Source organism: Cyrtonyx montezumae, unplaced genomic scaffold (genome assembly GCF_038088225.1).
Source record: "Cyrtonyx montezumae isolate F1298 unplaced genomic scaffold, pur_monq_1.0 scaffold_3, whole genome shotgun sequence".
NCBI classification, from domain to species: domain Eukaryota; kingdom Metazoa; phylum Chordata; class Aves; order Galliformes; family Odontophoridae; genus Cyrtonyx; species Cyrtonyx montezumae.
In genome coordinates this window covers 128,745,264-129,004,032 of record NW_027072034.1, presented here as the reverse complement: position 1 = coordinate 129,004,032, position 258,769 = coordinate 128,745,264, and the positions used below count along the sequence as shown (strand labels likewise).

Below are 258,769 nucleotides of genomic sequence, written 5' to 3'. Positions count from 1 at the left end.
ACCTTGGATTGGGTTTTAGTTATTGTGTTCAGGGGTCCAGGATGCCAAATTAAGTGTGACAATTCGAAACGTTTTAATTTGCTGCTTTCCCTTTGATCTAGTTGGAAGAATGTAACGTTAATTTGTATACAATACTGCCTTTGAGAGGAACCCTTGATTGCGGGGGCACATTTCACATATCTACTACCTGGAGAACTGCTTTGTGTCCCACTGTTCAAACAGATCATTAAAAATAAAAACAAAAGCAAAAAGTATGATGTTCTTCACTTGAACTAATCAAATACAATAGGTTATAAATTGTGTATTGTAAATAAAAGTTCACTCTGTGAGTGCACATTTTGGTAAATTATTTATTTATGTTAGCATTAAAAAAGTTTAAAAAATTGCATTTGACCAGGATATAAATGAGGTATGTTGGACATGGCTTTGCTTTATACCTTGGTATTAAACTGGTGTTTCATCCTGGTATTTTAAAGCTGCTTTGAGGTTATTATTTTTTTTTTGTTTTTTTTTTAATGTAAACTAACCTCCTGCATGACAGAGGTTAAAATTTTGTCTGCACTTGAGTTCACTTGGGTTTACATTTGAAATGCGCATGTTTATTTATACAGATTTCAATAAAGCTATTCAAGGCCTTATTTAGTCTTTCAGTTTCTTACACATTCCTCTACCACAGCCTTCGTGTAGTGAGTAGTCTTCATCTAATCAGAAGGTTTATGTTATCGTTGCTTTTAAAAGTGGCCGTATAATTACCAAGCGTGCACTAAGATTAGTACCGTTTCCAGAACATAATATATATGTGTGAGACAGATTCTCTTCTGTGCTTGTCTGGCTCTAGAACAACAAGCACAATTTTATGTCATTTAAAAAAAATTAAAAGAAATAACAAGTAATGGTCAAGTGATAAGATGTTAACTCCAAGATAGTAAGTGGCCTTTAAGGTCCCTTACAACCCAAACCATTCTAACTCCGACTCAGTGCTGTGGGTAGGGATGCATCCCACCAGCTCAGGCTGCTCAGGGCCTCATCCAGCCTGGCCTTGAACATCTCCACAGATGCAGCACCAGCAGCTTCTGTGGGCAGCCTGTGCCAGTGCCTCAGCACCACACTCACTGTGAAAGGTTTCTTATATTCAATCAAAACATACTGTCTTCTTGTTTGAGAAGCCTAACTCCCTCAACCTTCAGGGTGCTGCAGCCCCTTGATCATCCTCATAGCCCTCCTCTGGGCCCCCTCCAACAGCTCCATACCCAAGCTGGGGCCCCCAGCCTGGGTGCTGTACTCCCAGTGGAGCCTCCTGAGTGGAGTACAGGAGGACAGTCACCTCCCTCGAGCAAAACCAATAGAACTCCCGACCAAGAATTTCTTGTGGATTGGTTGGAGTTGTTGACTTGGTGTGTGTGTGTGACTCCCTTCTTCTTGTTCCCTGCTTCAAAGCCTACTTTCCAAGCCAGTTCTCAGCAGGCTGCGCTCTCCAGAGTGCAACTTCCATGATCTGGGAGAGGAAGCAGAAATTCCGTGGGGTCTCTTTGCTTTAGGTCTCTTTACAGCAAGCTGAGGCTAACTTTTAAAAGTCCTCATAAAGCGTCAGTTAAGAAAAGAAAAAATAACATCTAATTTAATTTTTACGGTATAGGGCTTTTTATTATTTTTAATTTGGTTTCCAGCATATTGAGTTTGTAAGCTTCTTAAGCAGATATAAAAATCAATGACTTTTCTGTACGAACATCTCCAAGGTTTCTGGGAATCCAGCCAAATCCAGCCAAAGTTTGGTAAAATTATTATGTACTCCCATAGAAATGATAACTCATTCGGTGTGGACATGCTTAAACTCTGTTTAACTTCTTAACTGTTAAGAAGTGCAGTGTGTTTTCCAAGAGTTTGAAATCTTCAGAGGGAAGCCAGTGTGACAGGAGAAGATGCAACTGGCAAAGCCACATCTTTCCTCAGAAGTAGCACATACCCGAATCCTCATGCAGTCGTGTGGGCAAGCAACTCAGTGTGAACTCCCAGTGGGAAACAGTGGCATGAGAACTCCTCCTGGATGCATAAGCAAATATAGGAGGTGGATTTAATCTTCCTAGGTCTGCCCGTGCCACGGATCCTGAGAACGTACACCGTACCAGTTACAACCTTTTTAAAGTTAAGATGTAACCAGGGAGACATAGAAAAGAAGATACCCGTCTTGATTATCTCCTTTTTGCTCTTCCACTGTACTGCTGGAGGAGCTCTGCTGCTCCTGGGTGGGATTTCTGCTAACGAACATCGACAGGCACAGAGCGCCCGTGTTGAAAAATGCACCGCTCCTCGAAATGAAAATGAAAAACCACAAATCACACAGTCAAAATGAAGTCTGCTGCTGGGTCTGAGGTGGGAACTCACTCTCCAGAATGCAATGAAAAGCATGGGGAAAGAATTCAGGAGCACGTTGCTTGTTCTCAGCATCTGTCGATGCTATAAAACACACTGCTCTGTGGGCGGGTGTCAGTGTGAGCATTTCTCAGCTGAGGAGGAAATCCTCAGGCAGAAGGGACAGTAATTAGTAACTGCCTCATCTGTAATTATTAAGAACTGCTGCAAAGAATGTTATCTTCTGCCAACTCAGATATACATTTATCCGTGGGATTCGAGGACTGCCAGTCAGGAGAGCTCACGCAGCACTTGTTTGATCAGACGAGAGAGGGTTCAGGTCCTGCTTCAGTTCTGCTCCCCCATTCCCGGTGAAGCTTCCTCACAAGATTCACTGATGTTGGCTGATTGTGTATGAACTCAGAGCTGCTCAGTGAATTAAACGCAGAGCCTGAATGACCTATTTATTTGGTTAAGAGTGATGTTCTGTGTCGTTTTGCTCAGAGTGACACAGATCCTAAGTACTAACGTAGGCAGTAAGCTGAGATGGTGCCTTGTTCAGTCTTCAGACACCCAGATGAGCGATGTCAGCATGTGCTCACGGTGCCAGCACGTGGTGGCACTCCCTTGGGAGGGCTGTGCCTTGCCGTGCCCCTGCTCTGGCTCCTCCACAAGTGCTTCTCCGTTGTGCCCGCATGCTGCAGCACTGTTTCCCCTCATGTTCCCGTGCCAGGCACCACCCTGCACACTGCAACCAAAGGAGCTATTCAGGGCAGGGGTTTCTAATGCACCTCCGAATACAGCAGGGGCAGAATAGGACTTTGAGCAACTGCAACAGCAACTGCATATTTTAGTTTTAGGAGAGAAGGAGACTCCACCACCTCTCTGTGCAGCTGTGCCACTGCTCCGTCACTGCGCTGGGAAGAAGATGTAACCTTACACACTTCTGCAGTAGTTCTGAAATAAGTTGATAAGGGGATAAAGAAATTTTTAGAACTACACGCTGTGGGAAGCATCCTCTACTCTGCAATCTTCTGCTTTCTCTTTGGTTGACATCATGCTCACCTGAGAGTATCATTTAGAGACCTCGTTTTTATGATGCAAATTACTCCCTTAATATCAAGTGTGATAGACTATAAAATCTCAGTTTTCCCAGTGGCACTTGGCCAATTATTAGAATACGACTAATACAATATTCCTTCCTTGAAACAAGAAATCCACATAGGCATACCAACTTAACCTAACCCATAAAATCTTCCCAAAGTGTTATATGAACAATTGTACAGTTCAAAAAGAAACAAAGCAGACTTAAAATTTAAATTTATGTAATCCATTCATGAACAAACATATTGAGAAATCCAATGGAAGCAAAAGAATGATCACATAGAATTGTAGGGGTCGGAAGGGAACTGTGGAGACCATCAGGTCCAATCCCCTGCTAAGGGGAAGCAATGGTGCAGAATTGTGACTGTACATAAAAACAATGAATCGCAGCTGAAACGTGGTCAGGAATGGAAAGGCCTATACAGCACAAATAGAATCCTGCATGCCAAAGTGTGGCCAAGCTGATCAGGAGTACAGACACTTTGTGAGGAATTTGTCAATATTCAGTATATGATAAATGTCAATTTTGTAACTTCTTGGATTGTGGTGTGGTTTTGTTAGTTAAGACAGGAGCAGAGGACCCCTAAAAATGAACGGCCACAGATATTTGTTGATGCCCAGTGCTGCCAACTCAGCTGAATGAGTTTCATGGAGCTCCTCACACAGCCACCCAGTGGCTGGGGAAGCAGCCGCAGGGCTCGGCCCTCAGCTGGGGCCAGCAGCACCCAGGCCTGGCACTGCCAGTGCTCCAGCCCATGGCCAGCAGAAACACACATACACACCTGTGTGAAGAGATGGACAATTCCTCCAGTGAGCTAGTGCCAAAAGTGGGCTACCATTTAGGAAATACTTCACACAACTTGTAGAAATGATGCCAGCAGTTGTGATGAACTTGCCATAGGTACACATACTTGGATACAGACATTTCTGTTCGCACATGACCTAGGACAGAAACCTCATATAGCTAGCCCTGCTTTGTTTGGAGTACTTATTCACACGTGGAATCGGTCTGCATACACATTTTACTACAAAAGAAAGCTATTCATGACTGGATTCCTTTGGATGTCTTCCAATACCCTGAGAAGTATGTTCACTGTTCATCTGCTTTGACTCAACCTGAGAAATAAAATTTCTTTCAGATGCTGCTTATAAACGCAACCACACGTGCAGCCACACAAATATTTACATAAAGGGCAAAGTCCTTCCAATGAAACGTGTAGAAAGGACTGTTTTAATAGGCCTGCACTCTTCGTAAAGCAACAAAGATGTGCATGGCTCAAAAGGTAAATCAATGCCACAGTACCAAACAGCTCTTCATTGAGAACCTATAACCCTGCAGGTTTACAGAAAGAACTGCCTTAAACTACCCAAGTGGTCACACTGTAATCAGCTTTGAGGAGCAGTGCTGGAGGCACTCAGCAGCACAGGGCCACGCTGGGTCAAGCGTGCCATGCCAGCAGCAGAATGCCCGTGTAGGGTGCCAGCCTCCCTACCACCTGGGGACTGTATCTATTTGCACAGATATGTTCTGTATTTGTAGGCTGCTGCAACATTGGCTACACACAGAGGCCACTCTTAACACAAAAAACATAACACTCCATTCAGTAGATGGAAAAACCCTCCCTCAGGAATAGCATCACCTTGCAGCCCCAGGACTACAAGCTGGATTGATTTTCTTAAAGGGTTCAAGAAGGCCTGGGGAGACAGTGGCTTTTCATCCCCGCTAGAGCAGCCCCCAAAATTATTTTTACACAGGGGAACATTATTCTGCTCTGAGGTGTTGCTCTGTGATTTGTAGATTGCCTGTAGGCTACAAGGCATCTGAAAATGTTCCTATGCTTCCCATACATACAAACTGAAAAGGAGATAAAAAGGCAATAATTAAAAAGATGTAGGGAGACTTCTGGAAAATTGATGTGAGAGCAGCAAGGTAAACAGACTGCAGCATGACGTGTATTTCTCACATGTTTATGTTATGTGCTCTGCAGTCAGAATGAGATACCCAGGAGCCGTGCCAGAGAGCACAGCTGAACCCCCATCCCGTGCAAGAGGCCTGGATCAAATAACACTGCCAGAACCACCATTATTTTTGCTTCAGCACATCTACGCCTTCATATCTGCACTGATATACCTGACAACAGAACTGCAGATTATGGTGAATTCTGATTAGAAATGCAACATCACTGAACTTTCCTAAAAAACACGAGAATACACCACACTGCATTGTCTGCTAAGGAAAACTCACAGGTGCTACCTGAATAAATGTAAATACAGAAGGGACAGGCTCAGTAGAGTGGGTTTATTTCCCATGCCAGCCACATACCTCCTGTGTGAGCTGGAAAAGTTATTTAATCTATTCTGACTCATCCTCAGTCATCAGTGTGAAGGGCCTGGGAGCTGCTCAAAAGATTTTGTTACTATCAGATATCTGTTTGTCTGTTGTCACACTGTGAGCTCTAAGACAGCAATAAATTAATGCAAGCAGTGGACGGCAGTTCTTTCTCAGAAAGGATTTTAACAGGTTCAGCTGGATTCAGTTACCAGTGCTCAAAAGGGCAATGCCAAAAAAACCCAACAACAACAACAAAAACCACCAACAAAAAACAACAACTCAAGCTTTGAGAACCACTTTGGACAGCATTCAAGCAAGAAAAGTTAAAAAAAAGCTTTGCTGGCTGGTGACACAGGAGTCGTGAAAAAAGCTATGCCTCCAGCAGCACTGCAACTTAGTAGGGAATCTAATCATCTAATTATCTAATGCATGTCACAGGTCTAAAATTCTGGGCATGCCTGCTTAACATTTTTGTTAACGTTCTTGAAGGTAATGTAAAATGATCACTGGTAGTTTGCAAATGATGAAGAGGACAAGTCACTGGCACACAACTGGGATTGCTCTTTCAGTTGACTAAGCAAAATAAAATGTGTTAACATTCAGACACTCAAAACTTACACTACTCTGTAAATATATGCTCATATCTGTGCAAAAAGGAACACAGCCTAAATGCACAAGAAGGGGAGTTCAGTCACTTTATTTTAATTTCTAACCTAAATTTGCCTTTTGATATCAGTATCTGTGTTTAATCTGCAATGAGGCAAAATTTCCTTCATCGTAACTCTTAACTCTACTGTGACAAAAGCACCAGGCATGTACATAAAGACCTCTTCCACAATGCACAATTTATGACATTTAATATCCTGAGGACTGCCTATTACTATGTATAGATTTGTAGTAGGTATGGAAGTATACAGGGATGTGGGTAAAATAAACCCAGAGGAAAAACTACACTTCTGTCCGTCAGTGTGAGGCCACTTTTCCTGCAACAATGACATCCAAGCTTTCCCTCTGTACGATGTGGCAACTGTCCTGGGTAGCATCACATTAATAGCATGTTAACTTTGTTCTTGTATTCAAAATCTGAACCTGTATAAGTCTACCAAGATGGACTGTGATTAGGAGTAGACACCTGGAATTAATACAGCTGAGCACTATTCCATTTTTAATCAAATGAAAAGGCCTGATGCACGTCACGTGGAATGAATAGTGGTTCTGAGAGGTAATTGAATGAATCACAAGAGGTCTCATGAGCATTTCTGTTGGTAATTAGGGCAATAGAGCTACAGGGAATGATTTCAGTCATCCACTGCCCATCGCAATGTATGATTCAATAACAAAACAAGCAACAAGATAATAATTACAGCACAACACCAAGTTTGCCTAAAAGCTAACAAGCATTTTCAATGTGCTAGCCAAAAATGTGCCCTTAGAGTCGTCCACACATCTGCTCCACTTTCTGATTCAAAAGTGACTGGAAATGAAATTGAGGCACTTAAAACATACCAAGATAGGCAAGCGTTTTTACCTGCAGTTGGAAGTACATGCAATAGTATCAGTTGTAAAGATATGCTACTACAGTAAGTCACCTGATGAAGCATCACTCAAGTCTCCTGACTAGTTTAGTTTTGACTCAACAATATTCTGTACTTACAGAAAACATACAGCAAAATAGAGATCATCTTATGCTAAAGAGCCATGTCTTAAGGTTCAGGCTCCCACATCTGGCATTCAGCAGGTCCAAAGGAGGTTACAATTTCTCAGACACTTACATGATTCACCTCCAAACCCAAAGAGCAATCTTTCTGTACTTGACTGGATACACTGAGCAGACAGTGTCAAAGCAGTAGGTGAAATGAAAGAACACATGACAAATGTCAATGATAAAAAGTGAAAGAGTGCAAATAGAACACATTTTAAACGATGTTACTGAGGTTTGAACGTCAAACAACAATGGCCCTCACAGAACATACACAGGAGACTGCACTTAACCTGAAAAATAACTCTTCTATTAATAGACATGTTGCTTATTTAAGTCATTTTATGCTCAATTTCCTGAATTACAGTAGGCCTCCATAAACTCACAAGAGCTCTATTTGATTGAAAAGTGTCACAATGTATAAGCAGAAAATGTGATATCTAAAAGTCATAATAATCTCAATTTAGGAAGCAGACAACATTTCTCAGAATGTGTTATCATAGTATTTTTTAAAGAATAAGTCTACATTCAAGCACTATGAGTTGGGCTATTACAACTGTATGTCCAATTTTTGTTTGATAGAGTTTAAAGGGAGTGCTGTTAATTTGCAGAGGACAGCGTATAACTAAAAGCTAAAAAGCATGTAACAGACAACTAGAGAGCTACAGTAAAAATTGATCTCATGTCATGGATCTCAACAGATCAATAAACTACAAATTCAATGAGAAAATCGCTTTAAAAATCAAGCGTGCTAATACTTTTTTTTTGCTTATGAAAGTTGTATCATATGGTCCTCTCTTTCCTGATCTGCAACACTGAGCAGTGAAAAGGGTGCAACATCAGCCAGAAACAGCTTTTACTTCCTTCAGAAGTAAGGCATTTCTCTGTGAGGAAGAATGGACAATCAACTGCTATGGTTTTGATCAAAGAAAATGTAATCTACCTTTCATGTAAGTTGTTGAACAGGCATTCATAATTTAAAAGTAGTCCCCCACCTAACCTGGATGTTTGCAGTACTTGTTTTGTTAGGCAAAGTAGACATGTGAAAAAGACCAAACAAAAAGGAAGTGAACAATCAAAGCTTACCTCAGAAATACCTACACGCAGTCATCAATTGCCTTAATTGATTTCCTCATTCTGCCAGCAGTCCATCCAGGTTTCTCACTGAAATATTTGGTTTGACCTGTCAGTCACCATTGAAGACTGAAGGCCAAAGGGGAATTATTTCCAAAGCTCCTTAGCAAAAAGCTTACTGGTTAAACATATAAACAGCACTAAAGAAGAAAACCTTTCTTTTTTTCCTTTGTTATTTCAACATAAAAAAACAAGTCCTTGAGAATACATATAAAAAATGCATTTTGAAACACCAAAAAATGTTGTAGAGTCCAGGTTTGACTTCACTGAACACTGAGCAGGTGATATCCTGACCTCCTCACCTGAGGATGCAGCAAGTCTGACCACCTGATTTCACTGTGCTAACATTTCCTTCATTTTCAAAAGGTCACATCCATTTATCCACCACTGCCAAGTTAACAGCCAGTGGTTGGAAAACAGGGTAAAAATAAAGACATTTAAATAAGTTATTTATAAAGCAATCCTTCACTTCTTGCTTCTTAAAGCAAACCTAAGGGCTTGTGTTGACAGATAAGGGCAATGGCTAAAAGTAGCAATGCTATGCCACGGGCAACCTGCATGCCACTTGATGTGCAGTGCATTAGAGGGAGCGAGCAAAAACAAATGGTAAGGATGCTCAGATCCATGACAGTTTTATGTCATTAAAAGACACACACAAAAGACGAAATACAGTCTTCATGGAGTCGTAGAATGGCCTGTGTTGGAAGGGACATGAAGGATCATCCAGCTCCAGCTTCCCTGCTACGGGCAAGGTGGCCAACTGCAAGATCAAGCACCAGATCAGGCTGCCCATGGCCCTATGCAGCTTGGCCTTGAGCACCCCCAGGGGCAGGGCATCCACAGTCCCTCTGCACAGCCTGTGCCAGCACCTCACCACTCTCTCAGCGATAAACTTCCCCCAGTTCTCCTGCCTTTTACGCTACCTCCCCTCGCCCTAGGCTGCCCGCGTCCCGCCCCAAGCTGACGCGCAGCGCCCGGCATTGTGGGAGAGGGGGGGGCGGCGGCGGCGACCCGGGGAGGGCGGGCGGGCGGCGGGGAGGGCCGTGGCCGCGGCTGACGGGTTCCGGTGTTGGGAGCGGACGTGTCGGCCGGGGCCGCGGAGCCGGAGGCGGTTCCCCCGTCGGAACAGCGGCCGGCCCGGAGCCGCCGCCGCCATGTCCGGGACCAGCAGCCCCGAAGCCGTGAAGAAACTGCTGGAAAACATGCAGGGAGACCTGCGGGGCCTGAGCCTGGAGTGCAGGAAAAAATTCCCTCCCGTCAAGGAGGTGAGGAGCGGCCGGGCCGGGCCCCGCGGAGCCGCTCCCGAGGGACCTTCCTCGGGGCGGGGAGCTGGGTGAGGGCGGCGGGGCGAGCGGCCCCGGGGGAGCGGCGTTCCCGTAGCGCGGGGCTGCGGCCGCGGCTCGGCTCCTGCGGGCCGGACGGCGCCGTGCTGAGGCAGCTGAAGTTTGGCTTCGGCTCGCTGCCGTCCGGGGACGGCTGCCGGCGCGGTGCTGTCACCCGCGGGCGCTGCGTGAGCGGGGAGAGGCGGCCCCGCTCCGGTACGGCCGCGCCTCGTGTCGGCGTCTGCTGCTGCGGCTGCACCTGAGCGAGCCTGCGAGAATGAAGGTTTACGTTGATTTCTGCTCCCTCTTCAAAAATTCCCTCCTAAACTGTGGTAGCAGGGCCGTGTCTGTACTTCTCTAAATCTTGCTTTGCGACCCGAGAGTTCAGTAATTACGGAACCGTAGAGCGTCCCGTGCTGGAAGGGGCCCATGGGACTGTCAGCTCCAACTCTTGGCCCAGCACGGTGCTACCCAGAATTCAGCCCCTATGTCTGGCTGTTCCTGGCGTTACTTCGAGTTGGAGACAAAAAATTCTGATCTTTCCTTCAGTTAAAAGGTACATCTTAACTGCGTTACTCTGCTGTATGTAACGTAGTTTAGTTCAACTTTTTCCCTATCACTACGTGTTGTTTTGAATAATGCTTCTACACAACAGTAGAAGGGAAAAGAAACCTAATATATTAACTCAGATGAAGCTGCAGAAGCAGAGGAGTACCTGGGAAATGTGAAGAAGTTTGGAAGAAAGTTATTATGCGTGTACTATGGCATTAGCTCCAATTAAGCGATAGCATATTTAATGTCATATAAAGCATTGTATGCTTGAGCAGGTGAACTAAAGGGAAGTGACCATGCTTATTTTGAAAGGCACAAAGGCACCTGCAGCAGTGTGTTACCCGTGATTGCAGGTTGTGGGGGACTGCTGCTGTGCTTTGAGAGATGGTGTGTGTAAGTCGTGCAAGAGCAAGAAATGGCTGCAGCCAGTAGAAGAGAAGAAAATCTGTGTTTTGGAGATCAGGGTGCTGCTTCCATGCTGTCCTGTGATACTGTGTGTGACTCCAGCTGGGCTGTTTGGTGTCTGAATGAGCTTCCAGCTCTGACTATGTTCTCTCCAAGATCCAGGAATGGGGTGGGCAGTGGAGTTCTTAAGTCAGTGTTTCTAATGATGCTGCGTTACGTTGTTGTGCTGAAGGTCTGAATAACTACTGCACGTGTAGCGCTTGGTTTGTAGTGAACACGTTTGACATACTCCAGTGTGGGTGTGATTTCTGCATCCCCTTTTACGTTTTCACAGAGGTTTGTTACTGAAGCACTTTGGATGAAGTTACAGGTTATCAAGAGTTTGGGTAGGCTGTCCTGGAATGGCTCTGAGGCTGTTTCTGGAGAGGACTCTTGCTGTGGGCTGTGGCCTCAGTTCTGGGCTGAGCAGCAGCAGGAGCTGAGCAGGACGTGTGACACAGCTGCAGGAAGTGATCTTACTTCCTTGCTGCTGGAAGCTTTTTTTTTCTCCCCCTAGTTCTGTAGGAAGCAAGTATCCTTCTTTACTCTTGAGTAGCAGCTTCTGGACGGGTATTTTAATTGCATGCATTTGTTCTGATTGTGACTGGATTTGGCTGGAGCCATCAGGAGTGGCATGTCCTGAGTGTCTGGGACCAGCTTTCTGAGCGATGCTTAAGCATAGGCTTTTTGAGATACATTTTTGCTACTTACAATCGCAGTTATAAGTTTCACTCTTAACAAGGCTGTTCTCATCACCACCACCTCCAGTGTAGCTTATGATTACTTTGCAGCTTCAGTTGAACATCGTAAAGCTTCTGTGCAACTTTGTAAAGTTACCATACTATGAAGGGCCTACTGAGAAGTCCCTTGGCCAGAGTTAAGTTGTGAGCTCTGTCGTAACTGTTAGATTTAATAACTTCTTTATGCAGGTAATCTGCTTCTGGTAATCCCCTCATTTTCTGAGGGAATCTAAAATTTTCCTCACAGCTGTTTGTTATTATCAGCCCTCTCTAAAATCACATATGACTACTGTGTATATTTTTGTTTTGATACTAATGCTGTTAATAGCCTGCGAAATGCATTTAGCTGATAGTTTTGCTGCTGATTGAAGTAGTTATATAGTTCTCAATTATACTTGTTGCTCAAATTATTTACTTGAACAAGTCCTTTTTAATCAGTACTGCACTAAGAAGGTGGTGCAATCAGAAGAATGTTGTCTCTTTAAATGGGGGTTTAGTTCTCACTTTTTAATGGTGCTTCTATTGCTTTTGTTCTTAAGAACTAATTCTGTATTTGTTTGCTAGGTACAAAGAGACCAAAACAGTATTGTTCTTGGAATAGGTGGCACAGCTGAGGAGTTTCATCCAAATTTGGAGATGCCAGCAGGATTTCCAGTGCAGTCTGTGGGGTTTGTGATGATTACGTGGCAAACTTTCTTTTCCCCACTTATCACTTTGTTTATAACTTAGAAATGACGAGGTGTGTTTTTGGTCCCAGAGCAATCCACACCTCATCTTTGTATGACAAATAATGGACATGAGTAGAACTGTCTGTTTTCCTCAGTGATGTCACTTAATGCCTTGTAAAATGGGAGCTCCAGAAGCAATCCCTGCATTGGAAATTGTGATGCTGCCAGTATCTGGGGATATAGTAATGGGCCAATCTTACTTCTTAGGAGTGCAGAAAATACCAATTACTAACTTGATTTCAGACCCACATCTGTTTGTTACTGAGTGTACTCATTTCGTCAGGTTGGATAGGTGTATAGCATCCTTCCTGGTGCTTCCTCACATTGGCCCAAACTGCAGAAGCATACTCCATGTGAAGGTTGTACATGGCTACCACATGCTCTTCTAGTGGCTGCATCTGTCATGTGCCAGTCAATATTTCACTTATACAAGTAATGACACTGCTGAAAAATTGTGTTCTTATTTTCACAACGTATTTCCTTTTCCCAGTTACAGAAGACTTCAGCCTGAGATGTGATAGAAGCTCTCAGGGCACTTGTAAATTAAACAGTATCCTTGGAGTTTGAAATTACAGAGGATGAAGCAGTCTGTAGTACCAGCATCGGTTGTGCCCGTGTTATCTTGAGTAATCTGACATTTCTACTAGGTGCTTGGCTATTATTCACTTGTTTTTAATATGCTGGGCTTTAAACTTTGCTCCCTGCTAGAGCATTATAAGACTTAATTTGTGACTGGGTGAGTTGTGTGGTGCATACAGACCTTTATTTTACTTTAAGTGGTGAGTGGCTGGGACTCTGTGCAGTGCAGGTATGTGGGAAGCCAGCAGCTCTCCCTTTGGCCAAGCTTGTGCCTTTAGCTGTAAGGATTTAGAAGAAATTATTCCTCTCTGATTTTTAAACAGCAGAAGCTTAATTGTATCTTTTCAGCTGGAGTAATAATTTGTTCTTATAGCAAAATTAAAAGTAGTTTTGTGTGCTAAAAAGGTTACCTACTATCCTTATTTCTAGATGATAACAGTGCAGTAAGTGACATCTGAGATGGGTAGATGGCTTCACTGGGCAACATATGATGGAAAATATTTGTGTTTAGCAGAAATAATGCAACTGAAAGGGGGAACATAAGCATACCCACTAGGTTCTACTCAGTCTGAAGCCCAAATTTGTTTCATTGGTATGTAACTCTGTTGTTCATACAGATGCAACCCTGCCATCTCAGCTTTACGAGTTCGTCTGTGTTCTCTAGGCTGACGTGGGTTGGTTGGTTGGTTTCTAATAGCTGTAAAAGTGAACTGAGCTTGAAAAGAACACAGCAAAAAAAGATTTCTGATCCGGCTCTGCTCAGTTGGAGGCGCTTGATGGTAGGCAAAGGGAAGGGCTGGCCCTGAATGCAGGGCAGGGTGGCCATAGAGGGACTCAGGGCTGCTGTGGGCAGGGACTGCCTCCTACTCAGTGCTTCTGTGATGATGCACATGGTGGCAGCTGTATGTTTTAGGGCATTTGCAGCTGGGATGATTTGGAGGAGTAGGTCTGGAGAAGGAATAATGTTCAGCTACATCAGCCTTATGAGTCTGTTCAGAGGAGCAGCATTTTTTTAGTTGTTGTTTTTAAGCTGTGAGTTCTTTGGTGTATTGAAGTGCTCTCTGGGGACTCCTGAAGGGTAGCGTTTGATATCCTGTCTGTGCTGGTTCTCTCCCAGACCTATGTTTGAATCTGAGCAGAATTTCTTTTGTTTAACTATTTATTGAGTTGTGTATGCCTTTGGCATACTGAAATATTTTGAAACAGTATTGTCAATCGAGCTGCTGTATCTAGGAAAAATCATAGAATCTAATTTTGAAAACTTATTTTCCTTCTCTTGTAAGTAACTATTTGCAGACAAGCAGCCTTATTAAATTCTTTGAGGAAAAATTAAATCATCTATGTTTGAGCAGCTTCTGAATAAAACAAACATTTAAATTAAAATTGTTTAATTGCAGTAGAAGTGATGCAGGCTAGCTGGGCAAAGAGATGGGCTTTTCCCTTTCTGAGAAGCTGTCTGTGTTCTGTGAACACGGGTTTTGTTCACATGGCTCACCCTGGGAGCACAGTCCTGTCTGAACAGAGAGCCACACACAGCTCTGCTCTCTGGGTTGAATCAGTCTGGTTCTAGGGGGAAGTGCTGGCACTGAGCAAACAAGTAATGGGGCTGATATAAAAGCACTGGTTTAGGAGCCTGTCTTCAGGGCAGCTGTATGAAACCACATGTGTGGACACGCTGCAGAATGTAAATACATGCTAAAAAGATGCAAAACAGTTAATTAGCTTTTTAACATTAAAAATTGGTTTGTTCCATTACAGTAACTATTTCAGAAAGTGTGTTAAATGCAGTGTAGTACACACCTGAGCTAAAAAAGAGAATGGCATGCTGAAATGCCATGTGATCTGGTCACTGGAGTTGCTGGATGTATTCCTAGCATTGATGATTTTTGAGAGCTCTGCGAGAGCTTCTTGTAGTAGAAGACGAGCCAAAGAGAACTGGCAAAGAACAGACCTTTGTGTATGGACCATATACAAAGAAAGAAGACCTTAGAGTGGAGACCTTAGAGTTTTTTGTGTTTGCCTGAATGGGTATTCACTTACACTATTTCAAATGAACCTTCAGAATACTGTATGAGTGATTTGTAAAATGCCTACTGTCAAAATTGAGTATCTTGCACTCGACCACGTGTCTTGTGTCTGTGTCTGAGAACTATTCTGTAGTATTCCTTGGTTGCCAGTAGCTGAGCTGATCACTTGAAACAGGTGGGTACTGATATTTCTTACAGTTCCATAGTTCCTGAGCTGTACCAGTTGCCACGTCTGCTAGCTTTGTGTTTAGGATCTATTACTTTTGCAGTGTTTTCATTCAATATTCTGTGTACAGTAATATCTTTTTCATAATTACTGTAACAAGCATACTGTTACATTTCTGGAAGACTGTTGTCTATACAAATAGTTCTGTTGTTAAGACTTAATTCTAAACTTCATGTCATCGTTTCAGTCATTGATAAGAAATACTATCAACAATGTTTGAACTGTGGCTGACAGTTATGATTATAGACCTGATTTCTCCATCGTATAACACTTTACTATTGAATGAATGAAAAAAAAATCGGTATTTTCTGTATCTCAGTCTGTCTGTAAACTTCTCACGGTAGAAGAGCAAGATTAATGTGCTGAACTTGGGGTGTGTTCATTGATCTTGCAGGATCAGTTCATTCTGTGTTCATTCTGGAGGCATGGCTGATGGAGCACATAGCCAGGGGGTTGTTTTAGTCCATTACCAATACGCTTACGTTACTTGAAGTACATTAATGTCTTTTAACTTGGCTTCCAGCAGCAGGTCCAGAAGAACATAGGTCTTCTGTCTGCATGTAGTAGTCTCAGATTTGGAGTTTCAGGCTTGGAACCTGCAGAGAACCCCTACTAGTAGGTCGGATTAATGTTCCTTAATTCTTAAAGCCTCTCTTTTAAACTGTGTTCAGTGCGATGGGAGTTCAGATACTTAAATTTGTGCGTCTTGATATTTCATTGAATCCCTGTCTCCCTCCCATTTCTTCCAAAAAATTATACAGGAAAGGAAACCTGTAGCAGAAATTCTTGTCAACTCATGTTCCCAGCTAGTGCCCAAAACGCCTGGCACCTGGTGAAAAGAAACAACATTCAACTATTGCTGTCAGAGACTTACAGTCTGACTAGGTGACTGCAGCTAGGGTTTGTGCCAATGCCTGAGGAGCGTCCTCCTCCAGTCTGTTCAGACCAACAGGCTGAAGGCAGGATTAAAATCTGCAGCTCTGAAACAGGTTTTTACGTACATTGATGATCATTGTGACATAAGTATGCAATGAAATTTCAAGTGATTTATAATCAGTTGTGTTGTACTTGATGGATCACTCGAATGTGTGAATGCTTGTTGCAGGCTATGTGAAGATGTCCATCCACACACTGTATATAGATACATAAGTATAAATTACAGTGATATATTATATAAAAATATATCCTGATTCTATTTTACTGTGCAGGAGAGCAGTATAACTTGAAACTTTGTCGCTAACTGGCTATGTTTCTCCTGTATCAAGTCTTGATGTTTTTGTTTTGCTTGCATCATTGCTTTTCAGTAAGGAGCTGTTGAATGTTACTCATCCTGGTTTGCTCTATTGAGTTGAATGTGATGGTTTTCCAGCTGAAGTGTAGTGTTTTGATTGTCAAATGAAAGCCCTTGATACAAAATGTTTGCATTGCGTTAACCTAACCTCTGCATTCGTGTCAGATGAGGTACCTCCAGAGGCATCAGCTCAGAAGCAATTAACTGGCACCTCTGCTGGCATTACTGATGATTAACCTTCAGGATCCTGAATTGTCAGCTTGCAGTATCTGCAGACGATTTCAGAAGGTTTATGGACCAGAGGAGCAATGGGTTTCAGTCAAGTGAAGTAGCACTTCTAACATCAGGGCAAATACCACAGTTGCAGTATAGCTGGAAATGATCTTTTTTGTTGTTGTTCTTATATATATATGAAAAAATAAGATCTGCAGTATCCTATCTTGAATTAGTCAAGAAAATTTACAGTAGATTCAGCTAGTGCTACTATTTTTCCTCAGTGTGGAGCTCCTGTAATTGGGAATGGCACTGTCCTTGAGTACAGTCAATTCCAGTGGGAATTAGTTTGATATCTTCAACTGTAGTCCCTGTTCTTGAGGTTAGGAATGTGAACTAATTATTTCCTCTATTGAGCAGTAGCAGATAATGAGTAAAAACAGATCAATTTTGTTTGTGTCTCAGGTGAAGTGTGAACAGTAGAACTGTTTTGTATGTGAATAGACGCTGACCATCTGTTTGTAATTTCTTGTCTTTAAATGCTAAATAAAGGTAACGCGAACTTTAAAAGTGGAAAGTATAACATTTCTATTATTATTTTTTAAATGGGGCTTTTTGACTACTCGCATAAATCACAAATTCCAGACGTAAGGCTGAAAAACTGGTGCTGCTGCTGCTTTTGGATGGAAGGTTTTGTAGTAGTGGAAGTGGTTTACTGAAATTAAATATTCAGTTAGTTGGAAAAGTAATATTTTAGTGTGATTGTTAAGATCCTATGGCAGGAAAATTAGATTGAGGAACCTATGTAGAAGTTATTTTTAGAAGTGATTTGAAAGGAGAGTTATTGTTTTCAGTTCTCTCTGCTTTCTTTCTCTTATATGTATATGCCATCCTGGAGATGAGCCGTGATTGCAGCCAGGTTCACATTCTCTAAGCCTACCATTTGATAGGCACTAACAAGCTCTTCTCTTAGCTCAGTTTTCTTCAGGCTAGATGAATGCAGCTCTTACATCATCTCCACACCTGTTCCTCGCTCAACTAATGGTCATGGTAGACCTCTGGCTTCACCCTGTCACATCAATGTCTGCTTTACAGTAGCAAGCTTGAAGAAGCCTGTGAGAATATTGCTGGAGTGCAGCGTGCAGAACACGTAAGGCTCCATTCCCTTGACTTGCTGGCTGCTCTTACTAATACAGCCCAGCCTGCTGTTGACCAACTTTGGCAAGGGCTTGCTGCTGACTTGCATTTCTGTTTGTTGTGTATCAGGCCCATTCATCAGAGCTGCTTTCTGGCCAGCCTGCTCCTAGCTTCTGCTGATGTATGGGGCTACGTTATCACAAGTGCAGGAGTTTGTATTGAGCCACATGAGGTTCCTACCAGCCATAAATAAAATCTCACCTGTGTATTGGACAGTACCCCTGATTTGGTATCTGGTCCACACCTCGCTGATTTATCTGTGAGGGGGCTTATGCTGTACTACAGAGTATGGCATCAACGGCTTTGCTATAGTTAAGGCATATAGTATGTGCTGCTTTCCCATTATGTGTTCATAAGCATACTGTAGAAGGCAGTGGTCACGCTCATGCTAAACCTGTGCTGGTTGCTCCTGGTCACTTTCTTGTCCTGCATGTGCCTAGAAAAGGCTTGCAGGAGGATTTGGCTTATAACCTCCCAGCAACTGATAGGCAAGTCTATGTTCTTCCTTGGTTTCCTTTGAGATGTGTGCGGTGCCTACCTTGATCCTGATCGGCAGTGGTTTGTAGACTTGTGTGTGTCTGGTTAGCTCAGGTACTAAACCCACTTACTCCCAGACTGCTTCTGCAGGTGGTGGCACATTTGCAGTGGCTCTGCTAAGTAACTGCTCCACACCTGTAGAATGTGGGCAAGCACTAATCCAAGTACATTAAATCGTTGAATGTAAGAATTGCCTTTGAGTACACGATGCTGTCAGATCAGAACTAGTATTTCATCAGTTTAAATCACAGATAGGATGAGTATATGTGAAAGAGAAGAGTCTGAGTAGGGGATTGTACTCCTGAGGAGAAGGATAAAAATACAGATGGAAAGTACACTGCTGTTTTGCACAGACGTGATACACTTGAGTGCTTTCATGAGGCTGATTTACTGTGTGGTTTTTTTGTGGGTGTGCCTTTTCCAAATAACAGTTTCGCAGTGTAGTAATGGTCCAGAATGTACTTTTGCATAGCAAGCCAGAATAACATTGAATTGCAACAGTACTTTAGGCAGGAGAATCTCTTACCTAAGCTACTGGACGTAGTTAGTGTTCCAGTGAGAGAGGCAAATAATTACAGACAGAAAGAATTGCTCCTTTTTTTCATGATAATAGATGTGAAAGTGACCGTAAATGATATATGTTACTGTGGTCCAATGTTAGTAAAAGGGTTGCAAACAATATGATGTAAATACCAATACAGAGCAGCGTTCCTGAAAGCACTGAACGCTTTTGTTTTCACAAGAAGGAAGTCAAAAACTTGTGGAGAAAGGGCAGCAAACCTCACAGCAGGTTTGGTATCTCTGGAGATAGCAGTTTGCATGTAATTGAAACACGAAGTCATTCAGAGAGTTAGTGGTGGAAATATCTTTTGTAACAGTGCTATCCAATGATAAGTTCATTTAAAAATATTTCTGAAGTTGAATCAATCTGTAGTAGAAATACCTGCCTGGTTGTTATGTTAATCGTCTTTACACAGGTGTGTGATTTTTGGTTTAGAAGAAAAAAGAGCAGAAAGTGCTGACTTGTAATGGTGAGACGCCAGTGTCTTGGAAGATGAGCAAGTTGAGCCTTTTTAAAACCTTTATAAAGAAACCCTTCTGAAACATTTAAAAAATTGCTGAAACAGTGAAGTGTTCTTTTCACTTTTTTAAAAGAGCTGCTGATAAGAGAGGGGTTCAGGTAGAGCTGCATACTTTAATGGTCCCAATATTGACTATTATTTGTGAGTTACAGATCTTTCTAGTCTGTGTGCATGTATTTTATGTAGGGAAATACCAATCTGGGAATGGAATGTTACCTGGTTGTTGGCCTCCTTGAGGGTGTGTTAGCCCCTGCTTGGTGCTAGCAGAGCACCATGCAGAAGCTGGCTGGCTGTCACCTGGCTGGTGCCTTTGGTTTGAATGGGGAGCTGGAGGGGAAGGGTTTGGGATCTGAGGAACTCCTAAAGCTGGGTTTAAAGTTGCTGCCACTTTCCACTGCCCGGCCTCTCATGGTCAGAACCTCTGTGTGAGTTGGCTTCAAGGTGACATTCTGCCTGAGTAAGTGTGCAAACATATGGTAAGTTGTAGGGAAGAGAAGCGATGGTGGGGTGAGGGATTGAGCCCAGAGGGAACTTCTGGATTTTGCTGTGAGATTATAGACTGTTTGAAGAGAAGAAGATTGGAGTATCCAGATGAAATTGATTTGAATATATGCTATCACTGAGAGCCCATTTCTACTTTTCATCAGTGTTTCTCCTGCCAAAACTGAATGCTACAGTTAACTGCAACAGAAACATGAAATAAAACACAGTAGTGGCAGTGTGTGCTCCAGGCATTTTATTTCAGTTTATTTCACAGATGTTAAAGTAGCAGAATAGGAAATCTAATTGACTGAAGGCTTCAGGTACATTTGAGCTTTGTTATGGTACAGGAATGACGTATGTTTGCTTCTTTGAGACTACAGTTAGCTGTGGTGCTAATGGAAACTTGGATAATGCTACTTTTACAAGGGGTGACTGCTTAAAACTGATGCCTTATATTTATATGAAAGTCAATTACTGTACTTATACCAGTAAATTCACAGAATGATGCTGACCATATGCTTGATCAGTTATAGTTATAATCAGTTACCATATTTATCAAAATGTCCTTTTCTGATGGGGCAGTGACCTCTAGAGTGCTGTAGAAATGTTCACATTGATGTCAATTTGCAAACTTAATACCTATTGTATTATTTGCCAACTTAGACTAAGCCTATCCAAGTTTACTTTTATACTGATGCATATAGGATAGCCGGGTAGCTGTTCTTAGCCTCAGTTTTTCTATTGTCTGTTTTTTCATTTGAAGTCCTTTTTTTGTAAATAAGTGATGATATTTTACATTTTTAGTGTAGTCTAGAGTTTTGTTGTTATTTTAATAGGATGTGTGTAGTATAGTTAATTTTTAATTGAAAACAACTTGATTTGTAATTCTAAATAGAAATTGGAAAACAAAATATAGTGTGGAAAATTACAGATATTCCTGTGTCTTACGAGGAAGAACTGCTGTATTCAGAGTAGCAAAAGCTTAAGTGGGTGTTGGTTTGTTTTATGTCATTTTAAAAAGAATCTGTGCTGTTTTATGTAAAGATAGCAGACAACTAACTGGGAGATGTCGTGTTGTAAATATTGTTTTCCTTCTTTGTGCAAACTGTGGAGTGTGTGTGAATGTCATATGGGTGGACACTATTATTTCTTTGATTCAGGGGGAATTTGTCACTACTGGCTAGTAAGAAATCAATTGCCAGTTGATGTGACAAGGCTTAGTTTGAAGGTAATTGAAGTTGGACTGTGACAAATCCCTCATATTAATGAATAGGAACAATTTGTTGTGACAGTTGTTCTCCTCATTAGCTGACAATTTATTACTGAAGTGGAACAAGGATCAACTTAATATTTTGCACCATCTTAAGTTTTAAGTTAATGTAATTAAAGTAAACTGCATTTGAGACATCTTAATTTAATTACACAGAATATATATTTGCATGTTGCCATGCTCTCATTTGAGCGTGTTGTATGTTAGTTCAGGCACTGCTGATATTATTCTGTAAATATTTTTCACGTGCAAACACTGTTAAGGAAAACTGGTGTAATTCCCCAGAATTTCACAGCTGTATCCAAATGCTGGCAAGGCTGCGTGGAGACTTTCTATGCTTACACTGGGAAATGAACAAAAAGCATGGGAATTTTAGGTTTCATTTTTTGAATTTTAGCTGCTTTGAGAAATAACCTTTATCAAATCTTAAATTCAAAATCAAATACTTAAATTATGCAGTCATCTTTGCCTGTCTTTCTGGGAAATCTTGTTGGAATGGGGTTCAGGTGGAGGGGAAATGGCTCTCTTTGGCAGAGCTATGTGCTGTCACTTTCATGTTTCTGCTGGCACAGCGTGGCTGCTTCACTGCTCGGTGCCATACAGTGACAGCACAGTTCTCTGAGCAGGAATGTTAAATCCAAGGAAAAACTGGAAGGCTCAGTGTGTAAAGTACACAGAAATATGAAACAGAATTACAAAGTGCACGTATACTTTCAAATTTGTCAGAAGTGTTTTCTAGGAAGATGTTTTCTGTTTGGGAAAAACTGTTGAGTTTATTTTGGTGGGCAGTGTTTTATGAAGATTTCTTTCACTGTATTCAGGGGTTTACAATGTACTAATGAATTTAAAAACTGGAAAGAAGCCATTTGTAGTGTATTTTGCATTTTTTACACAGAACTAGCCAGAAATTTTAGTTTTGAAAGGTGAAGCATCCGTATGAAATGTTCAGTTTGACTTGACTCCGTTAGAAAAGGCGACTTTGATTCATGCTGGATGATTAAGAGAGTTGATCCTTCACTGTGATTCATGGTGTCCCTGCTCCATTTCTGGCCCCTGGGCATCCCTTGGGCTGCTGGCACTGGGGGGGGCAGATGGTGAGTTGCACCTCAGTGCTGCTCATGGGGACGAGGGAGCATTGATGTCAGAGGGGTGGCATGTTGGTGAGTGCTATGGGTACTGTTGGGCTATGGGTACTGTTGGGAGCAGAAGGGTGGTAGAGCTTGCATGCAGTTAATTTGTACAGGGAATTCAGGACACAAATTGCATGAGAAATTAGTAGTAAATATTATTAAAAGTGTTAGCTTACAGACTGAAAATGCTACTACCTGACTTGAAGAACAGTGATAAATTTCAAGTGTTGTGTACCATGTCAGTTTTATTAACTGGATATAATTGCTCAAGTGTGTTGTATTAAACACTGATACTACTACTGATATTTGCAGTCCCTTCAGCATGTCAACCTGATGAACGTGGCAAGTTATAATATATCACAGAAATTGTTGCACAGATTGAGGGTGTACGGAGTCTGCTTTCCAGTTTGTCTGTTTTGCTTGCTAGTGGTTTTTCCTCACATTCCTAAGTCTGAAAAATAATACAGTGCAAACTGCCTTCTGAAAATCAGAACCATCTAATATACACCTTTCTGTACTGTTCTGGGAATTAATTTCACTTCCACATTAGCTCTGCTTACTGAAAACGTTGCAAATGTTTTTTTCTCCAAGGCAGTACAATTTTATTTATCTTAGATATATTTATTTCTTTGCAGATATTGATGTATGCAACAGCATCTAAACTACTTATTTTCCTTCTACAGGCTGCTGAATCAGGAATAATAAAAGTGAAAACAATAGCTGCACGGAACACTGATATTTTGGCAGGTAATTATTTGCAGTGGAGTGGGAAAAACAAGCTTGTGTTATAGATCAAAATGTTAAAGATATGCTTTGGTTATGTGCAGTAATCCTAAATGCCTTTTACTGTGTGCAGTATCAGTGATACTGTATCTGTAGGTACCTAGCAAAACATCTAGGAATGCTGAAAAATTCTACTTCTGTATCATGCTCATGCTGTATTAATGCTGCCTGAGCAAGGTCTCCATTTTCAGTGTCTGTTCTAAAAAGTAATCATCCACTTAGAAAAATATGAAATTATTGAGCTTTGCATTCTCTATGTCTTATTCACTGCCACAGCTGTTCTTGAGTTCTCTGTGTGGAGTTCTGCAGATCCTCATCTGTGTGTTTATTGTGATAGTCTAGCCTTTGGAGACTTGCACCTGGCAGGCAAAAATCCATCTTAATCAGAGACAAGGTCATTCAATTTATGATGTACCGTTGCCTTGGGGGACAGGAGATATTTTGCAAGTTGCAGCTTTGTAAGTGCTTAAAGCAGTTATCTCTGACATTCCTCAGCTGTATTAAACAGCATGTAAATTGATAGCTTCTTACCAATCGCTGGTAAAATCTTTGGCCAGATTTGAATATCCACGTATTAATGCTTGGGTGTCTACCCCAGCAGTAGTTGAACTCCTTTACAGTGCTCTATTATTTGAAAGGTCCAAATGAAATAGATGCAAAATTACTTCTTGTTTTGAGGTATGCAAATCAGGAGGCGCTTCCTAGAAGTATTTGAAGTAGCAGTCCCATCCCTCAGTATTTCACTTTAATGCCTCTCTTTTTTTTTTGTTTATTTTCTTTGTTTTTACTGCTGTCATGAATGCTGACATAAGTGGAAAATCTATGCCAGGTAATGTCAGCTATGTATCAAAACACACAAATGAACAAGAAAAGTCTCCAGTTAGTCACTTGGGAAGCTAGCAACATTTGTTGGCATATAACTGTGTAAAGATCTTTACATTTTAGAAAGCTAGATTTTTAATCTTCATTTCAAAGTGAGGAGATGTGAAGATTTATTGGTGTGGGGCACGGATAGTCAGTCCTTTATCTTTCTGAGGGAATGTCTTCTTTTAGTTGGTCACATTTTTGTTAATAGTTTTCCCTTACGAGGCTTATACTAGAATGTAGTTGGAATTCGTTTCATTCATTGAAACAAAACTGCACAGACTTGTTTCTGTGAAGTTTCAAAAAACAGCAGGCACTCAACAAGTTACTCTGATTAGTTAACATTTGATAATAGATAACTTTTTTTCCCATTGAGAAATAGAGAAACAAAGGGTAACTAATGCTGTGCCTGCACGATATCCTACCAATTTAAATACAATACCATTAAACAATCCCAATTCTTTATTCCCTGTTTCCCTGTGGTTTTATTTATTTATTTATTTATTTATTTGTAGAATCAGTTATAACTTGATCTTGTAGATAAGATAGTATCCAGATCTCTTTTGTCTCCCACCCAGTTTTTATATTTTTTTGAAGGAAAAGAGCATGTATACATTAGCTGAAAAACACCACTGTAGTTGTGAAATCTAGTGGAGTAAATATTTTTGACTGCTAGGTGGTTTAAGAACATCTACCAGATGTTCTGTTAATCTAAAAATATACTTTTTTTTTGCAGTAAACTGTTGATTCACTGAAATAGATAACTATATCAGATTTTTTTAAACAAGCTGACTATGTGTGTTCTTGAAGCTGCACACTGTGTACAGTTAGAATTATCAGGAAAACAGATGTAATTTTAAAATGACAAACATACTGTGATAACTCAGAAGTAGTGCTGTGACTGGTGATACATTTAACTTGTCAGAATTCGGAGGTCTCTGATGTAACTTGCTTCTTTCTCTTGGAAAAAGTTGATTAGTTTCAGAATCTTCGTTCTTGGCAGTCTACATGTGCTTTAGATTTTATTTATGAGAACTTGAGTAAATCCAAAGAGAAGTCAGCTTGGGATTTATAGCATGGGAGACAGATGTGAGAAATTGTTTCCACGTGGCTCTGAGATGTTCTGTTTTTAGATAATTCATGGTTTTGCTTTAGAAGTTCTTTTAAAAAGATTATGATCTTGCTGATGGAGTGAAGTAGTCTTATTTTCCCAAAATTTCTTCTTTGATGTGGTTCATTATGATAGATGTCTTTTTAAATAAGTTCTTATGTATTTTTGGTCTGGCAAAATGGAAGCACAGCTGAATATAAGAACGTTTTTGTGTGTGTGTTAAGATTGAAACTCGTGTAGTAGTTGGTAGCAAACCAGATCTAATTAATTAATTTCAGCTTCATAAAGTAAAAGTATTTGTGCAGATCCTGTTCTGAAATTGATTCTACTGGATTTAAGGAAAAATACTGTAGAAAGTTTTGTTCTTCTTTACTCTCAGTATTTACTGTTTGTTAAATCCCATGCATTTTTGCCATTCAGAATTCTGTCATGAATCTTACGTTCAGTGTTTTATGATATCTGTAAAAAAAAAAAAATGTTGCTTTCTTCTATCTACTTGATGGATGGAGTTTGTTGGTGAGTCAGAAATTTGTAGGAGTAAAGAAGCATTTGTGTTCAGGAGTGAGCTCTGTTGACTTTGTCATAGGTAACAAAGCAGCTTAGACATTTTTTCATACTGATACATGCCTAAAATTACATCTTTGTTCACATTTATGCTGACATTTTATTATTTTTAATGAGACATTAGGTGCAAGATCAGCCTCTTCCAGTTGCACACTATGTGGCTGACTTGGGCTGTGTATGTGTCAGTATTATCCCATACAAGCTCCTACCTTATAAAATTGGCACCTATTGTATCCTATTAATTTCAAAGAAACTTGTTTGTCACGTGCTCCAGTTTAAAATATCATTAAAATATGAGAGCCTAATTCAAATTCTTCAATAAAAAATTGCAGAATTGATCAACTTTGCATTTTTGTGTGAGAATGTATTTTTTGTTTCTTTGTGGTAGTATTTATGCTCTAAACATGTTCATTATCACAAACAGCTAGAATACACGAGAGTGGTGTTCGGAGTAAGTTCCTCACAATTTTCAGCCATGAGGAAATTTTTAGTATATGAAATGAGGGTGTACAGCTAAAATCTTAAAAGTTTGCATGAATCAACATTGCTGTACTCAAAGCAGAAAAACACTCACTGGTCCTTTAAAATAAAACAAAAAGTTCCTGAAACTTGTAATTGTCATGAAAATACTTCTCTTTAAGAAGCTACCCTTTCACGTTAAAACACTGGTTGAAAAATTCACAGGCAGATGTATGTATTCAGGACACGAGTCTATGATTCTCCACCTGTTTTTTGATGGCATTTTACTCTTCCCCTTCATTCCGAGTATTTGGCATGTCTTGTGTCACACATTGCTGCTTTTGAATACAGTTCTGAGGTGATGTACGGCAGAAGGTAAAGGCTCCTGGGAAGGGAGTGGTCAGCACTGTGCAGACAGAGAGAGCTTTGGGGTAGGCAGAATCTTACAATGCGTAACAAACCAAATGTGCTCTAAGTAGACATCTTGGATTTGGAAAGTTGATCAAAGAAAGACAAAGGGTTGAAAAAGGAGAGAAGATACTTGGAATTTGAGCATTAATGGTGGTCGTGGAGGCATGCCTTGGCAGCCCATTGTCTTTCTTCACTTAGCTTTTCCCTGTGGTACAGAAGTAACTTCCAGATTTCCAAGATGGGAGTTTAAAATTTTGTTAATAGCTATGATTAACATATTTTGCATTCTATTCTTCAAAGCATTAAAAATTGATTGTTTCCATCTCTCTTTTCAAAAGCATTGAAAGAGAACAGCTCAGAGGTAGTTCAGCCTTTTCTCATGGGTTGTGGAACGAAGGAACCAAAGATCACTCAGCTGTGTCTAGCAGCCATTCAAAGACTCATGTCCCATGAAGTTGTTTCAGAGGTAAGATCAATCTTTACATAAATTCCAAAGTGTTTCAATGTGAGATGAACAGGCCCCAAACTGAAGATGAAGTTTTTTTGTTTTTTTTTTAGGATACTTTTTATGTTACACTGAACATAGTTTACAAAATATATATTTGCTCATATTGAATTAAAAATGTAATTTAAAAGAAAACCTTTTTGATCGTTTAAAAATATGTAGTAGAGAAAAGTAATAACTTATAGAAGGAATTTGTGAGCATTCACAAAAAACACTTTTAGTTTGTGTTCTTGTAGTGCAGGAACAGTCATCGATAAATATTATGGTTAAGAGTGTATCCACAAAACTTACTCCGTGTGATAACACTTTATCATGTGTTTGTTGCATCATTGGTTTAAAAATAAAATACATGGATGCACGTTTATTGCAACTTAAAACATTAGATGACATATTATGGAACTGCCCATAAAGGGTGTTAAAAAGTTGGTAAAAAATAATGTATCTGAATACATCTTTGATTGTGCTTGCATATTATAAAATCATACTGTTATTTCTTAGATATGAATGAATTTGGAGGGCAAAATTTCTTTGTACTGTCACTTTTCCAAATAGAAAATTAAGAACCCACTTTAATTTGGGCCACATATTAAGAGATTTCTGTGATATTCAGTTATATACAGTTATGAGAGTGTTATTCTTACAGGTGTACACATGATATAAACAATATATAAACATCATAATTATTGTCACAAAATGATTTTTTTTTGGTAGGCTGCAGCAGGAAACATTATAAACATGCTTTGGCAACTGATGGAGAATAGTCTTGAAGAACTTAAATTGCTTCAGACAGTTCTTGTTCTTTTAACAACCAATACAGTTGTGCATGATGAAGCACTATCCAAGGTAAGTACATGTGTCAATTACAGTAGTTAAAATATCCAAGAGGAAAATTGGAAAAAAAAATTATGTATAAAGCTTTTGGAATTAATGGAGGAGGAGGGAGATATCTTGATTATTTTGAGTCTTTATTGACTTTATATCAAACTTTGAAAATAGGATTTCTTTCAGCTTCCTTTTCATTCTGTCTTTTAATTCCTGCACAATACAAATTCCTAATCTAATGAAGACATTAAATAAAAACCACTGAGCTAATACTTATTTTTCTGGTTTACTCAATTAGTTTTCTGTGTGTTCAAACTGAAATAAGTACACATAATGCAGTTTAAGCTGTGACTAATGCAGAAAATATTAGAAGCTGCCCCCCTACCTGCCCTAAAACTGATCAGTTAAGTTGTGCAATTATTGCTTTTTCAGTCAGAACTGAACATGTACTGCTTTTTATGTTATGTTTTAGCTGAAACAAAAAACAAGTATTCTGATCTCATTGTAATGGCAGTTTATAAAAAGAGAGGTGATACTGTTTACCCCTCTGCAAATTATGAAAGTTCCTTTTCTAGATTCCATGTATATATTTGTTTAACATAAGGAACTTTTTTTTTTTTTTAAACAGATCATTGCAAATTTCAGCCTTTGTTATGCTTTGCCTTCTGAGTGTTGGATTAATATAAGAAGGTTTTGTGTTTTTTTGAGAGAATAGAATTCAAGAATATTTAATGTGTTCTGTTCTGATGAAGGGATTCAAGTTTTTCTTTCCTTCAGATTTTGGAGAAGTAACTTCCCAGGCAGTTAGATGAGTAAATACTAAAAACATTTTTGATCTATTTAAGCAAGGAAAGGAAAAACATGAAAAGAAATGAAAGCTAGGTTACAAAGGTCTGCTGAAGGCAGAAAGGTAATGGAGAAACGTGTAGATGGAAGAAAAGAAACTTGCTGAGGATTGAAATATTTGCCAGTCAGTTCTTTTTGTCTGAGTTTGAACACTATGGGAAAGACTTTACATCACCAATTTGTTTCTTCTGTTCTAAATGGTGTTCATTTTCCAAATTAGATGCTATGTTCTAGGGCAGCAGAATATTTTTTGAAGAAAATGTGTATCATTTAGAGAGTGAGATTCTCAGTAGCAGATGTTCTAAAGCAATGTGCAGTGATGTTGTTCTATCATGATTGAATTTAGGCTGTAGAGGGAGGCAAATGTTCACATTAAACGATTACTAGAAAATCTAATTGCTGTACTGTTAACAAATTGTTTACAACACATTGAAAACTAATGTGTTTTAGAACTATACAGTCAATTTTGGGCAGACATCGACAGTGGCAAGAAAAAAGAATATTTTTGACACACAATATCCTGTAAAAATTCGAGTTTTTATCTAAGGCTTGGAATGACTAGAGCTTCTCAGCTAGCCAAATATAAGCCTTAATTAATATGAATAAAATAATGGATTGACTTGTTTGCTTTTTCCCCACAAGACTGTTTGGAGAACTATTTGAAAAGGTTTTTTTTTCCCTGTTGAAAAGTTCATGGAGAAAATGAATTTGAGGCAGATGTGTGTTGAATATTCATGTTTCATGAGTGAAACTAAGAAAACTACTGGTAAGCCTTCTTGTAAAGGCCCTTAATGTGCATGCTGTGCTTAGATTAACCTGCAAGGTTGTCATGCTTTATCTTTTGAAAGTCCAGAAATGTGTGATGTATAATCATAGGCAGAGTCCACAGAGAATTTACAAAAAAAAAAATAAAGGAAGTAAAAGAAAACTCTGAATTTTATATGACAGCATGTAGCGCCATAGCTGGGTGTGTCTGAAGTTCATTCAAGTGCAAGAACATGAAATAAGGGTAGAAGAGCAAGAAATACAGGTTTAACTTCACTTACAGATGCTAATCTTCAAATTTCGTTTTAAAACCATTAATTATTAAATCATGTGTTGAAGTTAATAACAAATCCAGTGGCAGACAATATTCACATCACTGACTGCACAGTGGCTCATCAAAATACGCACCTTTGGAGGAATAATAGCCACCCAGGCAACATGGTTATTAAAGTGTTGTGATTTATATAGTATAGGAACAGTGTAAGGTTATTTACGTTTTAGCTTTTGAAGTTGCCTAGCCTTTCTGTAATAACTGTATAATCCTAATGTCTTTATTGACATTAATGTTCATACAAATTGTTTTATGTAGTTGATTACTGTGTATTCTCAGTATGATGGTTACTGCTTTATTAGTCTGTGATAAAGTGTTCTGTTATTAGCACTTCCAGTTTAATTTTAGGGCGGATTACTAAAGAGAATTCCGGCTAGGATAATCCATAAAAGTTATTCTGGTTCTTCAAATTTAAAGTGGTTAAAGGAGGTTTTTTCAGGCAGCCTTTTGACAAATGGTAGTGGAAAATATTCCCCAGTCAGCTGTCTTGACTCTTAGCTAAAAGATGAAGATATTTTGCTGTGAGGTGATCTATTTATTTTTTTTTATTTTCAGGCAATTGTACTTTGTTTTCGATTGCACTTCACAAAAGATAATATCACGAATAACACCGCAGCTGCTACAGTCCGACAGGTAGTTACTGTGGTATTTGAGAGAGTGGTTGCTGAAGATGAACGATACAAAGGTGGGCATACTTTTTCCTTTACTTGCTTGTTTTTTAGCCTGTTTCAACAGACATCAAATGTTTATCTTTTTCAGATAAAGTAGTAGTAAAAATTCCATAAACGTTATAAATGATCATAGCCATTATTCATTTTTATGGTCTTTTGTACATAGACTTGTATTGATGAGTGATGACATTATCAGTGCCAAAGTGAGTTCTATATATGAGAGAGATTGTTATAAAATAATAAATAAAATCTATTTTTTCTTTCCTGAAGTGTGAGAGCCCATCTTCAGGTTAGTATTGTGAAAGAGTTTGGAGTGAGGGAGCCACTTAAATTGAAGATAACTTAAAACACTCAGTACAGAATAGGCCACAGCAGTGGTTCTAAAGAGGGCATTTGTTGTAAAGAAGTGCTTGGTATTCATGATCTTTGGTATTCTATCTAATCTTAATTTCTGTAGAAATGATAAGCCATTGAAGAATTACCTGGCTATTCTTTTAGAACCTCTTTGTGAGAACACTTAATGTATACTTGATTTTGAACAGTTCCTTGGTTTATGAAACTGATTTTTGTTTTCACACAGACATTATTGAACAGCCAGTTGCAGTTCAAGGAAATAGTAACAGAAGATCTGTCAGTACACTGAAGCCATGTGCTAAAGATGCATATATGCTTTTTCAGGTAGTTGGGCAGCATATGCTTACACATTTGCAGTTATGACTGGGTACTCTGTAAGAAATTTCAGAAATCTGTTTTTGGCATATTGGTGAGGTGCTTAACTAGAGCTTCAGGGATTCTTACATATATTAATGATAATTGGCAGTAATGTGCTGAATCCCAGAGGGATGATTGGAAAATGAAGACAAAGTGGCTTAGGAAATTGCTTTATTATAAATCTCTTTTTGTCTTTAGTAATGTATATTAATGTAAAATGTATAACAAAGAGTAAGGATTGTGTTCAACATACCAATAAAAGTTCCTTGGCTTTGCGAGTCACTGATCTTGGGATATTTTTGAGGGCAAGAACAAACAGAATTACTGCAAGGATACCAGCAAATTTATATATATACATATCTATATATGTATGTATGTATGGGGTTTTTTTTGTTTGTTTTTTTTTGTTTGTTTTTTGCATAAGAACTTAAGTGAAAGATGTATTTGAGGAAAAACTGTGTTGAAATTATTACTTACCAAGGATTTAATGAGTGTAGATCTTGTTGTAGACTCAGAAAATTATTACAGCAAAGGACTGCAGAAAATCTAAATGCTATTGTGTTTCTTTTTAAGGATCTTTGTCAGTTAGTTAATGCTGATGCTCCTTACTGGCTTGTTGGTATGACAGAAATGACCAGAACTTTCGGCCTTGAACTTCTTGAGTCAGTCCTCAATGACTTTCCACAAGTGTTTTTACAAGTGAGTAGTTGTCACGGAGAAAATGAGGAGGTCTTTTCTCCATGTGTTTAGTAATATTTACACATCATTATCTTCACAGTTTAGCATGAATACCACTTTCAGAAGAGCCTGTGGCTTTTATATGTTTGATCTGGTGGAGAAGTACTGTGTGCTTTTTTACCAGCTTTTTTTTTTTTTAATCAGCTTCACTTTGTACACTTTAAGGAACATGTGTTGCTGTTTCATGTTTTATTTTGCCAGTTGTATCCCCTTCACAGTTCTTTTTTCCTATCTTGCATTATTTATGATGCTTTTGATGATTTAGCTTTGTAACTTAATGAAAACATTAACTTTGCAACACTTGCAGTTATAACTAATTTGTGTGCACCTACTGCACATGAAAGCACTATAATCTTACAGTAACATTTTTTAGCAGATGATGTCTGAATTAAGAAGTTTAATATGTGTAAAATGATGTATTAGCAGAACATTTTTATTTGTAAAATGCAAGAAAAGGAGTGCAAGTATTTACCTGAGCATGTGATTTCATCTTACTTTTTGGTAACTTTACAATGATATCTGCCATTCTTTTCATTTTACAAACATTTAATTGATACCAGGATTTACATGACTTCAGAGTCCTTGATTGTAAAAGTGCTTGTAAATAAGATGCATAATCAGAGCTCCTGATGGCAATTGAAGAACATTTGTTAATAATTTTTTCTGAACATGAATTTTTCTTTTGTTTCTTTCAGCACCAAGAATTCAGTTTTCTTCTTAAAGAAAGAGTATGCCCTCTTGTTATAAAGCTCTTCTCCCCAAATATAAAATTCAGACAAGGTTCTAGCACATCGTCTTCCCCAGCACCAGTGGAAAAACCATATTTCCCCATCTGTATGCGCTTGCTGAGAGTAGTTTCTGTTTTGATTAAGCAGTTTTACAGTTTACTGGTAAGAAATAAGTTCATATTTTCTTTATGCAGTTCTGTGGTTCCATGTATACACAATTATTGTGGTCAATAAAAGCATTAGTTAGTGGTTGGGAAATGTTGACTTGTACTGAGGGAAGAAATGTCTGAGTATCATCTTTCTCTTATGGGTATTTTTGTTTACCTGTATGATGCATGTATGATTTTGTTAATGGTGGACTTACATAAATTCTTAGAATAGATTAATTGTTGTCTTTTCTGTACTTGACTGGCTTGGTTAAAGTTTTAGGTACCTTTTGATCTTACATTGTTTGCCTGGCTTTAAGTATTGTTGACTACTACACTTTGTTGATAATTGCTAAGACCTCTCTTGCTAAAGCTGTTGACATCTAGTTTTTTATAAAAAACACACATTCAGCTGGTCTTTACCTACTAAATGTTAGGTATTTGCTTAAAGAATTTCTGCCTTTTTTTCATTTCTTTACCATAGTGCATTTACTAATTTTGTTGAAGTGTCTATAAAGAATTTTAGTGCCTTTAATTGCATATGTGGCGTTATCTTGTCAAAACAGCACTATGATTTTTGTATGGTTTTGAGTAAACGCTTATTGAAATGTGGGTTTTGTTAGGATTTGACCTTTAAGATGAAACAAGAATTTTGGAAAAATATTTTGCAGATTTTTGTCTTTTAATTTAGTGACTATAAACTCTATATTTTAGGTGACAGAATGTGAAATATTTCTGTCATTGCTGGTTAAGTTTCTGGATGCAGACAAACCACAGTGGCTAAGAGCTGTTGCAGTGGAGTCTATTCACAGGCTTTGTGTGCAGCCTCAGCTATTAAGGTATAACATACAGCAAGTTTCCCTCTTACTTACATTTTGAGAAATTGTGTTATTTTTCTCTGCTGGAAAATGCTTTCTGAAACATTTTAAATAGGATGAAACTTACATGCAATAAACTCTTGATGATAATTATATTTGAAGTGTTAGGCAATTCTGATTATACAGAAAGGGATGAATTACAGTATTTACATATTCAAAAAAACCCATTTACCCCAAGTGAAGCTTATTATTCACCTAATTTGCAGAGAAAATCTACTCTCCAATTTATCAAATGCTTATTATATTTTATAAAATACTTTTCAGGTCCTTTTGTCAGTCCTATGATATGAAGCAGCATTCTACTAAAGTTTTCCGGGATATTGTGAATGCATTGGGGTCCTTCATCCAGTCACTGTTTCTTGTACCAAGCACAGGGAATACATCAGTGACACCAAACCAAACTGGTAAGGCCTTGTCCTTATTATAGTTTTAATTTTCCATTTTTTTTCTTGTAACAGTAAATTCTGGCTTGATTCAGAAGTTACATCTGACTTGTTTATAGTCCTGTTCTTTATTGTTTATTAGCTGAAAAGCTTGAGACAAACTATGTAAATTGCTCCGAAAGTAATGCCCCCTATTTATTTCCATGGAAACTACAATAGATAAAAAGAATGCAGTAGCACTATTTAATAGAGCATATTCCCACCTACAAAGCACTATTTTTCAACATATGACTGTTAGCTATGCATTTTTGACAGCGGTGAACAAGAGCCTGCATGCCATGCTTGTAAAAATCTGCACCAATGGAGGTAGCCCACTGTTGCTGTCTGTGCTGCTGAAATGTACCACCCACCTCCTCACTGTGCTCAGATCCACAGTCCAATCTCCATAAATGTTCAGCAAACATTGTCAGTGGATGTCAGTATGTCAGTGGTTGCAATTTTTTCCACATGGAGGAACTTCCACATCTTTGCTTCTTCATACATGCTTCCATGTCAGATGCCATTGTGTCAGACTGCCCCTCTGCTGCCATCTGTCACGCAGAAACAAAATGGAACACAGTGTTGGCAGGAAGGTTCAACTTCTATTGCCGTAACACCAACATCTGCCTCTGACACTGTGGGCCAAAATAGTAAAGGGCAATCTTGACGATTTTCAGATCCGCTACACTAGATGATGTTACATACAGTATCACAGAGAAGGCTTAGCCCTCAAACAAAGTAGTTGCAGTCCTGCATTTGTATCCGCTTCTACAACCACCAAACTCTTTGGTTCTCTGTTTTTCAGAAGGAAATCGAGGGATTTTTTTTAATATAATTTCTTTTGTAAATAGAATTCTGCGTGATCTGGGAGGGATGTCACGTAGTGCTATGTACAGCGGAAGTAGTAAGACAGTATGTGTTTGCTTCCTCTTTTGCGAAGCCATGGGCACTGATGGGCGTTGGACTTAATGATCCCCATCGTCCCTTCCAGCCTGGGAAATTCTATGATAGTATATTCATCTGGATTTTTAGGGCCAAAACTGGACGGAGGAAGCCAAATGGTAAAGAGACTGATCTGTGTTTTATAGATAATCTTTGCTTTTTCTGTAAAATGAAAGTAGTTACTTACTGAAAATTAACTTAGTTATCTTTTCTTGCAGCCAGGGTTGTGGCATTTCATTAAGTATATTTTATTTGTAAGAAGGAATGGTCTTCCTGTTAAGTAGTCACGTCTCATTCAGGGCTTTCTATTTCTTCCCAGGGTTCTGGAAGCATGTCTGCTATTAAATAAATAAACATTAAAAACTCATACTTTCCAGATTTCCCTGATGAAGTTTGAATTACAAGTTGATGTTAATGTTATTTACATGAAGTAATTTGATAGTAATTGATTGATAGTTACCTATATGGAAGCTGATAGAGAAATATAATTTCTGGGTTAGGTAAATCCACTTCAGGGAATTGGAAAAGTAGTTTTCATCATATAACACACACACATTCTCCTTCTTCTCAAAACTTGTAAAATAGCACTGCACTAGGCCCATACCTTTAGAGGTATCATTATTTCTCTGGCTTACCATCCCAGTTTGTTCCTCCTTTACCTTTTTACTTCCTCCTGACTGAGTTTTTTTCATGTCTCTTTCTCGTATGTTTTTTTTCTACTTCCTTCTATGGCCACACCTGACAAAGAGCAGATGAATGCAACTTGATTTTTGAACTGAATCTTCTCACTGTAATCTCAGTCCTTTGGCAGCAGGTGGTTGTATCCATGTGGTTGGCTTTTGAGCTTTACATTTGCAACAGTTTCATGCCTTTTGCACAAAGTTGTGCCACATTCCTTGGAGTGTTACCCAGTCAACTCTTGGGGTCCTCTAACAATGGAGATCACAAACCATTCTGGACAACCTCCTCCCCTGCCTGTCTCTTTCCTTATGGATCTGGACCCCTTGTGATGCAACATAAGTCAATTAGTTCCTTCTTGCCCTACTGTGCACCACTATAAAGTGCCTGGAGCTGTGTTCTGGTTGACATCTCCACAGAGTGGACTGCAGCTTTTGTGAGGTTCCTTTAAAGCCATTTCTCCACACTGAATATAGTGAGCTCTTTCTCCTCACAGTACGAATGCTCCACCTCCCTATCATGGACCTCCTCTGAACACACTCCTGTTTGTCCATGTCTTGTAGTGTGGGGCCAAAACTGGATGAGGAATCTAGATGCAGTCTAAGAAATGCTGAGTATAGTGAGGTAATGAATTTCCTTAATCTGTTGGACTGTGCTCATCAGCTCACTAGGACTCCAGGTTATATCAGGGGTTTGTTATCTGTTGAGAAGACAGAAAACCAGAAGGGTTTCTCTCTCATGTCTATAGACAAAAACAGTAGCACTTGGGGCACTCTTCTTACAAAAACCCTGTGGAGAAGGACTCGTGGATTCTGGTGGATAGAATGCTGGACGTGAGCCTGCAGTATGTGCTTGCAGCCCTGAAGACCAACCATATCCTGAGCTTCATCAGAAGAGAGGTGGCCAGCAGTGAGAGGGGGAGGGGATTGTCCCCCTCTACTCTGCCCTTGTGAGATCTCATCTGGAGTACTGCATCAAGGTGTGGGGATCCCAGCACAAGAAGGATGTGGAGCTGTTGGAACGGGTTCAGAGGAGGGTTGTGAAGATGATCAGAGGGCTGGAGCACTTCTCCTGTGAAGAAAGGTTGAGGCAGCTGGCCTTATTTAGTTTGGAGAAGAGAATACTCTCAATGTGGCCTTCCAGTACTTGAGTGGAGCTTATAAGGAGCAGGGGAGGTGACATTCTGCATAGCCTGACAGTGACAGGGAAAGGGGGAATGGCTTTAAACTCCAAGAGATATTTAGATTAGATGTTAGGACGAACTTCTTTACCCAGAAAGTGGTGACACTCTGGAACAGTGCACAGAGAAGCTGTGGATGCCCCATCCCTGGAGGTCTTCAAGGTCAGATTAAATGGGTGCTGGGCAGCCTGAGCTAGTGGGTGGCAGCCCTGCCCACAGCAGGGAGTTGGAACCAGGTGGTCTCTGAGGTCCCTTCCAACCCAAGCTATTCTCTAATTTTATGAGAGTGAAATCTACACGTGCCTAAGTTTTGTGTCACTCTTAATTGGTATAAGCCTTCTTGTTTTGCTTTATTTTTTTGTTTCTTTTTTTGTTTTTTTTTTGTTTTTGCTGCTTTAAGGAATTGTATTGAAAACAAATTTGCTTGGTGGGATTGCAGAGAACCACACCAGTGTAATTACTTTCACGTCAGTGGCAGTGTGTGGTTGATTAGTTTAGCAGAATGATTTTTTTTTCAATCCGTTAAGCTTTACTGTACTGAAGTATATATACATAGGTTTCTGCTTGTATTCATATTGCCTGAATTAGTCATTTAGCTTCTCAACACGCTTCCAGGAGAGCACTCTGAAATGGCACTTAAGCCGTTAGTAGGTGCTGTGAATCGCCTTTGGAACTCTGCCCTTTTTTCTCCATTGTCTGTACAGACAGAGTCTGAACTTGCGGCACCTCCTTCTAGCTCATGTATTCTTTCCACGTACAGGAACCATATATATACAAACTTCCTTGTCCTTTTATCTGAGGATTTTAAAATTATTTTTTTTATTTTTATTTTTTGCTGGGTTGGATCTTCCCTGTTGTTATTTTCTTCTGCTTTTGCATGGAACAGATTCAGACACTGCAGTTCTCTTTCTGTGCCCCACATTTCTGAAATCTTTAAAGTTAGCAGTGATCTTTATTCTTGAAATGATTATCTCCTTTTTTCTACTACTTCTGAAATCTAAATGCAACTCAAAGAGTCCTTAAATTTGAAAGCTGTTTGAATCTTCTCTGAAGTATTTATTATATCATGGAGACCACTGAAGTTCAGTTTGTTCAGTGTTACAAATGCTGCTATGTCTTTCACAGAAACATTTTATTCTGACTTAAAGTAATAAGGGCCATCAGTTACTATGAAACAGCTGTGTCTTTTAAACTGATTACTTTGCATGTAGTACAGTGTTGTAGACAGCAGGGGGAGCTCAAAAATAGTTTTTTGTGTTGGTGGCGATGGACCGGTTAGGACAGCTCAGGATTAATCAGTGTATCTCAAATTAAAAAATTAAGTGTAGAAAAAGGATGTTTGCTGATCACTAAAGTTAGATTGTGGGAATGGTTAATTTTAACCCCTGGTTTTCCTGAACAGGAAGTAATGCATCAGGGAGCACTGGATCAGCACAGACAAACCCAGGAGTGCTTGGAATGGGAGGTGGTGCGACTGTACTGCCTGCCTTTGAATACAGAGGTACCTGGATACCTATCTTGAATGTAACTGTACAAGGCAGTGCTAAAGCTACCTAGTAAGTACTACTATCTTTTTGAAAAAATGCATATAACAAATACTTTTATTTACAACTTGTCCAAAGTGTTGTTTTTTTTTTTTTAATTAGTAATTAATGAGCTGTTCATTTCACTGGCATTGAGGTATATTATGAATTTTTGCTGTTTCAGCAGAGAGAGGTGGTCTAATTTTCAACTATTTTGTACAAATTCTCTGGATTCTGTTCTGAATATCCCTTATAGCTGTAGCATCTGTTGGATTATTTTTTCAACTATAATGTTGCTGAATTAACTCTACTTTTAGGTCTTGGTATATTGCATGGCAATTTTAGAATGTCTTGATGATTTATGTAATGACAAGCATTTGCCCGCCTACTGCAGCTTCCTGCTTTTGTATCTTTTGTTTTTTCTTCTTTCTTTTTTATTCTAATTCAGAAATTTTGCACCCTCCATTATAGTGCCTGTGCTGTTCTGAATTTGCTTGTGTCTTAACTTTGTATCTCTACATCCTGTAATTTTTGCATTGTTTTTCTTCTGTGATAAATAATGGAATTGTTGCTACTCTGTCTTGTCAGCAGTTTGTTTCTCCTGTATCACACTTTTCTGTAGCCTCTGCACTTAAGATATAACTGTAGATTTAGGTTACACCCTTGCTTTGATTTTCCATTACTGCTGACATTAGATTTTCATAAAATTACCACATCTTTTATTTTTATGCAGTGATTTAATTGGGAACCTCTGTGAACAGAGCTAGCAGAGTATTTTGCTGGAGTGGGACTGTCTTTTGAATGCAAGAAGACTTGCATTCAGCATTTTTCATGGCCATTCCCATGGAACTAACAACTGTATTCTTCAGTTTAATTCTTTCCCATCTTTGAAAGTTGGTGTGTATGACCTCCACCTCACAGGTGTGCTGTAACTGTTAAACCCATAGTAATTTTAATTAGAGCCGTATACACATATATATACACACACACACTTGTAAGTAGATAGAGGGTGAAATGTATTGGCAGCGGGAAGAGGAGTAAGCTCTGCATTGTGACTGTATTATATAACTCCTGGAGCAGGATCCAAGGACTTCCTTAGTTGGACTGCAATACCCTCCACTTTTAACATTGCTTGTTTTCCCACGTGAGCATGTTGCTTTTTTCAGACTGTCACCTGCATCACTATTGCTTCTTTTCCACCTGATGCTTTCTCTCCTTTAACTGGAATCCATTTAGTTGTACCTTTTTTCCAGCTAACCTCTTATCCCCAAACCACACTTTTGGCAGTTCAACTTAAAATAGGTGTTAACAGAAATCAGATGTGAGGCTTTAAGAAGTAAAGTAGCAATTTTTAAATTCTGTAACACTTCACTGAATTATTTATTTGATTATAAGCTAATTTAATGGCTTTACTTACCTTTTTTTTTTTTTTGCAGCAGCAGAGGTTATTTGACTTACTTTACCTTAGTCAGTTTTTCTTCTCTGCCACATTCTCCAACATAGGCAAAAAACAACTACAGTACAGAAGTGTTGTGTTGTTGTGGTACTGATCCAAGACTCAGGTGTTTAAATCAGTACCTGTCTTAATGCCAAACAGTTGACAGAGTTATGTTTTAATTGTAAATACACTGTTCTTTTATGGAGTCATCATGCCTCAATATATTCTTGCTCTGTTTTTGGTGTCACAACTACTCTTTTCTTTTGTTGTTACTTTTTTCAGTATGGAATGATTCTTATTTCTTCTGCCCTCTCATGTCTTGAGAGTAGACACAAAAGTTGGACTTTTCATCTACCTACACTTCATATTCCCTCAGATGCCTCAGGCAGCCATCTTCAGGAAAGCTGAATTAATAACTGAAGTGTTACATGTCTGGAGAAAGATGAATCTTTGGGCAGAAAGCTGTGGAGCCACAAGAGTATAAAAACTGTTTTTGGTGTATTGTAGTTGGGATGCCTAATCTGTTTACAGATGTTTTGTGAAACAAATCCTGGAACAATATTAGTAGGTAGTAGATAGCAGGTAGTTTCTGTAACAGGCCAGTTTTCTTTGTGCAGATACTACAGTCTGTTTCTTTTTGAGTTTGTAACTCAGCAGCTCTTTGTAGGCTTTTAAGGTAAAATATGAAGAAAAGTGAAAGTGAGGCTGCATTTCTAGAGTGATGATGTTTTAACTGCATGATATTCAGCAGTGAATTGTGTCAGTGTTTCCTCTTCGTACAGGTGACCCCCATTGTTTACCTATGCATGTAGTTCATTAATATTTACTCATACATATTATCTTGCTGTGGCTGACTTTTCAGGTTGTTTGGACTCAACATGGAACATCTGGCTTATTCTCAGTTTGTTATAACAATATTCCCACTGTCATGACTTTCTGACCTAACTTCTGTTTTTTTTCTTATGTTCTCTGGGACAAGTTCAATGGCAGTAGCTATAAGAATAGTTATAAAAGTAATTTATTGAGTGATACCCACTTTGTGTATTAATTTCATGAAGTATTTAGTTGCAGGTCTAAATACTGTACTCAGTGTTTGTACCCTTTAATTTATTATTATACTTAATGCTTCATTTAACATTTTAATTAGCAACATAATTAGTCAAGTAGTTGATTTTCTTGAGTTGGTGTAAATCTTCAAGGTTATTTGGGGTCTGTTAGCACTTAACGTTCCTTTGGAATCTTTGTTTTTGTTGCTGTTTTTAATCACAGTTGTGCTATTACATACCTACCAGTAATGCTTTCAATTTTTCAGTTTGGAAATGCTGGACAAAGTAGAGCCACCTACGATTCCTGAAGGCTATGCTATGTCGGTGGCGTTTCACTGTTTACTGGATCTTGTCCGTGGTATCACTACCATGATCGAAGGAGAGTTGGGAGAGGCAGAAACAGTCAGTCAAAGCACAACAGAAACAACTTCATTACCAGCACAGTCTTCAGAGCAGCAAGACTCACAGTCTATGTCTGACCAGTCAGACAAAGAGCTAGGTATTTGAAAATGCAAATGCTGTCTAATATACAACAGTTTTATTTAAAGTTGGATTAAGGGAGTTAATGCTTTATTGCTTTAAAATCTTATATAATTTTTGTAATGATGGAAGAAGGTTTTGTTTTGTTCATTTGTTTTGTAACAGCAGTAGTCTTAAAAAAAACTTGGTGTAACACTTCTGTTCTGTGGCACCTTTGCTCTACTTTCATTATGGTGAATTGGCACTGTTTTACTTGACTGTGGGGTATGAGAGAGAGATATTAGGCATTTTGTTCTCCAGAATGATTGTTCTTCTTGTGTCCTTTACTCTATTTAAAAAACTTAACTGAAATAAATGTGCCAGTTAATACTGTTACAAGAAAGCTGTATTTCTACTAACAAGACGAAAATACAGATATTTTAATGGCAAAACTTTAAATGAGATACATGTATACAGGAAGACCATTATTTATTTAAAAACAGAAGTAATATGAGCTTGTATTTGTGCAAAATATGGAGAATTCGTATAGATATGTACGGAAGAAGATATATCTCCTGACACCGTTGACTTGTATACCTGGCAGCTGAGATTCTATAAGCTTGTTGGGTCAGTATCTGCAGTCCCTGCTGAATGCTGAGCTCTCCATTAATGCTGCAGAGCTCTCCATGGTGCTGCAGGCAGCACAAGTTTGGTCCGGGACTTGGGGCTGAGGGAGGAAGAAAACTCTGTGGACTTACAGGAACATTTTAGTTTTGTTAGGCCTGTTTTATTAGGAAAATGAAAATATAGATATATATATAATAATCTGGAGAGTTCTAAAAGCCAAGGGGCTGCAAAATTTCAGTAGTGTTTCTTGTTTACCTGATGTTCCACATTGTTCCACATTTATGCTCTTATGCATACATGCATGCTTATTTTTTACTTAAGCAAAATTTCTATAAATGTGGCTGTTTAAACAGTAATGGTTTGAGTGCATATGTGTGTGTGTGTATACACACAAACTTTAAAATTCCAACACCAGACATTGTGTGTTTGTGATAATATTTTACTTTAACAACATTCAGTTATGTGTTTCTACTTAAATAATTATGTATTTATTTCAAGTTAGCAGAGCTGTCTGGGAAGAAATGGTGAATGCCTGTTGGTGTGGTCTTCTCGCTGCGTTGTCTCTCCTACTTGATGCGAGGTATTTGATCTTCCATTTCTTATGATTTTTCAGAGGTGGTACTTGCAGTTATATTTTGAACTGTGAGTTTGTGTATTGGTTGGTTGTTATTTGAGAGGGCTATTCTTAGTATGCAAGTAGAGATTTGTGGGTTGGTGATTTCTAGGCTGAATGAAGATCTATTGAGCATAAACTAAATGGAACCATTATTGTGCTTCAATATAAGAAAAATAATTTGAATGTAAAAGACTTCTATTTAAATTATTTAAATCTTATTCCTTTTTGCTTTGACTGAATGTTTCAACATGGTAAAGGGATTCTGCTCACGTTGTGACTAGTGTTGATAAGGGTCTCAGTACTTGTTGATAATGTTTAACAACTGTTATTAATATACCATCTTTCACATGGAGGAGCTGTTTACTGAATAATAACTGTAGTAAGTATTGCATGCCTCTCAGAGTCCTTCTATCAAACACTATTTTCTGAAATTAGTGTTAGTATTTCCTCATTGTCTTCTTAGTGAAGTCATTCATAACTAAGGAGAAGTTTTATAGGAAGCAGTTCTGGAGAGTTTTCTTGATTGGTTATGCTTGTTCTTCAGTGTTTATAGTGTTTCAGTTTCAAAGTATGAGTTCTCATTGATTTCAGTTTGGGTTAGCTGCTTCTTTGCCATGGATTAATTCTTAGTAAACAGTGTATACCATTTCAGCACTGATGAAGCTGCTACTGAAAATATTTTAAAAGCGGAATTGACTATGGCTGCACTCTGTGGAAGATTGGGTCTTGTAACATCAAGAGATGCCTTTATCACTGCCATTTGCAAAGGATCCTTACCTCCTCACTATGCTCTTACTGTATTAAATAGCACAACTGCAGCTCTGTCCAGCAAATGTAAGTATATAGAATTTCCTAGATTGTTCAAATGTGTTTAATTTTGCTCAACATGTTGTCGAGAACTATAAAGCCAGATTTTCTCAGAATGTAGTTGTAAAGATGTACAATAAATATTACTGTTTGCCATAAAGTATTAAGCTATAAGAAATTTAGTCAGAATCTAGACTGTCCGCTTCCCAGAACCTGAACAATTTAGTAGGTATAATTCTGACCAGCCTATAACTTCCCAAGATGCTTCGTGTATGTCAGAAATTTACCTTCTAAGAAGATCTGTCTATCATCCTAAAGATCTTACAGGGTATGTAATTAAGGCATTCAAGTCACTGGCAAGAAATTCAAGTAGTTACTGACTAGAGTATCGTGCATTTGTTGTGTACTGTGGTCTTCTCTTCGGTTACGTTGTGATTAGCAGAAGTTACTGTGTAAATACATCTTAAGTTCTGGACTCCATTCAGATTACAAGAGATTCAGTTGATGCTTTCTACATCCTGAGATAGTGTTGTGAATCACTGGATATGCCAATTGTGAATATGTTCTCTTTCTAATTTTGAAAATGAGTTGCTCTGTAGCCAGAACTGCAACTTACCTGGTGAATAGGCAGATGGGTTTAACATTAGACTCTTAAAAGAGAGCAAAAATACTTCAGTAGTAGAACAAAGAGCAGAACCTTTTCTCTAGCCCATGAACTAAGTGTATTGTTAGAACACAAGTATACAGAGCAGTACATATGACTGAGGTACACTAACTTCTGTGAAGATGGAGTTGTGAATTTAATGGTATTTCATTTAAGTTTTTCTTCATTTTACAGGTGAGTTATAAAAAGGATCTCCTGTAGTGTTCTATATTGGAAAGACATCACTATGTAGCACTTGTGAAATCTTCATTTTCTGAGTGCCTTATTACAGTGGTAGCATGCAATTATACTACTAATAGATGATAACTGGAGATAACTCAGTTGAGACATAGCCTGAGGCTTGTATCTTACCAACTTAGCAGAAAATTTCAGTCTTGACATAAAATATATCTATGTAGTGCATAATGGAGGGAGAAATTAGTAGTGGTTCATTTAATCCTGCAACTTAATGGTGCAGTAGTCTTTATGTAACTGAAGATTTAATTGAAGTAAGCTATCTTAAAGCTAATACTGTGAAAAAATTTTCAGGAGTATGTTTGACACTACTCAGGAGTGGTGGTGGTTGTTACTACAGTAGATACTGGACTTTAAATTTGGATTTTTTTTCATTATCATCTAGCATATTCCATTCAGGGACAGAATGTTCAAATGATCAGTCCCTCAAGTGAGTCTCATCAGCAAGTTGTGGCAGTAGGACAGCCCTTAGCTCTTCAGCCACAGGGAACAGTAATGGTAAGTACAGTTTGTAAGCTCTGTCTGTTTGCTTACTAACTTCTTTCTGCTTCTCAGTATGTCTCAAAAGATGGCAATATATAAACAGTATTCTTAGAAACAATAAGATATTTTCTTAAGCTTCCATTTGGATGGCTGCCCGGGACACTAAGTTTCAAAAACTGCTTTTCTCAGCCTGAATCTGTTGTTTGAAAAAAAATTGGGTCTCAGCTGTCATTTGTGCCTGTATATGAAAGTTTGCTTATATGTTTTATCATAAGATTGACTCTGATTTTATAGAGAAGATTCATTTAAAGCTGGAGTAATTGACTTTGTGTCTTTAATAGTAACAGGACACTGGGAAGGAGGAGGGCACTGATCAAATTGTATTTAAGCCCAGCAAGATAAGATTGAAAGGAGAGATAGTGGATGAATCACCTAAAAAAAGATATATTGCATTACTGCAAATATTATATAATCTTTTAAACTATTTTGTAAAAAAAAAAAAAAAAAAAAAAAAAAGGCAGCCTTCCTAGTGTCATGGCTTAACCCTAGAAGGCAGCTAAGCACCACACCGCTGCTTAGTTTCCCACACAACCTTAACCCCACAGCAGGATATGAGAAGAGAATCAGAAGTTCAAAAGGTAGAAAACTTGTGGGATGAGATAAAGACCATCTGTAAGTTTAAAAAGAAAAACAAAGTTATAGTATGATGTGTGCTGCTTTGAAGAAAGCTATCTCTATTCCAGCCAAAATTAGCGCCTCTAGAAATACTATTATTGGAAAATAATATATATGTATTTTTTCCAGCTGACTTCAAAAAATATCCAGTGTATGAGGACATTGCTCAACTTAGCTCACTGCCATGGGGCTGTTCTTGGTACATCATGGCAACTTGTCTTGGCTACTCTTCAGGTATAACAGGAAGTATTTACGGTTTCTGATACCTTGCTTTTTCATTATACATACTTTGGTTTTGAATTTTTATGTGACCAATAGAAAAAGCTTTGATTCTACTCTTGGCATATTTTAACTGCCTTAAGTAAATACAGTGGTGTTTTCCTTGAATTCTGTTTAGTTGGAATGCTACCAGCTAGATCGAACAGAATGTTAGTTTTGCTGCTGCCTGAAGAAGTTATTCTGCTGAAAACCATCTTTGTGTATTTTAGCATCTCGTGTGGATTCTGGGGCTGAAACCTGCTGTTGGGGGTGCCTTAAAACCTGGAAGAGCTGTGGAAGGGCCCAGCACAGTAAGCGCAATTGTACATTTTATAGTTAATGAGTATGTGGTATTTTCTACTGCAATCCGTAAGATATGTTTCTGTCTTATTTCAAGGTTCTGACTACAGCAGTTATGACTGATCTACCAGTTATATCCAACATACTATCAAGACTTTTTGAAAGCTCACAGTAAGAAACCTTATAATTAAAATAATGTGTATATATCGACCTTGACAGTGTTTTGATAGCTGTTATTTTTCAGGTACCTTGATGATGTATCTTTGCATCACTTAATAAATGCCCTTTGTTCCTTGTCTCTGGAAGCCATGGATATGGCCTATGGAAACAATAAGGTATAAAAAAGAGTTCTCTATTTTCTTCTTGCTGTTTTTTTTTTTTTTTTGTGAAACAGGCAGAAGACTTGTATATTTGTCTTAGAAATTAACTGTTTCTAATATCAAGACAGTAACACATGATTTTTTTTACTTCAGAATAAAAAATAGTGTTTCCATTAATCAGATTGTGAATAGATAAAACTTTAAAAAGCCCTTATAACTTCAGAGGTTAGAATTTCTGTCTGGCACAGTATGTTCTATTAGGAGTTCATTTTCAATATTTTTTAATAATATGCTTCAGATAAGGCATGACAACTCAGGTATTAAAAAAAACTAGTAATTCTTACTTGCCTGGGGAAATGATAGTATTCCTGTCAGCCTCAGAAAATAACCCCTAGCCCAGGATCGTTAAAGATCCTGTGATTGAAGAAAATTGAGCATGTCTTCTCCTAGTCATAATCTAATCCCAGATGAGAATTTCTGAAAGTTTCTACTTGATCTATTACCATGGAGATAATGGTGACAGAAAATGTTCTTTATAATATTTGACAATTACGTAACAAGGCAGAGAAAAGAGAATAAATTAAAATAAGTAAATGTTGTGTTTAAAATTAGTTGAAAATGAGAATAAAAGTCAGTGGAAATGGGAATAGTGAAGAGCAGAAAAATTACATTGTAAGTTATTTTTGAGTGTGTTCATTGATCTATCATAAGCTTCAACAAATCAGTGTTTGCATTTTATCTGATGAATGGGAAATGTACCACATTTCTGCAGGGCACTTATGAAGTGGATGAAAGATAAAGCGTAGGGAGAATCTTAAATCTTTTATTTTATTTGTTCATATACAATTTTTAACTTGCAAGTTGTGATGGGTAAGAGACTGTTTTGCTAGCTGAATACGTTATAAAACTGGTTTGAGGAAGAGCTGTGAGAGTAAAAACAAGGTTTTGGAGCAAACCATGAAAAATTAGGAAAAGCATGTTCTTGATGATATGCTGTTGCTACCCCCTTGTGGCTTCTCATGAAGTACTGCAGATGCCTTGGAAACTTCCCAGCTATGTTACCTGGACTGTAAGTGCTGTGATAACAGCTTATGAAATACAGTACTCCAATGGAGACTACTTACATCTTAATTTACAAATCATAATGTAGTAAATGTCTCTGACATCAGTTGCTTCAAAGTCATGTGTTCAAATTCTCTTTTTACTAAGGAACCATCCCTTTTTGCTGTTGCTAAATTACTGGAAACAGGATTAGTTAACATGCACAGGATTGAGATTCTCTGGAGACCTCTGACGGGTCATCTTCTGGAGGTAACTAATTGCTTTTATAAATTGCACTAGAAATTAGTGTGCAATAAGGTACTGCCTTATGGCAGTGCATTTTTAAAGTGCAAATGTTGGTGGTTTTTTCTTTTTTTTTAATCTAAAGTGTGTTTAGATGTATTGTTTTATGCATGTTGTTTTTGCAGTTTGCATTGCAATTTTAATTTAAATTCCAGTATTTTATAGCTCTCACTGATTTTGTCTTTACAGCGCTGTCAGTATTTATGTGCCATATATGCATTGTATTTACTGTAACACAAAGAGCTTTCATTTTGGATTCAAGTGGTACAAATATCAAAAGAGATTTTAAGATGTTACTGAATAGATCGAAGCCATTTGATATACCAACAAAGTTTTCTTGTTTGTTTTTAATAAATATGAAGTAAGATTTTGAGTTGTTTCTTCAAGAGAATACCGTTATAAAAATATCAACATAGATGTCATTTGTAGAGTAAATATTTTAACTCCTAATGAAAAACTTTTTTCATCAAGGAAAAAACTCTGTATTTTGAATTTGAAACTAAAAGCAGATTACAGAGTGTACTTGTGAAGTTTTAATCTTCTATAAGCATAGGTAGAAGAGTGAAATATGAGAGCAGGGGTATATTTAAAGACAGTAGAGGGCTGTAGTGGATTAACTTTGGCTGGCTCCAAAGTGCACACCTAATTGCTCACTCCTTCCATCTCTCAGCAAGATAGGAGGAGATAGTAAGTTGAAAAAAGCTCATGGATCAAGATAAGGACAGGGAGATTGGTTGCTGATTACTGTTGTGGGTTGAACAGATGACTTTGGGGAGATTATTGACAATTAGTAACTGAGTCAAATAATGGAGTAAGAAAATACAATTACAGCCACCTTCTGCCCAGCCCCTCTTTTCCTGGGTTCAGCTTCACTCCTCATTCTTCTGTGTCCTTCCCACCCATGAGCAATGCAGAGAATGGGTAATGGAGGCTGTAGTCAATCCATTGCACTTTCTCTGTTGTTCCTGCCTCCTTACTCTCTTCCCTTGCTTCCGTGTGGTAACCCTCACATAGGATACACTCCTTTATGAATTGCTCCAATGTAGATCTTCCCCATGGGATGCAGTTCCTCGAGACTGCTCCAGAATGGGTGCTCTGTGGGTTGCAGTTTGTGCCAGGCAACCCACAAGCCTGTGTGGGTTTGTAGGCTCCAATCCATGGATCACAGATCTAGCTGGGATCCTGCTCCTCTAGTGGTTCTTAAAAGGGTGCAGCTTCCTTCAGGCTTTATCTTCGTGCACGGGCTTCTTCTGTACATGGAGATCTGCTCTGCTGTGATACTCTGTGGGCTGCAGGAGGACAGCCTGTCCCACTGTGGGTCTCTCACTGTGGGCTGCAGGGGGAATCTCTTCTCCAGTGCATCGGGCACCTCCTCCCCACCTTCTTCATTGATCTTTCTATCTTCAGAGTTGTTCTCTCACGTTTTCTCCCTGCACACACAAATAGCTGCTGTGCAACATTTCAGCATTTTTTTTAACCTTTATTCTTAACTGTATTATCACAGAACTGTGCCTCCAACCTCGCTGACCAGCTAAGCTTTGGTCAGCAGTGGGTCCCCTCTGAAGCTGACTGGAACTGGCGGTGCTCACCACAGAGCAGCTCCTTGTCTCTTCTCAAAGAAGAATATCCCTGCAACACCTACCCCCCTCCATTCTCACCCCACACACTATACCTTGCCACATAAACCAAGTGCAAGTAGAGAGACTTTCTTCTTCATTTTCCAGAAAGTGTCAGATGTTTCCTTTGAACCAGTGCATTATTTCAAACAGGGATTGGCAATCTCTGATCTTGTTTATGGAGATTGTCTCCACTTAAATCTTGTATCTAGGAGGGAAAAAAAGGATGCTTAAAGGTTTAAGCTTAAAGTAGACATTGTTTTCTTGTCTTTTTCCCTTCCAAGATGATAAGGTTCACCATCCACACTTTGGGACTCCATGTTTTCCTATAGTAAGCAGTCTGTTTTGGTCTATTATCCACCATGGATATAGTCTATTTCATTTTACAGTACTGTGTTATTTCCATTTAAACCTATGTCTTTGAGGTACAGTGAGGAAGGAGAAAGCAGCAGCTGCAAATTTAGTTAAACACAACCTGAAGGAAGAATTCCTTCCTTGTTTCTGAAATTGATTATCTGGTCAGATTCAGAACACCATGATGTAGTTCAAGTTCTATCATTATCTGTAAAGTAACAAAAATAAATTAATTTAGAAGACAGGCTATTTCTGTTCTATATTTTTGAACATGAAGCTAGCTTTTCTGCTTTGTTCTCCTTTTCTGTTTGGCTAGTGTCTAATATCAAAACAGTCCACCATCCCACCCCCAATCCAAACCATCTTCCTTCCATATGATCTTGCCTTGGCTTTTGAAATACACTGGATTCTCATACCAACTAAGCTCAGGCAGGAAGCATGGATGGAACCAATTGTTTTGAGCTCAGTGAGACTGTAGATAGTTTTATTTATTTGAGGCCAACAGGCACAGGGTTACAATTACTGTGTATCTGTGCATAGTGTTTTTAATTTCTTCTAAAAAAAAAAACAATTAGGCTTGGGTAACTAGGAGACAAAGAGAAGGAAAGATGTTTGAAACCTAAGAATGAAATAACGATGAATGTCATTTTGTTATGTTTTTGAGGTAGTAATGTGTAAGGTTTATTTTACACTTGTTATGTAGTTACTTTTTGTGTTTGAGACTGTAGAAGAGCAGACACGTACTGTGTTGCTCAATGTCATGCTTCCTTACTTGATGTATGTCAGACTGTGTGTGAAAAATGAAATTTAGAATTTTATAGTAGCTCAAGGTTGAGTTAAACTAAGAGTTTCAGACATTAATTGAAGACTTGTTTGGTACTTTCTAACCTAGGAATATCTGAAATACCAGTTTGTACATTGATTTTTGGAGAATGTTTTGACTTGAATTACTGTGTTTTTCAATTTGTTTCCTTCTGTGTCTTTCCCTGCTTCCTGTTGCTTCCTTATTCAGAAGGTATGTCTGTCCAAATGATAATTATTTTTATTTCTTTTTAGTATTAAACCTGATTTTTAGAGATTTGTTGTGGTGTTGTAAACAAATATTTTACTAGAATATTTTATCTAAATGTCCACTACGATTTAAATATCCAGTTTTTATCTATCACTTACACTTAAATCTTGGTTAAATAGAAGTGCCTTCAAACAGAAACAACACTGCTATGCTTTCAGGTCTGTCAGCATCCCAACTCTAGAATGAGAGAATGGGGAGCAGAAGCTTTAACTTCACTTATTAAAGCAGGGCTGACATTCAGCCACGATCCTCCATTATCACAGAATCAGGTAAAGTAAGTTTATGAAAAGCTGCTTTCCTCCTTTTCTGGGACTTATTATGAACATGAAATCAGAACCTTCCCTAGAGGAAGTTTTCTACAGTTCAGTGAATAGGAGGCATTCATAAAGCAATTTTACCATTGAGTTTATAAAGCCTACAGCTGTAACATTCAGTTGTAACTATTGAAAATCACCTTGTGCATTCTAATGAGCTACCCTCTCCTTTTTCAAATGCATGACAATGAGTACTGAGGCTTGAAAATTATGTGTGTTTTTGTTAGAACAAATTGTGGATCACTCTTGTGAGTGCAAAATAATTCCAGAATGCTTTATATGTTCCAGAATGTATGTATATGATGTAGTGGCATGTACAAAATAAACAGCCTAACCTCCTAAATCACAATTATTCAATCAATTATTAGTAAAATATTACAATTCTTTTACCAGGGTTCAGTGAATAGTATTTTTAGGGCCTGTTGGGTGAGCCTAAAATTGCATGATGGCTTTTATGCAACTGTGACAGCATACTGTAGTCACTTCATTAGGAACCTGGAGAACTGGTCAGGAGAAAAAAGTCAAAGAAAATGCAGATTTCCTGCTGAGATTTTATTATAAAGAGGTTTTTTTTATAGAAGGGCCTGTCTGATGCTGACTTCCAGCAATTTGGATAACTCTAAAAACTTCTTAGGAATCTTAGATTGGTACTATATGGTTTCACGTGTTATATGTAAAAAACAATTATGAATTGGCTAAAGCATATTAAGAATGCTAACATTTACTGTTTACTTTTAGAGACTGCAGCTACTTTTACTGAATCCACTCAAGGAACTGTCAAACATTAGTCATCCTGACATCAGGATCAAGCAGTTGGAGTGTGTGCTACAGATTTTACAGAGTCAGGGTGACAGCTTAGGACCTGGTTGGCCATTAGTCCTTGGAGTCATGGGGGCAATACGAAGTGATCAGGGGTAAGTGATCAAAATAAAGTAGTTAAATGATGTAAGGTGAGAACAGTAGTAAGAGTTCTGCTTTTATTTTTGTACTTCAAAAGCCACTTTGATAGTAGCTTAATTTGTGTTGTTATTTTTATCTTATGAGCAGTTTTACTCAGCAGACACACAGTTCTGGCAAATTTGGTAATTTTTCCTGTAGAATACTTTTATTTTACTGTTATCCTCTTGCCACTTGTACAAAAGGCTTTGAAACCTTTCTTCAAACACACAATAATGTAATGGCTTTTCATTTGAATACAGAAAAATATATTACTTGCCCATTAATGCAGCTCCTCAAAACCAGCTGCATAGCCATGCTTTCGTTCCCTGCCTCCTTTCCTTTTCCTGGAGAGTGCTTAAAGACTACATACTTCTGGAATTTTATAGTGGAGAGGGAACTGCACCAGTTTTGTGTGTGTTTCAGTTTATAGAATTGTGTAACTAATTAACGTGAAGGAAAGTAGTGTATGAACAGTTCTTCAGTGAGTACAGCAAGAATAAATACTTACATGGTAGGATAGGTATCTATTGAAGGATGCATCTTATTATGCAGTGTTAATAGTTATAATGTTATTGTCCACGTAAGTTCCACGTGCATTTCTCCGGATTCCATCTTATGTTGGCTGTTATGATACAGTAGAAGTGGCCCAGTTATGATATTCATTTTAAATTAATTGGAAAAAAAAATGGTGCTGTTAATTGAGATTCTGAAATATCTATATTCTGTGTGTCTATATTCTGGCATATCTGTACTCTGATTATTTTTCCAGGAATATGTATTCTAAAGTACACTCAGTTTTTGTGTTATAAACATTTGGATTTTTCTTTTCTATGTTAAATATTAAACATTTAAAGAGCCCTATAGCTAAATTTAAATGCAGCAACAGTCTTCCCTGTTTTGCATTATCTATACTGCAGTACTCTTTTTTTTTTTTTTTTTTTTGTCTCTCACAAGACAAGATTTTGGTTCTGGATAACCTTCCTGCTTAGAGGACTCCTCACAAATGTTTTCCATACTACATTTTTAATTTATCTGGTTGTATTCATAATTTAATTCTGAAGGCTAAGTATTTATTAAATATGTATTTAACAACAGATATTTTCAAAAGATTTTGTCTAATGCAATATATAGCATTGAAGCGTGTACGACTACCATTATGTGCATCTTTCTTATTAAATAAAAATACATTTTACTCACTCATCCATTCTGCATACTTTAAGTTGTGAGGTTAACGTTGCATTTCAAAAAGCATCTATTTGAAACACTTTAAGTCTTGTAAATCCATTTCAAACATTTCTAAATAGAAATATATATATTTAATAATACTATCTTCTGATGTATTGTATTAAAAAGTTTCTGTGCTCTTGAAGAAACTGGAAATTAGAGTGTGTGTGTGTTTTGTTTTTTTATTTCTTTATCTTAAGAGAGTCTTTAATACGGACTGCATTCCAATGTCTCCAGTTGGTTGTGACCGACTTTCTTCCAACAATGCCCTGTACTTGTCTACAGATAGTAGTTGAAGTTGCAGGAAGCTTTGGTCTTCACAATCAAGAGCTGAATATTAGCTTAACTTCGATTGGTTTGTTGGTGAGTTTCATGTTAACCTGTAGTGATTCTGCTTCTGACTTTCTTTTTTTTAATGAATAGAAATTATTTGTAGTCCATTTTACAAGTAAAAGCAAAAGCCTATTTTTTTAATTCTTATTGGTGTCTCGTGCTGTCATTTGGAATCATATGTAAATAGAATGAGTTTTAATCTCTTTTAAACTCTGTATAAAACAAATAGTATTGGATTGTAAGTATTTTCACCAGTATCCCATTTTTTATTTGTTGCTTCCTTTTCTAGTATGAAATAAATAACTGTGGCCTATGAGCTAAGATTTAAAAAAACAACTTCGTGCACCTTATAGCATTCATGTGCTGATCTTTTGTTACTAAAGGGAACTTTGCAAAATACTTTTAAATGTGTAAATGAGAAATGTTTTATTTCATGATCATGAAGAATGTTGGAATATTTTGTTGTGTAATATAATATTTTATTTATTTTCCAGTGGAATATTTCAGATTATTTTTTCCAAAGAGGTGAAATAATTGAAAAGGAACTTAACAAAGAAGAAGCAGTGTTGATGAAGCAGGCAGAAGAAAAAGGAGTGGTTCTTAATAGACCTTTCCATCCTGCACCGCCGTTTGACTGTCTTTGGTTATGTCTGTATGCCAAACTTGGAGAGCTCTGTGTGGATCCCCGTCCTGCAGTCAGAAAGAGTGCTGGGCAGACGTTGTTTTCCACCATTGGTGCTCATGGAACTTTGTTGCAGCATTCAACATGGCACACAGTGATATGGAAGGTATGACACGTAAGCTTCTACTCAAGGATTTTAAAATGTCATTCACGTGCTATTTTTTTAACATCACTTTGCTAGCTTATTAAGATTCTTTGAAAGATAACATAGTGGCAGAAGTCTGACCTCGTTTTATTATTATTTTTTTAATTTTCTCTTACACTTAAAACCTTTTATGAAATGCAATTTTTGCATCTTGATATTTTCTTTCTTATGCAAGAGTTGCATAAAAGAGCTATTCCTGTCCTGCACAGGCATGACTCCTTCCATTTTGCAAAAATATGGTGACATTTGAGGGTCACATGACTTAACTGATCTGATTAGAGTGAGCTTTGCTTTGCCCTCTGTTTGTCTCTTTTCTAAAAGGATCAGTCAGATGCCCTAATCCTAAAATCACAGTCATGTTGTCTGTGCCTTTAGGAAAAATTGGGCTATGGTTGAGTCTGTTGCACTGCATGAGGTATGTGAGATCTCTACATCTGTACCAGCACTGTTCTTAGTGACTCTGATCATGCTGTTCCTAACCCTTCTTAATTGAGTATCAGTAGGCTAATTCTTACTCTTAGCTGTTGCAGACACTGTTTTGAATAAGGAAATTCTCAAGTTGACAAAATTACATATAGGATCATAGACATTTTACTATTTTTGTTGTTTTGCCATGATTACAACTGTGTTGTCTTAAAAGTTGCTTTTTTTTCTTTTTCTGAACATGCAGGTTTTGTTTCACCTGCTGGATAGGGTTCGAGAATCTTCTACTACAGCTGACAAAGAGAAGATTGAATCAGGAGGAGGCAACATCCTCATCCATCATTCAAGGGATACAGCTGAGAAACAGTGGGCTGAAACATGGGTATTAACACTGGCTGGAGTTGCAAGAATATTTAATACCCGGAGATATTTACTGCAGCCTTTAGGTAAAAGACAGATTTAAAGTAACTGAAAGATACAGTTAAAAACTTCCAGATTTAGTTTGTTTTTTCTTCTTTAGTTAGGGTTGAGGAAAAATCTTGATCTTTGCTTAGAAGTGTGTTACGGTGTGTCTCACCTCAAATGTGATGAAAATTACAGAGTTTTTAATTCTTCACAGCCAAAAATTTGTACCAGTTTAATCTTCCATGCTATGGTTCTTGAAGTTGAATTTCAATAGTCACAATTCTGAGTGCCAAATAATTTTAACTCATAGTAGCTTGATAACGGTAATAATTTTTGTTCTTTTGGTTCTCAGAATATACTTTTCCTCCTGTCTTAAAATTGCACAGTGCCTACAAAGAGCTTTTTCATAGCTTCCATGTGCCAAGTTTATCAGTACTCTTACAGTGTAAAGAGAACTCATAAGATCAGTGAAGCATATAGACTGAATAAGAAGGGGAATGTTTTAATGAAGGGATGGGACTCAAAAGATGTTGAGATTACCTGCTGTTTCAAGTGATTGCTTTTCTCCACTCACTCTAACTTCCTTCCATTCCTCAACTACTACCTAGTACAGAGATGTAATTTTGAGTTACTTTGCTCTCGCCCTAATTGCGCCTAACTGAAGTGGGTTCATCTGCTTATTCTTAATAGTCACTTCTATAACTTCTTGTACCTTTATTTCATCCTCTTCATTTTTCTCTGGCTCTGGTGCCACCCTTCTTACTATAGAAATTAAACATTAGCTCACTTACTAAGCTGTTGTATGTTGCTACATACAGTTGAGCAACATACCTCTCTTGATTCAGTTTAGACTTCTAAATAGAGATACTCTAATAATTTCAAAACAACATTTCTTTTCCTAATTGGGTCCAACAAAGGACTACTGGAATATACTGCTTTTAAAAATAAGAATGTGATAAAAAAATGTATAGTTTGCAAAGATATTTCCCAGTTACATTAACATACCTTCACTATGCCATAGTGTACAATTAATATATACATAAATTGAAATAAGTTCTTAAATTTCATTTGTGATACAAATACCAACATACTAAATAGCCATCAAAAATGTTGGTCATTTGCAGAAATGTAATGCATTTGAAACTGTATTAAGCTTGAATTTGTTGAGTTAAAACAAAATAAAAAATTACAGAGCTACTTGAATTATTGAGACCAGCAGTTTGTGACATAAAAAGCTGAAGGTTAAGGCTAAATTTAACCAAAATCTCAAACTCAAAAATTAAAATTTTTCTCTACAGCACAGTTATCACAGAAATTTTAAGATCAATTCCTTACAATGCATTCCATGACCATACATTTGATTCTTTATTCCTTGTGTGTACTTAAGATCTCTTGAAATCAACAGGTTTCTCTTATGCATAGGAATAAATCTGTTTCACTATCCAAAATAAAGAAAACTTCTTTCTGGTGGGCAGTGCATATTAGAAATTGCTAGCAATTTTTGCATAAACATTCATATTTTATTTTCTGTATTTGTGTGTTTGTCTTTTGCATTCATTTGCTTTGACTACAGTTGAACTGGAATATTTTAAAAGGCATTGAAACCATCAGGTGACCTCGAGGTTAGAGAAACAAGTACACAAACAGCCTTTCAGAGATGGGTAGCTGGGCAGGTAAATAGCAAGCCAGTACCAAGTTGATTTTTTTTTTTAATCTTTTTTTAACAGGAGACTTTTCCCAGGCCTGGGATGTTCTTCTTGATCACATTCAATCAGCAGCACTCAGCAAAAATAATGAAGTTTCCTTGGCTGCTCTGAAAAGCTTCCAGGAAATCTTACAGATAGTTTCTCCGGTCCGAGACTCAGAGAAGCCTGACACACCACCTGCTATCAATGTTTCTGTACCTGTGGTGGTAGGAGCAACAACTGCCACTAGTCTTGGGAGATCGTTCATGAGAACTGACTCTATAGGAGAAAGAATGGGAAGATACAATGGATCTGAACTACCTGTAGTAACAGATGAGATTGAAGATCTGAATCTTTGGTGGGCAGCTTGGAACAGCTGGTATAGGATTGGTTCAGAAAGTACAAAGCCTCCAATTACCTGTGATAAATTGACTTTCATTCCCAGCCAGCCTTTTCTTACAGCTTTAGTTCAGATATTCCCAGCTCTTTACCAGCACATCAAAACTGGTTTCAGCATGGATGATCTCCAAAAGCTGGGTGTCATTTTGCATGGTGCAGTTTCAGTTCCAATCAGTTCTGATGCTTCCCCTTTCATCCTCCCATCTTACACTGAAGCAGTTCTGACAAGTTTACAGGAAGCAGTGCTTACAGCTTTAGATGTTTTACAAAAGGTAATAATGGGACTTCAGATGTGTAGTGAAAAGGAAACAACACTGTCTCAGTTCTTGGAGCTTTAGTGTGGTGACTTAAATTTTGTACTTAAAATTGCAGTGTGCTAAGAACAATCAAAATTCCATTTCTTTTGCAATCCAGATGTTCTGCGTGGAGGGAATGATGTTATCTTTATGAAATGCATTTTTGCAAGATTGCAGAAGCACCTTAAATGTGGTGATATTTTCATAGCCACTTTCTTGTTTATCTAATATTTGAGTATTGTAGTGTTCTGAGAAGTCTGCACGTGGAACTGGAGAAATAGTCATCCAAACAGTATTCCTTCTGTTGCCCTAGTACTGCCATAAACAAAATCTAAAAGAATTATGATCACGAGATCTTTGAGTTCATTCAAAACATACCATCTCCAGCAGACCACCTTCTTACCTCTTATTAACCAGTTGTTTAAGAATAATGCTGCATTTCTGCATAACTAACTCGTACTGTAGAACTCATCCTCAAAAAGAACCCCTGATGCAAACAAATCTGTAAATAGCAAATTAAAGTGGCCTTCTGTGGGGTAGTAAAAAAGCAAAAGAGTATGCTTCTCATGCTGAAGTTCTAAAACATTGTCCAAAAATGACTTAATTCAGAAAACATATTTATTCAAAAGAAGCAGAGTTGATACTGAATGAGATGATGTATTTAGAGTAAGCGCTGCTTTCAGAAAAAAGCACGCTGTTTGGGAAGTGCCAGAATTACAAGTGTCCATGTGAACTGACTTCGGTCCCTTTCGGCTTTCATGTTACGACTGCTTAACAGTGTGGAAATACCTCTTTAAAATTCTCTTCTCAGACAAGATCCCATCTCATTCAGCTCATAGAATGCATGGTGCCTACTTAATAAGCAGTGGTTTGGTACTTCGTTTTTTGCTTACCATAGATTGGCTTATCTCATACTACTTACTTAACCTCCACAAAATTATTATCTTGCATTTAGTTTTTGGATTTAAAAACTATTCCTGGCTGTATTTTAAGATAAGAGATATAAGAATAGAAGTTGGTGTCAAATCTCAGTGCTGTATGGGAGGGTATAAATAACACAAAGACCAGTTTTATCTTCTAGCCTATCACTGTAGTGATTACCAGTCAGGCAGGCTTACCCCTTTTTCACCTGTGCCATTCAGCAGCTCAGACTTGCTGAAGTCCCATGTTCTTTCCCCTCCTTCATTCCTACCTTGTTTTCCCCATTTAATTACTTCATACATTCCTCTGTTTCTCAGATTTTCTTGTTTCTTTGCTGGTCTCCTTATCTGTAAGTTCTTAGCTGCAAAAGGTTTCCAGCACTTTCCAAAGAAAGTCTTTCCAATGTTTTTAACGGGCGTTTTTGTAAAGGCAAAGGGACCAGTGCAAACGAGGAGATGTTACAGAATGAAGGAAAATGAATGCTCGCCTTTCTCTAAGGATTTAGGCTCTCGGGGAAAGAACTCCAGAGGGAGGGATCTCCAACAAGAGACCCTTCCTCAGCAGCAGTCAGCCCTTAAATGAGGTCTAAGAGGGATGCAGCCTGGCTCCACCCCTTCTGGTCACACAGGTCACACCTTCACCTGTGCTCCCAGGGTTGACCGGATCTTTTCTCCAGGTACTCAATCAGTGGTTCAGGCTGTGACTTAGTAGTCCCCATACAGTTTTTAATAGCAAATCTTTTTGGTAGTCTCATTCTTGTCACAGTAATGAACGGTTATACCTGGAGTTTTCTGAGTTCTGTGAAGTCTCATGACCTTCTCCCTCAGCTGTGTAATGTGGTGAATTTAACATGACAAGGCAGTCTGCCAGTGTGGAGGCGCAGCCAAAGCCATCTGTACAGGAGTCTTGCTGGATGCCATAGTGTCTTTTTGCTATGTTGAAATGAATTAATACTCAGGAGTGCTCACAGGCTCTAGTGTGGTAGTTAAAGGAGTCTATGTTAATTTTTGCTACCTTCTTTTAAACAAAATTTCTCTTGAAAATGGAGTCAGAGTTAAGTTTTGTTTTTTGCTGATACAGAAAGATTTAGGTCAGTTACAATTTCGTAAACATCTCTGGAACAACTGCAGTTGGAATAGCAGGAAAAAAAATACTTTTTAAAAGCTGAGTCCTTAACTGATCTAACAGAGATTTTATTATGTGATTGTACTAGCAAAGGACATTGTAATGCAAGAAAATAGGAATGGAGGGCAAGCTTAATTCCTGTTTCAGACTTCCATATGTTGACTCTATTTTAGAACCATTGTTCCTTTTCTTTATATTTACTGTCCTGTTTTTTTTTGTCTTTCGTTGCTGTAGTCTAAGTGCCTCCTTCACCATATTAGCTCAGCTAAAATTTGTACTCAAGCCTAAATTCTCTGATTGTTCTCACTACCTCTATTCACTCTGGGTGAGCTCTGCAGTGAGCCAGCTGGCTCATGAGGCAGTTATGAGTTATTAAGAATGCTGATACATACTTGGTTATTGTCAGATGACCGTGAGTGCTGCCTCAGGAGGTAGTATGAATGTAAACCTCTTGAGCTGTGGGTGTGGTGCCCAAGGCTGTGTTTTTATTTACAACAAAGTTAGTACAGACTTAGCCTCTGAGAGCTGTAAAAATAGTAATTCCATGACAGTAGTTACACTGGGAGGCGTTTGATAAATTTGAGCTATTAAAAAATGTGAAGGTTTGTACTAGGATGTTTTAAAGCATAAACTTCTAAAGCTAAAGTACCGTATCCATTTTTACAGGAAACAACGATCGGCCAAGTGTTTTGTTTTAGGGCCTGTGTGAATTTCATTGTTGTCTCCCCATTACTTTTTTATTTAGATGTCTCTTTACTTAAGGATGTAAACAAGTGCACTCAGTGCAGTAAATATTACTCTCTTTTATAAGCACCTCTTAAAGATACTTTCAGCATCCTTGGTTCTGTGCTTGCTGTGCTGTTTTTGCATTTTTCAACTGCTTAGGTAAAAGATACATGCTGTCAGTCAGAAATATAGACTTACTTGAAAATAAGTTCCAGTTAGGTGACTTTTCAAAACTAAATGACAAATGACCTAGTACTTTTGTTTTTTTCAGCTCTTAAAATTACCTAACATTAAAAAAATCAACAGTAGACTGGATAGTAAATACTTCTATTTGTAAAATAAAATGTTTACAAAAGCTTCATATGAAGAATAAGAACTTACTGGTGCACAAACTTGAAATAAGTGGTAGTTATTGCTTTTGTTCACCAGTACAAGAAAAAAGTGTCATCTTAAGGCACACTGATTGTAAACGAGTAATAAGAACAATAATAAAAATTTAGCAATCTAGGAGGAATAGTGAAGTTAGTTTGAATTTTTGTCATTGTAGATGTTAAGTTAGTCTTCTGGCAGTAGTGGTAACATTGAAGGTGTGTACAGAAATTACTTCTGTGTGACACGTAGGGATTTGTGGATGTTCTTTTTTCCCTTTCTAATCCAAGTAGTGTTATTTCAAAATTACTTCTTACGTATAGAATCTTGCATTAACCTATTAAAATTTAGTGCAAGGACTTGGATGCAGCAGTGCATCAGCTGAAACTGTTATACAGTGAGTTGAGTACATCAGACCAGCAATTAAACTCATAGTGTTGTGCCATATCATCATCGTATCTATCATCAGACCATCTTTTTCTGAAGTCAGTACAGTCTTGGACTCAAAAACCAGAGGATTGTAGCTCTTTAGAAAGAGCAGTGTTCTACTATTTTTGTAATGCTGGTTAAGCTTTTGGGGCATAAGGGCATGTGGTTTCAGTTGCAGGAAGCTGAGGAAAAGGGAAAGGCCATTTATGGAGTGCTCTGCTGCTGGATTGCTTGAAGTGCCCTAGGCTTTAGGGTGATCTAGTGATGGTGATGTCTGCAGCCCCCAATGGCTTACTCCCTCTCTCAGCTGAGGGCTAGAAATATTCACTAGTCCCTTGAATGTCACAGCTCATGACACAGCTCCAGCACAGGGACTGCAGTCACAGTTTCTGAACTGTTGGCAACTTGAATTAATTTGGCCACAACTTGTCATGAATGCTCTTTAGTTAATGGAAAGAGAATTTGATTCCTCCCCACAGAAAAATGGCAGTACAAGATCAAGGCATTTTTTGTGGAGCAATAAGTCAACTGTTTCTTGAAACTTCGGGAGGAGGAACATGGTAGGAAGAGCAAGACTTAAAATGACAGAAGATAATTGGAATAGCTTCATAGAATTTTTGTATCTGGCTTTGAAAATAGATGCTCTGTCTCTTCCTTGGGATTTATATTTCAACAGGAAAATCATTACACTGTGACAACATGATATTTCACTGACATCTTCTAAGGACACCCTTTCTAAGTGTTTCCAATTTAGCACAAGACTATGTGTTTCAGCTGTGCCAAAATGATATCATTCTGATTTTATTTATGTTTCTTTTCTGTAAGACACAATTCTAACTACTTATGGAAACTTAGTGTGAATTACTTCTGAGATTCAAATGCTCCTTAAAGTAGCCTTTTAGAAGATGTGCTGGGATCAGCAGTCAAGAATATATATAACCCATAAATGTCATAACAAAGCAAAGTTTGAAAAGAAAAGATATCTTTTATTAGACAAAATGAGATAGCTTTATTTAGTAACATATATATTGCCAAGTATCCTTATAATTTTAATAAAATAACAAAACCTACTATTCCTAAGCTTTTAGAACTATGCATTGTCTTTTATGCAGCATTGTTCTTGTATAGTCCAGTTCTGGCGTGGTAATCATTCTGCATATTTATTAAATAATATTGATTAATTAGTCATTAATTAATATTTATAGTATTATTACAGCTTTAGCATTATGGTGCTATAGCAAAATTATTAGTGAGCTAAAAAATAGTAATCCTTATAATTATCTAATATAGCAAAAGGACAGACATGGGGATTTTTCTGTAGGAGCTCGTACTGAGGCATAATTTTATGTGCTGAAGCTCAAGATAAATATCAAGCTTTTGTTTTTCCTTTTGATATAGGCTATATGTGTGGGCTCAGAAAATATGCAGATAATGTATCCTGCAATCTTTGACCAGCTGTTGGCCTTCGTAGAATTTTCATGCAAGCCTCCACAGTATGGACAGCTGGAAACAAAGCACATTGCAAATGCAAAGTATAATCAGGTAATTTATAACAAGTCTTACCTGTTTCATTTGGCTGGTAAACACAATTCAGCTTCAAATGTTCTTTAGCAGGATACGTTTATTCTTTTATAAAAACTTTGCTGTGCATGTTGTGTAATAAGTTCACTTATTAGCAGTTTTACATGCTTTTATCTTCTTTGGCTACCTTTGAATTCTCTTCTTAATGCATTTTGTATTTCTCCATGTAGGAAAATTCTTCTCTGGACACCAGACATAATGAATATGTCTGAATTTGTCCAGTGAATTCATCTAAAATATCTGCTCCTATATTTGACACTAAATTAAATAGAAAAACACTATATTTCTGAATGGAAAAATTCCTTCGAACTGCAAATTTCTGAATTGCATGTGCTGTAGAGAAATAGGACATGCTCAGTAATATATATATATACATTTTAAATCTGCGTACTCTGCTGTTCACTAAGCATGAGCATCTGATTCAGTGTAATCTAAGAGGTAACTGTTATGTATGTATTAATTCTTCTTATTCTATTTGTCCTGCAACACAATGGAATCACACTAGATACAACTATTTGCACCGGTGAGTTAAATTTCCTTAAAGATTGTCCTAATGTAGTTGTCTTGCCTAGATTACAACATTTCTCCTATTCAGATGTACTTTACTTCAATGTAGAGTACATTTTCAAAGTCAGACCACATGGTATTTGCAGTTTTGTTGCTTGGACTATATTCTTACCAAAACATGCATGCATTAAACTGAGAGTTCAATGCAAAACATTCAATTTGTGTTCCTTAATTAATACTTTGAGACATACAGTTCAGTAATTTACTGTTTTTTTCCTAGGCGGAGTGGGTAGCACTGAATTACGTACCATTTGCTGAGAGATCATTGGAAGTGGTTGTGGACTTATACCAAAAAACAGCTTGCCATAAAGCTGTTGTAAATGAGAAAGTTCTTCAGAACATTATTAAGGTAAAGGATTGTCCAGCTCATGCTCTGAATTAATGCAGTTTTGTTTTGAGATAGCACTGATAAGCAGTTTCTGGGAAGCTTAAAGCTTCAGTAAAGAATAAAACTGATAGTGTGTGAAGATGAGTAGCAGGTACTTTCTTGTGATACTGCAGTCACTATCGATTAGGGTGTATGCATTGTTCCAGTGAAACATATAAAATCTTGCTTTTTTCAAAGGCTCGCAGTTGTTAATAATGTGCTCTACTACAGTAAATGGAAACACTTCTGAAATGATTTTTCATTTATTACAATTAACTTTCTCTTGAGAGTGAGTTCTCCCTTTGCTTTCCTTAAATCAGAAACTTTACTGAAGGTATCAGGGGCATATACATCATACCCAAATTTAGTTAATATGTATTCAAAATATAAATTAAAGAATTAGATATCCAAGATAACTTGGTATCAGCTTGTAGTTAGTTTACTGTCAGTTGACTGACAATGCTAGAAGGAGTAAATAACGTGCACATAGTACATAAACTTAATTTAAACATACTAATGAGTTTCTTTTATAGCTATTGAAGCTATCTTTCTATCCAGAATTGGCTGTGTTTTAATCTGCTGTACATTTGAGTTGTGTATCAGCCTTTTTCTTCAGAATTTCAGTAGTTCTTTTTGCTTTTAAACTTCCTGTGGTTTAACAGTCAGCAATGACCAGATATCTTGCAGTGGTCACGTGCACAGTTCAACTTCTGCATTTCACAGAATCATAGGGGTTGGAAGGGACCTCTAGAGATAGTTGAGTCCAACCCCCCTGTCAAAGCAGGTTCCCTACAGCAGGAAGTTTAAATTCAGTAAGGCTTTCTTTTTGCTTTTTAAACTTTGGAAGTGCTTGGCAGAACTTTCTAGAAACAGCACTAAACTCCAGAATACACTTAGTGCAAAACAGCCCCTCAAACTGTCAGATGTTAGGATCCACAGAAAGGAGGATGGTAATACTGAAAAGAGCATTAGTGGGTAGATCCATAGTGTAATTGATAATGGATCTTATCTGACTTCTAACCTTGTTCTTGTTTACAGACCTGTGCTTTAGCCAGCAGGTATCAGGTAAATAGTCTTTATATAATAAAAAGGTCATCTGAAATGCCAGCAAAAAACGTAGAGATATGTACTACCATCTATTTAAATGTCTGCTGAGATCTGCAGAAATCTTTACTGTGAGATTTCTTTGAACTGCTGTACCTTTTGTTTGATTTTTCATTTTGCAGACACTGAGAATACCACTTAGTCTGAAATATTCCTGTCCTTCTGAAAGCACGTGGAAGCTAGCTGTTTCCTCTCTTCTCAAAGTGCTTTCCATTGGACTGCCAGTTGCAAGGCAGCACGCGTCTTCTGGGAAATTTGACAGCATGTGGCCAGAGTTAGCCAATACATTTGAAGACTTTTTATTCACTAAAAGGTAAATACAATATCGTTTTTCTTATTTTTTTAACTAAAAATGTTTGTAAGTAATTTATTCACTAATGTAGTCAAACAATGTGTCAGTATAGTTCAATAAAAACAGCCTTATTCTTAGTTATTTGATATGTGAAGATGACTGTAATGAATGAAGAAAAAGAGGTAACCAGTTTATCTACTTTTAAAAAGTATTCCTTCAGTAAACAGTAGACAGAAGTTCACTGAAGAACTGAAATGTCAAAGCAAGAAAAAGCTCAGCTGAGCTCTGAATGCAATGCATAGCCTTCCCTTTTTCTATACAGACTCCTGAGGATCGGGATTTGATAAAGAGTTACTGATACAATACTTAGTTTGATTGGAACTGCATCATTATTATTTTTTCAGTTGAGAACCATTAGCTATATTCATAATGCTTTGTGAAAAGATTAGCAGACAGACTGACAGAGGTCTATGTTTCATCTCTCAAGAGTGACGCTGTAGTTGTGGGCATGTTGACAAAAATCGGAAAAGGAAAACAATCATCAGAGATTAGGCCTATAAGCTTGTTGAACAAGAAGAAAGTGTGATTGGGAAATCTCCAGAATATGATCATATAATTATTTTTGCCCTTTTACAGCATGTAAAAACACATTTCAGTTTAGCAAAGATTATCAGAGGTTAAACATCAACAAAACCTTTTACTGTCGGTAAGGTTAGGTATTGTAGAAGGCTGCATAGAAGGGATAAGGAACTTTTGTGAGCATCTGTGGGTGAAAAGCTTTCAGCAGTAGCTGAGTATATCTGTGTTGCAGAGTACAGGGCAATGTGGTATATGAAAAAACTAATTCCCTGGTTATTTTTTATGCTGATTTCAGTCATAAATTAATCTTCCTTTTTAATAGAAAGCAGCAGGGTTCTTCTGTACCTAATACTAATATTCCTTGTATATTTGTGCATGCAGTATACTTTGCAAACACACAGGAGTCAGCAACCAAACACAGCTGTATTTACTAATGATGAATAAATAGCAGCTTGCCCAAAACAGACAAAACCAAGATACCAATGAAACTTAATTTTAGAGAAAAATCTGTCAGTAAAAATGTTTATAATGAGTGGCTTTGGAATTCCACCAGTACGATTATAATGCAATTGTATGAAAATCCTTTCTTTTGTCTTTGAATTTACATGAAAGAAGTAATAGTGGACAGAAAGACCAGGAAATTAAAAAAAATCAAGAGCACAGAAAAGACATTTGAATAACTCCATGTTTGCTTTTGTTACTTCAGTGTTTCTTGAATTTAAAATAGTCTTTGCAGTATCTTCTTCGGTTTTGTTTTTGGTTACAGTTAGTATTCCAGCTTCCATTCCAGCAGTCCAAGTCAGGTAGTACCCTATAATCAATACCGTTGTGCGATTTGGAAAACTAAAATGAACATTTCTCTGGTTATTGTGGGATAACATACATTCACTTACAAGTTTCTTCAGCAATACATACTACTGTTTCCTGTAAATTAATTGTTCCGAAATATCTGTGGAAAAAGATGACATACCTTCATTTTGCATGTTTTCAGCTGACCCAGATTGGCCATGGTTCACTTTTAGTTATTAACCATTCGTAAGTCCAGAGAAGTAAAACTATCACAGATCTTCAGCGTAGATCAGTATTACCTGTTATCATCTGCATGACCTCTTTTTTGGCCAAATGTGTAATCTTTTTCTTAACAACATGTGATTTATACTTTTCTTGAAAGTTGTTTAAGCCATAGAAATTCCATATTAGGATGTTTCTTTCTAAAAACAATCACTGTTGGTGTTAATTAATGGCTTTTGCCAGCTGTCATGCATGGGAGACTATTCTCTGGAGGTAAAGGAGACATTACTTCTGTGAATATTTATGATGCCCCAAAATTTATCTGTCTTTCCTCAATTCTGGCTTTCTGTCTTAAGAGACCACAGCATATTCTGTGATTTTATATACAAGATACAAATATGAAGGGATATAAGGGACCAACATTTTAATCAAAATTAAAGATTTTCACAGATGTCACATGAAACTTTTTGTCTCTCTCACCTATAAGCTTTAAAGTTCAAAAGAATTTAAAATATTAATAATAGGCTGGTGGTTCATAAAACCATGTGGATAACAGCAGGATAATTTCCTAGTTATCTGGTCTTCGTTGCTAAAGGCCAGTATCATTACTTCTTGTGGATGAGTTATGTTTGTTTGTTTTCCCAGGTTTCACTCAAAACTGTAAATATCTTCCTTCTGAACATGCCCTTCAAACCCTTATTCTTCAGAGCTCACTTACCACTTCTGAGAAGGTTCTTAATATCATATGTCTGCATCTCTGTAGACCTTGAAAATCCCTTACTGTAGCCATAGAATCACAGAATAGCTTGAGTTGGAAGGGACCTTAAACCCCGCTCAGTTCCAGTCCCCCTAGCATGGGCAGGGCTGCCACCCAGCAATTCTGGCTGCCCAAGGCCCCATCCAGTGTGGCTTTGAACACCTTCAACTTCTCTGGGCAGCCTGTGCCAGTGCCTCACTGCCCTCTAAATGAGAACAAAGTTGTTAGTAATACCATGTAACTGATTTGGCTGATTTTTCCTTCTACTTTTGTTTGTTTTTGTATGTACATCATCCAAGTCTCTACTGGGCTGAGGAACCAGAAATTTTCCTAGAGTAGAGAGACAAAGTTAGTTCAATTGCTCTGGTGTTCTGAATTTCTAACGGATATATTAAACACGTTTCTGATTATCTCATATTTTTTTCTAATCACTGTGGTCCTAGAAATTATATCTGTAGATCTCCTAGTATTGCTTTACCAGTAAAACTGAGTTGGTGTCAGCAAGAGTCACAGTGGTAATAACCCTGAACATCTTTCTTTAAAATAGTGAGTGTCCTCTGCATGCTCTTTCAAGCAGGAATAGGTTTTCAAACTAGCTGTGAAGCTGAATGACATGAGGTACACACTGATGCTTGAAATGTACAAAGACAACAGAAATGGCCTTTGGAGCTTTGTACAACAAGAAATATCAAATATAGCCAAAAACAGCCCAGGTAAATGGAAAAGGGAAAAGTTATTGCTATAGAAAACTAACAGCTTCTAAACAAAAAAAGCTTCAGCCTTTCTATTTTTGTTTTAGGTTTTGCTGTTGTTATTCTTGTTTCTTTAAGCAAGCTACAGCTGAGAAGGCTTGATAATCTTGATTTTTATTATAAATCAAAGTGACATTTAAAAATACATTTCACATAACTCAATTTATACAAAATTGTCTTCTAGTAAGAGGCTGGTCTGTTTATTATTTAATATCATACTTCTTTCCCAGAGGCTTTCACGGAAGCATGTCAAGCCATTATATAAAATAAAATTCAACAAACATGCCTATATATAATTTACTGGAGCAGAAGTCTGTGCTTACATGAGGGAATTAAATCAATACTTTCCAAAAAGATGCTTCAGAGCAGAGTGCCGCTGTGCACAGCACGATTCTCTGTGGCTGTTAGCTCTTAGTTGTTAGGTTTTAAAGACCTCCCTAGACACTGGGCAGCAGCTGGGAGCTCTTTACCTGGAAAATCCTGCACAGAGCTACAGTGTGCATTACTGGCTTGTGACCCTTCCCGTACAGTTTGGCTGTATTGCATCAAACAAGCAAAGCTTTTGCCCTTAGATCTTTCGTATGGGCATCTTACAGAAATGTATTTACCTGGGAGTCATTTGTGACTGAACAAGAGTATTGCATCATCTGTGATGTATATGGTAGGTCAGATACAGATTGACTGAGTAGAGAAGTCACAAAACCTCTTTAAAGTAAACCTCAGCTCAGAAAGTCGGTCATTCATAAACAAGGTGTCAGAATGAAAACGTTCCATGTAATTCAACATGACCTGCATATGTATGCATCCCAATTATTCATATTCCTATTTAGAGGGATTGCATAGTTATTTTTTCTATGTAAGAGAAGGTACAGAATGATCAGCTACTTAATATTTTATTCTTTGCTTTCGACATGTAACACCGAATATACTGACAGCCTAACACAAGAACCAATAAAAAATACAGTATAATCCCTGTGAGGGACGTATCTCTATTTTTAAACATGAACATAACTGTCACAGTTGTCAAAACTGAAGATCAGCTGTGGATGTGCAGATTCAGATCCAGGTGTCTCATGTTAAGTACCCAAAAGATAAGAAGAAGAAGAGCCATACCTAATAAAAAATCTGTTAGACTCAGTAAGCATCATCCAGGAACAGCGGGAAGAAAAAAAGCTGCTAGCCAAACAAACCGTATTGAAAGAGACTTAGAAGGTGCCAACCATTCCTGAAAATCCAAGTGGATGGAGGAGAAAGGCCTGGATGAGTACCCCTATGTGGAAAAGGCTGGCACAGGTCCATGGTCATATATTTGGCAGCTGCCTTTCTAGTGAGCACATGCCTGGCTCAGAACTACCCGCTGCATTTGTCTGCTGTTTCTCGGGGAGACGTGAGGGTGGAGAAAAAACCGGGAGTTCTGAGGAGGGAGTTTGGAAATGAGCCAGAGGATTCTGGTCTGCTTGCTCCTGCCATACTTCACCAATTCCTCAGCTTACAGAACAGCTTGGCTCTTTGTTCAGCCCAGAGCACTGTTTTCCTCACATCTGCCTGTGCTGTAGTAAATCATGCAGGGACTGTGGCAGATTGGCCATATCATTTTCCTGGCTTTTCAGCAGTGACTGTCCTGTGTACATCTCTGGAGAAAATAAGGCACCATCTAATTTAAGGCCCATCATAAGAAACAAACATACACAACAGCAGCAAGTTGAAGTACCAGACGCCATCTTAATTCATATGTTCCAAACTATGCCTTTCAAATGTTCACCCTTCCCAGCTGTTCGAGATCTTAAAATGTTATTGAAAAAAAAAAACAAGAAGTAAAATTATGGGAAAAGGAGAGGATTTAACAAGTGTAATTACATTGTCTTTTTACAGATCTTTGCCTCTGATTTTTGTTGTTAATGCTGTGATTTATTCTGATAGCTCTAATAACGTTACCTTCCATGGAGATCAGACATTACAGAAACACTAAAGATACAATCCCATGATTTTTGCAGTGGTTTTTAAATTTCAAAGGGACATAGGCATGAGGATTTTGATTTATTCTCTGTCAGAAAAATAAGAGCAGCATAACTGGGTCAGAACAGACAAGATACCTGGACCTCTGTGTGCTGTTTCTGATGGACTGTTAGATATCTTATGAGAGTGCAAGGTAACCACATAGTTAGATATTTTCACGATATGCTTTCTGTCTTACTGAGGAACTAGCCCCAGTAACTCAGGAAGCAGTAGCATCATCCAGCAAAGGAAAGGTAATTTGAGTCTACTTAGCAGGTATTCCAGTAAATAAAAAGAATGACTCACTAAATGAGACAGAACTTCACCAGAAAAAAAACTTAGTGAATGATAACTAGCAGAAAATTTCCTATCAAATGATACAAGATTTCCAGAGTTGCAAGCAGGTAAGGTGGGATCTTAGAAAGCATGGGGTAGTGTTCATGGTTTGATTACTTCTCAGCATTTTATCTCTAAGTAGATTTTTGTATACAGTGGAAGAATCACAGAGAATTCTGAAATTCTTCAAAATTTGTTTGTAAAATGGATTTCTCTCTTCTTGAATTCATTAAGAATGAGAGCAAGTATCGACTGCCAACAAAAGAGAGTAATGTCCCATAATGAGGTGTGTTTCATTAACACAAAAGACAAATAATTTGTTTTGTGAATAATTGCTAAAAATTAAAAGTTCTCAACAAAATCCTGCACGGTGATAAAAAGGAAAAACAAAATCAGAAAAACCTGTGATGCATAAAAGATACTTTCTCAGATGCATGTCAACAAGTGTTGTGTTGCAAGTCCTTAGCTGCCCTGACTCTTTATTTTAGCATTTTCCTGCAATTTTCCTTTGAACCATTTTTATCATCATTATTCATAAGATTTTCTTATAAAATTTTATTAATTTTTATATAACAGCGCCAACTGGATGCTTGTAATAACTTTAAATAAAATGCATTTTCCCATACTTGGCTTCTTATGCATTTTGTGGATTTAGATGTATAATGTATTTTCCTTATTTTTAGTACTCCTCCGGATAATCTCTCAATCCAAGAATTTCAGAAGAATGAGAGTATTGATGTTGAGGTAAGGAGACTATAGTAAATGTATAATATTGTCAAATGGACAAGATAGTGGCATTCACAGGTTTTGTTTAGTTTTGAAATAAGTTTTGGAAAACTTACCTGTTCATTATTTTGTGGTGATTTTTTTTTTCCATTTGAAAAGGAGACAAATTCAGAGGCTCAGGATTAGAGTGCTTCAGGGTTTTGAGAAGGATAGGAAGATGCATGCCGAAAACTTATTGTCCACTTGAGTTCATTATCAACTGGAAGAAACAGAATGTCTTTCTGCTTCTAATCCATTATCTGATTCTTAGTTATTATGTTATAGCCTAGCAATTACATAAGCAACGCAAAACCAAAGGAAGCTGATGACTGAACCTAAAGGAAATGCTCTCTTTGTTGAGAGGTGTCATTCATTGTTTCAGTCTGGATGTGTTCTCAATGATAAAGGTCTTGTGAATAAATGGTAAAATTATGATTTGTTTGTGCAGTGCAGAGACCATTGTTACTGTAAGGGAAATGATGCTTGATTGAATAACGACAAAGAAAAATGAGAGGAGATGATACTAGGGGTGAAGAGGGACTGATCCCCTGGAGTTATCCTGGACAAAGAGATGTGGCAGACCAGGGATTAGGTGTACACTGTAATGGAAGTTGCAGAGAAACATGGCAATACCTGTGTGATTGGTCTCCTATCATCTCTGCAGCTAGGACGTGAAGATTTCTGTGCAAAAAAACCAAAAAACAAAAAAAAACAAGAGCAGATCTATCTGTGGTGAGCAGAACTATGAGATCCAATGAATTAATTTACAGAGGTCTAAACCCAGCTTGTTCCTGATGGATGCACCAAGACCAAGGACAGAAAACATTTCAGTTTATGTGTTGCCTTCAGCTTTTTAGATAGTTAGCTCCCATGTTCTGTTTTGCTGATGTCACTTTGTAAGCATGTGATATATGTGTTAAAGTGATAATGAGAATATTGAATAGAGTTGAGGGAGAGAGGGATTCCTATTGTCAAATCTTCTCTTTTCAAAACTTGATTGGAAGAATGCGTTTCAAATGTCAGTGGAAATGTGAGTGATAGCTCCTTCAGAAATTCAGAAGTAAGGGGAAAAATAAGTTAATTAGTTCAAGTTTAATCTCTTACACACAATTGCACATTTTTAGATGTATTTGCAAATTTTTAAAGTAACATCGGGAGATTTTGCGAAGTTCCATTAGACATGTGTCTTTGTTTAATGTTTATTTTGTCTTCTACCAGAATTGCAGTGTTAATCTTCAGAAAACCAATATAAATGTATTTATTTTAGGTGGTGCAGCTTATAAGTACAGAGATACTGCCATATGCTAATTTTATTCCTAAGGAATTTGTTGGTCAAATAATGACTATGCTCAATAAAGGCTCAATACATTCTCAGTCATCTTCATTTACAGGTACGGTAGCTGAATGATAACTGATACAGAAAAGTATGCTTAAATCTGCTAGACAGTAACAAAGATGTTGACAGTACTCTTCTGATAAAGACCTGAAATTCCATGACACATATATTCACCTTAAACTGTACTGTCTCATGGAAGTTGCAGTATTTTCTTAATTACTACTGTTTCCTTATTTTTTAGTCAGTGTCATGTATAATACTGTATTTGTGTTTCTACACATTTGTTTCTGAATGTTCTACATAGTTTGTTTTCCTTTATGCCAGTTGCAATAGTTGACAGTAATTTCAGGCAATTGTAAGGCAGACATGATATCCAGTACTTAAAAATCTAATGACCTTAGCATAACTGCATGTTGTAGCTAACCAGACGTTAATAAAAAAAAACCTTCCTATGTATGTTTTTGAAAGAAAAAAATAATAATTGTACAGTAGCAAACATTAGTGCTGATGGTGTAGGACTGGGGTTTCTGCTGTGAATTTTTTTATTGGTTTTTGTTATACAGTTTAATGTACTTAGTTATTATAGCAGTTTGAAGCAGTGACATGTTAGTGAATGTGTTGAATATTCTTCTATTTTTGAACTGTTGTGAATATCACACAGTCACCTTTCCTTAGAATGTGTTCTAAATATTTGTCCATATCACTGTTAATTTTTTTTAATGCTAACTGATAACCTTTTTGCAAAATGTAATTAACTGATCGAAATGCAACATATGTTATACTGACATGCATGGTGCTCAATTAAATACGATGTTTTACTTCGACAGAAGCAGAAATAGATATTCGATTGAGAGAGGAGTTTTCTAAGGTGTGTTTTGAAACACTGCTCCAGTTTTCATTCAGTAATAAAGTCACAACTCCTCAGGAAGGCTACATCTCTAGAATGGCACTTTCTGTGCTCTTGAAAAGGTCACAGGATGTATTACATCGCTACATAGAAGACGAGAGGTTGAGTGGCAAGTGTCCTCTTCCACGGTATGTACAGTGCCCTTAGGAAATAAAGGGAGAAGGCTGCATTCAAAATATGTCTGTTGTGTGTCTGGGTGTGTGAGGGATGTATGAAATTTAACGTTTGAGAAGCATGCGGTTAAATGTTTCAAATTAAAAACGTGACATCAGATTTCTGTTGACCAGAAAAAGCTTTAAGGAATAATGGTCACACTCAGTGCTGTTGCAATGAAAACAGGAGTGTAATTCGGTAATAAATACTATCAGTTGCTGAAAGAATGTTTCTGGTATCTCTAACATAATATTTCCAAAATCTAATTTCCCTTTATTCCTTGCAGAGCTAGTTTCTAAACTGAGAGGTAGAGAGTTTTCTTGAAAGGAAGACAAAATATCTGAATAGCAATATTGTAAATCATTACTCAAGTAATTGTTTTTGAAACAGAAAATTGCCCTGAGAACAAGGAAATTCTTTCAAACAGGGACTTACTTAGATTTCAGTTAACCTCAGCTGAAATGTTTTTGGAGTTTTTGATTGTGACTGATGAAAGTGATTCTTTCCATTTTACAGCTAATCATGTACATGAATATTTTCAGATTGAGACACATGTTCTGTCACTGTCTCTAATATTAAATTGAAAGCCATCCAAGCTGGCAATAGCTCTAATGGTGGAAAAGTTAAAGACAAATAATAACCTTGGTCTCTTTATGTCCTTTTTTTGGTAGGCAGCTGTTTCCATTACATATTTTTTTTTAATGTTATGTCAGTTTCATAGAAAATGTATAATCTTGAGACAAAAATGGGTAGTTGACTTTGCATTTTCCCTTTGTAGGCAACAAGTAACAGAAATCATATTTGTTTTGAAAGCTGTCAGTACTCTCATAGACTCGCTTAAAAAAACTCAGCCTGAAAATGGTAAGTTGTTGTTAAACAAAGTAGTTCTAAATGAGATAAGACTTTATCTGCCATCAAGGTGTATTTATTCCTTCTTGTAGTACTTTTCACACAATTTGGAAAGTATATAATCTGTAAGATTCGGTATCCTGTGTATGTGTAGGTGACATGTAGAAAAAACATTTTCCAGTATACCTAACAAAACAAGGTTCTAAGGTATGTTTGAAAAATAGAAAACTTCATTGTCTGATGTGTTAGATAGATCTTGGTGCTTTCAAAAAACAAACAAAACTTTCAAAAAATGTCAATAGAATTCTTAAATAGAAGCTTATGTACAGCTGTTTTACTGTATCTTCTTTCTTTTCATTATAGCCTTTTTAGGCTGCTGTGGATCTCATTCACATAGGTGCACTTCCCAGTAAAAGGGGTGTTCAAATTAAACTGATGAGCAAGCCGTTTAAAACACTTAAACATGAGGTCTTGCTTCCCCTCCGTTTCTGCTGTAATAGCTCCTGTCCCCATAATGAGAAACAAATGAGAAGCATTTCTTCGCTCAGTGATGCTAAGTGGCAATATGAATGTTTGACGGATGCATTTAAAGGACTGATTGAAACAGGAGGCCTTGACTTCATTTATGTGAACGTGTCCTGTTCCTCCTGTAAGCTGCACCTTCTGTATGCAGTGTTCCCACCAGAAAACTTGGGAGATAATCAACTTCTGATAAGTTGATAACGCTTCTGTCCGTACTCGTGGCTTGTTTCCCTTTTTCTGTAGTTCCTGATATTCAAGCTGTTATCAGATGCTCATTATTAGGCATATTATTGGTATCATCATACTGCTTAATACTTTACTAGTTGCGTTGCACTCTGCAACTCTGACGGAATTGCATATGTCACTTCCCTCTACCTTCCCTGCCTTTGATACTAAGAGGAAGAGGAAAAACCTTGTAAATCTTGAAGCAGACTAGACTAGAACATAGGCAGGTGGGCTTTATGAAAGACGTGATGTCTTGCAGCATCATTGAGCAGGCAGGTGTAATGATGCTCATTCCTGGGTTGACAGCAAGAGGCTGAGGACAGAACTGTGCTAGAGAGCATAAAGCCTTCTAGCATACCCTGAAGGCAGCCAAAGCATTACTTTGGTGGGGTTTTCTTTTAAAGGGTTAGAGTGGCCAGCTCAGCTGCACTGTTCCCATAACCTTCATACTTAAAATGAGAGCTCACCTGATCAGTGTGCGGCAGTGGTTGACAAAACTGCTGCATACTTCCTTATTAAGAGGGCTACCAGACACATCAGAGAATGCTTTGCTCCTACTTTTACTTCTGAATCATTATATTTTTGTAACAAAATAATTAATATTTGAAATCAAGATTTTGTGCTCTCTTGAAATCAAAGTTAAAACAGATAAATGAGGAAGTGATGTAATAAATAAGATTTATGTACAGTGTTTATTTTCACTTGTACTAACAAAGGTTACCATTTTTTGCACCCTGGTCCAGACTTTCTCTCTCTGCTTTTTCTAGTTCTTGTAATCTGGAATGATTTGAAATACATAGCCTGAAGTTTCCAGAAGTGAAATGTGTGTCCAATTCTGCTTTCTGTCAGTAGCTGAGAAAACCTGACGGAAAAATGTACATGTGTTACAGACTTAACAGAAGCAGTGTCTTCAAATTCTCATCCAAGAAAATACAGTAGAAACACAAATACATGACACCATTCTGTGGATATGTCATCTGGCTTCCACATGCTGCTTCAAAAGTGTGGCTCTTCTGCAAATCCTACATCATACCTGAGGGCCATGTAGAGATGTCTTAGGGTCTCAGTAGCACTGCATACCTGTATTTGGGCATGTGAACTTGCCCTTAACTTTTTAATGTAATAAAATGTTGTAAGAATTGTGAACAGTGCTAAGTGATCTAATCTGTTCTTTTCTTCATTGCAGTTGATGCTAACACGTGGGCACAAGTTATTGCCTTGTACCCAACATTAGTAGAATGTATCACCTGCTCCTCCTCGGAAGTGTGCTCTGCTCTGAAAGAGGCACTAGTTCCCTTCAAGGACTTCATGCATCCACCAGCATCCAAGGTACAGAATGGAGAGTCTTGACCCCATAACTTTCTTTTTTTTTTTTTTTAATTTTTGAAGGAAAAAAAGTATCCAAAAATGTTTGTTCCCAGGTGAAGTTTCTCTGAGAAAACCTCTTGTGGCTAGTACTTGGCAACCAATGCTGACTGCCTTTTAACTGTACTAACAAGAGCTCAGTAATTCATGAAAACAGGCTATATCTCAAAGGTTCCAGAGTGAGTAGCAGTGCAAACCTTTAATAATTTTAACTGAGTAGTTGGAATCATTTATAATCTAATGTACTTGCTACAGTATCTTGAAGTGGTGATTGAAAAGTGGGCTTATGTACAGCTTGTTGTGTATGTGTTAATGATGTAATTAAAAATATTTCAATTCAGTCAGATTTATTAGGCTGGTGTTTTGCACCCTTTTTTTGAAGTACGAATTGTACTAAAATTTTATGCAAGATGGTACTGTAACATTCCATATATCTGTAACCAGCCTTTGTAAACAAAGGGAACTGAAATACTTGTGTGTATAATAAATGGTACAGTTCTGTATAAAATAGTTGCATTTATTATTTAAATTCTTTTTAAAATATCGATAATGTTAAATGCTTGAAAAAGTATTTATTATAAACTGTATGCTTGCATTTTTACTTATACTTTTGCCTTCTAAATTGCCGGATATGATTGTTCATATCTGATCATGTTATTAGTTTTTTGCTTTATTGAATGTATCTTCTCTGTGGCCATTGGACATCTAAATGAAGAGGTCATGTGACAAGATTGCAGCAAGCAGGCAGTAGCCTGCTGATCTCAAACGACAAAGTAGTTGACCTGGAATAGGTCTGAATATGCAGAAACTCACTGTAGCACTTCGACACTACCATACCTCACTTCATAATATATTTGTTTCAAAATGTTTGTTATACTCAACTCTATTCATTTTTGTAGTTGCAGCCTTGCTTTAAAAAATACATCCTTGAGGGCTGTCAGTCTTTTTTGACCTTACTTGCAGGTATCGTAGTCTTTGAATCATGACCCAAGAAAGGGGATTTCAGATATCTGAAATACTTGGCTGTAATACTTTGTTCAGTAATTTTAAGTGCTTCATTTTGTAATGTCTTTTAAATCCAAATTGTTCTAACCTTTTAATTATAAACTCTGATATAAAACCATGAGAAGTGTATTTTTGAAGATAGCTACTCTTTTAGAAGTTCAGTAAAATTTTCATTATGTAAATGTGAATTTTCTTTCAATCTCATCCAACATGCAGTTGAAACAAAACACTTTTACTAGTATTGTTTATAAAATCTGTGACAGAATTTAAACTTATTGAAATAATGATTCATTAAATGTTTCACCTGTGTTCATATATTTTAGCCTGTGTTGTGAAAGCACAAAGGTCAAATGTTCTAAAAAAAGAAGAAAAGGAAAAAAAAAAAAGGTGCCTTTTGGTGTATTTCAGAGCTTTCCTGTGGGCCTTGAAGCCTTTGTAGACATTAAAAGTGATCATCATGGTATTAGATCTGTTCGCTTTACGCTTCCTTGACTGAAAGGATGCTAATTGGTACTTGTGAATAGAAGCAGAAATTGTAGGAGCTTCAGGGGAAGTTGCAAGGAACTGATGGGGGTTAGAAGTACCCTCAGTGAATAATGTTTGCAACCACATCTTTGAACAGCTTGCTCCTATAAAATTCCACTTTTATGACCTTTTCAAAAAGGATATTCAGAGAGGGAGGCTTCATGATCTTGCACGTATCTCTTCGACCAAAGTTGTGTGGAACTTAATCTTCAAATGTGAATAGTTTTTAAAGAACACGTTTTACAAAAAGGAAACAAACACCTTCCTTTCTATTAATAGATCTTTTGTCGAAATAGTTTGTTTGGTGAAGCAGACCTGGGTCCCAGGCACAAGCAACAAGATTATCTGTACTCTGAAAGTGAAAACCTTGCAAATGCTTTACTACTTTGTGAAAGATATGACAAGGCCCGTTAAGTCCTCAACAAAAGCAAGAGGTGGAGCAGAGAAAGGGTCTTAATTTGGTTTAAAATCTCCTGTCTTAATAAGAAATTCTGGAAAGAGACTTACGGACCAAACTGTGGATGAGTTTGTTTATAATTTCTAACTGCTTTGTTGGTGATAACACAGATTCATCCTATCTAATTAAGCAAATCTTCAGCTTTATTTTAAAGAGGGTGTGGGAGTGTGTGAATTTTACCCTACTTTATCGTCCACAGATATTAATCTTCTAAAGGCTTTTAATTGAATTACCACTAGGGTTGCTTTCCTTCCTTTCCTCTTTGCTATCAAATCAATAATATCTATGCTATTTGAGCCACATTCTGGACAAGGAAGTTAAGGATGACCATCCTCAAAATACTTTTTGTATAATCAGTTTGAGAACTGAAAACGAAAGTACTTAGTGTAGAGGTTTTTTAACTTTTTTTTTCTTCTGTGAGTAAGAGTTATTCTGTTTTCTTTGCCTTGTCAAGCATTCAGATATTTCCTTGAACATGAAGTATCATTTTATTTTTTCTATTTCTTCTTTTTGCTGAATATTCTTAGTGCTTCTTTCATGTAAACAGCATCCTTGAGTATTTAAATTTCTTATTCTTACATCTGTTCTGAGCAAGACAGTCTTGTTCCTGAAGAAATGTAACATTACCTATCAAGTAAACTCTTGTCCAAGTTGTTCTTTTCAAGTCTATAGGGTTGCTTATGCATGTGAAATAAAATAAATAGATGTTTTCAGAATTGAGGCCTGCATTGTGTCAGTGAAATCAGCTAGAAAAGGGGTTCCTCTGAGTGTATAGAAATATGTCAGCTGGAAGTCAGAAGATAAACATTAACTGCCAAATGTAACCGCATTATTCTCTTTTTTTTTCTTCTTCTCCATAACCTTAAAATGAAATTTGGAATGGGAATCCATAGAGAAAATGTGAGGGTCTTCCACATCATTACAAGGCTTATATCGAGATTGTTGATTACTTGGAAAAACTTGTATGTCGCAATGCCATGAGCACAAGGATTTACCATCACATAGTAACTCTAAAAAGAAGGAACAGATTGGCTGAATCAGGGAATTTCTTACAAAAAGATTATTCTTAGAAGCATCCTTGTTGGACCTTTGTTAGACTCTCTCCAGTTATGTCCATGGCTCTCTTGTACTGAGAGACCAGGACTGAACTCAGTACTCCAAGGGTGGCCTCACCAGTGCTTAAGGAAAGGATCACCTCTCTCAACCTGCTGGCAATGTAATGGCTAGTGCAGCGCATGGTACTGCTGCCTTAGTGGCAGAGGTACCTTCCTGCCTCATGCTCAACTTGATGTCCTTTTCTGCAAAGCTGCTTTCCAGCTGGGTCGCCTCCAGCACATTACTGGTGCCTGGGTTGCTCCTCTCCAGGTGCAGGACTTTGCACTTCTCCTTATTAAACTCCCTGAGGTTGCTGTCAGCCCATTTCTCCTGTCTGTCCAGGTCCTTCTGAATGCTAGCACGATTCTCAGGTGTCATTTTATTCCCATTATGTTAGGACACACAAAGCCACATGGAATATATTGTCACTATTGATTATAACAGCAAATCATATTTCAACAGTTTATCATTGTTATCATTGTTTTCTGCAGGTATTTTTTTTTCCACCCAACAATTAAATTGAGTTGTTTCTTCCAAATGGCAAACATTCTCATAGCTGGCCTTGAACTTTCATGCAAGATATTTTTAGTGAGGTCAGTGCCTTTCCTTTCCTCAGCATCACCCTGTACATGGCAAATACAAGTCCTCGTCAGCAGTCTATCTAATTAGATAAAGAATCATTTGGAAGTTTCAGATACTGCTGCTGATTAAAAGGAAAAGGAAACAAACATACAGTTTCCAAAGTGACAGAAAGTTAAAAGTAATGTAGCTATGGTGCAGGTTTTCAGCACTGACAATCTCAAAAGACATCAGTCTACAGTCTCTTAATTCTATGGATTTCCTTTGATTGTAGCCCCAGACTCCAGTAACTTGGAGTATGTCCATAATTCCTGGAAATTCTGATTACATAACAACAACACTGGGATAATGGATGTTCATTAAAGATTGATCAGGTACACCAGTATTCCTTCTTCCCTGTTGGAGTTTCTGCCCATCTTTTTCTGACAGTACTTTCCTGGTGTGCACTTTTCTTCAGTGGGTGTTTTGAGAGCAAGGACACCTGTTTGCCTACACAGTATTTTGCTTATCAGGGCAAGTGCAATTCCATCAGACATGACTGTAATAGTTCATGTAAAAGATAAATTTCATTTGGGGAGTAAATAATCTTCGAATTTCACAAGTATTTTTCAGTAAAAAACACGTGCTTTGCTATACTAATAGACACATTACAGTGGTGTTACTGCCTTAGTGCATGCTGGAATGTAGATCAGACAAGGCTACTTATTCCTTCTGATTAAATACAATAGAACTCAACATTTATTTATTTCTTACAGCCTTCAGGTTTTATTCAGTGGAAACACAGAGATAATGTTGTAGACGGTGTACAAAAAACTCCAGATTTTGAATTACACACAATTATTCACAATGTTTAACAACAACAACAACAACAACAAAGTGAAATTGCATGAGAAATAGTATTACATTTACTCTAGAAAACAGGATTATACTGAACATTTCAACTGGAGAAATGGTTTCCCAAACAACAAGATGCAATTCACCAAGATGAATGTAAGATTCTGCACTCAAACAGCAGCAGTGAGTTTTCTCAATTTTATTTTGCCACCTTTATTGAATAGGAGACTGATGGTTTCCCATGTTTTGATAGTTTTCCTTAGGAAATACCCAGTGTAAAAATGGCTGTCATTAACACTATCAAAACTAGTTCAGAAAGCATGTTTTACAGCATTGTCTGTTCACTGAAGGAATCTCATTTGTCAGAAAGAAAATCCCTTCCATGTCAGATGCCTGTTTAGCATGTTTGAAGCTTTATTTTTGAAGGCCCTTGTCTTTAAGCTGGAATGATAATTATTGCTCTTTGTGTAGAGAATATCTACCTTGGGCTTGGCGTGAGCTAATTGACTCAGCCATGACAGTAATATTTCCAGAGTTGACATCTTTAAGATTGCTGCAGCTGGTGAGGGTGACAGTGTTGGGAAACCTGGTATTGCCTTTTCTGTTGGTCTTAATGCTATTTCTTGGAACTGTAAAGTTGTCAAGGAATTGCTTAAGTTTCTGGCTTTCTTCCAGAGGACTCTCCCTTCTTTCCCCCATCACATCAGGTTATATCAGGGAAGGGACTGAAAGACCCCACAAAAAATAGCAGTCAAAACATGATTGCACCAATAGAAGACCTTTAAAATGTGCAGACAGAAGTCTGGTTTTGATCAACCTCTTTCATGAGGAAGCACAGAAAGGGACAGGAATATTATGCACACAGTACTACTTGTATGTACATGTAGAAAAAACTAGTTTCTGGAGTACATCAGAACTCTTACTTGCAGATACGCTTACTGAACATCTTGTTCCTGCCTCTGGGTTTGGTATTGTAGCATGATACAGCACTGCCTTACCTCTGAAATGATCCCTCCACTCCGCACACAGTACCGCCCCAGAAAAAAAATGAGAGAAGATATTTATGTTTCTTTTAGAAAAGTCTTATTTAAATATTTTGTTATAAAATATGAAATCAATAACCTGTGTTAAATGCACTATAATCTCTTTAATTTTTAAGCAGTTACATGTGCCAAAGCCTTAAAGAGAATGCAGTGAACTGATGGAGTAGTATGCAGCCCTACCACGTGAGAGTGAGAAGCAAGTTTTTGAAGATTGTAAACTGTGTTCTGGTTGCAGTAGCTTCTTGCAGCTCAGTTGTACTGTATCCACCTGAAGTCAGTCAGTTCAAAGTTGGAGACAGATTAAAAGCTGAAAAAGAAGACAGTTTGCTTTTTCCTCTTCCATGCATAGGACAGATCTGTGAGGGTAAGATGTACTTTGTCTAAAAGCTGAAGGCAATGGTAGCTACAAGCGGTTCTGTCCTGTTTTTAACACTGCGTATTTCCTGAATGTATCCAACACATCTGAAACAGGTCGATGTAAGAAAGAGTTAGTTTGAATGCCCTTTTCCATATAATTCTACTTTGCATCCAGATAGAGCCCTATGCTAACTAGTGGGATGTTAAATAATCAGGAAAAATCTGCTTAACTATTGTCTGAAAAAAACTTGAATTCAAAGAAAATAAGATACTGAATTGCTACTTATGTAAAATGCTTTTCCTAATTGGAAAATATGGCAATCTTAGCACAAATGCTATTGCTTAATTGCAAGCAAACATCTAAATAATTGCTAACAAAGCTGCTATCTTTTTGGAAAGATAAATACAAGTGCAAAATAAGGCAAGAAACATAACTCCCTGCTTATTTTTATCATTATTAAAAATAAGTCAGGCTTCCATGTCTTTTAACCAATCGATGTAATATCACCCTGTTGCCAACACAGGTATGAACTTTAAAGCAGGCAACTACGGGACCGTTATGAAGTATTTCCATCTTTGGACCTTGTGGGCAGTGCTTTGGCTGCTTTCCAGCATGACTTTGTCAACAGGTTTCCTCCAGGCTGTCACCGAAGCCACGGGTTTTATGCTAGGACCAAGCTGCGTGTGGTAGCTTTGTGCTGGCCGACCCGAGGCTGTTCTGTTCTGCTACAAGCGGAGTTATTTCGCGCTCCGCATCGCCACAGGTCCGACTCTTGCCTCTTGAGCAATCCCGCTGCAGCTCCGTGCCGCCGTTGGACGCGGAGCTGTGGCACAGCCGGGGAGGTCCCCGCCGCGCCTAGCTCCCCCAGGCGGCGGTCGCAGCGAGCAGTCCCAGCGGACTGAGCGCCGCTCCCCGCGGCTCTTCCCGCGTCTTTCGCGGAGCCCCGGATCGAGAGCGGGAGCTCCCGTCTCCCAGCACCTCCCGGACGGGCGTGACCCCCCCTTCCCCCCACCCGCGCAGTCCGGCGGGGGCTGAGGGGAGTGGCGTGGCGCTCTTCCGCCCGCCCGCGCCATCTTGAACGCGAGCCGGGGGCAGCGGCCTCCCCTCCCTCCCCAAGATGGCGCCGGCCGGGTGAGTGACATGTCCAGTCACGTGGGCAGCGGATGAGCCCCCTCTCTACCCCCCCTCCCCCCCCGCCTTAAACGATCTCTATGGTTCGGCCGGACGCGCAGGCAGCGGCAGTGGAGGCGGCGAGGGACGGATCCGCGGCGGGAGCGGGGCCGCCCGGCGCCCCTTTGTCTGCGGCCTCGGCAAGGCGAGCGCTTTCTCCTCCCCGATCTTGAGGGCTGCGCCCCTTAGGGCGCCCTCGACGGTTCGGCTTCTTTCTTCCCGCCGGCACTGCGGCCCCGGAGAAGCGGCGACACCGGCGGGGGGTGGGAGGGGGCGGCGGGACGGGGCCGCGGGGCCGGGCGCGCTGGGGGTGGTGGTGTGCCGTGCCCGATGCTTCTCTCCTTTCCTTCCTCCTCCTCTCCCTCCCCTCCCCATCTGCTGTAGGCGTGCGGAGCGATGGCTGTTTGAAATTAAACGTGCCCTATTGCCGCACCAGCTGGGCTCTGTGATGTATGTGATAAATGGGGCTCTGCCCGTCGGCTTCGGGTCATGCAAGGAAAAGGGCAGCGCCGGGGAGGGAGCTGGGCGGGGTTTCCCTCCGCTTTTCAGTCAGACCAGAGGAGTCCGGTTGATGTCTGCAGCAGATAAAGGAGACGAGGATCATCAGAAGACCCCAGAGCCCTTTTATCTTCCTGCTGTTTCCTCCCCGTAACTTCGTTTCTCGGTGACGCGGTGTCTGCCTGCTCGTTCCCCCCAGCAGGGGCCGGGTGCACCAGGCCTGGCTGAGGTAGTAGTTTGTGCTGTTGGTCGGGTTGTGACATTGCCCGCTGTGGAGATAACTGCGCAAGCTACTGCCTTGCTAGTGCTGGTGATGATCAGCTGCAGATGAAGACAATGACAATGGGAATCCCCTTTGTTTTCCCGGGATTGCGTGCTTCTGAGGTGGCAGCACTTCTCCTCTCCTCTCCTCCTGCCCAGCCGTGGCTGCTGGGACGTGCGGGCTCTGACCCTGTCAGTGGGATACTGCTTCTTTTGCAGCCTGGGTGAGGAGCCGTTAGTTTCACGCAGCTTGGAGAGCACTTTAATTTGACCTGAAGAGCAAGTGTCTGCGTTTTTCCCGGTGCTTGCACCTTATTATTCACACAGCACCGCTGGAAGGTGGATTTTCTATTTTGTGAAGACCGAGTGATGACTAACTTGTATTTTCTGTGCTCGAGTATGCAAAACTTGTATGTGTGATCTTAAATGCTCTTATTTCGATAGTAAAAAAAAAATGAACAGAAGTGAAGGATGTGAATTGTTGCTGTCCTTACAGTGAGAAGATTGTTTTGCAGTGTAGTTGACTGTCATTGTACAGCTTGGTACTAGCAGTTTCTTAGGTGAACTTCTGAGATGTTTATTTCTGTATTGTGATTTATTTATTGTGAAAAAGAAACCGTGACTCTTCTGTCGTGAATTAATTAAAGTTGCTGGTATCTTCATGATGAGGGCATCGTTTTGATTGAAATTCAGTCTGCTGACCACTTATTACAATGGCTTAAATGTGAAATACATTAAAGTATTTACAATAAATGTGCATAACTGTCTTTTATGTTTGTAAAAATGAAAGTTAATTTTTCAGCCCTGCCGGCTGCAAGCAGGTTATGGTTAATCCTTTGAGTTCACAGTGAAAGTTAAAGCTGTAGCTAAGCACTTTGAAGTTGATGTCTTAGCACTGGTTCCAGTTCTCATGTATTATTATTGGTAAGAGTTGGGTAAACTTAGAGATATTTGTGTCTTAGCTTCATTTTTTTACATGTTGCCACTCTGCATGCATTTAGAACACACATAAAGGTTGCTATTTCACCCTTGCTGGATGTAAAGTGCCCTGCAGAATATAAGGAATGTTTCTGCTAACAAGTTTAATGTAGTAATACTGCATTTGTATACTGTGCAATGCATTATCTGCTAATTCTATCTCTTCCGTAACATAAAGCTAAAAAAATTTCATGCTGATAGCATGTTAAAGTGTTCTCTTTGTGACAAAATAGCTATTGCAAATTTAAAGCTGGATTGTTTTTTCTGTTTGTTTTTTTCCCCTTCTTAACTGGAACAGGCATAAGGATATGAGAGATGCCTGCTTTTCACTTCCCAAGAAACAGCACTTGGCAAACGTAGCCCCTTGAGGATTGCTCTGGAAGTTATGTTGGTATTTTCACCATCTACCTTTAGCTCTTTTTAGCTGGGTAACCCACTAAGCTTGTCTTTCAGTGGAGGTGGCAGAAAGAGATCCTTGATGTAAATTGTGGTTTCAAGCACCCTAACAAACATAATTTGATCTGAATTGTCCTTTCAGGGAAGTTTGCAGGTTGATTGCAAGGGAGGTGAAGGAGCTTCAGCTAAGCTAAGTGCCTGTAGGTGGGTGGTGTGAAATTGTCCTCTATCTTGCTTTCTTTTCCTGTGCTTGGAACTTCAGTAAAACCAGGATTTGGTTCCCTTTGTGGTGTTGGTTGTTTTTTGATTTATTTTTTTTTCCTGGGGGGAGTGAATCAATGGGGAAAGATGTTCCAGTACACTCCATTAAGTCCTTATTTACCTCCTGTGTAAAACGTTTCTTGAACTTCATTTGCTGCCTAAGTAATCAATTTTTCGTGCTGTGGATTGTAACTTCAGTGTTCAGGAGGGTGTCAAGAGCCTGTACTAAAATAAGGCAGAGCTCCTAAAATAACACAGGTTGGTTGGAAGGTTGCTGGTGAGCTGTCTGTGCGGCGACGTGTCCTTATGTCCACGTAGGACTCAATTATGTATTGCTTGGTAGGTTTTGGGTACGTAACAATGATTTCCTCAGGGAGTTGTGTTCAAGATGCATAGCTCTGTGATAGGAGTAGCCAGACATTTCTTAGTTCTGAGCAACCTTGTGTATAGAAATGAGAGTCCATGCTTAGCTTTGTCATAGTACTTACTGCTTAACTCTCCAACTTGCATAGCTTATTTACATGAATAATGCTGCGACACGATGCTTCAAGGCAAAAAAAGATTAATTCCTCAGTGCAGCAGAGCCTCATCTTAGTGATGTTGCAAAATCGAAGCTGGTATTACTGAAAATACTGTGAAAACCTAAAATGGAAAGAGTAGCTGCTATCTTCCAAATCCAGTGATCCCTTTTTGTGATTTGATGAATTAGTTCGGAAGGAAAAATCGGATCATGCCAATTAAAAAGCTGTACTGCTGGCATGTTACTGTCTATGGCATTGTTTCTTGCTGAATATTTTTCCCTTTTATTCTTCAGAGGTTTCACTCAGTCAAACTTCTTGTGTGAATTCGTTATAGAAATTAAAATAGGCACATGGCTGAGTTGATGGAATTTCTGTGTAAAGTTATTTAGCTTATAGTATCTCCATTGTGTATTGTTTGCTGTGCTGGATGAGAAAGTGCTACGAGAAATGTTCCTCCGTAGCTTTTCTGAGCACTTCTTTTGACTCATGGAATAATAAAAACGTATTGAGATTCACAGCATAGACGATTAAGCTTTAGATGCTCTTATTCCCTGGTTTGATGTCTTTTTGTGCTATTGTCTTACCTATTTTGTGAAGAACAGTCACCAGCTGCTCACCCCTCCAGCTACTGTCTGTCAATGCAGCTTCTAAAGATACTGGCACACATCAACCTAAAATCTTAGATTCCAGATAGTTGCTTCCCTGCAGGGTGCAGTTGCCCTCTCCGTCACCAAGGAGAGTGCTGTGTTCACATGCTAGCAAAACTGATATTGGAACACTTGCCTCCACGGTGGCTGCCTCTGTTCTTCTGCTTTAACAGATCCTGGGCAGCACGCATAATGGACAAGGCCTCCTGCTTACACCAGGGAGCAGCTCAAGGCAGCAAGGGGAAATGCTGCAGAGTTACATCTGTAAGTGCTTGAAGTGTATAAGCACTTGAAATATATCAGTGCATTGTATAAGTTGCATGTACTGCTTTTCACAGGATGGTTTCATTTCTCTGTTAGAACGAGCATTAAATTAACAGAAGTAAATGCTGGCAGTAGCAGTTCTTAATGAAAATGAATTGTTCTTTGCAGTGAGTGCAGACTTTGAGTATGTCTATGCCTTGTCCCACAAAGGAATTAGTATGAAAATGCTGGCATTGAATGAGATGAGGTAGTACTTGTGTGTGCTGTGGGAAGAAGGGTAGTTCTGCTTTTGGTCCCTTCCTGAGTTACCCCTTCAGGAGGGAAGTGATCCACTGTTATCCATGGCATGTGTTCCCAGAAGGTTGTGATCTCAGGCAAGCAAAATCTTGGTATGTCACCTGCAAAGAAGAAACAGCTACGTGTGGAACCAAAGGAAAAAGCATGGGCACAGGTTTCCAGACAGTTTGAAGTCTACTTTTTAATCTGGTTGCTGCTTTATCCGGTAGAAGTCAGTATGCTCTGGGGCTTTCTTTTGTTTTTAGTTTGCTTAAAGCAGCTGCTGATGCCTTGTGTTTACATCCAGAGCTTAGTTTTCGGTTTAAAGCACGTCTTGCTCCCTCCAAAAGTTTCTATGCTGTGCTTGTAAAGGGGAAGCTTGGTAAGTTTGAGCACTGGGATCATGACTTCTTATAAAACATATTTTCAGTTTGTTCACTTTGTCTGTTTTTCAGTGTATTGCAGCATGTGTAAGAACGTGAAGAAGCAATCTGGAAAATGAAAAAGCATTACATTAACATTGCATTTTAGTTATATAGAGCTTTGTTTATGATAGCTAAATACTGTCAGTATTTGGAGTTAGAAGTGGTGTCCTTAGTTCAGTGAAAATTGTATTGCTCTCACCCAATGAAGTGATAGTCTAGATGAGCTGTGTTTCTGTAGAGGACCACAGAATGCACCAGTGACTGATGTACACAGCTATTTCAGGCAGGCAAACACGTTCTCTTGTGTTGTGGTGAGTGTGGCTGTATCCCTAATCAAAAACACCAATGGGCCAAAAATGAACTAAGGAACAGACATCTCTTTGAGAGCCTCTGCCATGGGACTTTTAGAACGTCATGATGTTCTTATTGCTAAGTTGATGGCCTGCTTAGTAGGTATGAATTCAGGTAAGAAAGCTACCACCTGGCTCCATTTTCCATTCATTCAGTGTTAACAGGATGAATCCTGTTTGTTTTCTTGAATGGCATATACTGTAGCTGTGAAGTATCCCTCGAGGAGGATGACACCAAGGGAAGGAGATGTTTGACAATCTGCATTCTTTTTGTTCTTTCTCTTCCTGAATTGAAATGATTTAGGAGCTGAGGGAGATACAGGGCCCAAGTACAGTCCTCTGTGAAATGCTGTGATAGATGCATGGGCTGAACGATGCGGTCTGACTCTTGTTCGTGGAGCTGAGGCCTTGGGCTCCTTCCAGATTATCAGATCACCTCTGTACTGCAAGTCAGCAGCTGTGCTTTACGGTGTGAAAGCTTTTCCTAAATTTCTTGCCAGTGTGGGCTCTTACAGTGAGGGACTGTTCATCTATTGCATGTCTAAGGACTATGCCAGCATGCATAATTTATACAAGGGTCTTATATAAGCCACAGCCCTTCAGCATGTCCCGCAAAGTCAGTCCACTGCTATGTAGCACCTGGTTCTCACTGCCTGCATCTAGCAAGGACAGCTTCAAGGCCATCCACATTATGTGCACTAGAACAAGGTTATCTACAGTGGTTGGAGTTTGGTACTTGCCTACCTGCTTTGTGTCATACGGGGCCGGTGTTGATTTGTGCAATGGGCTGTAGCGAGAATGTGATGCTTGTGCTTCATATGGTCTTTCTTCCCCAGCAGTAACAATGCATTGTCAGTATATGCATATTCATTGCCATTGTCCCTACCTATTTTGTGCTGCTGTGTTGTGTAACCCTATATAATTTACACAGTACTTAGTCAGATGCTGAGATTCTGCAGCCTAGCTACCTAGTGTGGCAGTGAAGCAGTAGCCTTTTGAGCTGGGCCTATTGTCAGTGCCATCAGCATCAGCGTGGCCTTTCACACTGCAGGACTTAAATATGGATGCAAGAAATGCTTCTGTCGAAAATGGTCACAGTGGGTTACTTCTGTATAAACTCAAGCATGTTTGGCAAGAATGCCTAGAGGTGAGGTAAGGCTGAAATGGTATGTATGCTTGTACAGCTGGAGAGCTGGCACTGCTATATACATTAAATGTTACTGGTGTGCTGGTTTGCCAGCTACAATGCTACCATTTTCCAGATCCCTTGTATTTGTTCCCTCTCATGACGTGGTTTCTCCACAACTCCCAGCCTCATGAATTTCTTGGTCCTGGCATCTGAAAGGTAGCTTTCTAGTCATGGTTCTCCTTGATGTTGTACATGCTATGTCATGCATCCTGTACCCCACTGCTGTCTTTCTTACTTCAGTGCATGGCTGCAGGCTAGAGTGAAATTAGAAAATGGGAATGATGCCAGAGGAAGCATGTACTGAAGTTGTACCAATCTTTTCTTTTTAATGATTGAAAAATAAAAATAGTCTGATAAGGCAACAAAGTGCAAAGCTTAAAATAGACAAACAGTAGTGTTAGTGATCAAAACCCAAATAAAATGATCAGTGCAAGCTCTAGAGAGAACAAAGGGTCTTAAATATTGATGCATTTTGTTCTCCCCTTCCTTCCCCAGGCTTGTACTACATGCAGCCCTGCTGCTGTAGCAGTGTGATGGTGTTTAGGATACCGTGTCCTCTGATAACCCCAGCAGCCACCACATGAGCTGCAGCTCACTGAAGCTGAATTTAGAGGCAACACTCAAATAGTTCAGGTATATTAGCATCTTCTGCTTCAGGAAACTCGACAGTGTGTGTGGCTTAGCTGGTGTGATCATGTGTAAGACTGGCCAGATGGCTTTGGTCAGCTCTTGCCAGGGTTAAGCTTGGCATTCACACACAAAATCCTTTATGGCCACACTGAGATCTTTGTGATATTCACCACAGCTTCCTACTGAGTTGTGTACAAGGAGGGCTTGCAGGTCAGGTTATAAGGTCAGGAAGAGCCCCTCCATTCAGGAGGACAAAGAGTAAGCATCACAACTAAGCAGCCTGCAGGACTGCTGCCTGGGGCCTGTCTGCTCTGCCAATTGCATCCCAAGGCCAAAACTTGTAGTTTTCTACATGTGTTCAAATCATCATCAATGATCTGAAGGCAAAATACTACCCGTAACAATAGCTGCACATGACACAGTGATTGATAGGACAGTACATGTGCAGCATTTATTGTTAACAAAGCAATCAAAAATGTTTTATTAGTCACAGTCCAACGTACTTAATGCTGTCAATTGTGAAGTACCATATCTGCTAGCAAAAAAAATGTAGGCTACATGACAGGATGTGTTGTATAAAGACCTAAAAGTAGTTTAAGATAACAGATGGTAACTCTCAGTCTGTTATATAAAATTATTTGTAAACGTCAGGGGGAAAAAAAATAGAATTAATGCAGTCAAAAATTCCTGGTAGTCTAAAGACTTTACTGAGATTCTATCTGATAGATAATGTGAGATTGTGACAGGAAAGCAATACAGTGATCCTGGTTTTAGGAGTTCAGTCTAAAAGGTAGAACGGAAGGGCTTTCCCTCTCTTTATCTCTTTTGAAATTTACTGTGCAGGTAAAATGATGACTTTACCTTGCTTTTACCCATAAGTCAGCACCATTATGGTCACCACACTTGCGGACAAGTTCAGTCATGATGCAATGACCAAGCCAAGGCAGCAAGGAGCACTGAGGTACCTCACTGTCTTTACTGACTTTGCTACAGCACACGGCCCGCCGTCATCTGAAGTTGACTACTTTTCATTGTCCCTTTGTGCCTCATTTTCTTTCTCTTTTCTAGTCCTTCATGCTGATTAAGTCCTGTTAAATTTGTCAGAAAGTTGCTTTCTGCTGCCTTGTGGCCGTGTAAAAAGCTAATCTCTTTGATGTGTCAGTAGTTTGACCAGAGCTTGAAATCACTGAAAGATGACGCTTGTCTTTCTTTAGTACTGGCTTGTTTGGATGAAATTCTGATGCCAAATGCTATTACCTTATTGGTTTAGCACCTCATTTCCTTTTCTTCTCTCTTTTCATGCTTGTACCTCCTTTTCAGATTCATGGCACCCTTTAGACTATTTCTGTTTGTTTTTCCATCTCTAGAAGCATCGTTAACAGTGTCTTGGTTTGTCAGCATTGACAAGCCAGGATATATATATAAAATATATAAATATAAATATTTTTTTTTCTGTATTTTTAATGTCTAAAATAAAGGGGAACAATTAAAGCTTTAGTTTATCCTTCAAACAATGTAACAGATTGTACTTTTTGGTATGGTTGCCTGGGATAGAATATGAATGAGATTGCTGGTCTCGTAACACTGACATTTAATACTGTATGAGATTGTATTGTGTTAACTGCTTTGTACTGATTTGGGCAGTTTTCACAGACCAAGGTAGTCATCGACAACATGCCATTAAGGAATGACTTAGAATACAGCGTGACGTTGCAGTTGCTTTTGCTGGAGTGCTTCAGTATACAGAAAGATGATTGCTGTGTTGAACAAAGTGATCTTCCCATCATATAGCACTTGAGTATTGTATGTTGGTGGACTGATCATATTAAATAAAAAAGAAAATGAAACTATTGGAGAGAATTCAAAGACTGGAGCATTGGGGTGGGGTAGCCTGAAGACAGAAGCCGTATGATTCAGCAGATCAAAGGGAAGGATGGAAGGTAACACAGCACTTAACTATGTCAATGAAAGCTGATTGTGGGTAGATTTTAATGGTACACAGCGACTCAGAAGATCTAGTTGTATCTTACGCTATATAGTTTGATTGATAGGAGTAATTACAAGTTTGAACAATTGGCTGGAAAAAGTGGTAGAAGTGAACCACGCAATAGGTTTTACAGTTCTCTTTAAATCATGTAGGAGGATCCAGATATTTGAGGGGGGACCCACAACAAAGAAAGATTCAGCTATTATACAGAGTAGGTGAAGGCAGGGGTACTGGTAATCCAAAGCTGTACTAGGGGATGGCTGTCCAGCATCAAACTCCATGCCTACTCAAATGGCTAAGCACTTGCAGTAATCTCTAAACCAGATTCTAAGCCTGGTCATCAGCACAAACAGCTTTTTGTTTCATACTGGGGGCACTGAACTTCTCTGTTATAGGAATCTCTAATTCCACCATCCTTCCTGTGCTTCCATTCCTCTTCTGCATTGAGTCTCAAAGGTCCATAACCATAGTAATAGTCCTTCTCTTTCCATAATGCAGAAGTCTGCAGAATGCCTGCAACTATTAATTGAAAATTAAAAGTTGGTGTTTTCCTTTGACTCTTTTCCTCCTGAGGTCAAGAAAAATAAAACCATTAACAATATATTGTTGCAGTATTGTAAACTACAGTTTTGTCTATGGAAACGTTACTGCATACCTGTCTACCTGTCACTGGTCTTTCCTTAGCTTCGTAGCCTGCTGTCTCGGCTGTTAATAAAAATCATCTTAATCTTATGTTCCTGATTCTGGTTCCCAAGGCAGATTTTCACTTGTCGATTAGGAACTCTTTCTTTGCCCTTTGGAATGATTCACTGGTTTCTGGAATCTTAATGAGTCATCAGAGTCAGTGTTTTTGCTGGATATATCTCCTTTGATGGTCATCTTAATGTATCCAACAGAAATGTTGAGAATGGAGTGTGACCTGAGTTGTCCAACCATCAAAGCCTGTTTTAGGTTTTTTCTTCTCTGCAGCTAGGTGGTCTTCTGCCCTCCAACTGGAGACAGCATTTAGATATAGCTTTTTTAACAGAAGCACAGGGCCCCTTCTGTTTGGGGGTGCTTAGTCAAGTACTGCTACTGCAAAGGGTTTGTTTGTTTGTTTTTTAAGTTAAGTTTAAGAAAAGAATGAAAACAAGTTCTCTGTGCAAGGAAAGTCTGTCTTCTAAAACGCTTGGTTTTGTTCTCATCTTAATTCCAGCAAGTTTTGTGTTCCAAATTACTGGGAGCACTGGAATGACTCTCTGTTCCACAATAAATACTCCATGCAAGTCTGCTTTGGCTATAGAAGGCAACTGCACAATTGCAGGATCCACTGCTGGGTATGATCAGTGTCCCTTTGAAGCAATGCAGACCGTGGGCCCCATTTACAGAAGCGTCAGAGCTGCCGTTACAGCAAGAAATTATCACTTAATGTGGGCCATTGAATTGGTTTGCGCCATGGTCTGCTTCTCACATTAAAAAAGAAAAAGAAAAAAGGCCACCATAAAGGCTCATTTCCTTAGATTCTTCACTCTGCACAGATGATGTATTTATTTTCAAGAATCTGTGTTTGTGCCAACAGATTTTTTCTTAAGTTAATGCTGAGAAATTACTCTTCCTCTTCAAGGACGCTCTTCTGTGACCTACTGTAGCATAATCAGCTAAACTTAATCTTTGCCTTGTTCAACACTTGAAAGAATCCATTTACAGAATTGTTCAGGGAACATGGACTGTGATTTTTCATCTTCCCCCAGCGAAGCTTCCCCCAGTGAGAGAACTAGGACTTGAACAAGATGGTACACAGATGAGTCTAGTGGCTTGGAAAAAGTAGCCTGAAGCTATAGCAAAAATGACTAACCCTTTCTATTGAAACTGTTAAGTGTGCTTTTGAGGAGTCTGTAGCCACCTGTCACACTGCCACCTGAACCACAGATTGGTGCAAAGGATGGATTGTTATGCTGTACTTAAAGCATATTGAACTTGACCAAGGGCGTCGTCTCTTGTTTGTAGTTCAGGGGCATTGCTGTGTGGTACAGTTCATTAGCTGCCTTTCTGCTTCTCTGTAAGTGCCTACGAAGCTCTACGCTTTTTTGAAACCTGTAGAAAAAAAAGAGAGGAATGAAGAAATTCTGTCTCAGTATCACACCTGGGGTTAGCAGAGATACCTGTGCATAGTAACTACAAAAAGAAAAGAAAGGACTGCTTGAAAATCAACACTTTTTGCTCCTACTTTTCCCGTGGAAACTACTACCAATAAAGAGAACACAACAATGCTATTTGACAGAGAAAATTCTCAGCTAAGAAACACTATTTTTCAACAGTCATCGCCATTAACTTTGACTTTTCACCAGCAAAACACAAGAGCCAGCATGCTGTGCTTGTAAGCATCTGCACCAGTGGAGGTGACCTGCTGTTCCCACTGCTGAAATGTGCCACCCACCGCCTCACTGTGCTCACATCCTCTGCTTGGTGGATTTGCTTCACACCTTTGCTTCATACGTGCTTTTATATCAGACACCATTGTGTCCGAGTGCCCCTCTGCTGCCATCTGTCACACAGCAACAATGGGATGGATATTGGTGGAAAGGCTCAACCTCTACTGCTGTACCACCAGCATCCTCCTCTGATGTTGTGGACATAGAGGGCATTCATTTCAGAACTGCCCTCATATTTTCCCCCAGTCTCATCGCCTTTGTTTGTTTGTTTTTTTTTCCAGTGTATATTTTTTATCCAATATAACCTGAAATTGACAGACTGCAGGATGGACTGCAGATCACTGCATTTATGTTGATGTTTGCAAATGAAGAAAAGAAATTTGAGTTCTTTTACACTGTCTGAATGCTGCTCCATTTTAGAACATGGTACTTTATATCAAGAAGTATGGAAATTAACAATTCATTAATAAGCGCAAAATATAAGAAGAGAGAATTACCATTTCCCCCAGCAGTAATTCCACTTCTCTTGCTTGTTTGGTTTGTGTTTTTTTGTTTTGTTTTGTTTTTTGTGGGGTTTTTTTTGATAAAAAAGGAATAATTTCTGCTGATTTTCTTCTTGTATTTACAAAGTAACTTACATTCTCCAAGTGATGATGCAGTTTGAAAAGCAGACAGATCTGTGCATATATGTGGAAAATGCTTTTCTTAAAATGAATGACTCTATTCAAGCACTTTTTCACAACTTTGCTGATGGATCTTGTTTCCCATTTTGACCATTCCCATGTGACTATTTCCATTAGCCTTTTCTTTCTTAAAAAAAAAAATAAGCACTGCATTTGAGAGAATCCTAAGTCTATAACTGAAATCAGACCAATTCCAAACATAAACTAATGATCTCATTTGTCTTGCATAAAATATGTGTTTTTTATTTTTGTTGGAGTGGTATTACCTTACTTTGTAATAAATGTAAAATGTATCTCCCGATTCAGTGTTCGTACAACTTAACCCTTTCCCTTCTTTTCTGAATTTGGTTCCTCCAACAGGACTGCTTTGCATCTCTGGTGATGCTTTTTGTTTACTTCAGGTAGCTTCATCAACATGATGCTGAATTTTTCGTCCTTCTCCATTTCCAATAATTCCAGTAAGAATCTGTTTTCCCTGCAGTATTTCACAGCTGTAAACAAATGCACTGGGAAGTGTGTTTTGGGAATGAATTCTAGCAGAACGCATTTCTAAGTCTTCACTTATACTAGTACTTGAGAATTTCTTCTCTCCACTAAGTTTATTTCAAACAAAGCAAGTTTAGTTCATTGCACTTGATTTCTGATGGCCAAGTTGACTGCTACTTAACTATTATCCTACTGGTGCTTGAAATTCTGGCAGTAAGCTTGGCGTTTCAGAGGAAATACAGAGTCTGCATGCACACATTCTGTTTAGGTTTTAAAACACTTCACGTGCTTGCCGTTTCCCTTCTCTCCCCTCTCTTCATCAAACTGTGATTATGCAGAAATAGTGGTGGATAATTCCAGTTAAATACTGCTATTTCTTTCTCTACAAGCACAGATCTCTTAAAAGAACACTTTGAAAAAGGCATGCAACTAGTGGAAGTGATCTTTTGAATCACTGATGCGTAGTTCAAATTGATGAGACTGGCAAGTGAAAGAAAAATAAAGTTGAGGAAGACATTTGCCTTACTGAAGGATGAGTAAAGAGAGGGAAAAAGAAAAAGGAAGAAATGAAAACAGCATCAGCAGAGAAGAGGAAAAAATTGTGATGTTAGTGTCTGATACCCAAGGAACAGTGAACATGATGACTGTACTGCAAAAGGTAACAGGTAACAAAATGATCTGCAGAAAGAAAAGATTTTTGGGGGGAGAGGGGAGGGGGAGGCAAAGGAAGGTACAATCAGAAGGAGGACATGTATGTAACTGGAACTTTCTTCTGAAGAAAAGTAGGGAGGCTGTCATAAGAACAGGTCCAGAAGTGTTTTTACTAAGTTAGAAAATAATAGATTTGGATCTGAAAACTGTAATGATTTCGTGAGCAAAACTGTACAGATTTCCTCAAATCTTCCCCATTTCCAGAAGAATCAAGGGCAAAGATGTGATGATCAATAGTTGACTTGAGATAGTGCTGAGAAAAAGTTTGGTAGGACACCGAGGACACCACAGATGAGTATTCTTCAATGTATGTGCTAATGTTACAGATGTTTTCTGAGATTCAACTAAGGCCCGTGCAGGGCACAATGAAGTTGACATGGAGCTGTGTTTACATATCATCCATGGTTATACCCATAGGAAGGAGGAGAAAGGTGCAGAATGTAAAGGTTTATTGGAGGATATGGCAATAGAGAATGGCAGAACTGCTGGAGCAGTAGTCACATCAGACAGACTTCTGTGATAGAGGGAATGGTGGGGTATTTAATAAAAACGGTTGGCTAGGAGAAGCAATTACTGTCCCTATTGTGCCTAACGTGCTGCAGATTCTGAGGTTTACATTATTTTGTTTCAGAAGTATTGCTGTTTTATCAATGAACTGGTTGGTTTTTTTTTGTTTGTTTGTTTGTTTGTTTGTTTGTTTTGTTTTTTGTGTGTGTTTTTTTACATGTTCTATTGCCTGGCAAATTCTTGATTAGCTGTTCTATAGTTTCATAGTTCAGTTAATCTGATGGGGCAGAAAACACGACAAAAACAGAAAAGAAGAGCCTAAGAAAAACACATGACTAATAATTAGCAGCTTTTTTTTTTTAAGAGGATCAGATCAGGCTGAGTATGTTATTGGAACTGAGCCTTCAAGAAATCTCAAATAATGTTAAATATTCTGCTAAGGTAACCAACCCCAAATCTTAGATACAGTTCCATGAAAGGATGCCCAGCTGAGTGACTATGAGCAGGGTGATCACTTTAGCTGCCTGAGATGGCTCTAGAGCTGGACCTGCCTCTGCTCACTGCCTTGGGAAGTCTCAGAGGTCAGGTGGATACCTCCATGTGTTCCTTGGTGAGCAAAGCAATTGTTTAGCACACCTTCAGCTCTGGTGGGGCTGCAAGGATCGCACATGCAGCTTCTCACAAGACATTCTCTCGTGTGCTCCAAGCACATCCTCCTGCCCGTTATCCTACCCACATCAGTAAACGTGGCATTTAGCTCCCAATTCTCTCTCACACAATGAATTATGAATGTATGAATTTCTGTGGACATTATGCTTTGCTATAAGCTGCACTGCGTTTTGACTAGATTGCAGAGAGTCACTCGCTAAGCTATTCTGTTTACTCTGTTCACTCCTAGGGCAGAACTGTGCTTTTCTTGTTTACAGAACATAATCTGAGTCTGGCAAACCCCCAAGTGTCATTTCTGAAGCTACGGATGTATTTATTGTTTAGACCCTGAAATGCCAATTGAATCATCTTTAGGAATTTTAAAAATGAGAACTCTGAGATGAGCAGCATTCCAGTACGTCATGTGGAATATGTCCCTTAAAAGATAATGCCTTGTGTGTTGCTTTTTTCTGCACTGTCACGTGAAGACTATCTGTACTTTAACCTGTAAAAGACTCGTTTACATCTATGTATGCAGAAGTGTTGTTAGAATGAAATCAGTGGTAAACAAAGGGGTCGAAATAACAAAATCCGTTTGTTGAAAAGCAGTCATTTAGAAGTGTTCATGATGTCTGTGCTGCTGAGTGTGCTTACCTGTAATTTCCCATAATTTGATCAGAACCCATCCAAAATTGACTTCAAGCGAAAAGCAATATCCGTTGTTACCTTGGGAGGAACGAAGACCTGTAGGTAAGCAGGAGAGCTTTAATTTGTTTGTTTGAGAGATTCTTTTCATGGGTAAAAACAGTGTGTAGAGACATTTTAATGTGCTACTCATATTATTCATTCCTGTTTTTTACCTGTAAATCTGAATTTAAATAAAATAACACTGTACGTAAGTAAGCTATCAGATTCTCCTGTCTCTGTAGTCTACTATAGGGAACAACACAAGTGTGTTACGACGACAAGAAGCTGTGTGGTCTGACATGGGCCTTGCTATATTCTGCAGGTCCTCATGTGGGCTTCAGCTTTGTTTCTATTTGCTTGGGGTTTTGGTGTTGTTTTATAGTTTCCATTGGCCTCCCAAACCTTTTGGTGAGATGGGAAGTTGTGTGTCCACTGTCTTGACAATGTGTGTAAGATTGGGGTGTGTGTGCTTTGCATAATTGAGATTCTGTTATCTTAGGCTTGTCTGTTCAGTTTTTAAAATAACTGTTATTATTTCATATTTTGGAGGGCAGAGAGATTGTTTTCCGCTTCTTCCCACCCGTTGTATGGAGAGTAACTGCACTACCTTAGTTTCAGGTCAGATAGCATTTCATCAGAGGAGTGAAATGACTGCAAGCATTTGTCCTCAGCAGATGAAATTCTAACCCGCAGCATTTCTGTCTCCCCCACCCTGAAGTGAGCCAAGTCAGTTTCTGAGGTCTTTGTAGATGGGCTTTAAAGATGAGCACGATCCAGCAGTGAACGAAGTGCTCAGCCCTCCAAATCAGTGACATTTAACCCAACGCCCATCAGTCCAGGGGGAAAAGTAAATTGGTACTCAACTGCTTCCAGTCCATTTTCCTGGATGGTGCTGTAAATATAGGAAATAATTTTCCCTACGTGATTATTGTACATGTGCACATGCATGTGTGACCACACTCTATTCTGGATTCAGATTTTTTGGTGCAGGTAAACTTGTAAACAATCTTTATTCCATTTCCCTCTCCTCTTAAAAACAGTTGTTGTCTGCCGAGAGAGCACTCACCTTTCCCTCTGCCTTCCTCGTCCTATTTGTGCAATGAAATTGCATCACTCAGTTGTGACATTTCAGTAGTGGCTGCTACACTCATTTTAACCAAAAGAATATTCTTCTGAAACAAAACCTAGCTGTGTGTACATGTCAACAGATCCGCTCTATAACTTCTATAAAGAGGGCTGGATGAGAAAAAATAGTAAAATACGTGAAGCATTTAGGTGTATCTGAAATCTACGCTTAAAGAAAGCAGGAGCCAGCAATCCTTTGCACCAACCTCTTATCTCTTCCAAAGCTATTTCTCATTTACCATAATGCTTAACAATTCTGTTCCACAGCGGGCTTCGGATTCCCAACAACAGCAAAAAGAAAATTACTTAAGAAAAAGCAACTTGCAAATCCCAGACCAGGCGCCTGTTTGTGTGCAGTTCTAAGTGAAGCTTTACCATTTCTTAACTAATGAGGATCTTCTCCATGTGGAATAAATTCTTAGTACTTAGCAGCATTAGTGATGCTTCAAGAAAAAAAAAAAAAAAAAAAAAGAAGTATTTAAAATGGTTCAGTTGCCAACTGTCTTTGATTGACTCGGTGAGATGTCGAAGCAGAGCTCCTGCTCTAAATTAATAAGGCCAATCTCAAACACACAAAGCCCGGAATGACCGCTCATTCTTCTGGTGTCCTCTCTATCTCTACTGAGGTCAGATAAATCACTTTCAAGCTGTTAAATCAATGATCATAAATTAGGGCTCTGTTTTTATAGCGCCTTGTGGGAAATTCTCATGGTTAAATTAATCTAACAGCTGCAGTGAAGAGCACCTCCCACCAGATCACGTCCAAAGTTCTCCCCTCACCCCACTTTTTTTTTTTCTTCTTTTTCAAAGGGGGAAAAACGACTGAATTATTTGTTTTTACCTCACGCACAAAATGGAATCCCTCAGTCTGTCCCTGCTAATTCGTGTTTCAATTGTACCCAGCTGTTTAAATTGCGCTGCGCAGAGATTGCCTTGATCCCCAGGTGCTGGTACTCCATCTGTGCTGCTCCGAGAGACTATTTACAGCAGAGGTTAGGCCAGCGATTGCTGAGATGGAAAACTCATTTCTCAGCCTGGCTTTTATTTACACTCTTATTAAAGATCCTTTCACTCACGTTGGAATGGCAGCTCGTGGCTGCACTGAGCGCCTGGCACGGGGCCAAGCAGCAGAAATTACCATGTCGATGAAAGATAGCCTGCTTCCATTTTAACCTTTCCCTGCTCTCCCCTTTCCATCTATATTTGCATGAGGGAGGATGATTATTGAAAGAGATAGGGGGACAAAGGGATGCGAGAATCCTTGTCCGCCGAGCTTTTCAAGGGGTAAACCAATGGTTTGTGACCGATTTGGAAGGATCTTTACTGCCTTATTAATTTCCTACTCCTTTCCCTTAATTGCTATTAGAGTTTATTTTCACATGAAGCAACAGAGCTGCTCGTGCTCCGCTCCCTTCCTTCCCCCCCTTCTTCCCTGTGCCTTATGAGCACAGCCCTGAGATAAGTCTGCAACGCAGAGGTTTCTGCGGCTCAGGTCACACAGAGCCACAGCAACACCTTCCAAATGTTTTTGCTATGCTTCTGCCTCTTGGAAATGCATTGCCTTCCCAGGAGAGCAGCTCATTGCACACGGCATGTTACTGCACGGGGGGAGAGCACGGGGAGCAGGAGCAGTCGGTGGAGGAGCTGCCATGCAGTCAGTTCTACAGACCTGGCAGCACTAAATAAATAATTTAAGTATCTGCTTTTCCAGATACTTTTATTCTCTGTGGAGAGCAACACGGGGTTGGTGCAAAGCAACAAAATCCACCTCAGTTGTTGTGTGAGACAACAAGCTCTGTTCAAGAGAGCCAGATACAGCACGAGGAGAAGAGCCTCGGATCACAGGATCACAGAACCATGGGGGCTGCAAGGGACCTCTGGAGGCCATCTAGCCCACCCCCCTGCTAAATAGATGGGTTTTGAATAGCTCCAGAGAAGGAGAGTCCACAACCTCTCTGGGCAACTTGTTCCAGTGCTCTGTCACCTTCAAAATAAAGACCTTTTTTTTTTCTCATGTTTACAGAACATTAAATATTTAAATATTTATGAGCATTGATAAAATCTCTTCTCAGGCTTCTCCAGGCTGAACAGCCCTAGGTATCTCAGCCTTTCCTCATAAGGGAGATGGTCCACATCCCAAACACCTTTGCAGCCCAGCCCTCCTCTGGATTCTCTCTAGAAGTTCCCTGTCTTTCTTGATCTGGGGAGCCCAGAACTGGGCACAATACTCCAGATGTGGCCTCACCAGGGCACAGTAGAAGGGGAAGACCACCTCCCTTGACCTGCTGGCCAGGATTGTAGTGTACCCCAGGATGTCTCAGCCTCGCTACCAAGCTCTATTTTTGAGACAGCCAGACCACGCCCTGAAGTGCAGCAGTGTTGCAGATCCTTGACTGCTAGAAAAGTAGTACTTTTCTTTCTCTCTACCCTGCAGGACGGGAGGAGAGGAGTCTGTTTTCCATTTTCCTGTGTAGCAGAGCAGTGACTACATGGATAGGTTTATAGGATTTGGTACTCTTGTTCTTGATCCTCGCTTTGGGTAGTGTGCAAATATTAGCGTACATTAAAGAAAAAAGAAAAGAAACAGACAAAAACCCCACAATAAATAGTAGAATCATATCGTGGAATGGTTTGAGTTGGAAGAGACCTTAAAGCCCACCCAGATCCACCATGCACAGGGCTGCCACCCACCAGCTTAGAGTGCCAAGGACTCCATCTAACGTGGCTTTGAATGCCTCCAGGGGTAGGGCTTCTCTTTAACCTTGAAGGTCCCCATGAATCTGTCTCCACTCGTGTCCAGGAGGCCCAGAAGCCTGCTGCAGGCCGGGTGCAGAAAGCTTTATGGGACCCAGCAGTACGATGGCCACAGGCTGGTGCACGCCTCAGGATTGTGGAAGTTCCTCCGACTCGAAAGTCGAGAATGATGAATCCTCCAAATAACAAACTAAACGGAATAATTCCCGGCTCCATTTATAGAACACTTTGATTTCCATTGAGGAATGAAACACCGGGACAACGAGTTGCATTGCTACCACTCCATTAGTGATAAAAGGAGGAGGGTTCGTTCACAGAAGCACAAATGTATCCTTGGTTGTATTCGGAGTAACCAACAGCTAAAAGTGCTGTATTTACACACACTGCTTCCTTTCAGCAGAACAAGCACAAACAGAGCACATTTTTCAACGTCACAGTTGCAGTTCAAAGTTCTGTGGCATTTTTTTTTTTCCCACACATATTCACAGAATACTGAGTTTATAATTTTTGCAAGTATTTGTATGTAAGCACTCCATCTGTGCCATTTTGCTAATGTCAGGGCTTGCTGGATGGATTTTGCCCTGCCACTTCCCAACTGAGCACCCGAGTCCCCATCCAGTGAAGCCAGCACCACCATCAGGGAAACTCTGCAGGAGGGGCAGCAGAGAAGCACGACTCGGAAGATTTACATAACTATAAATCTTTCTTTTCTTTCTTTCTTTTTCTTTTTCTTTTTCTTTTTTTTTTTTTTTTTTTTTTTGAGCAAACCAGACTGTCCCTAAAAGACCGTTCTCAGAAAAATGTAACCACAGAAAGATTTACTGTCTGAGCATTGCGTTTAATATTTTTCCCATTCATAAAATACTTGTATGTCTGGACACGAGACTTAGTTTGAAGGGTGTGTTTGCTTCTTGTCTGGCGCATTTAAACTGCTCATATGCGACCGCTCAGGCAGAGAAGGGGTAAGAATGATGTTTCATCTCTCGTGTTATAAAGTCCCAGATGTAAAGCACAGCGACTTCCAGTGGAAAACCAGTGGTAAAAGGGAGGGTGCAAAGACTTTTTTGTTTTTCTTTTAACTGGAAGCAACCCAAACTCCTTCCTCAGAAAAGGCAGTACGACAGGTTTGGATGAGGAGCTTGTCCTTGGAGTGCCCTGTTCTCTAGCTGAGTTGCAGCTGACATTTGACTGCCAAAGCTGTGGGGAAAACCGGGGGATGATAAGAACAGAGCCATTTGGTGCAGTTAGCTGCAGTACCCACCCAGGAGCAAAAGTAAACAGGCACAATGTGGGGAGGGCGGCATCTTCCAGAGTCAAGGTCTAAATTGCTTGTGCATGTAGCGGTTCCCCACTCCTCGTGTATTCCGTGGTAATTTCCTACTCAATAATTGGTTTGCCTGCTTCCAGATCCCTGAGTTCTGCAACTGGCTTTGGCTGCCTCTTGTCTCCTCGTATCCCACCCCAGGACGTGCCGTGATCCCGTGCTGTGCTGCACAACAGCTGCCGCAGCCCACATCCGCTGAGTCTCTCCAGCTGCAGAGGGGCCGAGGATTAAAAATTAAACTAACACACATTTAAGAGCTGTGGATGGGCAGACTCAGTCTAAATTTTTGAAAGGAGTACAAATGACTGCAGGTGTGCCAGTTGCTTTTACATCCGTCCTTCACTGAGCACAGTGCTGCGCAGGGAAATGGTGGCTGGTTAGGAACAGTTTGTGCTGTGTGATGAGGCACTGTTTTGCCATTTGTCTCCTGTAGTTACTTTCATGGGAAAACGATGTCTTTTCTTGCGACTTTACTTCAGCGTCTCGCAGAATTTCCTTATTCTTGTTTTTCATTCCTAAAGAGGAAGCAAAACTTCAGGTTTTTTTTTTTTTTTTGCACGGTCCCTGAAAAGCTTTGTCAGTTAACTACAGAAATAAGGGACAACTGTAGAACCAAATGCTGCACCTGAGCTTGTGGGGTCACTTTTGGCTCTCCCGGCCAGCTCTGCGGTTACTGAGCCTCGAGAACTGCGCCAAGAACCGGGCCAACAAGCTTCAAAAGTAGAACCCTCTAAAATCAACCTGAAGCCACGGAATTTTCGCATTTCAGATAGGTGAACTCACATATTACGTGCAGGTATGAGTTCATTTTGAAGTAAGGAGACACATTAGGTAAAAAAGTCATAAAAAGATCACCTCCCTTTCTACTAGTTCCCCCTGGCGCTGCCAGCAGTGCCATTCATGTCACTGGAGCTGAGGGGTGGGGAGGGCCGGGTACCAGCGGCCTCCATGGGACTCCTGAGCCAGCAGTGAGCCCCCACAGAGTGTGTTAAACCAAAGCGGAGCAGAGCAATGAGAAAGGAGTGAAAAATACCACCCGCGGGATGATAAATGAACCAGACAGATGCTGTGCTGGGTACAGCCTGTTGGGAAAGGCCTTGATTTGCCCCAGACAACAGAAAAAAAGCCTCACCGAGTGGTAATTCCAGGGAGAACTTAAATTCAGGGATGATACCAAATCACTGCAGCTGGTTGTAGTGCTGTCTTCACAGAAGAGCACCATAAAGGATTGCCTCCTATTGCTTAAGGCAATAAATGTTCAGGAGTAAAGGTCAGGGACATTTTGACTTTTTAGAGCCTGAGAAATTACGCAGTGAAATGCACAAGAAAAATGATGTAATGTGGCCTAAAATTCATGAAGATTCAGAGTTCTCATCTGTCAGTGCATCTAAACAATCTATCTCAAGTTAGCTGCAGTAAGGATCTAATTAACTTTCCTCTTGCAGCTTTCTCCTCTCCCTCAGTGTTACATGGCAGTGCTGCAGACCATTCCTGCAGCCTCAAATTTATGATTAATCATTGTTAAATTATTAAACGGGGCTCTCTGAGTCATCTGCTCTTTATCTACCTGCAGACGCGTTTCGTCTGCCTCCATTGTACAGCTGTTATTAACCTTGTCCTCAAAGCAGAATTCCTCCTCAAATCTTTTTCTTTTTTTTTTTTTTTTTGTCCCTAAAAAGTTATGGCATCCTTTGTTTTGCAAAGTGGAAGGACTTCAAAAAAGAAATCCCTCGTCTTTCCTCGTAACAAGAACAGGATGTGCAGTAACTCTGGTTTACATAAGCCTTCCTGGAAAGCAGAGCGTGACTCTGGAATCAATAAATGCTGCTGTGCAGTACTGTAAAGAAGCAAACTTTTCATGAAGGTGCATTGCTGTACAAGGGAACACTAAGAAGACGAAACAGGAGGTCTCAATTTTACAGTAACAATACAAAACATAAGAAATTACTGGGGTTGTTGCCTTGTATAGCTTTGGTTAACTGAGTGCGTCCAGTGTAAGGGCATGAACGGGCACTCACTTATTGCAACAGGACTTCAGATGTCCACATCTGAAGGGTTTTATCTATTACCTACAGAAAATGGAAACGAGCTCTACTTGACCTACAATGTTAGAGGATGTAGGGGCGTAAGGGATGTGAAGCAATAGTGTGGTGTGCACCGTGCTCCATGAGGGTCACCTGACAGTGCTGACGCTGGCTGACTTAGCTTACACTGAGGAGACAAGATTGTGCTGAAGAGTATTTCTGCTGTAATTTCAAACTTGGCTCGGTGGCCTGACTGCAGCAGTACACCGTAGGACTTCTGGGAGAGAAAGGAAACCAGAGTGAGTGCAGCAGATTGTTCATCTGTGCACGCTGCCGTGTTCAGAGAATGCCAGAGGCGTGCACAGCGTACATGAGCAGTGTAGAACCACTGTTCTCATTGTGTTTCTACTGAATTTGAAGCAAAATAAGAATGGGGACAACTAGCTGTGCTATGACACTGCATTTGCAAACAGTAGTAAGCAGGTGGCTCTCCTCTTGCCAGCCCCATGGCTGGGGACTGCTAGGGTGTCAGGCCCTGTATCTGCATCAGTAACCTCTTTGGTTACTGAACCAGCCACAACAACTTCCTTCATGGGAATCAATGAATTCACCCTTGGTTTTACTGTAATATAAACTGGAAGGGGAATTTGAGACAGGGGTTTCTAAGTAACTGAAGAGGAGGAAAAGTATATTCCAACTACACTGTAACTGTAAAATTTGCATTCAGTTTTTCATACCACAGAGATGATGTCCAATCACTCTGCATAGCAGTTTGTTGAGTCAGACCACGGCAGCTGGCAACCTGAGCACTGAAGCACATTCAGCCGCACACAGCTCGGAGTTCTCCAGGAGCTCAGCTCCTCCTCACCATCCTCTGAGCAAGGACACCTCATGGGGACTCACTGTGCTAAATTAAGTGTGAAACCTCCCCTCGGCATCTCATTACAAGGAGCACATCAAGGCCCTGGAGCACGTCTAGAGAAGGGCAATGGAGCTGTGAAGGGTCTGGAGCACAAGTCTTATGAGGAGAGGCTGAGGGAACTGGGATTGTTCAGTCTGGAGAAGAAGAGGTTTAGGGGACACCTTATTGCTCTCCGTAATTGCCCGAAGGGAGGCTGTGTAGAGGTGGGTGCCAGCCTCTTCTCCTGCATGACTAGTGACAGGACAAAAGGGAATGACTTTAAGCTCTGCCATGGGAGGTTCAGGTTGGATATGAGGAAGAAGTTTTTCTCAGAAAGGGTGGTGATACATTGGAACGGGCGGCCCAGGGAGGTGGTGGAATTACCATCCTCAGAGGTAATCAATAAACGTGGAGATGTGGCACTGAGGGACACGGTTGGTGGGTGTGGTGCTGGTGGGTTGGTGGTTGGACTCAGTGATCTCAGTGATCTCTTCCAACCTTAATGATTCTGTGATTCTATGATCCTTCAGTGGTAAAACAGTGTTCCACCAGTCTGTATTGCACGATTAACACGCAGAGACTCAGGTACTCTACACAACATAGTCAGAATAATAACAGTTAGAGATATAGATGTGTATATATATAATTTAAAACTTTATTTAAAATTTTGCGCCATACACTTCTTCAGCATCCTCCTCTTTTTTTTATTTTTTTTCATTGCACTGAAAAGTTTCAAAAAACACAAAATATATCCCTTTACCAAACATTGTTTTGTTCTTAGGTTACAAAAAGATTAACATTTCACAGTCACAAAACGTAAGTACATTGGTCCAAAACATCTTCCTCCAGCAGGTCCGCTGCTCTTCACAACACACAGAACCTGGACAGTTATACGGGTCACCAAATAAGATGACTTGTCCAATGAAAGATAGAAAAAAAGTGGCAGCTATTAAAAAACAAGCCAAACTAAAAGAAGATACCTACAAAACAACACCAGCAACAGTTAAAAAGAAATAAAATGAAAAAAAAGAAAAAGAAAAAACGATAATGGGGATGGAGGTGGACAAGGGCATCCTCCTTCAAGTACATCACAGGTAGAAATACAGCAGCAGTTACAGCATTGTTAGGTCGCTCTGTCAGTGGCAGCCACATCACTGTATCTTCATCTCGGACATACGGAGGAGAACTATTTACACACCAAGAATGTCACAGGAACAACAACTCCGTATCGTTTGCAACTCGTGTTTGGTACAAGCGTCGAAATCGTTTGCACAAAATGTTTTTTAAAAATAAAAAGGAAGCGGAATGCTGAGGCAGGAAGGAACACGGCGGATTTTGCTTGGAGCATGTAGTGTTCTTTAAGACCTAAAAGCTCAAAGCCAAAACATCACACACAGCTCTTAGCTCTTCAGAGCTACCTGGGAGGCACAGCACCTACCACACCTCACAGACCTCCCTGTTGTACTTTAATGTGGAAGCAACTCCTACATGGAAAATCGTTGCTAATAGCAAACTCGGACTGCTTTTCCTTAGTTGTCAGGCCTGTTGCTCTTCCAGATTCCTCGTATTAAAACCAATTTCTCTTTCCAGCGTGAGGCCATTGAAAATTATCCTCTTAGACAACAGATTTCTGAGTTTATAAAGGAAGCATCGTTGCATTTAATTTAACACGAGACGGTTGTGTCCCTCGCTTCAGATGCGGAGGAAATTTTGAACTACTGTCTTCATCAAGTTAGGCAAAGATGACTTCAGGCTGTAGTGTGAGAGAAAAGCTGAAAAACAGCTACTAGAACGGCAGAAGCCGCTCCTTTTGAGTTTCTAGAGATTGGACTGGATCAGGAGCCAGAAGGCAGTGTTAATGGCACTGCTCGCTGGACTACAAGGCATGCTGCTTCCCTTCCTCAATCTTGTCCAAGAAATGACAACCTGCCCACGTACTGGCATGGCAGGCACTACCTACTAAGACAGAGGTAACCAGGACTGAGGCGCCTTGCTGCCAACGCTGGAACAACGTTGGGTGCTAACAGAACTTCACCAGACAAAAAGCCACACTGCCATCAGGATCAGGCAGTGACTGAGGTGATGTGCCTAGGATCTAAACTTTGGAGTGGGTGCCGAGCGGCCTGCTCCTAACGGAGGAGCTGCGCGGTAATGCTATGACTCCTCAAATAATGCATGTTATGAAGAGAACTGGAAATGCTTCGTTAACCTTGCTTCACACGTGGTATTTCCCCAATACATGGCTCCTTCTTCCTATTTGTATCGTGCCTGGGTGCGTGTACGTACCATGCCACGAAGCAGAGCACAGTGCAGGCGTGTAAGAAGCCCCGAATGAAAGCGGACAGAAGTGAAAGCCCAGGCACCAAAGCAGCGAACCACAGACGTACCAGAGCCACTCACAGCAGGTAAGCCTGTAAACATGTAACAGATTCTTTGTAAACAAGCAGAATGAAAAACATCACAGCACAGTTTCAGTGACATTCATCTGAGCGGGAAGCTTTTTATTACTCTTGAAAATGTTCAGACTTGATGCTAATTGATATTAATTGTCGATGCTGCACCTCTGCCCTTTCCAGAAGGGCTCACAGCTAATACATGACCTGGGTGGGCACAGCAGTTGCAGGGAAGCAGGCTGACTGATGGCAGTACCTCAGGTGAACAACAGATGCTGGAGGCTGATGCACAGAGCCGAACCACTGCCCATCAGCTTTTGCTCTGAGTTTGGTGCCACCAACTCACTCTGCGGCTCCATCTCTCTCGGGGTGTGTTTAAAAACACCACAGAAAGAGGGGACTTCCACTGCCTTGAAATTTCACTTTTTTCTTTTGGCAAGTATTGCCCTGGAAATTAATTCAACCCACTGTACTCAGTGATTTCATAACGACTGCTGTTTGTTGAGCCCACGATACTAAATAATGAAAACTAACAATACGTGGGCACAAAAATATTTGACTCAGGCTTGTAGTTGGTCACAGCAGGCACCAGCTGCATTGCTGTTCATGGGACTTGGGAGGAATTGCCATTAGTTTCTCCATTAAAGAAAGGACCACACAACTGCATTTGCAGAGACAACAGGAGTTACACAGAGCACAGAAAGCATGTTGACAAGTTTATTAGGCAAAATTAAAAAAAAAAGAAAGAAAGAAAGAAAGAAAGAAGCACGAAAAAATCTCTTGGTTGAACTGTTGAAACATACGTGGGACCATCTGAAAAATACTCCAGACTTCAAACCTGCAAATCTCTTTTCACCCAGGTGCACAAAGAAAAAGAGGGAAAGAGAAAAATGCAAAAAGGAACAGATAAAGCTGACAACACATAATCAGATATATGATTGATACTGGAGCTCTAGAACATAAAACACCAGTGTTCTGCACAGCTTTATCACATGCAGGCACTGGGGAATGCACGGAACAGCTCTCAGACTAAAATCACTCAGTTGGACGCATGTCTGAGCCATTACACACTCTGTGTTGGCTCATCTCAATCTGAAACTCCTACTGGGTCTAGAAATTACAGAAAGTGTATTTTAAATCCACTGAGAATGTTGCACACATACTTTGGATGCAATCAAATAAAGCATCTGGGCTGCTACACCAAAGAGCACTGTGCTTTGTTTATATAGCACATTATAAATTACAGAACTGGCGAGCTCTAGGCCACTCTTGCTCAGGAGAAAGTCTGCGCAACTCCAGGAACACCAAGGACAAAGTATCCTCCTCTTGGAGCTGGCAGTTTCTCCTTCAGAAAGGATACAGTGTCTGTGAGATGCCTAGTCAGTGCTCCACAATTAGCTCAGCTCCTGCCTGCTGGCATCCAAGAAGTAGCTTTTATGTACAAGTCAGATTAGCAGCTCCAAAAGAACGAGGTCTGGGACAATAACAGGCTGAATCTGACTCCCCAGCTGACATATCTGTCTATAAATAAGAACCTTGAGATTTATTTAGTTCTTAACTGTGGCCAGTAAAGTGAAGAGCTGTCTGTCTGCAGAACAGGCAGTCAAGTCAAGCTGCGGATTTGCTCAGTTGTTACTCTTTTGATGAAGCTAGACAAGGGCTTGTAACTATCACAGTGATCTTCTGATCCTCACTCGCTGTCCTCAACAACCAAGAGGACATGAAGTTATTAACTGTCACCTTCTAACCACCAACTGAAGGAGGCAAAGGCATGCTGAGCCACGAGTGAGGCAGGAAGAAGTGAAGTCATTCTTAAATGGACCACCATCTGAGTATCTAAACTGATAACCAGAACGATACCATCACTTCAAGTAGAAATCCAACTGAAAATACACTCAGGAGCCCAAATAAATTTAGAGCTTTTCCATCAGTTGGGGTTCAGTGTGCTCAGGGGATCCTTCCAGCAGGATAAGGCAGACAGAACCATTCAAAGAATGAAAATCTCTGATCCCAAAGGAACCAGAACCGCCGGGTAAACCTCACATAATGCCGAGCTCGCTTGCTCTGTACAAGCATGGTTTACACACAACAGGGAGTCTTAACAAATAATTCCTCATACCTGAACAGATCTCGCAATACAAGACTGTGACCTATTTCTCATGGACAATTTTGCAGGTGGCTTTTTAGCTGCAGTAAACAGGCATAGTCACACTAAAAACAATTTCAGTTTTCCTACTAAAATACAGGAGTATTATCTACTGAAGAAGAGACCAGAGGGAAGAAATGGGGATTTCAAAGGATTATATCAGTTTGCAGTTGTCCATAGGCAAGTCACGAAAGCAACTTTTTGGAAGAAGAAAACTCTTGAGTCTCATTTACATGTATAAAAGTATTTTTAAATGAGATGTGATCCAAGTCACTGCTCTGAATATTTGGGGTTAGACTTCAGGAGCCTCCTTGGCTTCTGATACCCACTTCTACTTTCACAACTGAAATGGCTCTTCCAAGCTACATGGCAAAGTGAAAAAATTAATTCTTACTTCAGGTCTTCACCTGGACGGATGACAGAATCCACAATATGCTAGCAGCATTTTGATCTCATTCCCGTTAAGCACCAAAACCTTTTCTACAGGGGAGTTGTAATCTTAAGGGTAATCTGTAATCATATATAGTCTATGTGCAGAGCCCTATTTTTGGGCAGAAAAATACCCCTCCAGCATTAGCTATGGATAGACTACATCAATTGGAGACGTCCTGGTCAGATCATCCAAAACACACCGTCTCTCACAGGCCCCTCCCCAAAAGATCCCCTTTCCATAACCACTCTCGATGCTGCTTTCACGACTGCTTGTTCCCATGTATTAGAGGAATGACGTAGACAGAAATGTCGTCTCCAGATCCCAGCCTGTCGTTGGATATTCGCCAGCCCCGGTCCTTCAGCACTCCCCGGGCTCGCATCACCAGGTCCTGTGCCGCCAGCGTGTACCTGGGGGGAGGCAGAAGACAGCTGGTACTGCATGCTAGTCTTGGGAGGAAAGCCTGCGAGATGGACGTTCGTGAGGTACAAGGACAAGTCACTCAGCGTTTGAGAAGCAGATAAATGTCAACAACCACCTCCCCGCAAAGCAGTCGCTTGTCATTCCCTATCAGCTTTTATCTCAGAATCCTGAGGTGTTTCATAGCAGTCGTTAGTCAAAAGGTGACTGGTCATTTTGGGGGCACGACTTCATGAGTTTTGGGAAAACATTCAAACATTGCCCGTAGCAAATTAGTTTTCTAGGAGGGGTGTGAAGAATCAAGGGCACAAAATACCACCACTCATTTACTGAGACCTATGCACCTGCGGGCTGAAACACCTGGAGGTAAATACAGGCCTACTCATTTTGGAGGGATGCTGTAACAAAGCAAGTGATTTGAAAACAAGCAATAGTAAGAAGTAAAATCCAAACTGTGCTTTAAACCAAGTAGATAAGCTGTCTATTTTCCTTGTCTGTAAAGAATGATTTTTAAATCTCTTTTACAGTGAAACTGGAAAAGGAAATGTACAGCTAATACAACCCGATTAACAGAATACCAAGCTCCCTTCTCATTTGTAAGTTCAGTGTTGTCAGGTGCTTAATTTAGTGAAATACCGACAGTTTCCCGTTGCTTCAAAACTGTGCCAGGCTGAATGGCATTATACTTATTCTCTGCCCTTAGAAAAGATCAGATGCTGCTTGGGGGCACAAAAAGCAGTGCAGAGACAGTGCTCTGCCCTGTGCCATCTGGAATAGAGAACCAGTTGTTTACAGCTGGATTATTTCTACAGTAAGTCCTATTTCAGCAATCCTCCTGATCCCGAAGCAGTATGTTCTCCTATATCCCTTTACCTGCTGTTACTAGATCAACACATCTGTGTGCCAGTTCAGAAGTTCCTGCTGAAAGAAATCTCATTACAGATGAACGACTACTCCAATCAATTCTGGCCCCAACACCTGCCTGAGATGTTTTGAATTTACTTGGGTGGAGTACAGCTTCTCTATTGGTTTGCTAATCAAAAATAATCAAGCAGGTAAGAGACTCACAAGAAAAATAAAACAACAGTTCAATATTGTGCCTGCCCGTGTTTTATTTAAAGCTTAATTATCAGCCTCCAATTGGATGAGGGGCTCTCTATGAAGACCAAAGGCACCTCTGTAATTCACAGAAAGCAGGAAGGACAAGGAAGGTTGGCATTTCAAGACCCCCACATTTCTAGGGAGGATCCTGGGCTAGAAGTGATCTGCCCAGATCTGTCTGAGGCACAGGACAAAACAGTATCTCCACTGATCTGAAGCAGTGGACAGAAAAAAAAAAGAAAAAAAAGTGTTTATTAATTGAGTATCCAAGGGTTGCTCTAATCCCAGAAAATTTCACCAAATAATGAATTATTAAATATAATTGCTACCCAAAGAGACTTTATTTGTTCTCCCAGGTGAAAAATACCCAATTTATTGTGTTCCAATGCTACCATTTTGGATCCTTAAACTTAAAAGTCTCCTTTGAATCAGGAACAGAGAGATTTATTTTCTCTACTAAAAAGTTACATTCACTGCAAATAAACCAACATTTCACTGCATGAAAGGTTTGATGTTAAGTCCAAATAATGTTCTGCAGAGGTAATGCACTCCCTGCTCCCAGTGGTACAGAGTGGCAAACTCTCCAGGCCTTTCTAGCTTTGACACAAGATTTACTTTTAGAGATCAGAGAAGGGCCTGAGGGTCATTCTGCACCACTCAAGGTGCCAACTAGAACATGTATGCTTGTGCACATGTGTGCATGCTCTCTGCAGGTTCCAGGATCATCTGCACCAAAGACCTGGAGGTATAACAGCAGGAGGTGACCAGGACTCGTCATACTGTCCTAATAACAATACAAAACTGTTTCCTAAGGGAAAACAAACAAACATACTCGCATTCTGCAGTTCCCAAATCAGATGCAGGGTTAAAGAATAAAAGGACTCCACATGGTAAGCAGGAGACTGAAACACCAATTCTCAGTGTGAATGCTCAGAGAATTCTGGCTAAGTATATCTTTTTCAAGGGCTTCTCAGCTTCTGTCAGAACTTAAGGGAAGCAAACACTCACCATCCGGCCAGAAAACTTTGCCTTGCTTCTTTTCTAATTAAGAAGGGTTCCCCACTTCTAAAGAGTACAAAGGAATATGTACTGCTCTTTATTGCATAAAAATTTGCTGCTTAATGTTTGGATAGGGCAAGATTTAAAAAAAAAGCCTTTAATAAACCAGCAGTTCTCACACAGACAGACTGAAATGCACAAGAAAAGCGACACACACAAGCAGAGGAGAAGGAACAGGTGAAGGCAGCAGCGAGGTAACACATTCCTCTCCTAGCACAGAGCTGAATTGGAGCGATGCTGTTCAACTTGGCACTAAAGAGATGGGATGAGTTTCGTGTACCTGGAGATGAATAGCAGCAGCAGTCCATTATCGAATGCTTTTATTCTCCAGCGCTGTGAACTTGGGATTCAGCTGTCAAGACAGCATTAGAGAACTGCTGAAGTTGTTTTGAAGTACCCACTTCCTCCTAATGAACAGTCTTGCTGGAATACAACTTCTGTGTTTCAAGAATATATATATATATATATTTTCTCCTGCTCAAGCTTTCAGTATTGATCAGTGAAAGTACTGCAGGAGAAATGTGACAGCAGGGGCAACTTGCTGCTTTTTGAGCAGCTTCTTATCCCCTCGCACTCAGCAGAGGCAAAGCAGCTCCTCAGCACCCTTGTAAATCGCAACAAGAGTGATGGAGAGTGTGAGAGAGGATGGAAAAGGATAGGAGGGAGGAGAAGAAGCAGAAGACTCCCAGGGTCAGCGTGTAAGCCTGTGCAGGTGCAGCTGAAGGAAATGGTCAAGATTCACACTTTTCCTCATCTTCATACTATTGCAGACAGATGTATGAAAAGCAGCAGTGTGTCATTACCACCTGTTCTTCACTCAGGGTCGCCTTCATGCTCCTGTCTGAACTGAGCTGGCAAAGAAATCCATCTCAAGCTCAGCTTCTTCACTGTCACAGAATCACCCAGCCCTCACAGAGAAACCTCTCTCATCAAGTCTGTTCTCATCACTCGTTGCCCAGATCCCCTGAGGTTGTGTCTGCATGGCTGGCTGAAGACAGAACCAGCTTCGTTCCCTCCGCACTCGAAGATGCCCAGGCACATGTTACATTTGACAGGATTCAAAGATGTTTTTCTGTGGGTAACAAACACTCATAGTTCTGACAGTAAATATCAACAGGAGAGAGTCCCAGGAGTTTTCCCAAGGGCTATGAGCTCTTATCCATCAGGCTGTAAAACGGCTCCTAATTCAAATGGGAGGGATTTGGCTCCCTCAAAGAGCTGATTACATAACAGATAAGTGCTCTGCAGCTCTAAAAATCTTCCTAATTTTTTTCTCCCAAGAATGCTGCTGTCAGGGAATAAGTAGGCTACTGGGTCAGATGGATGCAGGGTCTGCTCCAACAGGTAGGTTCTTCAGAATGCTGCAGAATTATGAAGCCCTGGGGGCAACTCTTCCATTCTGACAAGTTTTCTACATCCCTAGAGATTTTATATTTCCAGCTGTTCACCTCACCACAGAATCCAGATGCACCTATCACAGAACTTGACGTTTTGTGGGATAACATTTCCTCTAAATGCAACTGGTAACACTGGCAACTGGCAAACACCATTCTCCTGTCGCTGACTGGTGAGAGGAATGAACACGACTCCATTGTTTGAGGTGCTATGCTATTGTAAATTCATTAGTTATACCTCATTTGGACCACTGAAGTAACTACATAAAACCTCTCACATAGTACTTTAAACCCTTTAAATGTTCTTTATAACCAAATAGCAAGAGCAATTCCACAGAGGTAATTTTCATAAATATCACTGTAAACTATATGAGGGACTGTTCTAATTACCTTTTGCACGCTGGCATGAGAAATGTCTTGGTGCCACTATTTGTAAGCCTCTAAATGACCTGGCACAAAGTTACTTAAAAGAACAAATTAATTTTCAATTCAGACGTCCATTCACAGACCTGTAGGCCAAACACCAATAAATATGTTTGCTCTAACTCATGATACAGCAGGCTCGATTCTGGAGTGAGTTATACTCACACTGGTACAAGCAGGACTAAGCTCCCACAGTTACTGGGACCAAACTAGCACAAATAGATCTACATCCAAGAAAATATTATCTTTGTTTTAGTCTCTGGTTTCTTGATGTTTTACTTGTGATGGATGAAAGATCACTCACTTAGCAAGTAAAAAAGACTGAATATAGAATTCCCATTCCTACTGCGACAAAACATTGATAGTCACCAGCCCTGGGAACACCAGAAGGAACAAGACTGATGCAGTGCACTCACACTGCGTTCACAATGAAGAGGTAGGACCAGCCAGGATGGTAGGAAGAGCCAACTTTTCCCAATCACTAGATCAGAATGGAGACAGAGTGGGGCACAGGCTTTATATTATACCAGCTGTTTTTGCAGGAGGACAATCAGGGGTGCAGAATTCAGAGAAAAATCTCCCTACTGCCCCTGAGTATTACCAGGGAATGACTGGAAGTTGTCCAAACAGCCTTTCTGCAGAGCACAGTGCCACATGCCCTGGAGATGCCCCTCACTAACCATGCCTGATTGCCCTCAGACGGAGGGCAGAAGAACTTTCATGCCTTGCTGAATTAGAGACGGCCCTGGTTGTCATTAGTGCCCCATCTCCTCTTCAGGGCAAGGAGGAAGGAAGGTCAAAGTACTGCAGTTGCAGCTTCATGCTCATCACCCATTCACCTGACAACTGAGTGCTTGCATTCCACACTTCTAAATAAGCGTCCGGATAAGAACGTACTGCTTGTGATCTGCTTTGGAGTGCCTGTCACTGTAAAACCCAAACAGCTGCCAGGGTGTCTGCACCCACTCGTTGTCTTCCTTGTTTGCTGATGGAGAACAGAGCTGACCACCTGAAAATGCCTGCTAGGAAATATTAAAAACACAAAGCATTTTGTGCCTGGTTTATCCTCAAGAGCTGCCACATCTGAACAACTGAAACTGGAACATTCATTCAAGCGAGTGAAACAGCTCTGCATGTTCTCACTTGGCTGCTGAGATATCCCAGTGCTTATCTCCCAAACTCTACAGTCCAGCCTGGGTGATCTGAGGGCTCTTCCCCCACTTTCAGTCCAGTGAGAGGGCAGGAGACAACTATGGCCATCCAAACCTGCATTCTGAAAGGCTCTTCCTTTCAGAACACTCTCTAGAGAAGGATTACTACTACCACTTTCATCATTCTCTGTTTTAGAAGCGAGAGACTTCTGATCTCTTGCGTGATGCTTTAATTCACAGTGACACTGAACTCAGAAGCAGACAGGCAGACCAACCCTCTGCAGTGCTCTAGTCAGTTGTTTGGGAAGATTTTGTTTGCTTGATGGTGTGTTTTAAAGAGAGAAGCTGAGCAAGAAGAGATAAACATGGGAAAATGAAAAGGATCATTCAGAAATAAACAGAATCCATCTACTTGAAACAGAATCAAGCTCTGCACCTATTTTGCCACCACACCCATTTGGCAGCTGGAAAGCACTGAGCATCCACGACCACACATGGTTTCAAAGGCCACAGTGTGACTTGCAATGAGTGGCACCCACAGTGCCCTGTATTTATCCATACATATACTGAGAGAGATGCTGATAAGGTCCTAGTGAGAAACAACTCTTTAGTGTTAGAAGACCATCCAGGGGAGAGTTAGGTGGGATCCTGTGACTGCTGGAGACAGGGACCTGTTGTCATGCTCATGACTTCAACCTCCTATGGTTTCTACAGAGCCTACTACGGCACACAAAATGGATCCTGTGCCAAGACATCAAGATCCCACAACTTTCCTCTGAAGGCAGGCATTTCTCAGTTATTAACAGAAAAAAGCACACTTGCTATAGAGACTCTCTGCTGTATAAAAACATGCAAATTTACTGAACGTTACCAACACCACATGTTGCACACAAACATGTTACCAAAAAACACTCTTAATTCCAGAGAAGATGGAAAGCCAAGGGATGAACACGAACCTGTGGGGATCATCGGGGTCACAGTTTGGCAGGAAGTTGGTGACAGCTTCTGCCACTTCTTCATTTAACAGCACATCCCAGAGTCCATCTGTAGCTAGGATCAGAACATCATCCGGCCCATGCTCATACTGCAGTAGGTCATAGACTCTTACCTGAAACACAAAAAAAGCATTCATGAAGGAAGAAACTGTCAAGTCTGTTTGTGAATTGTTGCTGAGCTGGCTCGGAGGTAGCATGTTGGCCCAGCACTGAAATCCATCTCCTGCAGCCCTGCTGGGTCTGTCCCCAGCTCAACTCTCCAGCCTGCAGCTCCTCCTGGCCCAGCTCAGCCCTGAGCTGACCCAGCCAGGGCAGACATAAGCATTGCTGAGCAGGTCTGCATGGCTCTGTGCTGCCAGCAGTGATCAAAGCCAGCCTGGTTCTGCATGCAAAGCTCTTCTCTGCTGCTGGCAGGGATAGTCAAATGGAAGCTGAATAATTTATTTGATGAATTTTTGATATTTTCTAATAAAGTATTCAAAAATAATTGTTTTCATCATTTGTCCAGATCCATTTAACTCTGCCAAATAAACTACATGTTCGGAAATGTCTACACAGGAGAAGGCATCTTGTTTGCTTCTCTGGACCCAAAGTAGGCACTGCAGTTGGGAATTATGCCTGAGCTCCAAAAAACGGAGAGAAACTCTTTACCTGCTCAATTAGGAGCATCTTTAAGGCGGGTGGAGCCCCATTTTAGACTGGCACAGAAGAGAACTCCCAAGCACATTCTCACAATGCTGCTGTGTTGCAATGCTCGCTGGCTTTACCACCACAGCCAGGCTGACCATCACGGAGCACTTTAACCACCACAGCAACACCACCAAACTGAAAGCAGCATGGCAACGTTGGTGTGGCAGACAGGAAAGTTTGGAAGCAGCACAGAGTCATTGCAGCCTGTCCAGCCTCGGCTTTGCTGACTGCAATAAATACGTTGGGACAAGCACTCGGCACAGCCAGCAGACACCGAGCTGTTTTGTTCTCCCTCCTGGTGCACTCTCTCCTCAGGAGCAGGAAATGCACATAAAGTGCCTGGACCTTTTAATGTAATTATGATTTTATGGGACTGCAAGCAGCTCCGAGGAAACAATCATCTCGACCTCACTGCTAATCCTCACTTGTTCGCCTTTCACTCAAAAGCACAAGAAGGTCATTTGTAAAATGTAACCTCACTTCATTATCTAAGGTAGCAGCTGAAAAAGGACTTTGGAGAAGATTATAGTTAAAGCAAGATACTCTCTTAATTAGAGCACGTCGCCTTGTTCAGATTGAGAGGGAATAGCATTACAGAAGAGATGCTTATAGGCAGCACAGAACTCCTTTCAGGTCTGCCACGCAAAAGGCAGCAGTTGCCACTACTCCCATCTCCCACACTTCAGTTCTACCTGTAAGAGCCCAGAGTTGCACCTGGAAAAACAGTGGGTACAGGGGCAAGCTGGCCACTATGGTGACCAGAAGTGCATTGCACACTCTGGTCAGCTCTCCTAGGTATGGACAAGTAGTTTGGCTAGCACTGCAGCTAAAGCTCAGGCATCCATTCAGCAGTAAGCATCTCATACAAACAAGTTTCTAATGTTGTTGCTCGAAAAAACACACCCACCATGGCTCACCCACCCAGGCAAAGCATACATTAAGCCTCAAGAGCCTTTTCCACGGCACTGGTGTAGCACTACTCTAGGCCAACACCAGAAGCAGATGACATTACCAAGAGTATTCTCCCCAAAAATCTGAAAACAACACAAAACAAAACAAAACCTCCACACACCCCACAACTGCTGATCTTACAGGTAATTTGAGTACAAGCTAGGATTTCCTAATGGTAAAAGCTTAGTGAACTGAGCACCTCCAGAAAGGAGTGCCAGGGAGAAAAAGGCAGAGCAGGGTGAGCAATAATGGATAGCAGGCTGGTACTTGGGAAAATAGAATGTCAAGGTAACAAAACAATGTGGGCCAATGACAGGCATGATTCCTGTCTACTGAAGGTTCAGATGACACTTAAAGGTGTGCAAGTGATCCAGCTTCTAATCTTCACAAAGCTTTGCCACCAACTCCCCTGAGTCTCCCAGGGGAGACTCTCTTTCAAACCAATCCAGCAAACATCCTTCTTTAACATCTGTGGTACAATGGGACACCCCTCGAGGGCTTCCAATGTGGTCACTGCACTTCTGCTACCACCTGACTTGATGTGGGGCAGCTGACCTGTTAACTCATTCATTCAACATCAGCAAACAGAAAATAGGAAACAGTACCACCTTGACAGCACAAACACCCACAACATTAAGAGCTGAGTTACACTAAATGTTTCTTGACTGGTACTTACAGATCTCTGCTGAAATTTAGAACTGGACACACACCACCAAAGCCCACAGTCACCCATGACACCTTTCTGAACACACATCAAGCAGTTTGACACTTAATGCCTTACTTCATTTTGGATATTTCTTTCTAATATTGCTCACCTACATGCAATCAGAAGCACTGAGAAAAATGCTCTAGGCAAGCAGTGAAAGAACAGGTGGGCAAGTTTTATATTTACATCTCAAGCAGACCTACCTACTGGACAAAACCTGCACTTGGCTCAGGTCAAGGATGGCACCAGCTCTGTGAAGGCACTAAGAGCTGCTTGCCAGCTTTGTTTCTAGGAGGGGGCCAATGTGAGTCCCTGTGGTGTGAAAACTATTCCCAATGAAGTGGCACAGAAGCCTGCAGCCATCTGAGGTGCTCCCAAGCAGCCTGACAGGCAGAATTCAAACCAAACAACAGTCCACATTCAGTTGCCTGCACCGATCAACCCAACCTCCTCAATAAATTAAACCCCCTTCTTAATTGTATTGTCCCTTTTTATGTGCAGCACTATCCAATGCAGCTCTACTGGCAAACGACGAGATCTTTCAATACCACCCTCCAAGTAATTTATATGTAAATAATAAAAAGCGGGTCCCAACACTACTCCCTGCAGCACTCACCAATTAATCTCCTTTTAGCTTTTTACTGCCACCCTTTGTTTCCTGCCCTATAGCCAATTTCCAGTAGACTGTGCCAACTTTCCACTTAGTCTACAGCTTCATATCTTTTTATATTAATAACCTGTGATGCAGAACAGTTTTTCAATTTTTTTTTTTTTTTTTCAGAAATCAAAGTGCTTGGGCAAGATCATCTACTGCATTTTTATTTTTTTAATTCTCTAGTAGACATAACCCTGAAGGACTTCAAGCTACTAAAGCGTGATGTTTGCTTCCTTAAACCACCTTGACTCCCTTTGATCAAACAGTACTTCTCCAAGTCCTTGCCTTCCTCATTCCTTTAAATGCTGTAATTCCCCAAGATTTCTCCAGAAGGCAGATGTGAATCTAAAACAGTTCCCTTTGACATATTTGTGAAGTTGTCAGAAAGATTTCACTAACACATTTGAAAAGGGAAAAATTCTCCTCGGTTACCCTCTTATCATTTGCTCTGACGGGTGACGTTGGGTTCATTGCCAGCAAGGACCAAGTGCTTTTGTCAGAGCTGTGCTGCTTCCACTGAATAGCTGAGCTGAGCTGAGCTGCCGCTTGAAAAATTTCAGGATGAAATTCTGCTTCACAGCTGCAACAAGAAGGCTCTTGCTGAGCCTTAAAACGCAGAATTTCCTGCTGAAAGCTTTCAAATGAGCTGTTCCATTATGAAAAATAAATATTTAATTCCATGCCAGAGAGCCTCAGCCATGGCTTGCCTGCTTTGTGCTACTCCAGTTCATTATAAAAGGCTCAATTCTCTAGAGCTCACCAACCTGCAGAAGTCCTCCATATCTGCTCTCATAACAGCTGAGCCACTGAGTCCTGATTGCATTTGTCAGTCTTGGCTACATGACTTCTCCTCCCATAGCCTGGCACTCTATCAAAGTTTAAATTCATACCGGTCCCAAATTCCTTCCCTGTCTATTTTTGGATGCAGTCACAGGGATGCTTACCTTTCCTTCAGACAAATTTTGGTGGACATACCATACCAGATTTTGTCACATGGCAGTAAAAAAAAAAATAATAATCACCTTTCTCCCAGATTTGGAAAGGACACTGTCATTACAGCATGGAAACAAACCAGATTTGGATACTCCCAATGTCACAGCTCACTGTGCACCTTCACTTCCTGTGCTTCCCCTTTTCCAGGTCTGGAAACCAGACATTGTGCTTCCCTACCTCCACACAGAGGTTTCAAAACCCAATGCAGTACTAAAGGCCAAATGTGACTGCTGCCTGAGGCAACTGCGCTTGCTTCCAAGTGCCAGGATTCCCAGATGGCAGCAAAAGATGTTTCATATTGGTGGTTTCTGTGCAAGGTGACCACATATGAACAGAAGAAGATGGAGAAAAACGTGAGGAGATAAAGTACTGGGAACCTCTCTGGGAAGAGAGAAGAGGTGGTTGAGAAAAAGAGGCTCAATGGAAAGCAAGTCAGAGCATAGGTTACTTCCTAATAAAACTCAAGTTGTTTGGATTGTCCTTTTTTCTTTCTTCCTTTCCCATGTCCCTAAATCAAGGTGGCTGGTGCTCTGTCTTTACTCCTGCTGCCCTAGTAGATTGCTGCTGAATTTAGCTGAGAATGGAACATGGAAACACAAAAAATTTTGCTTCCCTTTAATAATGCAAGTAAGAGATCCTGAAATGTGGATAGCATAGGAGCTGAATGAATGCCATATTCCACAATTTGAACACGTGCACACACACACACAGTACACACAAATTAGAAAAGCCCATGAGAGGCTTTGGTTTATATGCACAGAAAAATACAACAGCAGCAATTGGCAGAGATGATACTGCTGAGATACTGCGCTGTAGCTATTACATACCCCAGAAACAGTGCATCTCAGCATGCCAGACAGAAAAATAAATGGGTAAAATTGCATCATTTCGTTGGTGCTACACAAAACCATCAAAGAGATGGGGGCAGAGAACAGCAGCAGGTCCCAAGTGATGGACACCATACACTTGAAGTGCAGAGATGGAAGGGACCAGGTTGATAGCAAGGAAAAGTGAAGAAGGAGCTGTCTCTGGACCTCCTCCTCTTATTCAGGACTAGAAACTCTCAGTATTTCTAATTTTCAAGTCACAAAGATGCTCTAAGCAGGGTCAATTTAGTAATTTTCTTCTTTCCTAACAGTCCTGTGTCATTCGTGCATTTTCATTCTCTTACAGAATCACAGAATCGCAGGAGTTGGAAGGGACCTCAAGAGATCATTGAGTCCAACTCCCCTGCTAAAGCAGGTACCCTACAGTAGGTCACAGTGTGTTTTATTTATTGCCGTAGCAAGCAACAAATTCAAGGTCAGGTACTGGGTATGGTTAAAACAAGAGAAAGTCAGTTGACAAAGGATGGCAATTGGGCTATGGCAGTAAAGCCTTCTCTTTTCATGATGGTATGCCCTTGCTTAATATTTTATAGAAAGATTATATATTTTATAGAAAATATGCCATCTGTTCCCTGATGTAGGAAGATGAATAAAGTCACAGAGTAAAAAGTTTGCATGTTTCTTCATGCACAAAAGACACGCAAACCCCTTTAGAAACCTACATATCTCTCACTGCAAGGTCTACAGTGGTTAAAAACTGGAACTGTTTGCAAGTCAAAGTGATGGAGGCATTTAAAACTGGTTCCCAAACAGGTAATTAGCAAGTTCACTACCCCTATCATAGCAAATATCACATAATCTCTTCTTTATGCCATCATCTGGGAATGTGCGGTGCCACTTCTGCCATTATCTGTGGTTTGCACAAAACCACCATAAAGAATTAATCACAAAACATGAAGGGCAACCAGATGGAAGCATAAAGAACTCTTTCAACATGCTCTTGGCATTTTCCTACTTAGCAGTTGGATTTAGAACCGTCTGCCTGAAGTAGTGTCACCTCACAAACACCTTTGGGAAGTGCAGCACGTTATCTAGATTGGGCCCATCAGAATGAAGTCAGATTTGGGAAGAACAAATAAACACAGTAAGTACATTGCTTCTCTTCCACAAACGAGGTAGTCGAAGCTTGGTTGTTTTACCTCAGGAGATGAGGATAGGAAAGGTTTGATGTAGATATTGGAGTCGTGAACCTTGAGGTCGTGGTCTCCCAGTCCTCGAGTCACGCCAATTGTTGCCATAACCCGAGCCTAGAAATAAAGAAATGGGATCAAAAGCTGTTACATGCACTGTGCCAAGATTGAAAGAGATAAAATCCCTACTTGATGGTTGGACTAGATGATCTTAGAGGTCTTTTCCAATCTGTATGATTTTCTGACACTCCATAACTGTTCCAGTTAGGGATGAATTTCCCTTTTTCTCTCAGGAGCTTAAGATTTAACACAGCTAATCAACTTATAAACTTCACACTCACAGTATCTCCATTCCTCATTTTGTATTTGTCTACATTTCAGTCTGTGTACGTCCATCTTAGACTGTGACCATCTGTAAGGTATGGGACTGTGGATACCCACGTCACCTGGCCATCCCATATCAGTCAATGAGAGTGCTCCTTCAGCAAATTATATTGTTTGTACAAAGTAAACAAGTGCTGTAAGAAGGATGAGGAGCCTAACTACTCACTTAAGAAACCTGAGGCCCCTTCTTTTTGACACAATGCCACATATTCTTTCCACCAAGGAAAAATGTCACGGGCCAGCTGCTGAATACACAGAGAGCAAAAATGGCAAGACCACACAAGGTGATGGTGCCAGCGACCACTGGACTCTCTGTGGCTCTCCACTATAACTTCAGATCTAATGTTTTTTTTCCTTAAACATCTTCCTCTGAGACACTGGCTGTTTGTCAAGAGGTGCTGGGCTCTTCTTGATTAATGCTTCTCCAGAGACAGACCAGGCACTCTGCCTCACGGGAAACCTAGCTCTCTGCTACCTGCACCTCACTCCCACCAAATTCAGGCTTTGCCACAGCAGCTTCTGAGCAGGAATGCTCACAGCATCAATAACACTGCAAGACTGACTCAAAATTACTTTGCCTCACTAACTCCTGGCTCCATAAGGCAATAAGAGAGTAAATTAAAAAGATGTGCATGAAACATTTTGCAAATAATTATAAAACTAATCAAATTCGGAGATAAGCTGCAGGTCTGAACCTTCAAAACTTGGGCTAATTTTGAGTAGCGTGCATTTTCGCACTGGGATAAGAACCTGATGCAGCAGGGGAGCACTACTTAGAAACACACTGAGCATACCAATATCGGCAAACTGACACCACTGAGTCCTTGTATTGATCCAATTGCTGCATCCAGCTAAGCTTGCTGGGATCAGCGCTAATGATCTCACTGCTCTTAATCAAGGAACTGGAAACAAATTTCATCCAAATGGAAGTGTTCACTTTTTCCTTTCAAGAAAAATTAACAGGAATCACAACAGAAAAATTCAACGGTGAGTTCACATACACTAGATGAAGAAGATGTGGTTAAGGGCTGTTATAATTCCTAAATCCTGTCCTGATCCCTCTTCTTCTTAATTAGGTTTTTTACATCTCAAAGCACTGTACATTGTTAATAAATAACCCCCTGCTTTGTTTTTAGCAAACAAGAGTTATTTTGCTGTCTTCATCCAGACTAGTTATATCTTACAATCAAACCAGGATCACTTAAAGTCATTTACTGAACAGGTCTCACTGCAGTCTGTTTATTTACAACGAAACAAAACCTAAATCAAACTGAACAACAAATGACTATGCTTGTTGCAGAACTGCTTTTTAATGCTGAGCTTTTCTCTTTTCACCATCCGAGACACAAGACTGATTTATGGCAGAATCAAGATATTCTTTCAAGCTGTCAAAGCAATAAAATAAAGAGATACTGAGTGGAAAACACTGGACTGCCACGGGCTAAGCTGAGTGGTAAACAGCACAGAAGTCCTTCCTCTTTGCTCTTAGGAAAGTGCATGTGCCCACCTTCTTGCCTTCTCCATAGATAAGGGGAAACTTCAAGTCATCTTCCTCAATGGTTTTGTATGCCCTGTGGGGGGACAAACAACATTTATAAAGCTTGCACTCAATTAGTGACCCAGTGCCCTGAAACAAACAGCTGTGATTTCTTTATTTCTTTTTTCTTTTGGATCATTATTTTTCTAGGGACTCTGTTTTTGATCCAAGATGTACTTTCCTTTTTCTCTGGAAAGACTTTTTGAATGAAGATTTAGTCAACTTCTCCAAAAGGAAAAGTGACCACAAAGAAGTACATAGAGTGCCAAGCTGTTCTTCTTGCCTGCAAGGAGAAAGAGGTGGACTGGAATAGCATCTTCATCAGATAAGATATTGTTGGCTATGGCAACAGCTATACCATAATACAGTGTCATTAAAAAAATAATAGCAAGCAAAAAGCCAAGAAACTAACCAATGACTAGATTCACACAGTTAACATGGAATGATGAGCAACAACAGAGTGCATACGTGGTCACAGTGTGAAACAGCTCTCCAATAGTGTTCTCACCTTTCAAGACCGCTTAAACCAAGCAGCATTCACACGTTGAAGAGTTTTAGAAGGCTATTTAGTGCTCATTTGACCTTGACTGCAACCTTCAAGGTTGCCAGAGATTTTATATTTTGCAGCAGTTTTCCAATGGACACGGGAAGTAAATGTTCAGGCTCTGATCCTGCTTGCCACATACCCGTGTACTCTGCCTTTTACACACCCAGCTGTTGACACTGATGAGGTGAGAAGGTGAGCAATTTTGCCAGCGAGAAACAAAATAAAATAAGATGGCTGTCACTTTCACAGCCACAGAGCTCCTTGTTTTCTTTCCAACACAAATTGGGGCCGAAGGGCTGAGGAGTCTCTCTGATCAGGGTATATCACTCCACAGCTTTCCACAGGGACACGCTTCCTTTCATGCTACAAAACTGTCCCTCCCCAGATCATTCCCTGTATGTTGTCCTTCCTCCATACTATGTCTGCATTAATCCTTGGAGTGATACCAAAACCATCTCTGAAAGCACAAGTCAGCACTCCTCAATGAAGCAGAAGGGACAGGACCGCAGCAGGGCCCTGCCAGCCCCCGCCAGCCCCTGCTGTGTGGCTCTCGAGCTGGGCTGGCTGCCTGAGCCTGAGGGAGTTACATTCAATTTAAGCAATGTGACACAAACCAGCAGGAAATTAAAAATTAAGGGTGAGGTCCTATACTGTAATTGAACTGCCCCCTGCTTCAATAAAATATGGCACAGATCTGGGATCGGTAGTGCTGTATTACATAGCTACACATACCGCAGCAACCAGGCAAGCCTCAGACTTAAAAGTAGTTGTGTAGACATTAAAGATCCACCACTGTTTTACTAGTAATCACAGGTAGGTCCCTGTTGGGGTTTTTGTGATAGGGGAGAAAAAAAAACCAACAAAAACAATAACAAACTAAAACTAAGAGAAGAAATAGCAGTGGAGGTCTCCACTTCCACGCTACAAAATATCACTAAACAGAATCAGGCAGGGAGTGCAAATCACAGCCTGCACTTCAAAGGAGACCCAGTAGTCAAGAGTTATCTTGGATATCTGGGCATCTCCACAAGTGATACTACGGAGAAAACATTTAAATGGCACAAATTAGTACACATAGCCAGCATAATAAAACTTTACTGACATTCAAAACTTGGAATGGCATTTTCTTGGGAAGGATGAGTCAGTCAGGCATGGACTTCGCTCCTGTTCCTTTCTTTACATCCAGCAGGCAATAACTCAGAACTCTGCCTCACTCACCAACTTGGGTATCCTAGTTTGAACAAAGAGGAAAATTTTACCATAGCTCTCTTCACTGCCTGGCTGCTCACAAACACAGCCCAAAGCTTCCAGCTGGACCTACAATGCTGGAAGCCCTGGGAAAACCTCCTTGAGGATCCTTTGCATGGAAGCAGTTGCACTCCAGCACCAAGACGAACGGTGTGTCAGCTGAGTCCACACTGGTCATCAGAGTCAAATGACTAATGCAAACCACAAGCCCAGCAAGACAATTCCTATTGGATTTTTAAGTTGCCAGACATACTTGTTACAAATAGCAAACATGAATAATGAATAATTTGACACGACTTAACTGCTTGTAACATCCCTTTATAAAGGAATAAGCAAATTCATTCTTTACCCACAGGTAATATAACTGCAGCAATTGCAATATAACTAAAAATACTGAGGACTGAAGCTCCCACTCCACATTGTCTTGTAAGCAGACAAAATAGGGACTGACTTTTCATACCACTCCCATACAACTTTCTCCCCTCCCTCCTCAATTTCCTTTTCAGCATCTCACACCAACTGTGTTTTAGGAAGAAGTGAAAAGAGGAAAGAGAGGTGGAGGGGAAAAAAATTGTCATTTATGCCAATGTTATTCAAAAGAATGGTCTCTGTGGCTGAGTCCATCAACTCTTAACCCACCATAGAGACCATCTTCCACTGTGACTCAACAGTGCAAGGATGTTGGCAGAAGTTGTGTTGCAAAGGCTGAAGTTAACTTGTTTCATAAACAGATTAGGAAGGGCATCTGACTGGCCTATGACCTCCTGAAACTACGTGGCTCAATCAGTGGAGACCACTAGGCCAACAGTGATTTGTTTTGTGGTTTCTCACAGCAAATCACCTCCTGGGCTCAGAACTTGGGTGTCAAGATTCATCTCACACACTTCTTTTTTTCTTATTGATTTTGCTATTGCCTGAAAAATTACCAGCCTTTGAGAAACAATGCCTAAGAACTGCGACCGCAGCAGTGGAGCTGGCACGGGTACACTGAAAAGCAATCTGAGACACTCAAGGAAAGTACCTAAGTCCTGCACTACTAGTGAAACAGAATTAATAATATATGAGCTTGTGGTTTCCTGCAAAGGAATGATGAAGGGCAGCTTTTCAGCTAGCAGCTCTGCAACTGCGCTGGGAAGAAGAAAGGAAGGAAGCTATGAAGTTCCTGGTGATTTATGCCATGTGAAACCTCCTGTACTTTGTACATGTGTTTATTTCACACAAGCTACAACCCTCTGGACTATTTCACTTGACTTTGTGCAGTAAAGTTGCATTTATACCTTCCCGTGCTCTTTAGAGAGTTTGCTGTACATAAAGATATAATATGGCAATCGGTATATCAAACACAGACATATGGAGAACCTGAGGGGGTTGTTTGGCTTTTTTTAATACCAGTGTAGCCTTGTTCAGACATCTTCATAATTCAGTCTACCTTGCTGTTTTAACAAACACAACCGCAGGGTTCCAATTCTCCACACTCCTCACCTCCATCCCAGAAGGATTCAACAGCCACTGGGACATGAGAAAACAGGTTATGTAGACAAGGCCACGCTACTGCTGGCTGCTCCGAGTTAGCCTAATCCTGTCAGTGCTTCTGCCACGTAAACCTCTACTTCTCCAAATGGAAAAACAGAGCGGTAGAGAGGGGGGAGCAGAAAAGGCAAGCTTTTGCCCAACTAAATCTAGCTGCATTTCTTTCAGTTAACTTTATTCCTTCTTTTCATTTCAGAAGAATTATGAAATGGCGCTGCTGTCCAAAAATACTGAACTAGGGCTTGACATATGTACCACCCACAAAGTTACATTTGGACTCAGGACCAACATTCTGAAAAACCAGGCCAAATCGCACCAGGAGCCAAAAGAGATGTCAGAACGAAAGAACTAGGACTGACATGATGTTACTCATATGCAGACTGGAATCTGCTCTAAATACATGGAAAAAAAAACCACGAGAAGCTCCTAAATACCAAAGACAATCTATCCTTTTTCTATTTTTTTTTCCGCAGTACCTGCAGTCATTACTATATTTTGAATATTTGTTAAGTAACAGATTATCAAAGCTATATGCACATTGCTGGGACAGAGCTTGAAACACTAGTCACCTTCCAAATACAGATTTCAGAGCCAAAATCCTAGAGAATTTCTTACATGTGTTAAGCCCTCTATTGCCATGTAATTTGTTCTTAAAATTAGTCTTCTGGAAGCACGCACAAATTCACAAGAAGAAATGTATGAGTAGAAGTTGCAAATACATGAATAGAAGCTCCTGGTGACAAAAAAAATAATCTGTAGTCTATTTTCTTTTACAGCATACTGTACAAGGCTGCTGTTATGAAAGGTATTGCACTGGCATCCCCGGGCACAAAAGATGGTGGTGAGAACACAGTCTGTGCTGACCTCAGTTCTGTGAATTACACGAGAATCCAGACTCCATCCCCACTGCGTGCTTTGCTTTTCCACAGCATTTGGCTTTAGAACACTTGCTCATTTTTCACATCTCTGCAAGTGACACCTGATATTTAGGGAGGAACAGCAAAAAGAATCGCTATCAAAAGGCTTTAGGTTGAAGCACAAAGCAAAACCCACTTGTGGAAAGCACAAAGGAAAGGCACTACAGCATGAGAAATGTCTTAGTTTATACTGAATACAAGGATGAAGACTCTCCTTTGAGACATGTTTGTAGAGTGCATTTCTAGCACTGTTTCTCTACTAACCTGTAAAAAAGCAAAGAATCACCAAGCAACAATCACAACAAAACCTCTCCAGCAAACTAAACAACCTTCTGTCCTCCTGGCTTGTGTCACCCAAGGTCAAGCCTTCTTGGCCATACCAATAGAAAAGTAGAGATTCACAAAATTCGATAGAAACAGGTGCTTCCCTCCTGCCCTGCAGCCACAGTGAGGAATAAACGGATTGAAATCACCTTTGGATAACAGAGCTTAAACCACCACCCAAAAATGAACTCTTTGTACTGTCTGCTGAACTACAGTTTTCCAAAGGAAGAAGTGATATGTAGCACAGGTTAGGCACAGAGCAACTGACAATTATGCAATTTATGTCTCAATGAAACCATAATTTTTTAAAACGTCCCTACACACGTACTTTTGCAGTCAGGATCTTTAAATCCAGAGAGAACTGTCTGATAAAGTACCTTCTAGATAAGTTAGCTTTGATGTTTCAGTGCCTCAGTGTCTTTCCCCTATTACTCATCTGATATATAGTTTAATGAGGCAAAACTACAACATACAAATACAATAAAAGCACAGAAACTATAGTAATGTTTGTTAAGAGAAATGATGATGGCAAGCCTGGGTGGATTAAAGAAGACAGATGCACATGCATATTTGCACAGATTGTTTTTAGGGAAACATCTATTTCACACGAAGATACTCTAATAGGGTTTCTTTCAGATTATGAGGGAGATATACAAGTTTTAAAACGCTTTTTCCTCACAAAAGGCAGAAATACCTTCTTCTAAACCTGAAACTGTACAGTGTTTTGATTTTGTAAATTTCAGCTGTGTTTTCACATATGTAAATTACAAAAATAAAATGTTTAAAATTTCTGTGTGGCTTGCACACAGATATTATCTCCAGCTTGGTCAAACCAGACTAGTACTTGAGCTCTGGATCTCCAGGGAGCCTGTGCTGTGGTGTACAATCAGTGCTAAGATAGAGTCTGGACTGTGTTGGGTCAGACACATCCTCCAAGTACCAGGTACTCCTGTGGATGTAATTTCTAAGCAAAGTGAACTCCACCATCTTGTTCAGCCCATTTTAAAGACTCAAGCATTGGGATCTTCTCTCAGGCACTTCCCTCTGAGTGTGGCTGATTTTTTTAACTTCTAACAGAGCATTAGCAGAAAGTAGTGTGGAGAAAAGCTGCAGAGTGGGTGGGCAAGGACCTGGAGAAGTCCTCGTCCAAAAAAAAGCACATCAGAAAAAAACATAACTGAAGATAATTTATAAGCACTCTTTCTGTGCTCAGAGCAGGAGGGACAGAACAAATGTACCACAGCCACATTTACTCACTGTTTGCAACTGATCTTCCACCACTTGTGAGCACCTGAACCTGTGTGCAGGCACCACAGTTGCACATCAAAGGGGTTCTGCAAATATTCTGCAGAAGTTTCACTGGGTCGAGACTTTTTTTGCAGTGATTTTGCTAACTTAAGCACTTCTTAAAATTTAGTTCATCTCTTCTAAAAAGACAAACAGGAAGGTTTGTCAGCAACTTACCCTGAAGATAGAGGGGTAAGGGAAGTGGGCTGTCAACACCCTATAGGCTAAACGCACTGTGATGGACAGAAGAATCGTTTGTAAATTCACATTTTGCTGTGCTTCCTGATAAAAGGATGTGGTGAAGCAGATGGGAGGAAGACTGCCTGTTCACTCGCAGTGTCTGCTTCACAGTGGCCAGCTGGAATCCTCTGGAAAGGAAGGAGATCGCTGATAAGGAGGGATTGTGGAGCAAATTCTTCTGAGAAAGATCCCTGTAGTGTAGGATGGGGCCGGCAAAACGACAAAGCAAGCAGAGACCTTGCAATTCCAGCAACAATACTGGGATCAAGAGGCCTCCTCTCAAATCGGAGCAGAGACTTAAGTCCATCAAGGGCAGCAAAGTAAAGGAACAGGTTTTCCTGAGGGCCCAGTAGAGGTCATAAGGAATATGTGCAGCTCAGGAAGCCAGAGAAAGTGTCTGGACTAGAAAGAAGTGAGGGGGAAATACTTCACTCTACCAAGATAAAGATTTGTTTCGGTTTTGCTTTTCAGATTGAAGATTATTTCAGTTTAGTTTTTGTCCGATAAAATAGATTCCACAGACTGGGAGCCTTTTGGTGCCCCTCCACACATGACCTTACACCAAGGCAGAGCCCAGGTGGAGTTGTGCAGCCATGTAGGGACCAGTCTTGCTGCACTGCTTCCAGAAGATGATCCTGCAGGACGTGACTCAAACCAGCCACTGTCATGCCAGGCTCATGTGGCCCCAGTGAGGCTGTTTCCAAAGAGGTTTACCCCAGACTTACTTTCCTCCTTTGTTGCGGAACGATTATTTTTTGTTTTTGCTTTCTTCAGTCCCAGAGACTGTGGCTCAGCTCCTGTGGCATGTGTGCACTTGAGGAAACTGGAGCCATTCATCACTGCCAGGAGATATGCTGTACGCAGCAGGTCAGCTCCCACCTCCTGCTGCTCCTGCAGCGAGGGCTGCAAATCTTAAAAAGATGCATAACATGCACATTGCAAACAGCCATTCATCATCGAGAAGCCATGCCCCAGACACCCTGGCACAGCCCAGCAAGCTGCTCCGGCTGTGCACACTGAGCTGCACAGCTCGTCCTGTGCCCAGCTGCCTCACAACAAGAGGAGCACGAGGATAAGAAGCCAGGCAAGCAGCCACGGATCGCAGCTTGTGCTGCAAAGGTGACATCCTCGCTCTCCACTCTCTAGAAAGGTTTAATGCTGCTAAGGTGGCCCATAATCATTAAATTATGAAAATGCAAGTTGCTGGGAGGAAATTAATACCAGGCATGACTTGGGAAAAGGCTGCTTTCGTGTGAAGTAATTATGAAATTAAAATTTGATCTCTCCCTGGTGATTGCACAAAGGATATGGTTGAGGTCTCAAGCACAACAATACAGGCAGGGTTTCAGCAGAAGAAACACGGAAGGTTTCACTAGACAAAAAAGCTCAATTAAAAAATGGGGCAGGGAGGATGACTTTTTGTAAATTACATGAATTTGGCTAAAAGGCGTAATCAAGCAGGTTATGGCACAGGGTCCGCAGACTTCCAATTACTTTTTACAAGTTGGATTCAAGCTGTTAGGAAATGCAGCTTATCTGAATAAGACTAATAATGCTAAGCTAATTAGACCCACAGGCATTAGCCGGCAGATAAATTCAGGCAAAAAGAGGGACAGTGTCACTTTAAATACTGCCTTGGGATCGGAGGAAAAGCTAATGAGGAGTGTCAGTTGGGGCTGTTTTATTAGGTGGCTCTCCAGAGGATACAGCTCGAGGTTTCTGTAGCAGGGCTTCTGTGCTTGATTCAATAAATCAATTTATATTAAATGGGGGTGCAGTGCGGGCGTCTGCTTCATAAAGCTCTCTGTGGCATTTCTCAATCTGCTTATGCACTGCTCAGCCGGGCTACCTGAGCGCGCTGTCAAAGGATGTGGAGCGGAGCAGTAAAGAATAAGACAGCAGCCACACTGGCAATATTTGTTCAATCGGGCTTGTGCATTACCAAGCAAAACATGTACATTGGCTCTCACCATGGTACTCTGGATCCCCAATAAGTGATTAATGAGACACTGGTTCTTGTGAGCCAGGGACTGAACCGCAGACTGCAAAGCAGGCTGTGCCATGAAAGCAAAAGGCATCCATCCCAAACAATACAAAATGGCTTGAAAAGTGAAGTTGCTTATTCAATCAGATGCTCAGAGGCTGAAAGACATTCCCTGTTGGAAAAGGACGAGCGCAGAATAGGCTGGCGGCTTGCCAGGAAGTGGCCAATATTGACTCTAGAATAAAATAGGTTTTGTTCAGCGCTAGCCCTAGGGCACCAGCCCCTGCCTTGGAATCAATCTCATGCATAGCACGTCCCCAGGCCAGGCTGAGTGCAGGTCATGTATTGTGACAAAATCTCACCAGAATGGGGCCAGTGGGGCCTTGCAGGTACCGTCAGTGAGCATGCTCAGGTGCAGCACACAGCCCTCATGCTCGCTGCGCTCTGGGGCTCCAGTTCCAATGGCATGGCTGGGGCTGCATTGGATCAAACTGCTCTGAATGGGTCCAGTATGACTGTGCAGTGCTGGAGGGCAAAGGAAGTCAGGAACATGTCGGGTTTGAAACTGGATTTTTTTGTCCAGGCTCTTTTGCTGCTGAAATTTATTGAGTCAAGAAGCTAGAGCTTTGATCTGAAAACAAGCATTTAACAAATCCTACTTTAATGCAAACACCAGAAAGGCCGCTGTTTATGTTCCAAGGAAAAACAAAAAGTTAATTTTGAAACCACAAAGGCTGGTGCCAATGGGTAGTGCCTTCTGGATACCTCTGGTTAAACACAAGGCTGTAGGGCTGCAGGAGGCTGACAGGTACATTGGATGAAACAACTCCATGTGCCTCCGTGCTGTAAGGGGCACTGTAAGCCAGAGCATCACCAGACAGGTTTGGAGATGGTGTCTGAGATGCATTTGGAGCAAAGCAGAATTGTTCTCCCTGATTTACCTACATATAATGAAAAGCCTGCCAACTATGTCTTAAATGCTAAGTAAAAGGAAGAGATGGAAAACACTCACTGTGTGCAGTCCTTAAAAGGAGCACAGTTCTCACCAGGCACGCCTCTTCCCCATTTATTTCTACCTCTTTTAGCGCTGACAGAATTTTGCTCTTGTGGACAGAGTCCTCCCCAACGCTTCTGCTGCCAGAACGTGTCCATGTCACCAGAAGTACCCAACTTTCTGATTCAAACTTAACCTCGGCAAGCCTTGGTCTGAAAACCCCAGACCAGAGATCCAGCTGTGAAAGACTGTTAGTAACACAGATGTCTGCCAGCAAATTACAACTCGAGACAGCTTGGAGGCTTGTTCAGCAGGAGACACAGCTCTTAAGATGCCTTGCCAGCTACAGAACACTTTCTGCGATGGCTGCTCCATCATGATGTGCGGGGGATGAGGGTGCAGGAAGAGCTGCTTGTGGCCAGTGTCAACCTATATGGGGTTCATTTTATACACATTTAATGCAGCATATTTCTCATCACACTGGAGAGAAGGGAGAAAAGGTAAGGGGTGAGAGAGAACTGGAGGCAGAAGAGAAATACCAGCATCAGGGCAGTTACAGGCAGCCTGGACTAGTGATGCAGCACACATTGCTGGATCAGTGGTTGTCCTATTGCTGTAGGGAAACTTGGCAGCTCTACTACCACTGTGGGCAGCTGAGACAAAGCCAGTGTGGAAACTTCACAGGAAAAAGAAAAAAAAAAAAAGAAAATATGAAAAGAAAAAAAAGGCCAAATGCATTATGGCAGACCCAAAGACAATAACTTTCTGTAATCCAAATGAGCTGGGCAAGCCAATCCATTGTTGAGAATCTGAAAGGCTCCAGTGCACAGGAGAAGGGAAAAAAATAATAATAAAAAAATCATACAGCTTCTAATACGAAACACAGAGAATGTCCTGAATTTTAAAATAAAACAGTTCATTTTCCTGAGGAAACTCCAGAGCAGAGTTTTACATCCTCCCACTAAAGGAGGCATAAGTGTAAGGCTGTTTCTTCCTAACATCACATGCACCTCTCTTTGGGTACATGAAAATGTCAACACACAGTGAAATCAGCGACCAAAAAAAGATTCAGACAATTGATCTGCATCTTAAGTGATAAAGGTTTGGCAACACTTCAGCATAGCAGGCTTTGGCTGGCCAAAGCACCATCTGATGTTTTCTAGAAAAGAAATATATATGCTAATTTATTTTCCATGATAGATACTGTCCTTAGAAACAAATGGAGAACAGATATGTCCTTGGCTGCTATGTCCTGATGCATCAATTAACTTGAAGAATTAGAAGGGGAAGAAAAGACGAGCAAGACTCTTGAGGTGGAGAAGAATCACTGAAATGTCAGCCTCCTCACACCATCACCTCTTAGGGGCCATCAAGGTGAAAATCTCACATCTCATCCACAACCTCAGCCACTAAGAGTGACCCAGATTTTGGATAAACAGAAGCAGATTGCATTCCCTCTGCTTAGGAGATGACTGCATGTAATTTGATGGAAAACAAGACTTCCTCGGGCAAGCACCCTGAGAAAAGAAATGGATTCTTATTTAAAAGGACTCTGACTTTGATAAATGCTATGACAATAGAGCAGTTTCCTCACCATTTCATTGTCTTGAAGCAAAGAAAGAAAGAGGCAGTATGTACACTAGCTGTGGGGTACAGAACAGCTGAGAAATTCAGATTATTTTATTCAGAACAAAAATGCAGCCCCCATTTTCCACTTCCAGCTAGAAGTCAAAAGGAACAGCAGGGAGAGCTAGTATCATCACAGTCTCCACATGCTTTTGCTTGGCACAAGCCACCTCTTTCTGGGAAATCACTGAGGTAAATTCAGACTTGAATTTTCAAGTCACAATTTTAGTATTTGTTCCAGAACAACTACTTACAGCTAAGTATATTTGTGCTAACCTGGTAGTAATCTTTGCACTGACCATATTAGAATCTGTAACTGGATCAATGTGTGTCCTGCACTTCAGGAAATTCAGAGAAATCAGCAGGAAAATCAACTCATTTCTCCCCCCCCCACCATATGCTAGAGTTCACACACCAGTACTGAAATACAATACATCAAAACAAATCTGCAATCAGTTTAGACTTATCCAATATCTTCTACTCGCTATTCTACATTTGAAACATGTTCTTTCTTATTTATCTTTCTTCTAAAGCCAAGCTAGCTATACAATAACCATTTTGTATAAGGTGAAGTGCAATGTACAGATTCATAAGCACGGAATAAGCTGATATGCAGACTTAGCCCTTTGTTTAATTTTTAACCATTCCGACACTGTATGCATCCCAACATCCTGCTTCTGATTTTAACTGAAAAACAAACAACACTGTAAGTAGATCTCTCACTATGGTTTTTGACACAGCTCTCGTGTTCATTTGGAACCACTGCTTCCAAAACATAGCTATTTTTCCCATTTCATCCTTTTCTTGGTATTTATCAACACCAAATTTGATCACTGTGATGCCCATTCATGGAAATCATTTAATCCTTCACAGTTCATCACAGCATTTTTTGTTTATTAGTAGAAGAGCTGTGCCACCTGCAAATACTGCAACTTCAGCCATTCTAACTGCATTTCCTTTCCAGACCTATAACCAACTGGGGAAAAGCCAAACAACTCCTGTGAAATTGGAGAATTCTCTTTATCTTTCAACCAGTTAAATAATTCCACTCCTACCCTCCTTTTTGGAGATACTTAGTACCTCTCCACAATATTTGTTGTGTGGTTTTGCTTCCTCCTCCACCAAATTGTATTTCACATCTTGAAAAACCTTTTGGAAGTCTACATGAAGCCACTCCTTCCTGATGCTTCAGAGATCGATGTGCTTAATAAGAGAAATCTCCCTTTGCAGAAACTGGGAGAGTGTCTTTCAAGTATTTTACTGTTCAGCCTCAGCTGAGCCAATGTTCTAATTTTGTTCTTATTCTTTCACTCATGCCCATTAAATGCCCTGCACATTTTCAGAATTCTTATTTTCAGGAAAGGACTGCATATTTCTACTAGCAGCTGTTCAAGTTGATGGACTATTGTGAGTATTCCCAGATTAATATGTTCTGTACAATATAAACACTCCAGATTATATTAATAAATGTAGGTTATTAATCTGCCATTAAAATATCATTATATTTATGGTCTATAACGTATGGGACAATCAGAAGCATGTGGAGTTGTAGTTGTACTTGTACATGCAATTCTCCAAATCTATAAGAGCTCAGGCTTTTTTTACCCTCTCCATCCCTCCATTCCTTCGATGAACATTTTCTAAGGATGCTAAAACACAAACAGCAGAGAAGCAAAAGCTATTTGCATATATAAGACATTTGCCTTTATACGTCACGTACACAGTACTCAACATCAAGGAATGGGACTTCCCTGAGAGTCACTTGAGAAAGAGCTTCTTGAACTGACACAAAACAATGAAGACATTGACAGAAACAAAGAAACAAACATTAGGTTTGTCTAATGACAAAAAATTCATCACTCTTCCTGTTTTCACCTCATCAAGTCAGTACTGTTCATTGAAATCTTTTCTTTTAGGATATAAGACTATAACTTTTATTCATATAGGCCCTCAGGGGTTACCCAGTTTAGGTGTCAGATGCAGTAGAGCATGGGAAGCAGCTCCTTCCTTCTGCAAACACTGCATGCATAGGGATGGTCACCCACTGATCCAGACTATCTAAGAAGTTGCTTGCAAGATAGGAAAGTTGTTTATCTGTCAGGAGTACTCCTGGCGTATCTTCTCTTTTGAGTATTTGCCCTGCTTTGAGTGCTCATGTGCTAAAATGATCTGTGGTCTGGGCTGTGGAGGAAGGACAACACATTTTAAATGTTAATTTCTATAAGAAAAATGCGTCTGAAAGATGAAAATGCCTTTCTTTATAATACAAAGCTGTATACCTCCACCTATGATGCAGTTTACTCACAGATGCATACAAAGTAGGTATGTGCTGGGGAAAAGGATGACCTCTTGCTGAGAAGGGCACGTCCTTACCAGCCAGTCATGTTGAAGTCACGGTAGAGCATCCTCTTTCCAACTTCCTTGCGCTGCACCCTCCGTGGAAACTCTAAATGTGTGAACTCATTTCCCAGCAAGTGGGGCTGCATGTAAGCCTGTGGGTAAAAACCAAGCCACAGAAACCACATGAAGATTGTCAAACATCATCTATTTTTACTGAGGTAGCATTACTACCCCTTTTCACTCCCTTCCCACACACTTATTACTTTTTCTTTCCCTTTTTCCTCCTTTTCTAACAACCAAGACTAGATGCTCTGCTTCAGTGAGGTACACATACACTAGTTCTCATATTACCTAGAGTCTGGTACTTCCTTTGTCTAGAATACGGTTAAAGAAAAGCAGCGATTGACAGTGTCAATATTCAGCCAATGCTGCTGCTGCGTGCTGCTCTCCAGATGCTGGAAGGCCTTTCTGATGACAGAGCCAAGCCCAGGGCTCGAGTGCATCACAGCTGACAGTGCTTGAGAACACCGTGAGGCAGCTTCTGCTTCGTCCACTGCATACTGTGTACACAGATTACCTGACAGGCTATCCTTAGACATACCATATTTCTTAGTTTGGAAATAAACTTCTCTAGGTTTTGTTTGTTTGTTTTTGTTTTTGTTTTTTATAAATGCATAAACCATCCTTTCCTCCCCACCAAAGCCACATAGTGAGTTTTTCTGAAGATATAGACAAATTGGCTAGGGAACAAGAAGAGCTGCATTTCTCAACCTTTCTGCAGGTAACTCTTTTGTTATCCAGACAGTTAAGGCAATAAGGTCTGTCTTATCTTCAGCAACAGCTGCCGGCAGGGCAGATCAAATGAGCTGGCTTTAGTTGCTGGGTTTGTCATAAATCTGGTGCTCATCAAAGGTGAGCAGCAGGAAGCAGTGGAAGCCCTTATTGATCTACCTGGCAGCTATCATGCAGATAGTTCACAATAAAATATTTCCTGCATTTAAGGGCTGAACCTGCTCCCACTCAATTTAATAGGAGTTGGATCAGGCTCAGTACATCGCAGCACTACCTGTCGATCAGCCTGTCCCTGCTCCCTTCACCAGGCATCCTTTCACAAAACACCTCCCAGCTCAGCCGAGACAGGGCTGAAGGAGATGCTCTGTGCAGCTGACAAGATTGGATTCTGCTTTCAAGAGGCAGCTTTCAAGCACACAAGTATGAACTCGACACTGTGATCCCTTCCTGAAACAGGAGCTCCATCAGATTCTCTCTGTGCACAGTTACGGGAATTACACTGCTCCTCCTGCAATCTACAGGCATCCAAGGTTCCCTCCTGCACCTAAACTTCTGTGGCCATCTAATTAGATTGCTGCTACTCGATACAGAAATGTCTGAGGAGCACTACTGACTTTGGACTGGTCAAGCAATGTTAGATGAGACGAAGCTTTCCATACTTCCAGAACTCATATATAAAAATATATGTAATGTTTGTATTTATTTTTGTTCAAGTTGCAAAGAAGTTGCATTATTCTAACGATTTCTGCATTCTACATGTAGCATTTTCTTTGTATTATTTGCTCTTTTCAGTCTATGATTTTATAAACCCAACAGTCTGCTTAGAAGGTGTAATTTAGTTCACTTTTGAAGATAAATAGCCTAACTTGATTAAATCATTACAAAGAACTTCTAGGTAAAGACTAGTGTTACCTATCTACGAAGAAAGAAGACTTACTGAAAGCACAAACCCCCAAGACCTGAAATGAAAATTGAGATATTTAACTCCTAGATTATGAGATTACTTATTAGGCTGGATCATAGGTTCAGAAGAAATAAACTTACAGGCTTTTAGCATTTTTTCCCTTGAAAACAGGAATTTCCTTTATTGAAAGGGGAAAGCAATTGGGAGAGACTGCATTTCATAAAGATTTACTCAGATGGAAAGTCTGAGGTCACAAGTGAAATAAGATTAATAAAGCTGGCAGAGTTACCACAGGACTGCTAATGTTCAAATAAGATTTCTCTTCCGCAGCCAAGCCTCAATGCTTGATTTACAATCTAGGGATCTTAACTTGATTCTAATATTTTTGGCATCAGTGGAACAGAGGGAAAAGAGCAATTTGGAAGCTTCTGGTGCCGTGAGCTGAATTCTTATGTGAAGCATTTATTTATTTATTTATTTTTATTTTCAGCAGTTGTTCTTGATGCTTCATTGTAATTCTATAGAGAAGAGTACAGCTATGACTTTCAGTTGAGTTTACTGAAAACTGTTCTCCATTTACTACAAAGCAGGGTCCTTCTCCACTTCCACCCCTACCAAACCATGCTGAAGCAAAGAATAAATAAAAGTACCTCTTTAAAAATCTACAGCTCTCTCAAGTAGCTACACAGACATTAAGAAATCCCTTGAATGGATTAAAAAAAAAACAACATAAGAAGCAAGCTAAGTACCAGAATTTCAGCTGTGATGAGGCACCACATTTTAATTTTTCATTTGTTTAGTCACGATTTGTAAGAACCTCTGATTAGAAACATCATTCACAGAACTTAAAATGTAATAAAAACAGTGACTATCAAACACTTTATGTATCCTTATGAGGCATGTTCAGACGACATTGTTATTCTGTGTTATGAAACAGGAATATTTTCCATCATTTTTCTTTCAGAAGCTGTTACAGTTTTTTGGCAGAAATCTGGCACAGTTTGTATCAGATGTTTGGTACTCAGCCATTTTATGGTGTATTTTGTGGCTGGATGTATTATATTCAATATTAGCTGTATGAAATGGAGTCTGTTCAGGGAAATATTAGTCACGTTTCTTTCAAAAGGCCATTTACTTCCTGCTGTGTTTCCCAGTGTTCAGCAAAGCAAATATGAAATTAAGATAAACCCAGACTTACGCACTAGTGTGCTCGTTAATTAGGTGGCAGGGAACATCGTGCATACCTTATTGTACCTTGCAAGTCTCTCTTCTCCACTCTATTCCCACATTTGCCAATGTACTTTGCAGCTCATCCAGAGATGCTCTGGCAACTAGCAGCTTTGCTGCATTGCTTGGTATTTTTGAATGCTTTTCCATGTGTCAGCCATATCTTACAGTAGTATTCTTATGGTATCATGTCATTTTTTCCAAAAGGATATTTTACTACCTGAAATACCTCTTACAACAGCAAGTACTGCACAATGCATCTAGGAGTTCTCTAAATTACTCAGTTGTCACATTATGGCCAGGTTCACGTTTAAGCCAAATGAAGATAACTAAAGGATGTGGTGTAGAATAAAGGAAGGAAGCAGGACATGAATCCATTCCTGAATCGGTCCTCCCTTTGTTACAAAAGGCCAGGACCTTTTTTACCACAGCATCGTGCAGTGCAACAGATGGGCAAAGCAGTGATATGTGGCATGAACTGTTAGAGATTTAAGTCACATCTGACTTGTAACTTAGGGACTAAACTGGCATTTGGGAGATCTAGGTTCACCAGCTCCTCCTGTTCCCCAATTACTTAACCCTCATCTGGGCAATGAAATAAGAAGTTCTCTTTGAACTCAAGCCTGTCCAGTCTCTTTGTTCATGTGGTACCAAACACAGAGCACCCACATTTTCTAAGGGAATAAGTAACAAAATCTATACAATTCACTACTGCAGTTTACACTGCTGTGACTAAAATCACTAGTCTCCTCAGAAGACAAAAGAAAAATTGCCTCTCACAATATTTATCCACACAACTGCTGCACATACCAGAGCAGCTCCCAGTCAATACTGGAATGCGTTCTCCCTCAAGATACATTGATACAGAAAGCCAGAGCCTTACTAGAATAGGCACTGCGTCAGATCTCCTGCCAGAATGCTGAATAGAAAAGATAGAAACCAAAACTAAAAGGACATTCATGAAAGTGTGCTAGTGAAGGGGAAACAGTGTGGACCCTGACACTCTTTGGGAAGCCAAAGAGCCAAGTGGATACTCCTGTAAGGCCTTCAAGCCTTCAAGGATCTCTTTAAGAGAGCTCTCGGACTGAAGGATTGCCTTTCTCTGCAACATCTTTGTGAGCCCCCAGGTGCAAAGTCTGTTTCCTCCTCTCCCGCATTCATGAAGCCTGCTGGAAGACTGCAGCATGGACCTGTGTGATGTCCAGAGTGACTGGTTAGTGAATTTGTTCTTTTGAAGCTGCCGTGACTGAGGCCTGGAGGTCACTCTTGGATACACAGCAATAAAAATGCATTCGAATATGAGGTAGGTATAGAAAGCATTTGTTTTTCCCCTAGTTTTTCTATCAATGCTGCTTGGAACACAGTTGTATCTAAGACTGAGCTGGAAGACTTCTTGCAATAAATTTTACACAGCCAAAACAGCTCCTTTTCCTGAAATTTCTTTACATATGGAAGTTAAGGACCTGAAGACAGAGGATGACTAGAGAAGACATCAGTTAACCTAAATTAACTTCCCTTATGGCCAAGGTAATCAGCAAGTTCTAAAGGCAGATGAAGGCGTCTCCACTCTATACTAAAAGAATCTATGCAGGCAGCCAATATTCAGTAACCTGCCTGCTGTAAATTCACACCCTCCATTTGCCTTTGCAGCAGCTTCTCACCGTAGACAGCCCTGAGCTGAAACATCACCTCGGCATTTACCAGGTGAAATATTTATGCTATAAAATGATTAACTGACTCGCTTTCTATCATTCAGGAAGAACAGTTCAATACGTTTGGAATTGAGAAACTTAACTTCAGCTGCAAATAAGAAAATAAATCCAAAGCAAGTAAGTTTCCAATAGGAACAACAAAAGATATGCATAAAGCAGAATGACAGAAGAATCAGGGGACAGCCCAAGGCAATGAGTTATTTGGGATCTAATCAACAGGACAGATGCAAGAGTGGAATGTAATATCACTTCAGAGTGTAACGTTTATATCAACCTTGTGAGGAATTTGGAGGGTTTTTTTTTTTTTTGATGCTAAAGCAGAAATATTACTTATGAAATGTTATACTTGAAATTATCTCTAATTTTGTTTCATGCTTTTGCTGTCTTGCATGTATTTTCTTTGAACATGATACCAATAGCCCTGGTATATTTGTTACATATTGAAACAAACTAAACAAACAAAGGTAAAGAAATTTCCAAAAGAAACAGAAGAAATGCTTTTCAGATCAGCTCCTGTTTTCAAATGTAAGACAGAAAGGACATCAAAAGAGAAAAAATCCCTTGTAGGCAATGTTTTATCTCATATTTCCTACAGAAGCACCAGACCTAGATACTAAAGATACCTTTTTATTTTAAAGGCAAAGAAAATTTATTTTAAATGTAACAGGAGTGTAAATATTTATTAGGCCTCTTTTCCATTTGGTTCTCTGAATATGAATACTCTTAAAGTAGCGTTTCCTCTGAAATTTTCAGCTTCAAGCCAGTGAACCTGACTAAAAATCAAATGCGATGGTTGTGGAAACATTCGCATTTCCTTATGAATCTTCCACCACTGCCCCTTCAACCACTGGCATTTTACCTACTTTCAAACTACAGCTATTGTGTCAGACTAAAGAAAACAGATAAGTGAAGAACAGGGAATGCCTCCAGCCTTGTCCTGTCCACCTTGCTTCATTAACAGCAAATAGTGACACTGCCTTGTCTTACTCTTGAATTTCCAGGAGGAAAAAGCAGGAGATCAGAGGAAGTAGAAAACTCTCAGACACATTAAGAATAGCATTTTGATGAACAACCAATCAACTCCAACCAACTGATCTCAAAATCAGTGAAAAACTTGAAAAACAACAGGATTATCTGCATAAAAAATAACATTATGCACTTATGTTTCTTGGGCAGCTTAATGGCCAATGGGACTTGTATAAAGCATCCTGCACCCTCTTGAGTAGTTACCTTGTCAAAGCTGCATGGCTGTTGCTACAATAAATGTCTTTCTTCACCTACCCTATGCTGGCAGCTACTAACACTCACTCAGATCACCTCTAGGATGGACATCTTTTCCCTAAGCTGGCTCTCCTGGCATACTATTACAGCAAATGGATAAAACCCAACAATATTGTTCACACGTGTGCAAAGAGTACTCTTATGTACTTCATACTGTCACAAAGTAAACATTGGGATGTACTGAAATACCTCTGTGGCTTGTTAGCTGTGTGTCTGAGCTCTTATTATCCAGCACCAATAAGCTGCTGAAAGTCAGCGGCTGAACAAGGTGCATAAGCACAGCCATACAGACAGCCTCTACAAAAGAGATAACACTCCTTTCATCAGTATTTGCATTGTCAGGCTTTTCTGCACATTTGCTGATGGCTAAAACATATATACACATGCATAATCAGTTACTGGTGTTCAGCAGACATGGTCCTCTACTGAGCCACAGGAACTCAACCACATGAGTCTGAAACTCAGACATTCCTGGGCAATGCTCATCAGCAGCAGTGCCTGATTTGGTTCTCCATTCTCTTACCAGATACTGAAGTCTCTGGCGTTCAGTCTCTGGAGTGAATTCTGAAGACATTGGAATGACTTCGCCATTTCGGATTATTATAGCCCTGTAGGAGTAATAAAGCATTGTTAGTAGAGGGGAAAAATGTAAAAACACCCAGAAAACCAGGGGGTACAGTCAGACATTTATTCTCTTTGGAGTCATAGTAAAATAAAGCAATTTCTTTTCTACTGAAGTTATCAACAGACAGGATAACAATTCCTGCTGTGCATCTTTTAGCCTGGATAACAACGTATATTTGTATATGCCAAATTCATTTCAGAGCACAAAAAAACCATTCAAACAAAAGGGGAGTGTTATTTCAGCTGATGTCTACTGGGCATCCTTATTAGTGAAATGTAGACACCCAGAGGAGATGCTGCAGAATCAGCGACTGCAGAACGACTCTTTGCAGGTTTTAATCCCAGCTGGGGCTGACACTTCTATACTACTGGCTTCAAATGACTAAAGCAAGCTCTTTCCAATTATTGATTGGTCATATGTCATGTCAGAACATTTCTTTTCCAACAGCAAATGGAAATGGCAAAGAAAATCCTGTTTAACACAAATTCAACTAGCTACCTGCCAGAAGCAGACAGGTAATGGAATGACTATAGATCAGTAGAGAGATTTCACATGCACTTCTGCAAATGGCAGAGAAGAAATGCTCTCCAGCACCTGTCTGTTGCCTCTTAAACTGCTCTGTTGCCTGCAAAATATGGTTTGATCCTCTCTGATGTAATTTCCCTGCGTGCAACACAGTAAAGAAGGGTAACATTCATACATACTGCATTTACTGGTCATGTATTCACTCACAGAATCAGATTACTTTATTATTTGCACAGCTTCGTAAGCATAGTAATGCCTGGTGCTTTTGAACAGCTGTATGAACATCCCAGAGATCTTAATACTGATTTGGAGCTGTTTCTCAACCATCAGTTGATTAGTTCACTGTTTGGGTAACAGCAGCATACCAAGCCACCTCCCCTCATGAATTTGCACAAAATTTAGCAAGGATAAAGCAAGTAACAGGTACTTGAATTCTGGTTTCTACATGCTTTGTATTATTTCCTTTCTGTGATCTTTTAGTATCATTTACACGGAATCTTACTTCTCTTGATAATTGGGTCAATTTGCTAGAATGGCATTTATGCCAGGTATTCTGATGGCACTACAAGGCATCCAAAGATGATGTAGGCATACAAATGCTGAAAACGTAAGCTCTAAAGTCAAAATGTGGTCCTGACACAAATGAGCTGTGCAAACTCAGTGGTACTCTGTAACTGTCCAAGTATTCAGGATATAATATTGGACTAACAGTCTCTGAATGATCATCTAATATTGCTAGTATGCAAATAGAAGGAGTAATCTGCAGTATTCTGCAGAGGAAAGGAACCACTCATATTTCTCAGATTCATGCAGTAAAGAAGAAACAGGTTCAGGTCGGAGCAGCACTAGCAGAAGTGGAATTGATATAACTGCTTGGTGTGTCAAGCTAATTTTTTAATTATCCTTTGCTTCTTCTTTAATCACCTATTCATGAGAAATACGTATTTTAAAGACCACTGAACTCTGGGTTCATCTTTTTCTTTGTGTACACCGACATACTTACTATATATGTTGATAGCTATCATTCTCACTTCTGTGGGTAGAATTGGGCCCTGAGGGACTAACATCATATAAAAAGCAATTCAGAGGCGAGTGGGTCAACCTTTCATGGCTCAACTTATTTTCGCTAGAAATTGCAGCCACCTGGGATGAGAAGTACAACCCAGCACAAAAAACCTTTGCAGGGATGGGGAAAGAACAAGGCAGTGATGTTAATTGCTGATTAAACAGAGTCTCAGTTTTATGTTTTACATTAATGTTTATGGCAGTTAGACTTGATTCAACTCAACAGTTACATTTGCTTGTAAGAGTCAAATGATGTGATCTGAGGAGTTAACTCTAGATATTAACAGTGGGAGGGATGCAGATGCACACATACAGGTCAGTGGTATGAATTCATCTCTGCTGGGCTCGTTATCCTGTTAGCAGTCTCGTTAGCTTTCCACACCAGCTGCTTAGTAGTTTCATGACAGCAAGGGATATTTCTGACCGTCTATATGACAGAAATGGACATATTTGTTGGCAACCTCACTAGAGAAGCCAGGCATGAAAGCCCGGCCCAAGAGCTGCTGCACTCGGTGGGATTTTTGTGATTTAAGAGGTGCCGTATCAAGCCCTAGTTGGACTCAGAGACTGAACTGCCCTTTCAGTGACCTGGCAACGACAGAGCTAGAGCAGCAAAGCTGTCAAGCACGGTCTGAAGGCTCTTCCCATGGAGCAGTCTCCAGAGCCCTGCACCACTACCTGCTCCCACCAAGAGAGCCTGGTGCAGGGAACAGCCAGCAGCCGCTTTCCAGCAGCCACTCTATGCAGTTCAGCGGGACAATTAATTTTAACTTTACACTTCCTAATGGACTAAGAAGCAACATCACATTACGTGAGCATTGTTGCTTCTGCCACACATGAAAGATATACACATGTAATGAAATAGTGCTCTGAAAGCATTTAACTCCCTGCGTACTGTGGAAGTACGAGCATATTATTTTATGCCAGAATAAAGCTACCCTATTAAACTGTCAGAAGTAGCTACATAGGAAGCCAGAGAACTTGGAGAGATGCAGTGCTCAGGGAGCATCTGACTGCCATGTTTAATGGTGACATTTTAATTTCAGCCACAGTGGTGAAACACATTATAGCATGGCCACAGGGCAAGCCTGCCAAAGGAAGCTGGGTGATTCATGTTTGTAGGGAACAAGTATGTCAACAACCAACAAAATATTTTTTGATGACAAGGTTACTTCAGAGCCACACCAATCATTAGTGTACATCAGCAACGAAGAAGTAATAAAAAAAGCACAAAAGTTGGGTGGGTTTTCTTTTTTTTCTTTTTCTTTTTTTTTCACCTCTTTTTTTCCAGCTTTTATGCAGAATTTTAAGTATTTGCTTAATTTCTATATTAAGCTTTGGTACTTTAAAACAAGATCTGGTGCTGTAGTACACATCCCCTTTCAAAATATGTGGTGAATGAAGCAACTAAAGGGTAAAAATCTGTCAGTGCCTTCAGTGGTGCTCTCACACTTGGGACATAGCAACAACACACTGGCCTAGGGAAAATATCAATACATCAATTACTTTTGCATTTTTAATATGGATAAAACAGCCACCCCTCCCTGAAGCAAGCAGGGCTGCTTTTCTTCTTTTTTTCTTCCTTTCTTTTGTCGAGAATACAATCAGCAAAGAATTGCACAGCATCCTTTCTGAGTTTCTGAAGAGAAACAAATAGAGGGAAACTCAGACATTTTAGAGGAAGCTATTGTTAGTTAGTCTCATTTAATCACATGGAGAAAGAAACACTTTAGGGAACAAGGTCAAAAGTGTAATTTCACCGCTGTCACGGGTCTATTGGGATTCTGGTGTTCAAAACAAAGAGGCATCTCCTACTGTTAGGAGTATTCAGGGGACACCCTGATTCCATTACACACTTTTTCAGCCAAAAATGATTTGAAACGCAACATTAAACTGCACATTCTTACAACAGAGAAGAAAAATCTGGTCAAGGTGACAAAGAGAGACCATTCAGAAAACCCTTTTTGACAGCGTATATCAATTCCAAGCCACAGGGAGGATGTATCCATTTTGTCAAAAGGGGTTAAGCATTGTGGATTTGGTATAGATGAAGCAGCAGTGTCTGGCCTGTCTGAATTGGTATTAGAAATGTGTCAATGGAAAAGAAAGAGGGATTAAACTGACAGAAAGAATAAGGCAGGGTTTTATTACAAAGGAGGAACCAAACAGTAGATTTTAATTAGGTGTGTCACAAAATAACTGGCAGAAAAAAATGTAAATCCTAGAAATATGGAATTGGTCTAGATGAGTACTTGTTTACTGCGATAACTAAATGCATATATTTAAAGAAGCCAAGGAAGCAGATCGCTAATGCCTGGTGATTTTCAATCCACCAAAGTTCTGTTTATTTACATTTCCTTAATTGCTATGAAATGAAATAAGAAGATTCAAAATAATGTTCACCTCCTCAGTAAATAAACCAAGTAAATTAAGTTCAACTGGAACTTAACCATTACAATCAACCACGATGACTACTGATGAGTTTTAATACATTCAGCCCTGGCTTCTTGGTTTCACTTATTGCTAACTGGATTACTCTTCTTAATCCCATGCAGATCATTTCTCAATGTTTCTTTAGAAACCAGATGACCAAACACCTCACTGCACTGGCAATAATAACGGAACTATAGTGAAAAGCCTTTAATTGATTTCCTTAATTTTATGAATTAAGTCAGGCTGGGGATAGTAAAGCAAACCATTACGTAGTGTTTAGCTGGCATTAAAACAGGTCCCAGTGATGACATATCTAGCCATCACCGTAAAAATTGGAGGTGAAAGCAGCAACCCTCAGCAACACCTATGGCAAAACACACATCTGCCTACCACCTGTAATATTCAAGAGAAGACTTGTAAATGTCTAGCTCCTACTTTGCATCTCAACCAAGAAAACAAGCAGCAAACTGGAGAAGGCATAGAGCCAATTAAAGGGCCTCTGTCCTCATTTTCCAACTACTGCCATTCAAGAGTCCTGACACCCTGCTTCCTTGGCACTTCTCAGTGTAAACATCAGGCTCTCCACAAAAATGCATTCAGACTGGACATTTGGAAAGATTTCTCTTCCATAAGGGAGGTTAAACTCTGGAACGGGCTTCTTACAGAGGTGGTCAATGTCCCATGCCTGTCAGTGTACAAAAGCATTTGAATAACGCCTTCACTAATATGCTTTAATTTCCTGTTAGCCCTGAAGTGGTAATACAGTTCGACTTGATGATCTTTGTAGGTCACTTCCAACTGAACTTTTCTGAGTATTGGATCATTTATCATTCAGCTGAACAAAGCCAACATTAAAAAGGAATGCACTCTCCCTGTGACAATTCAGTCAGGTCCTTCAGGAGTAACAGTGAACCCTCCCAAGCTTTTGGGGAGGCCTTCTGCAGGCTGCCTTTGCCCTCCGAGCAGACCAGCTGGCCACCTTGGGAGCACAACTTCTAGATACAGCTATGCTTCATGATAATGCTGATGTCAGGCTTTCACAGGTAGCAACCAAAGAATCCAAGGGCTTCTCTTCATTTCATTGCAGTCATGTTGCATCTCTGCTGTGGGGCTATACATATCTCCTCCTGCCTTTGCAAGGCACATAGAATGGAGTTATAAAATCTAGTTCCTGTAAGAAATCCTGAGAGTGGTCTTTCAGAGGCGGGGTACCAGCATACCGGCTGCTCCTGTAGCACATTCTAGGGTTTTATGACATTTCCAGTTAACCCAGTCATTCATATTTACATTTCTACTGCTTATTTAGCAATGCTCATGGAGAAGGCCTCTAGGCAAAATAAGGGTCTTAATACACTTTAAAGTCACTATTTCAGTGGTCTGGTTTTACTAAATTGTCACATAATTTTTAATAAAGGATCATGAATGGGTAGGGAGAAGCTATTTCTCAAAATAATAATCATAGATTTCCATGGAAGTGCTTATTTCTCATTTATACTAGCTGAATCAGTCAGAATCTTCCTTACTGCCACCAAGAACAACAAAAATCTGGATTTTTAAAACAGATCTCACATTCCATCCCGTGTATTCTACTAACAGATTAGTAAGCAGCAGTCAGAGGGATCTCCTGCACCTGGCAGCCTCATACTGCATCCAATGGCGAGAGGCACTAGGGTAACATCAACGCTGTTACTAAACTGCTTCAGTTGTTTCTGTATCACTACTTGCTCCCTGGTTTTAAATGTAACACTAAGCTTGCAGATTGTTCACAGAGGAGGTGGCTGAAGAAGACATCGTCCAGCGATTTCTGACCTGAGAAATTCAAAGGCTCTTTGCTGCGGCGCAGCTCCATTCCCAGGCGATTCTCCCTTAAATTCCATGCACTAGTTGAGGTTGTCCTCACATGGACTGCTTCTCTGAGTCAGTCTAAGTATGGGGTTGCTATTATTAACAGTTGGCTAATTATTAACAGTCAGCTTTACTAAGAGTGTTTCATTTTAGGGCTAATTACACTTTTTTTTGGTACTCCCTCCCCTCACGAATAGGATACACGATGGCATTAGCTATCTATACGTGATTATTTTTTTTTCTCATGTTTCATCAGGAAAGTAAGTTTTACTACTGAAATATCCATATGTGATGCCTTTGTATATTTACACATCTTTACCATGTAGCATTTCCTACTTTAGTACCTGTAGTATGAAGTCAAAAGCCTATTAACTAAACTAAAACATTGTGTAAGGAATCGTATGTACTTTCCTATTGCTTTACATCTGAGTGCATTGGTCTTCTTAGCCAGCAGCTAGGAAGCCATTACAAGCTGGTTTGCAGTGAGCAGATACTGCAAGAACACAAAAACTGTCTGCCAATGGTTCCAGCCTGCTTACATTGGAGATTTGCTGCCCTCGTGGGATTCATTCTGTTCACAGTGATTTCAGTGTTTCTTCATTTGAAAACCACTAAGTCCAGGGGCTGCAGTGATGATACATCACCATATTTCTGCAACATGGCTGAACAACATGCCGCCCATTATTTGGGTCATGCCAGGAAGATGAACAAAGCAGCACAGTCACATCTTTGTGACCAGCTCTGAGCCTTGGGACCATTATCTCTGGAATCAAAGTCTGTTTCTCTGCTGTCCAGGATATCGCATTCATCTTCAGGACGAGTTACTATGGCAACTAAGCCTGGGCTTAGGGATGAAGGCATCACTTTGCAAGCCAGCGCTTACTGTGTCAGTAATATGGCTGGGGTATGGCTAACCACAGAAGGTCAAAGAAGTGCAGATATTTTTCTCTGCTCTTCACTGATTTACCATTGAGGATGTCAGAACGATTTTAGTCCCTAAAGAATTACATCTACTTTGATTTCAGCTTTTCTGCTTTCTCAGTTCAGCAGCAGAGACCTTCAATACTAAGGACTTCAGAAGACCAGGTAAGCCTGGAGTGCTCCCTATGGTTCCCCTTCCACAGTATGGGAGGCAGCTAGAGATGGGAGGTGCACAGCCTGCCTGGCATGCCTTGGCACTGACCTGTAAGACAGGAAGGAAGAAAGAATCCACCATGCTCTCTGGTTGACTAAAAAGGCACAGATTAAAGAGGTAAAACTGAGTTCAAAACTGAGCTCAGTGCAGTGCACTGGAACATTTGGATTCTGCTATACTTGCTTATATCACAAGCTGCTTGTATTCAAGATCACAGGCTCTTTGTGCATCAGTACCAGTGGTTAAAATCATGCTTTAGCATCCTCTACTCAACTTGCCTCATACATCATGAGCCCTACAGTTAAAACATGCAACATACACATGGGGATGTTATTACAGTGGGAATTTTTCCTTGATCAGCACTCACATTCACCAATAAAAGAAAGGTTACTCACAGAGGTAGCAACCAACTTTTTTGTCTGAGTGGATTAGTTGTCGTGGTGTTTTTCCCCCCTCAAAAAAATGAAAAAAACTAAGATAATTAAAGTCAATGGGATCTATCACTCCTAGAAACCAATAGCAATGAACTGTAGCTTTCCAGTTTGCTAGGAGTATTCAAATAGCAAAAATTCCTGTCCCCCCTCATTATCTGAAATGCAAAGACTTCACTGGTAGAAGGTATCTGTGTGTCTGAGACTTAAATGAACGTACCACATGTTGAAACTGTTTACAATGGCTTTAACACATGCTAGATTGTCATAGACATTATGAAAGCATGTTCTCTCCCAGAAAAAACAAGAGTTTGGAGAAGAGGCAGAACTTGTGTGTCTTCAAAAGTCTATGAACACTGACTGCCAAATTAATCACTTCTGCCAAGTCAGAGCTGGATATGAGGTGCTAGTGCCTCAGAACTCATCATTCACTAGGTTGTTAGAAAGCATGCTTTCTGAGTGCAATAACTTATTTCTGATTCACCACCTTTTCTCCACACCTTTGATAAAGTGTTTCCCAAGACGCCTCCAAAAGCTTCACTCGACATGAAATTCTACAAGGTGATCTGAGGTAGCTGCTACTCCTGTGAATTCTGTGCTCTTACTTCTCACTGGAAAGAGTCCAGGGGTAGAAGGGAAGTAGAAGTGCTTTCAGCAGGCCTTGTATGGGAAGGCTTCCAAGCTGGGCAAGCAATGAAACAGGACTTGGCTGTATCTTCTGAGTCTGACTAAGATGACAGGCTCTTCTGCAGCAATTTCTTCTAGGCAGCAGAATCAGACTTCTCCACCTACCAAACTGCAATTGCTGAAGGAGAACGTGTGTGGGAGACTCATTTGGTCTCTCTTCACTTCACAGTCTCCCGAGCAGAGGAAGCACAGACTTGGAAGGTCTAAGCATTTTTTTTACTTTGAGTTATTCCAGTGAGAAATTAATAACCACCTGAAAAAGAGGATGAGCAGCTTGACCAAAATATGGTCTGTAAGAGTCGTTCTTGCCTCTGAGAAGGCATCATTAGAGCAAGAAGAATTTTCAGAGGACAGGGAAGGATCACCATGGATTGTGTGGCTGAAAGTGCCCTGTGCATGGCTGATGATGTTACTCTTCTCCCATCTTTAGGGGGAGATAGAAGTAACGATTCTCCAAATGCTGCAGTTTGAAGCAGCATAGTAACTGAGTTAGTCTTTCCTCCAGAGACAGCTAAGTACAAAACACAATTATTGTTGTTTATGCAGATACAGATGTAAGGAGACAAAAGAGCTTACCAAGACCACTTAAAAAAAAAACCAAAACAAAACAAAAGGCAAAAAAAAACCCCAACAAAAACCCAACCCGAACAAACAAACAAAAATCCCACACAATTTAGATTAGAATATAGTTTGTTAAGAAAAATTAGAAAATTAAAATTTCTTTAAAAATACTGTAAACCAAAGACCAAAACAAACCAACTCTATAATTGTAATACACTAGAGCACTGCTTGGTTTCTACCCATACAGTGCTTGGGCTTCTGGCAAAAATCACCCTGCTGGACTGCCTTGAGGAAGAGGTCAGATACCACAAACCACAAAAATGGGCCAGAAACTTCAATTCTGATTTCTCAAGAATTCTATTTCAACTACGGTGCCAGTCAGCAAATAGATGGCTGTTTCGATGTCTCTCCCATTTGCTTCATAATAATACACTATTTCCCAAATTTTAGTCCCTACAATGTGAACTACTTATGAGATAAGCAATTAACTAGCACTATGACACAGAGTAAGTATAAATCTAGTGACATTCAACACAGGCTGCCAATCTGGAAAGAATGGAAACAGTAAACAAAGCAGAATTCTTTTTCCAATGATCTATTATATTAGACTACAAAAAATCTGTGTTGAACACACATATGGACGATTGAACTCCAGTGATGATGTTTAACCTGCACCCATATGAAAGCGCCACAAATACAGCAAGCTCCTATCATTTAGCAATCCCGAATGCCATAGCATTATTTCTGCAAAAAGGAGGAGAAAATCTATTCTGGATATGAGGATATATCTTCGAGCAGAGGATGAATATGCCCTGAAAACAGAAGCACAGTGAAGCAAGAAGCAGGGAAGCAAAAAATGATATATATATTAAAAAAAAAAAAAAGTTGATGAAACAAACAAAAAGACCCAGCGACCCTGTAAGTCTGTGAAGCCTACAAAACATTGGGCTCTTTTCTCTGATGCCAACAAATCAAAAAAGTCAAAGAACCCATTTGAAGATGTAGCAATTTCAGGTTCTATGGCAAAATCAAATCAACTTGTGATTTCTGGTGTTGTATATTGATAAAAGCAAGGCTAACCCAAAATGCTCCAAACACAGCACAAAATGGCAGTGTCTGCAGTTGTTGAGCAGCTCCTGAGCTAGACAGCATGAGAGACAGAAGAATGCTTGTGCCAAAGACAGTTAATATGATCATATCACATTAGAGTCATTGGAGTGAAGTGATACTGGGTAAATGTTATGTTGCATGAGGGCTATACAGTAATGGGCAGTAATCAGTAAAAACATTTTAAGTTCTTGTTTTACTACTGCTTCATCTCTAGCTATAAAACAACATACTAATAAAGAACATAAAACTGAAAGAACTGAGATTAACAAGGCGTGTTATGGCAATTTAGAAGTAAAAGCCACTTTAGCAATATAAAACCGAACAATGCTGTTTAAAAGAATGAGCAGACATTCCTTATTAAAAAAAGATGAACCAACCATCCAGCAGCAAAAAGACCAAAGAAACCCCAGATATTCAGAGTGTCTACCACAGAGTAGTGGTCACAGTGTATATATCAATATAAATGCTCATCAAAAAGCCACTGTGTATCAGATAGCCCACTGCAGCACTATCAGCCCTAGCTAAACAACCTTGCACAGACAATGCTAACCACTGAGAGGGGGAAAGAGAGATGGTGGCATTGAAAAGCTTTGGTCAATATGCAGACATAAATTTTGACTCTACATGTAGGCATATTTATGGTAGATTCCAAGAACGATCAAGCCATTAGAAAATGAAAGCGGATCCCTCCAAGTTGTTTTTATCAGGCTCTGAAGACATCACCTAATTTTTAGTAGGATTCTGATATCATGCGCAGTTAACGTATAATTATTACAGAAATGTGATTGCATCGTTAGCATAAGTTTAATTGTATCATTGACATTAGTGATGCCATAACATCAAGCTCAATAATAGTTCATAACAAAACGTACAATTAGCACAATTTTTCTCTTTTTTACACCAACCAAAAGTGTTCAGCTTGGAGAAGCCTAATAGTCCCTACAGAAGTGAGCTAGGGCTGAACCTGAAAGGATTGCTGGCTGGTAATTTAGTAATATGGTAATTAAAGTCTTTTCATGATGTAATTACACATCAACTACAAAAGGACAGCTGCTATACAACAGTGCCAGGGTACGTGGCATAAAATGATTAGATTTGAGAAGCTTTAGCGGTTAAACTGAATACCACAGGCATAAGTCTGAGGTATAGCTGGCACCACATAGCAAATTATTATTCAAGTCTCATGCTTGCAGTTTCCTTAGTCTCATTGTGACAGTAACAGTTTGTTGTATGTACCTTGGTCCTGTGACAGCAGAAGCTGTTCAAAACCCACCTCTATAAGCTTCTGTTGTTTGTAATTCCAGGTAATTTCAAAGACCAAGTCTTCTTTTGGGCAGAGGCTGTACAAATCAGAATTGTGTAAACTCAAAATGTTCAGTTATCAGCACTGCAGCATGAGATCTCTTACAGATAAGTCTGCTGGAAATGTAGCCTGATTTAACTGCAGTTATTTTTTTGAAATTTATTCTAGTATGAGGGTGGATAAGGTAGAAGGAGACTGAGGGCAGAAGAGGCATAAATGAGTTGGTGAATCCAAGGAAACTAGAACTCCACTGAAGTACTGAGGTTTTTGGCATCTACTTTCAAAAGCAACAAACGTGAGGCCTGTGTTTGGAAAAAAAAAGCAACAAAACAAAAACCCACTCTTCTCCTAAAAAACATATAAACATTTTATTTAGTAGTTTCCTTATTATATTTCTCAGTATCCTCATTTGTATCTGTACAAAACAAAAAGTTGACAGTGCAAGGCATGAGACAGTAAAAATGCATGTATTTTTCCACTAACACAAATAAGGAACCTCTTGGCTACGTGACTTGGCTCTTAAAAATACAACAATGCACTGTGCGCCCTGGAAGGAGGCAGACAAGCTCAGAGCTGCTTTTCTAGTCCTAAAACGTCATTTTAGGAATGAGAAGCAACTTGGATATTTCACAGTAACTGCAGACCCCCCTCTTACCCCCTTCCTGAAACATGAGAAGTAGTGGGAGAGAGACTCAGATCAACCAAACTTCTACACTTTAAAGCTTTTCTTAAAAATACTTTATTCAGCTAAGAAAATCTATAAGCAGGCCCATGTGAAAATGAAGGATTTTGGAAACTCAGAGAATTCTCCTCAACATGAGGAAGGCTTCCATGAGGTCCATTTGGAAAGCTGAAAACCAAACTGTTTTGGATCTGAAGTGACTCTGTTACCCATAAGGATCTGAAGAATGAGTAGAAGAACTTAAGCCTTACTTCAAAGAGTGCTCAGCCTTGCCAGTGGCTTCCTTCTTTTCCTCTTCTAAAAAACAGATGTTTTGGATAGGTTTTAATGAACATTCAAGGCCTCTTGATTTCTCAGTGGTTTAACTACCATGGACACTGGGACTACCTCAAGATCACCACCAATAAGAATTTCTTCCCATGAGTTTGCACAGGATACAGCAGAGTTGAGGCTGCTCTCAGGAAGCAGAGGAAGATCTTGAGAGAACTGAAAGCAGCCAGTCATTTACAACTAAAGATTTCAGCCTTAGAAAGCAGGTCCTGCATGGCCAGTTTTGCACTGCACAATTAAGGAACAAAACAATTAGCTAACTCTATGGAAGAGACTTAACTGTACTTCAAAGTTCAGTGGCAAAGGAAACACAATTACTTCTAATCTGATGGAAGAGAGGTAAAACGTAGTACAGTTAGTGATTCTGAGGAGTGGACAGGCAATCTACTCAAATGTGTCTCTGGGTACACTCTGCAAGGACTCATCTGCTACTTGATGGGAAAAGGTGATTCAAATATGTCATTTGTCAAGAGGAACTGGTGAGCAACTTACAACATACGTAGCAAATTCAGCAAACTTCAAATCACTTTACTCTTGAGTGTTGTCTCTGTGAATAGATGGGTGTGCACAGTACAAACATGAACTGTGTGCATACAAAACTCAAAACAAATGCGTAACTGTGGTGGTCTTCATCAAAAGACAACACAGTTCAGTACCTGTACAGAATTCAGTTACTCAGCTACTAACTGAACCCAACTGCAGTCTGTGTCATGCAGAGAGCTACTCTCTGCTGGCCTGTTTATGGAGAGCACTGCCAGAAGAAACATGTGAAGGTATGAAGTCTTGCAAGAACTGCCTCATTCTCTCTGGCAGTGGTATGGGCAGAGAATGAGAGAGATGGAAGGAATGCAAGTGAGATCCCAGCATGCTCCTGGTTTTAGCTAAGTCAGAAGAAAAAGAAGGAGCTTCTCGTTCATGAGATTTAAAGCATCCAACTTTTAACTAAAGCAAAGTAACAGTTCTTGAACTACAGCATTCAGTTCTGAGGAATAGGCAAGTACATAAGTCAGAGCAGGACACAGTAAAAATCCTAACCTCTGGATAGCCCTCCACACCCACCTGCAGGAGTAGCAGAAATTTACTTTCAATAATATTTTCAATTATATCAAAAACTAATAGCCAGGTGGTCTTCCAAGGCTAGACCTACGGACAGCAGCCTCAGGATAAGCAGTTCCAGATGCAGTCCCCCATCAAACAGTGTTCAATGTACAATTCTACTACACCTGTTTCAATGGCTCTTTAGTGCCTTTTCACTTCTCTGCAAACATCAACTCATTCAGAGACAGTGACAAGGAAGTCACCCTGAGTGCATCCACCACTCCACTGGACGCTGGAAGTCTACCACTACCTTTTGCATTAATTTTTGTGACAACTGTTAAGAGAGTCCAGTTGAAAAACAGAACAACTTGGTGATAACACCTGCCACCAGGGAGCTCGGAACACCAAATCTTGGGAGTTTGGGTGTGGGAGTAGAAAAGATATCACACTCACTTACCTGCTATCACCAGCATTTGCCACATAAAGCTTCCCCAATAAATACACCACCACAAGGGCTGTGCAGCCACCGGAAATGTTATACACGGTCCTCTCACGTTCTATTTGTAAATCCTATAGGAAAGGAAAACAAAATGCATATATATAAAAAAAGACAGCACTGCAATTAATACTTCAGAAAATAAAGATTCCCCCCTTAAAATTACAATTTTCTTCAACTGCAAGTCCCACTAGCTTTCTTTACCATTGCAGCTCTGACTACACACTCAGAGAGAAGAATGGAAAGCCTTGGAGTACCTACTACTTGTGATACAAAGCTGGGGATAAAACAGGACAGAACTGTAAAGCATCAGGCATCATGGAATAAAGGGCAATGCTGAGGGATGCAAGAGATTTTGCAATGGAAAAAGCACAAAGAAGGCAAAGATAAATGTAGCTGAACAACAGATACCTGGTGGTATAATTGGAGAGCACTTTACATAGACAGCAAATAATTAATGAGACCTAGCTATGACATGAATAACTGTCTCAACTCGAAGCAGAAGCTAGGATTGTGGAGCACACACCTTTACAAACAATGGCAAGACACTCATGCAACAGGGCTACCCTCCAGAAATACAGAAGAGGGGAGTGATGCTAAACTTGTTAACAAAAAAAAAAAAAAGCATTAAATAGAACAACAGCAGTAGAACACTGAAAAAAAATACTAGTACTAGGCACACACAGAATTGCCAGGATAAGCTACAGTGTGTAAGACTGTATCTTGTCTCACCAATTTTATGAGGCCCTGGAAAGAACTTATGAATATGCACAAACGTAGAGAGGTATGTACCTACTAAAACAGATCTTCCTGTGTTTAACTTCCAACTGATTCTAAGTTTAATAAGAAACAGTATATAAACACAAAAAGCCCTCCTGCTTAATACATAGGTAGAACACAAGTCACATCTGTCACTGACAGTCAGTCAAGCCCAGTAACATACAATTATCCCAAGAAAGCTTGGAGACCATGAAAAAAAAAGGTAAATGAGCTACTTCCAAGCACTCCATACATCTTCAACAGAAATATTTTTATGCCAGTGAACTCACTCTGCTGCCTCTTAGCTTAGCTCCTGCTAATAACCAAACACATTAGAAGTCACCCTCCGCTCCTGAGTCTGGAATCCAACCTAATATCAAACTGTTCTTTCCCTGCAATACTAGATTCCAACAGGGAGTGTCACCTAACATAGCTGTTGCGAATAACTAGCAGATCTTTTCAGCTAAACCTTGCCTACTTGCATGCATTTTTCATTATGAATATATTTGTCTCTCTGTGTTCTGTACTTCATTATTTGCGTTAAGCAACAAACAGCTCAAATTGTCCATGCCTCGGGGTATGGGATTTAGAGCTTTATTTCAGAGCTTTATTTATCCGAGCAAAAGAACCACAACAAATGCTAACTAGAACAGCTGCAATTCGATTAAAAACCTGCAGTGCCGAAGCAGGCCAGGGACCACTCTTTGTTTACACATTTCTGGAGAGGGAGGTGACTGGGATGGCAGAGGGGATGCTCAGCAGTGCTCACTCACTGTCCTGAGAGAGCTGGGCAGAGGGGGCTCCCATTTCTAATAGTGCTTGTCACAAATAATGTGACTCCTAGCAGACCAGAGTGCACGCACAGCCTGATCCTATTTGTGCCATCAACTCAGCAACAGGGAGGGCGGTGGGGACGAGAAAGTTGCGCAGCACTACCCGACAAGGCCATCATCTGCTGCACAGAGGAACTGCAAGCTGCTCTGCCACAGACAGTGGGTTTTGTTGTGGCTCTTGCTACTCAGTGCAAGTGGGTTTTTTTTTCCCTTAATGTATCGCTATTTTTTTTAATTATTTTTGGTAGGTAGGCTGTGGTGAAGACCAGAAGGAAAACACCTCAAAGCTAAAAATCAAATCTCACAGAGCCTTTGGTCACAGACATGGGCTTGTTGCAAATGCCACTTTATCTAATCTTGCCATAGAGAAGCTGATTTTCCTCCCCATGGTTTCCATATATTTTTAAATTAAGCTGAAAAGAGCAGTTCAAAGGAAGCAGATGTTTCTAACCATCAAAATAATTTAAACTTACAAATACTACAGTGGATTTTCCAGGCACTGCCAGGAATTTTAAAATAGCTTCTTCTCCGCTGCTCAGAGTATCCTCTGAGACCTTGAAACAAAGTACAATTCCTCACCTGGTCTCAGCCCTGTCACACATACACTTCACAAGTGCTAGAATGCCTATATTAAAATTTATTCCTTTCAATAAGCAGAACTCAGAAGCATTTATTATGAGATGGAGAAGATGGATAACCCTTAGGGCCTCATTCTCAGAGTTTGTTTGACTTAAACTAGACCTTGTGTGCTAAAAGAGGTTTCCTATATCTCAACAAAATTCAAGGGAAAAAGGTAAAATAAAATGAAGCCTGCCATTACTACTAACTCATTCTGATGTAGAGATATTGGCTTTTAACGAAATACTTTTCATCAGTGCTGCTGGGAAAGTGGTGCAGCGCAAAAAGAGGTAGAACACCTCTGAAGCCCTTAGGGGTGTAAAGAGTTCTAGGTGAAGGCCAAGTACATACAAAACTTTCCTAATTTCCCCCCTGGTGAAAGATTTCAGAGTAACCTTTTTTTTCTCTTCCCCCCCTCCTCCTTTTCTGTAGGATGCAAAACATCTCTGTACAGCAACCTGCTATAGGGGAAAGAGCTGGGGAAAGTTGGGCTGAATCGTACGATGTCTCTTTCAGTCCAAAGGGCAGTATGGGGTACACTATCAGAACTCAATGGAGCTGGAGAACTTCACCCAACAAATAAAAAAGGCTAGAGAATGAAGGGTGAAGAATCAGAGGACTCATTAGTACCTGTGATAACACCTTTCTAATAGCTGTAAAATGGTCTAAAATGGTCTAAAATAAAATAAATGAAGTTTTCTGTATTCTCTGTTGAAAAGGCTGACATTTAATGCCCAAGGAGGGAAAAAAATCTGTGCTCTGCCCCCTGCTGAGGATGGGGAATGTTGCAGCAGGCAGGAGCAGGGTACCCACAAGGGTTGTCTCATGTTCAGCTCCCCAGGGGATTGAGCACAGGGGAGGATGGAGCCAAGTCTCTGGAAGACACTGAGGGGCTGCAGGGCATGCTTCCAGGGCAGGCGGCACCTTCTCCTCCGATTACAGCATCAGCCTGAGGATACAGTCAGCACTAGGACAGCCCATCCCCGCTGTGCTGACCACTTAGGGTAGGGTGCACCCTCAGCACTTGCCTCGCTAAGGCTTGGAGCTGTTTCCCCGAGCAAAAGCACTCGTTTGTCATGCTAGCTCATAACCCTTTTCCAAAAACAGAAGCAGACTACGCCATGAAGGCAGTACTGTTTGCTCAGTCTGAGGCTCAGAGCGGCTTGCTCATGCCACCTCGTGGAGACCTGCCAGACAGGCTCTGGTGCTACCTCTGTGAGCATGGCATGGGCAGCAGCTTGGGGGGCTGCAGGGCCCTCCCTATCTTGTTCTTCCTTCCAGCGTTTTCTATCAGAATGTGTGGGGCACATCTTGAGCTGCGAGCACGAGCCACTGGCAGCCCTGCCCAGGCTGGCTCATACAGGCAGGCTGCCGGCGTGCTGCAGGGCTGGGGGCAGAGGGTGAGAGAGCAGCAAGCATGAAGACACAGAGAAGTGTGTGCCAGCTGCATCTCATGACAAATTTTAAAGGTTCAGGATCATGAGAACATGTAAACTGATCAAATTGCAGTATCTTCATTATAACTAGTCATCTTACTGCACTAAGAACTGAAATATTCTTCAGCTATATCCATCCTCAGAGTAGGTCCTCTGGTAGCTGCATCTTGCTACAACTGCAAGTAGCTTTACCCCCTACACATAGGATATCTATTAACTTTTTTTTTTTTTTTAAATAAAAAATCATATTTCAGAGGGCATAAAGTCAAAGTTAACTCTTTAAATCACTTTAGCTCAATCAAAAAGGCATCAAAACGGTTGTACCACTACTGTAAGTCCCCGTATTTCTAATGGCTGTTTAGCCAGAGGAATTTTTGTCTAGAAAAACCATACAGCACGTGTTGATCTCTCAAGATCGGTGCCATTTTAATTGGAAGGATTTTGTGAAAGTATTTGTCTAGATCTGAATCAAAAGAATCTCAAAAAAGAAGAAAAAGCTTGTACAGCAGACACAAATATCTTCCTATAAATGACACAGCCTAGTTATGTGCCATTTCTTTTTTCCCATCAAAAATAAAGAGGGTTTAGTGTGAAATTGGTCCTTCCTGTCCAAGGTCTTTAATAGATATTAAATTGCACTCATACACACATGGTTAAATTCAGGGAAGGGATTAGAGTTTAATGCTCCTGTTCAGTAGTGAAGAGTATTTGGAAGTATCCACTCAATTCTTAGAACTGAAACTCTACATATACATCTCAAAACTCAAGAAATGAAAACCAGAGGTCTGACTTTGAATATCTCCAAAACTTAAGCTAATTTATTTTCATTCAAGTAAAGTAATTGTGGTCACTGAAAATTATTTATACTGAGTGTTACTACTGTTTTCGACAGAACAGTGAAAACACATCACAAAAACTTGCTCAAAGGGCTCCTCTCAGTACTAGATGTTTCAGGACACAACACTGAGATGCCTGCCTATGTGTCCAGGAATGTAAGCTTTCACCAAGTGCTAGGCAAAATGATACACACTCTGATGGTGTGAAACCCTTGAAAATTATGCAAGTTTTAACTGCACTGAACTACCACAATATCCATGATGTTCCAATACAAAGCAGGAACTGACAAACTACATACTGTGGAGGTGGCCCAAAGTCTTCATTCAAAGACTGTTAGTATAAGCCAGCAGGAAGTCACAGAGAGGTGGGATGAATCACTGCAGGCACAGATGAGACTCATCAGTGTTGATCTTAGGAACTACTCCCTTAGGCAGGCAAAATAATATAGTCTTGTCCCTAAACCACTTAGGAACACAAGACGCCTTCCTTTTACAGTAAAAGATAATGCCAGAAATGTATTGCGTTATGATAGTCATACTTACAGTCATATATAGCCAAGTAAAAGTAGGAATTAATTAATTATTCTGATCTGTATAGTCAAAGACACAGGGAGGAAAACAAGATACTCTTCACAGTTTGGAAAAAGGGACGACAGATCACTATGATCTGTGTCTGGAATACCCACACATCACATCTGCAATAAGTTATCCAGGGCTTCCACATTTCTACTGTTTTACAGCTTTTCCAGTGCTCTAAGAAACAGCTTTCAAAAAAATCCCCAGACAAATGCTAGGGTATGACAGGCAGTATCATCTCTTTTCTCCTTCAACAGAATGGGGAACAAGCTAGTTCTTCCTATCTGAAGGGGGCAGGCTAAACTGACAGGAGGTTTTCAAACGTCCTCTTTCCTTTCAGCTAGCAGAAACTCAGCCCAGTTGCTGAAGTGCATTAATATGCTCTCATGTCCCACACTGACTAATGTATAAACCATGACTGTAGGTGTTCTGGTGGACAACTCAGTTTGTGAGTATGTTTGCCTGAACATCCTTGGGAAGAAAGGGCAATTCTGCAAGATAATTGCTATCCTAAAGTCAAAGTGAAACATCACTTTGTTATAACTGCAGTTTCTAATTAGACGCATGTACTAAACAAAATTCATATTTATCAGAAAATGCTATGATCGAATCCTGCCTTTGTACTTCTTTTCAGGAAACAAATAAAACCCCTAGGAAATGTTAATTAGTTCAAAAACCTTCTGCTAAAAAAGGAGGCTTAAAAGAAAGAAAAAAAAAAAAAGAGAGGCAGAAAAGACATCTCTCAAGACCTGATCCCAGATGTACTTGCTGACAGCCAGAGCCTCTGCTCTGCCTGACTAGAATTATTTTTAAGACTGAGAAGCACTGAATGGGGATGTGGAGAGCAACTGTATCAATTATACAAGCTCAAAGAGAAAACAACTTCCCACGGGGAAATTTTGAGAGTGTTCTGTTTGCTCAGGACCCTGATTCTTGCAGTACACAAGTCAAGTGGGTGGCGGGAACACCTTTCATGCCCCACTCATCCACTCCCAACCAACCTCACTCACTCAAGAGTTGTACACACTCCCCACAGACTCTGTCTTATGAGCCACCCCAGAGCTAACAAGAACTGTAGGTTATGGGGTCAAGGAAACTAGCTCTCATCCACATCCTTGATGTAATTTTATGAGCCTTATTTATTTGTGGGCAACATCTGCAGAACAAGGGACACTGAGACGCCGTCTTTGCTGCTGCTCTCATAGGGCAAGGAGGCTTTCTAAGGCACGTATCTGTATGCACAGCCTGACAACAGCCAAAGTTGAGATATGCTACTGTGAAGTGACACTGATTTTTAATCTTAAAAAGAAAGAAACAAACAAAAAAAAAGAATAAAGAAAAAAGAAAGGAGAGGAAAGAACAAACAAGTTTCTAAGAGTACAACTAGCAGAGGAAAGTGCAAATGATGTGGTCATGACACTACCTGGGATTTAGGATGACACTCCTGTCTGAGTGCTAGTGAGCCTGGCAGCAGCTTTCACAGTCCAAAGAACAGTTTCCTGCTTCACACAGACACAATAGGTAAGCTGCTGAGGCTCTTAAACACTATCTATGTATGGACAGAACTATTTAAGTAGGAAAAAAAGTGGAAAAAATATATTCCTTATTGTTTATTTTGCCCAAAGCATGTGACTGATGGACATACAAAATGCAGACTTCAGAACCTAAAGATATACGTACCATTTCCTTGAATGCACTTTCTATAGCTCCAATAACCAGGCACTCATGTGGGATCTTCTTTTCAGTGAAGAAGCGTGTTGGAGGGGTGCTGGGTGAGCCCGGGGCACCCACGCCACCCCGTAAGGAGGCTGCCCGTGTCAGCGTCCTGCTGTTGGTGGATGGGTTGTCAGGCTCCTCTCCCAGGCAGGTGGGTGGGAGGACAGCCGTGTTCCTCAGGATGTCCACAATCTCCTGCAGCTGCTCCAGGATGTGGTGCTGCAGCAGTTTGGAAGCGACCACTGCCGCCCCTGACCCAGCGTGTCCATCAAACAAGGACCAGTAGTACAGGTTGATCCCATCTGCGTCCTGGGGAGACACGAGGGAAAGAAAAGAAAAGAGACTGTCACATGGTCATGCAACCACAAGTGAGGTGAAGGAACAGCCAGTGACTTGCCAGAAACAGGTAAAGCATAGGTAACTCTCCTACTGAAATGGAGAAACACTCAGCATGTTAGTACAACCCTTGCAGAAAACAGATGTGTACTTTTGCCTATTTTTTTTGAACACTCTAACTCAAAAACCTAACGAAAGGATGAACTTGGAGTCTTTTCCGCCTTCCATTCATCATAGAATGCTCTGACCAAGCAAAGCTACCTCTGTGATACTGAATGCATCTCCTAAAAACTGTGTAGTGGAGAAGTATTTGAGATTCACTTCATTGCTGTGCAATGGACCTACCACTATGGAGAGTAAAGCTACACAAGACAGCTCCTAGTACTTCTGTGACAGATCCTTTTCTTACTGGACGTTCGGCCTAGTTAGTACCAAGGTGTGGCCCCTATCTCCCCAACAGGTAGATAAGGCCCACCATGCTGATAGATGGGACAGCTCAGACTTTCCATGCCTGTGCCAGTCTAGAAACCAGCACAGAGGTCCTCAAGGAAGGGAGACATAACTAGGTCCAGTCACATTCCACCCATGCTGGCCTACTCATTAACTGCCTAAATATTCCTAGTCTTCTGACAAGCTTCTTGTATAGTACTGGAGTTACAAACCCCCTGATTAGAACAGCAGGTGTTTCAGTATGGCTCTCACCATCATAGAGTCTCACACAGAATCACAGAATCATGGTTCCCTACTCAGACTTCTTCTGACAGGTAGGTGTAAGTCAGCTCTGCCCTTACTCTGATTTGAGCAGAAGCTATGTCCTTGTAGCAGTGTTTGCTATCACAAAGACAGGACCCATTAGCCCACATCAGGACGTGGACCAAATTCCAGGCAGAACAAGCTCAGAACTGCCTGAAAAAAATATTAAGGAACCATACCCAAGACGAACTCATATCTTCTGCAAAATTCATCAAGACATCTTTAGTAAAACATTTAAGGAGTAACAGTATGTCTTTGCATAATAACATATTTGACAGCAGGATTGGGAAATGAGATTTCCAGTCTCTTTTGCCTTGTTTCTTCTTAATACTGCACCTTCCCTCACCTTTGCTGAAAAAACTGTTCTGGGGCTGCCCTGCAAGTCGGACAGGAGTAGACTAATACAGAAACAGAAATAGATGATTTTACAAGGAATTGGAAACAGGCAATACTGCTGCAAAATACCAAATACTATGAAAGCATAACCTATAACTTAAAAAAAGGAAAAAAAAAAGTATCTGATGTTATGCTGTCTGTGGCTCAACTTAAACATCATAGCAATTCCTCCACAGCTACAATATATATTTCTTTCATTCACCTGATGACTACTCCTTTACATGACAGACCAGCATACTGTCCAGACACCATCTGAATCTCATCACTACGGACACCCAAAGCACTGATTATTTAAAATTTGTGCACATGGTTGTGAACTGCAGCTCCTTTTACTTTCTGCTGTTCCAGCTGTTCCACAAAGGTGCTGACCACTGGCAGCAGGCTAGAGAAAACAGATCAGAGTAGGAACACCATGAACTGTCATTCACAAATCCAAAATAAATTATTCATTGCTGCCATGAGCTAAAAACCCTAACGGAAAAAGTCTCTTTTGGCAACATGTATGTAGACCATCACCACAAGTTCATGCTGTTTGAAGTGCAAAAGTTTAATTGCTGACAAAATACTATTACTTAGAACTTCCTTTGAAATGCGTATTCTTAAGACTTGATTTAAAAAATTACTTTTATTTTAAGCTTATGCCATAAACATAGACAGCATGTAGTAAAGTTCAAACAAATTCTTAAGCATTTTATTAAGAATATAGTCATCTATACAGTGGAGTTTCTCCAAGCCCAAATTTTATCAAAAGTAGGAATTCAGCAGATTATCTTGTGCATTCTTCACTTCATTACCAAAATGCTGAGAAACAGGAGGATTGTCCTACAGTACTGGATTACCCTCCACAGTATCATGTAGTGGTAGGGGAAAACAAAAACAAGAAAATCCCCCCCCATTCTGAACGCATCACCTTATCCAGTCCCACTCCACTCACCCAGTCTGGTACATTCACCAAAAACCTGCCATGAATTCTTAACCCTGAGGGCATGACTGGCAGTTGTGCCAGCTCACTCGGTTCATAATTGCTCCAAGTTCACACTACAGTTGGCTGTAAAGTTCTGCTTAAGCCATTTTTAACAGCTAACAGGATGACTGACCAAAAAATCTGTTTGCAAAAATAGTTTGCTTTTCATGCAAAGTGTGCAGTAGTCTGCCAACAGAAACAAGCATCCCAAACTGGAAGTGTTTTAACTAAAAACTGAAATCATTTATTTAAAATGGCAATACTGCCTCCCGGGAGTAGTTCATCAAGTTACTTCTGCTTCCATTCTCCTAGGTTTGGTTCCCTGGACAACATATCTCCCTCATGATACACCATGGACAAATAATGCTTCCAGAGCTTCTGTCTTCATGCCATTTCTGAAGTGTAACTCCTTTGCAGATACACTGCCATTGTTGGCAAGGGTGTAAGAAGCAGCATAAAAGCATTATGTCTCAAAATGAAATACTTTACCTTCCACCTAGAGGATTTTTAATTTTGATAGCGTCTCCAGTCACTCTTTTTTAATCATAAATCTACAATTTAGAACTATCAGATGAATAGATTTTTCTAAGGAAAGCCCACAAAGTTTTTATTAGAGTTTTTAGAAAAAGCAGAACAGTTACTGCAATTCACTTTCCTAACAAGTCATCTAGATTACCATTTGCCAAGAGGTGTTCATACTGAGCTATCCCACTCCTGCTCAGCTTCATCCCTTCCACCAGCTTCGTCCTTCTGACTGCAGCCACCCTACTTGGTGTGCAAAGTTTCTGACAGTGCTCCCTCCAAAAAGCCATGATGAGGGCAAAGCTGCCTCTCCACCTGACTCAGGAGCCGAGCTAAGGCTCTCTCTGGAAAAGACAAGTCAGACCCAGTGCAGCTCTTTGTTCCATTAAACAGTGTTGTCTTGAAGAAGGATACCCTCAAGGTACAAAGGTAGAAAATGTCCAAACAGCAGGACAGATGGGAAATTTACTGTCTTCCACTCACCTGCTCATGCCTTAAGTCCTTTGTGCCTTGTTCTCCTGCGCAATATTTTGTCATCCTTCACATAGGTTAACATGAACCAGAGAGAAGGGGAGTGCTAGCCTGGAGCTCCTTTACCTCACTGATCTTGCCCCTGCATTACAGTGAAGGTGATGGAAGAATATAGACAATAACAACTGAAAGACTCTTACTCCAGAGACAACCTTCTGAGCACTGCTCTAGTGAGATCCCTCATCTCCTTCAGAGGAAAAAAGTTTTCTCCCTCTCACCTGCAGCTGTGCTGACCCTACTGCTGTAGCCCAGAATGCGTGGGAGATATGGTTCTCCAGTACTCACTGGGTAATTTCTAAACTGAACAAGTCTCACATCAGCTTAATAGTGAAATAAAGTGTCAAGGATCATGAAGTTTTAAACATTCAGAACAATAGCCTATGACAACAAGCAAAATTGAAGCATTACCACTTCTTTCCTCCTAGACATCAGGAAGTACATAGTAGCACAGAAAAGTTCATGTGAGCCCAACCTTCATTCTCAGACTGTTACTGATGTGAATGTGGCATGATCATGTCAACTCTGGTGGTTCCTGCATAGGTCACTTATCTACTTGTTCTTTTTTGGACCAGTGACTCTAAAACAAGATGATATTGCTACCAGTTAAACTAAATTGAGACATTTACATTGCACATGTTCAAGGCAGTTCTCTGAATTCTCTGTATAATCAGTGGAGGAAAAAGACCCAAAATCTATGCTTTCACACCATCTTCATATAATTCTGAAATGGACTTATTTCTCCCTATCAACAGCAGAAATAGACTTGATAATCAAGGTCTGTATTATAAGTATATAAACTTATGAGAGATGATTACCACATCACTTATCTTATATACACCTTAGATGTGTGACAGAATCATAGAAAGGTTGGAAGGGACCTTAAAGATCACCTAGTTCCAACCTCCCTGCTGTGGGCAAGGACACATTCCACTAGGCCAGGCTGTCCAGGGCCCCATCCAAGCACCTGGTCTTAGACACCTCCGGGGATGGAGCATCCACTGCTTCTCTGGGCAGCCTGTGCCAGCACCTCACCACTCTCATACATCTAACCTTGGACATCTAACATCTAACTCTCATACATCTAAACCTTCATTCAGTTTGAAGCTGCTACCCATTTTTCTATCACTGAATTCTATGATAAAAAGTCCCCCTCCACTTTTCCTGCAGGTCTCCTTTAGCTACCAGAAGGCCTCTCTTTCCAGCCTTCCTTCTCCAAGCTGAATGAGTTCCCTCAGTCAGTCTCCATGGGAGAGGTGCTCCAGTCCTCTGATCATCCTCGTGGCCCTCTTCTGGACCTGATCCAACAGGTTCATGTCCTTCTTATGTTGGGGACCCTAGGGCTCAACAAGACTACAAGTACAGACAGAGCCAAGGGGGACTATCACCTCCCTCACCCTGCTGGCCAACTCTTTTTTGATACCGTCCAGAGTACAGTTGGCTTTCTGGGCCGCACATGAATAATCTCATGCTCTCCTCACGCACAAGGCAAAAAAAGCCTAAATAGAAGAAGCTGTAATAAGCTTTACCAACATTGATTTCTACTAACTCTGGCAGCATTCTTTCTTTCAATTATGAATCCCTATTCATAGCTGAAAGTGGACAAAGCCCTCAGTTGGAAATGCGATCAGTTAACACATCCTGATCTAGTTTAGATTTTCTTTCCAAACAGATTCAACATACTGAATAGCTATCAAATACCTTCTAATTGACCTTCCAATTCATTTCCCGTATGCACTAGGAAATTTAATAAGCTTCAGACTCCTCAATTGCTGACTTTGCATTCAGGAAGGCTCAAAAGTCTCCTGGATTTTGTAATTGTAAAACAATTAAGACATGAAGAGTTTTGGGTCAAGTAATGGATGAGAAATCACAACAGAATATGCATATGTACAAATAATTGGAGGTTGGATATAAAAAAGCAGGGCAGTGTTAGTCATAAATAGCAATCAATTTTAGACAGTTTCCAGGTAAGGTAGACAGTGGTCCTACGCTGTAAACCTTCACAGCTTTTTTATTCAAAACAGGCGAATGAAATACGTTGCCATTTAAAATTCTGAAAAAAAAAAGCACAAAAAATCCATAATCCATTCAACTACTACTGTAGCAAATATGAACCACACATAGAAAAAGGGTTAGAGCAAGTACTAGGTTCTGATACGATCTGAACTGTGTGAGCAATTGCCACCCTTTCCTCAGTTAAAACCTGCCTTGTGCCACCAGCAATGTGTTCAGCCACATACAGCAATCAGCCTTCTGCTGTACAAAACAAATACTCCTTCCCATCTCTGTGACACGAAGAAAGCTGCAGAACTATTAATTATGTATCTCCAGGGTACACTGGCAATTAATTACGCATGACATTTCATGACATTAAGTCCTGCCACCTGACTGTCACTATGACAATCCCCTGGTTAGTATGACTGGCATTCCACTCACTGATGGCCTTCAGTGTTCACCACCATGGTACTCCTTAGTTAGGGGGCACTTCAGCTGTGTGGGGGGGCACTGCTGACATGAAGGCAGGAGGCTCAAGGTGTCCCACAGGACCACCAGCCTGCAGCCCATGTGGCAAAGGGACAGAACTGTGCTGAGAGTGGGATAGGGCACGGGCCATGCATTGCTTCTAGAAGCAGAACATGTATCCCCAAGCACAAAGCCTGGCTGTAGAGGTTTCACTCCAATGCATAGCTCAATTCCATCATAAGTGAGAGAGCTCTCATTCCCCTTCTTCAAAGGAAAAGGGGGAGAAAATATGATGAAGAAGGGCTTAAGGACTGAGATAAGGACAGAGGAATCACTCATCAAGTACGGTCACAGGCATAAGAGAGAGGAATATAATTTACTGCCAGTAATAACAGTCTGGATCAGTGAGAAACCGAAGACAAACTAACACCTTCCCGCACCACTCACCCCCTCTACCTACTCTCTTCGAGCAGTGAAGGGAAACGGGGACTGTAGTCTCTGGTGCCTCTCCATGCTCACTCTATCCCTGCTCCACGTGGGTTCCTCCCACAGAATGCTGCTCTTCCAAGACAATCCTGTGTGGGTTTCCCACAGGCTGCAGCTCTCCAAGCACTGCTCCAACATGGGCTCATACCACAGGGCCCACCATTCAGGAACTTTTTCAGCTCTGTCCCCACACCCTGGCCCTCCTGCCCCACCACAAGCTCCTCTTCATGCACAGCAGCTCCAGCCCAGAGCTGCTCCTGCGAGGTGTATTCATGGGCTGCGGTCTTCAGGCCTCATCTGCTGCTGCACCTTGGGTTCCTCCATGGATGGATGTGGAGATCTGTTCCACACAGTGCCCATGGATTGCAGGGGAGCAGCCTGCTCCATCATTTTTAAAGAAGTATTTGCTTTCAATGCTAACAATGCTATGTGAGGGAAAAGTACAATATTCAACTTCAACATTAAAGTACAAAAATTAAAAAACATACGATACAAATAACATATACTATTCCTCATCTTTTTAAGTATCTTCAGGGAGGAAATAAAATGCACAAAGGAAAAAAATGCAACTAATTGCTAGTGTAAGACTGCCCTCTAGTAGAAAACTTTCTTCAGGAATACACTGCCTATTTTGGGAAAACACATAACGAGTTTAAATTCATGAGCTGTGATCTAATAACATAGTAGAACAGGTTTTACACAGCTAAATAACGAGTGCAATAGCATCTTCAAGGGTCACATTAAAAATATAAGTAAGTTTGTTGATAAGGAGAGAAAAAATAAGGTAATAATTAGCATGGAAACAGTACTATCTTACATAGATCACCTGGCTTCTCAGTTCAGACATCATGCCCTCTTATGGTCAAAATATGTTAGAAACAGAGGAAAGTAAAGGAGATCTGAAAAAGGTTTCTCTTAAGACTTGAAAAGAAGTGCCTATTTTTTCCAAAGCGGAGATGAAAGATACAGAATAAAAGTAGGAAATACTCTAAAAAAGAAGAAATCAGAAGAATCTGAGCTATTTCACACATCACAGTCTCATCTAATATCCAGTTGTCCTGATGACAATTTAAATGATTTAAAAAGAACAAAAACAGCTTTCAAACATATGCAATCAGTTTATAGACCCTACCACTACGATACTGTAACATTATGGTTTCCACAATGATATAGATTTATCATCAAGGCTAATGAAGACGTCTTTTTTATAATGAAGTTTTATGTTCCTGTATTTTTAATGTAATTTAAACACACTAAGTACATAATGTTTGGAAAAGAGTTCCTTCTGGGGCAGATGATTAACCGTGCAGTAAGGTGTATACAATACAGTATGTCTTTTGCTCTCCTGGAAAGCAGCCCATAGTGCTCAAAACTGAAAGTTAACTGGACATGAGAAACATCATTGCAAAACTCTCTGTGTCCCATGAGCACTCCCAGAATATAAAAAAATAGGCAAATTCAGTATGGCTCCATCCATCTGCACTCATGCACCTGATGTGTTTTCCCATGGGATAGGCCTAGAACTTAAAAGTGATATCAGAGCAGAGGTAGCATCCCTGTGCAGTACCAAAATGTGCCTCAATAAATTGGTATCTGTTTCAGGTATCTGTTTCATTTGAAGTGTGCTGTGTGCATGATAGCAGTACCTTGGGCGTCAAACTCACCCATCACATGGACTGCGTACATCACTGCTTATTTCTGCGTGTTTTATACACATGCAAGTACTGCAGACAGACAGTTGCTTCATTAAAAATAATCAGTGCATACAAAAATTAAGTACACTCACAAGCACTTGTGTAAATCAACAGCAGACAACCACATGGTCTAAGACATTTTTAGGAAATAGACTATTAAAACAAATCCTATTTTGCCTGGTTCGTGTGTACGCAAAACTTAATCTAAACTAGTTCAGGGAACAATCCTTTGTCATGGAGCATGTAAATATATACTTGAAAAAAATTGTGACAGTCTGAATTTGATGGTGCATATAAGCACATGGGAACTGGTACAGATGATTTTAAGAAAGATTTGAAAAAGGAAAGGGCAAGGCTATTTGCAAACCCGAGTCTGAAGATGCTGCAGTAATAAGGAAGTATGAAGCAGAGCAGAGGGAGACAGAAGTGAGGAAGAACATAAGAAGTACTGGGTCCCCAGAATGTCAAGTGTAGACATCAGGTACACCAAGTAATGGGGTTTTGGGAGACAGATTGAAGCATATCAGTAATCACAACCCTGTTTAAAAAACAACAACAAAAATAAAAAAAAAAAAAACATCTAGAAAAAAGGAAAAGATGGATTTATTTATAGTCCAGTGAAGGACTAATTAGTACTTAGGGAAAAGTGGTCTTCTCCTAAAAGCAGAGAGAATGTATGGCTATTCACATTGCTCATCTTCAGCACTCAGACAGGACATTTAGAGGGGGCTAAATGTCTGAATTTAACTCACAGTATGAAATATTCCTGGAGCCCGAGCCCACACTTAAAGAACAAATGAAATAATTAGTCAAGAAACAAAACAGATGAACAGAAGATGATTCTAAGAGTGAGTACATTACATATGCCACACTCACAGAGAAAGACAGTCAGTGAGCACGGAATTCAGGGTGCTGGAGGACCTTAACCTACTATATAAACCAAGCTTGTGACAAACATTGCTGCTTCAGCAAGAAGAATCCAAAGGAAGACTCCAACTCCTCATAAAATTGTGTGAATAAACAAACAGCGATGCTGTTATCCTTGCAGTGACCTTCACTGGATAACTTAAACACAGACATTAACCTCACAGTATTCTGAAGCAGGAAATTTCTCATGATTATGTTTTCATAATTGAAAAGAAAAGGAAAATACAAGAAGCACTCTCCTCTGAACATTTAAACAAAAATATCTTAGATGTGAACAGCATTTTTCAATGCAAGAAATTAAAAATGAAATAGTAGAGCTAAGAAAAATGTAGCTAAGCTAAGCATTCTATATTTACGCAAAAGTTAATTAACAGGATATAACTGGCAATGCATGAAGCATTTAGAGGAGTTCTTTCATTGTCATAACTTCACATGCTTTTACATTTCCTTCTCTACCGACAAGATACAGAAGTCTTACTGAATTGTCTTTCAGTTGGAGACCTTCTCCGTTTGGGAGTGATGATCTCCGTTTTGAGTTCTTGTTTGGTGTAGAATTAGCGCCACCAGGTTTCTTCTTGACAAAGAGGACCTCACAGCTGGCTTGATCTTCATTGTGCGTGCTCTTCCCAGCATTTATTACTCTAAGGGGGGGGGGGGGGGGGGTGGAGGATCAAAAAAGAAAACAAAGGACACATCCAAGTTAGCAAAGCACAGAAACCTCCACCAGTATCTTATACATGACTCAACAGACATACAGAACCATAACCCAACAGTATAACAAATGCCAAATGAATTATAATACTTGACTTTTGGTTAAACATACGTAAGCACAGATTTACATGCTTGCTTGTTTCCATACACCTACACTTGGCATAACAAGCATTTCTCACACAACTACGTGAATAAGAACCAATGAAATCAAAGCACATTTACCCTTAGGCACAACACAATTTTCCATAAAAAGAGCATTTGATGGTTATATCTGATAACATTTATACCTTCTGCTGAAACATGAGATCCTCAGTTGCTTTTCTATAGCAATGTCTGCTATGGTAAATAATAAATCTGTTGGCTATAAGGGTGTGTATTTTGTCAAGTTCTGAGTCTTGCACAAATAAAATATTGGCTCTCAATCTAAAAGCTGTTTGTGCTAAAGACGCAAAAAAATGCAACTGCTGTTAGCCTGTTTAAAGGACAGACTTTGCTTTGTGTTGTAAAAGGCAAGCTGCACTATAGCAACATGGAAAGATGCATTGTAGGATATCTTCAAAACAAAAAAAACCTTAAATCCTCATACACCTGCCCCAGCTGCAACATAAGAGAGCAGTTGATTTGCACCAAGAGCTTCAGGCATGCAGAAACAAGCACAAGAGCTTAGTACTATCTGGGCAGACAAGGATACCCCAAGGCTTGCACCGTGGCTGCTCATCTCCATTCAATGGTACGAAGAAGAAGCCACCACCAATTTGGGCCCCTAAACAGAAGTCTGTGTGACCCAAGATGCTGCTGTTACTACCACCTGTCTCAGAACTGCCAAATTTGCACGCATTTCCCACTTCTGCATGAGAATTTCACCACAACCTGACCAACTTCGCAACAGTCAGCATGGTGCTCAGCAAGATGCACAGTTCAGCAGTCCCAGTTTCTCACAGGGAGAACTTGAGCAAGCTGGGACCAGCTCTTGTAACTCACACAAGCATGTCTTTGTCCACAGATGCTGCTTTACTGCTCCTCTTCACCATTAAGCTTGAGGCCACAAGATATCTCTTGTTAGCAGCAGTGTTTCCACCACTGGATAAGCAATTTCGTATCAGGTACAAAACGTCCTTCAAAACAACCACTGCCTCCCCAGAAAGCAAAACAGCTTGAAGGCATGTCATAATCCTGATGGCAAGTTCAAGACTTACCTGATCTCTAATGTTTTGATTACAGTAAAATTTTACATAACAAAAAGCATTGATAGGGGCTGTTGGGAAGAAAAGAAAACAAAAACTGAAGGCAGGCCTGCAGGGGACTCAGCATCAGCCTGACTCTTCTTGGGGAAATGTAGATTCTGTGTCAGCCTTGCTTAATTCTTAATTCTTTTCATTTTTTAAGAGCAACATGACACTGTGAGTCATCACTGTGACAATGCAAATGAGTACGTATTCCTCCGAAGAGGAAAAACATGCTCACACTCTATATGTATACCCACTACAATTAACTACTTCCAGAAACTTTCACTGCAGTGCTGATGAGCATCACACACTGAGGTCTGACAGGAGAGGGGTTTTATTTGCAGAGGACATCTGTGTGCATAATACCACCAGCTGTTTACAAATATTCCTTGTAAAGAAACATCAAATGTGGATAAAATCATGTTGTGAAACATACACAGAGCAGAGATTAAGGAGCACGTAGGTGCAAGGCTCCCTGTGAGTAGCTTACGCACTCACCCTCTGCAGAGCCCAGCATGTGAACACCTGTAGATCAAATACTGATGCAATAAACTTCTAGCTTAAGATCTCAGCATACAATCAGAAAGAGAAGTAAAAACACAATAGCAAAGAATTTATATGAGCTGATGGACAATTCTCCAGTTTGAAAGGCTTCCAGCACTATTAAAATATTGTAGCAGCACAGCAAGCACTGTTTGATTGCATCAGGAACTAACAAATACTCAGTTCAGCTGATTAGACTCTTTGTTGATAACTCTTTTCATTTCAATCCCATGGAAAGAAAAAAAAAAAAAAAAAACAGATACAAAAGCTTCTTATTGCTTCCTGTTAGAGCTGCTCTGGTTTCTGAGCTTGGCAATGCTTCAGGGACTTGTAAATTAGGAGATGTTCTGATGTTCAATGGCATGTTAAGTTATGCATAATGTGGTACCATTTCAGAAAGTTCCTACCAAGAAAATTTGTCAAGGTGCTGAATATATGAGAAAGGTTCTGAGAATACAGAGATCTGGCTAGCCAGCCTGGCAGGCAGCTGCTGTGAAACACCTGGCAGCAAAACTGTGCATCAAGCACCTCCTATGATAGGGTATGAACAAAAGGAACTGGATACAAAATAGAACTCGTGGGTTGAAATAAAAACTATTTAGTAAGACAGAAAAGGAAAATGGAAACAAAAAAAAATCCAAAGATAACCTATATATATATATATATATATATATATATATATATATATATATATGCATCCATAATGCAATTCCTCACCACCTGCTGAATGCTGCCCAGTCAATGCCCAAGCTGCCCCTGTTCAAATCCCCACAGCATGATGCCATGTGGTACAGAATAACCCCTCCCCTAATTCAGGCCAGTAGCACTGGCTCTGTCCCATCCCCTGCTGCCGCACCATGAAGACAGTAGCTCTTCCCCTGCCAGCAGGCTGGCACCAGGTGTGCTTTTATCACTCAGCAACAACCAAAGCAGTGTGCTACTCACACTGTCTCAGCTGAAACCAGGACACAGAGGTACTCGTGTCAACCTAGACAGACACTTCAGTACTTTACAAACTAATCTCTGGTATGTCCTCAACTGAAAGCAAATCCTGCAGATATGAGCCAGCCAGTTTGACTGGCTCACAATTAGCATTCTGCCAGGGATTCTCAAGGGACCCCAAGTGCCATCTAACTGAACAGAGATGTAGGTCACTCTGTGTTTCTATTCTTCATTCATTGAGCAGGGATCCAAATCCTTTTACTGATGCCACTGATCACAAAAAAAAATCCTAAATTTATCTTGAAAGAACAAAAGCAGGCCAGTTGAACAAACTCAAAATAGTTTTCCATAACTGGTTTATGACATAAAAAAAGCCAACAACATACAAATGCCAAGTCTTCTGAAATATTCCCATTCAGCACTCTGTTTTTCAAGTTGATATCAATACATTTACTTCCTGGACTATCTTTGGCTGTTTTACTCCTATCTAAAGCACACTTGTTAAGAATGCATCCAGCTGTATTTGCTCTAGCAAAAGTCCTAAGCCATGCAGCAGGAGTGTTTTACTCTAGTTGTCAAACTCTAGAAAAGTAAGTTGTCCAAATATTTTGGTTTTGTAACCTCAGAAGTCTTGCAAGGTTTTTTATGTCACACGCCTTGATAAAAGTTACTGTAAAGGTGAAGAGTTAGCAGAAATGCTAAATGATGCATAGCTACAGCAATGCGCATAAAAATGCTTTTTGAAATGTGAGGGCTATCATAACTCCAAATCTGTTCCTGCACCAGGAAAAACATGGGAACTGGCTGCACTTATGCTCCAGAACTGCCCTTACTCAGAAATAAAACCCACAGCAACATGCATTTCTCACTGAGGATGTGGCTTCTTGCAGGAAAGCAAGAAGGGATCAAGTGGAAAGGACGTAAAAGGAGTCTGCAAGGGTCTTCTTCTCTCACTTCTGATAAAGCAACAGAAATTTAAGCTTTAAACAAGAAGCAGAAGAAATCTGTAACACATCATCCTGTTCCCCCCCAGCACCTGACAAGAGCTCCAGCCTCACTGCAGCTGGGGACTCACTTCATGCTGTTACCATCAATGTGACAACAGCTTGCATCCAACCTAACCAGTGGTACAGAAATAGCACAGATTAATTAATGCTGTACCTGTAAATAGCAGACAACGTTCCCACAGTTTTGTTGTATAATTTCAACCACTGTCATTTCACCAGAATGGGGCTTTTTGAAGATGCCATAAAAGAACACATTTTCATAACCATTTTTTGCTGTCTTTTCTCTCCTCCACTCTCCAACTCCACCTCTCTTTATTCCCCCCCCTCCCCCCTTTATCCTCACCTCTAGTGAATTAGCATTCGAGTGGATGCCACTGCCTTTTTCTGCGATATCTCATTTACAGTCTTAGATTTCCAGGTAGGTGGCTGTTTCTCCCCCTTCACCCACACCAGATTTATTTCTGCATTGGGAATTGACTTGAAAGAGATTTCATCCTATCTGTTTGAATTCTCCCACAGATTAAAGGAAGCTTTTGAAACAGACTAAACAATTTCATTCATTCATTACTGTAACTGTGATATTACTCACATCAAAAACAAAATACCCACTGGCATTGTCTGTTGTGCGCAGAAATTGAAGCCATTCTTGAATCATCTCTCTGAATCCACTGGGCTGTATAAAATCTTCATTTCCTTAAACAAATTGGAAGTGAACGTTGAGCCAAAAAGGATGAGTCTTGTGATGCCCCAGTGTGAAAATATGGTTTCCCATGTCAGTAATCATACTGGTATACAGGGCCAGCTCCATTTTATGACCTAGCTAGAAGCTATTAGATCTGCCAAGCCAATCTGGACTAAATATGGGGTTAAAATAGGCAGGACCCTAAAGTGGAATACGATTTAAAATTAAAATACATTAGAGAAGTCAAAAACAATTTAAAAAAATGTTTAGAAATTTTCCAAAAACAATTTTAGTGTAAATGAGCACAAACTAGCACTAGTGGCACACCATCCAGTTATGCTTCCCATATAACCCAAAATACAAAGCAACTGCAAGCAACAAGGCAGTATTAGGTCACAGTGATGGAGCAAGATCCATGATCACTAAGCAAAGAGTGACGAGCAGCAGCTCTGTCAGTGATTAACATGCAGGTAACAACGTGTAAAGCAACAGGCAGAGAGCCTACAGCAGATGCTGAGGCACTCTGATGGGATACAAATGTGGTTAAGAGTGATCTCACTTCAGGGCTGCGCAATCTCAACCACGGCTGGAAATATAAATGCCTAGTATTCCTTCCTCACTCCTGCTCTCTTGGCTATCGGTACTAGAAAATAAGACGCTGCTAAAGCAAAGATGAACTCAATGCTGCAAGAGACAACCACCATTTATTTCCCAAAAAGCACAGTGAAACTGATGGAAACAAACTAAAAGACCTGAAGGACAATGGGGACAAACTACATAACTTTTAGACCAATTTCCACTAACGCATTGAGCTGTACCTTTTTTCTTTTCCTCCTTAGTAGGTTAATTTTGGGAAATACGTGTCTGGATATATTTCCAGGGTACATAGAAAGAAGTTACTCTCAAAGTTCTTCATTGATATTTCTTATCCGAATAACATATTCAGTCTGGCAAAGTTGGTTTACAGGCAAGTGTATCTGCACAAAAACCTGAAGACTTATATGCATTACCAGTTGTTTTTTGCTGCTCTTCAGAGGGACAAAAAAAATGCTCACCAACTTCGACTATTACGACAAGTCAGAGCTTAAAATTGATCATGAAGACAATGAATAATAAAACCCATGTAAAGGAACCTTTATATAGGAATATACATCAGCACAGCTCATCAATCTCAGAATTGCCCTTTGGCTCCATTTTACCCATTCGGACTGACAGCTCTTGAAACAGAATCACAGAAGGGCTAAGACTGATGTGAGATGATACTGAGATCAGACAGTCCACCCCCTGCTCAAGCAGGGTCACCTAGAGCAGGATGCCCAGGACCATGCCAGCTGGGGTTCAGATATCTCCACAGATGGAGTCTCTACCACCCTTACAGAAAAACAAACAAAAAAGTGTTTTCAGTTGTTGGCCTTGAAGGGTGATGAAGCAGAGTTCACTGATAAGCAACACAGCTTTTGGCTGCACACTGAGAATCATGTGTGTGGATAGTGGTTTTTAGTTGTATTTTGATGAGAAACCTCTTTGGCACAGTCTTCCAGCTCACATGCCAATGAAGAACCCCATTCTTCCATTTCCTTCATAATGCAGGGGAATAGCAGCCACCCCCAGGTCTATTTCCACCAGCTGTACAAGTTTTTACATTCATGAGACTGAGGATAAATGTGAACACAGCATCCCCTTATAAAGGGGACTTGGTAGATATGCAAGACTGATAGAAGAAAGGATATTTGTATAGAGGGTCTACTTGTCCCAGCCCAGTTAACAAGAAAAATACACAACCACACTGGTTAAAATGATGCAGAAAAAGCAGCCTGCCTCTAATCTCAACAGGCCTTCAGGCCTCACAAATTCTCACTTCAGCTACAAGCTCAATACAGCTACTACTAAAACAATGGCCATTCCACAGACAAAACACACAACCAAATGCTCAGTTTGATCTCAAAATATTTTGATTCTATTGCAAACTCATGAGTGAATGCTTGTCCATGGCAAGCTTGCTTGGAGAAAACAAAATGCCTTTTTTTTTTTTGGCAAATTTATTTCCCAGAGTTTTACTTCTGAAAGCATAGTTAGAACAAACCCTTTCTTCCCAGTTAAGTTAATGCCAGTTATATGCAAATAAAACTCTCCTTATATTTCTACTAAGCAAGTTACACATTTAAAGTAAATCCGAAATCATTGAACTATGATGCTGTGGAGCACCAATTCAGCTCTTTCAGGGTTAAGAGAAATCATGATAAATGGTTTATGCAAAACTGGCCTAGGCTTCAAAAAAATTATCTTTCCTATTTAGCATGTGTGAAAGTCAATGGCAACAGTTTGGTGATGGCAGTACTAATCCCTTTTATACAGCTGTCAACTTAAATTAGCCCAAAGCTAATCTTGGTAAGTGTGACAGAAAGCATACACGTTTCCAGAGATAAGTACTAATACTTTATTCACAATAACCCTCTACTACAGCAGGTATTGTGAAGTCCCTATAACCTGAAAGATGTCAATTTGCTAATTTATTCTTAAAAAGATATTATAGCAAATTATGTACATACGCAAGCACACAAATGCAAGGCAAGAAAAAAGAAGAGAACATAATGTATTATGCTTCATTACCAAGAATCTGTGTAGAAAATGAACTCAAATACATTCTTATGTTGGTAATTTTAAGAATAGCTTAGAGAAGACATTCTGTTGCTAAAGTTTTTACATCCATCTGTTTTACTCTGGAGATCATATTAAATAGCATATCTGCAGCAAGTGGTCAGATGAAAAAAAAAAAAAGCAATTATTTTTTGCCATAAAAGCATGCCTCAAAACTTAATCTTTTACAGCCAATATGAAAATTCTTTTTCTAGAGGTCATCTTTGAAGCCTTTAGAATATAAGCTAAATAGAAAACAAAAGTATCAGCAACCTGAATCTGAAAAACTGCAGAACAATGCCAGCTACCTTAATCTTGATAGATTTTCATCTTCTATCAAAACATTTGCATACTGTTCATTCACTGTGCTAGCGAGTAACAGACAACTCTGAAATTAGCATTTCTAACTTTGAGGTTAAAAAATTGTCAGTAATTAATGTGAAACAGGATTAGAAAATACTACAGTATTTTTATAAGTTTTCTTTTAATATACTCATACATAGTGTTAAAATTAGTACCAATAAACAGAAGAACCACAGTGGAATGTGCAATTTCTACACAAGAGCAAGCATGCAGCAGTGAGGTGAATATATATGGCTTGGAGATAGGGCTGTCTGTTCCAACCCAATACACTCTTATTACCCAGGGGGGAGGCATCCAAGCTCTGGAGTTGGCATGCCATCTATTACAATGGTACGCTATCATGCTTCTTAGTGATGTGCTGTGACCTGACCCCTCTGTGCCTCAAAGGGCACAGTGTTCCATGTAGGAACCAGGGCCAAACTTCAGGGTAAGGTGCTCCTCCAAACTGCTCCTGCCCTCATTGGATGGGGTAGCAGGATGAACAGATGTACCACCCCTCAAGAATAGAGGAGGCACAGGGAAGTTAAGGTCTTACAACAGGTACAAAGTCAGCACCAGAATTACCACATACTGTAGCTTATACATAGCCCTTCCCTTTCTTCCCAAGCCACAGGGAAATTAAAGTCTTGTCAAGATCTGTAAAATCACGTATCAGGAAATAATAAAATATTAGTGTGCCCCTGTACATTCCTACTCCAAGGAACAACTTGTTTTCAGAAATAATAATTACAGTCACACAAATGTGAAATATGCAGCAACTGAAACTGGAAGTTCAAGAGGAATTTATTAACTTTCTGACAAGACTGCAAATAAACACTAAACAAAGGAATGAGAACCAGAAAGAAAACCCTGCAGAATGCAACAGTTAATTCTGCCAGTTAGCAGAGGAGCCAAATTGTTAGGCAAAGGTGGGAAGGTGCAGTGCCACACACCATCACCTTTCTTGGCTTTCCTGGTATAAGCAGACCTCCACATGCCAGTGTGCTGCCCGCAGGTATACCTGGGCAGCAAAAATTTTGTTTTTCAAAACCCAAATCAGTGTATTGTCACAGCAAAACTGAAGAGACAACACAGAAGCAGAAATGGCTAGCAATGAAAAAGAAGCAGTGCATCACAACTTCGTGCTGTCTAACCACATACACAAAATACCAATCTGTAGCTTCCTTTGGAAAAAAAAAATCATCTGTTCATCACACTTTGAAGACTTAACTTTTGTCAGAAATGAGCATAGGAATTCACAGTGAGAGGAAACACTGCTGCTCGGACAGGTCTTCCTTCAGCTCCAACAAGTCAAGTCCAGAGCATCTTCACCTCAGCACTTGCAGCGACTGTGCACCAAGCCAAGTATTTTTAATCTTCTTAGGCGTCTGCTTGTGTCTACAGTCACCTCCATGTGATGGCTGCTACAAGCATGGTCCCCAGAGGTAAGATCTATTCAGATGTCCATGGTGCAGACAGCTAAGTCCAAGCTAATCACCCAGACTTTATTTATAAGTAAAGAGAAAGAGGGCATCTGGGGGCATGATTCATCTGACCTATTTTAGTTGTTTACATTAGTGTGAAGTGTCTGTTCCTCTTTGTGGACAATAAAGCAGAGCCTAGACACTCATGCAGCAGGTTGTCAGCACAGGGCCACATCATTCCCACCTTATATGCCTGAGGAGAGTGAGAACTGAGATGGCAACTTCTCTGTCAGTAAGTTTCCTTGTAATTCGAAATGAACTTTACTCAAAATGCATCTTCAGTATAGAAGTCCCTTGGAATGACTAATAATGCCAACAGGTGCAGAGAACCAAGGTTAAAAGAAATGTAAAAGAAACAGAAAAAATGATTTAAAATAATGGCCAAGGACAGGTTATCAGGTGCCTGAAATTTGGTATTATAGCTCCTGACATGGATTTAGCTCTGTGCAGCCATTTAAACTCATCTAAAGCAGCTGGTGGGATTCTCAAACACAAAAAGAGATAATTGTCAACGTTGTTCATAGCAATTAAATCTGTATTGACTAAAATAGAATCTATTGTTCCCCCAAAACCCTGGGATTGAAGCCAGAAGGAACTTCAGTGGAGCAGACAGTTGGCAGTTTGCAAAGGGACAGAAAACTGTGCAACTCTCTGGCATTAAAAAAAAGTAACCAGAGAACAAAGATAAGTTCAGGGATTTTATAGCAAAATACTTTCCTCTAGCAAAACTAACAGGGAGACATCAGAAATTAGTACTGAAACAGATGTCAACATCGACTTATCTCAGTGAAGCATGCCTAGTAATTCTTCTGCTGACTGAAATGAAGAAAGCTAGAGATTATTATTGCTATCTTTAGACACTTGCACAGTGCTCAGATATGTTTTCTTTGGAGTCATCTGAGCACATGATATTTAGACAGACACAAAGATTCTGTATAACCATTATTAAGAGGCAACCACTGCCACTAGAGAAACAATCATTAATCTGCTCTCGATTCAAAATGATCACGAAGAAGTGACAAAAGATTTGAAAATCGCATGCCAAGGACAAAGTACCAGACCAGCATCAGGAGATAGCTGTCAGGCTGGGAAAAGCCACAGTGAGGTGGTGCCAGATTTCTAAAAGCAATGCACAGTATGTGTCACATGTCAATCCACATGTCTCAAGGAGACCAGCGTTTGTGTCAGCTGGAGTAGAGGCAGTAAGGGCAGGACAGAAATCCTTTTTTTCAAGGTAGAAGATTAAAAAAAAAAACAAAAACCAAACACTGTTAGTCTATCTGAAAACATGACTCTCCTAGCTGAAAACTGCAGATGGGGTGCAACGAAAAGTCTTCTGCTTGCTATGCCTGTGTGTACCTATTTGCTGCTCCTATACAGAAAACAAACGTAACAGTTGTGTTGACTTTAATGGGTAAATCCCATCAGCAAAGGACTCTGACAGACTGGTCTGGCAGAAGAAATACAAGCTTCCTATAACCACAGGCTTAGAAGAGGTACTAGAGTTCCCTGTGCTGTTTTGCATCCACCTCCAGGACTAGACCAGGCAGCATAAGGCTACAACAGCAGCTTGCTTTACAGCTGATGCTTTTGGTCCTGCTCTCACTTTTCCTCTATTTTGTGGTTTTGCCTCCTCCCTGCACCAGGTCTGGCCCTCCAACTTTGTGCTAGCCTACCAATCCCTTGACAAGTATCCTTTTTTTTCCCCCCAGATCCATTTCCTGATGGTTTCACAAGTTTTGTCAGCCCAGCAAATCAGAAGCAGCAAAGTCTTTACCAGCTTCACTGTACAAGCCTGCTCCGTTTGCATCTGTACAGCTACAGAGCAAGTCATTCTCCAGCCCAGTGAGCAAGGGATATGGGCTGCCGTCTTTATGCTCACCCAGGACTGAATGCAATCCAACCTGCCCATAAAGAGCAGCTCCTGGCTTAGCATTGCCACGCTGCTTCTGGGTACCATCTGGCAAAACACCAGATTGCACAGGCCACAGCCATGCTGAGAACACCAGAAACAATGTCCACAAACGTGAAGATTAGCACTTAAGACAACATTGGCTTCAGCAGCATTTCCTAACATGAACATTAGCCTGGAAGCCAGAATAAGACTTGCAATGAAAGAAAGTTTACCCCACACCTGCAGACTCTATAATTCCTTTAAGGTCTCCAGTTCTTGACAAAATGAGGTATATAACCATGTCCTTCCAGTTGAGAAATTCTTGGGGACCTCAAAGAAACAAATTTAGTTTTTCTACACACTTTCTCTTGAAGAGAAAAATTAAATCCACCCTTATTTTGCCATATGATTCACCTGAAATATAATTCTGTTAATAAAAGATGAGTACAGATAGATGCTGATATGTATCACAAACACCATAAGCAAAAATCATTAATCTTCAAAAGATCTTTCTCCAAAGCATCAAACGTATTGTATTATTCATTGAAAAGGCTTTGACTGCACTCAGGGAAAAATAAATATAGCCATTCTTCCACAGCAACGACATTTCATACAGTGCCTGTTGTAGTACAGAAAAGCCCACGTAGCTTCTCAATTTGCTAACTGGGATGTTGTAAACAAATCTCAGCAATGAGATGGATGTTGAGTCAGCAAGTCTCAACCTTGCATGGAGACAACAGCACACAGCATCACAATGTCATGCTGATGGCAGGGTGAGAGCTGCTCCTTTCTGAACACCACTCTTTTGGAGCAAAAACTTTGGCAGAGATACTTGAAACGCCATTTAATCTTGGGCAACTCTAAGCCGTGCTTGCAGTGCTGACCCAGTGCAGGCATTGTCCCAGCTGCTGCTTGGTTCCTGGTACTGTGCCCAGGCTGTCTCCTCAGGGAGCCACAGCACTGAGATGCCAACAGTTTGCAATCCTAAGGGTGGTTGGGCCCTGAGACAGGCTGCCCAGGGCAGTGGTCACAGCCCCAAACTGTCAGAGTTCAAGAAACATTTGGACAATGTTCTCAAAAATATGGTTTGATTTTTGAGTGGTCCTGTGTGGAGCTGGAGTTGGACTCAAAGACCACTGCACATCCCTTCCAACTTGGAATATTCTATGATTTTAAGATACAGCTACAATGTTATGCTGAGTCTTTTTCTTTAAGTTTGCTCAGGCTTGTGTTCCTTTACTCCTGATGGCCAACCACAGGATGGCATTAAGCTTTCTGACCCAGATCTTCAACCTTCTCTAGTTGTTTCTTGTCTGCTACCAAAAAACTTGGTTCTCTCTTCTCATTGCTAATTCTACATCAGCCTCCTTGAAAGGAAGCTAAAAGTGGTATTCCCTACTTTCAGTCAATGCTGTCTGAAGATACTGGCAATAAAAAGCAAAGAAATAAAGAGAACTTCTAAACAAACTTCACAGTAAACGAACATAAAACCACTACTTTTTGGCTGATTCTCAAAATTACACTCTAGTTTTCCAAGACTGCCTCCTAATACATTACAGCAGCTTAAGATGTGTTCCTTCTTTCCTTCAAATATCTTAACATGTTATACAATATCTTAGAGCAAGATACCAATCAACAAGTCTTAGATATACAGCAAACAACATGGAAGCAATTACAAAGTAAGAACAAAAAGAAAGAAACATTTTGAGCACAAGAGGAATCAGCTTAATTAAAAGTTAATTCTCTTTAGGTAATATAGTATCTGCATATAATCAGTGAATTGTATTGCATCCTATACAAATACACACAAAAATACTTTTTAAAAAAATCTTAAAAATAACCAGGGAAACAGACAACTTTCTTTCTTTGTTTTCGATTTCTCACTTCAAACTTGCAAGGATCATGACATTAATGTCATTTTACTCTCATTTACCCATCAACCAGATTAAAATGTCAACCTTTTCCCAGTAAAGTGTGTGTGTATGTATGTGTGTGATATTCTATGATTTGTGTGTGCATAATACCCCATGGAGAAAAAGAAAATCCTTTACTCCATAAACTCAAATAGACATAAAATACAATCATGCCACCTCCAGAAAATGTTTTTTATTACTAGTTAAATCACCATACTCTAAGTAAAATCTTTGTATACACACAAACACATATCTTAAGCAAAGACAAACCTATCTGGTTAGGATAGATTTTATTTACCACACAAAGATTAAGAAATCCAGTCTCTGCAGAGCTCAATGTTGAAATCAAACACCCCTCAGAAGATATGAGCAATCAGCAAAGCAATTAGAAAGAAAGCTCTATAATACAGAAGAGTCATTCTCCACTGGAAAGAAGGAAAAATAAATAAATAGAGAGAAGGAAAAAGTTTCCATTCCTCTGAAATATTGATTATATCAGTAAGTACGAAATTCAGTCTTAAAAAGAAAATGCTTGTAAGATCCTCTTGTGTCATAATCCTCATTCACTGAATTGCCTCAGTACAACTCTGCTGCCCTTGAAGTACCATTTTGGGTGGAGACAGCAAGGAGCAGGAAGAGTAATTATGTACTTTTACTAAAATTCCAGAGGAATTTCACCCTCTCATAGTAGCCCCAGGACCAGACAACTCAAAGAAAACGCCAAAGGAATTGTCTGCCTCCTGCTTGATATTCTACTACTGTACGTTATGGCTGCTACAATCTCACTTAATCACATTTTATCACTTGAGCTTAGATAAATACAGCCCCCACATATCTGGCTTCTTCCCTTCTTGTGAAAGTTTTGGCTGGCATTTCTTTCCTTTTATAAAGAAAAGAGGCTTTTCTTGGAGGTAAGATGCTAAAGGGAAATTGTCTTTTTTCTATTTTTGCAAGCAGTATTTCTGCTTAAGAAGGCATGGTTTTTCAATTATAGTAAAAAAAAAAAGTTTAATCCTCTTACTTCCACATGCATGAGACTTTACAGTCTTCTGGATTTACTGTACTTTTTAGACCATAACTACCCATTGAATATAAATTGAATTTCTGTCATAATGACATCAATGGGTGGCCATGGGACTAGCATCCCATTTATCTTCACATAAAAAAAATTCACTGCGTACTGTTTTTTAGACTCCATGACAACAGCTCTATTTTCCCCTTCCCTAATTTCTCATCTGCCTACCAGCACAAACAACTACATTGAAAAAAAATATCTAAATGTCAAATTAAAACCATCAAACATTCCTGTTTGTAGTTGGCATTATTGTACATCAGCACTTTTTGCATTTCCTTCATCAGATTACAGATTTTTGGTCCAATGTGCTGTGAAGTGTAGCAACTAACATCCCTCTAGAATCTTGCATATTCTCAACATGACCCTAACATTTAGTAGACATTTTCTCTGCGGATTAAACTTAGTGCCTGATTAACATTTTGAGTTGCCTCTAAGCAAAGAACACTAGAATGATAACTGTATCCATTAGACTTCTCTACTTCAAGTATATTTCTCTACTTCAAGTATATTTATCTGTCTTTGACTCCACAGTGGCCTTCAGCTGGGCTTTAAATATCATATTCAAAACACTAAACAAGAATATTGTTATAGTTGATGCTTAGTCAAGGATACATATTCAAGGATATTTTTGAAATTCTAAGGGAAGAATGATTTTTACTCTATAATGATGCATAAATCCACTGTTTAGACATGGGACTAATACTCTCCGAGTTGTTTAATTATCTCAGACATCATTCTTTGCAAACTTCTTTAAAATATCAGGAGGGATATCTTCTGTAACAAGGTAATATCACTTTATTAACAGCACACAAAAGCAAGGAGACACAGATCACACTCAGCTTATCTGCTTAAAAATATTTCCTGAACCACCATTTCTCTGTGGGTATTTAAGACTTACTGGATTGTGACACAGTCAAAATAATATTCAGTCTGGGGGCTGTTTTACATAAAATTTTTTAAGTACACACTTTAAGTTGAGCACTCCTCAATCCATCCTATTTTGGGTCTCCAAAAGCAATGAGAATCTAAGCTTATTTACATGAAGAGTTGATTGAAAAATGAAGAGCCTATTTTCATGTTCATTTTATGACATCTGCTTAATCAAAGAGAGGAGTATTGCTGCCACTATGTGCGGAAGGAGACTTTATATCTTGCTAAGTCAAGAGAAAGGGTGGGCACATGCCAAGAACCAACATCTTGTTTCTAAGTTAATGGCAATGAGGAACTGCTCAAAGATATGTGCAGGGCTTGAGTCATCCATTACTCACCTTTCAGATAATCTGAAACAGATCTTAAAGTCTTTAAAAACAAGGAAAAAAACTGCAGGCCAGCTTGAAGTGTTGCAATGGTACAAAAAATCCTGACTGCTTAGAAGTACAATGAAGTTCAAAAATCTTTGGAGAGTACCAAATCTGGAGGTTGGTGGCCCTGTCTGCGGCAGGGGGATTGGAACTTGATGATCCATGGGGTCCCTTCCAACCCAAGCCATTCTATTATTCTATGATTCATTTATATCTACTAGAGAGAAGTTGATAAGGTGGATACAGGTTGCAAATGCAAAATAAATATAGCAGAACACAAAACTACTGTGTCCAGTTTTGGGCTTCACGTTTAAGGAAGACAGGAAACCACTGGAGAGTGTCCAGTGGAGGGATGCAAAGATAATTGAGGCCTGGAGCACCTCCCTTAAGAGGAAAGGCTGGGGCTGTTTAGCCTGGACAGGAGAAGACAGAGCATCTTATTGATGCTTACAAATATCTAAAGAGGGGGTGTCAAGAGGATGGGAACAGGCTCTTTTCAGTGGTGTCCAAAGAAAGGACAAGGGAAAATGGGCAGAAGCTGAAAAACAGTAAGTCCTATGTGAATAAGACAAAGAACTTCTTCACTGTGAGGGTGACAGAGCACTGAAACGAGTTGCCCAGAGAGGTTGTGTAGTCTCCTTCACTGGAGATGCACAAAACCCACATGTATGTTTTTCTGAATCCACTGAAGTGAACCTACTTTAGCGGCAGGGTTGGACTAAATGATCTCCAGAAGTCTCTTTCAATCCCTATGATTGTGTGAAAAGGTATAAAAGCTCACTGAAAAAATAAATAGTGGTCTCAGACTCCTGCAAGAATTCACATCACAGGTGCCACACCATGGATGAGCTCCACTGATGGCAGAGATCAACAGGTATTCACATAGAACAGCAATGGTGGATCACCAGAAGTAATACACACAGTGACAAAAACATCCCAGTCAGCTCTGTTTCTGCAGAACATACATAAATCTATTTCACAACAGTAAATGGAGCATCAGAAGGTAGGTTTTATAGAATGGTATCAGCATCCCCAACACGAGGAATGATATTTTTAGTGTTCAGACACAGCACAGTACAACTTTAAAAAATATATATATATATATCTCAGGATTCTAGTGTATACTAGTGTATATTGCAATCTTGCAGCTAAAAACATGCATCTTTTTGTTACTTTTGAAATACGTAGTATTAATCAGAAAATAATTAATTCCTTCATATCTCCCAGATTAAAGAGAATTGTAGTAATGCACGTTTCTTTCAAGGTCTACGACTAACAAACTGCCTCCTTCACATACATGAAGGTCACCTAGATTCGATTATGAGAAAAACATTTCCCTATGCTGAACTCCCCTGCAGAACTAGGGAAACTGCTTTCCCCTCACTGGAGCTTCCCTAGTCTGCACTGAGACTCTGGACAGGCAGTTTAGCCAAATATATGCATGTTATAATACACCTTTTGAGAGTGTAGATCTCTGCTGGCTGCTCCAAGCATAGCCAGGCTGGGAAAGGAACCTGAGGGCAATTGGGATTTGCTCCCTGGTGGCTCAAGCATCTGCTCAGTGGTAGCATTTGGTGCCACATTTTGTCAGTCTCTCCAGGCTGAACAAGGGCATACACAAGAGACGAGATAATGATACACAGCTCATGGCAGTTTACCAAATACTGGGTTTTGCTGCTTTCAAGTATGGTGAAACCAGTTCCACAGGTCAGCATTGAAGAATAATTCTGTTGATGACACTGATGAGGACTGGGGTTAAACTTTCAACAACCTAAAAAGCAATTAAGAAGGCCAGAAAGTTGGAGGACACAGAATATGAATATTTTAAATGTTAGCCCTTTTTCTACACAGGCTCCCAAGAAAAAAAAAAAAAACAGTGTTGTTTGGGTTTTTTTTTTTTTTTAATAGCTGCTTATACTTCTATAGAAAGCATATTTTGTCTTAAGTATCACTAAAAATAATTACATGAACAAACACCATGTAAATGTCAGGTTGGATCACCAAATCATTCACCTTCTGTGGGGACAGTTATCACCTCAGGAAGGTCCAATCCTGGGAAAAGGAACAACAACACAAACTCCAAAGATCCCTCATACCCAAACTGGCATACCAAAGAGAGTAAACTTGAGAAAGCAGGTGCTTTTTTTCTGGGGGTATTTCCACATCTCTGAAACACGAAATGAGTTAACTGCTTCCTTCATTCCTTCCAGAGAGGGAGCTCCTCCCTCAGAAGGAGGCATGGTTACTCCTCCAAGTGGATCCCTCTCACACTCCTCACCTATTGCCTCCAGTCATAACGATTAACTCTAGTGAAGAGAGAATTACAGGAAACTTTTTCAATATCCAACTATATCTACCAAACAAACTCATATGCAACAGAAAGTAATATTGAAAGCACAAAAGTTGCTCAGAAAGTAATGCCACTGAATTCCTTTATGCATACAAATTTCCACCCACTGACATTCATCAACACTTGCTGAACATTTCTAGAGAAACCCAACAGTGGATCTGAGCACAGTGGGGCAGCAGACCTCAGCAGTGGCAACAGTGACTGTGGGTCACCTCCCTGGTACAGGTTTTGATGAGAGAAGCACGCAGGCTCTTGGTTATCACTGGCAAAAACGCATAGCTAGCAGTGGTGCCTATGTTGAAATATAGTGTTTTGTAGCTGAGAATTTACTTTATCAAATAGTATTATCGTGCTCATTGTATCTGTTGCAATTTCCGTGGAAATAAATACTTTGCATTATGTACTATGTATTTTTTAAAAAACAAAAACACCTGGCTCCTCTCAGTTTGTCATTAATTAGCATATCAAAGTTCTTAATACACATTGGCAGAGCGATAAAATCAGAAAAGCACATAAGCATCTGCAACCAATATTAAATTGTGTTGCTTTTTTCAGTATATTGTTGCGTCAGTCAAGCCCACAGAGTTTACCAATCACAATCTGCAATCACACTGAATGTATTGGCTGCCTTAGGCAACTGCCTGTTTTGCCTCAGCAGAAGAGATAACCCAGGTATTGAATCAGATAAACTGTAGTTTTTGGTCAGTAAGAGCCTGTGTCAGGTATTTTTATCCTCCCATCCAATCAAGAAATAACTAAGACAAAGCAAAGGCTCAGGCTCAGCTCAAGCAGCAAGCCCTCAAGAAGTTGGTCTCAAGGAGCTGATTCACCTGCCCATACTGGTTGATGGGTGCCCAACATCTTTCAGCTATTGCAGGCATACTGAGGTCCATCTCCAGCTGAGTAGCAAGCCAACACACCCAAGTTACAAACCCACATGCTATTCCACTGGCTGTTACAAAAAGATAGTGACTGTGGCACGCAGCACAGGCAGACAGCTCAGAGAGGACTATCATCATGAGCTAAATGCAGCAGTTTTCTGCTGGAGCTGCTTGAAGGCCTTCACATCAGCCCCCAGGCACATGAAGCTGCGCTGGGGCTCAGCGAGCACGGCACTGGACCAAGTTCAAAGACTTGTCTGCATCTCCACAGCTGTTATATATTGGTTGATTGTTAGGTTTTAAGCAAGTTGCTTTCACTCTGTACAAATTTGCAACTTACACTATTTGCAAAAATGGGCAATATCAGTATTAGTAGGCTAGAGGTACATCAGCCATGGTAACAGCCTCACCTCAGCAAAGGATTCTTAGTGTCAGCAGAACAAATATGAAAGCTTCCTTTAAGTCACCAAAACATTCAGGCTAAGATAATGTAACAGTTTGACATTTTGTTGTCTGTGTTGCAGGACAGTTGCATTTGTAGGTATGACAGGAAGAGGGAATCAAAGAAGTGATTTGAAACTGCTGTTCCTCCTTGAAGTTCCACCGTAACATGAATTCAGGAGGTGGAACTACAACTTCTATGTATTGTTCTCAACAGCTTTCTCCACATCTGCACTAAGGACCAACACCTCTGCTGTTCTGATGAGCGTCAAGATAACATTAGCACAGTGTCTGATCAAAGACTCCAGGAGTGGACAGAAGCCATAAAGACAAGCCAAAGATGATACAAAATTAAAGCATGCTCCACTTTTTGCCTTTCTCCCTTCTCTCCTCCCCCCTCTCTTATTTTTTTTGAAGCTTAAGCCTAAGGCTCAGGTTTGTTGCACCTTCATCCTGGAGACTATCCCATCTCCTCCTTCAGAGTCCACAAAAATTAAACGTGTCAGTTCCTCAGCTACGCCTGTTCACATCCAGCTCAGAGTAGATGGCCGATAAAGGTAAATTTATGCTAAGACATTTAAGTGTAAACTAAAGTAGCTGAGCCACAGCTCTTCCTAATTTGCCAGTAGTGCTTCAGGGACTCTCTAGATGTAAACAGCCTTTTCCCAGCTCTGCAGGCAGGTTTTTCAGCTTGCACTAAGCTGCCCGTTGCCACAAGCACAATGCACTTACCCAGATAGCTTTCTGGCAGCCATGCTGTGTGTGCAGTCTCTGTGAATCCTGGTATGATTTTTTCACCTAACAAAAAAGTAGGTTTAAGTCTAGAACTCCACAGCACAGGGGCTTCTTTCATAGATTCATAGATACATTAGTTTGGAAAGGACCTACAAGATCATCTAGTCCAACCATCCTCCTATCACTATCCCTATCCAACTACTAAATCAAATCCCTTAGCACCTCATCTAAACGCTTCTTGAACAGCGCTAGGGATGGTGCCTCAACCACCTCCCTAGGCAGGCCATTCCAGTGCCTGACCACTCTTTTAGAGAAAAAATGTGTCCTCAGGTCTAATCTAAATCTTCCCCGGCACAACTTGTGGCCATTCCCTCTCGTCCTGTCATTATTTATCAGGGAGAAGAGGCCCACCCCCTCCTCACCACAACCCCCCTTCAGGAAGTGGTAGAGTGCAATAAGGTCTCCTCTGAGCCTCCTCTTCTCCAGACTGAACAATCCCAGCTCCCTCAGCCGCTCCTCTAAGACTTGTGCTCCAGGCCCCTCACCAGTTTTGTTGCCCTTCTCTGAACACGCTCCAGGGCCTCAATGTCCTTCTTGTAGTGAGGGGCCCAAAACTGAACACAGTACTCGAGGTGCAGCCACACCAGAGCTGAGTACAGGGGGATGATCACCTCCCTGCTCCTGCTGGCTACACTATTTCTAATACAGGCCAGGATGCCGTTGGCCTTCTTGGCCACCTGGGCACACTGCGAGCTCATGTTAAGCCGAGCATCAACCAACACTCCCAGGTCCTTTTCCTCTCTACATTCTTCAAGCCATTCTGCCCCAAGCCTATAGCATTGCATGGGGTTATTGCGGCCAAAGTGCAGGACCTGGCACTTGGCCTTATTGAACCTCATCTCATTGACCTCAGCCCAGCTATTCAGCCTAGCCCTACCCTCCGGAAGATCGACACATCCTCCCAACTTGGTGCCATCTGCAAACTTACTGAGGATACACTCAATCCCCTCGTCTAGGTCATCGAAGAAAAATGCCCTTCTTTCGCACAACTGCGATTCTAATCAAATTCCAAGACATATTAAAAAACCTCAACGCTTTGCAATGCCCCTAAAAGGAAACATGTTTGAGGGAGAAGATATATAAAAGTGGTTAGAGAGCCTTCTTAGCTTCCTACCCCCCTCCCCCATAAGCTGCAGCTTCTTTCAGAGGATATTTATCAATTTTTAGATAAGGTGAAAAGGAGAGGTAACATGGTAAAAGACTTTCTTTTTGCAAGCTGAGGGCTTCAGACAGTTCCTCTGTGTAAATCTGCATCTGTTTGGTCAGATCCTTCAGCAGCAGAGCCCAGGCAATAGCATTTACATGGAATCACAGACTCACAGAATTGTAGGGGTTGGAAGGGACCTCTAGAGCTCATTTAGTCCAACCACCCTGCCAAGGAAGGCTCCCTAGACCAGGCTGCACAGGTAGGTGTCCAGATGGGTCTTGAACATCTCCAGAAAAGGAGACTCCACAACCTCTACTTACTTTCCCGGAAGTACTTACTCATGTTTAAGAAAAATATAAGTCCCATGTAAAGACCAGAATTGAAAGACACGTGGCTTCTCCTGTGTCAGACATGCCCTGAGTGGTTAGGCAAGTAACCTCTCCCTATCCAGTCAATGTCTGTACATAACATACAGGAATTTCATTAAGTTTGAGAACTGTCAAACTTCAATGAAAACAGCCAATGGGTTTAAAATTTAATAGGAAGACAGATACAGAGTCTTCATGTGGAACTTATTCCCATAGAAAACTCAGTAACTGATAAGAACAATGGCAAAGATTAAGGTGTTGTTAACCTCAACAGGAATAGCAGGCTTAGTATTTGTTTTTGGGTTTTTTTAGATAACAGATAACTACATAAAGAAGAATCAGACAAAGCTACACTGTAACTCCAGCATAATACTGCTACTGTCTGAAATACCAGGTTTCAATGCTGTGCTTTTAGCTTTCTTTAAAGCTTAAAAAGATTTTAATCAGAAATCCAATGTCCACAAGCAGCTGGACACAACCAGTACTACAACAGAGACAGCATGAAGTAGGTTTATCTACATCTCTGGTACCCATTTGCACTACCTAAACTCTGTACCAGAGTATATATTTCATCTCTCCAAAGTAGAAATACTGCTTAAATGAAATCTGAGTAACTCATTTAAGAAAAGAAGCCTGAGAGTTTCACACTTTTCCCCTAAGACACTAAGTCTATCAATTTCAAAAGTACTCTTAACAGTATCCTCTAAGAGCTCTCCTCCTCTTTTTAAAGCCAACTCTGCAAATAGCAGGAAGACAGCTTACTTATTCTAAATACTTGATTACCCTGTTTGAAGTAGCATTTTTTTTTCATAGGCATATTAAACTGAATTTATTAAATTCAATCTTTCTTGCAATTTACTGTACTCTTTTATGTTTGACATTGTTAAAGTGTAATATATTATGACAAATATAAAAAGCACAATGTGCCTCCTAAGCATCTACAGTTCAACTTGGGAGATGTGCTAGTTGACATACAGCAACTGTACTCAGCAAAGCTTAAGAAAGCAGAGGGAAATGACTTAATCTCTCACACCGTGAAGTAAACAGCCAACATCTACTAAATGAGGATGGAAAAATCAGGACATTCCTTGCACATTAGGCAGAGAAGGGAAAGCAAATCAGAGCATCCATTCTGAATGGCTCTACTAAGTTCCAGTCAAAAAACATGTTACTTGGAAGAAGGATATAGGAGAGATGCAGCTTTTGGGACTCTCCAAAGCATGTTTGCCCAGGTACAGGCTCAGTAGCTGCCACTGCATGCCAGACAAATGCTAATGCAGCTAAGAAAGAAACATATGTTAAGAAGAATTTGCACCATTACAAAACCTATACACACGTGTATATATATGCATGTGTATGTGTGTGTGTGGAGGGGTATATATACACTCTCTCTCTCAGCATATATATATATATAAACACACAGACATACTTTTAGATCTAAACTTACAACTTCAAAATCAAAGACATTTTTCTTGAAAAGAATAAAATAAACATACTTAAGTCTACACTTTCACTTGGAAAGAGTCTGACCTCCAGATGCCGGGCTCACAAGGCGACACATCCCCAGGGATACAGATGTACTTGGGGTGCTCGACTCTCAGCTGTTTTCACAGAAAAACAATGCTAGTTCACTGAACTGGAGGAGGCACTCAGAACTGCATGGGTCACTGCAAGGATCTGGGCAGGAAAGGTTTTGTGATAGCTCTAGACAACCAACCTTCTTGATGCTCTGCAAGTTACTATAAAATGTCACTACACCTTCAGAGTCCTCAAGGAATTCTGCAAGGAACATGAAGCTGGCATATGAGTCATCAAAACATGAAGCAGGAGTAAGTTTTTAAATTCAGCTACAGCTTGATTTGAACAGGATGCAGGGATACGTTTGTCACCAGAGCAAATTGTGTTGTATTTCTGACAATACCTAAATCAGTTTTACCTTGCTTCACATTTCCAAGAGACTGCTGTCATGTCCCAGAAATGATAGTTTAGAAAGCATTAAAAAGGAGAAGGGGAAAAGATTATTTTCAAGATAACATTTGGAGTGTCACAAAAATCATACGAGGCCCTACTCAGAAACATGAATGCACACCACGTACATTGTTGAGATGCATATGGAGTTGTTTTTAGTCATATTTAAACCTGTTTAAAATTGCTGGTTGAGTGAAATGGCACAGCAACCATAACAGCAAGAAAACTTGAGGGAGAAGTCTCACACAGCCCCCCAAGGAGAGTTTTTACTGATGATTTGACTCAACATTTGTCTTGAGTACCAAAGTTCACCCATTTCTTGTCTAGGTGATGAAGCATGTACTCGGAAAAGAACACAAGCTTTCCTTCTCTCCATAGCAGAATATAAAAATATTTTCTAGAGGAACTTAACAGCTATCAGCAACAAATGTTCAGAGTACCTTGTGCAGATTATTGAACTCAATATACTAGATGAGAAAATACTCGACAAGAAAATACCCAATTTCTTCTATTCTTAGGGTCCATATCACAAGAGCAATCACATTAATGCTAACAAAACCTGCTTACCACACACGAACAGTCATGGATTACTGACAGAAGATTCACAACCCAGCTTCTGAGGAGACAAGAGATATCTCCAAGAAGATTCCTTCACTGCTAGTAAAAACAATCTTCTGTTGCTTGTATGTCGATGTGCTGGAAATCTCGTCACAGTGATCTTGAAAACTATTACTAACAAGCGTTACAAAATCCAAAGTTAGGGCAATATGTTTGGATAAATGAAGAAGAAATTTATTTTCCATTAAGACAGGAGGGCGACAGTTGATCATTTGTCACTCCTTCAAACACAGAACAAAGCAAAAGAGAGTGGCATAGACTTGGTTGAGGTTAATTTTATTTGCAGAGGCTAGCATAATTCTGTGTTTTGTTTTTTTCCCCAATAAGAATAATGTTGATAACACAGAGATGTTTTAGTTGTTTCTGAACAGTGCTTACACATAACTAAGGTCTTTTCAGCATTTTACGCTACCCTGCCAGAGAGGAGCTGGGGTGCCCAAGGAGCTGGGTGGGGACAGAACAGGACAGTTGTTCCAGAATGACTAAAGGGATGTCCCATACCTTATGGCATCATACTCAGCAATACAAGCTGGAGTAAAGAGGGAGGAAGGAGGGAGGAAGAAGGGGGTGGTGTTTGTTTTCTCAAGAAACTATTATATGTGATGGGCATTGCTTTCCTGGAAGTGGCTGAACACCTGCCTGCTGATAGGAAGTGGGAATTAATTCCTTGTTCTGCTCTACTCATGCACATGAGTTTTGCTTTACCTAGTGAACTGCCTTTTCCTCAGCCCACGAGATCTTACACTTGTCTGATTCCTCCCCCAGTACCACCCAAGGAGAGCAAGTAGCTGTGTGGCAGCAGGCTGCCTGCTGGGGCTAAGCCACAAACAAGGGTCTTTTTTAAAGCAAGCTCACTCCAGGATAAAGATAAAAGCAGTTTTCAAGGTTTTGGGTTGTTTTTTTTTTTTTTTTTTTTTTTTTTGCAGTATATAAAGATGTGGGAAGAATCTAGACTCACAACCATTAATAAGTAAAATAAGACACATGAAGTTTCTAATTGTCATAAACTCCCATGAAGGTATGCCATCAAGAATTGAGGCAATTCTTAGCATATGCTTGGTCTACTGAGCCCTGCAAGCAGCAATAAGGCACATGAGTAAAGGTCTGTCTATGCCTCATTATTCAATCACAAAAAATGATCTTCAGAAAAAAAAAACCAAACACAAGAAACCCAAGGGAAAAAAAAAAAGGAATAAAGAAAAGCATAATCCCAATTTATCTACATTAGTAATTTTTCTTAAGACACAATAATACTCTGAAAACTTCTTAGCAAAGCAAGAGTACAATCCATATTTATTGGCCTTGTTGCTGAATTCAGCAGAATTACACAAATTATGTGTGGTAAGATACAGAAATCCTTTGCAGGAGCAACATTCAAACAAATGTTAAATATTTACTTGTAATGCAATATACGTTTCTTTTAAACCTAAGGTTTTGTTTGTACAAGAACAGAACTTGCTGTAGCAACCATGCCCTGGTCAAATTCGTGGTCTCAAGAATATGGACCTATCAAAGAACTGTCAGGAATTTCTTTTATTCAGAGCACAGAAGCCGTGGATGCCCCATCCCTGGAGGTGTGCAAGGCCAGGTTGGATTGGGGCCCTTGGCAGCCTGAGCTGGTGGGTGACAGCCTTGCCTACGACAGGGAGTTGGAAGTAGATGATCTTTAAGGTGTCTTCCTAACCCAAGCCACTGTACGATTCTATGAAAATGCTCCAACAGAGTTGTATCTGTATCTGAAAACAGTCCTGTAAAAATAAATGCTTAAAATCATTAAGACATTGTATATCACGTAATATAAACTAGAACAAATTTCACTTGCCAGAAGAATAGCATTTACTATTTATGCTGTGCTGTAACTCTGACATATTTATGTGATTTTGAAATGGAGTACATACATCTGGTACTGGAAAGGAAAAGTTTCAGCATTCGAATTACTAAATTGTAACTCTATATTCTAAAAACACCAATAAGATCACATCAAAGCAAACACCACCACCATGACCACCATAACCCCCACAAGACAGATAAGAAAACTATTAGCCCTGTTAGATCAAGTCTTAATGGATTCATCTGGTGAGAAGCTAAAAACCACAGGACTTCTCTGAAGGCAACACAACGCCCTGCAGCCTCCAAATGATCAGAGCAACATTCTCCCAGGCAAGGATTTACAGCATCAAACAATACTGAAGCACACATATCTAGGATGTTACCTTTCCTCGTCTACAACAAGGGAAAACAAGGTAGAAACATCACTGTGATCCAAACATAAGAAAAACTTATCTTAAATACAACCCTTTTCTTCTGAGAGCTCTTGGGAACTCATTTAAACTACACTCAGATGGGATCCACTTTAATTAACAAGTGTTCTTCTACCTTCTTCCATGCCACCCTCCCCTGATTAAATCAAGCAAAGCAAAAACAGCCATGAGGTTGCACAGAAACATGTCTGGTAAGACCAGTGACAGCAGTCATCCTTCAGCAGGTCCCACCTCAGACCCAGCCTGTTAGGACTGGCAGGCACTTGTAGAAGATCAGATTGTTCAGATCTCTCCACAGATACTTCTTCCTGAGTTTTTAATAAAGCCCAAAATGTTAGAATTTTGGGTCACATCGTCTATTGCCTCTCTTCTCCACTGGAATCTGTTTTAAAATAAATGTGTTAAATTTGAAAGCCACAGGTGCACGTGGCAAAGCCAAAGTGAGTGCAAAGCTAATCCTATCAGCAGCAGGATGGCCCTTCCCTGCAGGGAGGGGATAAAGTCACCTCCAGCCCCAGAGTGACAGGAGACCCGTTCCCTTCACAGCAGCACAGAACATGTTTATCACCAGTCACAACAAAACTTCAGCACTGAGAGGTACAACATAGTCCCAAAATGTGCAAGATGGATAAAACAAAAAAAATAAATCAAACTACACAATTTAAGTAATTAAGTAATATTGGATGACACAGTTGTAAATAGTAGATTTCTATTTAAAAGCAGTAAGTAAACTGCATCGATATATTTAATGCTCCCAGAAAGTACAATCTACTCCTACAACACGCAGCAAAAATAACCTGACAAGCTTACATAAAATCCAGCAAAAGATGATGCATGAGGCATAGACTATCAATCAAAAGGCTTTTTCATTGTAAAACTGAGAGCCAGACTTGAGCAAATACAGCAAAACCGACGTCCCACTCAAACATGAAGACAATAGAAACACGTTACTTGTTACTACGCACCAAGAGAATAGTCGGGAAATGCACTTCCACCTAATTTTGTTTGGGCTGATGGGGTGGACAGATGGTGTTAAAGCCCACAGCTTTAAGACATGAAGATGAAGAGTAAAGTAATAAGCCAACAGCTCAGTCATCTCAGAGGGCTTGGCTATGAAGCAAGCAAACTCAATGCAAGAGATAAACTAACAATCGTTAACAGGCTGAGAAAGCTGGGGCTGTTCAGCCTGAAGAAGAGAAAGCTCTGATGTGACCTGATAGCAGCCTATCAGTGTCTAAAGGGGAGCTACAGGAAAGAAGGGGACAGACTCTTTAGCAGGGTCTGTGGCAGTAGAACAAGGGGAAATGGTTTCAAGCTAGAAGAGGGGAGGATTTAGGTTAGATACAAGGAAAGAGTCTTATATGGTGAGGGTGATCAGGCACTGGATCAGGTTGCCCAGAGATGTGATGGATGCCCACATCCCTGGAGACGTTCAAGTCCAGACTGGATCAGATCCTGGGCAACCTGATCAAGTTGTGTATGTCCGTGTTCATTGAAGGGGAGTTGGAGTAGATGACCTTTAAAGGTCTCTTCCAACTCTAAAGATTTTATCATCTGCCATAGAAAAAAAGCAAAAGAAGTATCCTCCTCCTCTTGGAGGTCACTTTACTTTCACATTGGGTTTCTGTTGTAAACGGTCAGTCTAAATCTACATTGAACTGAGGACAGATCACAATGGTAAAATACAAATTTAAGCTTTTCACATCTAAATCAGTAGGAAGTCTCCACATCCATTTACAACATTTCAGCACGAACAAGAACCTGCTCTAATCACCTTTTCATTAAATAACATTTTATAAAGACAAAAAAAATTCCATCTGGCATCACTTACTCAGCATGAGTTGTCAAATTCATAGGGCAGGTTAATTTCTCTGCACCAAATAGATGAATATTATGGAGAAGAAGAAAAAAATCAAGCAGCGCACACATTTAGCAATCATTTAACTTCAACAGTGATATCCCTGCATAATATTTCATTATAAAGAATGAAACTTCTAGTCAAAGGATTGCAGGTAAGAAGTGAATTTATATTTTGCTACAAAAAAATCCTCTGCTTCTCAAAGTAAGTGACTCATCTCTACCAATACTCCTATGATCCAGCACTTTCCAAGGAATCATCTTTTTTCAAACCTCTTGAGAATACAGCTTTGAAATAAAGACTCATGCAGCAGTGATGACTAAGGCATACATGCCTGCTAAGCCGAACATGCAGACAACTGAAGCACATTTTCCAATTCTGCACAATTACAGTCCTAAGAATGAAAAAAGAATGTAAACCTCAAGCTCTTCATGGGAGCTGTCTCTGGTGGCTGAATTACTTTATTATTAGACTTGGTGGTTTGGTGTCATTTTTACTTCACTGTCTTATTATACAAGTTTCATTTAAAGGACTCAAAACTAATTGATGCAGACATCTGAGAGTTTATTGAATTATGCTGCTACTACATAACTTCTCCAATAATTAGATTTTTTATCCTCTCTTTACATTCCAGGAAAGAATAGAATTCAAGACAATGACTTCTGCCTGTTTAAGTCTAGATTTCTTGAAAACATAAGTAAAATTCTAACCACAGTTTTACACAGAGAAGCTGAGAGGTAAGAGGCTTCATCATGAGCTACAAACAAGAAAAAAGAAAAAAAAGAGCAAATACTTGACACACTAAGCAACCATTTAAGAAATTTGGAAGGAATATTTCAGTACAACTGAATGTCAGATTATGCAACATATGTTACCGTTAGATTAATAGCTTAAGGATATCACCAGATATAAGGCATTCAGTAGAAAATGACACAACCTGGCAGTTCATCATCAGTGCTCATGTCCAGGAATCATTATACTTGCATCTGGTTCCCTTCCCTCTTACTGCTCGCTCCAGGGAATTTGGGATTGTAGCCCCAGCATCATTTCTGGACAACCATCAGAGAACTTGAAAGCAACGTGGGCTGTGCCATCAAAGCCTCACTCAATAGGACACGTCTTACAAACCTGCCAGATTAAACAGCTTAATGAAAAAATAAAAACCTTTTTTCTGAAGAAATGATAGCTTTGCCAGGCTATAAAGTGCAATCACCCCATTTCACTGCTGTTGAACAGTATCTAGCAAGATAAAAAGCATTTTCCCATCTGTAAACAGATATCTGATGATGAAGCTGTCCCAGGTTTATGCAGTGTGAGAGTGAAAACTGCACATACAAAAACTAATTATATAGGGTCATCAAATATCACAAAATGTGTTCTTCTGCAAGGTCCCACAAGACTGCTGCTGCTTAAAACTGACAAATTTTTCCCACGTGAATTATTGCTTTATGATTCACCTTAAAAATCACAAGCCTGGAAGGCATTTGGGCTGTTAAAAATTAATGAATGAAGGCCTTTCAGCTCTTACTTTATACTCGAATATCAAGAGATCCTGTCAAGAATTTCATTAATTAGAGTAGAATTGATGGAACCATAATAATTCTACGAATGCCTGCTCCCATTTGTGGCACACAGAAATAATGCTTTCACATGTGACACAGAGAAATAAGTGCCCAATTCTTGTAGATACATCCTAGTTTCTGAAGAAAAAAAACAAACAAACAAAATCCCCCTGCCCCCTCCAACACACATACATACACTGCATTTACATGTAAATGATTTTGCAACGAACTATGAATGAGGAATTGTATGAAAGATAAGGTTCCTTGTTTGAGTCAAAATAATGAAGCTAGGTGAGGTGTTTCAAGAAACACATTACAAGTGGCTAGCATGAATACCCAAGAGACCCATTCGCAGCTAGAAGTAGATCCGTGTGGAGATACCCTACAAGCAAGAAAGCAAAAATCACTGCACACACACCTCCTCCCAATGCTCACCCAAAAAGAACAAATACAGACAACTCTCAGTCAGAAGAACATCTATGGATCATTCCTCATTGTTACTGTATAATATCCACACAATTTTACAATACTGTAAAATATCCACACAACAATTACAAAGAGCAAAGGAGAAATTTTTCTGGACTGCTCCCACTCATAATGGCAGTATGCAAAAACATGGGCCATACACCCCCCTCAAAACAAACAAAAGCACAAGTACAGTAAAAATTACGTAGAGCAATGATCCTTCTTTCTATCTGAGCTACGAACCTCAAGGCTTCAAGGTGAGATTTGAGGACTCCCTGCATTGTATCTGTCAGGGAAGATGATGAAAATGGCTGTGAGCATGCAGGCCACCAGGGCACTGTCCCTTCCTGTCCACCTATGAGCTTGGGCACAATGCAAGTCCAGAGCTGCCACCAGGTAAAACTGACTGAAAAAGGCCCTTTACCAACATACCAACTGAAGTTTAATACCTTGCTTGAAACGCAGAAGTATATTGGAACAGCTAGCTTACATTACATCACTTCAACACTGGTCATCAACATTCCTGCAAAAGGCCACGCTACAAGAACTCATTCCTATAAAACCACAAACATCTTACAGATTCTCAACTACACAAGACCAGAAATCACCAGTTTTCTGTTCAGGCAAAGGCAGTGGTCAGCATGTATGACTGCACCTGCATGCTGTTTGGCATTATAGGAAAGGGCAAATTATTTAACGCTTTTTATATTTTCATTTCTTTGCTCCCCTCTACCCTTTTCCAAAATGGCATTTTCTTCTGGAAAAAGTTTCATATAAATTACGTGGATTTTATTAAGTTCAAGAAATCCCAACAAATGCTTTGAAGTTCTATTCCTTCCTTAACCAATGGCCAGAAGCACAACTTGCCTCACAGGGGTGTTTGAAGAGCCTTGAAGTGAGGAGCTGTGGGGATACAGAGAACACCGCAGCAATAAACAGCCTAAAGAAGAAATGCAAAATGAACTGAGTAAAACACTGCCTCAGAAATGCTAGGCTGGATTTCCAATTTTAGGTTAAAAATGCAACTCTACTGTTACCTGATTACAGAGGCGTGTGTCCTAACTTAGGTGGAACAGCCTTTTTCACATCTCTTGAATCACTCCCATTCATTTCTCATCTAAATTTCCGTATTTCTCAATGAAATCCTTATTTCTCTCCTATCATGGTATGTAGAGGCATCCATAACTTGGGTTAATACTTCTTCCAGGCATAACTATGAACTTGTAAGCAAAAGTTCATAAAACCTCCTAGCACTCTTTCATACTGGCAATCCCACTGCATCTCCTCTTGAACACTCTCATACTGTCTCTGATCTCTAAAAAGGAACAGTGAAAGACTGTCTCCACTTTTCATTCTCAACATTATGTAGAGTACGTCAGTAATACTTACCTTCTTTTCTACTCAAAGACTCCCAGCCTTAGTTTCCTTCACACAGTACTCGAGTCCTAACTCCATATGCAGGTCTCCGCAAGAGATTCCCAGCTCCTAACTATTATTTCTGACACATTCTATCAATTTCTTATGAAACAAACCCATCCAATTCAGGCTGTCACATGACATCTCCTGTGCATGAACTAACTCCAGTCCTCATAGATCCAAGAATTGCACCCATAATTCCCCATTTAATACAATTTTCTGGTTTGGGGCAGTACAGCCTCTTCTTAGGGCAGCTATCTGTAATCACTGGGAAAGGCAACACTATGTCAACATATTACCATCATCTTTGCAATCTACATGACAATGACTAGTGAGCTAGTCCTCAGCATCAGCCATGCAAAAATGCATATATGGGACCTGCTATTTCAAGTTTGGGCTACAACAAGATTATCTGCTTCTCAGCACACAGCCCAACATTTAAATTCATGGCTTTTATATTCACCATAGAAGACGCCCAGCACCAAGACAATAGTCCAATTGGCAGAGCCCACAAGTACAGATGCAGGAAGACACTTCTCTAGGGCTGGCATGATCCAAATCTGTCACTGAGACTTCAAAGGTCTGAACTTGGACTTCAAAGCTGGGAGCTTGCCAGTTGTCTCACACCAAACAGAGAAGATGGCCTCCATGCTTAGGATGGGCTCTGTACCGGTGAAGAGTTGTCCTGAAGAATATATAAAGATTTATGAGTGAAGACAAATAATGGGAGAAGAAGGTTTGTGGCTTTGAAAAACAAAGAACAAACAGCCTCTCTTCCAAAGGCAATGGTGTCAGGCTACAAAATAGATGCGCTCAGCTCCAAAGCTAAATTTTTATTATTGTACTAGCAACATAAAGCAAATATCAATAATGAAGACCATCAGACATCAGTTAGACATAAAGAAGTGCTAACAATAAAACAAGAACCAGAAGCAAAATTCTGATTTCTGCAGAAATTCAAACCAGCAAGCTAAGATACAGGTGACCTGTGTTCCAGCTGGCTTAGCATGTTACAGCAGCCAAGGACTCTTTGCACAAGGCTTTCCCATTCCTCTAATGGCATTTCATCATGCAACTTGAACTGAAGGTTCAAGCCAGTTAAACATCTAAGTGAAGAACTCATTCAAATTAAAAGCAACACTGAGCGGCCAGTGCCAATCTATGAACTGCTACCACTGAGAGTTGTGCAGGTTGCAATAAATCCGTACCTTTACATGTTCCTTGATACATGCCTATTAATGCCACAAAGCTGTGGCAGTACAGGACATCCACATGTGTGGTAAATGCTACAGGATAACTTCTACAAGGTAAGTGGCACTTGCAACCAGAACTTACCGCCATTTTTTCCTCTCAGAAAAAAAAAAGTTATTTAGAGTTTGCACTCAAGAGAGAAGAAGAAGAATGCAATTAGCAAAGTCAGCATACAGTTGGTAGGGATGTAGCTTTCTAGAATTGAAGAAAATGAATACTCTGATGATCAGGTAAAATATACAATATTACACAGATTAAAAAAAGTCATCAGATAATTACTGAGGTTCCCTCTTACATTCTAAAAATTGTTTTTAAAAATAGCTGCTTAAAAACTACTGACATCATTTGTACCATTCACCATCCCCCCTTATTTATTTATTTTTAAATAGAACTAGGACATTTCAGAGCAACAGATTCCTCCTTAGGAAGTTTTATGATCTATGAAATAACCATACATGGTGAAGAACTTTCTTGAAAGCACGGAAAAGAAAGTCATACAGCCACGTTACTACAGTGAGACTTAACGTCTGCCAGCACATAAACATCATGCTAATTGTTCCAGGAGCCCCAGATTAATATTTCCATTATCAGTGTCAAACACAACTTGAGCGAGGAGATCAGTGTCAAATACTGCTATTAAGGTCTCTGTAGCATAAGGGAAAAGAAATACGCAGTTTAAAGATCTGAAGAAGCAGTTTAATTAATCACTGTTATCAAGTCTCAGGCAAAATAACAGAACTGTAGGGGTTGGAAGGGACCTCCAGAGATCACGGAGTCCAACCCCCTGCCAGAGCAGCTCCCTAGCCCAGGTTGCACAGGTAGGCGTCCAGGCGGGTCTGGAACGTCTCCAGAGAAGGAGACTCCACCACCTCTCTGTGCAGCTGTGCCACTGCTCCAGCACTGCGCTGGGAAGGAGTTCCCACTCATGTGTGTGGAAATTCCTAAGGAATTACAGCATTGCACAACCAAGGAGGATATAATCTGTGCCTCCTGAACACTACACATGCCTCTCAGGGTATCACCAGCCATGGCTTCATTCACTGGCAGAAAACATGCAAGTATGGAGGCTGGCCACAACTGCTGGGTACCCAAAGCTCTCACACAAAGCGAAAGGGAGCAGTACAAAAGAAAAAAAAGTATTAAAGTAAATGGCTTTGTATAGCAGGGCTATGTGAATGTATGTTTTCAACACCTTTAAAAATGTTTAGAAGTTCAAATGCACTTTTGTTTTGAAGCCAAATCCTTTTCTGTGATGTGTTCAAATTCTCTGCCCAAGAATTAGGTCAGAAACTCTCAGTACTGAAGGTACTTTGTTTATGTGGTTATTTCCTTTACAAAAGAAGCAAGAGCTGCAACTGTTTATCACAGAGAAGCATTTCAGAATACAATTAAGTTTCCAATTGTAACAGGATCACCATTTGTGATAAGAGCACTCAGTGTTGCCTCAAATTGCGATGGGAGCTTTTGAGAAGACAGCCCAATTTGACTCATTTGTCTGCTTTTCAAAAGGTTGATGGGCAAGTAAAATGATTTGATTAATCTACGTCTCCTCCACTCTGCGTCTATTATCCCTGACCGCACAAAGGTCTGAGCTGGAATAAATATAGAGTAAGGAAAGTTGCCCCAAAGTGAAGACAGTGTTAGCAGTGATAGCACTGTACCTGGGATTAGGAAAAATCATCCCTGATGGAGAAGACAGCACTTCTTCCTTAACCAACTAATATGCCAAAACACAACATAAGGCTTTGCTGAGTCACTGGTTTGAAACAAGCACATCTGGAGGTAAGAGCCATGTGAAGCAGTTGAGACACTATTCTTGTAAGACTAAAAATGACAGCTGCACAGCAAGGGATGCACTGAAAGCAGGAATGGAAGAAGACTCTTGACAGGTCAAATTAAAAAAAAATGTTTTTTAAACAATAATTGTTAAATTTAAATTTAATTTAAAACTAATTGTTTTTTAAACTGCCACTGACCTCCACATAACCTTTGGGGTTTCTCTGGGTTGCTATTTATAGAAGCCCAGCCTTCCTGGGCATGCTGAGCACATTACTCTGAAGCTTGGTTAATTTATTTCCTATGCCATTTACCAGCCCTAATTTAGGACTAGGAAGACAGTGACTACACTCCTCATGAGCATCTTGGTCCTGAGCTGTGCCAGGAGTGCAGCAGCATTTCCCCAGAGGACCGTGGGAAGCTCTGTACCCCTCCTCACAAGGACTGCACATCTATTGCAGCCAATGCTCACATGCTTTTGACAAAGGACATGATATGTTAGGACTGATGCTGAAACCTACCGAGGTTACTGAGCTGCACACTATGTGATTAGCCCTGAGAGAGGGAAATAAAATGGGAAAAAAACAACTTCATTAAAGCTCCTCCCTGAATTCCACTCTTGTTGCTCATGATAAAGCTCTAATTCAGACTTTGCCAGTTGTAGGAAGAAAAAGGTGGGAGATACTGCTTTAACACAAAGCCTACTCTGTCAGCTAGCCATCACACTGATGGACAATGTGCAAACTCCCTGCAAGGAGGTGAATCTCTGACAGGACCTCACTGCTTGGATTTCTGTGCAATCATTTCAAGCAATGCTTTACATAGAACAGAGGTTTCAACTTCATGAATACACATTACATGAGTTAAATGCTAATAACTGACTTGCTACTATATTTATGTTTATCTTTCCAATTATATATATTAACTACTGAAGTTATTATTTTCTTTCTGCATTCCATCATCTCACGCATCACACTTTGAAGACCACAGGTCTAGAATAGGCATCTTTAGAAAAAGCTTCACCTTCAGAAGACTTCAAAAGATGTAAAATATTTACCATGAAAATGAACCTTAACACACTCATTTTCCAGAGGCATATCATTTTTTTTCTTAACAGCTTCTACAAAGAAACATTGGTTTTTCCAGAGATTTTCACTAGGTCTCACCAACAGGCAAATGCAGTATTTCAAAAGTCACCAAAATCAGAGAATATTTATCTCCTCTGCAGTGTTCCCCATATAGCTGGAAAAGAAGTTCCTTTATACACAAGCTCACCATCCCACCTTTGGCTGGGATAATGTTAATTTTCTTCACAGCAGCTTTCATGGCAGTTGTGGATGTAAGACGAAAACAATGTTGGTAACAAATAGACATTTTAGTAGTTGCTGAGCAGTGCTACACAGAGCCAAGGACGCTTTAGTTTCTCACAATGCCCTGCCAGCAAGGAGCTGGAGGCACAAGGATCTGGTTGGGGACAGAACCAGGACAGCTGGCCCAGAACGATCACAGAGATGCCCTATACCATATGCCACCATGCCCAGCAATAAAAATGGGGAAAAAAAAAAAAGGAGGACGGAGGTGGTGGCAGCATTCAGACTGATGGCATTTGTCTTCCCCAGAAACTATTACACGTGAGCACTGCTTCTCTGGAAGTGGCTGAACACTTGCCTGCCAACGGAAAGTGGGAATTAATTCTTTGTTTTGCTTTCCTTGCATGCTCAGCTTTTGCTTCACTGAGTGAACTGCCTTTATCTCAACCCATGAGTTCTTGCACTTTTATCTTTCCCATTGTCTTCTCCATCCCACTGAGAGGGATGTGCAAGTAGCTCTGTGGGGCTCAGATGCCTGCGAGTTTAACCCACAACACAAACTATCCACCACTGTCTAGAACAAAAAACAAACAAACAAAAAACAATAAAACACATGTACAGAGACCACTTTTAAAGTGCTGTATCACTGTATTTATAGTTTTCACACTTTTTTCCTCTGGGTTTATAGACAATGATTTTGTTTTCAAATTGCACATTTCCTTCACATTGGATTTCACTACTACTACAACTACACAATTTTTCACTGAACCATATAATTAGGTTACATTTTTAGCCAACTACATAAATCGACCTTAAGATCTAACAACTGCACGTGCAGACTGACATTTTGGAGATGCACAGTTCATTTTGGCCATATTCTGCTTCTTTTGCCATTTGTTTCAAAACGTGCTTTTACTCAACAACCAACAAACTTTATCTAGAAGAAAACACAAACTGTAGCAACAGGACAAACAACTAACAATGCTAGTTAAACACATTCAAAACGCACACAAATAAACAAGAAACCCAAACAACAAGCCAAAGATACAGAAACAAGTACAGTGAAAACTACTGATAGACACCAATTGATGAAGATTGGTTGATACCTACTGACCTACTTTGCCATCTTATGCTTGCTCCCTCAAATTTGTTACCAACTATTCTGAACACTTGAAGTTGAGATATCCTCCCTTACAGAGTAGCATGTTCCTTTGTTTGCTTTTGGCAAGAGCATCCTCTTGACTTTGGAGGCTGTCAAGTGGGAAACTTCATTCTTGTCTTCATAGCTAGGTTAGGGTTGAGTCTTCTGTCTTCACTCTTCACAGAGTCTATAGCATATACCCTTTATCTCTAGTACATTTTATGATTGCTCTCAATTTCTCTCCTCTTCTCTTTTGGTTTTACATCTATTGTCTACCTGAGCGAGCATGATGACACAAGCCTCCCCCCCACAAAAAGCACAGCAGAGCTCAACTGTACACCCAGAACATTTCACTCTGTTCTACTGAACCTCAGGATGGCCTTACCCATACTACCTACTAGGAACAAGTACTGCCTAGGAATTACCAAATGCCACGGTCCAAAACTCAGGCAGTCCAAACAACCACAACACTGGGCCCGGAGCTCGTGCCACAGCCACACTACACTCCACTCAGCAGCAGAAAGATTCCACAGAGCTAGAGTCTTGTGCCTGTAAGACATCATTCTGGCCTTGGCTGTGCCAGCCTGCAGGCTGCCTCCCCAATTGCATGCACCACTTTCAAGCAACATCGTGGTTTGTTTTTCCCCCTACTTTGTGTCTGCTTGCTTCCTCCTCCCTTCAGCTCTTTATTGACTGCAAATCCAGTCTCCTTCATCATCCATCCTGCCTTAAAAGATGCAGTTACACTAGGAGACTTTTTTAAGCACTTCAGGCAGATCACTTCTGATTTTGCCTCTACAGCTCTGCACAGTACCGCTCCTTTACATATTCCTTCTTTAACCACTACCATCACACACCTGTCAGGTGAACTTCTTGTGTATTGCACATTGAAGGACAACCAACCCCTCCACCCCAAAATCAAGGTGGGATAAACAGATGCTGACACTCTGCATCAAATCCAATCTCTCCTTCAAGCTGCCACAACACCTGCATGCAACTATCAATGAAACTGCAAGGGGTAAACCAAATCATTTGTTAAGAATAACAGACTGCAGTGTTCTGAAACACTTTTCCATCACTGACAAACAAAGCAGCGATTAACAAATCTACTTAGCAATCACAGGCAATCAGCCCAGCTTATGGATCACCCCCACCCAGCAGCTGCTTGATACACCTGACCTGAAAGCACCTCCCAGTCACCCCACACTCATCACTGTCTCTCACATCTATCACCCAACCCTCAGGCATCACTTACAAGGCCTTAGGCAAGGCCTCCCCAGAGCCATTTCATTTAACCTCTTCATCTGCAGTTACATGGCTTTCTCTTCTCTTTATTACTTACTTTTATGCACATTACTAATGATGATTAGCTATGTGTCTTCCTTCTTTCCAGATGTGGAAAAACAGGCAATTTTTGCCAGGAATCATTTTTCCCCCATCTCCAAATGGTTTCCCACCACCCTCATCGGAACTCCAACTCCAGCAAGATAGCACAAAATACCACATTAGTCAGGAATGCAGTGGAAAGGGAAAAAAAAGGAGTATACAAAGTACAAACGCACACCTTACCCAAAGAGCTGCCAGCCCATGTGGCCATCAGGCCATCTTCAACCATCAACTGCCACAAGAGTGCATCTCTAATCCAAGACTTTACAAATGCCTCACAACAGAAATTCCCTTATGCCAACCCTTCCAAACCTTATGTGGCTCTCCCGATATCTCATAGCTATAGAATTTGTCCTTGTAGCAACTCTGCAATTTCCAAGTACCTGATAATCAGTGTTGCAACACAGACCTCTTTGAATGGTAAACTGACCAATCTTACCACAACAGTTTTCCAATAAGCAGACATACATAGATGCCAAAAGGACACTTCCTACTGCTTTCACTGAAACAAAAGTGATCCAAGGACAAAACAAAAATGGTAGGTTTTCAGTTTGCTAAAGAGCACCAGGACTATTGCAACATGGCACATTATGTTCAGGCACAAAATGGCATGCTGAGCTACATGTCTCTGACTTAGCATGCGTAGCAAACTGATTTCAAGTCCAGCCTGCAAGGTACATCATCCCAGCAACAAGAAAGGTCTCTAAAGAAAAAACAAAAGCACAATGTGAGCCAGGCCAGTGACACAGGACAGAGACCATTTACAGAATAATTAATGTTACATTCCTGTATTTCTTTGAGAAACTAAGCTTTGATCCCATACAACCTTCTTCCAATTTCATCATTAATCTCTCACATTAGCATCCCATTAGGAAATAAAAAAATACTAAAAGAAACACTAAGGATTAAAGTACAGTGATTAAGGTAGCTGCTACTATATGTGTAGAATTTTTTTTTTAATCTAATCTGCACTGATTTTTCAGGTAACACAGGTATAAAATATTTACGTCCAGGTTTCCCCTTCTTGACAGAGTCATTATTGCCATGGATCAAGGTGATAAACACAGCTTCATATCTAGAGAATTATTTTCTTCTGTTTGAAACAATCCCTACAATTCTATGATACTGGGAAAGCAGACTATTGATATATACATAGGAAAGGTTCATTATTTCAGACCAACACTATCAGACTCGCATGCATTCCCAGTGATTCACTTTATCAAACAACTTCATCCAAAGGGAAACCATTGCAACAGACATAGAATTAAACCCTAAGGCAACAACTTGTGAGAAATCAATATTTCACTTGGATTAAAAGCCAACACAGATCTGTAGTTTATGACAAAAGAAGGCTAATGTCATCTGGGATAGGATTTCTATGTGGAGGCTAATAGAAAGACAACACAGAAAAGCATACCAACAGATTTGCCTTAGATCCTACATCAACTCAATTTCAATGGTGTAAGTGAATTTTTTAAAAGATTTATATAAATTTCAGAAAATTTCAGAAAAGCTGCAAGCCTGAAGTTGCCATGAATGAAAGATTCTGCTGGAGAACATCAGATTTAACTTCATGCTGCAGATCTTGACCTCAGAAGAAGTAAAGCAACATTAAACTTTCAGATCTCTACTACTACGTTACATCAGATGATAGCTGTTATAAACCTTGCTTAGTCTTTATGTCAAGGCTAGCATGAACAGTATTTGTTTTTCTTGCACATTTTGTTAGCTTATGCTTACTTTTAAAATCTAAAGGTGCTGGGTGCTGCATGGGACATTTGCTTCTAATGTTGAGTGAAACATCAGTTTTCAAAATCACCTACAAGCTCCACAAGAAGTACTACAACTGAAAAACAAAAGCAGAAAACAACAACAAAGGAGTTTAGGTTTGCAGTTATGTGATTCCTGAGGTCAGAAATAAGTGCTCCAAACAACATTTGGGAGCATAAAGTACTTCAACAGAGGAGATTATGAGCAATTATCACTAGTTGTTCTACAATTTTTCTTGTTAATAACTTCATTTCTAACTTTTTGATCAGGAAGAAAAGGGAAATCATAATCACTACATTTTCTTAACACCATAAAACAAACTGGGACACAAAACAGGTATTTCTCTCATCTCCTCACCTTGTAGCATATAAAATATCTTTTCACTTGGAACCACTGAAGCCCTCTAATCAATATTTTTAAATGCATAGTCTAGCAAGTTATAAAAAGAATTCCATTAAGAATAGATTACACTTCAATATAGTGCTAAAAAAGCTTATTTCTGATATGTTTTATTTCTGCTCTGTGATACAAACCAGTCTGTACTTTATTAACACATCAATACTTCGTGACAAGGGGCATTGATGCTTCCTTGAAGGTCAGCAAGTGGCTTCACTGTCTCCTCTGCAATTCAAAAGACTGAAATTATAGCATCAAAGTTCCCCTATTGCTAACACTGAGATACAGTAACTCTTAACATGAAACCACATATTCACATAGTTCTAAATGGCAGAATATTAAACCTCCTGTTCATAGTATAAGATTTCTTTTTTTTACTTCCTTTGGACAGACACTGCAGTGCAGGAAACTGAGTTCCAACATCAGGCCAACTGAGCTGACTGCAGAAGTGCCAAGTGCCCTCATTTCTGGGAGCTACAAGCTGATCTTCTGTTCTCTTAAGAAACAGTACTTGATCGTCCAAGGTTACTCCTACCTCCTTCAGATGCAGAAGGAGAGTCCACCCGTGACTCCCAGCTAAGCCTGTGCTGACTCTAGCCAACATGCCCACCCAGACCAAATTATCAGGCCTGGCTAAGGAGAATGGATAAATTAATTTATTGCTACAACTTCCTCCAGAACAGGAAAATGTGATTTGGATCTCTCTCAGTAGACATGTGTTTTCAAGCAACTTGTGAGCATTCAAACCAGAGATCTGCTCCTTGGACAAGATTGACTGAAATTACCTTCAGCAAAACTTCAAGCCATGGATTACATGTGGGAGAAAAAAGATAATCAAGCGTGATTCTGTCCTTCAAATCAGTGGGGCTTCATCTAGCCCACACAGTCTTAAAACAAAACAACCCAGATTTTAAAATAGATTTTCAAATAAGCGAAGGATCCTATACTTTGATCTTTCCATTCCGCTTCCAGTATTTCCAACTCCTGTTCTCTATAGTAAGATAATGGGAAGAAATACCAGTGATGAAAATGCTGGACCTTACAATGACAGCAAAAAGATCAAAGCAGCAGGTGAGTTAAAACATCAGCCCTGCCTGTAGCCTGCTGTTCTCAAGGGCTTCTCTTCTGCTCCCAGCACATACATGTGAGATCTCCAGTTCTCCAGTGATGTGTCACGTCTTGATGTAAATAGCCTAAAACATGTACATTGCTACATATAGAAATGTAGCTGTATGAATATGTACGTGTATCCATATGTTTACCCATACTTAGATATTTGGAAAGGGCAACAGAAATTGTCTGCTAGCTAGGCACTGTTTCTCATGAGAGATCATTGCTTTCTTTACTCAAGACACTAAGCAGACTTCTCTTTTTGTTGCTTGTGTTTCCAAATGACATGTACAAATTAAGCTAAAATAAGGAACAATAAATTACATAAATACTTAATTGTGAGGTGACTGTATTAATGTGGATACCAAAGAAAACTAGTGGATATTTTATAACCCCCTGGGGCCAAGAGAAATCAAAGAGAGAAGGAAATGGGGTGACGCAAAAGCTTGCCTTTAATTAATCAGAATTAATGAAAATACAAGTGAGCGTTCTTCTAGCAGTCAAAGTAGCACCAGGGTAAATGTGAAAATGTAGTAAATAACCCAGCAGAAATATAAATGCTTCAAGTACAGGCACCCTCATTAAAATGTTTTTGAAACCATAAACTGCGAGAAATACACTTTTGAAGAATCCTTTCAGACGGGTATTTTTCTGGCCAATTTTGAGAAATGATCTTCAAGAACTACATTTAAGTCTCAGCCTTAGCTTCAGACTGCGGGCTACCACTCCGCTCAAGTGGAACAGCCACCACTTTGCAAGTGGTAAAACTGCAAGCATCACTGCCACCACATTGTTCCATAACTGCTTCTTGAGGGCTTCTGCAAACAGCTGGCACCAAGGGGCCTGGCAACTCTGCCTTCTGCAACTCTGTCACCATGTGCAAATACAACCTTGCACTTCAACTTTGCATTTGTGTAATACAGCATTTGGAGTTTCAGATTCTGTTGAACTAATTGGCTATCTGCCTAATTATAACCCCCAACAGAGATTGTATTTTCTAAATGAGTGAAAGTGCAAAGCATCTCCATAGCTACTAATATAATCAGAGTGGTATAAACAACACTGAGCAGCGATGTGTAAAAGACTCACTTTGGCCAAATGCTATAACCAGAGTAGCCAACTGCTATGAAAATAGTTTCACCTGTTAAAACGGGTGTTATATTATTTACAAAAGGTTTTGCAGCCAGAAGAGGAATTCATTGTCCAGTCAGATATCTAACCTACCATAGATCTTGATATGGGATTGAAATATCTCAAGATCAACATCAGTAAGTTATGTTTGCAGGAACACTAGTTTCTGGAGAGTATTCACACCTTGGGTTAGGATGAAGGCAAGACCTTTACCAGCTTCCCCAACAGAGCCTCAAATTACCTACCACCCCACAGAAGAGTTGTGCTTCATACAAATCAATTGTTTCAGCTTCCAGGCCTCAGCTCTTCTTCTGTCTTCCTTTGCAAGATCAGAAAGAGTTCCTTAATAATGCTTTTTTCCATAAATATTTTCATAACCCTAATCAGATCATTTTTTGTTCTTCCTTTGCTCAATGAAATAGCAGGAGACTGTGTCATCTATAAGGCACTTTCTCCATCTTTTGAATAATTTCATCAGCCTTCTTCAATCTGCAATTTTCTCAAAATCCTTTAAAGAATGCTAACTTCAGAACACCACCCATACCCTAACAGCGTGATACACTGAGGCAAAAATCTTGTATACCCTACATTTCTGGGGCACATTGTGAACACAATAGAGACACAGAAAAGCAGTCTGTAGAATGAGAGGTGTCCTACAGGTTTCTTTGGTAACCCATAAGCAGGGCCCCATACCAACAAAAAATCTCAAAACTCTCAGCATTATATACTTAGCAGAGCAGCAACTGATCTCTGAAACTTTCTACATTTTCTCCTCTTCTGCTCCCACTGCCCTTGGAGGGGAGCAGCAGGATTATCACCCTGTTCTGCTGAACTCCCACTGAGGAGAGCCAAGAAATCACCAATGGAAGTGATTTGTTCTGTCCTGCAAACACTCCTGTTAGGTATGTCCCTTCAGCTTTTGTAATGGCTACCTCAGATTTTGTGAAGGTGGTTTAAAAATGGTCTGTGTATTCAGAATACAGTGTTAATAAGCACAGTGCCTATACTCCACAATCTAGAAATTTCCAAAAGAGAAATAAACCCCTCCTGCAGTATTTTAATAGACGTTTCTTGCTAACTGCAGTCTCCACAGATTTATAGACAAATCTGGCAGTAACTCCAGTGACAGCACTGCTGTATAACAATAATTACAACAGCAGGAAACACTCAATAATACAGAAATAACTCACTGTCATTGAAGATATGGATATTGCACATGAAGGTGGAGACATTTCTTTTCTCCTCTCTTCACATAACTAACAGGAAAACAAGAAACCTTCACCCCAAAGAAAAGCAGTGCATTATGAGACAGAAACTCAGCACAGAACCCTAGTCACCACAGCACCCTCAGGATGCCCTGTGGGAGCACTCATCAGCCCGAACCCAGCACTCAGTCCCAGGAGAAAAAGCACCTCTGAGAAGCAGACACTTCGCCTCTAGGGACAAAAGAGAAACAAGGGCCAAAGTCAGCCCTGTAACAAAGCAGCAGCAATGCTCTTGCATCAGGAAAAGCAATGTCCTCTCAGCACTACAGATTTGTTATATGTATTTCTTAAAGCATTCGGTATGTTGCAACCTTCATATAAGACTATCACATAACCACTCAATTATCACAAGCACTTAAGGGAATTGTCTAGTTTATACACCATTTTTAATTACTCAGTATAAAAAAACCCACGTAGTAACAGTTCAACAAAAGCTCCTAAGAAGCAAGACACAGCAATCACTCCATCTCCATCAAAACATCATCTGCAATAAATTAATAATACATAATCAGGAGCTTTAGCAGAGACCCAAACCAAGGAGGTCCCAAAAGATGATACAGTACACGTTTGCAGCAGGAGAATCATAATGCATCTCTATTTAGAATATGCATGTGCGCCTGTTTGCTCTAGATGCATGTATAATCAGCCCCACTATAAATTAGAAAACATGAAGGATTAAACATCAATTGCCTGTCCTCCTACACTTCCCATCTCTCTGCCAGGTCTTGAGAAAGAACAGAAGGCATGGCAGCAATGGTTGGAAACAGACTGAAATTGGAGTAAAGAGAGGAAAATAGGCATTTCCTTCTGTAGCAGAAAAAGAAAAAAATTATGTTTCAAATACCACCATATTCTGAAACTACAGAATTCTTATGGGTTTAAGTAGAATCTTAAAAAGCAGCATAAAGAAGAGCCACTAGAATCCAGAGTTCTAATTAACATGACAATGGGCGCTCCACTATTTTGCAAAGAGTTGTTCCAATACTACAGAAGCGTCTCACATACTGTAACTATTTCTGGGTGACTAGGAGAGTTTTACACAAGTGTGACCTTTTGCTAACTACACCATCTGGAAGTGCACAGGCAGCACTTCATTCCATTGGCTTTTTTCCAGGAGACTTACAGTAAGTTTATGGTACACTTTAGCAATCAATTATAGGTTTATTTTATTTTCGTTTGTGGCTTAAAATAGCCCGCTATCAAAATAATATTAAGGTACATCACATCTCCAGACAGCAATAGAGACCAACTGATAAAGCTGATACTTTGATCAGTATTTCTATTCTGATGCTCACATATTTCTTCAGAAATGAACAAATGCAGAAAACCTCAAACTAAATATAGACAAGCATTAAGATTAAAAATCAGAAGGAAACAGCTTGCTGGTAGAACATGAGAGTCAACAGTGTCAACAGCTTGCGAGATAACGAGAGAAAGGACACACCAGAAAAGAAGGGAGCAAAGCAGTAGAGAGGTATAATTACAAGGCACATTGTTAATCTGTTTTGCTTATCAAGGGATATCCCTACCATTATGTAAGCATGTATATCTATCTCTACCATTATCTATTACGCATGGAGACACAGAACTGCAACAAACTTTGATTTTTCAGGTTCTTTTTTTTTTATTTGTTTTTTTGTTTATTTGTCCAAACAACAGGAAGATCACAGACAGGAAGACAATAAGAATATACTAAAGATGACTTCCCACTGAAAAGTGTTTTCCAGTCCTTCACCAGCTGTCTACAGCAAAGTACCTGGGTGTCAGCAGCTCTTTAGAGTCACCCACACAATTCCCATGATGGCTCCTACTGTTCTAGATGCAGACTACTGTATTCCGAGCATAGTAAGTTTCAGTGATTCCTACAGCTCTGTCCTCCAAACATTTAATGCGAACATGTGCTGTTCTGACACAGTTTGGTTTCACATTTATTGCTCTTGTCCATTGGAAGTTTGTGCCTTCAATGAAGCTAATGGTTGTTCAGAGGGCTGGAGAAGCAATAGCAGAAAAGAAATATGGATTGGGAAAAATAAAAAAAATTCTTCAAAGTATTCTGATTCTGGCTGAAAAATACTCACTGATCTGTCACAGTTAATGAAGTGTGGCTCTCCCTGGGAACACGAGTTGGACAGAACCATCTTACTGATTGCTCAACTGCCTGCTGGCATTGTGGAGGAAAGTTTCCTGGTTTGCAAGCTGGACATCAGAAGCAAGGTCTAAGGAATCAGTGCGATAACATTTCTTGCCCACTAACGCTACACTTTGCAAGTGAAATGAACAACACAGTTATGCTGGACATCTTAGACTGAAAGCTAACAGAGAATAATAATAAAAATAGTAAATAACATAAGCTCTCTTCCAACATAATTCTGCTCTTCTGTGCTCTGATTTGCCACACAATCAAAAAGATTAAAGGTCATGGAGAAATGTAATTTCCAAAGGACACCTGCCACATTAGGCAATCAGTCCAGCTGGGAAGTAGAACAACCTGGTTTTTCTACTTACAGTACTTAAAGAGTGGCAGCACTTGTACATAAGGATATAATTAGAAGTTTTCTGTTTGCTGAAAAGAAACAGTGGGGAATTTCAAGTAAGCAATTTGATGGGAAGGGGCAAAGGAAAGTAACGGGCAAAAGAAAACAAAACAATCTCCAAGATCCAGTGGATGCATTCTGAATGGGGAAGGTATTTTATTTACAATAAAAACAGCAAAACTGTTGTCTTTAAGAAACTGACTAAAATGGCCTGAAGACCACATAATTTCATCCTCAAAACATCACTTAAGAGGTCACAGCCAACGCACGCTGGTCAGAACTATCCTCTAAACTGTGGAACACATTTCCCAGCTGCTACCATCAGGTAAGGCAGATGCCCATGCACAAAGTCTGCATTTGTTATGAGCATCACTAACAACAGCCCTGGACTGCAATGAGCTGCCAATTTTTTTTTATTTTCAGATTTCTGAACCAAGACTCTATTAAGTCTATTAAGAGTACCTTAAGTACTTTGCAGGACTATTCAACATTTTGGTGGACACTTTTCATCCTTCAATTAGAAACACAGAAAAAATGCTGGACAGAAGTCAGCTTTGTGGCTACATTCACTGTGTAGGAAGGAGATCTGAAGACAACCTACAAGATACATGGAGAGACTGGAAGAAGCCAATGCTTTTGACAGTGCACCCCCTTCTCCTCAGCTGAAGAGCACAGATCAGCTCCCAACTGCAGTTATGCTACCACCAGCCCCTTTGTCCACACAACACTCAACAGCACTGCTGCTAAATAAAAGCTTTTGCAACTCCCTAGCCCCTATTGCTACAGGGCATTAAGTAAACAGACAGGAAAGAGTCCTTTCTTACAAGCACATCAGGTCCTGTGCAAAGAGTAATCACAACTTATGCAGCAATATGGAAGCGTGATAGGTATTTCTTGCATCTCAGGTACTTGTTCAGATTTCATGCAGTTTCAGCTAAAACAAGCTGCAACTCTTTCACTCCCAAGTTTGTAATCACACTTCCTCCCATATCCCCAAAGGTTTACTTTCTACAAAGCTCATCTCACACAGCTTACCAGGTTTATTTGCAATTTAATTTACAACTGACTTTGCTGAAGAGTATCATGTAAGCAATTATCTGTACATATGATGTGTTTCACTGTTTCAGATGTAGGAGAGTAATAGCTCACGAAGACATTCTAGCAGCAACGTTCCCAAACAAGCTTACTGCACGCCTGCTGTATGAAAACCCCACCGTGTTTTTCCGCTCCCTGAAATAACACTGCCCCCATCTCTGCCTACACAAGCGTCCTTTTAATTCCAGGTAAGATGAGCTCTCCTGCAAAATATGCTGCTGCTCCACACGTGACATACACCCCTCGCTCTCTGCATGATGCACTGCTGCCAGTGCCAGGTGCTTTGTGCTGCAAGTGCCTCTGCCTGGAGAGCAAACCCTGCCTACTCCACGCTGCTTGCCAGCATGATTATTTCTCTGGAGATGGCATGATTCCTTGAGGCCTTGTTAAAACACTCGCATGGGAAACAATTTCCAAACTCCAGGTTCATTTTAAAAGTCAAGCCAATCTTGCTGTTCCTCCAGATAGAGCTATTTGCTGAATGCTTCTGACTCACACATTCGCTACTCACGCACCTTTGTGCTATCAGCCTTGTAACCTGCCTGTAACAACGCTCATCTGTTTCCTGGAGCAGTATGTTTATTTTTGCCAAGTCTTTTCCCTGAGGCACTCCCGCAAGGTAGGGGAGAGTGGTGTGGAGGCACACAGTTGCGCCATGCTGCCAGAGGGCTGGAGGACACAAGGGCAGATCCAGACAAAGAACTGAAAAAAGATAGCTGTTCGCAAATATATTTCCACCGTTATTTTTTGTTTGTTTGTTTCAGGAATGATGGCTAAAGCGTCATACAAGAACAAAAAGATGAAGAATCAGATGTTAGAGTGATCAGAAAAAGCTCTTATTTCAGGATTCCATAAGATAAGCACATACATTCTCAAAAAAAAGTTACTTCCTGCAGTACCACCGACTACTAAAACATAACTACTTCCAAGACGACCCTTACAAAAGCACTTCTGTTTAAGAAAGAATTCCCTCCCATTGCAGAAAATCTCCATACTGCTTTTCAGTACAGTTTGTGCTGCTTTTTTTTTCAATTTCTATTGCAGTCTCCATGGAAGAGCCTTCTCCCACATTGCCATTTCTAACAGAAACACACCAGGGAGAGTTTTCACAGCAGCTCAGTTCATGCCCCCCTAATGGCACCCTGCTTTCAGCTGCAGACTTGTAATTCCCAGTGGAAGCGTGAAAAGTGCCAGGTTAATGAAGGAATGAACCCAGCCATAGCAGAGCAATTTCTGGCAATTAATGCCCACTACAGTCATCTGCCAAGCAGCAGAGCATTAAAGATTATATCTTCTTTAAGATAAAGGAAAAAAAGCTCCTGGGTTTTCATGACACCTACCTCTAACATGAGTTTCACTGACCCATCCAAGACCTCTGGGCACCATGAAACAAAAGGCCCTGACCTGCCAAAGAGGCCTTTCACCACTGTATATTCTTATGCAGTGACTTCTACCCACATACTCCAACTTGGAGAGAAGCATCATCTTTTATTACTGCTTATGGCCTACGATAGATGTTTCTATTCCTGTTAAAACTTCCCCCAATACAAAAATACTTAGTCTGCTTTCAGACTGCTCTCTCCAGCTTTCGTAGTCTTGATTTCTGTTCCCATTTCCCAATTCTTCTGAATTCACTAATTGCTTTTCCATAGTCATTATTTCTCCTTTTTAGTTTTGCCCTTAATTAAGTGTGAACACTGCTCTCAACAGTGTTTTAAATGCAACCCATTGCACCCCACCTTCCTTTGCATTCTAACATTTTCTTTGTCTTTTCGACTATAACCTGAGCAACTATTTTGGGTAGTTCTCTTCAAGGATGCTGAAGGAGATATAGTAGTTTCAAAACACATACTCACATGACAGTTGTTCACATTGTCCTAACCAACCATTCCTATGTTTCTCCATGATTAAATCCATCCAGTTACCTAATCCCTCCAATTTCTTCAGAGAATCCAGCTAAGTTTCAAGAGGGAAGAAGAACAAAAACTTTCCCTTCAACTAATTAATAGCTCTAGTTTTGATTCTTTTTTTAAGGTCTCTTGTATACACAACAGCCTTATGAGGTTTGCTAGCAGTAAAGGAAGCTGTGTGGGAACACATATGCAAAACTTCAGGTCTGTATGCAACTGTGAGAGAGACAGCATGCCTTACATTGTAATTAAACTATATGATGATTTTAACTTCTAAAGGCAGTCTGGCACAACCTCTCCAAATACCCTCTCGACTACTTGTAGCTGGTAACTGGGTGTGCATTATAGCATTTTTCTGCAGCATAAACTCACCCGCACACTTCCTACATTTGCCAAGCCACATTTATTTTCAATTTGTCCAGCAAATGAACAAGATGTGAACAAGGCATTTTTCTGCCTGTTCCCACAGCTACTTCATACCTTATCCATCACGTCCCCAGGAAACAAGGACAAACCCATGCAATGGCATTGCTGGGAACCCTCTGCTCCCAAAGGACACCAGCTGACAGCACCCAACCTTCAAATGATGTGGCCTTGGAAGACCTTGATCTTAGGTTGCACTTAGCATTTCACAAAGCAAAAAAATGATCTTTGCCCCAGAGCAGCTCATTATTTGTGCTAGGACTGACAATACACATGCCAAGGTATTTTCCATTCTTTTCATGAAGAGCCCCACCTCTCCCTCTCCAGCAGCATTTCTAACACCTCATACCAACCTCTCACCAGAAGTTAGCATACCCACTCCCTTAACACTAAAAGGAAAAACACATGCCCCAGTGGGAAAAAATTCCCCAGGCCATTCATTCAACACAAAGTTGCAGGTTTTATTATCAGACAATCCAGTCCCTTGTCTGGATTAAATAAACCAGAATACAAATTCTGTCAGAAGCAGTAACATATTAGCAAAAAACTGGATCCTAATGTAAACTCTGGGGCCTACGAAGCTTTGAAGAGCAATTTGTAGCTTAACTGTAAGTTGTTTTTTGCCCATATTTACACGTACACAGATACCTGAAAGGATTATGCTCATTTTGTGTTTCCACTTACATCCTCTTGGTTTCAAATTTTTAAACAGGCTAGAATCTAAGTGCTGGCTATGAGAGTTCATTTCTCACTTGCTGCTAAGGTTCTTTCCAAGACAAACAGCTCAGCAGCAAAATCTCAGCCCCTCCACAGATGCAAGCCCTATGGGTGCTCCACAGAGCTAGCTGGTGATGTAGGCATTTCTCCCAAACCAACCAAGAATGGGATTACAGTTAATCACATTAGCCTATAACTTTTTTTTCCTCTAAAAGCAGGATTACAGCCTGAGATAGGGAACTTCCCACATTCCTGTACGCCAGCTGCATTCTTCCCGACTTCATTTGATTAACAGCTAATAGAATTACAATCCACAGACCTGGGGTTTTAGTGGATTATGCAGGAAGGGTTGCAGAAGGCGCTTGCTTGGCTGTAATTCCCAGCTTTGTACTACTGGAGCAGGGAAAGAGAGATGACATTAAAATGACATTGAGAAGTACACTGAGGGGGCCCCCGCCTAAGAAAAGTGGTCATCTACATTTTCATCTACATTATTTCCTGAAAATAGTGGCCTAGAGCACAAATGCTTGATTTAGGTTTTCACCTTCAAAAGATGCATGAAAATGGTTGAAAAATCTCACTTTTTTGAGAGAAGGCAAGAAAAACGGAGAAAAAGTTTGATTTATATTCTCCAAAATGGAAATTGTTCACTTCAGACCAATAACTCACGAAGTTATGATGTATGTGACAATTTAAGCAACAATAACAATATTCACTGGAGTTAGCTTTATTATCACTATTTCTCACTTCTGAACACCTACCCAAACACCTGAATCAAAAGGTATACTCCATTCCCAGCAATACCACATACACACCACAGGCTTTACTCTACAGCTTTTAGAACTTTTAAAGGGAAAACAAAACATTACAAGTTTGAACTAACATTCAGTGTGTAAGCCCTTGGAAAGAAGTTTGGCTGGGGAGGGGAAGACTTATTTCCTTTACAGTCAAGACATCTACACATAAGTGCAGCAAAGAGAAATAAGAACTAGTTTGAACTGAGTTGTAGAGTCAAACTCAGCACCAAATTTTAGTATTCACTCCTGAAACAAATACCATTAAAACAAACTTGGAAGAAAAAGCACTTTCTCTAAAATGCTGTTCCAAAAAAACACATTTATAAGCAGTAATTTAAGGAACCCAGTTTTAATGCACAAGCTTCTGCAAAGCATCACATACCACTGAACAAATAAACAAAACGCTAAGATCAAAGTGTCAGGAAACCAAAACATTTGTAATGAAGCAGAGCCAGGGGGATCAACGGGTTCTTGGAGGCACTAAACCCCCTGCACAGCCACCAAAATTAACAGAGGCACAAGGAAGTGGACTTTTGAGAGTGTCTGCACTGCTCAATGAGCCCAACATGTGCAGTACGTGATGGGCTGGACATGTTGGCTCTCACCTTGAAATGGATCAGGATCTGCAACTATTGGGCAGGACTTGGCTCCCAGTGACTATGGTGGGTACTGCAGTCATTTCAGGAGTGGTCTTCCCAACTTGATACTACAGGAAGGCTTGCTTGCCAGACTTCCAGCTTCTAGTTTTCTGCTCCGCATGCCCCATCAAAAAAAGAAAGAAGCCCACAACCAAGGAAAAATAACTTTGCTCAATAAATTGGGGATGGAGGGGGAAGACAAGGAAACAAAATAATAATCCGTTGTACTTTGGGAAACTCACTGGCCTTCACTAAAAATGTCTTCCAAAATCTAATAAAAGCTTGCAAACTCAAAGAAGCCATGCCTACACCTTTAAACATTACACCTACACAACAGTACAGAAGCTTTGGCCCAATCACACGGTGACATGCTGCACCTGAAGATGCTGAGATCACTGAGGAACTGCGGGGTAAGTTCTTCTTTTTCTTCCTAGAAGAAGAGCACTACCCAAGCCAAGCGTTGGAGAGCTATCATCAGTCCCAGTTCCAATGTGAGACTCCACCAGGGATCAGATCAATAGTGGCTTGGTGGATACTTTACAACACCACAACAATGCACTGCAAATCATCTGCTTCCAAGAAGGCCTCTAACACATAACTAAAGACAAACAACACTTAACCTCAATGAATAAGTGTTGGCCAAAAAGATTTTTAAAAATCTGCTTGGCTGGAACTAGATTTCTTTCACCTCTTTGCAGGGAACTTGAAGAGTAGAAATTATCATAAGAGGCCTTAAAGGACAGAGAACAAACTGGGAAATTTGAAAGAACTCACAGCAGGAGCAAAGGCAAAGTAAGGTATTTTCTGTCAGTGCCTTTGAGCAGAGTGGGCAGAGACACAGGCAGGACAATGTAAAGAGCACCTAACTGTAGGACCAAAGGTTTAACAGAAGAATTTAACTGGGAAGACTTTGGAAGGGGAGCTGTGACTATAACATAACTATAACTATATAGGATCCCAAGACAACCTTGGAGACCTCTAACAGTAGTTCAAGGACACTTTGCTACAGTAGTCCTGAAGCAACAGTATGCAGGGTATCGGAGCATCATCTGCAAACCACTCCAGACTGAACACACAAAGGGCTGTGAAGACACACAGATGATGTCCCCCTCCCCAAACCCACTGTTTCTGGAGCTGGAGCTGCCTAGTAAGACTCCTAGATTTTAGAGCACTGAGTTCAGTGAAGAATCTTACTTGGGATGTAGCACAACACAGAACTGACTGACCAGTCCTTAGACTCACAAAACGTATTTCTTCCTCATGTAATTGACCAGACCTATCACGGGGATAACTGTGCTTTGCAGCTCTGCTTCCCTTCAAGGTCGATGGGAGCATGTTTCATCTGATCACACTGATGCTCTGGAAGAGGCCCACCCTCAGGGGCAAAGCCCTGTCATATTTCTTTATGGCATGCACTTTCCTGAACAACGCAGCTGTATCCCAGGTAAAGGAGCCAAGATGGAGCATCTGCTGAATGCTAATGGTGGTCCGTCCGTCCCCCCAACATTTTAGGAACTGGGACCAAGCGAGCTCCTCAGACAGCACTGTTCCTCAGCCACAGGCTAATGGCATAACACAGCACAGAGGATGGATTTCCTACTTGCCTCTTTGGGAATCATACGCATGCAATTCAGACACATTAAAAACACCAGAGCACATGATTTACCCTTTCTCCCCCCCTGTTCCCATTAGTTCTAAGAAATCAGTGACCACATAGGAAAAGCCAAGCACACAAAGGCAGGAAAAATCGTGCCGTCCAAGCATACAGCTTTGAACTCAGGACACATTTTCCACATGAACATCACACTCCCTCACCAAAGCTCATCTTCACAACCTCAGTTTCTTTATCTGAGGAAGCAGAACATTTGTACATGTACATTTCTTCTCTAAGGTTATTCTGAAATTATTATTCGCAAGGCACTTGGCAAATTAGAGGCATTACATAAATATTAAATGTTATGGTATAAGCTCTTACACAGGGAGAGGGATTTCTGAAGCTCTTACAACTACCATGAGGTTCCTGTAGGCTGTTTTTATGGGTCCAGGTTTAAATAAGTTTGGCAATGTATATTGAAGTTGAGATTACATTATGCATAAAAGAATAATTCATTCACAGGAAGAGTATTCAGCCTACTTTAGGTACACAGATGGGATTTGAATTTTTAGCCCATCCATCAGGTCCTACTCAGCCGTGTGTTCTGAACTACAGAAAGAATAAAGGAACATAGTTTTACCCAGACGTGGAAAAGAGCAAACTTTTCCTTTAAAAAGTTTAAAGGAAAGTAATTCATTATTTCTATGTATTTAACAACAACAACAAATAGACAAACAGAACATGCCCAGAAAGAGGAATGACTTTTTTGTCATCCCTCTGATATTTGTACCAAACAGAACACAGACAAAAACCTGTTTACATGAGGGGATGACTCATGCTCCCAGCTGACGGTTCCAAAGCAGGATCCCAGAAAGGAGAACATAACCTGCAACTCACAGGAGCCACACGGAGATTTTGCCTGTGAATAGCGGGCAACGGGATCAGGATAAGAGATGAGGAGCACTGAGACCTGTGCTGACCTCCAGCACTGACATACTGTCCAGCTCAGGACAAGCAATTCCTCTGCTTTGGTTTATCCCACCTCCCAGCCAAAAGAAGCTTTCACCTACCTTGACCTTCAGGTGGAAAACTACCTCTTTGCTATCCTAACCCTGACACTGAACAAGTTTTAGCTTGGTTGTGACAATCTAAAATTTAGGATGACCAAAAATCTGCCCAAACAATATCAATAAGAAACCTTCACACAGTCCTCATGTACACTTATTTCCTATAAGCTAAGTAACACAGCACAAGAAAATATGATACAACATTACCAGCCTTACAAAACAACCAGTACTTAGAGTGGAAAAAAATCTGTGTGTTTCCCTTCTCCTTTCTTCATTTTCAGTTTAAGGTATTGCTATAACAATGCACCTCAGTTTTAACACTGCAGAAGGATACAGCCATAACACCTCACCTACAAATCTGTATCCATTATGGGTCAGCAGTCACCACACCACAGAGAAAATTTAATTGCTGCTGCATGCCTGCAGAGCAGGGCAACCACAGCAATGCAAGACTTCTGAAATTTAACATTATGGAAAAAATGAGCCTGGACTTTGTGGCTCATCAAGCAAAAGGCTCTGCTGCAGTAATACATTGATTTTGTAAAGCCAAGACATGTACACACCGCAAAAGCCTACTTTCTGCCTACCTATTATAACTTGGAGCTGTGCAGATATCTACAGTATAATCCAGAGATTTAAGAAAAGCTAAACAAGCCTTTGCATAAAAAGGCACAGACAACATGACTGAGTCTTTTTCTGTTTCACTTAATCACGTGTTTTAAGTGCATTTAATGGTGCATTTTGATATTAGTCTCCAAATGAATCTTTGTAAGGTAAGAATAGGGAACAGAGAAGAAAGCATGTGATACAGAAAAAGCAAGTTATGAGTCCACCCCAGGACTCTCATTATTGTTTTGCTTTCCTTACACAAAATGTCATTCAGCTACAGTTTCTCTGTAACTTCAGATCAAGGCAGACTATTTCTTTGTCAGTTGCCAATTTGGGATCAATCGTTTTGTGCTCTATGTAATCAGACAGGAGAGGAAGGCTCTGCTCCATCCCACTCATACTCTGCTTTCAAGGTAGGAACAAGATAGACAGACTGAAATGTGAAAAGCAATGCTATAGGCAGAGCTCAGACATGGGTGAATGCTATCTAAGCCATCTAATGCTACTCACTCCATCCCTACCGCTGCCTCTACACTTTCAGTGTTCAGCACTGAGGCTGACAGCAGCTTAACACAAGCTCTGCAAGGTTGTAACACTCTTAAGAACTGGCACAAAAAGCAGCTACAGAAGTTTTCCTTGTGACGGCAGGGCAATCCAAGCTGCAGCTCAGCAAGCAGCTCATGGTGCAGCCCCACAGCCCTGAAGCACAGCTGCCTGCAGAGGGCAGGGGGCAAGGAGTAAATGCAGTGTCAGATGGGATCCCCCCTCCTCAACTCTTAATAAATCATAGCTTCTCAGCAAGCAGCAAGCCTCCCTACTCCCCTGGATTAAAGGGGGACTTAAAGGAATGCTTGCTAACAGACTGCTCTCTCCCTTGGCCATTTCTAAAACGTTATCAGCTAACCACATTCAGCAGCTACGCCTGGGATGCCTTTGATTCAAAAAAGTATTTCTAAGCAAAATGATACTTGTAAAGACAATCAAAAAGCTTACTACACGCGGGATACAACGTTCTTTTTGTTTCTACCCAGTTTGCTGACAGCTAGAAGGGTGCCTATGGGGTAAAAGCAACTCTCTTTGAAACATCTACCAGCGGCCTTTTGCCACTCTGTAGCATGGGATGAACTGGGCTTCAGGGTTTCAGGTCTTCCATGCAATAACAGGAGGCAGGACAGATGTTCGGCCAGACAACTTTTAAACTACTCACTAAGGAAAGACAAATCCCTGTGGAACTCCTACTGAAATTTCAGGAAGTGGTGATGTTTTATCCCAGCACCAAGTATGTTTTTGAAGATTTCATTTGCCTGCCTACATGCTTTGCATAATGATTATACCACTGAAAAAGGGAAAGCTAATAATAAAAATTAAATGCTAATTTACATTTCACTGCATAATACCACAAAGATAACTTATTTTTAAAATTACTTATTTAAAATATGACATGGATGAGCAGTATTGCAAAGATATCTGTTACAAAGAAGTTCAGTATGAGCAAAGCAAGAAAAGGGGAAGGAGGAGAAGGAGCAGGGATTGCTCTGTTGGGATAGGTGAGTAGGCAAGTGCCACAGATGCTAAGGAGGAGAAGTAAATAACAGGGTTGGCTTTTCTCCGTAAGGTGAGGAGGAACCCCTATTCTTAGGAATCAGAAATACAGAAGAAAGTCCCTGAAAAAGATAGATAAATAAATAAGAAAAGACCTATTACGTGGATTCAGACTGAAGCACCTTCTGATCCAATCTCCACACACAGCTTCCTCCCAAAGACAGCGGGATGAGCACCGGTGCTGAGCACAGAGCATAAATCCTCTATCCCTTCCCCTGCTGTATACATGACCCACCACAGCTGGCAAACGCAGAACAAAGGCAGAACTTACTCTCTCCAGGATGAAATCTCCATCTTCTAATTCTACAACAAAACTCTCCTTAACTTCAAGGAGTCAGGAACTCACTGCTCAGAGCTCCGGTTGCCAACAGCCTGATGGAACACAGCAATCTGCTGTGGGTACATGCCACAAGCCACTGGTGAGGACACCAAGCCCCCAGTACTCTTGCAAGTGCTAATTTGTCCTGCACTAAGAGGCAAACTGCTCTGCTAGTTTCCTCAATATAGATGCTAACACAACACTAAGTAATGGTATACAAGTACTTCCTTCCCGACATTCTGCTAGCAAACAAACAAAAATAGGTAGAAGAATAATTTGACCTGCTATTTTCCTTTTTCTTTATTTGATTCAAAGGCATTCCAAAAGGAAAACAGATATTTTGAAAATATACCTCCAAGTAGCCCCTGCAATATTTTCAGACAGCCTGGGCACAGCTGAATAGGAGGGAAGAAAAAATGTCAGATTTGGCAAAACCCAATTTCGCCCTTATTTCCTTCATATTCTTAGCATGTTATGTCTGTGGTACTGCTCTGTCTTTGGCTGACAATGTAATTTTGGCAGTACTGCTTTTCTCTTCCCTCCAGCACAGTGAGCCTTTTGACATATTCTGGTTGCAAGCAGAGCCCAGAGTGGAGAGCAGACAGGTGTGTCTGGGAAGAGCCTGACAGCACTCCTGAGATTGCTGAAATCAATGCTGTCACTATAAACAGGGTGGGGATGAGGCAAGAAAAGTGGAACAACCAGGTGATATTTTCACACAGACAGCAACTGGAATGGAGGTCAGTAACTTAGTTATGCTCCCCAGCTCACCCAACTACTCAAAGCTCAGAAGAACACCCATAGGAGAACAACCCTGGCATCCCCACGGAGTGCCCAGGCTGCAGGCAGTGGGGCTGCACACACCTGGGCCTGCAACCTACCCTCAGCCTGCAGCCACAGCCACCCACCAAGAGCCACTGCTTCAAGCTAAAAATAGCAGCACTTATTGCTTTGGTAAAGAACTGCTTTTGAGGGACTATAATAGTAGCAGAACAATTAGAGCTTACTTTTAAACATTTAAACTTAGAGTTCCTAGGGAATTTGCTCAGTAACGTGTTCAATTCTGTAATGATTTGAGGAGAACAATCTGATTTGAACTCCTATAAATCTCCCTTCCTATTTGGGTGCCCCCAGTGATGCAGCAACTCATACAAACCTCTTAAATAAAGCTAGCAATCACTCATCAGCACCTCACTGCAGTAGCTTTGTTAAGAATTCTCACATGCCCAAAGTCAGTGCCTACACAAACCAGCATGTTCGAGCTCAGCCAGAGGAACTTCGGTACAATGCCAGCTGGAGCGAAACAGAGGGGCAGGAGCGGTCACGACAGCAGCAGAGAGAAGCTGTACCCTCAGCCCCGCTCCCAGCATCGGGGGGGGAAGCGCGGGGTGCTGATACGGAGTCAGGCGCGAGGATGCACGGTGCCCTGCAGCTGTTTTGCTGCCAAGGAGCGAGGAGCCACGGCCAAACGCTGCCCTGCGCCCGCGGCCGGCGCTGACGGTGCAACCGTTTGTGTCAGGGTTGCACCTGGTCCCAGCCAGTGCTGCGGGGCTACAGGACGGCGTTCCCATCCCGCCCGTGCTCACGGGCAGGAGGAAGGACTTCACGCACGCACCGAACCGAGGTTCCCCACCAACACACCTCTGTCCGCGAGCCACGACCGAGCGCAGCCGCTCCCGGAGGTTCTCCCAATCCCCACCGCAGTCCCGATACCAAAGGTCGCCATCCCCAGCGTTCCCGCAGCCGCCGCTCCTCCATCCCCTCCGCGCCTCCCACCCGCCCAGGTACGGAGCCGCAGCCGCAGCCGGGACCGCCGCACCACGGGACCGGGACGGCTCTGCCGGGAACCGACGGAGCCGGGGGAGGCGGAGGAAGGGCCGAAGGGAAGGGCTCCACCTGCCCGCGGCCGTACTCACTCCGCGTAGCCCGTGGTCCAGGGCAGGCGTCGCGTCTCCTTGCTGAGGATGAGGATGGGGCGGGCGATGTGGTCGGCGGAGCACTCGACCTCGTCCGGGGACAGTCCCAGGAACTCGGGTCTCCCGTAGGGGAAGCGCAGCGGCAGGTCCGCGCCGCCGCCGTGCTCGGCGCCCGCGCTGCCAGCCATGATGCCGCCCATGAAATTGGCCACGGCGGACTTCACCCGCGTGAGCATAGTACCGCCGCCGCGCAGCGCGGGGAGCGGCGAACCGGCGGCGGCCCCGCCGCGCTTCCGCAACGGGGACCGGGCCGGGCCGGGGCGCGCGGGCTCAGCGGGCGCGGGGCCGCGGGTTCATTGCGGCAGCGGCGGGTCCCCCCCTCCCGGCGCGGCGCCGGCTGAACTCAGCCCGGCGGCGGCTGCTGAGTCATGTGACAGCGGGATGCGCCCGGGCGCTTCCTGCTCCTCCTGCGGCGCCCGCGGGCTCAGGGCACACGCCGGGCACGGGCCGCCCCCGCCCTCCTCCCGCCCGCCTCCCGCGGCGGGGGCGGCCCGCGGCAGGTGCGCGGCGGGCGGGGCAACTCCGCTGCCGCCGGCGGCGCGCAGAGGCCGGGGGCGGGCGGGCTGTTACCTGCGGGCTCCGCGCCTTCCCTGAACGCGCCAAGGAGATTTTTTTTTTTTTTCCCGGCGAAACGTTTCCAAGCTTGAGAGATATTCTGAGGAACAGTAAATCTCTCTTAGGAAAAAAATAATAATAATATTTGACATTAAACTCACGGGTTGATAAAAGCACAGTGGGCATCGTGTAGTTCTTCCTTTCTGTTTGCTTTGCTTTGTTTCCTGGTTATATTGCAATGGTCATTGCTTTAAAGAAAAAGTTAAGAAATAAGAAAAAAACAAAAGTATTTTTTAAATGTAGTTGGAATTCTTTGTCTGGGGTCCATAACAGACAACTGTTTGTCCTCATTCACGTGTTACAGAGGGAGGCAACCCTGAGGTGACCAGGAGCCCTTGGACTTCTCACCGGTCAGGGCCCTTTTTCCTGTCTGCTGGATGCCCAAGGTTTTCCCTTGTGCCATCCAGACTGCTGTCTGAGGGAGCCAGGAGTGACAAGAGGGACGTGAGCAGAGCTGGACGTGTACCCTGAGGAGGCTTCTTATTTCTGTATGAAAGTAGAGCTTCTCACAGCTTGTTACACTCACTCTTGGACAAGCTGTGCCAGCTGTCTGAATTCTGCTGTACGTTAACCCATGACCTCAACAAATACCACTGACAAGAGCTCTAGGAGGACGAGGGCTTGTCCTCCTGTCCCACCCGTGGTCACCATTCTGCACAAAATGTGAGGAGAAAATGTAAGGGAGTATATATATAGGCTTGTTAGATTTGAACTGATTATCTCTGCAAGATGACAAGGAAAAGTTCAGGTGAGACATACAGGGAGACAACAGCTTACTGCTCAAAACAGATCTGCACGCTGCTTGAAATTCCGTGGCTGTTTGCTTCTGACACAAGAACGCCATGTGGATGAAGCAGGCACAGCGTGACCTTTTCATCCCGAGAGTGTAAAGATGCTTGGATTTCCTTTCTTTTGCTCATTTCTGAGCCTGAGGTGAAGCCCCACTTCTGGCAGGAAGCAGGCCCAGCAGCTGGCCTGGCCAGGCCCTGCCACACCTCAGGAGCTTTCGGTATCCATGGATGCAGATGACACAGCCTTTCTGAGCGCTTTTTAAAGAACTACAACAAACCTCACTTTAAAAGCCAAAAACATTTGCAATATGAAATATCCACGTGGCTCTGTGGGCTTTGATTCTGGCTCCCAGGCAACAAACAGAACCCAAGGAAACGATGACAAGTTGTACCAGAGGAGGTTTAGATTGGACATAAAGAAAACAACTTCTCTCAGAGAGTGGTCTGGCACTGGGATGGCCTGCCCAGGGAGGTGGTGGCAGTGTTAAAGAGGTGTCTGGTTGAGGAGCTACAAGAAATGTTCTAGTAGCTTGTGGTAGCAATGGTAATAGGTGGACAGTTGGACTAGATGATCTTGTAGGTCCTTTCCAACCTTGTGATTCTATGATTCTGTGATTCCTTGATATATGGAATACTTGAGAAGGAGATGTATTGAGTGAAGTGGCTGGGCTAATGAAGGTGAGTTGAGTCAAGGTGTTTACACATTTTTTGATGATACAATGAATATGTTTCTTTTACAGAACATGCAATACTCAGGGCACTGTCTGGTGAATGGCACCAGACTTTGCACGCCATTGAATATGCTCATGTTTGTTACAAAGAAAGGACTGTAGAATTTATTCCAGCAGTGTGATTCTTCCTTGCTTGTACATTGTTTATGCCTAACATTGCTTGCTTTAGTTTTTGTTTACTGTGCTTTTCATGCTGTGATTAAAAACAATGGGAAAAGTCCCAAGGACTTCCCAAAAAGCAGAAGTATGTCTGATAAAAGTGCAGCATTTCTGCTGGTATGAACTTCTTTATTGTTGTTATTATTACCTGTGTACAGAATATCCACAGGTGTATACTATACTGCTGGCTTAATTCTGAGCATGTGTCAGAACAGGTGTCTGATATTATGATGTTGAAACTGTACCAACAGGGAAAAAACAGATTTAAAGGAAGAATTGTTTGCTTGGTGTTTTTGGTTTTTTTTTCCAAGTAGACCACCAAATGAAAAGCACTTGAAGCTTTTTTTTTTTTTTTTTTGCATGTGACTCTGCTTAGGAAGATCACAGTGTCACATAGTGATAAATGAAATTATTCCTACCTTTTCAAAAGTACTGTGGAACCCTTAATAAGCCTGAGGAAGTTCTTTACCCCTGGAGAATGACCCTGCAGAGCCACAGTGCCTGAGGCATCACTCATGTGGAGGGGAAAATGCCTCCTAAGCCTCTTATTAAGATATCAGTCCTCTTGGCAGGTCACAAGCAAGAGCACCAAGTGAATTTAAAAATAAATAGCAGTACTTGGAGTGATGTATTTCCTCTGCCATAGCTGATTTCTACTCCATCATCCTCCAGTCAATATTTTTGTCACACTTGATACTTCCATTTGGGAGATATCTGGGGCTGAAGGTCGCAGAGTGTATGAAAGCATGGTCAGTGTGATGGTCCCACAGCTCTGAGACCTGATCCAGTCCCTTCAGAGCATGATGGGGGAAGTCCTGCTGAAGGCTGACCAAATCCTCAAAATGGTATCAGGGCCAAACCTCAAGAATCTTATTCTGAAGCACAAAGCATAGGACAAACTCTTCATTTTCCGTTGCTGCCTTAACTAAGTGTTACCAAAACCAATACTTACTTACACTTGCCAAGCTGCAGCAGCTGTAGCTGGGCTCACCTTTCACTGCAAGGTCCACCTCTGAGCACCACTCATTTCAAGGGCCTTGTCAGAGATCACAGTGGGTTGTGGGGATGAAGAGGATAAGAACACATCCAAAGTTTCTTTTAGACTAGGGACAAAGTAGGGATAAAGCTGTTAAATGCATGAGATCTCTGCTGGCAGTTGACATAGTTGTGCCAGTGGCCCTAGCATGTAGGAATTTGAGCCAGGCAGCATGGACCTCTGTCATAGCTCTTCTCTTACTCAAAAATATGCTATATAGTTGTGTGGTGAAAGTATTCATGCCAGAAAAGTGTCTTTTTGTCTCTTCTCATGGTGAAGAACTAATAAATGCAATAGTCTGGACTGTGTGAAAGCAGTACTAGTTCAGATACTAGGGCAGGAAAAGGCCCTGAAGAGGGGTCTTAATTGACAGACGATGCCAGTAAATTGCTTATCTTCTGAGGGCTTACAATCTGTATTCAATATAAGCTGTCAATAAACCTGCAAGACTTTCACATTTGCAAAAAAAAAATACAGAATGATTTTTTCTCCAAGAATCTGTGCACAAGTATCCTGAGCAATAATCATCTAATTTCACAATGAACATCATCATCATTTTGCTCTTCCAGCCTCCCTTTACATTCCATTACCTGCTCCTTTTTAATGCCTGTGGCTAAATCTGCTAATAATGAGATGCTCTGGGGATTAGTTTGTTTATGTGCTTCTGTTGATAGTTTTTCACAGCAGAGATGGAAGAAAAAGATTGTCTTCTCTTGTTCTCCTTTGCCCTGATTCCTGCAAAAGTACATCTAACCCAGATGACACCATGAGATGCTTCAAAAGGTCAGCGATGACAACACTTTTTGCTGAGACTGTCAACAAAAATGTAAAAAAGCCTGAAAGTAATCAAATAGATTGCAATGAACAGACAGCTGGAAAACCACACCTCACATCAACGCAGCTTTGGCCAGGATCTGGTGTCTAGTGCAGCTGAGCACTAGCCATCACACCCTGCTTTGATTTTGGCAGTAATTACTTATTTTCCTTTTTTTTTTTTTCTCCACTGGACAGTTTATTATTATTATTTTTTAATACAAATTAAATGAACAATTCTGCCAAACTTCCAGTTTTTTAACATCAGTCTGGGCATATGAAATCACAGGTAAAGTCTCTACATGGCAATCATTCTCAAGCAACGTTGCCAAGGAAAGAAGTAGGATTTCTGAGCAATTTGTCAAAACCTTGGTCTCCTAGACTTGAGAATGAAAGCTTACCAGATGCTTCATGCTGTCAGAAATCATAGTTCTGGCTGTACTGAATCATGGCAGAGGAAGCTATAGAAACTATTCTTTGTTAATATTCAACTCCTGGATTTCTCCTCATCTTCTGCAGGAGTATGGAAGTTGTTTTCCCCCTTTCTTTTCATCTTTACTCATGAGGTGCCTGTGGCACCCAGCTATCTGGCTTCCCAAATATATGACATTCTGATATTAAAACATTTTCAAATCGCTGTAATAGTCTGAATCTCATCAATACCTACGAAATAAGAGCAAAGGCAAAAGGACTTAGGATTTACTGACAGTTCTAGAAGTTCTGTGAAGAGGTAAAATTGTGTACATAAATATTTATTGTTGAGCTGCTGTAAGAAAAGACTTTAATGTGAAAGTTCAAGTCTTCAGTGCTCTCCTGTTTCACTTGCGTAATAAGATACTATAAATTTTGTCCTTTCCTCTGCAGCATCAAAGGTCTCTTGTTATAGTATCTGCTGCTTTGTCTGCAAAGCTCTGTGTCAGTAGTGGGGAATTTATGCCATTCTTAACTTCCACAAGCACATTTATTTTTTCCTCCATGCTTATTTTATAGCTTGATCATTCTCTTTTATTAATGTTCATGACAAGTTTGTCTATATGGAGCCTTATTTGTGGTTTTTTTTTTAGGGTTTTTTGTTGTTGTTGTTGTTTTAATTTGATCTCTATAGTCGAGGTATTAAAATAATAATAATAGAAAAGGAATCTGTTGTTGTTGGTTTTTTCTTTCCCCATTTGTCTGTCCTTAATAGATTGCCCAAGGCACGGAAATTTTGCTTGAGTTGCACTACACTCATAGCAGCAAGGTAAAGGCTGTGATCACACAAGCTGTGGCTTTTTCAAATATCCTCAATAAATAAATAAATAATAAAGTGGAGGCCACAATCAGACTGATAGCACTGTGTCAATTAGCCCCAGGTCCAGCAATGGGGCTAATTAGGGACAAGTGCAAACAGTACTGTCTGAACATCTCCTGACACAGCAGCAGGAAAGCCCTAAATAAACACATTGCCACAACAATAGGCAATCTGCATGGCCTTCTGGTGGCTCCAGCTGATGGACTTACAAATCAAATTCACCTTTGACTTCTGTGGGTCATGACCTGTGAACCATTGCTTGGAACAACCTAGGAAACTAATAGAAAAGATACTTTCTAACAGATTTCAAGCAATAAAGGAAGCTTGATAATCTTCCACCAGCTAGCTGACATTCAGAATAAATACACTGACCTTTTGGAAATAAAATTATTTGTGATTGAATGCCTATGTTTACAATTTTTCTAATATACAGTGTTTTAAAAAAATCTTCAACAGCTTCTATGGAGCGTAGCCACTTTTGGAAGTGACACATGCACCTCAAATACATTTAAGCAAATGTGAGCAAATAATTAGCAATCTACAACCTACTACTGGTCATTGCCAGTTGCTTCTCAATTTACCACTGATGATAATCCTCACTGCAGCACATGGGCTGATGAAGCCATGTCCAAAGCTTGCCACCAGCTGAAGGAGAATCCATTTTGGTCTCCCTGAGAGTGTGTGGAACAACGCCATATCTGCTCACTGCCTTCCTGTCCAGGCACAGTATGGGGCTAACAGTGGGGGCTCTGGGCAGCTTTTGGGGCTGCTCCAGTCCCATTCCAGCACCTCCTGCCCTTGGATAACCTGCCCCAAGGCTAAGGACACTTGTTTACATCTGCATCCCTTGTCCTTTGTACCTGCACTTTGCAGCCTCAGACCACAAAGTAGTTCTCTCCACAGATTCCATTATCACACAGGTTGGGATATCTTCATTTGCACATTTGTAAAAGGACTTCCTGAGCTACAGGAGCCTGCAGTCCCATAAAAAGACCATAATTAAGAAAAAACCTGGAAATCTACCATCCGTATTTATGCATTATTTAATATTAAAAGATTGAGAGGCATGGAGAACAAGATGTGACAGATTGCATAAAGTAAAGCCAGTCTGCTGCAGGCAACCCCAGTACCCTGACCCCAGCAATCAGCAAGAGGCTGGTGCAATGAGCAGGTTAAAAGTTGTCTGGTATGAGTGCAGGGATAAAGTCTGCAGCTCAGGAGGAGCCTAAAGGAAAGTGTTAGCACCACAAAGACATCGGTGATGTTCTATTAAATCTGATGAAGCCTGAAATTCAAAGCTGGTAGGAAAAGCTTGTATAAACTGCATAGGAAGCATTTAAAAATGCTGATAAATAGATATCTTTTTGCCCCTGTTGGCAGGTTTTCAAGGATGAAATTCCTGCAGAGAAGCTTCTCAGGAACATTTAACCTGCTCACGCTTTCAATCAGAACCATTCCCTCCCCAGAGTTTAAGCAAACATGCTTGAGGAGATCACCGCAACCACTGAACTGTGCTGCTCCCTGATTTGTTTTCACGCGCTCCTCACGGGGATTTTGTGACACGGGATTATAGCTCACACACACAATTATTCTAGGTGCCCTTTTCATTCTGGCTGCCATTCAGTCACTGCCTACACACGTTTTTTTTTTTTTAAGGAAGGACTGAAGCTGCCCTTTGGCACCACAGCACGCCTGGACTATCAGCCTCTCTCTGGGAGCAGCACATCAGCGTGCCCCAGGCTGCTCACATGGTTTGTCTGCCTGAAGTGCATCTTCCCTAGACATGTGCTTGCAAACAGTCAGAAGCCTTCCTAGGGATGGATCAGTGCCTCTGCGGGGTTACCGATCTCCACTCTTCCTGCAAAAGGATTGAGATACTCAAGACCAGGTGAGAAGCTGTAAAAGTAGTAAAAGCAAAGAGAGCAGTGCAAACAAGGAGGTGTCACAAAAGAAGGAAAATGAGTTCACACCCATCTCCAAAGATCTAGGGTTGCAGAGAAAGAACTATAGAAAGGAGGGATCTCCAACAAAAAAGATCCTTCTTCAGCAGCAGTCAGCCCTTAAGTGAGGTCTAAGAGGGACACAGCCTGGTTCCACCCCTTCTGGTCACACAGGTGAATTGCCTTCACCTGTACTCCCAGGGCTGACCAGACCTTTCCTTCAGGTGCTCATTCAGTGGTTTAGTCTGTGACTCAGCAGTTCCCATACTGAAGTGTTTTGGGGGTAACAGCTACCACACTGGGAAAAAAGGTTGAGATTTATAAGGTGGGGCAGTGGAGGGCTTGAAGCAAGGCAGGAATGACAGAGGTGTCTGGGAAGTGGAAAAAAGCATCCAGAAAGTGTAATGATGTGTCAGTTCAATGATGTGGATTAGAACAGTCACAGGCTATTATCATAGTAATTCCATTATTACTTCCATAAAAATTTCAGCAAAGACTTCAGTCCTTATTGAAAATGAAATTTAGAGATTAGTGATTTAGTGAATAATGAAAATTTTTTCTCTGAAAGAGTGGTCAGGCACTGGAATGGCCTGCCTAGGGAGGTGGTTGAGGCACCATCCCTAGCACTGTTCAAGAAGCGTTTAGATGAGGTGCTAAGGGATTTGATTTAGTAGTTCAGTGGGTAGGGATGGTGATAGGAGAATGGTTGGACTAGATAATCTTGTAGGTCCTTTCCAACCCAATGTACCTATGAACCTATGAGTAATTTAGTCAATCACGATAAATGCTATTGTCTGTAATTTTGTAGCCATATATTAAACACTGTAATTGGGACTTTACTGCAAGAAATTCTTAGCCATTTAAAATCACCTTGATGTTGTTCTCTATGAAACAACCATAATAGCTTCACAGAAGCTCTGGGTGTAGAACTTATTTCCAACCACTCCTGCAGTTGCCAAGGAAAGCAAACCTGAGGTTTATAAAGTTCTGCCACTTCGTTTCTCTTACAGCCACTATTTATCTTCAGCAGAGGTTGTATGTCCATGGCAGCTCTGAGAAACTACGTGCTTCTGCCAAGTACCCAAAGCTGTGTTTGAGAGCTAGAGTTCAGCACTAGGCTTTGACAGTCTGACTAAATAGTAACTTTTAATAAAAGTCCTTGTGATTGTAATTCATCACAAATAGAATCACAGAATCATAGAATCATTAAGGTTGGAAAGGACCCCTAGGATCATCTAGTCCAAACACTAACACACCCCCACCATGCCTGCTAACCACATTTCTCAGTGCCACATTTCCTTGTTTCTTGAGCACCTCCAGGGACATTCTTTAGTCTCTTCTAAAGGAGTTCTCACTGCCTCTGCATGCCATTGCAAGCTGGTCGTTATCAGGGTAGTTGCACATTTTGTATAATTTAAAGTACATAGAAATGCATAATGCTCTTAATAAAATATAGATTGATTCCATAATTCCATATTAACAACAGCAAAATCTATGCAGAAAAATTGTTGTCTTTACAACAGAGAAACTTCATGTGAAAGTCTCCTTCAGGGCAGTGATACAATCTTTTGATATTTTTTCATGTAAATCTCTGCAGACTGTTTTTCCTTTTCAATCCGCAGAAGAAAATAAAAATTTTAAAATAGCCAAAAGGCAAAATATTACCATATTTTAAATTTGAACAAATTATTCTGGTTTCTTTCATAAATGCCATTAATGCCAAAAGGGAATTCTACACTTACATTCTGAAGCATCAATGCAACCACGTGATTCACAAAATTCAATCTAAACAGCAATGTTCTTGGGTGGTATTACAAAATAAAAAACAGCCCCAAGTCTGGCAGCTTCTTCTTTCCAGTATGGAGAAATAAATCTATCTGCAGGACATGGAATAAAGCTGTGCTGTACATGTACTCATGAACCTGCACACATAGTTTGTGTAAGATGCTTTATGCTTTTATTGCTTGTATGGAACATTGTAACACAGAGACCAAAAGCCACGCACCAAGTGCATCATGGAGTGCATGATCTCCCTGGCACTGCATTCCATGCACTCCTGCATGCTGCACGTACTTGGGCCCTTTGCTGCCAAAAATGAAAGTAACTGGAATGGCCCAGGTGCAGCTCCTTGCACACATCATATTGCTCTTGTGTAATAACCTGAATCTCCTCCAGCAGGATGTGGTTTGCACACAGCAATATAAGGGCATTGATGCATGTGTGCAAATGTACAGAGCAGATCAGAATCAGGCACAATTTCTCTTTTTCCTCAGTGCTGTTGCCAATGAGACAGCATAATGTGCAGAGGAAGTTACTGGCAAGCATAGGCTATCACAGAAACGACATTTATTGCTCTCTGGAACTGATCTGGGCCACTTACAGCTCCTTGTAGTTCCCATCCATCTTCTTCCTTTGTGATTCAAGGTTACAAGTACAACAGCATCCCGCACAGCAACAAGGAGATAACTCTGCTGTAATTACAAAGGAGACTTCTGAGATCAAAAGATGTAAACAGCTTCTTATCACTGTTGTCCCACAAATTCCCTAGCCAACTGTATGCTAACCCGTGCCCTGCTGGGCTGCAAGCAACTGGAAAAGCAAAGAGCCAAGGTCAGAGCAACCTCTCCTTGGGCACTAGCTGAGCGCTCCATGTGCAGTGAGTTGCATCTGCACATGATGTGTAGCACAGGGCTCAAAGCAAGCATTGCTCATATAGCTGTCTGCACCCAGAGGCACCCGTCACACCATCCCCAAGGATAAATCCTTATGCTACTATTTGCCTGGCAGCAGAGCATGCTAAAGAAGGGATCTCCGACAGGAAAGAGCAATGGGGCTGCTGGGTTGATCCTGCCAAGCAGAGCCATGTCACTGTCCCTGCAGGGCTCGCTCAAAGGACCTGCACGTGTGTGCAAGCATCAGCACCAGTTTCACAAGATGCTTGCATCAATGCACACACTCAGAACTTACTATTCTAAAAATGTGTCTCAGCCCTCTGCTGAGGTTTTAAAGAGCATTGTTAACTCCATATGTGTCTTTTGGCTCCCTTCTTTTTATCGCTATGTTTTATCTGCTGGCATCCTAATGAGTGTTAGAAGTTGCATTTAACCTTGTCAAAGGAGACTGCTTCTATTTTGAATTGAAGCATTTTGTGCACCAGTCATATTTTGCTTGTAGCATTTCCTTATGGCTAAATATTTGTGTTGGAATTCCCAAATGATATTGTAAAAGCACTCCAATTTGTTGAGCGGGAGCAAATTCTGTTCTGCAAGGGAGCTTAATGGTATACTTGGTACTTTTATTTGAGATTATTTTATCTCCAAGATAGTAGATGAAATAGCAGTGATTTATATATATTTGTTAGATTTAGCCTTTTTTTCCAACTAAATTTTATAAGCATATCACAATTCCCACAAATGTGTGTGATTAAATCACTTTCCTTGTACAAATTGCTTTATTCCATGGGGTGAATGACTAAGGTCCCCACAATGAAGCATAACCTTCTCATCTGCCATGCAGCTGTTGCTGCAGGGGCAAGATGCACACCACAGGTATTATTCTCTGCCTGGGCCAGTGTGTACTTAACCTGCTTGGGTTTATTTATTGTTTAATATTCCTTGAATGTGTCAGTGTGCATCTCTAAGATCTACTTCAATGTGGACTCAACTAGGGGTTTTCAAAAGAAAATGTTAAATTTGCAAAATTATTGCACTGAGGGACCTAAAATAGAATAGTTTGGTTTGGATCTATTGATCCGATTGACAAGCTCTTTGCTTCTGGTTCTTAGAATTGCCATGCACCAGGGCATCCCTTCTGCAGAGTCTCATAACAAATCCCATCCAGGACTTCACCACACATCCAGAAAACAACTCTGTTTTTCCCAAATGCAATTATTTTGGTGTTTTCTTTCCATAAGATTGGCTTCAATTTGATTTGAGATATAACATGAAAATACCTGAATCCTCCCAGAATGAAAATGTTGTTTGCCCAGCTCTTCTTCCTGCAAATATCTGTGCAATAATGCTTGAAATAAAATTAGAGGAAGGAGAAATAACAGAGGGACAAGCATGACTAAGCAGATTGAAGAGAACATTTGTGTCTGCCTACGGTATTTTTCAGCATTTGTCCCTAACTCTGTTTCAGTGTCTGTTGGGAATTGCTGCATCCATACAGAAGGATAATGAAGGTGGCTTGCAGTGACCTTTGCCCTCACACTTCCTGACTTTGCACCATGTGAAGAAACCAGGTGAAACCTGGTCATCACCTCTCAGCAACTGTTAGGAAATAAATGCATTTTTTTAAGGTGCTTCACATATACTCTTCTTGTTCTTCAGAGTTTATTAGGGAATGCTACTGTCAAATGAGTATTTCAGATCATAATAGAAGCTTTTACAATAGTATGGAATCACAGAATGGAATCATAGAATGACTTGGATTGGAAGGGACCTTAAGGATCACCAAGTTCCAACCCACCTGCCATATTATCTATAAAAACTCATCGAAGCTGTCAGCTCTGCCTAAACAGAGTGGTAGCAAAGGAGGCTGGTGCAAATTATTTCTTTATCCCTTTGAAATAAGCAACTGCTTAATAGGATAGCTGCTCTTTTATACATTTCCCTTCTTGGATAGAGATACTGAATGTATCCTCATTATCAGTTCTTTCCATATTTATTCGAAGAGAGAAAATACACAACAGGTGGCTACAGTGCATAAGGAATGTATTGCTGCTCTGCTGTGATCCACTGCACTACGGTCATTGCTTCATCTGGACATAGCTTGAAAATGGGGAAACAATGAAAGAAAGAGAAGATCTATGCCTTTCCTTGAATATTTCAGTGAAAAGATACTGGATATCACTACAGAGATAGCAATAAAATTACTTTTTTTTTTTTTTCCTGGAGAAAATATCTCTGTAAACAGCAGCCATTAATAAGCAGACCAATATCTCCTTGGCTGGAAAAATATGACAAGGCTGAGATTGTTCAGCTGATGAACCCACTTCTGTAATCTGCTTCAGATAACAATGTTATAACAGTACCAAAAGCACGCCTATATGAAAGATATTAACAATTTCTCCTGAAGCAGAATATGAAGTAAAAGAACAACTGTCTGGAAATAATGTAATTGGTCTTGTGTTACAGGGAAATTAAAGGCAGCAGTGGGGGTGTTATGAACTTTTCATTACACAAAAATGAAAAGTGGACATTATGGGGTTAGTGGACTGTACTTTCTACTAAAGACATCACACGTTATTCTTCTATTCACTGAAACTGTGCTTCTCAAATGCTTTCATTCTTTGTTAGAATTGTCTGAACCTATTACCTTTTCTTTGAGAAATTTCAACTGATTCATCCATACCTTTGTTTTGATCTCTGTCTCACCCTGAATTGTAAAGTGAAATGTAATTTTTAGAAGTTCAGATGTAATTGAAGGAAATGCTAGGAATAGAAGGCAGATCTGTCCCTCAGAGCCTTGTATATTCTCTACTACAACATGCTTGCAGCGAGCCTCCTGCTGGGCAGAGGGGCACGATATTTATCAGGGGACTCAGATCACAATTCTTCTGTTTTTATCTCTGGGGAAACCTAGCCTGTATCAGAAACCCCAGAAAGTCACAAGCTGTACAGGTTTTCTTCCGCTTTTTCTATGAGATGAAAAGTTACAGCAGCCTTAGAGCTACCTGGCATTTGTGATGAAGGACTGGCCTGCACATGGACATCCCGCAATCCAGAAAATGCAAGGTTGAGCAGTGCTGTTTCACAGAACAGCTCTGTGTGCCATTCCCAGTGCTCTCTGTTCCACATCATGCATTTAAATATGTCCTTTGTGGCTATAACACGTTACCACGTCACAGTCCTGCACAAGGACTGTGAGACAAATTGGCTGTTCAGTTGTTACAGAGTTGAAGGTCATTCTCCAGCTTTTATACTGGTTGGGAGAGATAAATCTTTCACATCACACTTGCTGCCAGAAGAATAAGAGTACATTAAAAAAACAACTTGATAAGCATATTGATTAATGAACACTTGGAAGCTGCAGTATAAGGACAATTCAAATTTGTTATAATTCTGATTGCTATGCACTCATACATGCTATCATAATCCACAGCTTTAACCAGACTATTAGGAACACTGAGAATTACCACTGCGAAGCAGCAGATGAGCCCCTGGATCATGAAGACAGAATGCTACGCATTAGTCATTCATTTTCTCTAGTTTAAGACAATGATAATTATAGGATTAAATGGGTCAAGCATAGTATAGGTTTGAAAGAATTTGTGTTTTCTTATGTCACACCAAATGGCTGTTTTCCAGAGTGTCCTATTTTACCAGTTTGTCTCTCTTGCAAGGTTTTAATCAGTTTCTAAATAGTTCTGCAAAAGTTTGGGTTTGAACCTTCCAAAAGGTTATTGGCCTCATGACCAACTTTTCTCAACATCATCTCCAAACAGTATCTCAGGTGGAAATTCAGATGCCAAAAGTACCTATCTAGGATGGATGGAGAGTGCTTCTGGACACAGCATGGCATTTGAACCAACACTGTATGTTGGGACCTGCTCTCAGAGCCTGAAACCTGGCAGATTGTAGGTCACAGCCTCTACCACTGTGTCATCCACGTGTCACTCTTAGTCCTGCTCATGGGACTGACCTCAGGAAAGTACAGGTGCTGAAAAGATCCCACCAGTTGCTCATAGTCAGCAATATGCTGAACTCAGAACATAGGGTCAAAGATGTCATGACTTTCTGTGTAATTATGTTAATTCCTTGGAGATTTGCAAAGCTCTGTGAAAAATTCTGTGTTTTGAGAGCGGCCATCTGTTATGAGCACATAAGATTGCTTGAGCTGGTGATTAGCAGGTCAGCTGCTGGGTGGTATTTCTCATCTTATCCCTTCAGAGATGGGATTGATCTCAAGATGGAGTTCATAGCATAGCACAGCATAGCACAACATAGCATATCACAGAACAGAACAGAGCTGTTCAGTTGGAAGGGACCTTCAAAGATCATCAGCTCTAACTGCCTGACCATTTCAGGGCTAACCAACAGTTAAAGCATGTTAATGAGAGTGTTATCCAAATGCCTCTTCAGCACTGACTGGCATGAGATGTCAACTGTCTCACTAGGAAGCCTGTCCCAGTGTCTGACCACCCTCACAGCACAGAAATGCTTCCTGCTGCCCAGCCTGACCCTCCCCTGGCATCTCTGTGCCATTCTCATTCTGCCATCATTTCTCAGGAGCAGAGACCAACACCTCCCTCTGCTTCCCCTCTTCAGGAGCTGAAGAGAGAAGTAAAGGTCATGTTTTGGCCTTTTCTTCTTCAGGCTGGGTAGCCCAAGTGCCCTCAGCCTCTCCTCATGAGAAGCAAAAGTTCCTCTCAGATTGCATCCAGATGTTCATTGCAGACAAGGAAATACAGATCACATGCTGGTGTCTCTTTCAACTGTTACACTTGCCCAGACTTTGTTCAAGTGTTGTATGAGAAGACTTTCAAAATGAGAAGCAGTGGCCACAGCTTCTCCCAGCATACTGTGTGGGGACTTTTCAGTAAAGAGTGGAGAAGTAGGCAGAGATGTGTCTAGAGTCCTGACGAGACTAATTAGATTGCTATGTAAGCAGTCAGGGTAACTGACACTGACAGATTTGGTTTAGGACGCTTGCAGGCACTTAGAAGGATGCCTTGCTGTCATGCACACCTGGAAGATACATTGCAGAAAACTCAGGCTAATGAAGTATCTGATCAGTGATGTACCCAAACAATAATACATGCCTGTGGCAATATAGAGTAGGCCAGTTTTAAATCAATTGGTAACCAGGGATTACATTTTTTCTGGAAAGAGAAACAATTGTCATGAACAGAGAAAAACAGCCTGCTAAAGATTTCATATAAGCAAAACAGAGCAGAGAAACAGAGATCAATCCAGTCTTATTTCTTCTCTCATGCCAGAGCACTTCAGGCATGACCAACTCCAAGGATCAGCGTGACACTTCCAAGAAAATATCTGAGCTCTGGAAGTTGGGATGCCTTTTTCCAAACTAGAATGATCTGCTCTACCATCATATGCTTGAGTAACAAGTGACTGTCCAGCAGGACTTCCCCACCTCTTCTGTGCTGCTGACCTTATATACAGAACGCAGCCAGAAAGCTTCGTGAGATGGCCCAAACACATTTAATGTCTTGCAGGAAGGAAAACTGTGGAGAAGGGACAGCCTTTTTATTCCTATAGTCTCAGGTATCCTAGATCACTGGCCTCTTGGGGCTATCATAATACAAATCATGCAAACAACAAAAAAGTGCTGGTGTTTTCTGTTAACCTGGAGTTCTTCTAGAATACATGGCTGGAGACTTACATCCAAGCACTAGAAAGTTATTAATATGCCATTCAGTGTTACATCATACAGAGCTACAGCATTTCCATCTGGATAATATCAGAGTTAATGATAAAAGGAAATTAGAAGCCTCTGGTGGGCCTTTGTAGTTGCTGTTATCCCCTGGAGACTGAACTTCATCCTTGCAAGAACCACATGGGTGAGAATGCAAAGAAAGGATATTTTGCTGCAGCAGAAACACATTAATAGGTTATTATTTCAATAATTATCAGACAACCCTTTTGTTGTGTTTTGTCTGAGTCTTCTGTATCCATGGAAAAGGTTTTGCTCAGTGTCAAATGACTATTTCTAAGGCTTTAAGGATCTGTTATATTTGGAATAAACCTAAGGATCACTTAACTGTTTTCTTTTCATGCCCTAAGGTCTCAAAGCTGATGAAGGCATGGTGTTAAATTCCTTGCCAAGAACCTGTATATGCGGGGGAACCATGGAAGGAGACAAGGCTCTTGGTGGTGTGGGGAAAAGCATATGTGCTTCATCTTTTCAGTAGCATCTATTGGAAGGCACTGCTGGATTGGCTCCCAGCATTAACTTGCAATTATCACAATAATTTACATTCAAGCCTTAATTAATGAAGATCTGGATGCATATGGTCGGGGTGATGTGAGAAGGACATGCAAAATCTATTTCCGCCCCTTTTCATTCTGGGAACTCTGCATGACTCACTGCTCCTTGCTGTCTCCTGACAATGTATAAAGAGAGAGATGTACAGCAGAACAAAATGTTTCTTACTCTGATTATTTGCTTCTCAGCAGCTCAGTGCCTCCCTTACCACAGCCTGGTAAATGGCTTATGAACAATTTTAAATCCTCAGAATGTTTATATGAGGAAATGTTTGAACATATGAGTACCTCAAGGTTATTTGTATATCAAGCCATCATTTCAGTGCTGAATGGCCGTTGGAGGGGCAAGGGGTAGAAAATCCTTTACCGTGGGATGTGCTATGGGGGCACCTACAACATGCTGGTGATAGGTGCTGAGGGAAGTTGCTAACAGAAAGAACGCAATGGGGTAAAGATTCTTCCTTTTATACAGAGTAAGGTAATGAACCTACTAACCAGCTCCCACTTGAAAGCAGCACTGCATTTTTGGAGTGTTCAGGTATTGTCTGCTCCAACTCACATCCCAGCCTGGCTGCTGTTTAAAATATCCGATTTGCTAACTTCTGAAGTACACTTCTACTTGTGTGCTGTCTTGTATGGCTTCTGCTTCTACATGGAGGGTGAGCACATCAGCTGATCCCTCCTACTGCACAGGGCTGTCCTCAGGTTCATGTATGGACAACAGCTGGCCTGTGTGCAGCAACCCCTCTACACCCAGTGATTGCTTTGGGACAGAAATCTCATTATACCAGCAAGGAGGACTCCATGCTGGACGGCATTAAGTCCGCTGGTCTGCACAGTGCAGACACAGCTGTTGGGAATTAAAACCATTGAGCTCTGACTAAAGTTTTACTTCACACCACAGCATAGCTCTCACAGAGTTTGCTTCTTTTTGAAGAATCGACCAGTTCTCTTACAACCATGCAGAATTTTGTAAAAGGATTTACTGCTGATACTTGGTGCGATCTTTCTTAATTTTAATGCATTTGATACTGTTCTGGAGAAAATACTGCAGGTGAAATTGTATTAGTAAGGGTAAAGTCCACTACCAAATGATGTCTTATGTTTGGAGAACAAAAAGTAGGTGTTAGCATGCTTTTTTTTTTTCCCCACAGAAATGGAAGCAGAAATGGGGTCCTCAGGACCTCTTCCTGTTCTATTTGGTGGTCCAGTGGAACAACACAGGGTGCTGAAGGCATCTCAGCAGCATGGGCACAGCAGAGGAAAGATAACCTGAATGTGGGCCTTTCCAAGGTAAGAAGCACTGGTGAGCCTATGGGTACACTCAGTTGCAGGGTGAGCTGGGTTACAGGCAAAAGCATTAAGAAGAGTTTGCTGCCACCAAAGAGATGGAAGGAGTGTGGGCAAGAGGAACCCCACTGCCTCTTCACCTTGTTCCACCCCACTCTGGCAGTGGAAATCAGATGAGCTTTCCAGGCCTGCAGTTTCATCAGACAGTGAAGTGAGGAGAAAGTTCTTTGGCCATCCCTAAGACTTTGCTTCCCTTTGCAAGATCTACTTACGTTGCTGTCATAAAACCAGTGGGTAGATAGCTGTATATGTGTGAAAAGTATGTATCTGGAATCTGATCTGAACGGTAGAAGCACACTGAAATTATCCCAGGGAATAACATTCTTGAGTAACCTGTTTACAGCCTGCACACATTTCATATCTGACAGTAGGAAAAAGCACTGTAAAAATACCCTTAAGAATGTGAATCTCTGCTCTGATTTGCACTTAAAAGCCAACATCTGATTAATGTCCATGCTTTATTAGCAGAAGACTGAGACGATGAAAGCTTCTTCGATATTACCTCTATTATAACACTTTTGGTAGTATATTGTGGAAGAAAATGTCGCATTTCATTAAAAAGGATCATCATACCACAAAGGATTTGGCAGCGGTTTATAACCCTAGTGGTTCAGTGCTGCCTATTTTTCAGACTCTGAAGATTATTTAAAAAATGCTTCTGATCACCTCTGACTGGATCTGCCGGTGCTCACTGGTCTGTGCATGGCTGCGTGCTGTTGTGCACCAGCTGTGGAGCTGCCTTCGCTATAAGCAGCACAGCTGCTGTGTCAGCAGTTAACATGGCTCGATTTTAATAGACTTGGTTACACAGCATATTCTCAGACCTTCCAGCTGTGCCTAATGAAAATGCATACTGACACTCATTCCAGTCTCAGTGTACCCCTTTGTGCTGCTGTTAACTTATTATTTTTTTATTATTCTGCATACAAGGAATCTCAGTGCTCCAGATAGATGGAATGTCATATATGTTGAGGATAATCTCCCATCACTGCAAGGTTTCTCCTCTATTACTTGTCTCTGTGTGCTTCATTTAATCTGTTTGCTACCCGTTAGAAAGGCTGCCAAAGCATTTTGTTCTTGAAGAGCTGAAGTGCTTCATTTTGTCTGACGTAACTGCATCAACACAGCAACAATTTACAGAGAATAACTTGTTTGGCAGTCTTAGGCTTTTTTTCATGGATTGCCTTTGAACAAATTGTATTTTTCTTGGATTTATTAATTATTCAAGATGTTTAAGACTTACTTTGGAGATTTGATTATGAGCAATTTTATGTGAGTATTTGGTACTCAGTACTCAGCTTCTAAGGCCATTACTTTGTTGTATAGACAGATGAAGGCACATCTTGTCTTCTCTGTTTTGTTGACTGAAGATGCTGAAAAATGACATGTAAGTTTTGCTCGGAGGGTAAGAGCTTAGGAAGAGAAAGGAAAAAAGATTTTCTCCTGACATTACACATTAGATAAATAATTTTCTAAACATAATTTCTGAAGTAAAGATTATTGCCAAATTCATTCTGTATACAAATAAAAAGTTCATTTCTCATGATAACTCCCATATAGGGGAATTGGATATGTGCCCATGAGAGTACCACAGCTTAGGTCATGACCGCCTTGTGCTTTGGTGAGTATGTTTCTTCACACAAAATATTCTGTAAGTGTAGTTGTCATCAGTCTTGCAAATTTCTCTCAGGATTATTATGAAGGTGATGGGATGCAGTTTACAGTTCTGGAGTGTGCTGCCAGATGATTTCGCAGTTTGCTGGTCTCTAAACATTTGCTTTCTAATTCTACTGAAGCGCAGAAGATTTTAATTTACAGATAATGAGCTTTGTGTGGGATAACAACCTGAGCGCTTGGACGGCAAGTGGCTTAAATACATTTGAACATTTGAATAGGCAATATTTTGTAATGAGTCCTTTGATCTACTCTTGCCTACTTCTGCTGCAAGGAGGATGGGAGAGAGGTAAGGCTGTTGTTGTGAGGTAGAGGTACATACTGCTTCTGTCACTTGTGTAGGTACAAATCTGAATGATGAGCACAACAACACTGAAAATTCATATTTTAATTACTCATCTATTTGATATATATTTAATTGCCATACGCAACCTAGGAAATGGGTGTGTGACTGGCTGCTGCTGGCTGGAGCTTTCCTACCAAGCTTTATACTTCCTTGGTGTAACTTTTTCATTGCAATAAAGAACACGTCTACTTCTGGAGCTTCATAAAAGCAGATTGTTACCTGGACCTCAGAGTCACATACTGTGTGCTGAGGCCCTTTGTAGCTGTTCAGGTGAATAAAGAGCACTTTCATTCCTTCATATGGCTTCAATCAAGCTAAGGCAAATGAAGGGTGCAAGCACTATTGAGAACTGCCAGATCAGCACATGAGTGGATCGTGGCACAGCCAGAGCACTTGAGAGAACCCATCTGCAGTTCTTTCCCAGTCATGCTCAAGATGTTTTTTCATTGAATGTCCAGTTGGTGCCTTATTTCTTTTCCCACAACCTTCCACCATCTGGCTTGTGTTTAAAAGACACAGTTTAGTTCAACACATTAAATTTCAGCAATGTGGGCTGCAGCCAGCTCCTGCTCTCCAGAAACTGGTAGCGTATTTTGTGTCAGCACTCAGAGGAAGATAAGGGTTAGCTGGTTAGAAAATGAGCAGAAAAGCAAAAGGTATATACCTTAAGGTTCCCACAAGCAATATAAATTAATCTATTTTAAACTCCTTACATCATTTAAGCTTCTTGGAGCAAGGATTTGTCTTTAAGTCCCTGTAAAATATCATGTTATATCCATTCTGCTCTATAAAATGAGTAAAACCCATAAGACTCAGCAGCCATGACAGAAATGTATGCAGCACCTGCATTTTATCTGTGCAGAAACATCACCAAGCCACTCTCAATGGTATTTGAAAAGTTATGGCAGTCAGGTGAAATCCCTGGTGACTGGGAGAAAGGCAACATAGCACCCATTTTTAAGAAGGATAACCCAAGGAACTATTGACCTGTCATACTCCCCTCAGAGCCAGGGAATATCACAGAACAGATCCTCCTGGAAGCTATGCTGAGGCACATGGAAGACAGGGAGTTGATAGGGAATAATCAGTATGGCTTAACCAAGATCAGCTCCTGCCTAGCCAGCCTTGTAACTTTCTATGATGGCAGAACAGCATCAGTGGATAAGGGAAGAGCCACTGCTGTCATCTATCTGGACTTTAGTAATTCTGTCCAAGATTATGATTGCCAAATTCAAGCATTTGTATAAATATTTGTATTTGTATAAAGGCACAATGCAGGTCTTGATTACATGTTTCAAAAGCAGAGTTGCTCAATGGCTCAGCTGAGGTGATCTGTGAGCCACGGGACTCACAAGTCCCCATGGTGGCATAGGAAAGACAGATGGAGTAACTCAGATGCCTATGTTAAGGCAAATTAATCAACAATTAGGTTTATAAATTCCAGTCACTGGACATTTTTTTCAGTGCAGTTGGGAGCAATTTGGTCACACTGAGGTGGGCATTTTGGGCCATTTTTTCTCATTACATCTTAAAAGCTATCCAGAACTGCTCCTTCACATGTCAGAGCTGGACTGCAGCTGGAGAGTTGTCCCAGGTCAGCCTGGGAGCAGCAGGGTGCATCTTTGCATTTTCCTGTTCCCCAGATCCGTTGCATTCACCTTTTGGTTTGACTTTCTGGTCAGCAGCTCTCTAGCTATGTACCACAGAGGGTTACTAGATCTCAAATAGTGTTTTTTCAAATGTTGCTATTGCAGTTTTTCTGTGTGTGGTCTTCTTTCTGTACAAAGAACAAGGTAAGAGAGCAAGAATGTTAAGTATACAAGTATAAGCACATACATGTGACTGCAGCATGCAAAGACTATAAGGAAAACAGCAGTTTCTGTTGTCATTAAAGCTGTCTAATAATTTCCATTTCGTTTTACAGATGCCTCTGGATATGAAGTTTATATGAGTTAAATCTTTGTTTGCTAATTCTGAAACAGGCTCTCTATTGATTCGACTTCCTGTGCTGTAAAACCCTGCTGCTTCTATGCACATGCTTCTGGGCCAACTGGGGGTCAACAGATACTTCCCAAGAAAGAACTTGATGGCTTTTCTTTTCTTCAGTTGAAATGCAGAGTTCTCTCCCTTTGAACTTTACAGAAAAGTGCAGTAATGGCAAAGCCACAGGGGAAATGGCTCCATAAATTTAAAGGTAACAGTCAGGAGTAATCTCTCTCTGTTCTAGTATGGGGTACACCCAGCTGTCCAACCCCTGGGTGTTTCTGGAATGCACTGAAATATCAGCAGAGGCTTGTTCTTTGCCTCCCACTTTTAAGTTGACAAGATCCTCAAGTGTATTTTTATAGTTTCCTTCCTGACATGCTCCCAGAGATAAGTACTTTCTTGAAGTAAATGACAGGCCAATGGAAGAAAGCTTCTCTTTACACCGTGTGTGTGAAGCTACAGAATGTGCTTCTGATTCTTTTGTTAAGCCACTACAGCCAAAGGACAGTGCATTTCTAGTTGATGCACTCTTGGTTACCCTGGAAGTGGTATAAAGACATTTAAAAACTCCTACGCAGTGTAATACTTGATCACGTACTTCTTCATGGATTTGATAGAGAGAGGTGGATTACAGAATGTGAAAGAGTTCTTCTTTGTTTCACATGGGGCCAGCGTTTTCTGTTTCACTTATACTGAGTTTTCCTGCAGGGATATTCCTAATACAAGTCTGCTGTGCTCCTGGCTTCTCTTTCATATTCATGTCACTGAAGACAGATTTTTTTTGTATCCCAACTATTATGATATATTTAAAAATTATTTCATCGACAGTACTTTAAAAAGTAAAGTAGGAATATGCACACAGAAAAACTCAGTATACTAAACAGTAGTTTGCTATTTTATTTGTCTTGGGAAACAGGGAATGATAAATAACAGTTGCTGGTTTAGAAACAGCAGAAAGCAGTAGATTCTGCAAACTCACCACAAATCTGCAGCTCTGTGTGGGGCTCATACACCCTTTGGTGCAGGTCTGCTTCCCTTTCTGCTACTGACCTGATATCCTGTTCTTGAACAAATGCACCACAAAGAGCATGAATGACACCAGAAGTCAATAGCTGAGTTTGAGGTTCTGATGAGGCAGATGTCTTTTGATAAGGCAAGTAGCAATAGTTACATATAGGGGATAAAGTAGCTTGGTCACAGTGTCCTAATATTTGTCCTAGAGAGGCTGAATAGGAGTTGGAGTAACTGCTCCTCAGGAGCTCTGGGAGAGGACAGTGGCAGGAAACCACCCTGCTCCTGTGCAGGTGGTCTGTGACAGCTCTGTGAAGCCACCCAGGCCTTCCAGATCTTTGACACTACAAGAAGCAAGGAGTAGAGAAAACTTGCTAGTGCAAATTCACTGATTTCAGGGAATTTTAAGTGCTAAATGATCCAGGTCATTAGCCAAAAAAGGCAAAGATCACTAAAATCAATGGGAAGTCTCACTGATTTCAGCAGCCTTTGGATAAGGTTCAAAAAAAAAAAAGGATGTTGGACCACTAATCATTGAGGAAGACTAAGAGAGAAACTGCTTTAAACAGAACATTACTTTGTATCTTACATATTTACTGAAGAAAGTTCTCTAATGGAAAGGGCACACTTCCACCATCTTTTAGCTGATTAGCATGAAGACTACTTTCCTTAGACATACACAGCAGTGGTTGATCAGGAAAATAAGACATACACAGGTAGTTGAAAAAAGCACCAAACCCCCCCCCACACACACAAAAATGGAATTAGAGGAAGATAAATGAAGCAAGTCCCTGTAAGTGATAAAGTTTCAAATATCCTAGTTATACAGAAAGCAAAAACACAGCCAACTTCACACTTGTCAGGAGAGGCATTTGGAAATGCGTGTAGAGAACAACCTTACTAAGAAGCAGGTGAGCTGCTATCACCTTTTTCAATCAACACAGAACTATTTTACCTTCTCCAGCATCACTTCAAATGTCACCTAGTACAGCAATATAATGTGTAAATGAAGTTGTTGTTATGGAGAACAGCCTGTTGTTTCTGATGATCATCAGTGAAGAAACCAGAAGGTTGATATTTGCATCTCAGTAATAAATGAAATGCTGTTTGGAAGAGTTAAGGGAGCCCAAGGATGAGCAGATCCCT

The 258,769-nt window shown here is 40.5% G+C and overlaps 2 protein-coding genes across 4 annotated transcripts; one reads left to right on the top strand and one right to left on the bottom strand.

Annotated features, from left to right (window-relative positions):
- Positions 1-9,656: 9,656 nt before the first annotated feature.
- Positions 9,657-77,216, top strand: MON2 (MON2 homolog, regulator of endosome-to-Golgi trafficking). 3 transcript variants are annotated; one of them, XM_065743373.1, is made up of 34 exons: positions 9,657-9,883; positions 23,123-23,186; positions 26,970-27,097; positions 27,848-27,979; positions 30,456-30,585; positions 31,152-31,249; positions 31,856-31,981; positions 32,716-32,910; positions 33,609-33,733; positions 34,037-34,176; positions 38,397-38,550; positions 41,268-41,500; positions 42,586-42,667; positions 43,356-43,537; positions 44,794-44,906; positions 45,696-45,800; positions 46,055-46,135; positions 46,222-46,295; positions 46,369-46,459; positions 47,654-47,755; positions 50,989-51,099; positions 51,883-52,058; positions 53,508-53,670; positions 54,135-54,428; positions 55,138-55,336; positions 57,023-57,651; positions 62,644-62,787; positions 63,614-63,742; positions 64,987-65,177; positions 71,270-71,330; positions 72,619-72,742; positions 73,515-73,722; positions 74,526-74,608; positions 76,530-77,216. In XM_065743373.1, the coding sequence occupies exons 1-34, from the start codon at positions 9,773-9,775 to the stop codon at positions 76,691-76,693; spliced, it is 5,142 nt and encodes a 1,713-aa protein (XP_065599445.1). In that variant the 5' UTR covers positions 9,657-9,772; the 3' UTR covers positions 76,694-77,216. The 3 variants fall into 3 exon arrangements, with proteins under 3 accessions (XP_065599445.1, XP_065599447.1, XP_065599446.1); XM_065743374.1 differs by lacking the exons at positions 9,657-9,883; positions 23,123-23,186; positions 26,970-27,097; positions 27,848-27,979; positions 31,152-31,249 and having other exon boundaries at positions 30,475-30,585; XM_065743375.1 differs by lacking the exons at positions 63,614-63,742; positions 64,987-65,177; positions 71,270-71,330; ... (2 more) ...; positions 74,526-74,608; positions 76,530-77,216 and adding an exon at positions 63,332-63,591.
- Positions 77,217-111,716: 34,500 nt separating this feature from the next.
- Positions 111,717-235,108, bottom strand: PPM1H (protein phosphatase, Mg2+/Mn2+ dependent 1H). Its single transcript, XM_065743388.1, has 10 exons — positions 234,873-235,108; positions 175,707-175,869; positions 166,121-166,465; positions 159,344-159,456; positions 145,640-145,724; positions 139,234-139,352; positions 126,134-126,197; positions 124,252-124,359; positions 118,192-118,343; positions 111,717-112,097 (listed from the first exon to the last, which is right to left on the bottom strand). The coding sequence occupies exons 1-10, from the start codon at positions 235,106-235,108 to the stop codon at positions 111,950-111,952; spliced, it is 1,533 nt and encodes a 510-aa protein (XP_065599460.1). The 3' UTR covers positions 111,717-111,949.
- Between the last annotated feature and the right edge of the window lie 23,661 nt (positions 235,109-258,769).

What these genes read in the sequence shown, in the direction of transcription:
- MON2 (XM_065743373.1), top strand. Translation starts at nt 9,773, where the DNA reads ATGTCCGGGACCAGCAGCCCCGAAGCCGTGAAGAAACTGCTGGAAAAC. An exon ending in CCAGTCAGACAAAGAGCTAG is followed by an intron (nt 41,501 to 42,585) that starts GTATTTGAAAAT and finishes ATTTATTTCAAG; the next exon opens with TTAGCAGAGCTGTCTGGGAA. An exon ending in TGGCCTATGGAAACAATAAG is followed by an intron (nt 46,460 to 47,653) that starts GTATAAAAAAGA and finishes CTTTTTACTAAG; the next exon opens with GAACCATCCCTTTTTGCTGT.
- PPM1H (XM_065743388.1), bottom strand. Translation starts at nt 235,108, where the DNA reads ATGCTCACGCGGGTGAAGTCCGCCGTGGCCAATTTCATGGGCGGCATC. An exon ending in TCCAACTGAAAGACAATTCA is followed by an intron (nt 166,466 to 175,706) that starts GTAAGACTTCTG and finishes GTGTCTCCCCAG; the next exon opens with GACGCAGATGGGATCAACCT. An exon ending in GACTTCAACATGACTGGCTG is followed by an intron (nt 126,198 to 139,233) that starts GTAAGGACGTGC and finishes GTCCCCCCACAG; the next exon opens with GGCATACAAAACCATTGAGG.